The sequence below is a fragment of the Camelus bactrianus genome, chromosome 2 (assembly GCF_048773025.1).
Source record: "Camelus bactrianus isolate YW-2024 breed Bactrian camel chromosome 2, ASM4877302v1, whole genome shotgun sequence".
Classification (NCBI taxonomy): domain Eukaryota; kingdom Metazoa; phylum Chordata; class Mammalia; order Artiodactyla; family Camelidae; genus Camelus; species Camelus bactrianus.
In genome coordinates, this window is record NC_133540.1 from 101,235,410 (window position 1) to 101,519,135 (window position 283,726).

At 37.3% G+C, this 283,726-nt stretch overlaps 3 protein-coding genes, 1 non-coding gene and 1 pseudogene across 13 annotated transcripts; 2 read left to right on the forward strand and 3 right to left on the reverse strand.

Annotated features, from left to right (window-relative positions):
* Positions 1-944: 944 nt before the first annotated feature.
* FRYL (FRY like transcription coactivator) lies at positions 945-227,613 on the forward strand. Of its 10 annotated transcripts, XM_074348242.1 has the most exons (65): positions 945-1,084; positions 38,029-38,206; positions 57,417-57,550; positions 98,315-98,514; positions 104,479-104,532; positions 107,567-107,706; positions 108,693-108,789; positions 117,776-117,855; positions 118,246-118,326; positions 121,004-121,172; positions 121,464-121,556; positions 128,416-128,514; positions 130,000-130,101; positions 133,251-133,295; positions 135,639-135,742; positions 135,940-136,048; positions 138,289-138,375; positions 140,588-140,759; positions 141,269-141,401; positions 143,578-143,685; positions 146,693-146,930; positions 147,834-148,019; positions 148,477-148,563; positions 149,986-150,254; positions 152,516-152,711; positions 153,343-153,467; positions 155,001-155,058; positions 157,315-157,406; positions 159,308-159,480; positions 161,136-161,296; positions 161,839-161,949; positions 162,797-162,951; positions 163,222-163,321; positions 164,476-164,644; positions 167,369-167,628; positions 167,983-168,123; positions 171,130-171,298; positions 173,306-173,390; positions 173,938-174,050; positions 175,010-175,160; positions 175,832-175,935; positions 177,528-177,713; positions 179,059-179,263; positions 180,432-180,553; positions 181,506-181,696; positions 183,009-183,103; positions 184,182-184,789; positions 185,083-185,180; positions 189,186-189,356; positions 191,234-191,374; positions 193,941-194,138; positions 196,824-196,985; positions 197,096-197,170; positions 197,493-197,669; positions 201,269-201,472; positions 203,553-203,720; positions 209,530-209,780; positions 212,020-212,227; positions 213,933-214,082; positions 214,776-214,874; positions 220,142-220,210; positions 223,030-223,047; positions 223,849-223,959; positions 224,949-225,139; positions 225,466-227,613. In XM_074348242.1, the coding sequence occupies exons 4-65, from the start codon at positions 98,395-98,397 to the stop codon at positions 225,722-225,724; spliced, it is 9,093 nt and encodes a 3,030-aa protein (XP_074204343.1). In that variant the 5' UTR covers positions 945-1,084; positions 38,029-38,206; positions 57,417-57,550; positions 98,315-98,394; the 3' UTR covers positions 225,725-227,613. The 10 variants fall into 10 exon arrangements, with proteins under 10 accessions (XP_074204343.1, XP_074204346.1, XP_074204335.1 ...); XM_074348245.1 differs by lacking the exon at positions 57,417-57,550; XM_074348234.1 differs by lacking the exons at positions 945-1,084; positions 38,029-38,206; positions 57,417-57,550 and adding an exon at positions 77,145-77,823.
* On the reverse strand, positions 36,170-43,673 carry LOC105074975 (fatty acid-binding protein 5 pseudogene; annotated as a pseudogene).
* Positions 227,614-230,701: 3,088 nt separating the features above from the next.
* Positions 230,702-234,928, reverse strand: ZAR1 (zygote arrest 1). The gene is made up of 4 exons (XM_010962704.2): positions 233,990-234,928; positions 232,450-232,542; positions 232,291-232,365; positions 230,702-231,066 (listed from the first exon to the last, which is right to left on the reverse strand). Exons 1-4 carry the CDS (start codon positions 234,851-234,853, stop codon positions 230,923-230,925), a joined length of 1,176 nt encoding a protein of 391 aa, XP_010961006.2. The 5' UTR covers positions 234,854-234,928; the 3' UTR covers positions 230,702-230,922.
* A 338-nt stretch (positions 234,929-235,266) lies between these two features.
* Positions 235,267-241,794, reverse strand: SLC10A4 (solute carrier family 10 member 4). Its single transcript, XM_010962705.2, has 3 exons — positions 240,667-241,794; positions 239,715-239,925; positions 235,267-236,702 (listed from the first exon to the last, which is right to left on the reverse strand). Exons 1-3 carry the CDS (start codon positions 241,260-241,262, stop codon positions 236,190-236,192), a joined length of 1,320 nt encoding a protein of 439 aa, XP_010961007.2. The 5' UTR covers positions 241,263-241,794; the 3' UTR covers positions 235,267-236,189.
* Positions 241,795-254,169: 12,375 nt separating this feature from the next.
* On the forward strand, positions 254,170-254,296 carry LOC123618980 (small nucleolar RNA SNORA27). Its single transcript, XR_006727476.1, has one exon. It is a non-coding gene; the product is annotated as a small nucleolar RNA SNORA27 (small nucleolar RNA).
* Positions 254,297-283,726: the final 29,430 nt, after the last annotated feature.

Genomic DNA, 283,726 nt, shown 5'->3' on the forward strand with positions numbered 1-283,726 from the left:
GGATTGGGCATCTATTCAGTCTTTTCAGAAGAGTAACTTAGCTCTAGTGACAAACCCCGAGATAACACAGAAGACATGAATTAAATGGAACTTTTAATGGAAGCGATTTAAATGCTTTTTAAATGAACGATTACGGGACAGAGCAGGACACCTCTAGATTTGCAGATCCCTTTATTAAAGTTCTTTGGGGTAGCGAAATGCCTATGGGATCGACCGTGGGAGTAGGGTGGACAGTAAGTGAAAACTTGTTGAATAAAACTCAGGAGGAGTTAGTACCAGAATTTCGGGTATTCTAATTCATTCTAACCACTCCATTCAGTAGAGCGAAGGATGAGCTTCCGCAGGATCCCATCTCCAGCTCCGTATGTATTACTGATTTGGAGAAGATTTTGAATTTTTCTCTTCTCCCTTTCCGTCTTTCCCCAGTACAGGCTGTGAGTTTGTCAACGACCCCTACCAGCATTTAAAGGGAAAGGCGCTTGGAACAAGGCAAAGTACGGAGGACTTGGCGGCTGTATTTCTCAAACCCGTAAAGAGAGCGCGATAATGGGTAAGGGGCGTGCAGACTAACTCTTTCCTTGCCCAATCAGGTGCACAGGAAGATGTCCTTTTACCAATAAAAATAAAGTTCGCTTTCCGGAGGCGGGAGGGTGAGCCTTGACTGCCAGTTCTCCAAAGCAACGCTGGAGTAGAAGACAGAGAGTGATTAGAGGTAGGGCCAACCCGGGGAGAGGGGCGGGGTGAGGGCGGGGGTAACTCTGAACGGCGGCTGTACCGGCCAGTGGGGTGCGAGGATTGCTGTTCCTGTTGTAGTGTTTCTCGCCAATCAGGACCGCCAGGGAGTGGGCGGGGCGGGGAAGAGGTGGGAAGATCTCGCAGCACCGCCGGGCGCCTGTCGGGCTCTCGGGGAGAGAGAGAAATCCGGTTAAAATCAGTGTCGGAGGGAGGTTTAACCACAGATCGGTTCCGATCGGATTATTCCTTAAAGGGAACGCGCCATTGTCAGGAGAACGGAGCTTGGGGCCCGAGGGCGGGGACCGGCGGCGCCTGAGGAGCGAGGCAGCTGCACTTGGACTGGGGACGGGTAGGTGTTGCCTGGGGAAAGGCGCTTCATTTCACTTTTTCTTCCAGCCCTAGAGGCAGGCGCCGGGATGCCCGCCGACCGGCGGCCGCAGCCCTGGCGGGAGAAGAGGTCGCCGGCCCTCGCCCGGCTGCCCTTCCTGATGGGAGCCGAGGGGGAGGCGGGCTAGAATGGCTGGCAAGCTGCGCCGCCCGGGCCAAGACTCATAACGGACACCAAACCGTGGCGCAGCCCCCGCCTCAACCGAAAACCCGCTGGAGCGGCAGTGGGTCCTCGGGGAGCGCCGCGCGCCCCGCTCCCCCGCGCGCCCGGCTCTCCGCGCGCGCGCTGCTTCCTTGCGCGCCCCCTTCCTCTCGCGCGCCCCATTCTGCTCGCGCACGCCGCGTCCTCGCGGACCCGCGGGAGCCGCCCCGCGGGTAGGAAGGCGGCGGCGGGGCGGAGGGAGGTCCGCGGCCACTGCTTCGCCGCCCGCGTCGTGAAGGGAGGGCTGAGGAGCAAACTTAGCGCCGCAGCTGGCGGCCCCAGGGTGGGAAGGGGCGCTGGGGACCCGCAGAGCGGGCGGAGTCACCAGCCTGGCCCAGCATTGTCCGTCTTTTCCTTTACTCTCGTCTCTCCGCCCACTGCTCGCGGTCGTGGGGAGGGGTGCGGACGCGGGCACCGTGCCCGCACCGCTCCGGGCCGGCCGCGCACCCCCAGACCCCAAAGCGTGCCGGAGCCGGCCCCACGGACTCGGTAGCCGCCGCCCGCGGGCCGTCGGGGCCTGTGAATGCCTTTGCTGCTCTCAGTCTCCGCACCGGCGCAGGCTGCCTGTGTGCTGAGCTCTTCCTTGCAACTTTTCTTTGCCGATTGATGGAAGTTGTGGCTTCCGGGCGGCAGGTTCTTTGGGCATAACCTCGTTTCCTGAGTTCTGGAGAGAGTGATTTCTAGGGCGGAATGGTTCTTGATCGCTATCGGTCTTTTCCTCCCATCCCAGTTTTCCTCGGCGCCTAAAATCGCTTCGCTCATGGATTTGCGATTGTAGGGGAGCATTAACCTCTCTTAGGTCAGGATACTTTAAAAATGAAAAAAGAAGGGAGGGGTACTGATGAGCAAGAGCTCTACGTAGAACCGAATTTGCCTTAACTTTTGAACTGTGGAAAGTATTACTTCGAGTTGACTGGCAGAGCTTCTTTTGAAAGGAAAAACAATTGCAAAACAAAACAAAAAGCCCCCAGGTTGCTAAGTTCTATAGGATTAGGGGGGGAAAAGATTTTTGATAGAAATAAATTTAGTGTTGTAATTGTTCTTCCCAGCCGATTCCATAAAGTTAATTTCTGCTACCTAACCCATAGGTATTATAATTAGTAACAGCAACTTTTACTATTGATAAAACAAATGGTTTTTTTCATCTTGAGCATTATAGCTATGCTATACCTGTCAATACTTGCTAAAGAAAATATATTTAGAAACAGCAGAGCCTTGTTAGAGACCTTACTTAGGAAAGGAATGTTTTCATGAGCATTCATTTTTGACAGTTTCTTCTTGTGCAATACTTTGTAGAGTACTTGCGTGTGCAGGTTACAACCCTATAAACAAAGTAGCAGTGGGTTTGTTATTCTGTAGTCTTTTTTTTTTTTTTTTTTGGCTACTCATTATCAAAGAGAGCATTCCACCCGGTCTTTTCTTCCATTCTGAGTTATTTTGTAAAATTATTTCTCTAGGATAGTGAATTTTGTTGGAACCTCTGGCCCAGTGGTTTTTGTTTTGTTTTCAGTAAAGCAGTACTAACAACTTCCCAAAATGTTCATTGATTAACTGTTTAGTAACTTTATGAGTTATGTGGAGCATTATAACAAGTTTACAGGCTCAGCAATAACAGAGGAGGAATTATACTTGGGAGACGAAAAGTCAATTTCACATAATAATGTTTGGGAGACACTTTACTTTTCCCACAGAGTTTAGGAAGTGTAGACACACAAAAACATGATCTTTTGTAATCTTGATGGTATCTGGTGTTGTTACACCTAATACTGCCCTTCCTCCTCCTCTCTTTGATCCTGATCTTTGATAAGGATGTCAGGCAAGCTTGTAGGCATAACTTCCTCTCCATCTCATAATAGAAAGTAGAAGATTAAAACAAGTTTCCAAGGTTCATTCTTTCTTTCTCTCTCTTTCTTTCTCTCTTTCTTTCTTTCTCTCTTTCTTTCTTTCTTTCTTTCTTTCTTTCTTTCTTTCTTTCTTTCTTTCTTTCTTTCTTTCTTTCTTTCTTTCTTTCTTTCTTTCTTTCTCTTTGTTTCTTCCTTTCTTTCCTTCTTTTTACTTACCACTTATTTAAACAATAGAGCAGAGAATTCCTGAACCTTTAAAAAATCACATATAAAGAAAACATTCAGAAAGAATTATCTTTGAAATATCTAGGCTTTGTTTCCTGGAAAACATTTTTTTTTTTTCCTGTGTGCTTTTCAATTGTTTTAAACACATTGTCTTAAATATACACATTGCCCAGGCATTTCTTGAATTGTGAACTGTCCCTTGAGATCTCTGGGAACTAGGACTGCCCTCTATTTTGGTGCAGATTCACTGCATCACCTAGTACATTTCTAGTGCCCAATAAATGTGTTGACTTAGGTCTTTGTGACAGAAAAAGACAATGTTCTATAGAGGCCACTTGAGAGGTTTATTTATTTATTTTTAAAATAAACCCTTTCTGAACAAGTTACACCAAAGAATAGCAGTTGGTTCAGCATCTGGAGAAAGACATACTAATCTATGTGCTTTTTGTTCTGTGTACAAAAATGTGATCTAATTATTTATAATATCTTTTCCACAGACATCTTTTGTGGTAGTGATTGCTTGTTGTCCCAGTTATTAGAGCTAGGTTTAATCTGTCAGCATCATCTTTACTTAAAGAAGATTATGGGAATATACAGTAGAAAAGGATGACAATCATTGCTGTCAAAGTTATGGAGTGTAATGGGAAGATGCAAAATCATCATTCATAGAGAAAAGATAATGTGGATCTCAGTGCAGTAACAGGTGCAAGGTAACAGTGACACAGGATTCATGCCAAAATGGTAAAGGAATAATGGAATGCTAGCAGAAACTTAGGTGATGTGGGGAAGTTCTCCTTTATATAGCAACTGTTGTATTTTTTTAAAAATTAAAAAATAAAGTATGTTTGGGGTGTATGTTCTCCACTTGAACTATTTTTATCTATAAAATGTAGGGGGCGGGGGGTGGGGGTGCAGAGCATGTACTCTAAATTTCAACTGTTGTTACCTCACCAGAGGGATCACCATCTAACCCAGCTCAAATCTCACCTTGTCTGCAAGCTCTCCTGATCCTAAATCATGGCTATTTTCTGTTGCTCCAGTAAAGTCCTTATATAGCACAAGCCATGCTCTGACTTACACTATAGTTATGTGTGTATTTCTTCATTGGATTGTGGATTTTGGTAAAAAAATCATTAACAAAAGTTTTGCCCCCCCCTTCTTTTTTACTGCTGCGTAAAGTACTTGATCGGTCTTATTAGCCTGCTAGTATTCTGTAAAACCATCAACTGTAAAGTTCAAATTGTTTTATTTGGGGACGATGTGTATGTGTTTTTAAAGGAAAAATCATTTTTTCCCCTTATCAACAGTTTTACATGCTCATTGTAAAATACTGATATGAAAGAAGTGTATAATTTAGAAATTAAAAGTCCCTCATAACACTGCCTTTATCATAACTATTGGTAGTTGTTTGACTTTTTCTTCCAGTTCCCCCCTCCCTGCCCTTTTTTTTTAAATTACCTTCAGATACTACTGACTTAAGCTATCATATTTGAAAATTTTAATTAGTAAGTTGTGTTTACTGTGAATGGAGAGAGGTAATTAATTTTTATATATTCATTTGTTTGTTTTTTACTCTTTTAACAAATATATTATTAACTGTAAGCACAATATTGTACAGCAGATCTCTAGAGCTCTTCCACCTTGCATGACTGAAGCTCTATGCCCATTGAACAGCATCTCCCCCATTTCCACTTCCCATGAGCCCCTGGCAACCATGAATTTGACTGTTTTAAATGCCTCATATATGAGTGGAATTATGCAGTATTTATTCTTCTGTGAGTGGCTTATTTCACTTAGCATAATGTTCTCCAGGTACATCCATGTTGTTGCAAATGGCAGGATTTCCTTTTTTATGGCTGAATAATATTCCATTGTATGTATATACCACATTGTCCTTATCCATTTCTCCTTCAGTGAACAGTTGGGTTGTTTCCATCTGTTGGTTACTGTGGAATATACTTATTTATTTATTATTAATTTCTCCAGTAATTTCTGAGTAATTATGGCTCTTTCACCTTTTCTTGAGATGCAAGGCTCCCACCAGTAGTTTTGCATTCAAGATGTAGTCTATAATCATTAGAATCATAATCATTTTAAAAATTGGTCAAAACCAGTGTCCCTGAACATTTTAGGTATCTCTAGCCAAAAATGTTTTTGGAGTATATACTGTAAGCTTAATCTCTTCTCATTTCTTGATTCTTCTCATCTCTAGAGAGCATTAAAAATTGCTTTGAGACTGCCAACAGGCACTGTTCATAATAGTTGCCCCAAGAGGAATGTAGGAAGATGTCTGTTCCTGATCAGTTCACATGTAGAGGTTTCCCTCCACCCATCTGCTGCTCATTATAAAAAGGGAGCTACAATGTAGGCTGATGAAATAGGTGAAAAGATTCTGTTGTTCTAGGTGCATCTTTAAGCCAGCCCAGAGGGGGGAAAAGGTTTCTCACAGGTTTCTAAGTAGAAAACCCAGCTGCAAGTAGCCAGTAAGCCTAATGAGGCGTGAAATCTCCATTTATTCAGCAAGTTTTTATTGAGAACTGCACCTAAATTGCGCACCATGTAGTCACTGAGGATAAGATGGTGAAGCCTGTCTGTACCACAAACAATGAGCTCCTTTGAGTAGGGTCTTTACTTCAAGAGACAGAGTGGTCCATACGGATTAAAGGTAGTGTACACAAAGTGCACTCTTGAGTGACTTATTATTCACTCTTGTTTATTATTATTTGCAGCTTCATTTGAGGTATCCTAGCAAACAAAGCTGGCTTCCATAGGAGGTGGGTTGGAGTCCATGGTGCCTTTTAAAGGAAATCTGTGAGTGCTAGAATTTTTTTTTCCTCTAAATTTCAAACACTGCTATTCCTATGGGCAGAATTTTTCTGAAATTCTGCAAATGTTGATGTGTCTTTCCTTATACCATAATGGGATTGTCCATTTCAAAGACCACCATTATTACACTACATTTGTGTCCTAGTAGGAAATTCATATTTTGCTGATGGAATAGTAACACATTCTTTTAAACTCAATGCTATAATTAATAGAGACCTTTATCAGGATTTTTTATGTTATAAAAATAATTGCTTTGAAAAATCATTTGTATTAAAATACAGTGTAAAGTATTCCTAAGTTTTACAAAATGAACCACCACCACCACCATCCCCGCCCCAGCCCTCCCAAGCCTGTTGCTCCATCTTTGTATTGTGGGGCAAGAATCAGCTTGTTAAGAAAGAGGCCTTGTAGGACTGTCAGTGATGGAGTCGACCAGGCCAGGAAGAATATCTGATCAAGGATACAGCCTATGGGGTTTGACCATAATGCAGCAGTTGTGATTTATCAAGTTTTGTGAAGAGTTAAAAATTTAAAATAACAGTTTTGGAGAGATACAATTTCCATACCATACAGTTTACTTTTTTAAAGTGTACAATTCAATGTTCTTAGTATATTATAGTGTTGTACGCCTCATCATAGCCAGTTTTAGAACTTTTTCATCTCCTCATCACCTTCCCTACCTCCCTCCTAAGCCCTGCACTCCATCTCTATACATTTGCCTACTCTGGATATTTCATGTAAATGGAGCATAGCATTTTAATAAAAGTGCTCTCCTGTATAAATCCATCCCTCTAATGTGCATAAATCCTAGGAGTACAGAGAGGGTCCTTTTGTGATGTTTGTCACTCCAAGTTTAGAAAGATTTTCCTTAAGAGGGAATTTATCTAAATCCGTGTTCTACTTAAGCCTGGAGAGAAATGGGAAAAGAGATTTTTTTTTCCCTCCCTGTAAATCATAAGACTCATTTTGGTGACACTTTTTAATATTAATTTAATCATTTGATGACTGTACAAGTAAATAATTTATGTCTCAAATTCTGCATACTGGGCTTAAATAAAGGCCAGTACTTTGAAAGAAGTTGAAAGTACTTGGTAAGTTCTAATCATTGCTGAGTGTATAGTCATGTTTACCTTATTGGTTAAAAATGGTGAGCTTGTATTGTGCAACTTGTCATTTATTTGATAAGAAATAGTGCTGCATACATAGATTGATTTTGAGGCACTCATATTGCCCTGCATAGTGCTCGAGAGCTTGCAGGCACTTAAGTGTTTATTGGTTGCCTGACCACTATAATCCTAGATATTTTCATCAGCTCTACTGGTCTTCATTTTCCATCTTGTAATAATAATTGTAGCTAAGTTTATTGAATGTTTACTAAGTAATGTGATAAGTACTTTACTTTTAAAATGACAAGATCTTTTAAAATAAAAGGATGCAATTTTTTGTGTGTGTTTGGAGAATTTTCTGTAACTATCTCCATTGATTACAGTTTTACAGGCTTCTGATCATTTCTTTGTTTTTGTTTTTAAGATTGTTTTGAGTGACCATTTTTGATCAAACCTAAGATATTTTGATGCTAGCATTGTTGCATTCTTGATCTTTCCAGGAAATGTCAACATAAAGTTTTTACCAACTAAATCCTGCTGTTGGATGACAGCAGTTGTAACCTACATCTCTCTTCTAGAACAGCCATACTTCAGAGAGGTTAAAGTGTTGTTGATTTTTTTTTTTTTAAGGGCATCTGGGAATTGAAGAAGGGGTCATTAGTTTGTTCACTTACCTCAGTGCAGCCTTATTTTTTAGGTTGTAAAATATTCACATGTATGCCTTGCTGCCTGAATTGATTTCAGCTTCTCAGGATTTCTTGTTCTGTTTTGTTCTCTTTTGTTTTTTGGTTTGTCTGTATTTCATGGTAACATTCAGATGTGATGCAATTTAATTCAGTACTAAAGAATACTGGAAAGATAATTTAAATGCAGCTTTCAGTTTTTTTCCTCCATTAAACAATTTAAGATGGATAATACTGTCTATAATACTAGTTAAAAAAATAGTACTTTGGTGGTTCTATTCATGTGTCTTGGATGTCAGTGAACTCATAACAATGTATTTGCAGAGCGTCCAGCCATTAGTCTCCTCAGTAAGCAATACACAGAGCACCATATTTTGTTCTTTTGTTGGTGGAACTGTTCCTTTCTAGATCATGTCTGGTTTGGGGGGGTTGATTTGCTTATTAGTTTACTGTTAGCTGTGTCTTTGTTGCTGTCATTACACCCACCTGTAGTGGTTTCCTCACCTTTCAGATTTGTTATTTTCCATGTGATATGAGAATAGAACCCATAACCGTGCTTGTTGAATGGTGGATAAAAATGATAGAAAGTTCTGGGTGAGAGACCAAAGAACTTCCTGTGCATGGAGTGTTATTGCTAGGACCTTGTTACGTTGGTTTTTACTGCTTAGAGGACTCTTGCTTCTTTCCTAGTTTTGGGCCGTTTCAGGTAGGTGATGTTTCTGGATAGCAGAAGGTGGTGTAGCGGGGTGGTATAATTACTTTGTAGATATTTAACTTCCCTTGAATAATGGATCTCTTAAAGTTCTGTCTTATTAAGTCTAACTCAGGTGGATGGAGAATAATTAATTAAGTGGATGGAAATAATTCTTTTTTGGATGTCTTGGTAGTCTACTTGCGAGAACCCAACACCCAAGCTTGTACCCCAGGATACTTGTATACATTGGTATTTTGTTTGCTGCAAATTCAGCAACCTAATTCTATGAGCAGAAATTAGAGGCTTTACAGAACTGTGAGGCTGTATGTAAAATAGCCACACCTGCCTGTTATCTAGATATTTTTATTTAAACCAGATCTTCTGGTAATTATTTTCTTGGAGCTAAAATTATCTTAGTAGATGCCCTTTTCTGGTTTTGTGCTGATGATAACTTAGCCTGTGTCTTGTAGTTACTATTCCTGGCAATATTGAACCCATAGTATACTTTCGGTAAATACTGGTTAGGGTTTAGTCATACATTTCTTTATGGTTGTTTCACTTTTTCCTGCTGTAAAACTCATATAGAGTCATAATGTTTTCAGAGCTGGACTGTCCTTGGGAATGATCCAATAGAACGCCTTCATTTTGTAGACAAGAATGAGATTGTGACTTCTTTAACCTATGGATAGAATTGAATTCTTTTTGATAATCTAGTGTTTTCCCTCTTCCAGCATATGCTTCCCCAAGTAAAAAATTTAAAAGATAGCATCTTAGATTATTGTGGCCTCTGTAACAGGTCTGCAGAAATTTTATGTCACACTCCAGCAGTAGAAGAAAATGTATCTGAACCCACAATATGTGTATGTTTGTTGTAAACTGTATACTATATTATATACATAATAAGACATTAACAAAAATAAGGAGCTAAAGACGAAAAATATTTTAGAACAGTTTAAAGTTATTTTTATGTTTTTGATTCTACTTAAAATATTAATTTAAAAAATAAGATAAGCATGGTTGAATGTCATCACTTAAACTTTTTTTTTTTTTTGAAATAATTATAAACTCATGAGATATTGCAAAAATAGTACAGGGAGTCCGATGTAACCTTCATTGTGTTCCCCGGTTGTAGTATCTTACATAACACATGTATTTATAACAACATTAAACCAGGAAACTGACATTAATGCAGTACTGTTAAGTAGCCATAGTCAGATTTCATGGTTTTTAATGCACTCATTCATGTGTGTGTGTGTGTATAGTTCTATGCAATTTGATAACATTTTGTGCCTAGATTCATTTAACCAGCTCCACAATCAAGATACAGTACTATTCCATCCCTGCCAAGAAACGCCTTCATGCAGCTCAAGGTTTCCTCCTTCCTCACCCTCCCCATCTCTGTTTACTGGCAACCAGTAATTTGTTCTCCATCTCTATAATTGCATCATTTCGAGAATGTAACATAAATGGAATCATGCTGCATGTAACCTTTTGAGATCAACTTCTTTTCATCCAGCCCAATTCCTTGGCGAACCATCCACATTGTCGTATGTATCAGTACAGTGGTTCATTTCTTTTTATTGCTGAGTTGCGTTCAGTGTATGGATATATCACAGTGCACAGTTTGTTCATTCACTTGTTGAAGGGCGGATGAGTTGTTTCCAGGTTTTGGCTGTTACAAATAAAGCTGCTGTGCACCTTTGTGTATAGGTTTTTTGTGTGAACATAAGTTTTCATTTCTCTGGTGTAAATGTAAATGTCCAAGAGTGTAATTGCTGGGTTGTATTATAAGTGATGTTTAGTTTTACAAGAAACTGCCAGACTGTTTTTCAGGGTGGCTGTTTTTTCCCAACAGCAATGTATGAAAGCTCTAGCTTCTCCATATGCTTGCCAGAATTTGATTATTTTCACTATTTAAAAAAAATTAGTCATTTTTGTGTAGTGATATCTCATTGTGGTTTTAATTTGCCTTTACCTAGTGGACAAATTAACTGTTTCCCTAATGAGCAAATTGAATTTTTTTTTTCATTGTTGAGTTTTGAGGGTTCTTTATGTATTGTCAGTGTAAGTCTTTTACTAGATAAGTGGTTGGCACAGTTTTTCTTCCCATCAATAACTTGTCTTCATCCTCTTAACAGGGTCTTTTACAGAGCAAAAAAGTTTTAAATTTTCAGGTAGTGTATTTAATCGTTGTTTTTTTCTTTTCTGATTGTACTTTTGGTGTCATGTCTCTGGACTCTTCACCTGGCCCTAGGTGTCAAAGATTTTTTTTTTCCTGTGTTTTCTTCTAAAAGTTTTATAGTGTATGTTTTACAAGGTAAGCACATCTTTACCTTAACAGGTTTTGATAAAGCACTGGTATTGGTAACAGGCAGTTGTTAGCTCGACCATTTTCTTATCGCTTGCTTGTATCTTGCTGTATTAACATTATGCTTAATCTGCATTTCTTTGCAAAAATCTTAAAAATCCATTCGCGAGTGGTATCATACTTCTCAAGAGATCTGCAGATCTGCTTACTTGGGTCCATGCGGGCCACAGCATGTTGTGATCTGCTGAAAGTGAACAGGTGAGGACATCACAAACAACCCCTCTAGGGTGGGAAACAGCTACCTTTCCCTTCAGGGATTTTTTACCCCCTGCGATACTGTGTGGGGAGTCAGAGTCACAAACAGAAACCCTTCTGATTATTTTAAGCTAGAAGAGGTTTAATACAATGCATTAGGTGCTTACAGAGTTGTTAGAAGGGCCTAACAGCGGGTTTTAGGGCAGTAGTTCAGAGGCAACCCACCAGGGCACCTCACAGGGCACTCCAGGACCTAAGCTGGAGTCTGGACCTTGTGCCACCCCTGTTGCTGCTGCATTCGCCTCCAGACACTCTGGAAACCACAGGACAGCCCCCTAGCTGCCATCCAGGATTAAGAAGTCAGATCAAGACGCCTCTGCTGCTGCTGCTTCTGGTCACCCAGGAAGCTGGGGGATGGATGCTGGAATGACGCTGTGGAGAAATCTCATATTTCCACAGCTGTGCTCGCCCCCCTGACTTAAAAGGCGCCTTTCTAATTGTCTGTGGGTAGACGAAAGTCAAGTGAGCTGAGTAGTGTATGCAGCAGACTCCACGTAAATGCCACAAGACCAAAGCAGCCTGACCAAGACCAAGAGAGGGTGATGGTGTCAGTCTCACACAGTGAATATTAGTAAAGCTGAAATTCAGATGTGAGATAACACATATATACAATCTTCCTGGTATTTTCTTCTTACTTTATTGGCTTGATCTCCTTTCCTTCGAGGAGTGCATGTACTCCACTTTGAACTTAATACATTTTGCATGTCTAAGTAGTAGGAACATCCCAGGCCTGGTGGTTTTTCCCTAAATATTTAAATTTATCTTAGTATCTTCTAATTTATGATACCACATCCTTCCTTTTTTATAAGTACATACAAGTAGAAAATGTTACTGCTTTGGGAAACACTCATTAAATTCAGTCAACGTTGTTCTTCCTTGACTGTCGGCACCTGAGATCTCTCTCTCTCACACCTGTGTTTCCCCGGCTCTCTCTGGAGGACACTGTAAAAGGGGTGGGTTTTCTCTTGAAATTGTGCTTTGGTATCAGAGGCACCACAGCCAGCAGCCAGCAGCACTCTGTATCTGTTTGTTGAAAATAATTAAAATTTGGTTTGTTTTATTGCATACTTTGGATTTTGTTCCTGGGTGTAACAAAACTTGGCACAAAACTGAAAATGAGACATACAATATCTTTGCATAGACTGGTTTCATATGGTCTCTAATGGCAGTCAATTTAAAATGCAATAAAATAAGTTGTATGAAAAATTTTGAGTATGTGTTCATGTGCATTTTTCTAGTGAGAGGTCCGCAGATTCTCAAAACAGAGGCCATGACCCAGGAAAGATTAAAAATGGGTGCATTAGAGGTAAAAGTTCAGTCAAGACCTTTGATAACCATTTGACACTGAGGCTTCTGCCATCAGTCACAGATCCCTTCCCTGATCTCCATCCTGTATTTGCAGATTATTTTCAGGATATAAAAAGAAAATTATTGTTAACCAGGTGTTTAGGGAAGGGTCAGGGAATGTCATAAGAGTTCATTATTAGATGAGAAGGGACACCTGGAAGTCAATTATCAAGATACGTTCCCATATGGCTGATGGTACCCTGAAAAATAATGGGTTATTTGTGTCAAGACATATTAAACTGTTGATAATGTGTAATCCAATATATTACACCTTGGGAGATTTATCTGAATGCTTGAAGTAGTTACAAAAATAATTTATATGTTCAAATCAAGACCCTAAAGAGGGGTGGGTATAGCTCAAGTCGTAGAGTGCATGCGCATGCACAAGGTCCTGGATTCAAATTCCAGTACTTCCTCTAAAAGTAAATAAATAAATAAACCTAATCCTCTCCCCCACACCAAGAGCACCCCCCACCCCAAATTAAAAGAAATCTGGACCCTAGAATTGTACAATTTTGGAAGGAATCGACAAATTTAAACTATGATATTCATTTAAAATAGGTAAGAGGTGATTCAGGTATACATAAATGTGTTGGATTTTCACATCTGACATGTCACCTTTTCACATAATTTTAGCCTTGTTTCTTAACTTTTGACATCATATACCAAGGCCTAAATGGAATGTAGCATGGTGTATAGAGATTTAAAAACCTTTTCTTTCTTTTTTTTTTAAACAAAATCATACACAGAGATCTCAAATATAAAGTGATGAGAGATGGTTTTGGTGAAAGTAGGGGGCAAGAAAAACCTTTCTTTTTGTACATTCCTCTTCACTCCCAAACACACACAGAGACACACATGCACACACGCACACACAGAAAGAGAGTTAGTGAGAGCTTTAGAAACAGGCCACTGTAGGCCGTGATATCTGAATCCTGATTCTCCTGGTTGAGTTCCACAAACATTTCTAAAAGTATCTCCAGTACGCCTGGCAGTTTGGGTTAAGTTATTTAAAATCTCTAAAAGTGCCATGGGTAACTTCAGATTCCTCATGTATAAAATGAATAGAAGGGGATTTCCCTCATAGAGTTGTTGTAGGGATTAAGTAAAAAGATAAAAATTAAACACACAGCATAGTGCTCGTGGTGGGCAGAAATAATGGCCTCCCCAAAGATGTCCACATCGTAATCCTTGGAACCTGTGAATGTTGTGTTACGGGGCAGAAGGGAATTTAGGTTTCAGATGAATTAAGTTTGCTAATCAGCTAATTTTAAAATAGGGAGAGTATCCTAGGTTACCAGGTAGGCCTAATGTAATCACAAGGGTCTTTAAGAGCAGAAGCAGGAGGCGGAAGAGTCAGAACCAGAGAGATGGCATCGTGAGAGGGAACTGAGCAGCCGTTGCTGGCTTTGAAGATAGAAAGGGGGGGAGTTGGGGCAGCTTCTAGAAACTGATAAAGGCAAGAAGTTGGATTCTCCTGAGAGCTTCTGGACAGGAATGCAGCTTGCTGACACTTTGATTTTAGCCCCTTGAGACCTATTTTGAATACGTCTGTTACCACCACAACAATAGGAAACTGGTACAGTGCTTACTTAATACATATTAGGAGTTAAATAAATATTCCTTCTCTCTTAACACAACCTACTGAATTTTACTCATGTCATTTTCAACATCTCTTTCTCTGTACCTAGTTTTCCCTTTTTAGAAAGGGAAAAACCAGAGGATTCCAAGATGTCTTCAGATTTATCAGACAATTTCACTTTAATTCTTTATAGGTTTATAATATGCAATATAAATGAAAAGAATTTGAGTGCTTACCTTTTCTATGTCAGTTGTGATGACGTTAGAAAAGAATGTGTCAGGATCATCTTATAGATAATATTTATCAGTTAACAATAACTACCAAGCATCAGATGACTGAGTGGTGAAGTGAGTGGTAGAGATAGTGGTAGGCATCATGAAAGGGCAGAGAGAGGCTGTTTTAGACTGGAACCATCTCTGAAGCCTTTGTAAAAGATTTTTGAGCTAGGAATGTGCTCTTAAAAGAACTGGGGAAATTGGTTTCAATAAAATAATCTATGTTATTAGAAACACAAAATTTAAGGTTTACTAGTTTATTATCTTATTACTTATTATTTTTTGTGAGCATGTTGAAAAAATATATTTTTTTCCCTCTTGACCTTTTTATGGTTGAGGAGAGACTCTTGTAGAATTTTAAAGACAAAAATGTAAATTACAGTAAGTTGACAACATATTTGTCTTGATAATGTGAAGTATAACACATGAGATGTCTTTATTCCCTGGATTGCCTTAAGTGATACATATTGCTTTTTCATTGTATTATATTTTAATGTGTTAAATCTCAAAATATGAATGGAAACCTAGTATGATCTAATTTGAGTTCATTGTGTTATAAGTACTAAACACACTGACCATGATCATATTTTTAAAGGAAGATATTACATGGGTTTTGTAAGGACAATTATGTTAGACTAAGCTTACTTCTTTTTAGATAGGATTATTTGACTGTGGGTCGAGAGAATACAGTATAATTGGATTTTAGCAAGCCATTTTATAACATTTCTCTCTGTTGACATGGGGAGACTGGGCTGGTGACCATAAAATTAGGTGGAAATGTGATTGGGTAGCACCTCTAAAAATTAATAAATGAATTGATGACACCTGGAGAAAAATTTCTGGTGACATGCTGAAGGTCACTGCCCATGTTTTTATAATGATGTGAGTGAAAACATTGATACCATGCCTACCAAGTTTTTGGATGAAATGAAATTTTTAGGGTTCACTTTTGAAAATTGTATTTCTGAGTGAAACAGTGGGCCGCATTTGGCATGATATCTTAATGGAGCTTGATGTAAAGCCCTGGATATGTGCTCAGAAAACAGCTGCATAATTGTAGGCATGAAGGAGTTGTAGCTGATTACAAACAACTTAGACATTTTAATTACTATTAATGAACTCGGTATGGATATAAAATGTACTCTGACTACAAGAAAGGATTCAAAGAATCATCATCAGGACTGCTGGGGGAGGAGAGTCAGAAGAGGAAAGATGTTAGTCTTACTTCATTCTGTACTGTCCAGACTACGTGTGGCGTATTGTGCTGAGTTCTGGATGTGACATTAGAAAATGAGTCAGAAAACAGAAAAGAATTAAGTGTTGACGAGGATGTGGAGAAATTGGAACACTTGTTCATTGTTGGTAGGAGTTTAGAATGGTACAGCTACTGTGGAAAACAGTTTGACTCAAACAATTAAACCTAAATTTATGACCGAGATATTCCATTCCTGTGTATATACCTCCCAAAATTGAAAACAGGTATTCAAAGAAATACTTGTACATGAATGTTCATAGTGGTACTTACATAGCAGTTTACATTAGCTAAAAGGTAGGTAGAAACAACCAAATATAATCAATTGATGAATGGATAACCAAAGTTTGGTATATGTGTACAGTGGAATATTATTCAGCCATAAAATGAAGTACTGATAAGTGCTTCAAAGTGCAGGAACCTCAAACATTATGCTTAGTGAATGAAGTTGGACACAAAAGATCACATATTTTATGATTCCATTGATATGAACTCTCCAGGACAAGTAAGTCCATAGAGACATAAATCAGTTTCGTGGTTACCAGGGGCATGGGGAATGTGGAGTGACTGCCTAATGGGTATGGGTTTCCTCTTGGGGTGGTGAAAATACTTCGGAACTAGATAGAGGTGTTGTTGCTTGCAAAACATTGTGAATGTATTAAATGCCATTGAAGTGTCCACTTTAAATGGCTAATTTTGTATTATGTAGCTTTTACCTTAATTTAAAAAAATGTCAGTACTTATAAATCAATTGAATAGTATTGAGAGTTCAGAAATAAACTCTATGATCAGCTAATATTTTTTATTTGATAAAGGTACCAAGACAATTCAACAGGTAATGCATAGCCTTTTCAGCAAATGGTGCTGAGGCATCTGGAGCTCCACATGCAAAAGAAGTAGTTTAAACCTCTTCCTCACACCATACACAAAAATTAACTAAAAATGCATTATAGACCTAAATGTAATGGCTAAAATTACAACATTCTTAGGAGACAATATGAATTAATCTTAGTGATCTTAGGTCTGGCAAAACCTTCTTACATATAACACTAAAAGCACAATCAACAAAAGATAAAGTAAGAAAGTTGGACTTCATCAAAATTAAGAACTTTTTTTTTTTTGAGGGGAGAGGTAATTAGGTTTATTCATTTGTTTATATTTAGAGGAGGTACTGGGGATTGAACCCAGGACCTCGTGCATGCTAAGCATGCAGTCTACCCCTTGAGCTATACCCTCCCCCCAAAATTAAAAACTTTTGTTCCTCAAAGGATACCATCAAGAAAGTGAAGAGACAACCTACAAAATGGGAGAAAATATTTGCAAGTCGTATCTAGTAAGGGACTTGTATCAAGGTTGCATAAAGAACTCTTACAGTTCAGTAAAGACAAAGATCCTAATTAAAAGTGAATAAATTGGTGAATTTTATGGTATGTGAACTATCTCAAAAAGCTGGAAAAAATGAGTCAAGTGGAATATGTTTAGAGATTTCTAGCCTTATGGGATTCAAAATTGAAATTGTGCTTTTTTACTGCTTCTTTTGCCCTCTCCCACTCCATCTCCCCACTTCCATCAGCTGTACCTTTTATACTGACAAGGTTGAAAATATTTATATTCTGTGCTGTAACATTAATGAGATCTTTGTGCTTTGTTTTTATGTTGGTCCTACCGCTTTTAATTAAAATGCAAATATTAATTGCAGAGCGAAGAGGGAGTCATGGTTACATTTCTTTTTCTCCAGGCCAGTGTCGTGACCCCATGCCAATGGAAGGTTGATGTTCCTAGAGTCAAAGATAAATGCGTTCTCTTTTCCTCTAATCTATCAGTTCCTCAAAATCGTGTCATATGTATGTGTTTTTACACTTGAATTATTACTTCCTTGAATAGCTTTTTTGTTTTTCCTGGTGTGTCATTTTGGTTGTTTTTGGCAGCATTTGACAGAGTATCCGACCACAGGTGGCATATCTGATGGTCCTGCCCCTTCTCTCGCTGCCAGTGGCTGCTGTGTATCTTTTTTTCACTTACTAAAAGACAGGAGAAAGGGGATAGGATGGGTGCTTCTTTTGGATCTTCTCCCCTTTTAAAATGTATTTTTGAAAAATTTTAAAACAAAACAGTTGGGAGACTAGTAATATGAACTGTCTTAACTTTCACCTGGATTCATCAGTTACAAACATTTACCTATATTTGCCTTTATCTTTGTCTTTGTCTCTATAGATCTAGATCCAGTTGTTTTTATTTTGGTGAATCTTTTGAGAGAAACTTGCAGAGATCATGATTCTTTACCCTAAAATGTTTTACCGCATATTGCCTAAGGAGAGGTACGATCACGTAACAATGATTGAATTCAGGAAATTTAATTGTCACGGGTTGAGGTCTCTGGGAAGCAGATGCTGAGCCAGAATTAGTACTGCACAGAAGTAAACACGGGACTGGGATTGGGCAGGTGGAGCTGTCAGGTGTGATGACACCCTGTCTGGCAGCAGAATGAGCAGATCTGGGGTCAAGACTGTCCACTAGGTGAGTTCCCTGTTGGGCAGAGATTGCTTGTCCTGTACCTTGCCTTGCTCAGTTATGGGCTGAGAACCATCTGTTGAACAGCGAGACCTTCTTGAAGGCTGAAGCCCACTCTGATAAAGCTAACCGCTTAACCACACTTCTCACACCTGGTAGTGAGTCTTTTGGATGTGAGTGGTATATTTCCATGCCTATCATGATATACTACTATTATCGAATATACAGTCCATATTCAAATTCACCAGTTGCTCAATAATGCTCTTCATAGCAAATATCCTCCCCTCCCCCTATCAGATCTCTCTTTATCTTGGAGGAAAGCCTTTCTGAGAAGCTCCCCAGGTGACTTTCCTGTAAGTCTCATTGGCCTAAACTGAGTTATTTGTTCACCTCAATTGCTCTGGCCAATTGCTGGCAGAGGAGAATGGGATTTCCAGGGCTAGTTTAGACCTGAAGTGATTCATCCCGTGGGTCTGGGGGCAGGGCTACCTTTCCTAATCCTGTGCTTCTCACCTGCTGTCTTAAAAAAAAAAAAATAAAGACAAAATTATGTTCCTTTAGCAAGGAATGAGGGAGGAAAAGCTGTGGGTAGACAGCTTGGAATTTTCTGTTGCTTATCTTTTTTTTTTTTTTCTTCTGTTGAGAAAAGAAACACATTCCTGTCATTAAGCCAGCTTCTTAGTTATTCTGTCTTTTGAACAGAATCCATTCCTCTTTCCCTTCATGGAGTTCACTAATTTTCTGTCTTAATAGGATGAATTATTGTCTAGTTGTGCTGCACAGCTGCCATTCTGGGATTTCTTTTTCAATTCACTTTTGGATCATTTCCACTGTTTCTTGCGTTCTCATGTCTACTTTATTGGTTATCTTTCTTGTTTGCTAGAGAATACCCTCAATGTCCTTACCTGTCTGAAAATGTCTTTATTCTGCCCTCTCACTTGATCATTTGGACGTAAAAGTCTAGGTCAAAATTATTTCACTCTGAAAGTTTTCCAGACATTGCTCTGTCTTCTACAGTTGAGAGTTTGATTTTAGTCGGATTCTTAATTCTTGGTTTTCCCTCAAATCATTTAGAATAATTTCTTGGTTATGAAGTTTCTCCGGATTTGTCTGGATGTCTTTCTTATGGAACAGAGGGTAGGTCACTTCTTTTATTCATTCATCACCTTGCTCCCTGTTTTACTTTGTACCTATACTTTATTGCTGATCTTCTTTTATTCTGGGTAATCTTAACATCAATGTGGGTGGTTCATTCAAAACCCTTGATGATATCTTTGACAGACACTGCACCTATTATTCATTCTTCTCTTTCCTTGCTGAAAGAAGCCCAGTTTTACTCATTTGCTTCATGGGCTCCCCTCCAACCCTGAGGGGCAGTTTGTAAATGTTGCTCAGCCTAAAGTCAATCGTGTTAGTTTCCTTCTCCCAGCCACTGATTGGCTTAGGCATGGTGACATATAATGGAAGTCCTCTGGGAGTCAGGTTTCCTTTAGTTTATGAAGGCACACCCCTTCTGGAAGTGGTTATGTGAGCTCATGATATGTGGAGCTGCTGCAGCCATTTGGGGTCATTGAGAAGAAAGTGAGATGATGAATGACCCTCAACTCAAAATTAACTTGTCTAAAATTGAACTCCTGTTCTCCAGTCCTCCCTCCCCAAGATTTTTCACTTCATCTTTCTAGTTGCTTGCCATTATCCCTAACTTTATTCTTTCTCACACATCCCTCACTTTATTCATTAGAAGATCCTATAAGCTCTCCCTTCAAGTTATATATCCAATCTTACTATTTTTTCCTAATTATTCCACTACCATCGTGGTCCAAGTCACTGCCTTTCTTGCCTGGGTTACTGCAACAGAGCAATGCCTGTCCAGGGAATTGTCTTAGACTCAGACAGATGTATGGATTGCCATAGGCCACATTGGACAACAGATTCACTTAATAGGATATGGAACAGGAAACACAGCTTACCAGCAGTGAAGCATCAGATATTCTCTTTGGTAGGAGTCCTTGTAGCAATCCACAGAACAGCCAGAACCATTCTCTGTGCCTCTCCCCTCTTCCACGTGAAGCTTAGGTATGTAACTAACTTTGCTTAGGAGCCCCATGTTCCCTAAGAGCCATTATCTTTTGTAACAACCCATAAGCATCGCTTCCAGGGTCCCTACAAGGTATGTGCCCAATTACAGGAGCCATCGCACTAAGAGAAGTCCAAAGTTACAGCTGCTCACCTGGTATTTATAGTTCTTCCATCGCAAGCAATTTACCAATGGTCATCAATGTTGCCTAGTAACACAGCTGACATTCTGCCTGTATGGTTTCCAGGGGAACAGAGCTAGAAGGTGAACTGAAATCCAGGAGCAACTTCTCCTGCTGAAAGACAAGAGTTTTGCTAACACTTCAGTCACAAATAGCCTCCCACTGAGAGTTCCCCTGCGTCAGTGCTTCTCCCCTGTCCTCTGTTCTCAGCACAGTAGCCAGAATGATCCTTTTAAATGTATGACAATCGTGTTCCTCTTCTGCAAACCCTGCTGTGGCTCCCCAGAGCACAGCTGCCTGCAGCCCTACCTAAGCTGGTCCCTCGTTAACCTCTCTCATCTTTTTTTTTCCTTGGGACTCTTTCCCTCACCCATTTGCTCTAATCATCCTTGTTCTTGCTCTAATGTGCCAGGCATGTTCCCACTTCAGGGCCTTTGTGACTCTTCCCATGGCTGGAACATGCTTATTCCTGATATCTACCTGGCTGAGTCTGCAGATCTTTGTTCACATGTCACCTTTTTAACAAGAAGTGTTCTCACTGTTCAAAAATTGCAACCTCTGCCACCCCCGGCACTTGCCTTCGCTCTGCGATTCTCCTCTACTTTTTCTTCCGTAGCTTCTCTCACCTTTTCATGCCCCATAATTTACCTATTTTATCTACTGTTCCTTGTTAGCATATAAGCTATGAGAAGGGCAGGAATCTTCTCTTTTGTTCATTGATGTAACCTAACTGCCTAGGACAGTGCCTGACACATAATTAATGCTTAGTGTGTTTAAGTGAGCTTACAGAGGGCTGCTTGTGTGCTGAGTGTTTTAACATATTTAATCTTTATGAAACACTCTTGAAATAGGCACTTTTATTATCCCTTTTAAAAATAAGTGTGGAAACAGGTTGAGTGACTTGCCTCACGTTGCACAGCTCATTAGTCAATCCTAGCAGGCTGGCTCTGGAGCCTGTGTTCCTAACTGTGCAGTGAAGCATCCTTCTGCATATATATGTATTTTAGACCTGCTTTTGGAGTATTTCTTTTTGGTAAATGTCCCTTTATTGAGTTAAAAGCTGTGGACATTTTAATGTCCTGACACATGGACCCTGAATTATTTTCCAGGATTCCATCAACCATATGTGAATGTATCCTTTTAAAAAAAAAGAAAAAGATTACTGGGGTGATTTAATTGACTTCCTATTGTCGTCTTTCATCTAATAATGGATTCTTATGGTATTCTCTAGTACTTCCCTAAGTACTTGGATGACAATAAATTATTTTCTTTTTATGTCTTTGGAAAGGAGAACAGATATAGGATGGAGGTCAGATAGGGTTTCATGATTAATCATAGTGGAAGCCTCAGTGTTGAATAGTGGGTGAATGTCTTGATTTAACTGAGACCTAAAAACTTGCCATTCTCAGTCTTATCTGAGTGATGGCCCCTTTTGAGAATCTAATGAAAACTACGGATTTCTCACTTTAAAAATGCCTATACACACACCCTTAAAAATTTCTACACAACTTGTCATATTGTAAATTGGTTTTCATCACAGACCACATAAAAGCAGTCTCTGCAAAGATTTCTGTAAGTTTCATTTTCATGTAAAATTATTTGCTGCACCCAGGAATAAAATCCAAATATTTGCTAAAACAAAATGAACTTTATAATTATTTTCAAAAATTAATTTTCAAAAATTAATTTTAATGGAAAGACTGGTCTATAATAAGTCAAAATTGTGGTATTGTCTTTGGTACAGCAATACATGTCATTTAAAACTTTCCAAATAATTTATATTTTAGTGGCAACCAAAGCTGAAAATCTGACTTTTAAGAAAAGTAGAAATAATTGGAATTAGAGCCAGATCACAGAAGGCAAGGTTTTCTTTTTTTTATTTAAAAAAACCTAATAGACTTTATTTTTTATTTTTTTAAGAGAGCAGTTTTAGTTTCAGAGCCAAATTGAGAGGAATTAGGCTGTGATTTCCCATACACTCCTTCTCCCATTCATGCATAGACTCTCCAACATCCCCCATTAGGACGGTGTATTCATTACAGTTGATGAACCTGTATTATTGACATCATTAATCACCCAGAGTCCCTAGTTTACATTGTGACTCACTCTTGGTGTTGTACATTGTATTTAGTCAGATGTGTAATGACATATATCCGCCATTATAATATCATACAGAATGTTTTCCCTGCCCTAAAAGTCATCTGTGCTCTGCCTGTTCATCCCACCCCCCCACCCCACCCCTTGCTGGCTGGCAACCACTGATCTTTTTACTGTCACCATAGTTTTGTCTTTTCCTGAATGTCATATATTTGGAATCATACAGTATGTAACTTTTTCAGATTGGCTTTCCTTAACATTATGCATTTAAGATTCCTCCATGTTTTCTCTTGGCTTGATAGCTCATTTCTTTTTAGTATTGAGTAATTTTCCATTGTTTGGTTGTACCACAGTTTATCCATTCACCTGCTGAAGAACATCTTGGTTGGCAGTTATGAATAAAGCTGCTAAAAACAAACATCCATGTGCAGGTTTTTGCATAGACATGTTTTCAACTTGGGTGAATACCAAAGAACACAACTGCTGAGTTGTACGGTAAAAGCGTGTTTAGTTTTGTAAGAAACTGCCAAACTGTTTTCCAAAGTGGCTGTGCCACTTTGCATTTTCACCAGCAACATATGAGAGTTCCTGTTTCTTTACATCCTGTCCAGTATTTGGTATCATCATTGTTCTGAAATTGGCCATTCTAATAGGTATGCAGTAGTATCTCATTGTTGTTTAAATTTGCATTTATCTAATGACATATGCGGTGGAACATTTTTTCTATGCTTATTTTCTATCTGAATACCTGTTTTGGTGAGATGTCTGTTAAGGTCTTTGGCCCATTTTTTGATTGGGTTGTTTGTTTTCTCTTTGTTGAGTTTTAAGAGTTCTTTGTATTTTTTTTTTTTTTAGAACAACCCTTTATTAGATGTGTATTTTGCAAATATTTCCTCCCAGTCTGTAGCTTGTCTTCTTATTCTCTTGATACTGTCTTTTGCAGAGCAGAAGTTTTTAATTTTACTGATGTCCAGCTTATCAATATCCTTATCTATTTCTTTCATGGATTGTGCTTTTGGTGCTACATTCAAAACATCATTGCCATTCCCAAGGTCATCTAGGTTTTCTACTGTTTTATCTATTAAGAGTTTTATAGTTTTTCATTTCACATTTAGGTCTATGATACATTTTAAGTTAATTTTTGTGAAGGGCCTGGTGCTTTCTGTTTTGGAATGTTGATTATTGTTTCAATTTCTTTAATAGGTATAAGCCTAGTCAGATTGTCTATTTCTTCCTGTGTGAGTTCTTGCAGATTATGTCTTTCAAAGTATTGATCCATTTCCACTAGGAATATAGGGTTGTTTGCAGTATTCCTTCGTCCTTTTAAATATTCACGGAATCTGTAGTGATGTCCCTTTTTCATTTCTGATATTAGTGATTTGTGTCTTTTCTCTTTTTTCCTTAATTAGCCTGGCTAGTGGTTTATTGATTTTACCGATTTTTGTGTTTTCAAAGAACCAGCTTTTGGTTTAGTTGATTTTCTCCATTAATTTCACGTTTTCAATTTCATTAATTTCTGCCCTAATTATTATTATTTCTTTTCTTCTCGTTACTTTGCATTCATTACTCTTATTAGTATTTTTTAAAGTGAAACTTAGCTTATTGATTTTAGATCTCTTCTTCTAAAATAAAACTTCCCTTCTAAGGATTACTTTTGCTGTGTCCCACAAATTTTACTAATTATGTTTTCATTTTCATTTAGGCAAAATATTTTAAAACTTCTCTTGAGATTTCTTCTTTGACCCATGTGTTATTTAGAAGTATGTTGTTTAATCTCCATGTATTTTAGGATTTTCTAATTATCTTTTTGCCATTGATTTCTAGTTTAATTTCATTGTAGTTTGTTGTGTAATTTCTGTTCTTTTAAATTTGGTGACTAATCTATGTGAGCTCTTAGAATGTGTATTCTGCTGTTGTTGAATGAACTGGTCTATAGATGTCAATTATATCCAGTTGACTGATGGTATTGTTGAGTTCAGCTATGTCCTTACTGATTTTCTGATTGCTGTACCTGTCCATTTCTGAAGGAGGGGTGTTGAGTTCTCCAACTGTAATAGTGGATTCATCTGTTTCTCCTTGTAGTTTTATCAATTTTTGCTTCATGTACTTTGATGCTCTCATGTTAGGTAGATATACATTGAAGATTGTTATGCCTTCTTGGAGAATTGACCCCTTTATCATTCTGTGATGCCTTTCTTTATCCCTCATAACTTTCTTTGCTTTTAAATCTGCTCCGTATGAAATTAGAATAAATACTCTGTCTTTCCTTTTATTAGTGTTAGGATGGCATATCTTTCTTCATCCATTACTTTTAATCTGTGTGTCTTTATATTTAAAGTGGGTTTCTGGAATGTATAGTTGGTCTTGGTTTTCAATCCACTTTGACAATCTCTGTTTTTTTAATTTATTCATTTAGACCATTGATGTTCAAAGTGATTATTGATACAGTTGAATTAATTTCTATCATATTTGTTTCCCTTGTTTTTGTTTCTTTTTTTCCCTGCTTTTTATGGCTTTGAGTATTTTATCTAATTGTTTTTTCTTTTTTTAGCATATCAATTACACTTCTTTTTAAACTGTTTTTAATCATTTCCCTATAGTTTCCAATATACATTTACAACTAATCCAAGTCTACTTTCAAATAATACTACCGTGCTTCGTGAGTAGAGTGAGTACCTAATAATAAAATAATTCTAATTCTTTCTCCTTTCCTCTTTATATCAGTGCTGTCCTTCATTTCACTTACAAGCATACATAACTGAATACATTGTCACTGTTATTTTGAACAAATTGTTTTCTGTTAGATCAATTAAGAATAAGAACAGTAAAAGTTTATATTTTACCTTCTTTTATTCTTTCTTCAATGGTCTTCCTTTCTTTATGTAGATCTGAGTTTCTGATCTATATTATTTTTCTTTTCTCTAAAGATCTTTTAACATTTCTTGCAAGGCAGGTCTACTGACAACAAATTCTCTCAACTTTTGTTTGAAGTGGTCTTTATTCTGTTTCACTTTTGAAAGACAATTTCACTGGGTACAAAATTCTAGGTGTTTTTTTTTTTTTTCCTGTCAATGTTTGAAATATTTCATTCCACTCTCTTCTTGCCTGCATGGTTTCTCAGAAGAAGGTGGCTGAAATTCTTATCTTTGTTCCTCTATAGGTAAGGTTTTTTTTTCCTCCCCTCTGGCTTTGTTCAGGATTTTTTATTTCCCTTTGATTTTGAATATGATATCCTGGGTATGTGTGTATATATATATATTTTGCATTTATGCCACTTGGTGTTTTCTGACCTTCCTGGGCCTGTGGTTTTGGTATCTGATATTAATTTGGGGAAATTCTGAGTCATTTTTGTTTCAAATAATACTTGTACTTCTTCTGTTTCTTTTTCTCTTCTCCTATTCTCATTACATGTATGTTAGATCATTTGTAGTTGTCCCACAGTTCTTAGATATTGTTTTTTTGTTTGTTTGTTTTCTTAGTCTTTTTTTCTCTTTGCTTTCAGTATTCTATTTTATTTCTTTTCAAGTTTCCATTGATATATCCTCAAGCTCAGATATTCTTTCCTTAGCCCGTCAGTGGCTCTCTTTAATTCAGTTACAGTGTTTTTTTGATCACTAGTGTTTCTTTTTGATTCTTAGAGTTTCCGTCTGTCTGCTGACATTGCCCATCTTTTCTTGCATGCTTTCTACTTTATCCATTAGAACTCTTAGCTTATTACTCCTGGTTGCTTTGGATTCCCAGTCTGGTAACTCCAGCATCCTGCCATATCTGAGTTTGGCTCTCATGCTTGTGCTGTCTCTTCAACTGCTTCCGTTTTTGTTTTGTTTTGTTTTTTGCCTTTTAGTATGCCTTGTAATATTTTCTTGGTAGTTGAACATGGACTACAGTACCAAGTAAAAGAGCTTGATTTAAGTAGGCCTTCAGGAATGTGGTGAGGGTCGGGGGAGATGTGTGGGGGGAGAGCAGGCATTCTATAACCCCATGATTAGATTGCAGTCTTTTATTAGTCAGCCTGTGCCTCCAGGCTGAATTTCACAAGTGCTTCTCAGTTTTTCCCCCACCTCAGGTGGAACAGAATAACCAGAGAGCACTGGAGTTGGGTATTTCCCTTTTCTTAGGTCAGTTAGGCTCAGGTTAAATAGTGTCTTAGTTTGTCTTGAGGGCAGACTTTGTTAAGAATGCTTTGGAGTATTTCAAAATGTTTTTGTCCTCTCCCTGCCAGAATCCTGAGGGGATTTTTCTTTGATCTTGACTGTGAGCACCGGGTGAAACTCTTGGAGATAAAATTACAAAAGTATGGGGTTTCCTCTATTACTGGCCCCCTTGGAGTTTTTAATTCTCAGAGTTGTCCACACTAAGCCTCTAGCAATTTGTCAAAGTGCAGGTTTTCTTATCCTGGCACTGGTTCCCACGGAAGTGTTTGCTCATGGGTTTCTGTTCCCGAAAGTTGTGATTTTCTGCATCTGCCTGTCTCCAATTTTGGGAGTAGTGGTTTGCCCTGTGACCTCACTTCTCTTATGGGTCTAAGAAGTTGTTGCTTTTTCAGTTTGCTTGTCTTTTTACTTTTTTTTTTTTTTTTTTAAAGACCTAGTGGTGTCTTTAATGACAGACTGAAAATTGGAAGTCTCTCCTCACTTTTTCTATTACTATACAGTTTCCTTTCTTGGAGGCAACCAGTATTAGTAGTTTCTTATGCATCCTTTCAGAGATAGCCTACTATTCTTTAAAATAATTTAATTAAGATGAAATTACTGATTTTTGAAGGGATATTACATTAATCCTCTATTTCTGTGGTTACAAATCATTCCTCATTATGAGATCATTTTTATGGTTTTCTATCTACCTCTGAAATGTCTTTCCCCTTGTCTAATTTTCTGGATTTGGCAAACTTTAATTAATTTTATTGGAATTTTAAAATAATCAAATTAGGTTAGCTTATCCTCTAATAAAAACAATCCTCAAATTACCAGTGCTTAAAACACAAAAATTTATTTCTCATTCATCCTAAGTCTGTGCCTTCTAGACAAGCTGTCTTCTCTCTACAGGTTTGGCATTGCAATTCCATATTAACACCTGCCAACGTGATTACAGAGACAGTGGGAGGAGAAGTACAAAGCCCAGTGCCAACAGTTAAATGCTTCCATTGGAAGTTTACGTCTCAATTCTACTCACATTTCATCGGCCAACACAAGTCACATGACTATGCCTGACTTCAGAAGGGGAAGGAAAGTACAATCCTCCTTTAAGCCTAGGAGAGGGAAAGTGGATAATGTTGTTAATATCCTCTATATTATTATTATTATTATTATTATTATTATTATTATTATTATTATTATTATTATTATTATTATTATTATTATTATTATTATATTTTACTGATTGATTTGTTTTTTGAGGGAAGGTACTCCTCAAGTCCCTAATCCTGATTATAGACAATCTCTTGGTAACCCTGACAATCACTTCATCCCCACCGAAGAGTAAGTATCTGAGAAAAGCCAGTGGTTTTGCCTCCCACCCCTTCGTTTAGAATTCTGCCAGGATCATTATCCTCAGAATTCAGAAAATTTTGATCAGTCCTGTCTCTGCCAGTTCTCTTCTGTAGTCCTGTGATGTTTTTCATACACACACTATTCCGTGTTGAATAGTCACAGCCTACATGAGATTTCATTCTCTCTTCTCTTAAAGGATAGTCAGTGTTTTGAAGGCTGCAGTTAGTATTTAGCCCAGTGAGTCTGATGGAGGGCGATATCGCACATTTTCTCCTGAGGTGCACCCCAGTGGAGTAGACTTGCAAGCCGGCTGTCAGAGCACAGCGCTAATGGCTACTGTAAGGGCAGGTTGCTTCTCCTTCCCCATTGTTTTTACCTTAAAATAGCAACATTTCAGGGGTGGGGTGCTACCCCTTTCAAATTTCTAACATTGCTTGAGCTCCCCCCTTTGTATGTTGATTAGGTTATCTCAGGGAATATTGGAACAAGGAGCTAGTCGAATATGTATCCTGGGTTATCACCTGAGTTTTGTTCCTCCTTTTAAGCTAACTGTTTGCATACAGGTTGGTTCAGCTGTTTAACAAGAAGAAAGGAAAACAGCTCAAAACCTGCTATTTTCTGGAAGCATTACGTTACATCTCAAAATGCATGTAAGATAGGGTGTGCAAATACATTGGATTTGTGTGTTGAAAACAAGAAGGTCACCTCTTCCTCTGTCATTCTGTGCTACTCATCTCCTCTTAAAGGCTGTAAAATGGAAACGTACTGTGTTCATTAAATTGTTTGAAAGTCTATGTATTGTTTTTTTGGGTTTTTTTGTGTGTGTGGTGCATATCATGTGTTATCTTTCACATCCTTTATTTAATCCACAGATGTTTATTTCATACCTGTGACTTGAAAGATGGTGCTGGGGATTATAAATGCAAACAAGGCAGTCTCTGCCCTCCTGGAGCTTGGTTTTTGGTCGGGCAGGCAAATAGTAAACAAATATTAGGTGATAAACTCTGTGATGAAAAATTATTTGGCTAGAGTTTGATGGGTATCAGTTATTTCAGATAAGGTGGTGGGGAAGGCCTCTTTGGGGGAGGTAGCATTTGCGGCCATCTGGTGGAAGGGAGGGGGCAAGTCATACTCACAGGAAAGAACTTTCCAGGCGGGGGGATTAGCTAGTGCATAGGCCCTGATGTGGAAATAAGCTTCTTGAACTTCAGGACTAGCAGGAAAGCTGGTGTAGCTAAAATAGAGGAAAGGAAATGTGAGGCAGACCATGGGTATTTTTCTGCATTTGATGGGAAACCAGTGAAGGATTTTTGAGCAAAAGTAGAGTGAATAAATTCTTGTTCTAAAAAGATCACTCTGGTGACTGGGGAATTAGGAGGTGAATTAGGGGAGAATTAGGGGGTGATGCAGAAATATCAATTAAGAGGCTTCTTGAAATTGTTTGGGGGCAGAGATGATGACGGCTCTGACTAGGTTGGTAGCAATGGATGGGAGACATGGTCAGATTTAGGATACATAGTATTTTGCAAGTAGAGCTGGCAGAACTTGTTAATGGATTAGATGTGAAGGTGTGAAGTAAAGAAAGGAATAAAAGTTACTGAGCGACTGGAAGAAAGGTGGTACTATTTACTGCAGGGCAGTGCTGGGAGTAGGCGAAGTTTAGGGGGCTGTATTAAGAGTTGTGTTTGACATCCCTTTAGATGTGCAGACAGGTGTTTGAATTTGCAAGGTTAGTGCTAGTAGAGAGAGGTCTGGGCTAGAGACACCATCCATGTGCTGACAAATTCCAGATTTGAATGTGAGGCCTTTAGGCCCCGAGGTGAGTGTCGGTGGAGAAGAGGGCCAAGGACTGACCCTGGGCTCTCCAACAACGTCTTGAGTAGGGAAAGAGGCAGAGGAAAAGCAGTTCTTGAGGAAGAGGAGGAGCACAGTGTGTGGCATCTTGCCATCCTTGTGACAAAAGTGTTTCAAAAAGGAGGGAGAGGATGCAGCTCTGGAATCACTGAGATGAGGGCTGATGATTGACCTGAATTTCACAAGGTGTGGAGGTCATCCGTGACCCCAACCCGTGGTCCTGGGCAGCAGTGGAGGTGGAGAGCCCCTGAGTAGACAGAGAGAGAGGAGAGAATGAGGCGAAGAAGGGAAGCTAGTGAAATACTGAATAGAGACAATGGTGTGGAGGACTTTTGTTATAAAGGGGAGCAGAGAAACGGGGCAGTTGTGACTGGGGTTTTGTGGTCGGGGGGGCTCCCCACTTTTTTCTCTTTAAGGTGAGTGATCATTATGGTATGTTTGTATCCTGATGAGGCATGATCCCTTAGGAATGGAGGAAAAAAGACGTGATATTTTTGTCACCTTGAAATTGATATTCTCAGCTTTAAGAAGTCGTATGGGAATGGTTGGTGTTGGGTTGAAAGTTTTCTCGACCCCACCCTTTTAAAGGGAGCCTTTGTAATTTTCTTCTGTTTTTCTCCTTTTGGCTTGCTTAGCCTTACTGTGTATCTTGATATAGATTTTTATCTTTCTTGTTTCTGGTAAATGCTGATTATTAGGAAGTCAAACCAATTGTGTGTAAAAAAAAAATAATGTGAAAGACATTTAACAGGGAATGTTTCCCAAGGCCCATTGTTTACCACAAAAAGGAAACCACTGACTTGTTGTTACACCAGTGAAGATAAAATTATTTTATGATTACAGTACTCGTTTTGTGAGTAACATTTTTCATACTGAGATCAAAAGAAATTATTTTATGAAAACAAGCTAATGGGAAATGTAGACTTTTGTTACAAGTGGGGATTTATTTAGTGGAAGCCCTTTTTTATTTCTCTTCAGAACATTTAAAATTCTTCTAATTGTGGACTATTTGTTGTTTAAATTATGAAAAAAATAGAGCTTAAGCAATTTAGAAGTTGGGTATATAGTTCTTAATTTCTTGAGATGTAATACAAAGTTTTAACTGATTTTAAGGGAGAAGATGTGACAATACAGGGTAGTGGGAATATTGTCACTCTGAAGCAGAAGAAAATCCATTGTACTGTAAATATAGCTAATATTATAGTAAGAACATATTCAAGGAGTAAGTAAACCATCTAACACAACCTAATATCTTCCTTCCCAGTGTAAATTCATGCTTAGTAGAGAAGTCCTCAGATGCAGTTTGATTTAAAATAACAAAATGCATAGAAGATAAGGATGTTATAATAGTAGATTTGGGCTTACTGGAGACCAGCGTTCTTGAACCTTTGTACTTTTCAGTTGGAATTTATCCCCTACCCCTGCACTCCAGTGCCCCCTGCCTCCCATCCTTGCTTCAAAATAGAAACAAAAACAAAAACCTCTAAATATATATTTGGCAGTAATAAAGTCTCCTAATTTCTGAGTATCTAAGAAATGCATCCATGGATGAACATAAAAGCTAGAGACTATAAAATGTTCAGATTCTAAGCTATGTTGTGTTATAGATACAGCTTTGTTGAATAAGTGATTCTCAAACATTTTTTTGGTCTACATATGATTTGCACATGCAGAAATAAATGTATATAATTATATGTATGTCCGGTAGTGATAAATTCTATGATGAAAACAAAATGGAAATAGACATTAGAAATAGTGACATGGGAGGTCCTCTGAACTTCCTTTTTCTCATTTACCGGCTGGGAATAATAATAACCTACCTCTTTAGAGCTGTGTGGACTTAATTGTGTGTGAAATGCACCTAGTGTGATACCTGGTATCATGCCAAATTACTGAGTACATGTGATTCTACTTTCCCTTTCTTTCTGTAATTTGAGTCCTCCAAATCTGCCACCTAGTGCCATATAATATAGACTGTGTTAAAATCATAAGTTTAAACTAGAGTACTTTTCAACCATGTCCTTGGTGTGGTTTTGAAGTTCTTGTTGAAAAAGTCAATGGTAACACAAAGGACCCTTGAGGGGCATCATGTTTAATGAAATAAGCCAGTCACAAATGGACAGATGCTGTATGATTCCACTTAAATAAGGTACCTAGAGTAGTCAAACTCATAGAAACAGAGAATAGAATGCTTGTTGCCAGGGACAGGGAGGAGGAGGGGTGGGGGAATGGGGAGTTACTGTTTAGTGAGGACAGAGTTTCAGTTTTGCAAGATGAAAAGAGTTCTGGAGATGGATGGTGATGATGTTTGTACAACGTGAATGTAGTTGTGCCACTAAACTGTACACTTAAAAATAGTTAAGATGGCGAATTAAATATTGTGTGTATTTTACCACAGTTTAAAAAAAAGTAAATGATGAAACTATTTTGGTAAATCTTGCCCTCCCTGCCCTTTTTTGGTAGATATTAGTGAATTAAGGTTTTTATTTTTCTTTCCGTTTTACTGAGATATAATTGACCTGCAGCACTGCAAAAGTTGAAGGTGTACAACATGATGACTTGACTTATGTATATTGTGAAGTGATCATAAATTGTTATTCTTGACTAAATCATGAAATGGAGGGTTGCTGTTCTTATGTCATAAATCTGTGTGAGAGTCCCATAAACTGAAAGCTATTGCTTATCAGAAATTTTCATCATCTTAACTCTCAGAGATGTCAGGCCTTAAACTGTTGCTTTTAGAGCAAAGAGTATAGTATGGCTGGAAAAGAATTTTTTGTTTTGTTTTGTTTTGCCTGTCAGTTTAAAAAATATTGAGCCCTCATTGTGCTGAATGAACAACAGTAACAGCATTTGTTGAGTAATAGCTGCTGGCTATTGTTCTAAGTTTACACTTAATAATACTTATAATACTTCTAACATTTTATGATCATTATAAAAAGCCCTTGAAGGTCCTATAGTTGAGAAACCCAAAGCTTTGAAAGAAAAAGTGATTTTCTAGGGGAAGTTATAGATCAGTGGTAGAGTGAATGTTTAGCATGCACAAGGTCCTGGGTTCAAACCCTCGTACCTCTATTAAAAAAAAAATTTAAAAAACCTAATCACTTCCTTTCCGCCCCAGCCCCCCCCCCCAAAAAAAAACAGGAAAAAAAGGAATTTAATGCATAGAAACAAAGGGAGGGCATTATAGATGGAAGAAAGATCTGGGCGTAGGAATGAATGGGACGTGTTTGCACAGAGCAGGGTTCAACCTGACTAGTCTAGAGAACATTAGAGAGATGGGCTACCAGTTTATTCTCTTCCATTAGTTCCTTGACTCCAAGTTTAAGGAATTCTTGGACTTTATTCTGTAGACATTGGGAGTAGCACTGAATTACCAAGGCAGGGAGTTTTGTGATCAGAGTTGTGCATCAGAGTAGTGAGAGGAGAGGTGAGAGACCACTGAGAATTCTTTTGATGGAAGAGTATTTTAGTATTGCAGTGGTTGGGGTCAGAGTGCAAATGATAAGAGATGAGAAAGTAGAGGCCCAAATGTATGGTAAGAGGAAATAAAAAAGGAGTTTATGATGTGTGAGTGTAAGATATATGTATATATATTTAGCTTAATGGTCGTCTGAATATACAGGTCACATGTAGATTTGGCTTTGAAAAGAGAGGTTTTGAAGATCCCAATAGCACAGGAAGACTGACTGTAGCAGTCTTGAACTGGATTTGAAGAGTTTATACGGGGCATCCTTTTCAGTTTGAGATGAGGGTTTCTGAAGAGATTACAGGACTGTGGTGGGACTAGGAACTTGAAGGGTAGAAAGATTTCAGTCTCTTTAAGAGGCAACTCAGCAGGGTCAACCATCACTCTTTAGACCATGAGATAGAGTAATAGTAATAGTGTACTTCTGTTAGTGTTTCATACAAATAACTTACATAGAGTAGAATCTCTTATACAATATTGATTGTATAGTCAACCAGTAGTCGGGATGGTTAAACAAACATTGTTTAAAATGAAGAATCATAAGTAAGTTACATGCCTTAAATATTTTATAATTGGTTAAGGATATAAATGCTTATATATCATCAATCTTTTGATGTATAGCTGAGGCCTTCTTTTTAGGATATTTTAGGTGACTTGCCTTTTTCAAATCATACAGCTTAGTTTTCAGAGACAAAGCACTTTCTTTTTGTACTCATATTTTTGATACAATATTTAACTAAATATATAATTATAGTAAATACAACTGGTATAAACAGATTTTGGAACAATTCTTGGTAGGTCTGCAACTCAATTGTTGGGAGAAAAATGAGAATGGGCACCAGAGAGGATTCCCCACTCCCACAAAAGGAAACTGAAACCTGCAGATTGTGGTTTGTCCATGGTTTCAGGATTGGCAACAGCCTGATTTTATATTGAATCCAATGATGAGAATATTATGTGAAATATTGGTTAGTGCTGAAGAAATCTTTTATATATATAAGATTAATGTCATAGCTTTATTGAGATATAATTCACATACCATACAAATCACCAATAAAGAAAAGTGTACAATTTGAGGTTTTTGCCTATTGACAGAGATATGCAACCATCACCACAATCGATTTTAGAATATTTTCATCATCCCCAAAAGAAACCCCATATCCATTTAGCCCCCTATCTCCTCCCTCCGGCACAAGTCAGCTGCTAATCTATTTTCTCTCTCTGTAGATTTGTCTATTCATATTAATGGAATCATGTGATATGTAGCCTTTTGTGACTGGCTTCTTTCACTTAGCATAACAAGCTTCAGATTCATCTGTGTTGTAGGATGTATGAATATTTTTTATGGCAGAATTCGTTCGGTGGATGTACCACAGTTTATTTATCCATTCATCAGTTGATGACATTTGTATTTTTTTTGCCCTTTGGCTATTACAAAAATGCTATATATATATATATATATATATAGCATTTAATATATATATATGTATATATATACACACACACACACACACACACACACACACACATATATATATATATATATATATATATATATATATATACACACATACACATATATATATATATAGAACATTTGTACACGTATTTTTACCTGGATGTATTTTTTCATTTCTCTTGGTATATACCTGTACCAAGGGAGAGGAATTGTTGGGTCATGTTTAACTTTTGAGAAACTGCCAGACTGTTTTCCAAAGTGGCTGCACCATTTTATATTCCTACCAGCAGTGTGTGAGGGTTCCAACCATATACTTGTCAACACTTGTTATTATCTGTCTTTTTGATTATAGCCATCCTAGTGGGTACATGTATGTTTTTAAAGTGATTTTATTTTTCTGACTATAACAGTAATAGCTCTTTGTAGATATTTTGGAAAATATAGAAAAGCATAAAAGAAAAAAGTCACTTATTTTAAATCACTGTTTAGGAATAATATTGAGTGGGTTTTTTGCCCTGTGTTTTAATGTAATTTTAAAAGTATGACTGAAATTATGTACAATTTTTGAGTCCTGCCTTGTATTGTTATTTAACGCATTTCCCCACGTTTTTTGAAATTGTATTTTAATTTTATCCTATCAAGAAAGAATACCTCTTCTGTTCTCTCTGGCTTTTGTGTTCTTATTTTTTATTTAATTTTTCAAATTGTACAATTATTTCAGAGGACCCCAGGGATGGAGTGGGAAAAAATATTTGTGGTTAATATACCATATTTAACTAGAAATTACTTCCAGATTAACTGCAGCATAATATTCCATCTGCTGAGTTAGTCAACTGTTTCCCTACTTTGGACATTTATATTTCTTACAATTTTTCTTCATACATAATGTAAAAAATTTATATATGAAATTCTATCTGCATTTTGAGTTCTCAGGAATGTAACAGTTGCTAGGTCAATAGCTAAGAACGTATTAAAGCTTCTCATTACATATTGACACAGTGCTTTTCAGAATGGTTGTCAAATTTACATTTCATCTAGCAATGTATATTTATGCTTTTTTTTTAATAGCACAAACAGATTTATTTACTAACGAAAGGGATAATCCCAATTAAACCAACACTGTGAAATAGTTGAAGTAAAATGTTTGTGATAAAGATAATTGAACACCGTAAAGCAGCATGGAGCTTTGCTCATTGGACTGAGCTCGTTCATCCTCGCAGCTAATTCCTGTCCAAAACGATGATGGCATTTTCACTCTGCTTTTTCATAGACCCGTGTACTAGTGACATTGTTCAGGACTCATTCCACCACTAATTTCCCATCTTGCAATCTTCTTGTTACTGTGCTTTCCTTCCCATACCGTTCCTGAGGTTGAACCCATGTGCTGTATGTAAAGTTGCAGGCAGTCTGAGATGTTCTGCCATCGGCTGTAGTCTCTTCAGACTTCTCTCTCAGGTTACAGGAGAACTGTGTTTTCGAAGTGCTCTCAGTTTTTACGGTGAGATTTTTGGTGTCAGAAGTGATGATACCATCTGATTTGGCCATTGCACCACTTTTTGCAGAGCATTCCCACTCCTACTTCCTTCATGTGTTTGTCAAGGCCTTTGCTCTCCACCAGGCACCCTCTTCCTGCCAGCAGCCGACCGGAGGCCACGGTGGGCGCCTTTATGCCTTTCTTACTCTGCCTTCACCAGCAATCAGTAAAAGGGTAACAACTGAGTTTAAGGTCACTCGAGCAGGGATTTTCTGATTTTGTTCACGGATATGTGTAGTGCTAGCAGATAGGAGGCACTGAATATATGTTGAATTGCTATCAGTAGAAAGAGAAGGGTTTTTCTGAAGGACAAGAAAATAATTTGCCATTTGATTTTCCAGGAAAGTAACCATATTATACTGATCATATAACAGCTCATGTTTTTATGAAAAAGGGATGAAAGAATAAAAAATTAAGCTTATTTGGGCAGCTTGTTTTAAATTTAATTTTGTTGGAACATTTACATGTTTTGGAAGTCAAAGTGACACACTGAGAAGTCTTCACTCCCATCCCTGTTTTCTTACTGTCCTTTATAATTAACCCGTTTTTGCCAATTTCTTATGTATCTTACAGTACTTCATAATAAATATTAACAAATAAGAATAGATGATCTTACTTCCCTCTTTCCCTCCCCTTTTGGAAAGCAGAATATAACAACATATATATACCATACCTTGCTTTTCTGTACCTTGTTTATTTAACTTATTCTGGTGATGTTTGCATAGAACTGCACAGAGTGCTTCTTTATTCATTTCTACAGCTGCATTATATTCCTTCTTATGGATGTGTCATAAATGATTTTACCAGTTCTCTTAGGTTTTCAGTGTGTTTCAGTTTTACAAAAAATCCCACAATAGTCTTCTGTATACTTTATTTTGTGAATGTGCAGTTATACCTATAGGAGAATGCCCCAGAAGGAGGGTTGTTGAATAAATGCATTCTTAATTTTGTAGATATTGACACTACCACCAGCAGTAGAGAGTACTCATTTCTTGGGATGCCTGAGGGTACCTTTTGGAAAAAGGTAGTTCTAAGGTCATTACCCCAAGTCCCATAGTGTATGTATTCTCCAGTACTATGGAAAAACTCTTACAATGATGTACCTTGTGTCACCAAGAAACAGATAATTATGTTTAGATGGTGAGGAAATTCATAATATACTTGAGAAAGATGGTACGTGTGGTGAAAAAAATTTAAATTAGAACCTTTAAAAGACAAATTGTCATTTTCTTGTTTTTTTCTCTCCAGATAGAGTCTTTTCCTATATAGCTGAGATTTCTTTCTTCCTTCCTTTCTTTTTAAGGTTTATTTATTTATTTTTAGTGGAGATACTGGAGATTGAACCCACGAACTCTTGTATGCTAAGCACGTGCTGTGCCACTGAGCTATACCCTCCCCCCAGTTGAGATTTCTTTATAAGTAAGTTCTTCTTGGCCAAATTCGCAATTATAAAAACTAATTTCAGTGATGATATGTTACATAAAAACTGCTAAAATGTTACAACTTTTGTTTCAAAGGTGGCTGTTACTAATAACCAACCATGTTTCTTTTCTCTCTGTCTTTTTTTGTCTTCCAGCCTTTAACACTCCATATTCTGCTTTGTACATGGTGTGAGTCACTACTGCTTTGCCCCAGTGTGCCCACTTGCGTGCCTATAAAGTACAAGCTCCAGATTGAAAGAGCTTTTAGATGGATCCTTTCCAAATTTGGTGTCTTTTCTACAAACTCTGTGCCTCAACAACTCTTTCTAAGTGGTAAGTGATACGTACTTTTTAAAAAGAATGATAGAAATTTGGAAGACAATTTGTATTTGGATTGCCTTCCCCCTTTTTTTTGTACTGCCTTCTCTTTTTACAAGGAAGTAATACCTACTCTTTTTTTTTTTTTTTTTGGTGGTAATTTAAAAAAATACATCCAAGAATAGCAGTAACATCATGTTTTTGGAGGCTTCAAAACATTTTTCCATATTATATTCTGGGTATAGCATAATATATAATATTTATAAAGAATAAATATAAAAATGTGTAAACACCTTTATGTGTGTGTACTTTATGTGCTCTGTATTCTATATTCATACTTTACAAATAATTTCATTTTCATTTTGAATGAGATACAGGTGGCCTTTATTGATGTCACAAGATTATAGTTCATATTTATTTCATAATTAGAGATTTTTTTACTCTAAATTTTCTAATAATGATTTAAAGATGTGTATTTATTTACTGCTATAGGTGATTACCACTTTGGTGGTTATTACAGTAAGTGAACTTATAAAATTGGGCTTACTGAAAGTGGTTTGACTTGAGAAGAAAACTGTTTTGTGGAATGATAAAATTTTGGATTTAAAAAAATTTTGGATTTAAGAAATGAAAGAGCTATGAAAATAAATATAGAAGAGTAATTTCACTGCTAAATAAACCTTGCATGGTAACTGAGTTGTAAATGTTAGTATTTTATGATTTGTTATTGGGTCTGTTTTCGTCTTGCCAGAGGCACGGTTTCCAACGTTAGGTCTGTAGTCTAGAATCCCTTATTGTGAGGCTGAGACAGTTGATTCTGATACTGTCTTTTCCTACCTGTTTAGGTATTTTGAGTACATTGGGTCAAGAGCATCTTCTTCCTAGCAAGTGTAAATTATGTGCACACTTAGGGAGTTGATAAGAGAGGTGTGTAATGCCAGCTCTTCTTTTTGATAGCACAGCACTTTTCATATTCTAACATTTTTTTGGAAGCATAGGTGCCAGTTAGCCAACACATTTTTTGAACATCTCTGAGGTTTACTCAGAACACATTTTTTTGGAAGGGTGCAGAGGAGTAATGTTGAGCAGAACAAGTTGCTGAAATGGGAAACCTTTACAATAAAACTATTGAAATAAAATATTGAAGACTCATTTTGAGTGTCAGTCAACAAATAGTTACCAAATGCCTGCTATTTATGAATGAGGATATATAAGGACATTTAGCATCATAAAGAAGTAAGTCACCAAATGGAAACCATGGCGTTAGATGAGGATACAAGACAGGGAGGCCAGGTGACCATGGAATACGTTTTAGCTCTAATCCTTAATTGCATAGTGTTCTTAAGCACAAGTTAATTAGTCTTAGTAGACCTTGGTTTTCTCATCTATGAAATGAGTGAACTGACTAAATGATTTATAGGGTTTTTTGGTGCTTTCATACAGCTAACACTTTATGACCATAGTGAATAAATTGATAGATTCTTGTTTTTTTGAGGATACTTTTTTCCCCCTAACCTATCTGATAGAGATATTTCTAGACTACTTTCTTTGAATTGTGGCGTTAGACTAAGGTCCTCACTATCAGAATATTTTTCAGTTAATCATTTTTCTTTTGAAGGTAATATCTTTCTTTTATTCATTTCCCTTCATTTATTCTTACCCTTCTCTTGACCCTAGGATTGCCCTTCATTTGACTCAGATGTTCCCTTTTTGTCTTTTATATCTTATTAGTGTCTCTCATCATGTTTCCTTGACCTGTCTAGCAACCATTGTAGTAATATTCCAGGGTCACTATATCTTAGACCAGTGATTCTAATCACTGGGACACTTATTAAAAAATACAGATTCTAAAATGAACTTGGGAGAATGGCGTGCTTGTTTGGCAGGTAGCTGAAACCAACTAGTCAACCAGCATTATTAGTTCTCCAGGACTGGAGCCTCCAAGTTTCACACCCCATCATGTCTTGCCTTATACCTCATCATCACTTGGAACAGTTACATTTCTGAGGACTTGGAAAGTCTCTTCTCATGACTGTACATGTCACACTTTTTGAATCTGTTCTTTGTCTTTATTATGACTTGTAGTTTCTTGGCATTTTCTTGTTTTTATAATTAAGTTAGCTTTTTCCTAGCTTCATTGGCTTTCTACTCACCCAAACCCCATGATCATATTTGCAGCAGTATCTTATGTTCTGTTGCCTTTTTAACATTCTGAGGAACCTGCCCAAATCTCAAGCCTAAGTTAATTTGCCATGTATATATATACTTCCTAGTTCTAGCTGCTTGGTGCAGTTGGAAAAGGTCACGTAACTAAGATTGGATCTACTAAGTAGTCATTTACTTGATCTCTAAACTGGTTCTTCCCTTTTTTTTTTTTTTTTTTTAAATAACATTGCCATATTCTCTCATTTCTAGGCCTTTGCTCTAGAATTTCTTTTTCTTTCACTTACCTAAATCTTACTCATTCATTTTTTTTAAATGAACATTTCATTCTCTCTCTCTCTCTCTCTCTTTTAATGGAAGTACTAGGGGTTGAACCTAGGACCTCATGCATGTTAATTTAAGCATGCACTCTACTTCAGTTAAAAAAGAAAAGAAAAAAGCATGCAGTCTACCACTGAGTTACTACCCACCCCCCTAAACTGGTTCTTTTCAAAGTTGGCTTCTTACCCTTCCTTTGGAAGACTTTGTGACAGTCAACTTGCCTTTTTGGGGACTCCCTAACATACTCCCTGACCTATTCTTCTTCAGATTTTTTCTGTGTCTGAAGAAGAAATGTTGTACCTTATTTTAAAATTTTTATGGTGGAAAATTTAAGACATATACAAAAGTAAACAGACTAGTGTAATGAATCCTCTTCTGTTCATCACTCAGGTTCAGTATTTATCATGTCATGGCCAAATTGTTTATCTCCCACTGACCTCCTTCCCAGTCCAGTATTATTTTAAAGAAAATCCTAGACATCATATAATTTATTTGTATTTCAATATGTACCCTTAAGTATAAGACCCTTTAAAAAATAAAATCACAATACCTTTATTTGCCTCAAGAAAACAATTCCAGTATAATCAACTCTCCAGTCAGTGTTAATTCTAATTCTCTCATGCATTTTAAAAACAGCTGACTTCATTAGATCAGGATCTAAATAAGCCCTACCCTCGTTGCAATAGGCTGATTTTTTTTTTCCTCTCTTAAAATTTCGACCTCCCCTCCCTTTTTTGTCCTTGAAATTTATTTGTTGAACAAATTGGGTCTTTGTCTTGTAGATGCAGATGTTCCTAATTACATCCCTGTGAAGTGATTAAACATACTCTTTTGACCGTTGTATTTCCTGTTCATTGGTAGTTGGATCCAGAGACTTATTCAGATTCAGGTTCAAATTCTCTTGGCAAGTCTTTGTCTTTTGGCAAGTGTCCGTCTGGTGCACACGATGCCTAGTTGTCTATCTGCTGATTAGTTGCTGTTTGTGCTTAATGCTTTAGATCAGGGGTTGGTGAAATTTTTCCTGTAAGGAGGCTGGTGTTGTATTTTTTAGGCCTTGTGGGCCATCTGATAGCCTCTGCTGCAACTGCTAAACACTGCTGTTCTCATGGGAAAGCTGCCATAGACAAAATGTAGATTAATGGCCATGTCTGTGTTCCAGTAAAACTTTATTTACAAAAGTTGGTGATGGACACCCTATTTGAGGTCTGTTAAATCGTTATGGTTTGCAAAATGGTGATATTTTAATATTATAGCTTTACTGTTCATTTATTAGGTGGAATGCTCTATGAAGAGAAGCTGTCCTCGTGCACTGTTTGTTATGTCGCAGTACAGTTATAGGGAAGGTTGGACAAAAGCTTGATCGTTTCCCTTGGCTTACCAGTTTCAAAATAATGACTTGATTATATTAGCTTTCTCCGACAGTGCTAATTAGGGTCTTGCCTTCTCCAGATTCATTATAGACTCTTAGATTTTAACACGTTGGATTAAAAAAAAAATCATTATGGTAATTATCCTCATTGATGCTTAGATTATGTAATCTTTGGCCAGTGGGAGACTTTTAAAGTTGCTTCCTGAGTTATTTTGACAAGACTCTGGCACTTTTTGATAGTGTCTTGATTATCTAGTGTGACAGGAGTTCCAGGCTCATCATATACTTTGCCTCCCCACACCTCATGCCAGCGGATTCTCCAAGGAGCCCTGATTCCTTTATAGGGGAATGGAATTTCAAGACCACAGTTTGGGCCCTAGGGGCTCTCATTGCTGGTGGACTGACCATTGTTTCTAGGCCTTTTCAGTAGTCAGAACTTGGGGAAAAAACTTTTTTTAGAGAGAGCACCTCATGAATTCTTATTGATACTTCCAACTCAGTTTAAATACTATAAGATTTTTGCTTAATCTTTTTTATCTTACATCTGTATCTTTGGCTCAGCTGAGAGTCCTGGTGCTCAGTGATACTAAGAATAATACAATGAGAATATTTCATGCATACTCATTTATAGTACCCCCGTTATATACGACAGTCTCAGAAGAGCGATACTAGCGTTAAAGTTTTATTTCTGCCTTCTTTTGCCTCACATTATGTCTCTGAGATTTGTCCATGTTGTTGTATGAAACAGTAGTCCCCGCTGCCCCCCACTGCTGTGTAGTAAGTATTCCATTGTGTGAAATACCACAGTTTATTTATTTTTTCTCCAGTTAATGGATAGTTGAGTTGCTTCTAGTTTGGGGCTATTGGGAATCAAGTTGCTATGAACACTCTTTTAAGTGTCTTTTGGTCAGCATATGCACTTTTTTCTCTTGGCTGTCTACCCAAAGATGGAATTGGCAATTCTTTTTTGGACTTAGGGCACATTTCCCTAGGAATGTTTATTCAAAGTTCTGTATGTATGAGTTATATATTGCTGTGTTATAAATCACCCCAAAACTCAGTGGCTTAAATAACAAATATTATTATCTCATTTATTGTCACTGTGGGGGGCAGCTTAACTGGGTGCCTCTAGCTCAAGGTCCCTCCTAAAGCTGCAGTCAAGTATTAGCTGGGGCCGTATACATCCCAAGGCTCAACTGGAGACTTACACCAGTAGCACACCACCCTCCCTGCCAACTCCATCCCCTTTTGGCCTCAGACTAAGAGTTATACCATCAGCTCCCCTGGCTGTCAGGCCTTTAGCCTCATACTGAATTTTATCACTGGTTTTCCTGGTTCTCCAGCTTGCAGATGGCATGTCGTGGGACTTCGCAGCCTCTGTAACTGTGTGAACCAGTTCCCATAGTAAATCTTATATATCTATTTTTGTCCAATTGGTTTTGTTTCTCTGTAGTTGTTGAACCCTCACACACTCCCTCATTGTAGAAAAATGAAAACCCACCTGAAATTGAAGCCTTTATGATTTTCTTTAAGCTTCAAGGTCTGCTCCTGTGACACTGTTTTTCTTTCGGCAGCCAAAACTGATACTTCTCCACCTCTTTTCTTTAACTCATCTTCATCTTCTGTCATGACATCTCTGCCTCTTGAACACTTTCTCCCTCTCTTTTTTTTCCCTTTTCCCTAAATTCTCCATTCAAATCCTAACTATTCTCCTAATCTTCTTAAATACCGTCAGTCAGATTGACTTTTAATCTTTGTTTCTGTTTTTTTTTAAATGGAGGTACTGGTGATTGAAACTGAATGCTTAGCATGTATTCTGCCACTGAGCCATACCCTCCCCACCACCTAACCTTTGTCGATCTGTCAGTTCTGAGATTCATCATAGTCTGCGTTGTATTAGAAATATTCTTGTATTTATTTGGAGTGCAAAGAATTGTGTATATTTCATTTTTGTAACTGACAAGAACTCAATAGATGTTTATTGAATTGAATTGTATGAGATTAAGGAGCATTCCATATGCTAGATCCCTCACCGAAATCTTTTGTAAAGGAGACAGGTCTCAAGTACAAGTTTATTAATATCTTGTGTTGAACCTTCAGGGAGAGACCTCATTCAGAGACAGTAAAATCTGACTTGCCTTTTGAAACAGTCTTTATTTTACAGTTCAGTGAACATTAGATGATACTTAAGCTTTCTACACTAGTTTGACAAAAATATGCTTATATGACAATATCAAGAGAGTTCTTAGGACTTACTGGGGATAGTGGCATATTTGGAGCATTAATATTCAATTTCCATGGTGGCAGAGAGTGGCCAATAAAATCATGACTATGTAGCATATCTAAATGTACCTCTGCTTTTACCTGTGTTATCTTGCGGACTAATTGTCCACTTGGCCGTCTTCTGACCGGATATCTGGCTAGGTTAAAGGTAGTGGTCTGCATGTTGACTAAGTTTAATATACTTGATCCTCATATGTGATTCTCTTTGTGTATTGGGCCAGCCAGCATGTTTCTTTTGTGAAGAGAAGGATACTATCATTACTGCCTATACACTTGCAAAATGATTTTTATGTACTCCATCTTTTAAAATTCTAACAGGTTTTCTTCTCTCTTCTCTAATTTTCTCCCTCCTTCCCTTGCTCCCTTTCTTCTATAAATGAAGTTAAGTCACTTTGACTAAGTTAATATAGCTTAGTATTGTGTACCTGTACTGCATACATTGTGCTGCCTTCTTAGATCAGGTCATTTCTCTGAAATTATCATGGAAATGGGGTTTATACAGATTTGTCTTACATGTGACTTTTTGGATATTAATCTAACTGTTAAGTCTCTTTGGATCACCTCTTGAATCAAATGACTCTTTTTTGTCTTCTAATACATATTGAGGCAATAAAAGGGTTGGAAGATTATACTAATTTTGGTTCCATACTAAATGGGATTCAATTTTGTCATTGGAAATGCAGTAGAAACTAAATCTTTTAAACCTATTTTTAAATTAAATTTCCTAAAGTCACATTTCAAATTTTTGGTGTTTCAGCAATATTAACTAATGAGAAGTATTTTGGTTGTATTATTTTAAGGTAAAAATATCTTAATGGAAATTTTAAATGAGCTTGCTTAAGATTGAATTAGGACATTAAGCCTTAGTTTCTGGAATATGATATTTTTTGAAATCACTTTGAACTATTAACTAGGGCAGGTGCTTATAGATAAGAATCAAATGATCATTTTGGTACTGTGATCTTCAATCATAATGCATTTAGTTCTATGTGATAAAAGCTTTTATTTTTAAAACTGAGTACCTATAAAACAAAAAATGTTTCATGTAGCTCGTGGTTTGACAGGTTTATGAAAGGCTTGAAAGACAAAATTGTCCTAAGTGAAATATTGCATTCCATGTAGGATTTATGTAACTAGTAAGTGAGGGTGAAAAACCTGATGAGGTGGGAGAAATGACTCAATTCCTTACTTTGCATTCTCCACATCTTATTTCCTCTCGTTTTAAATCCTACACGAATATTACAGCTTTAAATATAATCACATCATTAATTCAAAATTCTGATATATTAAAAGATAAGATTGTTTTGCGATAGATCCATTTGTACATATTGGAACTTTATAGAAAACTGTCCCCTGTGACAGTTTAGGGATGGCCCAAGTGCTGGATGAGTCACATCACACTACAGATTCCATAAGGTTTATGTCTTATTCAGTGTTTGTGTCCTTCACTACCTAGTTTGATATACAGGTGGGCTCAGTGAAGGTGGTAGAATTACGTCTGTTTTCATATATTATACTGTATCTGGTGTTAGGTTTCTAGAAAGGTTAAATTTTTTTTTCTTTTTTGCCTGTTTGCTTTACTCTGATACATCTTCTAGTTAGTATTTACATCTAGCCTTAATATGGTTTTAACATATATCAAAATTCTTAATAATAAGAACATAACCTGAATTGGGAAGTTGGTCTAGAGTTCACTTTCAAAAGGCACAATTCCAATGACCCTGAGTCTACTAAACTGAGCCAGGGATCAAAAATTTTCTCAACATAAAGCAAGAATAAAGGAAAAGAGGCATGCAGAGATCCAGGAGAAAAGGAATGATTTAAGTGGAATGGAGGAAAGTTTCAATTAAACCACGGATATGGCAACTGATACTTGCATACGTGGTCAGATTTTTCCCCATATTGTAAAAACTGCAGACACAGAATTTTGCAGCTGATTGAATTATCACTGTTTAAACTGAGAGCATGCATCTTTGGGAAACATATTTTAGATGAAAGATTAAGAATTCTAGCTGAAATGGGGGAATATCACTTTATAAAATTGTTCTTGGACTTTTAACAGTGAGAACAGAAGAGGATTGAATTAGTCTAAAATAAGCATCTTTATGATTTGTTAGCCATAATATGATTTTTCTTTTTTCCCTCCTATTTTTTTACTTTTGATAAGGCAAATTTATCCTTTCTTCACGAAATACTTAAGTTGTGCGTTAATTATGCTTAGTTACCCTTTTTTGAGAGGTCTCTTGCTTTTGTTCTGAGGTTCAAAATCAATATAAAAACATTAAAATCATAATTGCATTTTAATTTGAGAACTTTATCTTGTAACTCTGTATAACAGCTTACTCTTTTAAAATATAAAAATCCAGATGTGTAGTATTTCTCAGTTTATTTACTAGCCTTGTCAGTTTCCACAGCTGCAAAGTTGAACACTTACAGAAATTATGGTTGGTTTGGGTTAAAATGAAGTCACGTGTGTAAAGCACCTAACCTAGTTTTTCACACATAGTAGGCCCTCAGTACTTAGTAGTGGTTGTTTTTATTCTTATTGGGCACTTAATTTGGATTTCTAGGGCCCCATTTCGTAGGGTGCAATGAATCAGTTCTGAATTCTACCCTCCCATATTTGTACTTTGTTTAGACTGACTTAGCCATTGTGAAGAATAAAGCCTGTTGGTGGGGTGGGGCTTTTTGACTTTTGTGTGCGAGTCCTTTTAGAATTACTGGATGTACTGGAATGTGAAGGATTAAGCTTTGTGGCATGTTCTATATGGTCATCCATTGTGACCAAACTGATTTGGAATGTTGTTTTGTTACTAACTTTGAAATGTGTTATTTTCTTTACAGAGAATGTTGATCTGAATAAATTGCTGATTCTTGATAAATATCTAGAGTGAGAGGAACTGTCAATCAGTGTAAACCTTATCCCACACAATACGTTCTTTCATAAACATGGGGAGGAGGCGATCACAGGATAACCACTTGCGGGCTAAAGCCAGGCGCTGCTGTGCAATTAAGAGGGTCTGTGATAGCACCCAACTTTGGAGCCTGTCACAATGAGGAGTCATGGCCCAGAGGTCTGCAGTGAAACCATCATATTTTCTGAGCCTTAATATGTTACTTAAATGGGTCTTTTATCAACAGCGAGCCAGCTCCTCAAAGAAAGGCAAAAGCCATTCATGTAGTTGTGGGTTATAGAGCCAGTTAGTCCCTGGCAATGGAGGCTAAGAGCACAGCTTCTTTGGAGAGGTCTTTCCTATCCCTTCCTCCCTTGTACTCACTCAGTTGTAGCTTGAACGTATTAAGGTAACTTCCCTCAAAGTATCTAAAAAAGGGTTGTCCCATGTGTCTTTCTTGCAGCTGGTCTATAAGCTCCTGGTTGGTGGTGTTAATGCCACTTTGTACGGATTCCGGGAGTTCAGGGTTGATTCTCAGTCCGTGTTAAGTGTGTGTCTCCCTGTGGCTTGTGAAGGCTCCTCAACATTAGCTGGCCCAGTTGTATTGTTCCGACGTCATCGCTAATTCTTTTCCTGGAAAACCTGTAGGGAGGCTAATTCTACCCTGAATTCTGTATTCCTAGTCTTATTTCTTTCTCCTCTGCCAATGCAAATTCTCAATTTCCTTTATTTCTTTCAAGGAACAATTCAAGTCCTTTTCCATGAAGCTTTTTAAAGTCATGTTTAATTTTAGTTAGTAGTTAAAATTCAGAAATCCAAGAAAAAGTGAGAAATGTCAACTAAAACTGGAAATTTGGAATTTGCTTGTTAAAATACATTATTCTTTAACAAAAACTTATTTGTAAACATTTTTCTCTTGAAAATCAGAAGTTATGTTAATTTGGGTAAAATTTTAGATTTTTTTCCAGATTTAATTAAAAACCTCAGAGAAATAGGAATTTTGGGTAAAGCTTATGGAAAGAGAGTTGTGTTATAATTTTCAGGGTGTCGTGAGAATGATGTATTTTATTGCATCATATGGCATCGTATAACATTACATAAACGGTAGGATTGACCTTACTGTTCTTGTTTATAAAAGGTTTTATTGTGGTTGAAAATTGGGAGTCTTTTACATAGACTCTTTTTTCATCTTCTTCCCACTTCAGTTAAACTGTAATCGTTTATTGAAAACTAATGTATATAGGAAAAATCTTCAATATAATTGAATTTTTTTTTTTTTTTGGAGAAAACTATTCCTTCAAGGCAAAAGCAAAGAAGACTGAGCCAAGAACTAATAGACTTTAGAGTACTAAAAATCATGGTTGAGTTATGGAAGTTTTACATTGTTATTGTTATTTTTCTTTTATACTGGGCCCATATTTTGCTCATTTCTTTGCTCAGTAATACTGTCATTAAGCAGATAGGAAAAAAAGGTATTATTGAGACAAAGTAATTTAATTTATGAGCTTTAATTTTAAGTGAATTGTTTTTATGCTTTTTGTGCACAAAACTAACATGAAAAGTACTTGTTTTGTGACACATATTAATATATATACAGGTATATACATATAAGATACATATATATTTTAACATTTTTATGTATATGAATTTTCAAATAATATACAATAGCATTGATTTTACATTTAATAGAGTGTGAAAAACATACATTTAAAGGACAGAAACCTTTACACTTGTGCTTATTTTGCATATTATTAGTTGAATTTAATCTTTATTTAGTGTCTTATTATTTTTGTGAAAGCCAGCTTGCTAGACACTGTAAGAGATGTAACAATGAATTTCTTGCTTCCTAGGGACTCATAATCTTAGAACTAACTCTTGGATCCACAGAATTTTAGAACAGGAGGAGACTGAAGAGGTCCTCCTCTGTTAGGGGGTATGCGTGTGTGTTTAAGCAGCAGTGCTTTGATTCCTACCCACTTCAGTGTCTCCTGTCCCCTGCTCCCCATCCTCCCAGACATGTTATAATGTCATTTTCTATGCAGGGGAGAGAGGAATTCATCTCATTTGTTTGGTAAGCAGGAGGAAATCGAGGCCATTTTTTCCCCCAGGCCAATTTCTTAGTTCAGGTATTTAAAACTTATGAAGTCAAGAAATCATGTTAGTGGATAGTGACTAGAATATAACACTTTTTAAAAATAGGTTGGAAACTATCAAAGTGTACTGAAGATTATTTCAAATGTATCATGTGGGTGTAGATATACCAGGTTGTTACATAAGTTGTATTATAAGTTCATTTCTATAAAATGCATTTTTTTTAGTGCAGTGACCAGAGTTTAGAAAACATGTCTCCAATCTTTCCATTTCCTCCTTGCTTTAAACCTGGGGAACAGCCATTAATCCCTTTATCTCTAGATATATTACTTATTCTTTTTGTTATGCTCTCTTGTCATCATGACCTGACTCCAAGGTAAAGTGTTTTCTACAGTTAGAAATATACATGGGTGATATTTTCTCACAGTACATAAAGATGTGCAGCGAGGTAGAATTTCCGTTACACTGTTCTTGCTTGCATGCCTCTGGGTACAAATAAACACTTTGGTGGAGCTAACTGTTAATCTGTAAGTATTGTTTATGATGTGCCTAACTTGGTACCAAGATGTGATTTAAGCACCAAGAAAATTTGGATTATTTAATACTAGTGCATAATAAAACTACTTATCAAATATTCATGTGGGCACATACAGAGGCATAATTGTCTTCTTGTAATGCACAATATAAATACTAATATTGTTTTGGAGAATCAGCATGGTATGCTGAAGCCATGGTTTGGAGAAAGGCATTGTAGTATGTTTTTATCTGTGGGAATTACTGGCAAGTGTAACTGAGAGATTATAAATACTGTAGTTGTTTTGAATTTGGCTTAAATAGTTTTGGTCTTTTTTTTTTATAACCATTGAATTATTATGGTAGAAGTTTAATAATTATTTTGTGGATTTTAATAATTGTATCTTTTAAAGATTTATTTTAAGAATTTTCCCCCCACTAAAGAATTTAACATTTATATTTAATATTTAAATATTTATAGAGAAATACATTCATATGAACATACTTATAGATTACATTTATATTATACATTTATATAAATATTAAGTATTTAAATTCAGTACTTAAATATTTGACAATAAATATTTAAACAGAATAGTAGAATGAATGTTCATGTACTCATTCCTCAGCTTCAACATTGATCAACTCTTTGTTATCTCTGCCCATTCCGTTCGCCAGTTCCCACTTATTTTGATGCAGTTCCTCTGTCATAACACATCATCTATAAATATTTCAGGATGTATTTCTGAAAGAGAAGGACTTCTATTTTTAGATATACAAAATAGAATCTTAAGAATCTTTTTGAGGGATATAGCGAAGTTATGAATGGTCAGATTGTGTTTGGGATGTTAGAATGGTATAAGGGGAAAGTGAGCTCCTTTAAATAGAATAAATGGAAAAAGAGAAATACCTGATAAGCAGTTGCACCAAAAAACAATAGAAAAGTTCCAATGAAAAAGCCATTTAATAGCTTATAAGTACCCATGGAGAAAGGGGAGGAACTGGCATTATGGACAACTGAGTATGTGTCTACAGTCTATACAGGTCAGTAGGGGAGTCAGGCCAAGTGCATTTCATACCATTTGAGATAGAAATTCTGTTTCTAGACGTTTTCTCGAGGGAAAAATCAAAGATGTGTACAGAGACCTCCAATCAACATATTCACTGCAATATTATTTAGAGTGAAGAACTGAGTCTAATGTTCAATAATAGTGATGATGAAATCTGCACGATATATTTCTAAAATACTGCAATGTTTTGTAACTGGTAGAAATGGTAAAACATGATACCAATTGTATAAAATGTTGAATGCATATTAAAAGACCTGAAAGAAAACAACATTAATTAATAATGGTTATCTTTAGTTATTAGAATCATGAGTGATTTTTATTTCTTCATTTCTTATTTTTTGAAAGTGTTGCAAATTTTGTCTATCAGCATATATGATATGAGTTAATAAATAATAATAAACATTTGAGTACGTACTATGTGTCAAGCACTGTTCAAGCACTTTTCATCTTTTACACTTAATTCTCATAGTAGCCCTGAGAGGTTCTATTATCCTTATTTTACAGACGAGGAAATGGGCATAGAGAGATTGAATACCTTAACAATTTGAGTCTATCCTTCTAAGTTTATTCTTTGCTTCGAAATGTAGTTTTATCTCAATAATTGGGAAGATACTATAAATATTGCTTTGTTTTTCTACTTTTACTTAAAAATATGGTGAATATTATGGCATATTAACAAAAAATATGATTTTTTAATTGAAGGGTAACATTTCATCTAATGAATATACCATGATTATTTTTCAACTGGTCCTTTGTTTTTGTTCTGTGCCTCCCTGCAGTATTCTGCTCATAGGAATAATGGTACAATGATATTTTTATAAATAAATCTGTATGTGTGTTTCTGATGATTTTCTTAGAAAAAGCTCTTAGAAGGGGAATTACTGGTTCAGAGTGTAAACATTTGAAAGGCTTTTGATTCAGCTTATGAGACTGCAGGTAACAAATGATCATTCTTCCTTAAACTTAGAGAAATTGTTTTGGTGCTATAAATTTGAGAGAAATAGGTCATCTAAACATCAGTGGGAATTTGTGCTTTCATAGTTGCTCTTAGAAAAGTGAGGCTTCTCTAAACTTGCTGGAGACGATAAACTCAAAGGAAAAGAGAAAAGAGAAACTTTGGAGGTTAAATTGTGGCCATTTACTTGCTTTGTGACCTTGCACAGCTACTTCTTCATTTTTCTGATTAACTTAAAATTTGGATTAACCCCAAAACCTTTTTATCACAAACTGTTTTATAGAAACATATAAAATATGCATATCAAATTTTCATGACTTTTCTTTGATGTTTGATCATATAAGACCTTAGGATCATAATTAGGTAGAGCAATTTCCAATGTATAATTTTTTTAAATTATAGGTATAAAAGACTTAAGACATTAATTAGAGACAGTAATAACCCTAAAAGTATTTTAGAAGTTGTATTTTTAAATAAAAAAGCTTTTAATAAGGGGTCACTTACACTTGTTTTGTGAAAAGCAAGAACAAAAATTTGGGGACAATTGATACTTCTGTTAAGGTTAGGGAGTTTCCCTAGGAAGCTACCGAAGAGGTTAGGATCAATATTTTTCTGGAAAGACCAAGATTAATAAAGGGTAATCTGATAGTCTAGAAATTTGTGAGAGGTACAGATAGAATAAATAGAAAACATTCCGTTGAAATTTGAAGGCTTTAAGTATTTTAATGAAAAAAAAAATTACAGTCAGCCCTTTGTATCTGAGGCTTCTTCATCCATAGAGTCAACCAACCTCGGCTCGAAAATATTAATGAAAAAAATTCCAGAAAGTTCCAAAAGCAAAACTTGAATTTGCTGCTCACCATAGCATTAACATTGTATTTACAACTATTATGTAACATTTGCATTGTATTAGGTATTATAAGTAATCTAGAGAGGATTTAAAGTGTGTGGGAAAATTTGTGAATCCTGTGCAATTTTGTATGAGGGACTTGAGCACCAGATGATTTTGGTTTCCACAAGGGGTCCTAGAACCAAGACCCCCTAGTTACTGAGAGATGACTGTACTGCATCCTTATACCATGAATAGTAAGATTATGAAACTGTCAACTATCAACGGTAGTAATAGAAAATAAGCACAAGGAGGATTTTTATCAGGGGTTCTTAATCTGTAGTTAATGATTGGGTTGTGAAGGTTCATAACCCTGTAAAATTAGGTATATGTGCATGTTGGAAGGAGAGCCTTCCAACACTTTTTTTAGATTCTCGAAGGAATGGCTCCAAAAAACTCCAGCTCCTACTAGAATGTAAGCTCCACGAGGCTAGGGATTTTTTTGTCTTTTCTCGTCACTCCTCTGTCCCTGGCTCTTGGTACATAGTTCTGCTCAGTAAATATTTGTTGAAAGTATGGTTTTTGTAAATTTATGTATGGCAGGGTTAACAGTACTGGATTTTTAGAAGTTAGGGATGGGAGTACATTCCAGATTTCGTGAGATTGTTGTCTTACTGAGCTGTTTCTACATTTGACCAAAATGTTTCTCTTGTTAAGTCTAGATGAATACATAGAGCATTTCTATGATAATTTTGGGGTTGAATTCCTTTTTTTTTTCTTCTGTGCCAGTAGAAATGCTGTAGAATGGGTTAGAAATGCTGTAGAAATGTAATAGGAAAATGATTCTAAACAATGCATATTCATTCATCAGTCTATTAGAAAATGTGCTTTGGTGCTATTTTCATTTGATTCAATGAATGAAAGTGTTATAGAAAACTTTCCTGAAATTTGTGAATGGAAAATTTTGCTAATTGTTTTCATTAGACCAAATAGTAGTATGGCAGCAACTGCTATTGTGGCTAAAAATGTAAAATCAACAAAATGTTCATAAATTTACCTGCAGAGAACATTGCATTATCAGCAGGAGGTTTAGGTTTTTGCAATGAAGTCCAGTTATTCTAGCTCAGTACCATTACACAGCATTTTTAGCAGGTGATATAGTGTAATCTGTGATTACGTTAGTCAGCATAAGTTTCCATACTCCTTAAAGTTAAAATTTGGTAGAAGGTTAAAAAGAATGACAGAAAATTAAAATGCAGGTCTGTTTTAAAAATTGTAAAAATTTCATTTCTAAAATAAGAGAAAAAGTGAATTTCTAAAAATTGAACTGTGATAGAACCAGTGTTTATTTTATATATTTTTTCTTTCTTAAAGGGATGACTGTAAATTCTTCATTTTAATGTTTTTTGCCAGCCAGACAGAAAAGATATTTGAATAATTATTTGCTGCCAAGTAGATTTTTCTCATTTTACATAATCTTTGGTAGATTAACAAGTTACTGCATTGTGTATTTTCCATACTTATTTTGCCACTACAGATAGGAGCTATGGTTATTCTAATTTATTTGAAAGCCATTGCATCCTTACTCTAAAAGGCTGTCAGAACATTTGCATCATTTTTGTCTTTTGAATCATTTTAAGAGGCCTTGCAATATTCCCAGAATGATTGTAATATAAGGGCAGAAATTTTCCCTTACAGATTTCATATCTTACAGTGTGGTTTCTTTAAAGTATGATTGAATCTTTAGGTCACAGCACATTCCAGTATAAGTACAAAATACATTTTGAAGTGAAATTCAGAGTTGCAAGTTGGAATCTTTGAAGTAATTCAGCCTAATCCTTTACCCAGTGGGGTAACCCTTCCTATAGCATTTCTAACAATCTTTGCCTATAAACTCAGTGAGCAGGAACTCCATTTCTTTATGAAGCACCTTTTAAATTAATTACATAATGAGTAAGTTATTCTTTTTTTAATTATGTTGAATTCAAATCTACCTTGTGCTAGGCACCCTAACTTCCTTGTCCTCTTTTTCGAATTATGAAGTATTCCAAGTCTAGAGGTATTGAGAATACTTACAGTGATCATCACTGAGATTCATTTATTCTTAATGTTTGCCCTATTTGCTCAAGATTATTGTTTTCTGAATCAGTGTATATCAGACACTTATATGTCAGGTATCTTACTATAATTAAGATACATTAAATTTGTGGCATTTCTGTTCTTTATTATTCGAGTAATTCTATTCAGAAAGGAAATGAGGTTAATATGTTATCTGAGCAACCATTCAACTTTCTCTTTTACTTTCTAAACTGAAATGAAGCAAGGTTGTCCCTGAAGGACCTCATTTGATCTGAGAATCCTCTCAAGTACCATAGCAGGGCCACTGTTCTCTTTGTTTATTACACATAGAAGCTTCCACATCATTAGTCTTGCTGCAGGTTTAAAGCCTCGGCCCTTTACAGCTTGTGCTATTTTACTACTTACAGTCTTCTCTTCAGTGTTGTCAAATGCCAACTGACCTCCTCAAGTCACTGGTTTTTATGACCTTTTTCTTTTAAAGTAAGAAACAACAGCCATGGTCATCTGTATACCATGGCCATCTCAAAAGCAGTAGTATAAAAGTAGTAATAAAGATTACTCTTCTTGGAGAGAAAATATTCTCAAGTTAATCAAATGAAATGAAAATAAAAATGAGTTCCACGTTAGATAATATGTACGGAGACAAGACGAAAATGTAGTGGATGTGCAGGGAAAAAAACCCAAACCACACCTAAACGAAACAAAACAAAAAGCAAAAAAACTCATCCCTGATTATAACCTGTAAAGAAAGCCAGAGAAGTATATACCAAATATTTTCCAGGGTAACTAAAGACATATGTTTGTTTATTTTATCAAAAGAGAAAGTGGAAAATACAGAAGTTGTATCTCTACTGGAGAGGTACTGAAAATTCTGGACAAACATTGGGAAGTCTTAAAATGCCACAGTGCTCTGACAGCATGGTCACAGGAAAAGAAAACACATATGAAAAGCATGGCATTGGCTCTTGCTGTGTCTGAACAGAAAAAATATTTAAAAATGAAGCAAAACAAAAGACCTAGACATGGTGGTACAAATCAATCCTAGATGAAATTTTTGCAGTATTTCTAAAACTGCTTTGTCCTCCAGGAGTACTTGGTTTGTGATCTGTCCTAGAAGACAAAGTGAAAAACAGTTTAAGTTTCATTAAATATAGACCAGTAAATGACTGTGTCCTGCCCACTATCTACAAGAAATGGTAGGTCATTTGTCACATAAGCCTTAGACTCATTGAGGGAGGAATGATTCCACGAACCTGAGATAAAGTATCAAAAATTGTGGCAGAATTGTAGATATCATGTTGTTAATAGATTCAGAAATATTTAGTGGGGCAGTCAAAAATTCCGTTAAGTCTGAATGATATTGATTACGAACAGTTGCTTCTGAATTCGTATTTTGTTCATATTTACCAGTTTTGGGGCTTTAAGATTTGATTTCAGTCATGATTTTGTTGATTATGCCTATGAATAAATGAAATATTGTATTTTTCTAACTTGGCTAAAGGAATTTCAAATTAAGAAGTTTAAGTACAAAATTAATATTTCAGATAGTAGTTCTTTCTGTTGGATTGGGGATTAAATTCATTAAACAGAAAAAATAGTAAGAAACTAGTTATAATTTACAATGTAGTTGATTAGAATTTCAATTACAAATTAAAAATGTGACTATTTAACTGTTGAAAAATGTGCAGACCTTTCGTAGTAATAAAAACACGAATGTGCCTGATTACATGTGAGGCCTTATATATGGGAAAAGAAAGGATAATGACCCTATGGTCATTTGTTTCATTCTTAGTAGCCATCCAATTATTACATATAAGGTATAGTACTTCACAGTCCATGACCCCCTCAAAGGTGTTATCATAGGTTTTTGAAAAATATGCATCCTAAACATTGTCCGTAGATGGGATAAATGTTAGGCCTAGTGGATACATGAACTGCTTTGCAAATCTGATTATTTTAGTGAATAAAATACAAATGGATTCAATATATTATTGAACAGTTAAGGTATTGATGAATTCATTCAATCATTGGCTAGTAAAAGCATTGCTTGTCACTGCAGAGAGAAGAGAGGAAGGGAAAAAGCTATCAATTAAAAGGGATTTAGGAGACAAACAACAATTGCCTGTATAGATTTTGTTTAGATCTGGATTAGAACAAACTGATCTAAAAAAAACACTTAAGAAACAGTTGGGGAAATTGGAGCACTGATTGGTAGTTGATGTTATGAAGAAATTATTATGAATTTATTGTAGATATTATAATTATATTGCCTTATGTTTAAAAAAGAAATTTTTGTCTTAGATACATGCAGAATTATCTATAGGTGAAGTGACTTAATGCCTGGAATTTGCCTCAGAATAAGCCAGACTGGTGGGACAGGGGCTGGGGGTGGGTGGAGATAAGAATGCAACATGATTTGTTGTGAGTTAATAATGGTGAATTCATTATACTAGTCTCAATAATTCTGCATTAGTTTGAAATTGTTCATAATAAAAACTTAGGAAAAATGTAATGCAACATTAATTGAAAAAGGATAACTAGCGCCACGTGACACTGCAATATAATATATTCAGAAGTAAAGGTGGATATGAGTCACACACAGATGTGCTTATTAAAAACATATCTAATGTGTCAATCTCATATTTTGTTTTTCTTCAGAGCTGAAGTCATTTATTTGAATCTCGGATGATTAACACCTAAATGCTTAATTCTCAAAACTACTCAAGAGTCCCAATAGCCAGGATTAGATGAAACAACTTACCACCAAGAAATTATTCTCTTGAAATTCTACGGTAAGATTAAAATAAATATTCTAATGGCTAAATAGTGACTGTGAGGACTAAAAGAGATTTTTAAATTCTGTCTTTGAGTGACCAGCCTCTGTTACAATTTCTTAATCCTATTTATACCGGGAGTTCAAGGTTGTAATAATCAACCAAAGATCTTAGAATCAGCATGCAAACAAGGCTTTATGGCATTTCCCCATCATCGATTCAGCTAGTAATGGATAGCTTTGTCACTGGAATGTCATGCTTTCCCCTTTGCTGTATGTCGCGGGGTGAGTCCTCCACAAGTAGATGCTGTAAAGGAGTTTGGCTTCCAGGATGTTTATTAGAGATCAACACCCATATAAAGAGGGTTATTAGAGGAAATGAAGTGTAATGTAGGGTCAGCAATGCCTTGGCCAACCAAGACGGGGGTCTTGTGGTTGAGATTTTTTCCCCTTCATAAATAGTAAGTTTCTTGAGGGTAGGCGTATATCTTTACTGCTTTTGTATCGTGCACAGGCCATGAAAGAAGCTGCTCAGTGAGTATTTGTTGAATGAAGGAAATCTGAGAAAAATCTTGTGGTCTCTCCCACAGCATCTAATCCCCGCCCTTCCTTTCCCCAGTTGAAAGTGCAGTTTAGAACAGTGAGGTTAGCAGTGACACAGGTGGTAGGACTGTGCTCCTGGGCTCCACAGATAAGGAAGACCTGCAGGGGGACCTGAGGAAGGCCACACACACACGTTTTAAAGAACACGAGATCTTATCCATAAAGAGGAAACAAAGGGAAAAAACAACATAGACCTAGAGGGTAGTATACTAAGTGAAGTAAGTCAGAGAAAGACAAATACCGTATGATTTCACTTATATGTGGAATTTAAAAAACAAAACAAAGAAACACACATACAGGAACAGACTCATAGATACAGGGAACAAACGGGTGCTTGTCAGAGGGCGGGGAATGGGGGTGTGGGTAAGATAGGTGAGGGAGATTAAGAAGTACAGACTTTCAGTTATGAAATAAATAAGTTATGAGGTTGTGATGTACAGCATAGAGAATATACTCAATAATATCGTAACAACTTTGTATGGTAACTAGACTCATCATGGTGATCTTTTCATAATGTATAAAAACATTGACTCACTATGTTGTACACCTGAAACTAATATAATGTTGTAAGTCAGTTATACTTCAATTTTTAAAAAATGAATGAATGAAGTTAAGATGGAAAAAACAGAAACCAAAAACCCTGGAAGACACAGTGATAACTTCTAGGCTATTAAGGGATATAGATTATGGTTCTAGCCTGTTGTTTTTTCTGTGTGTAGAGAATAGGTTGTTCAGATATGAATTTTTATCCTTTTATGCTCCAGGGTTAAGAGAGAATCTAGCTTCTGAGAAGGATTTTTTAAAAGTCAATTTTTTTTTTTTTCCCTAATTGGTACAGACTTGCTTTAGGGCAAAAAATGTAAGTCCTTTACCTGACTTCCTTGTTTTTTCCCCTTTTTACTGTAGGACTCCCTCAGACAGAATTTGCATTAATAAATCCTCTAAATTTTCTCTGAACCTTCATACCATATTAATGCTTTCCATGTAGAGGACCATCACGTTAACATCTTTTAAATGAGTGAAATAAAGAATAATTGACTTCTTTATTAATGTGGCAGAAGAATAAGGATTAAAAACTCAGCAGTTCAGACCAGAATTTACTTGTTTTTACATTACAACAGTTTCCCCTGATGTCTGTATAGACAATTAGGTGCGTCATCTTTTAAAATATGTAAATCACTTTCTTTGAGTATTGGAAGAATGAGATTATGTTTGTGTTTCACTAAGTGAATCGGATTTTTTAAATCATTAAAATGTATATCCGTCAAAGTTAACAGTTTGATTACTTAGGAAAATTGATGCCTTATCCATTCCTTTATTTTGTTTTTTCCATGTCTGTCTTGGTCACTTTGTACCCCCACCAGAGGGCAGGCAAAGGAAAGGAGAGAAGATATTAATTTCAGCTCATAAAGTGTTATGTGGGCATCTTTGACTGGCCTATTTTGTCATGCTTCTGGGTTATATTAAGGCAGTAGGATCAGCTACTTTTGCTACTTTAAAATATTTAATAGAATATTCAGTTATTTGGAAATAAACTATGTAAGGCTAATTACTGGGTTTTCTGAATTAAATATTTACACTTTAAATTCTTCAACTTTTTTTTAGATTAATTTATTTTAAATTACCAGTTTTAGGGGGGTAATTCATGCCAAGGTTTCTATTGCTACTGTTAATACTTACGATTGATTGTAATGAGTTTTTGTGTGTGTGTGTGTCTAAAAGTACATTGAGCTGTTCATAATACAGAATATTTTAAATTATTCCATTTCATGTCTTATAAAACTTGATCTTTCTGAGGTCTGTTACTGAGTTTTCAGATGATAGGAATTATCTTTTGAATACAAGTTACTATTTCATACTTAAGCTGTTAAGTGTATTTAAAAGTAAGACACACCTCCGACCAAAGTAAATTTGTTTTAGCATTATCACAGTGTAGGTTTTCAAAGTCTAAATGTGAAACTAGATGGATACATTTTATAGTCTCCATATTGCTGTTAACACCCACTGTACATGTACATGTGTATGAATACGTGAAGTACACTTCCACCGTCTGTAGCTGTTTGGCTCGTTATCAGTATGAACAGCAAATGTCTTAAAAATCAGCTTCAAAACAGCTGGCAGTCAACCCATGATTAGCACCACCTAAATCTACATGACGTTTCTTTGCTCTTTGACACGAATAGTTGTACCTTACCTTCCCACCAAAAAAGTTGGTACAGGCACCTTCCTGTGCGCTCATGGGTCTAATAATGTAGAAGAACCTTAAAATGGATTTTTTGAAGAGAGTTGTTCCTCCCGTTCTTTCGGGGGATGTGGTCTTGGACACTGGAGACAGCTTTCAGGAAAGGTTTCCAAGATTACTGAAGATGAAACGTCTTAGTTTGCTCTCATCAGAGAAGACTGTAGACCAGGAAGGCGGAATCAATTTCTATCACAGTCATTATGACAAACACCAACATCAACAACTAGGTAAAGTAAAATGTATTTTCAATCCTTTAAAAAGTATTTTAGGAAAGTAAAATTATTTTTACAAATATGAATTCTAGTGAGCATAGATCTTTATTTTGAAAATCAAGTTTAAATATTTAAATGTTTAATACAGTAAAAATATAATTGGCCTAAATTGTTTTAGTATCAAAATTTTTGCTTTGAGTTTGGATGCAGAAATATGGATTGCTATAAATCAAGATAAAGACATTAATAAAAGTTAACAGTTTGGTGATCTTGGTGAAAATATTTTTGTGATGAAGGGTTATATTTATTGGAAAAAATGTTACTGCTGCAACCTATAGGGTATGTAAGTGAAAAATAAGATAGTGAGTTTTATCTATCACCATAGAAATCACTTAAACTAAAAAAAAAAGTCCCATTCTTTTTTTCTAAAGATAGTGGATATATGGGGTGAAATATAAGAAAGTCACATTTTTTTAATGTAATGATTATTTTTGTGTACTAGTACCTTTATTTCATATAATCCTGCAAAGTTGAATATAATGTCTTTTAAAGTTTGAAAAGGTGATATTCATTATGTGTTCAGAGGAAAATTAGGTTTGCATATAGTAACTAGCAAATGTTAAAAGAAAAGAAAATCCTTTAGGAAGAAGATGGAAGAATGCCTAAGTTTAAAAATTTTGACTAAAGCACTTTAAAATGTTCTGTACAATAATGAATTTTTTTTATTTTGGGGAATATATAACTGCTCACATAAATTAATACAATATTTAGTAGAAAGAAGAGATTTTCTACAAACCCTCTGAATCTGATATACATTTCTGTGAATATCTTAATATGTTCATAAACATTTTTATTTATAGAATTTTAAAGTGAGACTTACTATCTGATACTTTTTCGTTTAGCACATCATAAACATCTTTCTGTCTTATTTAAAAAGCATTCCATTGTCTGGATGTAATAATTTATTCAATCACTCCCTTCTCAATGAATATTTAGAGTGACTTTAATCTTTAGTTATTAAAATAATTATGTAATTATACTCATTTATATATTAGTTTATACCTTTGTGTGATTGCTTCTTAGTATAAATTTCTATGTTCACTTAAAATTTTGATAGACAATGTTAAGTTACCTTTCAAAAACTTCTCAATTTAAGCTCCCCAGGGCTACGTGTGAGTACCTCTATTTCTTTGTATTCTCCCTAATACTATTTCTTGTCTGTTTAAAGAATAGGGTTATATTTAGGAGAAACCATACTTTCTGTTTTAAAAAATTATGTAAAAGAGAGAAGAAGGCACTTTTAAGTTTTAAAAAGAAATATATATTGATATCTAGAATATACTAGTATTAGAAGTCATTTTTTATACTCTTATTTGGATGGATGAAGTGGAGATGAGGCCATTGATGGATTAGTGCTTCTTAATTTCAGTTAAAAATCTCTAAATCATTTAGTGTTTCATTTTGTGTTTAACAGTGTATATATACATAAGTGAAAAATATGAATATATTAATACATGCAGTTATTTGTTATTAAAAATTTACTTCCTTTAACTTTCAGTCTTGAACCATTTGATTGTTTTCTTCACTATACCACAGCATATATAAGCGGACCTGGTGTTTAAATGTAATATGCTATGCCCATTAGTTTAATATGACTCTCTTTTTTTTTTGACTATCTTACACATTTTAACACAGCATATATGTTATAAAGTGTAATAAGATTTTGTAACTTATATTAATTTGCAAATAAGCACTCAGTTTAATGATTAAGGATTTTCTACACTGTATATCTTTTTACCAATCACAGTCAAAATAAAGAAAAATCATAGAATACTGAAGAACCTGTTGTTTGAAATTTCAGCAGCTGTGTCCTCTGGAATAGCTCTCTTCAGTTTTTCTCTTCAAACATAAAATTTAACTTTAGGGGATGACTATTAAAATTAACTTAAAGGACTTCTTTGGGAATATCTGTAGAGAGATTTGTTTTCTTAAATTTCAATCTGCTGATAAGGCCCTTTTCTTGAATCTCAAGATTTGATACTAAATTTATAGTCTACATAAGAAAAAAAACCCACATGGTTTGCAACAGTCTGTACATAGGTTACTTGCGACTGAGCATGAATGAATTTTACTTCCTGTTTACTGGTGGTTCTGGAATAGTTATAATGCAGTAGTTTATCCAGAAATCATACAAAGAACTGGCACAGCTCTCCTAAGGGGTATTACAGTTTTGCTCATTTAATGAGAAATCAAGAGTATGAAGAGATTTCATATCAATAATGCAAAGAAGGAAGTATTCTTTTAGAGAAAAACTGGTATATAATCTCATAGCTTTATACTTGTTACCAACTTCTTTCATTATTAATTCAAAAATTTAAAAGTTATTTCTAAGAGATGTTAGACAAGATTGTAATATGGATTGATAATTACACTTTGTGAGAGGATCAATTGAGAATAAGTTAGTTTGCAATATATATAAATTTTCCTGCTACTTTTAGCTCCAGAAATATTTATAGATGCTTATGGTTTCTTTAACAAAAATTCTTTAGTTAAAAGAATATAGTTATTTTTATAACACTGGTTAGATAAGCTGATTAAGTGAATAGCTGTTTCACATGATTTTTACAAAAACAATTAAGACTCACATTAAGATGCTGTTTTCATTCTATTACCCAGTGTTAATGACTCCATGGGACATAAACATTTAAATAGTATACTAGTATACCTCTCTTGAGATATTCAGCGCAATTCACTACTAGGGACAAACCAAAACGTAGCATTTGTTATGTAAAATTCCAAATGCCTTTTAATTGAGTTTTAAAGGCTGCTATCTGTATTTGACTAGCGAAGAAGGGGGGATGCTAACTATTACTAACTGGATTTCCTTAATATGTGATCTTTTCAGTTTAATTTTTGCAGAACCATTGCTCTCAGTGGTTAGATTTTGTATCTCCAAAACAGCTCATTTTTGTTTGATACATACATCCCGTATTGGGTAGAGAAATAACAGGGCAGGCTAGTTTCTTTTTAGAAAGGAATGAGATGAGTAGAGAATGATTTTGTATGTGTGTCTATGTTATTTATTTTTTAAATTGAAGTATAATTGATTTACAATGTTATATTAGTTTCTGGTGTACAACAAAGTGAGATACACACACACACACACACACACACACACACACACACACACATATTATGTGTTCTTTTTCATATGCTTTTCCATTAGTTTATTTCAGGATATTGAATATAGTTCCCTGTGCTATAGGGTAGGACCTTGTTCATTATCTATTTCATATATAGTAGTTTGTATCTGCTAATCCCAAACTCCTAATTTATCCCTCCCCAAGCCCCTTTCCCCTTTGGTAACCATAAGTTTATTTTCTATGTAAGTCTGTTTCTGTTTTGCAAATAAGTTCATTTGCCTCATTTTTTTAGATTCTACATATAAGTGATATGTGATATTTGTCCTTCTCTGACTCACTTCGCTTAATATGATAATCTTAAAGTCCATCCATGTTGCTGCAAATGACATTATTTTATTCTTTCTATAGCTGAGTGGTATTTCACTGTATATATATTTACACATACACACATACACACATCACATCTTCTTTATCCAATCATCTGTTGATGGACATTTAGGTTGCTTCCATGTCTTGGTTGTTGTAAATAGTGCTGCTGTGAACATTAGGGTGCATGTATCTTTTTGAATTAGAGTTTTCTCCAGATAAATGCCCAGGAGTGGGATTGCTGGATCATATGGCAACTCTATTTTTAGTTTTTAAGGAATCTCCATAGTGTTTTCCACAGTGGCGGCACCAATTTACATTTCCACAACAGTGTAGGATGGTTCCCTTTTCTCTACACCCTCTCCAACATTTGTTATTTGTAGACTTTTTGATGATGACCATTCTAACTGGTGTGAGGTGGTACCTCATTGTAGTTTTGATTTGCATTTCTCTAATAATTAGCGATGTTGAGCATCGAGTAAAGAATGACTTAAGTGTTTAGAGACTGGACTATTAATAGGGAGTTTAGAGAAGGTCCTGGGAGAAAATTGAGATGAGGTTTTCTTCTGTCACTTCAAATGCTTATACTGATTACAGACTAAAGGAGATAAAATAATCATTTGGAATTAAAAGTTTGCTGGGTAGGGCAATGTCATGGAAGAACTTGAGCTCCAAATAATAATCCGTCTGCTATGGAATTTCTGGCTTGACCTTGTTCTCATTGTGTAAGTATGTGAAGGAGTTCAGGAATTCTTGCTTATACAAATGGGATTTGGAAGTATTGGGCTTTGCTTTCATAGTGTCTGAAATCAAGTAAGATCTCTTACTTAAGAGAACCTTTGGAGTACTTTTCAAGCTGAACTCATGGGAAGATATAGGAGAAGCCTTATGGGTGATTATTATATTCATGCCTTGTCTGAGTCTGTAAGAATTTTCATGATAGAGGAAAAATATTGGGAAGACCTACAGGCACGATGAGTGAGAGGCAATGAAGTATTGAGAACGGAGTGGAGTGAGGCCTTGATCCAAACTGACCTGAGCTCCACTGGTGACTGGCTGTGTGTCCTTGAAGAGGTTACTTAACCTCTCTAGGCCAGTTGACCTCACTTATCAATTGGAATGATACCTTTTTTGTACCATTGTTTTCAAGACTACCAAAAATGGCAATAAAATTCATACATGGTTCAATTCATGGTGGTTATTATTATTTTCAAAAACTTTTGGATTTTTGACTTGGAGGTAGAATTTAACTTAGAATTTGTCTTTGGAGCGTTCTATCATAGAAAACATTCTAGGAATTTGGATCTAGGTCTTTCATTGTGTCTAATTCCAAACCATTTTAGCATGTGATTTATAGCTACATGACAGTTCATGGGAGCTTGAGTTGCAACACTTTCTCCCCTGCTTTCCTTCTTTTTCCCAGTATGTGCTTTTCCAAATACCTACTGCCAAATGATTGTGTGATTCAGATACAAAGGCTTTTAGAAGTGAGTGCAACAGTATTGCTTCTCTAATAGTTTCTCTAGGCTGTTCTTAAAGTTAGCCTAACACTTCTTAAGAAGGGTCATTTTAGACTGTCTCCTAAGTTACATGGTTGTATATTTTAAATAACTGGGGCAGTTAAGTATGGCTAGAATTAGGGTCAGGGTCTTCTTCCATGGCTTTTAGAGTGGACTTGCAAGAAACTTAACTGAAATAAAGTTGCATCTGTCTCCTTTTTTAAGAGGCCTGGAATAGCTTCCTCTCTATCCCACTTACTCTGCTGTTTCCTCATCACAAAACTGCTATTTATCCAGTCTGTACTGGTTTGGTGATACTGGTAAAATATTTTGGTTTCTCATATCTGTTGATCTGTAGCTCCTGCTACATCCCTTCCACAAGTGCTTGGGCTGCTTTAGCCATCCTGCCCTACCCCAGGACCCTCTTTGACCGCTCCAGGTTTCATCAACTAAAGGGTGAGTCCTAGGCACACCAGGGCCCTCAGGCCACACCTCTACTCTGAGGCTGGGTTTGTAAACTGTCACTTACCATACTTTCCTAGTGGCTGACTATTTTGACGATCACCCTTCTTTATTCTCACTTAGAGAAGCAAAAGGAAGGAGGTATTATGTCTAAGATAAAGCAATTGAAACAAAAGGGGGATAAGAAAAATATAAATAAATATTAGGCAAAAATACTGAAATAATGTGTACAAAGATGCATAAAAATGTTAAAAAAAACAGTATCAATATCAGAAGATTCTAAAAAAATAACAGGTTAAAAAAATGCACAGTAAAATAGGTTAAGATGACTAAGGCTCAATGTGAATTTAAAATGTAACTAAAAGACTATACCAGAAAGGTTAAACAAAAATAAAGTGTGCTATAAAAGGAAGTCAGGAAGCAACTGTACAGTCCAAAGGTTAACTCCATCCACCTACAAATAGTGGCCTTTGGGTTGAGGCAACTATACATAGTTATAAGCTTCCAATCCTGGTTACTTCCTGAAACTGGAACTCCGCAGGGGGGATAGAAGGCTCTGTGTGACTGTCCTTGGGGTTGAATAGTTTCCCTCACCCCCAACCTCAGTTACTTATTCTCTGTCATTGTAGCCTCTATTATTACATTTAATACACAAGGATTCTTTCTTTCACCAGATAGTGAGTTCTTTGAGAACTGAGTTGGTCTTATTAATGTGGGTACCCCAGAGCTTAGCCCAATGGCAGGCAACTTGGTAAGCGGTTATTAAATGTTTGTTGAGTGTTAGTCTTCTGGCTTTTGGTTCTTGTCCTTTATGTTCTAGAGCAAGTTTTTACTTGTTACCGAGAGCTGCTGTCAGTTGCCATATTTAGCCCACTGACTTTTTCCTTCAAAACCATCTAGCACATTGCTCAGTGGGCAGTAGTTCCTAAGGCAAAACCTGCCTTCCATTAGTTTGAAAATGAAAAGAGAGAGAGAGAGAGAGGAAAAAAACACCCTTCAAAGCAAGCAAAAGATAATCTAGAAGAGAGATTGGCAAACTTTTTCTGTAAAGGGCCAGACAGTAAATATTTTAGGATTTACAGGCCATATGTCTCTGTCACAAGTACTCAGCTCTGACTTCATAGAGCAAAAAGAGTCAGATGAAATGTGAATGAATATGTGTGGCTATGTCCCAGTATACCTCTATTTACAAAAACAGGTGATGAACCAGATTTGGCCTGTGGGGCAAAGTGTTCCAGCCCCTAAGCTAGGATATGGAAAGGCTATTGCTACCATCAGAGAGCTACATGCAGATAATTTACCTGGGAAATAGAGAATGGAACCTTTGAAGAAGGGATCCACTATTATACTTATTTCCTTGGAGTAGTGTTTTATCTGTAGTAGGTGTTCAGTAAATATTTACTAATTTGATTTGGGATCCAACTATGCCACTTGTCCTCCCTGGGCTTCCATTGTCTCATCTGAAGTTTAAGGGATTATGCTACGTGATCTTTAAGGCTCTCCAGTTAAAAAAAATCTGTGATTCTTTGACTGTTTGAGAAAGGCCAGGTGGTTTATTCTTTAAAGATAACAATTGTTGGCTTAACACACTTCCTTTATGGCCTTAGTATCCTGATGTGGAGTTCTGAAATCGTTGCTTTTTATTAGTCATTTTGTTTTATGGTCCTTTCCACAATGGAACTCATTGTCCACTTGGCTATACCTGTACCTTCCACCCACTTCTGTCACCCCATACTGCCACATACATGGATAGAGTACACACTTTGTATAAGCTGGTATATATTTCTAGTTTGCATGATGTGGAAACTTAAAAAAAAAAAAACTGAAAAATTCTTCATAAGGAATGCAGAAAAATTATCTTTATTAGTTCTTAGGATTCTGAATTTTCCCAGTCTCTATTTTTAAACAAGTATAGATGTGTGCTAAAAATGACATAAGCAAGATAATGATGTTTTTATATTAGTATAATTTAAAGTAGCTCTTCTTAAGCTTTGATGTGCTTAAGAATGACCTAGGGGATCTTATAAAGAAGTAGGTTCTGATTTACCAGGTTTAGAGAGATTTTAAAGAATGTTAAGATTATACAGGTAGGTTCTTCCAAATCAGTGTTAATATAGTGCATAATGAATAAGCTTGACCACGCATAAACATATTCCTGTGTTTTGAGCTTGCCCATTTAATTGCACTGGACAATCTCTTCATCCTTTCTTCCTCATACTGCTGCTACTCCCCTTCCTAAGTGTAATTATTTTCTTCATATGTGGTTGACTCTGCAGTTTGACACTTCTTTTCCTTTCCTCATTCTGACTCTTCTTCTTATACCTTATTACAGCTTTGCCAACTCACCCCTTTGTTTCAAAACTAAGAGTGATATAAAAGGTGGCCCTAACAATAAAACCCTCTAATTGATTGAAAACTTATTATGCTACTGACAATGTAGGAAAAATTCAGAAAGACAAGTGTTGGCAGGAAGTAGTGAGCCTTTACTTTGCAATAGTGCTTCATGGGTAAGGTGACCATTGATCTCCATTGACCTTGGACAGTTAATTGTTGACATCTCTATTCTGGCATGTTGTTAATAGTTAGTGCCTATTTTCATACTCAAAAAAGTTCTGCTTTGGACAATACATTTTATGTTCAGCCTTATTCATGGTTCATAGAATTTTACCTATTCTTTCCCAGTAGGAGGGACCAATTGTAACACATATACTCTTTTCTTCTCAATACATCTGTATACCATATAATGAAAGTTTCTTAGTATTCATACTTCTAGTTTCTTTTGGGGCAGTGAATATACACTGTGTGTGTTGTAAAAATAGATATCCAGTAACTAGCCATTTTAAAAAAATCATTTGCTATTTTTTTTTAAGTTGTTTTTTTCCTTTTAGGGGGTGGGGAGGTAATTCAGTTTTTAAAATTTATTTATTTATTTATTTATTTGGAGCTACTGGGGATTGAACCCAAAACCTCTTGCACACTAAGCATGCACTCTACCACTTGAGCTGTACCCTCCCACCCCAGTAACTAGCCTTTTGAATAGAAAATTTATATCTGGTTTTTTATTACCAGTATCTTCAAAAATTATTACAGGCAATTAAAAATAATTTCTGATGTCTAGAGTTCTTAAGATTTCAAGGATCAATTTTAAGTATATTCAGAAATAGATTTTTTTCATTCAAGAAATAATAATATCTTAGCCCTGGGCCAAATGATAGTATGGTTTGTGAGGGCAGAGAAGGAAGTATGATTACAGGGTCTGGACTGCTTCATTTTAAGCAGAGGAAGCAATTTTTTTGTTTTACGTGTGAAATATGTAAAAAGAACTTAAATCAAAAGCTAGGAATAAGTTGGCTATTAATAAATTATCCTGTGTCAAGAAGGTAACAGTAATGGTATCTTATGGTATACCCAAGTAATATAATTGCTGCGTAGGTAACCACTCCCCAGATTACTGAGCTCAGTTAACATGTTTCTTCATTGGTTTTATGTTGCTAATTTGTGAATATACTGATGCATTAATCCAATCTATGACATTTGTATAAAACTTATTTTTGTTAGACACTCTTTTATAGCTATGACCATTAATTTAGAAACTTGATTTATACTTTTAAAATAAGCAGTTAATTTGGACATGACCCAAAACCTTTCTCTCCAGAAATCTAGATGGAATTCTGGTCCTTGTGTGTCAGGAACAAAATTCCCCTCATTATTTACTTGATTATTCCATTTGCTTTTTCACAGTGCTGTATTTGAATCATTGTTCTTTTTTGTTTGTTTGCTTTTATTTTCCATTTCAGCTGAATTCATTAATTCGCAGTTATTGTTGGCTAGCATGTACTTGAAAATAATGAATTCAGTACCCACCCCTCTTCCATAAATGGAGAAGACGTTGGAGAGCTTGTGGGATTAGCTGTCTGTTTTCCTCTTCCGTCTCTGTGTTCTCCTGACATCCCTTTTGTCCTTTAGACTTATGTTGCCAAAACCCTTCTTGATGTGACCTACCTGGCTACTCTGTTTAGTACCACTGTCTACCCATTCACCTAAGCCTAGGTGTCACTTTTGAGTATTTCAGCTTTACTTTTTTTTAAAAAAACACTATCAGTCACCAAATATATCAAGAAGTATCTATTCTGGGAAAACATGGAATCTGTCTTTTTATTCCCATCTTTATTGCTCTTTTCTCAATTATTCTCAGTATGTATACTATTTATCGTTTTAGTCCTTATCTCTCACCTCCACAATTTAGATAGCCCACTGACTTTCACTGTGTCCCCCTCAAGCCCTTTCTCCACCCAACCTGTCAGGTTGGTCTGTCTGACTTTGTTCCTGCTCAGAACTTATCTATAGTATCCGATTATTGACCTCAATATTTCTTGGAGCCCTATGGGTATTTCAGGGATTCTGTGAGAGTCTCCTCAGGCAAGTGGGTAGGACTCTGGTGCTCTAACCTGGGTCAGCCAGAGTTTAATTTTAATCTGTTTTCCTTTTGGGAGTTAGGCATATTCATTCTTCAGAAGAAGTACCACTGCTGAACAGATTTAAGATTTGATACTTTCCCTCAGAGTGGCCATCTCTGATCATGCTATCCCAGCAGGTCCTCCTCTGTTTTCCCTTTATTGCCTTCATAGCAACTTTATCACAACTATTTATTTTATATTTGGATCTGTGTATGTGGGGACACATACCCACACATAGCACACACTGTCTCCACCATTGGATCCTAATCTTCCCAAGGGCACAAAAATTTATTTTATTTACTAAGCTATCCTTTTAGCACCTGGCATGATGCTTCCACACAGTGTTTAGATCATTTATATTTAATGTAATTAGTGACAGGGTTGGGTTTAAATCTGTTTTGCTTTTGTTTCCTATTTGTCCCATCTGTTATGTTTTCTTTTTTCCTCTCCTCCCTTGCCTTCTTCTGGATTAACTGTATATTTTTTAGTATTCTAATTTATTCTACTGTTGGGTTATTATCTCTCTTTTTTAAAAAAATTAGTTGCTGTGAGGCTTACAAAAGGAATTTCAACATACAGTCTACTTTCAAATAATAGCATAACATTTTATGTAGAATGTAAGACTTGAAACTTATACTTCTTTTTCTCCCCTCCATCCTTTGGGCTGTTGTAGTCAAATATTTTATTTCTATATATATTATAAACCTGATAGTATGTTGTTAACCACTTTTGCTTTAAGCAGTCAATTAACATAAAGAAATTTAAGGGGAGAAGAGAATAGCTCAGTGGTGGAGCACATGCTTAGCATGTACAAGGTTCTGGGTTCAATCCTCAGTACCTCCATTTAAAAACATTAATTAAAAAAATTTTTTAAAGGAGAAATAAAAAGTTATCTCCTTATCTGTAAATGTACCATTTTTAACACTTTTCATCATTTGTTTTCAACAATATTGTTTGGATGCAGGTTTCATCCTCTATAATTTTATTTCTGCCTAAAGAACTTTAACATTTTTTTGTTTGCAGATCTGTTGGTGACAAATTCTTTCAGTTCTTGTCTGTCTTAGAAAAGTTTTTGCTTGATCTTTGCAAGATATTTTCACTGAATATAGAATTGTAGGTCATTAGTTTTATGCTTTCAACTTTTCGGTTATATCATTCCAACTTCTGCTTTGTATACTTTCAGATTAAACATTTGTGTTCATTTTTATCTTTGTTCCTCTGTATGTAATTTATCATTTTCTTCAACTGCTTTAAAGATTTTCTTTTTCATTGGTTTTCAGCAGTTTGCTTATTGTGTACCTTGGCGTGTGTTTTTGGTATGTGTATTTATTCTTGCTTGAAGTTTGATGAGAGTTTTGGATTTGAAAGTTTATAGTCTTCATCAATTTTAGAAAGTGTTTTATCATTATTTCTTCAAATAGTGTTTCCTCTTTACTCCTCTGAAATTCCAACTACACATATGTTAGACTATTTGATGTTGTTGCAAAAGTCACTGAGGCTTTGTTCTTTTTTTTTTTTTTTCTCTCTTATTTTGTTATCTGGGCTTCACCTTGGAGAGTTATTTCCATTTCTCCAAGTTTACTGATCTTTTCTTACATAGAATCTAATTTTCTCTTGGTCTCACCCATTCAATTTATTGTTTTAGATATTGCACATTTTATCTCTCAAAGTCCTCTTTGAGTCTATTTTTAGATCTTCTATTTTCTCATTGTGTTTATTTTTCCTTTAAGTCTTTAAGCTGTTTGTTATGGCTTTTTAAAAAGTCCATATGCAAACTTTATCATTTCTATTGACTGATTTTATGGGCCTCATTTTTTTTTTTATCTCTTGACACATAATTTTCTACTTCTTGACAGATAATTTGGACATTGTAAATGTGACATTGTTGAGAGCTGGGTTTTGTAACATTCTTTTAAAGAGTATTGTTCTTTGTCTGGAAGGCAGTTACTTGCAGATAGCTCAATACTTTTAGGCTTGTTTTGGATCTGTTGAAGCTATGTTAAGGAGGGTTTAAAGTATCCATTAGCCCCATTAGTAAGGCCATGACCCTTCTGGAGTATCTACAGAATGCCCTGGGTTTCTCAGCTTTTCTTTGTTTTTGATGACATTGATAATGTTGAAGAGTATTAGTTAGGTGTTTTGTAGACTGTTCAATTCAGGTTTATTTGATGTTTTTTCATGGTTAGACTAGGATTATGGGTTTTGGGGGGGAAGAACATGAGGTAAAGTGCCATCTCCATCATATCATATCAAGAATGTGTACTCTTGACTTTATCACTGATGATTGAACCCTTTGGAAGGAAGTCACTAAGTATAGCCCACACTTTTAAGGGTTGGGGAGTAATTCTCCTTGAGGGTGACATATCTATATAAATTATTTGGAATTTATGAACATGCATTAGAGGTCCCCAAGACCATCTCAGATTTAATGACCTGCTGGAAGGACTCAGAACACAGAATATAGTTGTACTCACAGCTATGATTTATTATACCATAAGGATACTAAGCAAAGTCAGCAAAATGAAAAGGTACATGGGCTGAAATCCAGGGGACCCAGGCACAGGCTTCTAGAGAATCTCCCAGTAGCATCGTAGAGTTGGCAACTGATTCCCTAGAATTGAGCTGCAACACCACAGGTGGACTTCCCAATCAGGAAAACTCTGCCCAGGACTTTTATTGGAGCTGATTACATGGCACATACCCAATTTTAGACTCCCTGAAGGAAGAAGTTGTTCAGCATAAACTATATTGTTTGTATCAATAATTTAGGCATAATGAGCCAGTCTTATCAGTTCTGGGAATGGTGGGCCCATCTTAAAATTTAAGTTCTTTGATGCTAGCCAAGGGCCAATTTTGTAAGCAGGCCTTTCAGAGAATATCAGTCAAGCCTGTTAGGTTAACTCTTCTGTACAATGTGAGATTTGTCTTTTCTTCTTTATTTATTTCATCCTTTATTTATTTAAGTATAGACTCTTGGATATTTACTTTATACTTTGGGGTATATTCCAAAACTATGTTGTTTATTTTGTTGCTGAAAGTGTTAGCTTTGTCTCTTGGCAGCTCTTTCAGTTGGCTCCCATATCCCTTTGACATACCCACATTATCCTGTTTTGAGCCCTTTCCTATTTTCTGGCCTTACAAGATGTTCCAGGCTCTAGCCCTAGAATTAGCCATTTCTCCCAAGGAGCTCTGCTTTCTTTTTGTTAATGAAGTTTTAAAATTTTTAAACAGATTCATTGTGGAAAATTTGGGAAATACAGAGAGACGAAAGTAGAAGTAAATGCACTAAAAAGTAAATATTAACTACTGATATAATTATAGATATTTACTGTTAATGTTTTGTTGTATTGTTTGATGAGGTTTCAAAGCAAAATATGAAGTCATCTTTACAGCCTTTTTTGTTTTTTCTTTTTTACATTTCATGTGTGATGCTAATTATCTAGTAGACCTTAGAGTATCTTTCCTTCCATAGCTAAAGCTGTCTTTTCTCTTTTCAATGAGGCTGAAATCTGTGGGGGCTCTAGAAGGCTCTAGGAGCCATAGGATATTTGACATTTTACATAGAATAACTTGCCAAGTTTCTATTCTTTCCCTACTATGGTTGTTTTGTATACCAGTTTAATTATCTCTGAGATATTTTAAAAGGTGTTAATATAAGAAATAATCCATATGTTTGCACTTTTCCTAAGAATGTTGGTAATTGAAGATGTCTATTTCCTTTTGGGTAGGTGGAACATTAAATTCTGTGGAATTGTATGATATTTTCAGTTAAATCCAAATTTCATTATTTATTGAGGAACATTTTGTTTGGATTCTAAATCCAAATGGGAATATTTTTGTAGGATTTACTGAGAATTTTTCGTAGTACACGTTCTTTTGGTTTATTAGGAGGTACCTTTATCTACCTTCTGCTTAGAAATGTGAAGCAAGTAACCAATTCCATGAATCATTAAAATGCCAGTGAAAAGGGCATAGCATCAAATGGTTGATTAAAAGAAAGACACCTACTTTCTAATTTCCTTGGGAACAAAAGAACTGGCACAGTCATCTTTTGTACCCAGTGCTTTACAGTATCTGGCCCATGCCAAGGGGACCTCAGCAAAGGCTGATAATATTGAAATTGTGAGTATCTTTTAAATGTTCTAAAGCTTATCATTTACAAAGCATTCTTTAATATCATAATCTAAAAGGCAGAGAGGAGTTGTTGAAGGAAATTATCCAAAATAGATTTTTCTGCTTTGCCAAGGATGTGCCATCGAGAAATGATTTCTGCGTCTATCTTTTTATGGTGATGAGACAAAAAAAAAATGTATGTATGATACACCTTGGAAAATCCTGAATTTATAGGAAGAATAAAATAGAGGACTGACATTTTGACTGGTCTTTTGTCAAGCTTGCAATAAGCTTTTGGCTGTGTGTGTGTTTCCGTGATTGATAGGTTGAGGATAGAAAATTCAGTTGAAGAATGATAGGAGTATTACTATTTGTATAATTTAAAAATTTGATTAGTACTTGAGGAATTGAGAAAGCATATGGAATACATTGGGACTCTACCCTAGTCTTCTAAAAGGATTGTTGAGCGCATACATATTTCTACTGGTTAATACTTCAGCGATTTGGGTAATGAATGTTTGGGAAGGATTAGGAAGGAGATACTTAATCCATAATGTTTGCTGAAGTTGTGATTAACAGTTGGAATAATTAACACTACTTATTTATTTTTCACACTTCAGAATAAAGCTCAGAACCCAGGGTCTGCCCACATGTGCCTGTTGAATTATTCTCCCTGTGAATGTCAAGTGCACATTTTCACTCACCCTCTGTCTACAAAGAAGTCCTAGTGTAAAGTGGAACTTCCAAAATAAGCCCTGAAATTAATTTTTATGCATCTGTGTTTCAGAGAAACTGTTGATTTGCTTTGGCTGTATATACATAGTAACAGATTAACTAGATATAATATATAATATAATATATATATAATATAACTTCAGGTTCTGATTTATTGTTTTAGATCCATGTACACAAAACTTAAGCAGAAGAAAATCCTTTTTTTAAAGATTGTGAAAAAAATCACCTACTATTTAACCCCCACCCCCTAAAAAAGTTACCCTGCTCTGACATTCTGTATGACAGTTTTGCTTGTTTATACAGTTTTACTAAGAATGAACCCTGATTACTTTGGTGGGATATTATAGTCAAATAGTATTAAGTAGCTTTTAAGATTTCTGTGAGACTAATAGGCTTAGCAAAAATAAGGTAAGATATCTGTGTGTGTGTCTCCTAACTTGTCTGCTTTCTGACATGGTTCGGTTCTGAGTCTTGGCGTTTACTGATGTAGTTTGGGTCTAGATCAGCATAGTCCATGAATCTGTTAGCAGCTGTTTGATGAAAAGAGGATGGTATTGTCAAATCACTTTGGGGAATACTTTAATTAAAAACAAAAATTAAACCAGTTTGTGTATAACCAAGAGCCTTTTGTTTGTTGACAGAAATTGTTGATGTACAAGAATGGGTATAGAAGACGTTGTTTTTGGACCATGGAATATCCTTTATTCAGGCAACCCCTTGAGGCAGTTTTATGCCATTGGAGCAGGGGAAAACTTGCTCTTGTCTGATCCTGAGATGTCACTGATCAAGAAGGTGTGCCCAAACAATAGTATTGTGGTACTGAAGTTCTGTGTGGTTAGCCTTTGTAGCTGTGGTTTGAATTTAGATTTTGGACCTGTTCAGGAGTGGGAATGGACCCAATCTTATTCTAAATTTCTTGGACTACTCTGAAGAAATACAAGCTTTAAATGACACTCTCATTTAAATACTCTCATTAAATACTGTTGCCACTGAATATGTCTTAATGAATATGATTATTTTTTCCCTTAGTCTATGATACTTGTGCATAGAAGGGTATTCTCCTAGCTTTTAATACAATGCCTAGCCATTTAGCTATGAATAAATCTATTCCATTATGGCTTTGATCACTGATTTTACTTATTCTTTGTGGTATTTAAAGGATACAATAATACAGATGAATCACTACAAATGTATTGCCACCTATGGAAAAACACATGCCCCCCCACCACCCCGCCACTGACCTTCAGAGTCACAGTAAACTAATTGTGAGGTCAAGACATTTTTCTTCTAGTATTAACAAAGTATTGTTTGTCAGGTTTGATTGTGGAATATTTCTACTCTTTTGAAGAGCAGTCAGCCTTGTAATAGTGTCAGTTTTCCATTTTAAAATAGCTTCTGTAGAAAATAAAGTTTTTAAAATGTGCATTTTATTTGACCAGAGGATTTCCCTCTATTCATGGATATTCTAACTATAAGATTTTCAGGGGGATTATGTACTATATTAAGAATGGTAGACCCTATGTTTTAAAATAATCCCATTATTACAATGGAGTTCTCTCTTTTGAATAAGTTGCCTGCAGGAGAGGAAACTTTGTCCTGAGCTGAGCAGTTTTAGAGGGATGATCGCAGCTCAGCCACGGTGTTCATTACATCATCCTTTCATGCCGATAGCCGGCGTTCTCTCCGGTGGGTTAAGTGAGGCAGTGGACTCTGCATCATCAAAGCGTGCTGAGAAAGTCACTGCTTGCTGCCTGCGTATGTGTAGGGGAGTGGAGAGAATTTACTACTCAAATCACTTAGAGAAAACTGATATTGGAGTAAGATAAATACCACCGATTTTGGGGGCAAGGAGGAAGGTCAGCTATTACAGGAAGAGACTTAAAGATCTTATGTTAGATCTGAATTCATTTTTTATCTCTAAGGCTCTCGGCTAGTGAGAAAAGTTGGTATCCAAGGGCAGAGCTCTACCCTTGCCTGTTTACCAGCAGTAGTGACTACCCTGAAAGCAGCTGGAGACACAGCTCATCCAAACTGATAACAGGGGCATAAACAGAGACGAGCATTGCGGCCACGTGTATATCCACAGAAAGAAAGGTGAGGGTGTCCTTCAGGGCACTCGCGATGAACTTGTAAGCTTTCATTCGACTGGATAGTTCATCTGCATTCAGCAGCGTTTCCACTATAGTTGTGCGTCACTGCGAGACTGCATGGTAATGAAGCCGAGGCACTGTGGGCCAAAACTCCGCTGCCTGTGAGAGGAGAAGGGACAGCGGCTTGGAGAGAGAGAGATCAACACATCCGTTGCCACTGCCACTGCCGCTGCCGCTGCCGCTGCCGCTGCTGCTACTGCTGCTGCTGCTGCTGCTGCTGCAGCCAGTTGGGGCACAATGTTGAGTCTACAGGATTCTGTGTTTTTCGAAATTAGCATAAAGTCTTTGTTAAAGTCCTGGAGCAGCAGCTGTAAGTATATTTGCCTTAACAGGAGAAATGCTGAGGTATGATCATTGCCATTCCTTGCATGCTAATAATTCCTTAGACCAATCCAAATAGAATTAAAGCTGTTGAAAATAACATAAAGAATATTTTCTCAAACGATGATCAGCAAGATAGATGGAAAATCTAAACATGCACACTCTGGGCAATTGTAATATTGGTAGTTAAATGTTCTTTGAGCAGCTTTGGTTTTTCTTGTTAATTTGTGTTATTCTGGCAAAGTTTCTCTCCACTGGTCAAAAATGGGGGAACAAGATGACAAATCGACTCTGTTCTCTGTCTGCAGGGTTATCAGATACCAGTACTATTCCATGGTTCTGTTAGCACAAAATATTTGTTTGAAGCAACATCAGCTATCTTAAGGCATTAAACATGATACAATGATCGTACCTTTCCCTTAGTCCTGTAATTGAAGTTACATTGAGTAATTTTTATATGTAGTAAAATTTCTGATAAAGAACATTCTGGGAGGTATATTTGTATTTCAAAGTTCAGGTAAGTCAATAAAACTAATGCCACTGAGCTCTTATTTTAACTCCTTTTCTCATAGTGATTTTGTTCAGTCTTTCCAGTAATTTCCAATGACACTTTTCTCTGAAGATCTCAAAGCACTTCTGGAAATTATTTATCACTAAAGTCTGTTTTTCTTTTCTTTCTTTCTTTCTTTCTTCTTCTTCTTTTTTTTTTTTTTTGTAAAAATTATCTTAATAAAATGATACCAGACTAATGAAGTAAGCAAGCAAAGATTCTGCTACGAAGTGTGTTTTGCCCCAAGAAAATTGAAGTGTAGAAAAACTATGACTTTTCCAAGGTCATATGGTGGTAAAGAACTGGAATTAGAACCCAGTAGTTCTTACTCCCAACGGTGCTGCCGGGGTCTGAGTGAACTAATGAATAAAATATGAGAGACTAAATTTATTTTTTTTCCAGTTAACTCTCTAACCAAAATATTTAGTGTAGTCTTGTTTTGTAATCAAATAATATAAAAGAGCAAGTGTTGATATGGGGGGACCTCTTAAGATAAAACCTTACAGGATATAATTTGAGGAGATTTGTATTGTGCCAAGTATACTGCATTTACAATCTCTGTATTTCTTTTATTTTTGATCTGTAAGTAATGCTTCCATATGGAGATATTGTTGTGCCAGATGGCAGAAAATTATCTTAGTATGAGGAAAGTTTCTGAGTGAATATACACAGTTAAAATATTGAGAGAATTACAATTACTGACTAATTTAAATTAAATACTTTTACTACTTAAAAGGGTACTATAGAATACATTTTTACTAAAATAAACTAGACTCTGGTTTCTAATTATTTTTTCCCCTCTCTCTTTCCCTCTCCCTTCTTCCCTATCCTCACCATGTACTTTTTTAAAAATAGTAAGACAGTTTTATAGTGAGAATGAAGCTATAAATGGGTTCTTATAGAGGAACAGTGTATTCGATTATATCACAGCAGTTTGGCCTGTAAAAATCTAGTTTGCTTAGATACTTGGGAACTAGCTGGTGATTTTGTTTTGTGACCATTTCAGCAGTTCTACATGTCATTGCCTGAACCCTGTAACCAGCCACAGCCAAATCTCATGCAGTCATATTCCCTGAATCCAAGAGGGAACCAAAAACAGATGTTTGTAAAGCCTTTGTTGTTAGCTGTTAGTAATATAGTGATTCAGTTTGTCGGCATCCCATTGCCCTTGGGCATTCATAGTACAAATCTCTTGAAGGTGTTTTTACAGTTGTAAAGCAGTAGGGTAATATGGAAAAGAAATGACAAGTCTTAACTATTCAATAAGGCCCTAAACATGTCTGCCCTAGCTCTGGGAAGTGGGAGAATGTTTTTATTTCATCAGCATCTGTGGATGTCTTTTTTTGGTCTTCCCTTAGCCCTATTGTATTTAAAAAGAGAGAGAGGACTAGAAGATTTTTAAGATGCTAGAAAAGGACAGTAGTTATCTGACTCTTCCTAGGGATGTTTTCATAATACCAACACTTGAATCAGTCAGTGTTTATTGAGCATATACTGCTCTGTAACAAATAGATGTGATGTTTGATCATAAGGAACTTCTAGTTTAATCAGAGAGAGTACATATACATGAAAAGTTCACAGAAAGGAAGTTAAATGAAGATGTTGCATATGCATTATGACTTACCAAATACCTGTTATGCACGACAGGAACAAGGAGTGCAGGGTTGGAGGAATCATACTGACCCACAGGGGACAGAGAAGACTTAGCAGAAAGGGAGTTTACTGGAGTTTAGTTTTGAATGATAGGACATTCTGCACAGTGGTAGGCAGTACAGCCATCCACGGTCTCCCTGAGCCATAAACCAGGGGTGAGTCAACACCCCTCCCTCACTCCTTTCAGTTATTCACCAAGACCTGTCATTCTACCTTCTAAAATGTCCTCAGTCTCTCCTGCCTTCTGTTGCTATAGCCACTTAACCTGCCTTAGTTCAGGCCTCTGTCTTCTTTATCACCTGGATTATTGCCCCAGCTTCCTTTTTGTTCTCTCTGCATCCTCCATGTTGCTGCCAAGGGTTCCTTTTAAATGTCTGCTCCTAGAGTCTCTCCCCTCCTTCCTCCACAGTCTTCCCACCCAACCCATGTCACAAAGCCTTCTGTCTTCTAGCCCTCCTCATTTCATTGGTCTCCTCTCTGGCTGTATTTACCCACTTCCTGGAGCACGCCGTGCCTTCATATTTGCAGCCACCTTTGCCTAGAATGCACTCCAGCACCTTACCACTTGGTCTGCGAGTTCTTATTCATGTTTGAAGACCGATCCTTTCTTAAGTCAGCCAGATAGTAAATGCTTCATCTGTTCTGTCATTACACTTACCACGCTGTTCATGTCTTTCACTGCTACTTGAGTGTAAGCTCCTGGAGGACATAGATTGATTGTGGTTTTGTTCTTCTTTTTACACTGAATGCTTAGTTAACTTCTGGTAAATGTGTAGGCAACTAAAGAGAAATCTTAGAAAGTAATTTTGGTTGGACTGGATAATTAATAGGAAAGAAGGTAGGAGGATAAATATACAAACTCTCTTCTGTAATCATTATTTTACTAGTGATGTCTCTCAGGGGAACAATTCCTCAAGTAGGAATGCATAATACAATACCGTAGTGATTAAAAAAATTAACATTTTAATATATTCTATTTAGTGAATTTCTTGGGGAAAATGAGAAAAACTATTAATAGCCTTTAGAAAGAAAAAAAAAACATGGAAAATAATTTTTCCATTAAATAAATTATATATTTCAAATATTGCCCCATCCTCCCAAAGAAAAAAGGAAAAAGAAAAATCTGATTTTTGTCATTGAGCATAACTTAATAGCAGTCTATAATTCTTTATCATTAAGTATAATAGTTTCCTGTTTATAAGATGCATTTGCCATGATTTGTTTTAATGTTAAATACTACATTTTGTATTGTTAGAGGCCCTCTGATTTTGAGGCCTGCTTAGCTGGCAGAATGCTGATGCCATGCTGCTGAAGTTTGATTATAGTTGAGCTTATTTCTTTCAGTAACAACAATGAAGTGACATTCATATGGCCTAAATTCAGGATTTTGTCTTTGTGCCAACAGTTTTAGGCATTATTTTTTTAAAAACTGAATCAGGAACATTCTGTTAAATCAGCTGTGTAGTGAGGATGTTATCATTTTAAAGATTGGTTTAGTTCCCTAAAATTGATAAGACAAGGTAATAAGATTCAGTACCAAGATCTGCCTAGTTACATATCTGCCACGTAAGGTCACAGATGCATTTATGATCAATATACTACCTCTCGTAAATATATTAATTTCAGAATTTATTTTGCATACATTATTTTATGACAGCTAGTATTTCAAAGAATTCAGTTTTTATCATAGGCATAGAAGAAATAAAATGACTTATTTTAACTACAATTTTATAAAATAAAATGTGAATCAGATATGATGTGTTAAGAAACTAAATTTGCATAATTTACTTGGATTTTTGCACAGTGAAAAAAAATTCATAAAGAGAGTTTTTAATGCTCAGATGTTTTTCCTGGATTGCAAAAATAGTAAAAGCCAAACCCCAAAAGCACAATTATGCATTCATCTAAATTTCAGTTAAAATCTGTATTATTTGCTTAAAATAATACTTACCATTTAATGAAGTACTTATGGGTGTGGTATTGTGTTAAGTACATATTGTAAATGTATATATATGTATATATGTATATATGTATACAATCACATATGTACATAGTTTTATTAAATCTCATATAATACTGATAATCTGAAAAGAACTGTTACTATTGCTGTTTAAAAAAATAACAGCTTTAATTGTGACATAATTCACACACCATAAAATTAGTTCTTTTAAAGTGTATCATTCAGTAATTTTTAGTGCATTCACAGAGTTGTACAACCATCACTACTTTCTAATTGTCAAACATTTTCATCACCTTAAAAGGAAACCTTATACCCATAATCTAACTTCTTTTTCTATGGATTTGCCTCTTCTGGACATTTCATATAAATGGAATCATACTACAGGTGTTCTTTTGTGACTGTCTTCTTTCACTTAGCGTATTTCCAGGGTTCATCCTTTTGTAGCATGTGTTGGTACTTCATTACTTTTTGTGGCTGAATGATACTCCGTTGTATGGATATACCACATTTGGTTTATCCATTCATCAGTTGATAAATTGCCATTTTTATAGAAAAGTAAATTGGGGCTCAGATAAGTTAAAGTGCACTAAGAGTGCCCCCCCCAAAAAAACCCCACATACCCATACACATACCCAAACTTATCTAACTTGTTTTAATCCTTCATATTTCAATTTAAAGATTTCCCTGATCTCGTGAGACTTTAGCAAAAGGTGGAGGAAGAAATAGTTAACAGTTTGAGGGAAGAGTGGGTAGGCAGAAAGGGTAGAATTTGCTAGAAATGGGAGAAAATATGGCCAGTTTGGCTGGAGCAGAGAGGTCTCGGGTGTGATGGGAATTAACTGGAAAGGTAGGCAGGGACTAGACCACATGGAATCTTGAGGACCTTATTATAGATTTTGGTCTTAAACCTAAAACAAGAGGGTTGCCATTGATGGACTTTGTGACAGTGTTAGGGTGATTTTATTAGACTTCCATTTTTCATCAGATGGGGACAGAAAATTGGGTGGAGAGAGGGGTGCAGCATGTGTAGGGAGATGCGTTAGGATGCAGTAGACCAGATGTGAGATGAAGGTTGAACAAATGAACAAATGTTATTTCTTTATTTAGCAAACGTGTATATCGTGCCTAACACATGGGTGGGTGGGTACTCTTCTAAGTGCTTTACAAGATACTAACTCATTTAATCATGGATGTGGAACTATTTAAAAGGTAGGAACAATATGTCTTGGGTTAGATATGGAAGGTAAAGGAGATTTTTAACTAAGCTTTTATAAAATGAACTTGGTAGGGTAATTTATGTTCTCATTGACATTAACTTCAGTGATGTATCCATTGAGAGTTAATGTTGGTGCTAGTGGAGAAGAATCACCTATTGCTTATTGCCCAAATACTTCTCATCCCTCGCAGAAATCTGTCTTCTTTTAAAAATGAAGCCTAGAAAAGGAATCCAACTCATTTGCTGTTAAGGAAACAGTGTGAACTCTGTGATGGTCCCTGAATTTGGAGTTCCTAGCTACAGATATCATTGAATTTAGGAATCATAAGCCTGCTTTCTTCAATTTTATTTTAAATATTCTAACTCTTTAAGCTAGGTTTACTTCATTTGACAAAGGAGAATTTTTATCTTCAAGACTAAACTTTTGTGTTGTGAGAAGTGCACCTGATTATCTGACTCATTAAGTATTTGGTTTCATGATTTGTTTTGAATCTTTTCATTGGTAAATATTAGAATAAAAGATACATAGTCTAATAATTACATAGAAAATTTGAAATCAAGAAACTCTAACACAGATGGTCACAGTATTCATAGGTATCTGAGAGGATTTGTAAAGGTCAGTGTATTGTCTATGGTAAGTTTCAGGCCCACTATTCCATAAACCTTGATGTCACAACCTTTCTTCCTTTGTATCTTCTGTTGTAGTCACATGTAGACTCTATCTTATGTAAGGTCCTGGCTCCAATCCTATGCTACAGTCGGGAGTTAGTTTGGGAGAACCCTAGCTCACTAGTCTTTACAACTCAGTGTCAGTCTAATCTCACTAAGTGAGTATGGGCCTGATTTTTTTTTCCATCAGTTCCAGTGTCTGGGCTGCTACCCATCCTTGTATCAAAGCCTCCACATTTAATAATTGGTGTATCTTCCTTCCTGAGCCTTGCCTTGTCAAACTCTTTGGTATTCCATTCTCTCCAAATACAGGACCCTGCTTTGCCCTCCAAGACAATGAAGTTCTCATCCAAAAATAAAAACAACAAGAATCAAGTTCTGCTAATAGAACCTTTTAATGATTAAACCCACCTCTCCAGGTGCATGGCTGCATATTTCTTGTTCTTAGACTTTGCATTATCCACCTGTTTGCTACCATATCAGATGTTCTTTCTTGGACCTCCCTGGTGCGTTTCACCTGTTATCAAACTTGAGATACCACATTCTGCCCCAGTGCTGATACTTAGCTATCATGCATCCTTATGGCTGTGCTGGTATTTACAGCTAGAAGCTGTCCTGACTGTCCCTCTGAACTGATTGCTAAATATTTTAAATACGACATCTCATAGGTATCTGGCCTGTTACAGTGTTTAGATCCCAGATCATTTGGTTCTGGGCTGTTCCACTACTGGCCAATGTCTTAGACTTCTTTTCTGGAGGTAACCATGTTTTCACTCCTATTACCACATTGAAAAGACACAGTTTGCTAACCTTTTGCAGGATGGAATGGGCTGTGTTCTCTTGATTATTCCTCCTCCTAATCTGTTAATGCAGGATGTCACAGGACACTGCCTGTTCAGTGGAATTTCTGACAATTTTATTTTGTGTCTACTAGCTGGTTTTTATTAAGCACGCTATTTCCCAGTTTTCAAAAAGTTTGCTAAAATGAGTAAAGTTTTAAGGGTTTTTACAAAAAGAGAACCCCCTTTCAATGGAGAAGGCTATGGAAACCAAATTCCAAATTCTCAGACCCATTTCTACTAGAAGATAATGAATTTTAAATATGATGGTAGTTCACAGCAGAATATCATGTGAATTGTTTTAAGAGCTATTTTTCTAGTTATATTTATTGAACCATGTGATACAGAAAGTAGTTAGCAAAGGCATTCATTAAAAATGAAGAATGAATTAATATCCATTTACATGCAGTATAGTAGCAATGTAACATAATCAAATACAGATTACATTAGATGCATTAAATGGATCTTTTTTGTTTAAAATAAGTTTCACTGGTGTTTATAGAGCTTTAGTCATAATTGCCAAAACTTGGAAGCAACCAAGATGTCCTTCAGTAGGTAAATGGACAAATAAACTGTGATACATCCAGACAATGGAATATTATCCAGTCCTAAAATGAAATGAGTTATCAGATCATGAAAAGACATGGAAGAAACTTAATTGCCTATTACTAAGTGAAACAAGCCAGTCTGAAAAGGTTACATGCTGTATGATTCCAATCATATGACTTTCTGGAAAGGGAAAACTATGGAGACAGTAAAAAGATGAGTGATTGCTGGGGGTTGGGGAGGAGGAGGGATGAATAGCTGGAGCACAGAGGATTTTTAGGGCAGGGAAACTACCCTGTATAATACTATAATAATGAATACATTTGTTCAGACCTATAGAATTTACAACACAAAGAGTGAACCCTAATGTAAACTGCGGACATTGGGTGATAAAGATGTGTTGCTGTGGATTGATGAATTGTAACAGATATACTAGAGGATGTTAATAATGGAAGAGGCTATGCATGTGTGGGAGCAGGAGGTATTTGGGAAATCTCGGTACCTTCCTCTCAATTTGGCTGTGAGCCTAAAATTGCTCTTAAAGTGTTTTGCAAAAAAAGATGAAAAAAATTCACATAAAATTTTGGAGCAGTACATGAATGAGTCATTCTTATTGCAGGGAGACTGTGGAAGAAAAGAAAATGATGGTTCCAATAAAATGGCCTTAGTGTAATATTCTTGAAGATAAGTATAGTGATGCTTTTTTATGCAGATTACAGAGGCAGTGGATTGCCATGGTTTGATATATAGGTCCTCGAATGGTTCATGGATAAAGTATTCCATTGGCTGCTTGTGAAGTCGGTATTTCATCTGCTAAGAGGCAGGGATAACTGGAAGGAAGATTTTTTAGGAGTCTACATAGACTGCTTTTAGGACCTGAACTTAAAATTTAGCTATGCAGAAAAAGGAAGTGAGGGTAACTTCTAGTAGTGATGGGTTTTGATGGCTAGACTAGATATGGAATATAGAGCAGAGGAAGGAATCGATAGCTCTAAAGTTTAGATCATTGAAATTTCACCCTTTGAAATCACTGATGATGAAAGGCAGAGAATTGATAGGGCACCAAGATATGTGGTTTGGGTCATGGACAGTGAGTAAAGTGAAGTGGCTGAAACCCTGAGAGAGAAATAGCTCATCAAGATATCTAATATGAATTGGGAGAACTATATATGACTTTTTAAAAATTAGGCTTTTGAATTATCTTATTGATCCTTCACTCTGCTTCCTAGAGCTTTGTACCTGACACTCATTTAACTCTCTCTGAATTGCTTGATGGATATTACTTGTGGTATTAAATAAATAGGTTTTCTTGTTTATGGTGTTTTTGAAACTTTTTAATCATCAAAATTAGGTTTAAGTAAAATCATTGTGTAGAACCAACTGTTATGCTTTAGAAGAATAGTGGAAGTCAGCAGTGCTCCACCCTAGCTGCACAACAGAGTCACGTTGGGGAGTTTTCAAAGACATACAGATGCTCGGGCCTCCCTCCAAAGATTTTGATTCTGATTTAAGAAATTGCCAGAGAAGGCCAGCAAAGACCAACATCAAGTCAGAAAACTTGACTTTGCCAGAATACTGAGAGTGGATATGAAATCTTTTTCAGGGGATGGAATCATAAACAGTCTGACAGAGACAAGTTTTTATGTTTGCCAATTTACTACTTTACGGTGAGAAATAACGCCAAGTGAATGAACGTTAATGCTGGAGCTGGCAGACCATTCTTTGCTCTCCTTGTGGGGTAGGTCATACAAAGCTAAATTGTAATCAGGAAGTTGTATGGAGATCAAAAAATTTTATATTTGTGATGCTCTGCTATAGGGGCTAGAACATTCATCCTTTTGCCCACCCTACTGAACTTTACATACATGGACATTACATTTCCATCAGTAATGTGTTAAGTGTCAGTTTCCCTATACCTTGCCAGCAAGATCCAATTATTCTTTTTAATATTTGCCACAATTTAATATTTGTGTATAGAATGAAAGTTCACTGCTAGTTTAATTTGCATTTTCTGGGCATTACAAACTTTTAGTATTTTTTTCACATGTTTCTTGTCTTTTTAGATTGGTTCTTGTGTGAATTGTCTAATTATATCTTTTGCCAATTTTTCTCTGTTTTTTTTTTTTTGTTGTTAACTTATAAGAGCTCTTTGAATATTTTATATTTTTGTTATCTACATTTTATTCTTTCCCTCCGACTTTGTCCTTTCTTATTTATGGTATCATTTGCCTTATAAATATTTAAAATTTTTATATGGTTGAATGCATTCGCCTTTTTTTTATAACTTTGGGCTTTCTGTCTTAGCTAAAGGTCTCCTCTCCTGGATTATACATGTTGACTTTGAATTTTTTTCTAAAACTTTAAAAACATTTTAACTTCATATCCATCTGTAATTTGTTTTTTGATATATTATATTTATTTTCCTCTAGGTGATTAGTGACATATTTCAGCATTATTACTAAATAAATCATCCCTTTCCTATGTTGAATTCTTATTCTTGGATTTTGGGGGGGGTTCTCTAATTTTTTACATTAATCTTACATTCACTGAGTTGATTACTTTTACATTATGTTCTGATATAGTCATTTTATATTTTATATATATATTTTAACCCATTTTACTAAGAGTTTTTTTTTAATTGATGTATAGTTGATGTACAATATTATATAAGCTACAGGTATACAATATAGTGATTCACAATTTTTAAAGGTTATGCTCCATTTATAGTTATTATAGACTACTGGATATATTCCCTGTATTGTACAATATATCCTTGTAGCTTATTTTATACATAATAGTTTGCACCTCTTAATTTCCTACCCCTATATTGTCCCTTCCTCTTCTTTCTCCCCACTGGTTACCACTGCTTTGTTCTCTGTATATCTGTGAGTCTTTTTTATTATATTCACTGGTTTCTTTTATTTTTTAGATTCCACATATAAGTGATATCATATAATATTTATCTTTCTCTGCCTGACTTATTTTTAGCCTAATACCCTCCAAGTCTGTCCATGTTGTTGCAAATGGCAAAATTTCATTTTTAATGGCTGAGTAGTATTCCATTGTATATATGTATACCACATCTTCTTTATCCACTCATCTGTTGATTGACACTTAGGTTACTTCCATATCTTGGCAATTGTAAATAATGCTGCTATGAACATTGGGGTGCATGTGTCTTTTCAAATTAGTGTTTTTGTTTTTGTTTTTGTTTTGGATATATACCCAGGGGTGGAATTTCTGGGTCATATGGTAGTTCTATTTTTAGTTTTTTTGAGAAACCTCTGTACTGTTTTTCATAGTAGCTATACCAGTTTACATCCCACCAAGAGTTTACAAGAGTTCCCTTTTTTCCACATCCTCCCCAGCATAAGTTATTTTTGTTTGATGATAATCATTCCAACAGGTTTGAAGTGATACCTCATTGTGGTTTTGATTTGCATTTCCCTGATAATTAGCAATATTGAGCATTTTATATTACATTTTTATGTAATGTTTTGATTATAATTATAATCTGTTCTGATTATAATTCTCTTCTGATTTAGAAAATATTATTTCTATTCTTTTTAAATAATTCTTTGAGCTGTTCTTGTATATTTATTCCTCCAAGTATACTCTAAGATAATTTTATCCAATACAACCTAAAAAAATAGTATTGAAGTCTTGATTAGAATTATACTAATATATTAATTTTTTGAAAACTGACACTTGACAACAAGTGCCTCTTTTCTACAAATGTGTTCTTCTCTTTGTTCTGATCTTTTTTTATGTTCTTTAAAAAGTTCTTGTAGTTTCTTCTATATAAGTTCTATGCTTTTTAATTAAATTTATCTCAACCAATTTTATATTTGGGAATAGATTTTTATCCATTTTCATTTCTATGTGGTAAATCCTAGTTAGCATGGAAATTTCATGTCATCTTTTTCAATATTTGTAACAATGATCTCATTTTCTTGTATTATTGTATTTACTTATATTACCCCATAACCTTGACGGTGTGGAATGATAAGCAAGAATCAGCATCTTCATTTAGTTTCTGTTTTAATTGAAATAAGTTTGATGTTTTGAAACCTATAAAAATTTTTGCTGCTGGTGTTTGGTAAGTATTTTACTTGTTTCCTTTGTCTCTGGCTGCTGGATACCAGTAGATGTGCAGTTACATTTCTTTGTTGACTAATTGTGGGCCATACAATACTACTTTAAAATGTAGTCCCACGTGTGATGGAAGAGAAAGCAGTCTGAGTCGCTGTAAGCCTCTCTTAATTAGCGACCAGTTAAGAAATTAAGAGGAAACCCCTTTGTTCTTGGTCTTCTCATATTGTCTCAGCCTAAGAGGTGTGGGGGACTCAGCCCACCTATTTTTAGACTCTGCTCGCCTTCTTAGCAGCCAAAGAAAAATGACCACATAACCATATGCACCTGTTACCTCCGCCAGATGCTGGGTCTAGGTATGTTTGATGGATGAAACAACTGGGTATGTTTGCTGGAGGATTCTAATGTTCATGTGTTCACTTTAGGGCTATCCTGTGCTGATACCCTGGCTCAAGTCTGGCCAGAGGAGAAGTTTGCCACAATAGATTTTTCATTGGCAGTGAATTTTTTATGGGCGGAAGAGTGGGGAATGAAAAAGAAAACAACTTTTTTATTGCTTCTGATACCATACGCATGGTTGAGATATAACTCAACTTGTTTATTTTCTGGAGAGGAAGCAAAAGTTTAGAGAGGTTATATAATTTAACTAAGATTATAATGATACCAAGTAGCCAAGTCAAGTCAAGGCCTCTTCTGACTCCTAGGTCCATGCATATTTTAAAAATACCACATTATTTTGAAATTTTTAGAATAGTTTCTCAGCTGAACTTCTGAAGGTTCAAAAGAGTACAGGAAAATAATAATCTCAGGGAGACTCTGGCTGAGTGAATGATGGATTATTTAAATGATGGGTCATTTTTCTTCAGCTTTATAATAAGTGGTATTTCTGTAGCAGATTTTAAGTAAAAGACATTGGAAATATGCCAAACAGGTCATAGGACTTCTATGTTTAGAAACTCTTTTCAATGGGAATAATTTAGACTAGGATAAATAAACATTTTAAGGGCAGCTGTACAAAGAACAAGCAACTCTTAAGTTTTCTGTCCATTGAAATTCATCCAGAAGCAAAAAGTTGGACTGAGTAGTGAGGAAGGTGATTTCATTCACACAGAATAGACACTTAAAGTATTTAGGAATAGAATTAATAAGAATTAGGTAAATTCTTCTAGAAAGAAATGATATGTTTTTCTTTGGGTACGTGAAAGAAGACAAACTGGTGAGGGAATGCCAGGTTCTAGATGAGAAGTCTTAATTAAGATGTCAGTTTTCTTCTAATTATTTTGTGAAGGTATGCATAAGCTTGGAAGTATAAGTGAATGACAATAGATGAGAAATTATTGAAGATAATGAGTAAACCAGGAGTATTTGTGCCAGCAGATAATAAAGCGTATTACCAAGCTACAATAATTTAAAGAATGGTGCTGATACAGAAACTGATTGTTAATGAGCAGGATAGAAAGCATATTTGAGTATGAATTTAGTTTGTGATAGTGAATAAAATCAGTGACAAAATTAAACTAAAGGTACCCAGAAGAATTGATTAAATAGTGGGGAAAAATAATGAAGTCTTTATTGTGTAACACCTGCAATAAATCCTAGTTGGACAGATTTAAGTGAAATAAATAAAACTAACTTAAAGAGTTATAAGAAAATATAAGTAAATATATACGTGATCAAAATGGGGAAGCCTTTTCTTTTTAGCCCATTTTATGTAAATGAATTTGAAGATGCAACCAAAATATTCTATTTGGGAAATAGTTATTCTCAGCAAAGAGTATGTTTAATAATATAGAGTTTTAAGAAGGAAAAAAACAAAAGGATATGTCTGGCATAAAAGAATAATATCTGGCAGTTCTGGAGGAAACAGTCACTGATCTGAAAGTTCTTAAACTGAGGACCAAAGTTCACATTCCATTCAAATGTGACAACTGACTTTAATTAGAAGTCAATTTCCTTATCATAAATGAACAATAACTTGAAGTAGTGTTTTGGATCTAGTTCCTGCCAGGAATTTTACCAGCTGGTTGTTAAATTATTGGTGACTTGAAATCAGCCATGATGGGAGATTTCCACAATGGAAATTAGCAAGTGGTGCAAACCAAGGACACTTTTTAATTTCTTTTTTTTTAAAGAGAGCCATTTACCAGCTTGTCAGTTGCAATAAGATTTGATTTGTTAGTATAAAAATATGCAAAATACCTTAATAAGTATTAAGTAATGCTTTGATTCCATCAGAAGTAAACAGTATCTGGTAAGAGATTCCTTCATTTTTGAAGGAATTTTGAGGTATACCTTGCCTTATACAGCAAATTGTGTTTGTGCACTGAGGCCATCAAATGATGCTTTCATATTGTACCTCTCAACACGTACAACACACACATTACTTACATTTTCTTTATTCCTCTTAAGAAATAGTTGCTTTCAGATGCACAGTTTTCCTTTTGGTAGTTGAAAGGTACACCCATCCAACTGGCCTCCCCAGAAGTTGAAGTTTTCTATTATTCCCGAATACTGATTTTGCTATCTTTATTTTTACTTTTAATTTGTGTACTGTATAACCTGATTTGTGTTTTTGACATTTTCTTTCTCTGAGGTTGAGCCAAGTACATTATTGTTTTAAGCTTTAGCTTGAGCTGTTGTTTACTGTGACTCTTCCTTTTGGTTCTGGCTGATAAGAATAGAATAGACTTTTCTTTCTTTTTAAAAAAATTAATAGACTTTTGTAAAGAGCAGTGTCAAGTTTACAGAAGTTTGAGAAGGAAGTGCAGAGACTTCCCATGTACTCCCTTCTCCTGTCCTCCCTGAACCCCCCACCTCCCACCCTGGCTCCTGCTCCCCTACTGTTGACATTTTACATTAGTGTCGAACATTGGTTACAATTGATGAATGTACATAAATACAACATAATCACCCCAATCCATAATTTACAACATGGTCACTTTTGATGTGCATTCTATGGGTTTTAGCAAATATAAAATAACATATATCCATCATTACAATATCATTCTGAGTACCATCATGCCCCTCAAAATCCTCTTTGCTCCACCTATTTCTCCTTCCTTTCCTTCAAACCCTGGCAATCACTGATCTTTCTTTTTTTTTTAAATGGAGGTACTGTGGACTGAACTCAGGACCTGGACGATGCTAAGCACGCACTCTACCACAGAGCTACACCTACACCCCTATACACTCATCTTTTTATTGTCTCCATAGTTTTGCCTTTTCTAGAATGTCAGACAGTTGGAATCATACAGTATATGACTTTTTCAGACTGGCTTCTTTCACTTAGTAATATGCAATTAGGTTTCCTTCAAGTCTTTTCATGGCTAGATAATTCATTTCATTTTAGCACTGAATAATATTTCAGTGTCTGGATGTACCACAGTTTGTTTATCCATTCACCTACTGAAGGACATGTTAGTTGCTTCCAAGTTTTGGCAATTATGAATAAAGCTGCTGTAAACATCTGTGTGCAGGTTTTTGTGTGGATGTTTTCATTTCCTTTGGATAAATACCAAAGAGCACAGTTGCTGTCTTGTGTGGTAAGAATATATTTAGTTTTGTAAGAAACCTTCAAACTGTCTTCCCTTTTACATACCCACCAGTGATGACTAAGAATTCCTGTTGTTCCACGTTCTCACCAGCACTTATTGTTGTCAGTGTTATGGGTTTTGGTTGTTCTAATAGCTGTAATGGTATTTTATTGTTGTCTTAATTTGCATTTTTCTGTAGACATATGATGTGGAGCATCTTTTCATATGCGTATTTGTCACCAATATGCCTTCTTTGGTGAAGAATGTAGTCAAATATTTTGCCCATTTTAAAATTAGATTGTTTATTTGCTTATTGAGTTTTAAGAATTATTTATATATATTGGATAACAGTTCTTTATCATATATGTGTTTTGGAAAGATTTTCTCCCAGTCCATCTTTTCATGCTCTTAACTGTCTTTTGCAGAGCTGAAGTTATTAAATTTTTTTGTTTTTATTTTATTTATTTATTTTTTTATTGACGTATAGTCAGTTACAATGTGTAAATTTCTGGTGTACTGTGCAATGTCCTGGTCATGCATATACATACATATGTATTCATTTTCATATTCTTTTTCATTAAAGGTTATTATAAGGTACTGAATATAGTTCCCTGTGCTATGCAGAAGAAATTTGTTTTTTCAAATATGTTTTAATATATAGTGGCTAACATGTACAAATCTGAAGTTATTAATTTTAATAAAGCTCAGTTTATCAATTTTTCTTTCATGGATTTTGATTTTGGTGTTGGATCTATAAAGTCCTTGGCAAACCCAAGAACTCTTTGATTTTCTCCTTCTTATAGTGTGGAAATTTGTAGTTTTGCATTTTACATTTAGATCTATTGATTTATTTTGAGTTAGTTTTTATAAAAGATGTAAGCTCTGTGCCTAGATTCTTATTTATTTGTGAGTTAATTTATGATTTATTTTGAATTAGTTTTTGTAAAAGGTATAGGTTGTGTCTAGATTTTTTTTTTTTTGCAATCATTTTTTTTCAGTCATTCCAGCACTGTTTGTTGAAAAGTCTCCTTTTTCTATGGATTGCCTTTGCTCCCCCGTCACAGATCATTTTCAGTTGACTGCATTTGTACGGGTCTATTCCTGGGTTCTCTGTTCTGTTCCACTGATCTATTTATGGATTCTTTAACCAGTACCACACTGTCTTGATTACTGTAGCTTTAAAGTAAGTCTTGAAGTTGGGTAGTGTAAGTCCTCCAACTTTGTTCTCCTCCTTCAATGTTGTGTTGGCTATTCCAGGTCATTTGCCTCTTCACATAAACTTCAGAAGCAGTTTGTTGATAGCCACAAGTAACTTGCTAGGATAGGCTTGCTTTTTAAACTAAGAATTTTGCTTTTGCTTTTAAAATTCAGAGATATTTTTGACTTTTTTTCTTATTCAAAGACCATTTACCTTATACCTTTTCTTTCCTAGGTCATCATCAACATGTTTATTATTAGCCAATATAAGTAATAGTTATTATAATAGTAAGCAATTGTGTGGTATTTTGTTACCTTTCTGTATTATATAAATCTCTACATAAATGTGTGTGTGTAATATGCATGTCCATATATAAAGTTGTGACTACAGTGTAGTAACTTTCATCCCTAAAGACCTGTCCTTGGGGGTGAGGGTGCTGCAGGCAGCTTTCACAGACTCCACTGGGGTCTTTTTAAACTACATCCACCCACCCTTATCCTTCCCATCCATCATCTGAAACACCTCGGTCATTGAGAGTCACTGTGTATTTTGAGGGATGTTATGTTTAGAGTGTGGTGTGTAAGAATATAGTAGAGGCAGAAAAAGCTGAGACATATTGCTATAAAGTAGTGAAACCAAACATACATCAGTTTAGGGGTTCTGTGTCTCTTCTCACTTGTCTGCTCCCTTTGATTGAATTTAAATTTATCCTGTAAGGGTGTAAGAGTCTTACAAGCATGAAAAAGATCATTGTTTTATGAAATATGCTAAGTATAGTACTATAGAGAGAGTCAGCCGTCTAAAAATAACTTATTTATTTTTCATTTGCATCTTATCGAAGAGAAAGAGTAGACATGCTCACTTTTAATTTTTTAATTTTATTTTAATTTTATATGTTGTTTGTTCAGGTCTTGATTTACTCTTTTTATTATCAGTTAGAGTTTAATAGATTTATATTCCAAGGATGTTTACTATGACACTGGTTTTTCTACAAGTTGTAATTCAGTGCCTGAATTGTGTTCTTAAGAATTACACTCAACAACTATGTCTTTATTCTGTCATGGGCTTACATAAAATTTTCAAAAGATTTTAATAGCGTGTAGAGAAATAGTAATACTTAACCTGATAAAATATTTAACTCAAGCAGTCAAGTGACATCAAGTTAATCTAGTTATGTGGAAACTAGCCTTCTCACCTTGCTTAGAGTAACCATTCCTTTTTCTTAACTATTAGCAGAATATGAGAAAAATTCACATATCTTTACCAAAGGCGAACATTATAGTGAAATATATAATTGGAGGAAACTGCTTTGATAAGTGAAAATGTTATCTAATTTTTATTTATTTTTAAAATGTTAGTAAGGTTAAATATTATTTTCATAGTTATTGGCTTCTTCTGTTTTATCTTTTGTAGCTTGTTTCTTCATGTCCTTTGTCCAGTTTTCAGTTTGGGGGTGTGGGTCTTTTTCTAATGGATTTTATTAGAGCTTTGTGGATGGAGGTAAAAGAGATTAACTCTGAAAAAGTAACTTTCATAAAAATTTGATGTTTTTAAACTTGAAGTATTTTTATTTTGGAAGACAATATAGATTATTTGGAAGATAAATCTTCATTTGGAAGATGAGTACAGATTTCCCTAAAACTTTGGGCTTTATTGGCAAATTTCTTAAAATACGCAATTTTGATACCTAGGAATATTTGTTTATGCTTAATTTATGTTTATGCTTTTTAGGAAGTAGAAGACAGTAAGGGTGAGTTATTTGAGAGATCGTTTGAACTAAAATTTCTTCCTTTCTTTAATTCTTTGAGGAGACTTTAAAGGCTAAAATGTCATTAAGTTTATACCTCATCAAAGTCTAGAATTCAAGTACCAAGGTCTAATATAGGCTTCTTGTTTAAAACATTTATTGTAAAGTTAAAGCCAAAGAAACTTTGTAACTCTCTTATGATCTTATGAAACTTAATTAAAGGAAAAGATATGTTTTGTATCTACCATGACAAATCAAAATCTTAAAAATGTTTCATCTTCATTTTTGTCTCTAAAATGTAAATTAAAATTCTAGAAACTATCTGAGTAGCTTTTTTTTTTTTTTTTTTTTTTTTTTTTACTATTTTATGATTCCTTAGGGTTATCCAACATGATGTGGATATAAAATATAGAGTATTCTTAATGATCCAAAATAAATTTTTTAAATTTAAGATCTGCTTTTCCCACAATGACATTTGTTAACACATTCTCTCCTTTATAATACACAATGTTGGATCATGAAACAGAGTAAACAAACAAGTCATTGTTTAAAATAAATAGTGTGTACTGTGTTCAAAGGACTGTGAATTTTTGTTTTGAATTGTTCTTATATAATTTTCATTCTAGAATACAATACATACTGTATTTTAATTTTATGGGATACAAAGATTTATTTTAGATGCAATATTAACAGTTTATAATTTTCTTTATTATTGCTTTAAATATATAAGCATCACATGTGACTAATTTTTAATCTTAACCTTGGAGGAAAATATTCTGTGCAAAAATAAGTAAATAAACGAAGATAATGAGTAGGACATGAAAGGAAGCCATTCTTTGGTATTTGGAAGTTCTGTCTTTCAAAGATATTTATTTTTTTTAATTTGTAGATTATTTTTCTGAAGTGACTGCTATAACGTGACTTTGTATTACTTTCTAGAATTTTCTTTTGGAGTTACCACAGTCACCTTTAGATATCTTGACATATACTATGTTTGGTATGTAGGCTTTTTTATTACTGTGGTTGTTGATAGAACAATTCCTTATATGTGAGAATGTTTGAGAATGTGTTTATTTAGAATAAATTTCTTGTCCTATGGTTACATACACACATGCACATGGACAGAAATTTCAGTGTTTGAAAAATTGTGTTCTGCTTCTTGTTTCAAGGAGGGCGTTGTTGATAGGACAGCGTATTGGAAGGACAGTGTCTGGAGTTGATGTTGAGGAAGAGAAGTACATTCTGGAGGGTTCTCTGTGAATATTCTAGGCCAAAGGGGATGTTAAAAGTTGAAGTTAAAGAATGGGAAGTTCTGTATTATACAACAGCCTGGAGGATCGGGTGACTGGACTAAACTATAGATAAAACCCAGGCAGTCAAGAGAACAGAGCAGGTGAAGATAAACAGCAAGCACTGATGTGAGTTCTTTTTGGGCCACACTTGGTGCGATGTACTGTTTGCCAGGCGCAAAGTCATCCCTGTCTCTCCTTAGAGTGATTCCAAGAAAAGCCATATGAGTCATCATAAATTCCTTCCCCTCACCTCAATGTCAGGTCCACTAACATCTGACAAATCTCGAGTCCTCCTCCTCTGCTGTGCAGATTCCATTCTCTTAGCCCAAGCTGGGACCATCTCCCCTGGGTTCCCTCATGCTTCCCCAATTCTGCATTTGCCCCCTTCCAGTCCATTCTCCAGAGCAGCCAAGAGGGTCTTTTAAAGAGAAGCCACATCCTGTCCCTCTCCAAGTTAATACTTATCATGAATTTTAATTACATTGAGAATAGAATCTGATTTCCTTACAAACTTCTGAAACTTTGATCCTCACTAAGAGTTCTGACCTCATGTCACATTGCTCTCACCCCTGCTCCCTCTCTTGAGCTCCGGCTGCATGGGTCCTCCTTTTGTTTCTCATTCACACTCAACTTTGCACTTTCTTTGCCGGTGCTTTGCCTTGTTTCCTCTTTCTTCATCATTTAAATCTGAGTTCAAATGCAGTTTCTTCAGAGGAAGCCTTTCCTGAGCCTCTCCAGAGTAGTGTATTTCAACCTCTTAACTCCATTTGTGTTTCATTTATTCACGTTTTATTTCCTTCCTTGCACAGAACTTTGTTTAGAATTCATCCATTCAGTATCTGTTTTTTGTACGCCTAGTATATGCCAGGCATTGTTCTAGGCACTTGGGATTCATCAGTGAACAAAATAGACAAGAGAGAACCTCTATTCTTAAAGAATTCACAATAGTAGGGTAAAGAGAAAAACAGCACGTAATAAACATAGTATGTAACTAAATAATAGTTATGTTGGGCAGTGTGTTAGAAGGCAGTAAGTGTAGTAGAAAAAAAAAACAGAGTATGGTAATACAGATTGGGAAATCTGGATGGGGTTTAGGGGCAAGATGCACATTAAATAGGGTGGTTATGGTTGGCTTTAACTGAGCTGATTTTTGAAGTAGACTTCTTTTATTTCTTTTACTTTTAGCTTCAGCACCAGTCAGCAAAGTGAGTAAGTACTGTGCTTCTTCCAACTTTCATTCCACTTTGGGGAAAAAGACTATCATCATGTCAAGCATTACGATTGACCCAGATGTCAAGCCTGGTGAATATGTCATCAAAAGCCTCTTTGCAGAATTTGCTGTTCAAGCTGAAAAGAAAATTGAAGTTGTAATGGCCGAACCCTTGGTGAGTAGAGCTGACCTATAAATCTGAAATATTTTCTTGACTTGTGTTAACCAATATAATACAAGTTTTCCAAAGGAAATAATATACTTGAAAAAAATATTAAAGGAAGCCAATCTAAAAAAGCTACATAATGTATAATTCCAACTATATGACATTCTGGAAAAGGCAAAACTATGGAGACAGTGAAAGATCAGTGGTTGCTAGGGGTTGGGTGGGAGTAGAGGTGGGGTGAATAGGCAGACACAGAAGATTTTTAAGGCAGTGGAAATATCCTGTATGATACTACAGTGATGGATACATGTCATTATACATCTGTCCAAATCCATGGAATATACAAGGCCAGTTGTGAATCACAGTGCAGTCTGTAGACCGGGAGATTAGGATGTGTCAGTGTAGGTTCAGCAGTTACAACAAATGCACCCCTCTGGTGCAGAATGTTAATAATGGGGGACACTGTGCATGTGTGGGCACAGGGGTATATGGCAAGTCTGCCTTCTGCTCATTTTTGCCATGAACCTAAAACTGTTCCAAAAAATAATCTTAAAAAAAGTAAGGGCTAGACCAGTAGTAAAGTTGTGATCTAAAAAAGCTGTAATGACTCTGGAATTTGATAAGTTACTGCAGGTCACCAAAGAACAAAAATGGATTTCACCAATGGGAATTGTTGAGACAGATAAAACATAATAGAAAATAAAGAAAAATCTAGAATATTCTGTGAGTAGATGGTATGACAGTGGCCAAATTTATAATAAACAAGTAAACAGCTTTGAACTTGTAGTACATGGGGATACTTAAGGAATGTGGGTGCTCTATGTGATTTGAGCTTATGGCAAGGAAGAAGGAAGAGGAATACTGAAAACAAATGTTTGGGTTAGATTGGGTTAGAACAAATGATTGGGTTAGAAGTGTGAAGGCTATTAGGATAGATTATACAGTGGTTGAACAGTAAGAGGGAGAACAGATTAAAGGCAGAGACTTTAGCTATTGTATATAATTCAGGCTGGAATGGAAAGAGTCTCAAACTAGGGCATTAATGGTGCAAGTGGCTGCAGAAAAAATGAGATAAATAACAGAAACAAAATAAGTAGAAGCTGACACAAAGTTAAATAGGAGCAGGTGTTTTGAGTGAAAGTGAAGGGTTAAAGATTTACCACTAGAAAAGATGGTAGTGTGTTCATTTAGGTAAAGAACACAGAGATACTACTGGGGTAGTAAAGGTGAGTAAGATAATTTTTCCTTTGTGTATGTTAAGCTGGAGCTACTACTGATCTAAACCCTGTGGAACTATTTGATTGGTAGCTGGGGATTCTTTTTGGGAACTCACAAGAGATGGTAAACAGAAATAGAGATTTTTACATCATGTACATGAGGGCGATAATTAAAGTCAAAAGAGCAGACAGTGATATCAAGGGAAAGAGAATAGTGTTATGATTGTCCTATAATAGAGAAAGGCAGAGTACAGTGAACTGAGGAAAGGAGATTAATCAGCCTGAGAACAGTTTTAGCAGGATGATATAACTTCAGGGAGTAACTCTTTGGATTTGAAGGGAATGGATATGTGATTTACCAAGATCATATTGTAGGTTAGAAGTGGGATGATAATAGTGAAGGTAGAAGTCGAGGATGTAACAGCTGAAGCTTATTTATTCCTTAACACAACTAGGCCATTTTGAGCCTCAAAGGGTTTGTTAATTATCTGAAGCCAAAAGCCAAGAAGTGACAGAAATGAAGCATTAGGCTCACTCAGCCTGCTGTCCTTCCTCAGAAAGAAGGGAGGAAAGGAACAGAGGAGAGAATAATGATGACCTAAGAAAGGAGGGAAGTCGAAGTATTATTATGTGTTCTTAATTTTCTTAGCAGCGTAGAATTTAACATTGCTAATGTGATGGTGTGTAAGTGGGTACATGCATGCCTGTGAGTTTCTTTCTGATCATTAAAGGAAACTACTCTGAGAAAAGCATCTATGAAATAATGTATCTGAGGTTTAATAAATAGTAACAGGTAAACAATCACTAGCCAAAATGTGTATTTCAAAACTGTGCATCTTAACGATATTCAATTTAAATTATTTCACGATTGCTTTCTGCATATCAAATTAATGGGGTTTTTAAAAAAAAAAAAAAACTTTTTTTTCCTTTATTACATTTTGCAGTGAGGAGGTAATTAGGTTTGTTTACTTTTTAATGGTGGCACTGGGGATTGAACCCAGGACCTTGTGCATGCTAAGCACACACTGTACCCCTGAGCTATACGCCTCCCCCTAATGTTTGTTTTTATACCAGTGTATGTATATTCTATAGCATGCATATAAGATAAAGGTCTGCTTTAGAATTCAGGATTACAAGAGCTTGTAGATATGAATTAATGACTATAAGGTTTAGTTGGAAATGTAGTTAATCTATAAAATGTTATTTTCTTCATCAGGGTCTGTGAATTACATAATAGATTGCTAGCATGCAGGTCTCATGGTCAAGTGGACAGTAGGTTACATAAAAACCTAGACGCACAAAAATGAATGGCTTTTGCTAAAAGAATTTAATCTACCACAAAAATGAGGGAACTGACCTTTTCATTCTCATATTAGAAGCCATAATTAAAGAAGATTAAGGAAGCCAAAAGATTTGAAGATCAGCTGAGCTTGACTTCAGCCTCAATTTCATTTTCATCTTAGAAGGAAGTTTCAAGAAGGAAGGGCAACCATTGATTAAAATTGCAGCTTGCAAACTATGCAATCCAATACCTTAGGTTTCTTTCTTCCTAAAAGGAGGCTGATCAGTCCTGGATAATGATACAGGCACATCCAAGCTTACCTGTTAATCTTATCTTTAGATTGCCAGTGACCAGAAGAGAAGATAGGAAAAAAGACTAACCAATCATCTACCGGCCTAGACTTTATGTATTTTGGTTAGGCCCAGCATTTTTACAACTCTGCAGTGTCCACTACTTTTTCATATTAAATATTACATATGTATGTAGTTTTAAAAGAATTTCCTCCAAATTGCATTTTCTATTAGCTTCTCCTTCTCCTCACATGTTTATTATAACTTGTTATATATTATTTATTATGATTGAGGCACTAGACAGCTGATTGGAAGCCCAGTGTACATGCTTTTTTGACAGTGGTCTTTAATATGTAATCATCTGAACCATCAATGTCAGATCTTTTGCTGGGGGCTGGTTAGTCTCCTGAGGGGGTTCCTTCAGCAGCCCACACGGAAAGGTCTGAGCTTGGCTGCTAGCATCCTGAGATCTAGAGGCAGGAGGTAACTGGGGTTTTTGGTATCTGGTATGTACATTTTCACCTAAGCTCCCTGTTGAAGACATGATACCTTCAGTATGATACCTCGTCTTCAACTGTAGTACCCCCCAGTCGGCATGTCTGGGTTTTGCCCATTCCCAGGAAGGGCAGTTCCTTTGTAAGTAGGGTGAAGGGAATGAGAAGGAAGGTCTACACCTTTCCTAAACAATCATTCAGCCCACCCTCTTACTTTTAACTTCACCTTCACCCACACTTTCGTAGCACTGAAGTTCTCTGATTCCTCAGCCCTTTGGGAGTGCCAGGGTACTGACTGGATTATCTTTCCTTCAGTCTGCGTAGCAAGCTTATTCACTTCCCTCTGATTGTGACTCAAATGTCATCTTCCCCATGGTCAATATAAAATCTTGAGGTTGCTCTGTTGCAACTTCCTATCCTAAAGTCAGTGTAAGGTGTAGTATGTATTTTCTTTGCTCTGCCATTAGACTTTTAGCTCTGTGAGGACAAGGATTGTTTAGGAGAGAATGCCATCTGCAGTTGCAAATTATTGAAATATTTCAGCATCATTGTTATGCCATCAGAATCTTCAATAAACTCCCTTGCTTTTGCTGGAAGCTCCATGCTGCTATTAGTGCCTCCATACATAGATACTACTTAAAGAATCAAATTAGAATATAAAGGATTATTAGCTTTAGAATCATTATTAATCTAATGACATTATAAAAAGTAGAAATAGTTTTAAAGGTTATATAATAAAAACAATGACCCTTGCTTCCATTCTGGATCAAATCACGGTCCATACTTTTTCATCTGCCATTTTTCATGTCTACTATTTATCAATCTCTGTAGCAGCTTCCACCTTTTTTGGGAGGGGAACACAAATGAGAGGTTTTATATGTATATTTTTTCTGTAACTATTTTTATTTTAACAATGTAAATCAGAGAATGTTCTATTATCAGCCCATATAAATTTGTTTCATCCTTTCAACCAGTTGAATATTATTTCAATAAAAGAAAGAACTATAAACTTTTTTTTTTTAACCTGTCTCTGTGGATAGACAATCTGGGACTTACACCAATTTGGGGCTGTTATGAAAAAAATGCTACAGTAAATATTCTTGTACCTACGTCTTTGCATTCATCTTTATATGAATATAGACAATAATCTGTATTCTTTTTTAGTTGTTGTGATTGTGGGTTACATTTACTATAAACATATTTTTAAGTGGTTTATCTTTTCAAAATCTCATATTGCAAGTACATCTGTTTGACAATGATTGGGTCATCCTCAACCGTAGGTTAATTTAAAGTCCTTGATGAGGTGCTTTTATTTAGTGCAGTACTCTTATTTCACGTCTTTGTATGTATGGTAATGTGAGTGTTCTTCTGCATTCAAAAATCATTTCTGAGTTTTTATTATGGAAAAAATAGCTCACCCCCACTGTTTGGTTTAGGGAAAGCTCCTTGAAGATGTCAAATCTTCAGAAATCTTTGAGGAAGCATGAGTTTGTTGAGAAATGACAAGTGTTAAATATAGGAAAACAGCATAAGTGTTTCTGAGAAGGTTACTGCTCTCTTCTGTTCTTCTTGGCCATTACTTTACTATATAAACACGGTATATGAATAATAAACTACTTAGAACAACCTTCCTCAAAGCATGACTGAAGACCTGTAAATTTAATATTATAGTGGAAAGGGGGCATCAAGAGGAGGGGATCAAGTAAGTCAGATAAGTTGGGAAGAAACTGCTTATCATCTCCCCTAGCACTACCCCCCGCCCAGGTTTTAAATACACAATTCACATTAGGATAGCTCAGTATTTTTCAAACTTTTAGGTACTCTTAGAAACAATGTTCTGTTGGACTTACGATGAGATGTCCTGTTCTACTTAAATTTTGGAGCTAGTTACTTGGGTGTACATGTTATTGGACAGGATCATTATTGTGTTGGGTGTCGATAGGGTATAATAGTTGCTTTTAGAGGTAGAAGACCTGTCTATGAGATCATTGCCAAAGTGTGCTTAGCCTAGCAGGGCTCAAGTGCCAAGGACGTGCCAAAAACCTGTCCTTATCAAGAATGTCAAGTGCCATGAAGTTCAGGCATTTTACTGACCCCAGTTAAATTAGTTTAAAACACAATTCTCTGATAGTTGGATAAAGAATTTTACAGTTCAGAGGCAAGTACATTTGTGAGCATATTTTCATGGAGATTAGTCATAAATGAGAGAAGGAAATTGGGACTCTATTGGATAGACAAACTTTAAAATATGTGTATTTCTGAATTCTAGTTTTTCTCATAGAATGGCATTTGTTTTTTCTGTGATACATATTTCAGATAAAAATTCAATATAAAAGCATAATGTGGAAAGTTTAGAAAATAATCTTAAAAAATCTCAACAAAAGAATCAGTCACCATATATTTGAACATAATCTGAATCATCTCTTATATTCATTCATAAGAGATGATTATATGTGGGGTAGCCAGCAAGGCAAGTGTGTAGACTCACAAAAGGGGTCACACTACGTATGCTATTCTAAGTTAAACTAATTACATTAAATGTTTTTGAATTAGCAGATTGGAACCTTTTAAAAAAAAGATTCTAATTACAAATGAAAACAAAAATGAACCCAGCTCACAAATCTCAATTGTTTATCGTATGTAAGATTTCTAATATTTTGTATATATTCTTTTTTTTTTTTTAATTGTAGGAGAAGCCATTGTCTAGATCTCTTCAGAGGGGTGAAGATCTTCAGTTTGACCAGGTATGCCAATGTGGGGAAATACTTTTTCCTGAAAGGAAAATATTTATCCTAACAGTCTGGTTCGAATATATCCAGTATTAAGAAACCCCTTTATTTTGTTTAGTGGTCCTGTATGTCTTTATACACTAGATTCAGTCTGGAAATGGTTGTTTTTTAACAAGACAAGTAGAATGAGCTAACTTTGAACTTTATAGTTCATAGAATGAACTGTGAACTTTATTGATTTCTGTACATTAATAAGCATTTTAAAACTTTTTGCTTTTCATTGGCACTCGTTTTATACTGTGCCCTTTGAAAATTTCTCAGAGTGTTTCTAATTATGTCCCTCAGTCTTTCCTTGTTTACAGTTTTTACATGACAGTATTTCACCTTTTAACATTTATTTTTTTCCTGCTGGGGCTGTCAAAACCTTTATATTAAAAGCTCCCAGCCCAGCTCTCCCCTCTACACCCCATCCTAAAAGCAGAGCCAGAGACAAGAACTGGGTCCTGGAACGAGATCCCAGGGAGCAGACTTGAGAGTGAAGCTGGGAGGAGGAAAGACTGATAGAAATGTGCATCGTAGAGAGCACTGCTCTGGGCACTGGCGGGTTCATTCCATTCTGAGAATTATACAGAGTGTCACCTGTCATGGTATGCCTGAAGAATGGGGGTGAGGGGCTGGAATATTTATCTGCAGCCCCTATCCCCAGTAGTTGAGGGTTGCCCTAAGAGGCATTAACTACATCCCATGCTCACACCTGTCCTTCCAGCTGTGCTTGTGCAAAGGCGAAGCAGACTGTCTATGTTAGAAAGCTAGAGAAACTCGAAAAGAAGATACACAATGGCCAAAAAAAAAGAACCCACCAAAACGAAACCAGACCAAACCAAACCAAACCAAACCCCAAACCCTTTATATAGAATACTAGTATCTAAAATTTAGCAGTGGTCCTCTAATATTAATTTCTCTTGCTGAGATTGAATGTTTGAACAAGTGTTATTTTTATCATAGTTATGTTTGCTCAAGAATTATTTTATTCCATGTTGATTGTTTGCAAAACCCCATAACCCAGATTAGCTTTGTATAGCCCTCAGTATTCCTGAGCTACTTTTCTCATAATTAATCTTTCTAGGAAATGGAAGTTAATATTCATATTAGTCTACTTGATTATAGAGAGATGACCAGTCAGAATTACTTGTTGGAGGCTTACCAAAAAAGACTGTGTTTCTGGATCCCAGTCCAGTTCTGCTGACTCAATCACCAAGGGTGGTGCTCTGGCACCTGTATTGAACAGCAGCGCCCTAGGTGATTCCGATTCATGCACTTAGTACATAGCCACTGGTCTAGGAAGAAACCATAATTGAGAAGGCTAGCCTTCTGTTATGGTGATAAGATCACCTTATGTAACCCTTTTCAAATCTTTCAAAGTACTAGTGATTACTAGCTATTAATTAATTATTAATGTATTAATATATTACTGTAATGATATCTAGATTATTCGCATCTTGCATCCACTTTACTAATGAATGAAAAATCAGAATTTGAAATCTTATTAAACAACATTTTAAGGAAAATTTCCATTTCTTTTCTTACATAAATGATTAATTAAACTATAAATGATCATGCTTCATAACTTGATTTCTTTTTCACAATAAAAAGCTATGTTGGGGTAAACTGCTTTAATATATATTTATAGTAGCAGATGGCATTTTGTTGTTTCTTCTCTAGATATTTAAAGGGATTTCCTTTGAGTGATGCTGTTCACTGTTAATATAAATTTTCAAAAATAGTTGAATAAAATTAGAACCTTATTTTTACTTTAATTCTCTATATCAGAAACTATTTGCCTGTTACATTATGATAATTTATAAATAAATGTATTATTAAAGGAAGACAGATTTAATGAAGAAAGGAAGAATAGCATATACAATCAAATAAACTGTTTCATTGTTTTCTATTTTCCTGGATAAAATACATTTGGAAGTTATAAAGAATATAAAATATTAGGAAAGTTAAATGTTTAATTCCTAGAGGTATCAATTTATCTTCATGAACTGATACTTCCTATAGCATGGAACTGAACAAGACCTTAAATATTCCTGCAACCCATAGTTTTTTAGTTAAGAAAAACAAAATGAAGCATGTTTTACTATATGCTAATTTAAAAATACTAATTTTACGAGCAGTGGGTTGGATCAGGTACAGAATTTTTTATGAAGAGGGAGTTCTTTTTCTCTGGATCCTTGAGATGAAGAGAGACCTTCGGGACTGCTAATGGTAGCCAGTGGACCTCTTACCGCCGCTACCGCCATGTTGGATTCATTCGTGAAATGAATCTGGTAATTCACCTACAATTCAGGCAACTTGAGGGACGGTTCAAATTGAGTAGCATTTGTTCATCCCACTCCATTTACCTTTGTGCTGTCCATTTATATATCCTAAGCTTTAAAAGCATCTATTACAGCACATTTCTATTAAGTTTATTTGTGATTCTCACAGATTGCTTATGTTATTATAATTCTCTGTTCTGTGTCAATAGCAGTAAAGAGTAAACTGGAGCTTTCCCCACAGTTCTAACACAGTGTAGTCTTCTTTGGTTCTGTATCTCTTCATCTCTTCAGTGGCAACATTTTAGAACATTTCATCCATATCAGCAGAGAGGAACTAGCCAGGGGTAGGAAGTAGGTGTGGTTGTTTGATGGTATGCTTAGCAGCTCACCCAGAGGTATGGTGTATAATCAGGGATGTTACTGGTGGTCGTGTTTTTATACATGTGAGTAGCAAATGGAGTCAGGAAAAAGGTGGAGAGCCACTGAGCTAACCTGAATGGTTCTGGTTAAAGTTTAGTAGTTAGTGAAACTTAGCTCACTTTACTTTATTACTTGGCTAAACCCTTAGTCCTTACTTTTATTTTAAAACCCTTGTTTTTGAGTTACTGTGTTTATTCTGTCTTTAATCTAGAAATGTTACTCATTTCTAAGTGATTGCTAGTGGAACTAGAAATGTGGTACTTAGATGTTGTATGTTACCTTCTGGTAATATCTTGTGTTTTCAGTTGATAAGCTCTATGAGCTCAGTAGCAGAGCACTGTCTCCCTTCCTTACTTCGCACCTTGTTTGACTGGTACAGACGCCAGAATGGAACTGAAGATGAATCTTACGAATATAGGCCTCGATCTAGCACAAAATCTAAGGGGTAAGTGGAACGTTTTCTACTGTTCTACCTGGGATCGAAACACTCCCAATGAAGGGGGTACTAGTGTTACCAACTGAAGATATTGTTATTGTTTGGTTTCTAAGCAAAAACATCAATTACTTTTGTTATGAAGTGGTAACAAGGGGAAAAGATAGTCCACGCTTAAACTGTAAATCAAAGGAAGGTATCAGTTAAGGTAGGTGCAGCCCTGCAGGAGTCATCACTGGAACCAGTCATGCAAAACTGAATTCAGGAGTGCCTTTCAGTAGTTCAGTGAGGAGCTTTAACAGTCATACAAGAAGTTAAGAAAATATTCAAAGAAAGACTTATTCAGGTGGTTTGTGATGGAAAGCAATTGTTGTGATGCAGGAAAACTGCCAAAATTCTATATTCTTTTTTTTTTTTTCTTTTAATGGAGATACTAGTGATTGAACCCAAGACCTCGTGCATGCTAAGCATGCGCTTTACCACTGAGCTATATCCATCCGCAACTATGGCCAAAACCCTGTATTCTTATACCGTGAGACTCTTCTTGGTGTTCAAATCCTAGAACTTGTCTTCTTCTCTTTCCAGTTTCCCAGGGAGATCGTGGTTTTAAATAAAACATCTATTTGTGTTCAGGTGATGGTCTTTAGTTTAGAATTGGACTTCAGTAGACGCCATCTGTGATTTTTCAACTTAGATTTATGAGAAAGTTATCTGGCACTGTATTTTCATATTTTTCTTCCTCTTACTAATTCTTTAGGTTAGGTTTAATTTCTGACAGATGTAACAGTGAGAGGTATGTACAAGCTCCTAATGTACAAAAAGAGAAAGATTGTGAATATATATAATACATACATGGGGTTATTACAAAAACTTGTGCTAACAATTGCTGTGGGACACCATTCGTACTAGGCACTCAGTAAATAACATGAACTACTAACCAAGAGCTGTTTTCAGATTGACAGTCTTAATGCAATCCTAATTTGGGGTTCTTGTTTCAGGGATGAACAGCAACGTGAAAGAGATTATCTTCTTGAAAGGAGAGACTTAGCAGTAGATTTCATTTTTTGTTTAGTTTTAGTTGAAGTTCTAAAGCAGGTAAGCTCTTTTATTTCTGCAAAGTCTGTATTATTTTTTGCTTATTTTGCCTTCATGTTTCAGTTACTTTATTTAGGACGTTATATCTAAAATTACGGCCCACAGAAACAAAATTCTCATCATTTAATTTTACTTCTTTCTGTTGCCTCAGGCTCTCGTGTCCTGTACCTCTCACTCCCCATTCTTTTTACCTTCGTTTGCCATCCAAGACATGAAATCATGTTAGCAAAATGGAGCTGAACAGAAACTGTGTTAAATATAGGCTTTTAGCTGGAAATATAGTCTGCCTGTCATTCACCTACTTCAATCTTGTTTTACCTCCACTTTCAAAGAAATTCTCTTCCAAAGCCCTCAAGCCTGCATTTCAACGTGTAATAATTGTGCAGTGATAGTTGAGGAATGGAGGTGATTTGACTTGGATAAGACTGAATTGTCAAGTGCAAGTGATTTGCAGACTAGCGAGGACATCTCAGGATAATAAATTATTTATGTTTATTCATTCAGTGAGTATTTGAATACCTGTTGTTCATTGGCATTGTTCTAGGCACTGCACTCATGAGCTCAGCATCTGAATGACATAGATAGTAAAGACATAAATATGTAGCATAGTGTAAGAATCATCACATGTATTTTTTACTATTCAAGATGAGTACAAGTGTATGTATAGACACCTGTACTGATTTGAAAGGGTTTTTTTGTGTGTGTGTGTGACTTTTAGTCTTTAAAAAGTTATATAACATTTAAAGATGACCCATATATTTCCAGCCATACACACCGTAATGTTTTGGGAAAAAGTCAGGCCACCTAAAAGAAAAAAAAAATTATATTTTGCATATGACATGTTTGGACAGGGAGTTTTGCTTTTGTTGTATAAAATGGAATAGAATATATGATATGACAGGAAACAGCAAGTGTAAGAAATAAAAGTTAATTGATAGTCTTTTTTGACATAGGCAATATAAAAATATTTCAATTATATAATCTTTATTCTTTGCTTTTGTTTTTACAATGTACATGAGAAGACACGTCTGAATATCTGAGGTCTTCAAATAAAAATAGTTTTATTTTGATTTTTTGTTTTTCTTTTGTTTTAAAAAATAATTTTGAATGTGAAATAGATAAATGCGTTAATCAAAGGTAAAGTCACTTTAATTTGTACCTCTCATAATGGTTTGTTTAGTAGATGTGGAAAACAGATTTCCTCTGAAAGTTGTGTTTTCTAAAAGCCAGATGTGCTTTCTGTGATCTCTCAGTTCAGCTGGGATCCTGAGACCCTCAGGCTGAAGTAAGTAGGGATGGAGAAGGAGCTGAGGACCAGAAACGCCATACCATGAATGAGCTTGGACTTGGGCTCATTGTGGTTGGTCCCTAGCATCTCTTCTGAGCAAAATGTAGGTCTTGTGAGTGGTTTGGTGATCAGCGTTTGCGCTTCTTTACTCAGTTAATTCGTAGGTGGATTTCTTCTTCCAGCAAAAAGAAGTATAGACTCCCTGCACTGACATTCAGGGCCCTTCCCAATCTGGCTCTGTTGTGCCCTTTTGCCTTTGTTTCCCATGACATTCTTCCACTCAACAATCAGTCTCTCTTCTCATCTAAAAGTCCCCCGTAATTGCACTGGCTTCAGAACTTAAGGCACAGACAACCCCTTGGAGGTTTTTCTTTCTCCTCTTCCCCTTCCTCCTCTCCTCTCCTTTCCCCCTCCCCATTGTCATTGTCTTCATTCTCCTTCTCCTTGTCTTCCTTTAAAAAAAATAATAGTCCAGCTATCTCTTCTAGTAGAAAAAAAATATCGGGATCTGTAAACCTAAGAACATCCTTTCAGCAGGCTCATTTTTCGAATCCCCTGCACAAAATCCTTTCAGATCCATGGTTCACATGGACTCAAAGCGTTAAAAAAAAAAGGCCATACAGTGGTTCGGATAGTTCACCTGTGTTTTCAGTTCTACTACCACATTGTTCTAACATACAGTTCCCTTTCCACTTACCCTTTCTGTCTTTTACCGTTACCTTCATACTTTCATTCAAATGCAGCCATCAAAGAATAAAATATATCACCAAGAACATAGATACATGTTATTTAAAATCCTATATGGGGTTTTTTTTCCTTTCCTAGTAAAAGGCAAGCCTTTTTATCCTCTTCAAGACTAATAAAACTACAGAAAATGAAGTAAAAATCAATGGAACTTTCTGAAATACCATGACAAACTAACCCAATTTTCATCCATGTCAAAATGATGTAGGGTTTAATAGATCCAGAGATTAACCAATGTAATATATCTTGACTTTAATAGGGCTTTTACTTTTGTCCCATGTAATATACATATATTAAAATGTGATTCAGTTTTATTTTGGTGAGATGTGGAGTCCCAGGAGTATTGAAATACCAATAAATGGTTGGTTCAGCCTTAAAGAGGAGTAAATACTCTTTATGGGTTAGTCCTTTACCTCATATATTATAAATTATTTGTTTCTTGAATAACTTGTCATGTCCTTATCATAAATAATAATAATAATAATAATAATAATAATAATAATAATAATAATAATAATAATAAGTGATAATCACACATATTTAGAACTCTTCAAAATACATAAAGAACTCTAGATCTGTTGTATAATAAGTTTTGGGAGACAGCCATAGCAAGTGTTTTTATCCCAGCTGTGTCATTTACTTGCTGTGTAACTTGGGCAAGTTATTACCCACAAATTCTTTCCTCCTCTGTAAAAGAGGAATGATAATAGTATCATTTTATAGAATCATGAAAATTAAATACGGTAATGCCTGGGACATGGAAAGTGTCCAGTTACTGCTGTCTGTTGTTTTTATCTCATAGATTAAACAAATGTTCTTAGTTACAGTGACTTGCTGCAAATTATAAAGCTAGTGCTCTTTTTTCAGTAAAATTATTCTTACTGGTAAAATCAGTGATACAAAATTAGGTGAAATGGCCAACATCTTGTAAAATTAAAGTTTAAATCATAACAAGTTAGACAGAGAATTGAGTTTACATAAATGTGATGAAATTACTATGATTCACCATGGGAACAAAATTAATTCAAGATGATAAAGGACTAATTTTATTTTTCCAAGAAAGTTGGAAGAATAATTTTGGGGTCATGGCCAACTACAGATATTAGTGTATTAGTACCAGAGGCTTTAGAATCCATGGTAAAAGCATGTTTAAAAAGCACTATAGCATTTAGGATGTTTGAAGCAATTTTCTTTTTATAGTGAACTTTAACCATACATTTATTCAGTGAAATAAGTAAGATTGGGAAACCAGGCTTATGAGCTACTTCTAGCTCTTGGCTTAGTTTTATCGGTGCTTATTGTGAAGTATCAGCAGGTGGAGTAGATCCTTAGTATTTTCAGACCTAACGTTGGCATTTTGGGTGTTGGTGAACAGCCATGAAGGTTATGGGGTTAGTTATTTGTGATTTTGCTGAGGCAGGAATTTGTTCACTCTCCTTTGCATTGAGGGCTGGCTGGTCATTTACATAATGAATGAACCTTGCTGACTCCCCAGTGCCCATATCTGAACTTGGTTTTGTTGTTTTCCACTTTCATGATGTGCTAAAAGCATTAGCTTTTGGGACGTGGTGGTAGGAGTAGCCTTGGAATAAAGCTTGGGTGTGCTTTAGAGTCTTCTAGATATATCCTTCTTGAATGTTCAAGTAGAATTAGAGCTGCTACTAAAATCACACAAAGGATAAGATCTGAAAATTCTTGATACTATAGATGGGAACATTATTCCATAAAAGTAAGACTTTTTTTTCTATAAACTGAAGTGGGGTTCTCCCTCTCCCCCTTTCTTGGAGATTCAGTTTCGGAGTATTTTTTTATTATTGAAAATAAGGGGAGAAGTAGGGATGAGCATTCTGATAATATTCATTTTTAAAATAAAATTTTTAGAGGTTGTACTTTTTTTTCTTCCAGAAATTAAAGATGAGATATATTTCTTCTCACTTCTGCTCCTGTCTTTTCTAGTTGTACTATGATAAAACTGAAAGTTTTCTTTCCTCATTTGTTTCATTTATTAAATGCATTTTCATATATCAGAAACTGGGCACACAGTATATTCTAGAGAAATATGCATCAACTTCTAAACTTCAGTTCCCTCATCTGTAAAAATGGGGGTAAATCCTACCATGTAAGGCTGTTCTAAGTGTTATAAATAATGCATGTAAAATGCCTAAGTAATATCTTGCACAAAGACAAGTGAAAAGTGTTGGTGGTAGCAATATTAAGGTCGTAATAAAGAGCATACAGCATGGCTAAATGATGTCCCTAGCTGTCATTGACTTCTGGTGACTACTTAGGAGAAATCACAGGTTTAAGTTGTGTTTCCTATCTCTGGCCTCGAGCACACTAAGCATCTGTGTAAGGAACTCAAGATAGTAAAACCACAACACAGCACAGTAAGTGGGGCAAAAAAATTAAATCATGTAAAATGTGGTGTTGCATTATTGCAAGGTCACTGAAATGTCGGGGGTCAGCCTGCGTAATTAGCGCTATGAGTTCTGCATTGAGTTCTGGGAGTCAGCCATAGCCCACTCCTGACTAACATTTGGCATCACCTAGTGGTAGAGATGTACTTTGTTTTAACTATCAATGGATAATCGCAGGATGTATACGACAACACCCATGACTTCAGTAACCTTTTTGTTATCTTGGGGCCTGTTTTGTTTGGCCCAACTTGGGGAAAGTCAGGCTAGGAGAATGCATCTGCCCTGCTGCTTCCCTCACGGGCTCTGGTTTACTGCCCCCCCCCCCCCCGACCACACCTTGTCCTCAGTATCTCCATCCCATGTTCTAGATCCTTCATCTGCCCTACATTCCTAGGAGGTAAGAATTTTGTCCTGGCCCCTTTTAGAGAAGGGTGGAAAAAGTGAGAGGACAAGAATCAATCCCCAATTATGATATACCCAGTTTTGCAGTCTCTCAGGGCTAGTAATTATGGGGTTCTAATCTGTTATCTGCAATTTATAGGTGAGGAAGTGGAAACTTCCTCCAGGTTATGTAACCAGTGAAAAGAGAAGCTAAGCATGGCTTTTCTTCATTACAATGATTAAAGTATAGAAAGACCCTATGGTGTTTTTTATTTATTGTATAATGATTTGCTTATAGTTTACCTATAATAAGTTGAACAGCTTGGTGTGAATTTAAGGGAGCCCTTTGCAGGTACTGGTTTTAGTTTCTTCTTAATATGAGAGGAATAGCGTGATCCCAAGAAGAGATGTGCAGGGTACCCCATAAAAGATTGCCATGCTATGAGCATAGTTAATTTATCAGCCAATATTCTGAAATTCCTGTATCAATAAGATATGGTCGTTATAGTTTTATAATGATGGGATATGTTTGCCTATAAAAGATTGAAAAGCTTCTTGTAATTATGTAGTCAATTATAAAATTCCTAGTTAAAGTATCCCTAATTGCTAGAGAAATTCTAGGTTTAAAATTTCAGTTTACCAATGGGGGAACAAAGGTTAAGACTATCCTAGAGTCTCTGAATTCTCAAACTTTACCATATAGAGTAAATTCAGGTTCTGCCCTGTTATTAACATGGGATTTAAAAATCTCAGCTTCTGCAAACAGATGTATAAACTTCATTTCTTTCCTGTATCATCAGATTATTTTTGAAAGGTTATCTGAGATGTAGGAAGAGAGAGTTTGGATTACAGCTGCTTCCCCACTTAATCCCTGTTTGATTTTTGAGAGGGTAGTATAGGAATCTCCTTCATAGTGCATTTTCTTCTTCTTCTTTTTTTAAATTTTTTTAATATTTGGGTTATTTTTTAATTTTTAAAATTTTTTAAACATTTTTATTGATTTATAATCATTTTACAATGTTGTGTCAAATTCCAGTGTAGAGCACAATTTTTCAGTTATACATGAACATATGCGTTTTCTTCTTAACTGAATTTCAGGTACACGCCTTTAGGATAGTCTCAATTTTTAGGAAATCTGAGATGAATGTTCTTTCTGATTTCCTCTGATCAACAATAAATTCTGAGCCATTTAGCCAAGGTGAGGCTACAGCCGTCAATCCTGGAGTAAAGGTTTGCCATGAGCCTTTTAAAGCTGTGCCTCCCTCTGCTTGAGACAGTGCTGTGAAGGTGGTGCCGTACTCTCCTTGGTGTTGTGTGAGTGCAGTCACCCTCTCACTGAGACGAATAAAGGAAAACGAACAGTTCCTTATTGGGTTTCTTGCCCCTCATTGCAATTTAATTACCATTACTCTTATCTAATATCTCTTTCACATTCACTAGTTTTGAACTAGTTCCTGATCATTATTAAGGTCTAAATTCAGCCCGCTTCTAAAAAGCTCCTGATTAATCTTTGTAAGAAACATGTATCTTCATTTTAAATAAAAATCTCTCCTTCATCAAATTCTCAAGAAGCATTCTGCCCTTCTCTGAGTACTTATAATTCTCTATTTTTTCCCTACTCTAGTTTGTGGCTTTCTTGGTTATATTTAATTTTTTTATTACAATTTCATCCTATTGATGTGGTATTCTGTAAAATACATTGTTAACAGTTTTAAGCAGACATAAAATTCCTGTGTGCTTTGTTTTAATTGGACCCCAGGCACGCAGAATTGGATAAAATCATGATCCTTGTCCAAGACACTTTTGCTACTGATGGATCCCTGTTTCACTGCCTGTGTATTTGTTAATTTACAGTATTACAGTTACCTATGAGCCTACTACCTGAGACTCTGAAAATTTAAGCCTAATTATGTAAAGCTCTTCTAGTTTTCTCCCTGGCTACTTCTTTACTATTACACTGATTTTTATGTTAATGATACCCTTAACTTGAAAAAAATGTTTTTGAGCTTTTTAAAAAATTGGATCATACTGTTTATTGTCCTCTGGGGCTTATTTTTTCACTCAACAATATGTTACTAAGATTAACCTATGAAACATGTAGCTGTTCATCATTATTTTCTTAGGTGTGTTATTGCCAATCTAGTGGCCCCTGCTCTCTTAGGTTTAGTGGCTGGGGCCCTGCAAATGAAACTGACAGCAGATTAACAGAAGAAAAAGTTGATTACATACACATTGGAGGCCTTCACAGAAAAGTAGTGAAGACCCAAAGGAAGGTTAGACCTGAGGACCTATTTTAACAAAGAGCAGTACTTTATGAAGAAGTGACAGAGGAAAAGGGTTTGGGCTCCCAGAGGTGGTAAATGGTGGGAAGGTAAATATATGGGGAAACTAATGGAAGATAAGGGCAATTTAGTGAGGTTTCTTTGTGCAGATCCATCTCAGTGCCAACTCCCTGTTTCTAGTGATAATGGTTGTTCTCTTCTTGATATGGGAAAGGGGAGGGGAGGCTGCTGTTAGGCAGAAAGGAGGGTAGAGAGCTTTTCCTGCATCTCCTGTTTCTCAGTGGCTGTCAGCTCAAAATAATTCTTACACCAAAGTGCCATGCTTGGTGGTGGCATACTCTGACCTTCACTAGATTGTGGGTGATATAAAAAAATGATTTAAACTTCTACCAGCAATGTGTATGAAGCCTCATTCATTTATATTATCTCCACTATTTGGTATTGTCAGATTTAATTTTTTCCCCATCAAATACGTATAAAATAACATCCTGTATATTTTCATTCTCCTTATTACTGATGAAATCAAGCATCTCTCCATATGTTTATTGTCTTAGGAATAAGCATAACAAAGGACAGAACTAGAAAATTATAAAACTTGCCTGAAAGCATTTAAAGAAGTGGGAAGATATTTCATGTGAATATGTAAAAATACAATTACTCCCAAATTGATCTATAGATTTATTATAACTCCAATAAAAATCCTAACAGTTTTTATGGAACTTGAAAAGATGACTCTGAATTGAATATAGAAGAACAATGGCCCAAGAAGAGCCAAGTTATCTCTGAAGAAAAATCAAGGAGTTCTTGCAATACCAGACACCAGAACTTATTAGTAATCTCTAATAATTAAGGCAGCATGATTTTAGTGTAGATGTATATAAATTGATGAAATAGCTCAAAAACAGACCCACACATATATAGAATTAGAATCTATATCAATGGTGATTTGTATAATCTTTCACCCATCAGACTTTCTCCTTTTGGACTCTTTCCCGTGGAACTCTACAAGTAAAGAATGTTAAATGCACAAAATGTTTATTGTATAACATTATAAATTTTGAATATTGAAATCTGGGATGAAATGTTCATTAATAGGGAGCTCATTAAATAAATCATAAATTATAATAAATTATAATGAGTATCACATGGCTGTCAAATAGTCTAAGGAGAAGCTCTAAGTACTGACATGGAAAGAAGCATCATTCTGTTAAGTGAAAATAAGGTGTGTGGGTGAGTGTGTGTAGGAAAAAGCCTGGAAGTAGATACATACCAAGTTGTCAATGGTAATTTTATATATATATATATGGGGAAGAGGAGGGATTTTACTTTCTGGTTTAAATGTTTTGGTGTGTTTTACATATTAGGAACTAGCATATAATTTTTAAAGAAATAAACAAAACAAACATTTATATGACAAATTTCTAATACTAATAAAGCCAAATAATTTTAAATTGTTGGAAAAGTTGGTGTTCCTTTTGGATACTGTTACGAGAGAAAGTCAAGACTGTCTGGAATATGGAGCTGGCTCAGTCAAAAGCTGCTTTCCTCTAGGTGCTGCAGAGCTACATGAGTTTGTTTTTAACTTTCTGACAGTAACAATTGTACTAACAACAACAATGACAATTTTTTTCATCTGCATAGTCCATAGTTCAGTGATTTGTGATTATGAAGCGAGTATTTTTTAATTTAGAGCTTGTTAAGTTAGATGTTCAACCAACTTCTTAGAGAAAAATAGTAGCTTTCTTAGAAAAGGAGATTGACAGATTTGTAGTAGATCCTATCATGAAAATTAAAATTGATTATTGATTGGTTAATTGAAATCCTGAGAAGACTTATAACCTGTTTAGCACACACTTGATTTTTTTTTCCCGTAGATTCCTGTTCATCCTGTGCCCGATCCCTTAGTTCACGAAGTTCTAAACTTAGCTTTTAAGCACTTTAAACATAAGGAAGGGTAAGTAAAGTACTTACGGGATTGTTGCTTTTCTCTGCGGTCCAGGTTTAGTTTGTTAATTTGGACTCTCATGGATTATTTGTTTTTGGAGTTCAAAGCAATTATCTTCCTCTTTTTTTTTTTTTTTTAAATCCACACAAGATACTTATGGGAAAGATTTTGTCAAAATAATTCTTAAAACCATTGATTGGATTTATAAGAATCATGTTTAATTTCCTGGCAAATAAAAATCCAGAGATAGAAGAAAATTCATATGGTTTTTAGCATCCTACAAATGAATCTTCAGAGAAAATTTATACAACACTGATAAGGAATTTTTCAGGTTTATTAAGAAAGAGAGTTTGTAGGAAAATTTAATGAAATAATACATTTGTTCTTTTGTTATTTTAGATATTCAGGAACCAACACTGGGAATGTGCATATTATTGCAGATTTATATGCAGAAGTGATAGGCGTTCTTGCCCAATCAAAGTAAGTTTTCTAAATCACTGATTGTGATTTGCTTTGCGTTTCAGAATTCATTACTAATGAATAGAATAGACTGACAGTTTTAGATCTACTTTTTTTTCCACAGAGTTATTGTAAAGTCCGCTCCATCTTTTTCTTCTTTTTTTAATATATTTTTATTGAACTATAGTCAGTTTATAATGTTATGTCAATTTTTGGTGTATAGCACAATGCTTCAGTCATACATGGACATACATATATTCGTTTTCATATTCTTTTTAACGATAAGTTACTACAAGATATTGAATATAGTTCCCTGTGCTGTACAGTATGAACTTGTTGTTTTGCTCCATCTTTTTTTATTTCACAGATCTTTTCCTTAGAGAATTTTTAAGTGACACTCATACCTCAATTCCACAACTTGTTTTCATTTATTCGGGCTTTTCCGTAAAACCTGAATTGAGGAAGTCAGAAATTGCCAAGAAAAGTTAGGACATTACCTTATTCCCTATTTTTCACAGTTCTGTGAGAAGTCTTTTTAAAAATCTTTCTTTTAAAACTCTTTCCATAGCTAATAATTACTTTTAATACTTTCTAGTTAGTACTTTTATTTCTGAGATAGCAATGCAGAGTCTTCCTTCTAACCATCTTATTTGTTTTAATACCGAACCGAGTTTTGAATAGGTAGAAGACATACCAAAAGGAAAGATAAATGATACTAGATTACTCCATAAAAAGGGTATTCCTTAGGAGTTACACTCATTGAATTGTGTTGAACAGTCATTACAGTAAACAGTAAAAAAGATGTTTGTCTTTAGTATCTTGTGATTGCTCTAAAGACTATGGGAGATTTTGAATTTCCTTTATTACTACTGGGAAATTTATAAGGAAAAATGTATCAATTCAGATTTTCTTGGGAGCCATATAAAGAGTCTTTGGCCTTGAAATTGTCATATAACAACCATTTTAAATTCTAAGAAAGCAAATACAATTATTGTTAATGTTTAGTACTTTGGATTTGAATGTTAAGTAATGTATTTTATTTGGTATTTTTTTAATTTAGTATTTATCTCTTGTAATACACCGGGGACCCTTGTATACCCAGTGTGATGGAACTTAGAACATAGTTGCTGTATTTGAAATGACTTGGACAATAATATTTCAATATTGCATTTATATTTAATCAACAATGAATCCCTGTCTCAGGAATATAGATACAAAAACATGAGCAATGATATATTTCTTTTTATGACATAGTAGTTCATGATACTTTAATTTTTATTGAAAATGATTTTCTGTCAGGAATGTAGGTGAGAAATTCTAAATAATACATTAGCAAGTTGGATCCAGAAGAACACTCCATCACAGCCAAGATAAATCTAGGATGGTAAGGGTAGTAAGTCTAAGTGGCCAGTAAATCTGTGAAGTGATGCTCAGCCTCACTGGACTAGTTGTAGGAGAAATGCCACTCAAGCAATACTGAGGTCCTTTCCACCCACATATACAATGAGCATGGGAAAAATGTGGATGGACCCACACTAGATTAGGCTGATGGCACCGACTTTAGAGAGGGCAGGTGGTGAGGTGGGAAGGGGAGAAAGAGAAAGGCTGGGGGCGTATTAGAATCTTGTCTAGGCATTTGCTTTGATTATAGTAACTAGTAATTATTATGAGAAATTTAATAAAAGAAAAACCCCTTAGATTCTAATGTTATTACAATGGGAAGATTTTTACCCACTTTATATTTTCTTTATAAAATGCAAAATAGTTCTTTCGTGGAAAATGGTGTTGTATTCTCCAAGACTGGAATGGAAATAAGTCATACTTCCTATCGTGTACCCATATTTCATTTATATCTAATTACATATCCATATGTAATTAACATTAATCTGTCCTCAGTGACCATTGGGAAGTATATTTCATTTGTCATTTTAACTTTCAAGAGTTGGTTTCCCCAAGTAACACTAGCAGTAAAATCATTAGTTGTTTTATAATGCATAGAGGAGAAAAAATGAAGTATTATTAAACCATAAGATATTAAATTATTAAACTATCAGATATCTTCTTCCAATGTAAGCAAAGAAAAACTTAGTAGCCTTAACAGTTGTGGTCATTCGAATCCAGGATGGTGCTCACATTTCAAAAGCAGTTTGAGTCTTTAGCTTATTCATATTGTGAGACTAGCGTCCTCTCACTCGTCTTCAGTTTTTCTAAGTACAAGGAAATATTAATTTCAAGTGATCATTAGTAGTCTGCAATTGATTGGTTTATCTCTTTGAACAAATGTGCAATCTCCAGTCTGCTCTCCATGTAACTCAAATTGCAAACTTTATCAAAAGGAGCCTTAAAAATTAGAGACACTCTGATTTACATGTGGATGTTTTATGGGTGGGTTATTAGATCTTATGTTTATGATGATGATTAACTATGAAATGGTAATGGTGCTGTGTTGATGGTATTATAGGAAGAAGAAACTCTGTTATTTCTCCTTAGGGAATTTCTGGTTTGACAAATACATGTAACAGCACATTTAGAATAACAAATAATTCTGTTTTCTTCTGTACATTTTTCTGGTAACTTTGATGAGGGCAGGGAAAGGAGGTGATGTTTAGATAAAATACTTTTGGTTTCAGCCTTAAATATCATGTGAGGAATGAGTGTTTTTAATTCACATCAAATTGTGTATCCCTGTACATTAAAGGTTTCAGGCTGTGAGGAAGAAGTTTGTGACAGAGTTAAAAGAGCTGCGACAAAAGGAACAGAGTCCACATGTAGTTCAAAGCGTCATCAGCTTAATAATGGGGATGAAGTTTTTCCGCGTGAAAATGTATCCTGTAGAAGATTTTGAGGCATCATTTCAGTTCATGCAGGTGACCTGTCTTCTCAGTTGTAGTGTCTAGACTTAGCCTAACAGTGATTGTTTCTGCATTTCATGACTCTTTAAAGCACAAAGTAAATATAAATGAATGACATGGTTATTAATTCCTTATCCCAAGTTTTAAATTGTCACAAGTGTGAATTAACTTTCTTTTCAAATTTGAGCATGATTTGAACCTAGCTTTCTGGTAAAATTGCAGAGTGTTTACAAAATTATTGGGATAGTAAAATTACTTTAATCTTCCTCTTTTGTTAATCTAACATACTTTTCTTCCCCTCTCAAGGAATGTGCTCAGTATTTCTTAGAAGTCAAAGATAAAGATATAAAACACGCACTTGCTGGTTTATTTGTGGAGATTCTTATCCCTGTAGCTGCTGTAAGTATATTTTAATTTTTATGTTATGCTTTAAAAGTACCTTTTCGTTGAAGAAGTTGACACACGAAATAGTCTTACTTTCTGGTCATGTCATAGACAGTTAAGTGGAACTCTGAATGTCATGTGGGTGTGGGGAAATGGTTATTAGGCAAATAGCAGAATAGCATGGATCAGTCTTTTAAATAAAAGAACAAGCCCAGGCCCTTAAGACGTAGAGGCTGTTAGGAAGGCAGAGAGGATTTGTAACCTGAAAGTAATGGTTATCTCAAGTAGCTCAGTCTAACACCCTGCATTTACTCATGGTGTTTGCTGCTTGCAAAATGGCAGCCACTTTAATGCCTCTGAAGATTTCAAAAGTACTGTGACGCATATCCTGGAGTTTACAGGACTGTCTTGATTTTAAATGTTCATTTCTCTGTAGTTGCTGTGATGTTCATCATACCTGTCAGAATATGTATTCTAAATTGTTTAGAAAATTTGATTGCTGTAAATATGATTGCAGTAACTTCTAGGGAGGCAGATTCATAGAAGCTTTTCTTGATGTAAATTCATTGTGTTATTCAAAAAATAGTTTTGCAGTTACTAGTAACATAGAGGGCTACAAATAACATTCAGGGATTTTAGGATACTTAGACATGCTAGATTTTTTTATTTCCTGAGTCTCCCCCACCACCCCCTACTCAGTTTTGCCTATGGTATATCATATGCTGCTCACTTTCAGTATTCTACTGTGCTGTATAATGATATTTTTTATATATATTATATATTTTTTTATATATTATATATATTATATATATATATATTCTTTCACTTTAAAACAGACTTATGGAGGTAAAATTGACATAAAATAAACTACACATACTTGAAGTATATAGTTAGACATACGTATGTGCCTGTGAAACCTTCACCACAATGAAGGTAACATACATATCTATCACACTCTAAAAGTTTCCTCGTGCTTCTTTTTAATCCCCTTCCACTCACCCCATGTTGTTCTTGGATAATCATTGATCTTCTTTCTAGTCCTCTATGTTAGTTTTGTGTTTCCTAGAATTTTCTACAAGTGGAATCTTAAAGTACAGACTCTGTTTTCTAGTTTCTTTCAGTCTGCATGATTATTTTGAGTTCCAACTATGTTACAGAACATATCAGTAATGTAGTAATTATTGACTAGTATTTCATTGTACGAATATATCACAATTTGGTTATATGTTTACCTGGTTTTAGACATTTGGGTTGTCTCTGGTTTTTGACTGTTACAAATAAAGCTGCTATGAACATTCACGCACAGGTCTGTGTATGGACATGTGCTTTTATTTCCTTTGGGTGAATGTCTAGGAGTGGAATAGCTGGACCAAATGGTAGGTATATGTTTTAACTCTTAAAGTAATTGCGAGTGTTCCAAAGTGGTTGTACCGTTTTGCATTCCCACCAGCAGTACCTCCTGCCACATCCTCACCAACTCTGGCTTTGGCTGGTCTTTTTACTTTTAGCCAGTCTGATAGGTGTGTCATGTATCTCTTTTAATTTTCATTTCCCTGATGACTAATGATTTTGAGCAGCTTTTCCTGTCCTTATTTGCTGTCCGTATATTTTCTTTGGCAAAATGTCTGTTAAAATTGTTTTTCCCATTTTTAAAATGGAGTATTCATTTTATGATTGAGTTTTGAAAGATATACTTTTATTTTTTATTTTTGTATATTCTGGGTCCAAGTTTTTTGTCAGATATATACTTTAGGAATAGTTTCTCCTAGTCCATGATTTGTCTTTTCATTTTCTTAAATTATGTCTTTGGAACAGAAGATGTTTTTAATTTTGATGAAGTCTGATTTATCAATTTGTTCTTTTATAAATTGTGCTTTTAGTATCATATCTATGAAGTCTTTGCCTAATCCAAGGTAACAAAGGTTTTCTGTATTTCAGTTTTAGGGTTTACTTCTAGGTCAGTGATCCATTTTGAGTTAATTTCATATACGGTATGAGGTATGGATTGAAGTTTTGTTTTTGCATATGACATCCAGTTGTTCCTGTGTACCATTTGACCATTTGTCGTCAAGACAACTCTTTCCAAGCACATTGGTTCCTTTGTCTAAAAATCAATGAACTCTATTTGTGTAGGTCTATTCCTGACTCTGTTCTATTCCAATAATCCGTGTGTATATTCCCACAACAGTGGTACACTGTCTTAATAACTGTAGTAAGTTAAAAGGCAGTTAGTATACATCTTCTCACTTTATGTTTTTTTCAAAAAAATTTTGACTCTTCTAGGTCTGTTGCATTTCCCTGTAAATTCTTGAATCACCTAGCCAGTTAAAAATCTGGTGGGATTTGATTGGGATTTTATTAATGGCATTTTTTTAAGTTTCATTTTCCAGGTGTTCCAAAATATTTTTCATTATGTGTGTTTTATTTTATTTTTGCCTTATTGCACTGGCTAGGACTCTCAGTACAATGATAAATAGAAGTGATGGGAGCAGACTTACTTGCCTCCTTTCACATTTTAGGACTGAAGTTGTCAGTCTTTTACCAAGAAGTGTGATGTGACCTGTAGGTTTTTCATAGAGGCCTTTTATCGTAATGAGGAAATTTATTTCTGTTCCTAGTTCGTTAAGAGTTTTTTTTTCAGTAATGAATTTTGGATCTTGTGAAATGCTTTTTTCTTCCCCATCTACTGAAATAATCATACCATTTTTGCTTTTTGTTAATATGGTGAATTACATTCATTGCTTTTTCAAATATTGGGTCAACCTTCCATTCCTGGGGTTAAGCTCTTGACCATGATAAGATTTTTTAAGATACTATTTCTAAGATTTTTTGTTTTGCAGATTTTTGCATCTGTCTATGTTCATGGGGCTATTGGTCTGTAGTTTTCTTTTCCTGTAATGCCTTTGTTTGGTTTTAGTGACAAGGCAATGTCAGAAATGTTTGTGCAGGATTGGCTTTATGTCTAGAATTCACCGGTAAAGCCTTATGGCCTGGGATTTTCCTTGTGGGAAGCTTTTTAACTGCAGATGATTTTCTTCAAAAGACATAGGGCTGCTCAGCTATCTCTTCTTGAGTAAGCTTTCATGTCTTTCTAAGGAGTTTGTCCATTTTGTGTGAATTTTCCAACTTATTGGTATAAAGTTGTTCATAATATTCCCTTATTTTCTTCAAATACCTGTAACATCTGTGGTGACCTCCTTCATTCCAAATATTAGTAGTTTGTGACTTTTCTCCTTTTTTCCTGATCTTTCTGGCTAGAAGTTTATTGATTCTGTTGATCTTCTTGAAGAACTAGTTTTTTACTTTATTGATGTTCTCTGTTTTTCAGTTTTCTATTTCATTGATTTCTGCTTGGATTTTTAACTATTCTTTCTTCTACTGACTTTGGTTTTAATTTGCTCTTTTTTTCCGCCTAGTTTCTTAAGGTGGAAGCTGAGGTCATTGAGACCTTTCCTCTTTTCTAATATAAGCATTTATGCTTTATGTTTTCCTCTAACTAGTTCTACAGTGACAGCTTACAAATTCTGACATGTTGTGTTTTCATTTTCATAAAGCTCAAAATACTTTCTACTCTCCTTTTTGAAATCCATGGGTTATTTTTTTCTCCAAAGATCTTCAGATTATTCATTTTTAATTTGTGGTTAGAGAACATACTTACTTGCTTGAATCTGATTAGATGCATTGACATTTGGTTTGGGAGCTAGAATATTATTTATTTTGATGACTGTTCCGTGTACACTTAAAAGACTGTGTATACTGCTGTTGGAGAGAGTGTTCTATCAATATCAATTAGGGCAAATGGGTTGATAGTGTTCTTCAACTTTGTGATAACCTTGCTGATTTTCTATCTACTTGTTCTATCAATTTTTGAGAGAGGAGTGTTGAAATCTCTGACTAACTGAAGATTTGTCTGTTTGTCTTTATAGTTCTGTCAGTTTTTCCTTTGTGTAAGTTTAAGCTCTAGTATGAGGCACATATTTGTTTAGGATTGTTATATCCTCTTGATTTGACACCATTGTCATCTTGAAATAACCTTCCTTATCCCTGCTAATAATATTCTTTCCTCTGAAATCTACTTTGTCTGATACTAATTTAGCCACTCCTCCTTTCTTTTGATCATGTAAGGATAGTATATCCTTTTCCATTTTTTAACTTTTAATCTACTTGTGTTTTTATATTTAAAGTACTTTTTTTTTTTTTGTAGGCAGGGTCTTGCTTTTTTATCCAGTCTGACAGTCTCTGCCTTTTAACTGGGGACTACATACACTTAATATGATTTTCGATAATGTTATTTTAAATCTGTCATCTTCTGATTATATTTTTTATTTCTGCATCTGTTCTTTGTTCCCTTTTTCTTCTGCTTTTTTTGGGGGGGAATTAATTGAATAATTTTGTGATTCTTTCATCTCCTTTTTGGCTTATTAGCTATATCTCATTGTTTTATCATTATATTGTTCATGGTCTACATCTTTAACTTATTGTTGTCTACCTCAAGTAATATTGTTGAGTAAATAATACCACTTATTTGTAAAAACTTTGCACAATGGTATACTTCTGTTTGCTCCCTGAAAACTCTCACACAGCAGTAAGCTGGTGGCCATTAAAGGGCTTCCCTTATTTAACTTCCATTCCTCAGGGGTTACTTTCTTTTGTTGACTGATGTATAATGTTTTGCATGTCACTTCATATATTTCGTTCATTTTTTGGTTGTTTCAGATCGTAGGGTTAACTAGCCCCCCTTTTTACCATCCTGGCTAGAAATGCAAGTTGGTAACATTCACTTTATCCAGGTTTTATTCTATTTTAAAAATTTAATAGTGAAGAAATTTATTTTCATATTGAGAGTCTAATTTAACTGTTTTGCTTTCATTTTTAAACATCGAATTAATTATTTATAATTTATGTATTCATATGGATTGGTCTGTGGTATTCAGGTTCTATCTTTAGACCATGTTTAGAAAAGATGAACAGAGAATTGTAAGAAAAATTAAGAAGTTAAAATATTGATGATAGCTGTCATATCAGTTAGCATGATTTTTTTTACCTGGTTTGAATATTTGCTTATAATTAAATATTTGATGGGTTTTTTAATGAGTATAAATAGAAGTCATTAATTATAAGTTTGTAAGTAGTTTGAGTCAGATAGCTCCCCATCCCCACTCCTACCTCAGTTTTTAACCATGTGAATAGGTTCACTTTACCAAAAAGAAAATGATCATTTATAAAACCATGTCAGCTTAGTCTATTACCATGCACTTCAATTTCTTTTCCTAGAAATGATTTGAATTACTGCTTATCCATCCCAGATTGTTTGTGCTTCCTCCTTGTCTGAAAATCTGTTTTTGCCAGCTATCTGAGATTATGTTTTTAAGGTAATTCATCAAAAGGAGCAGACTGTAGGAAGACCTTTGACTATGCTCCATTCTTATATGTTGCCTAATTCTTCTTTTATGCCATATTTGCTTTTATGATCTCTTTGTTCATTAGGGCTGCCCTAACAAAGTACCACAAAGCAGGTGGCTTAAACAACAAAAATTTATTGTCTCACAGTTATGGAAGCTAGATGTCTGAGATCAAGGTGTTGGCAGGTTGATTTTCTGAGTGCTGTGAGGAAGATCTGTTCTAGGCCTCTTGCCTAGCTTCTGGAAGTTTACTGAAAATCTCTGACATTCCTTGCCTCATGGAAGTATCACCCTGATCTCTGCCTTCATCTTCATACAGTGTTCTCTTCATGTGCATGTCTTTGTCCAAAATTTCTCCCCCCTTTTAAGGATACCAGTCATGCTGGAGTAGCTCCCACCCCCAATCCAGTATAACCTCATCCTAACTAATTATATCTGCAATGACCTATTTTCATGTAAGGTCACATTATGAAGTATGTGGGGTTAGGACTTTAATCTCTGAACTTTGGGACAGTTGAGCCTATATCACCAGCCTCTGCGCAAAGAGCTCCTTCTGTCTGAAACATTCTTGCCTCTCTAATAACCCCCAGCCTCCTTTTCTTGTTGGACTCTACTTAATTTATTCATTATATTGAGGGCTTTCTATGTGACAGGACATCTTTTATACACAGGGAGTACAACAATGAGCAAGATAGAAAAGACTCTCTGCTCTTACAGAGTTTAAGTCTAGTGCAGAAAACTCAAGCGAGTATGTAAAATATGCAGTATGATGGATGTGAAAATGGGGAGCATGAAACACATGGTGGGGACCTAAAAATGGCCGAAGAGGGTGGGTAAGGGAGTTAAAACTTTAAGTAGAGTGATTAGGAAGGACCACCACCTTGAAAGAGATGGTGACAATTGAGCAGAAACTAAAGGAATGAGGGAGTAAGGCATTGCTGTATTGGGAGTAAGAGCTTCTTAGCAGAAAGAACCAGTGCAGACATCCTGAGACAAGAGCATATTTGACGTGTTCTTGGAACAGCAAGGAAGCTAGTGTGGCTGGATCCCAGTGCAAGGGGCCAGAGCAGTGGGAATAAGGCCAGAGAGCTTAAGTGGGAGGCTATTTCAATATTTTAGGTAAAGAAATCCTGGATTCAGCTTAGATGTTACTTCGTTGTGCAGTTTTTCCACAGGGGCCCCTTCTGGGTGCTCTGAGAGCACTGAGAATTTCCTCTTACAGCTCCTGTTAGACTGCATCCTCATTGCCTGTTCACTTGCCTCTTTCTCTGCTTGTTCGCTCAGGGCAGGGACCAGGTTTAATCTTATTTACTTAACATTTGGTCGTTTGGCACATTATGGTACTTGCATCAGATACTCAGTGAATTATTAACTGTAATTTCATACCTTACAGAAACGTCTCGTAATCCTGGTATAGTTTAGTCTAACGCGTGTAACCATTCTCTTTGTTTTTGTATTATCTTCTTACCTAGGCTGTTAAAAACGAAGTGAATGTTCCCTGCTTGAAAAATTTTGTGGAGATGCTTTATCAGACTACTTTTGAGCTGAGTTCCAGAAAGAAGCATTCATTGGTATTGAGAAACATTTCAAACCTTTACATACTTAATTAGGAGTTTTAGTAATTGATTTATGAATTTAGTAGAGTTTTCAGAGAATTGTAAAAATTGAAATTGGAAAAGATCCAAAGCGCAACAGAAGGGCAAATTTTTTTATATCTATTTCCTCCTTTTTTTTTTTTTAAACAACTTTCTATTCTTGATTTTACTAGCTCTGTGTTTGATAGGTCATTCAGACTTCATTCTAGGTATTTACCTGTGTTGACAGATGCTTTAAATTATATATTGTAATACAGGAAAAGTTGGGTGTAGTCTTACATTAAACCATAAACTCATTTATTTTACATTAGTGATGAATTGTATTCTGAAGCATATGACTATTTAGGAGCTGTTGTCTGTCTAATTACATCTTTTCTATTCAGAGATTTAAGGCATTTTATCCCCCGTTTAACTGTCCAGTAACTTTGAGGGGTTATTCTGTGAATTTTTATGCAGCTTGGAGAAAGCTTGGAGAATTGGACAGATACTTGGCCACTTAAGATAGAGGTATAATAATAATAAACATTGTGCCAGGCATTGAGCTAAGTGCTTTGCATTCTTTATCTTATTTTAAACCTCACAACTCTATAGGATATGATTCTCAACTTTACATGTTAGGAAAGTGAGGCTTCAAGCATTTTGGCGTATCCTCCCTGAAGTCACACACCTTACAAATAGAAAGCTGAAACATTAATGCCCATCTGTCCTCTGATCCCAGGGTGACTGTACTGGTTGAGGGAGCAGTGGGTCTAGGGAGAAATAATAGCATATTTCTAACCTGGGGAGATGTGATAGATCAAGAAATTGTTCTTATAGAAAATTTGCCCTTTGTCATTCTTAGTTAGATTACTCCACAAGATCGTATTTCTTTTTTTTTTTTTTAATTTCAATTTTTTCATTTTTCAGTTTTATTAGGTAGAATTGTTATAATTAAACTGCCCATATACAATATAGCGCATGTAAATACATATATACATCTCATATATTTTTAAAATTTATATATATGTACTGTTCATTGTTTCTAAGAACATTTAGAGCTTTAGCTTTTTAAACTAACATAGTTATCAAAGGGATAGAGCCAACGACAAAATAAGCATTAATTCAAAAAGATACATACATTTGCTATTAATGGCAACATTATTTATAATTGCCAAAATATGGAAGCATCCTAAATGCATATCAATAGATGAATGAATAAAGAAGATGCAGCATATATATGTAATGGAATACAACTCACCCATAAAAAAGAAGGATATTTTGCCATTTGCGGTCCTTCATTCACTTTTTTTTTTTCACTTCAAAAACCAGAATTTTTTAACTGGTATAAACAGGGATTGTATTTCTTGTTACAAATGGGAAAACTGCTACAGAATTTCTTTGTTTATGAAAGTGATTGAAATATAATTTACATATCCAGTGCTTTTTCATGGAAAAATGTTCATTCTCTTCTTTCTCCTGTAGGCTCTGTATCCATTAATTACCTGCCTTTTGTGTGTCAGTCAGAAGCAATTTTTTTTAAATAATTGGCATATTTTCCTACAGAACTGTTTGTCACATTTAAAGGTAAGACAATCTCATTTCTGACCTGTAAATACTGACTACAGTATATTCACTTCTGCATATACACTGAACAGTATATAATAAAATTTTTAATACTACAGTTCATTTGAATAGTAATACTGTACCACATTCTTTTTCTTATATATACTTCATTTCTTCTACCGGGAATCATGCATAGACATGAATAAACTTTTTATTAAAAATTTAGTTGGTCTGAATGAATGCAAAATTATGTATTTTTAGTAATTGTTTTTATTATCTTAGATCTAGCAATATTTGTTAATAAATAAACTCCTTTAGAATTTGAGAGAATTAATCTTACAGAACTCCCTAGATCCTTATTTTGTGTTTTCTTTTGAGAAAATTCAGTAATGTTGGCTCGAACCTGAATAATATGAAAAAAGCCTTGATAATAAAATATCACTAAAAGCACATTTAATGAAGTATGCCCAGCCAGATCTAACAGAAAGATGCTGAATCCACATGGATGTGAAATTTCCTGAAATGATTCTGACTTGAATCAAGGGATAATTGTTCCTGACACTATTTGACACTATTTGGTCCAGGTCCAGTCTCTTAACAGAAAACAAAACAATGAGATGTAAGGATCATTATCTTCCCCGGATACTCTGCTCGCAGGATCTAAATAGGATCTTCTTTTCTTCTATGGACAGGAGTACAGTTAATATCTGACACACAACTTGGGGATATTCCTCATCTGCATGTCATGTGAATGCTTGATTTGAATACCGTTTTGACGCATATGTGAATATATTTGCATTTTGCTTATGTGTTATAGAAACATGGCAGACATGATATTTTATTTCCTGTTATTCTTCTAAGTTAGGGTTACGACTGGAAACCTTATACTTTGAAGACAATGAAATTGAGGCACAGAGATACTAAATGACTTGTCTCTGGCCCTACAGTTCATCGTGATACTGTGAAAAATAGGGCTGCCTCTTCTTTCTCACTTCGGAAATGATCCACTGGACATTATCCTAGATTTTTTTTTTATGATTTTGTTTATCATTTTGAAAAATATCTTGATTTCCTAGTAAGGTATACAGAAAGTAGAAGTCTTTGAAAAACAATCAAGCTGGTTAAATTCTTAATGTCATGCAACACGAAAAAAAGTTTTATCTAATTAAGTACATCATATTGTTTTCTGTCCTGATTTTGATAATTTGTATAGACTTAGATACTGAAAGTAAATTAATTGATCATTTGCTGGGTAGTATGATTCTTCAAACTTTTAATAAAATATTTTAAGACACGCATTTAAGTGTTTCTGGAAGGTTGCTTTTGTTTCATGACAATTCACACTTTTCTGTTGCTTGTTGGAATGTTTTTATATATATATACACATATATATATACATTTCCACCTAACATATTTGCAGTTCTTTCGCAGTACCTTAACTGTTTTTTTTGTCTTAAGGCTTTCATTTAAAATGCTCTATTTTCTTTGAACCCTTACCTTCTGTTAAATATTTCTGGCGTATTGTCCATTTGCATTAATGGCTGTGTTAATCTGCCAGGCCAAGATAAGAGCCACTTAGCATGAATATTTGGAACATAGTTGTCTTGACCATTAACCCTTAACTTACATTAAGGCTCTATTCAGCAGAAATTTCATGAATTGGTTCCTGTTTGTTAAGTTTTAGATACTGTGGCTATGCTGCATAGTTGAGGTAAGGAGTTGAGCATTCAGGGGAAAGCTATGCTAGTGATCTGTTGTAACAGGTGTAACTTACTTGTTTTGTGTATAGGAAAAAACGGTCCAAGATAAAGGTCTTAACCTAAATTGATTTTGTTTTGAGATTCAAGTAATCTCTCTTTTTTTTAGAAGTTGTGTGACCTTTTTATTAAATATTCAAACACTATATAAGCATATGAAGCAAAAAGTGACAATCTCCCACATAATCCTTAACCCCAAGGAGAGCTGTTGTTAATGTGTTATCTATGGAACATACAAGTAAATGTAAGGATATGTAGATACGTACCGAAATATAGACCACATACGTTGTTCTATATACTATTTAAAAATATTTTGTCATTACCTCTATTCTTTGCCATTACTTACGGCTCTACCTCATGCTTTTCAAAGATGATAGCTATTATTCAAGTAATCTCTTGATTTAAAAAAAAAATCTATGACACTTTTCCATTCCCTAAATCAACTACTTCTTAAAATAAAAATGAATTTTTATTAATATTTACTACAGGCTAGAGTCTCTAAGTAAAATTCCTCATTTAATTCTTACTGTAACTGTGGCTGAAAGAAGATAAATAAGTAACCCAAGGTTAGGGAGCCAAAACGTGTTAGAGATAGGATTTGCATTTAAATCCATCCAGTGCCATAACTTTTGATCTTTCTGGCCTACCACGTTACCTTTCAATGTACTAATGTACTATAAGGAACGTTGCTGTACTGAATACTTTTTAAAATATTTGGGCTATAGTTCTGGGGTATTAAAAAGGCATTATTCCCTGTAGTCATAAGAATAAATATGACACATTTTCAAGACACTTTAAGATATTACACAATGTTTAAAAAATTACCCTGCAATTTTTCAAGTTGGTGACCGTGAAAAATGAGCATTAGTCTGTAGGTCCAAAAATACCATGAGAGATTATCAGTTTATTTTCACTGAAAGTGTTGAATCTATGATTTTCGCCCCATACGTAATTTGGTAGTTTCCTCTTCTCCTGTCTTTATGTCAGTTGAGGTCATTAGGTGAAAAATGATTCTAAAGTTTCTGAAGAATAATTGAGAGAGAGGGAGAGAGAGAAGTAAGAGTAGATGCCATATAAAAATGATCTGAAGATTTTTTTTCTACAGTATATGCTTATTTCCTTTTGGAAATTGAAACTTGCCTGATATCAAATGCAGTGTTTTCAGAGGAAAAATTAGATAGTTAAAAATTTACCTATTCTCTCTCTGTTTAAGTGTTGTAGATGTATCCCATGAAGCCCAAATTATAGAAAAAAAATTTTCCCTCAGTGTTTCTAGCCACTGTCTTGGAAATTTCAAATTTCTTCTAAATAGAGACCTTGGTGAAGAGCTGTCTTGTTTTGTGCTTATTTTCATCTAACATGCATGTGCTGCATCTCATGTTTATGTTTGCTGTCTCACATTGCTTTATTTAGATGCCATCTAACAACAGTATCAGAAAACAAATAGAAACACTCCAGGTGAGTCGTGTTGATGTTACAAAGTAAAATATTGCTTTATCTCCTTTAAGTGTGGCTTTTTCCCCCCGCATTTACCCATTGCTGCATTGCATGTCCCACGTATTTATTCAAACCTGCTTCTCATATTGCAGAAGAAGAGTAGTGCACAGCAGGAGCATTCTCCCAAAGGTTTAATATTAATGTGGCCCTGGGAAGATAAATTTTAAGAGGTAGCAGTGATACCAAACGTTGATTTTTAACCTAATCTTCAATTTTAAAATATTCTGTTGAATTTATAGCTGTTATAAATGATACTTTAAAAAACATTTTCCCATGAAATTAAGGAGACAGTAACCCAGATTTTGAATATGATTTTAAAAAACTTTGATCTTACTGTTTTGAGTTTTAAACAAATCTTTTTTTGTTGTTCAGTAGGAAAAAAAGGAGGAAACATTAAAATGATTGCTGCCAAAGAGCATATTTGACTGACATCAAAACATTATTATGTTAATACTACTGGATTTTATTAATGTAATCTGATTATTCAAATTAGACCAAAATTGTAACTAGGGATGTTTTTATTATTCAGATATGTATAGTAGCTTTGTAGTGACCAAATAAACCATCAGTTATCAATTTTGTCACTTTTTTGTTTTGTTCATAAAATAAGTCTGCTTTGTAAAACACAGCAGTCCATATTGAAAAGTTTGAAAATCAAATTTTATTTCTTGCCAACTACCTCAGCACATAAGATGACCCAAATACTTTGTTAACAATTTATATGAGAAGAATTTTATGTGAAATTGGACTTTTAATATTTTTAATACATAATTTATATTATTTTTAGTATTCATATTTTGAAAATATAATTTTAACAACATGAAAGCATTATTTGGAATGCACATAAAACTAATTGAACTCTGAGATCTTGCATTTAAGTGATGGAAATGAAAGTTACATGATAGAAAAGAAAGTACTGCAAAAAGCTTGGTTTTTAATATTAGTGACATACTTTGTAGTATTAGTATCAAGTTAATAGAAAGCTGCTCAGGGAATGTATTTGAAAGTTGGAATCACTGATTTGTCAGTAGAGGGAGGGATTCCATGTTGAGACTCTGACAAGCTGAGTAGTTGATATCCTCTTCAGAATTTAAATATCAAATCTTCATACACATAGATGTGCAAAATTATATTTTCTAGTGGTTGTCCTTTTTTTTTTAAAAATCCGCAGTGGTAATCTTTTTGCATTGCTTTTAGTCATACGTAGTAGATGTCTATTATTCTATAATTTGAGAAAACATAAAATAGAAGTAGCTAAAATACTTAGAATTTTAAAACTCCCTTTTGTCCATTGCTATATATAAAATACTTGTTTAACAACAAGAAATCCCTCAAACCAAATTAAATAAATGCTCATTTATACCACTAAATGTATCCTAGAACTGATAGACACATAGTTTTTCCTACTAAAGGTGATTATTAGCTACATTTTCAAAATTTATAATTAAATCTCATTCTGTAACTCTTGTCATTTGAGAACTTCACTTTTTATCATAGCTAGTATGAAGAAAAGGGTTGCTGATCAAATTGTGATTGAAGTGGAATACTTTTCTAATTTTAAATAATTATGTTCTAATTCTAAATAAAAAATGAAAGGTAAACCCCTGGCACTTAGTGAGCATTAACAGATACCAGGCCAGTGTTCTCACTGTTTTTCATACTTCCTTAGTCTGTGAGATAGGTACCATGTTATCTCCATGTTAGAGATGCAAAAATTGTGTCATCAAGCAGTATAACAGTGTCCAAGGATGGGGTTTGGCCAGTCATTCCTGATTTCAGAGTACATGCTCTTAACCCACCATTCTGTAGTCCTTCTTTTAAGGATAATCACTCAATAATGTTTTGCATTATTTCATAAGTGCAAATATCTGTAACAACATTTGGTGTCCTAAATTTTAACTGTAAATGGGCTGCAGTGAATTATGGTGAAGATGAATAATCCTTTCACCATTATGTCAGTATTGTTTTGTGACCTATTTACCATCAGGTAAGTTGAAGTGTGTATAATTTTCAAATTCTTAGAAATAGTAATATAATTCTAGTATTTTACTATTTTGTTTTGAGAATATAAAGAATGACTCAGAGTTGCCTTATTTATGGTTGCTTTTGAGCTATCTGTACTTACCATATACCAAATATATACTTACTGTATGAAAATATATATACTTACAAATTAAACCTGTTTTAGAGTGAATGAGAAAGGGAAGGGAGAAGGCTTTTAGCTGTTGACAAAGAATATAATTGATCTTAAATTATTGTGTGTAATAAATAAGCTTATTTTTATTCTCTTTTGTTTCTAAACAGAATAAAGATCCTAAAATGTCTCGAGTTGCACTGGAATCTTTGTATAGATTGTTGTGGGTCTATGTAATTAGAATAAAATGTGAAAGCAACACTGTAACTCAAAGGTGAGTGCCTTTGTTTTGAAGTGTATTTAAAATAACATCTTGGTAAAAAATCACTCTATGGAATTTTAGTTAACATTATAAATACCTTGAGAAGGAATATGAATTCTCTTGACATGTTATAAAGAATTGGAAGGATATTTTGCTACTGTTTTGTTAATTTCGTTATCTTATTATGACTAAATCTTTTTTCCCTCTAGTCGTCTTATGAGCATAGTGTCAGCACTTTTTCCAAAAGGTTCACGTAGCGTGGTTCCCCGTGATACACCTCTCAATATATTTGTGAAGATCATTCAGTTCATTGCTCAGGTGAGTACCTCACTTCATAGTATATATATCTATGTAAGTTGTAAGAATAACCCAGAGTCATAAAATTTGTTACATACCTAAAAGCATGATAACAAAACATTTATTAATATTGAATAGTGAAAAATAAAAATATGCTTAAAAAAGTAAAAACTAAATGATGCTAATGGTTTTTGTGTGTATGCAAAATAAAATTTAAATCACTGAGCTACACACTTGGAGAAGGAAAGGACACCCACGAGTGGAAGCACTTAATTTAGGAAAGGTTGAGAAAGTGTCTCATAGTCCTGTTAGTCCATTTACTAATTAGTTCTTGCGTATCTTGAAAGATTTTGGAACATAATTCTCATAATCTGCATTAATCTAGGTTCTCAGGTACAGACACTAGAATCCATTCTGGCTGGTTGAGCCCAAAGAGATCTTTTAAGGAATCTAGAGAGTTCACAGAATGACTAATAGGACTGAAGAAACTGGTTCTGGAATAAATAGAAAACCAGAGGAAACTATAGCATTGGGCCACCAAGGAAGCTGCTGCCTCTGCCACAGTCGAAAAGCTGCCAAATTAGGAAGCCTAACTGAATTAGACAAGCTAGAAGCATGCTGCTCCCGCCATCCCACCCAGTGAAATACATCCCTTCCTGCCTGTGCTCCTCCCCACCCCCTCATACCCCGGTTCCCAGAGACTCACATGAGTGTATCACATGGCTGGGTCTAAGCCCCATCCTGAAGTTCACAGGCATCCTAAGAAATACTTTTAGCTTTCTAGCCTCTGCAGTAATGGAAGGTTTATTTGAAGGGGATCAGCTGTGGCCTGAGGAAGCAAATCCATGGTTTTGGTCACATTCTCTTTTGGGTCATCAGCCCTGGATAAGCATAGGTAGAGTTACCTTCTCAGTTTAGGAAAAAACACTTTGGTTCCAGAATATTCATAGAGCTCTCTTTGAACTAAAACCATGACGATATCAATGACCCATAATTATTTCTGACAGTGAAGAAATAAGGATTATTTAAATTAAATGAATATATTTCTGTTTACAGGAGCACAGGACTGATGATAATTAGACAAGTATAAATGTGTCAATAAGATGAATGAAAGCAGATTATGCTTTCGAGCTGTTGTTCAGAAAACTTTCGCCATTTGGTTGCATCACTTCCCCTGGGATCGTACCCACTCCCTTGCGTTAGTCAGCACATAGCAACACTCCACCAGAATGATAAAGCTCCTCGCAAAGATCGTTGCTCTTACTAGTTAACTGCATTTCTTGGAGAGCACCTTCCTGGAGCCCTGTTCTCTCAGTCCCAGTATGATCTCCCTGCTCTCCAGGCCTGCCGCATGGCCAGCTGTCATCATCAGGCTTCCTTTCATCATTATTTTGAGACTTCCTTCACTTAAATCTTGAATCTGTTTTTGGCAAATGAGTGTTTAAACTTCTATCCTGCTGGTTTGAGTATTAAACGGATCATTTGAAAATTAATATATCTATAATCATATTTTTTAACATTAATTCATAAGTATTTTTCTTTTGTCCGACTAGATTCAACACCTTGCGGGCATAGACCTGTGCTGCCATTATTTGTATAATTCTTTTTATATTTGTATTTTTAAAAAAATTTTTATTGAAGTAGAGTCAGTTTACAATGTTATGTTAATTTCTAGTGTACAGCATAATGCTTTAGTCATACATATACATACATATATTCCTCTTCAGATTTTTTTCATTATTGATTACCACAAGATATTGACTATAGTTCCCTGTGCTATACAGTAGAAACTTGTTGTTTGTCTATTTTATACATAGTAGTTATTATCTGCAAATCTCAAACTCCCAATTTATCCCTTCCCACTCCTCTCCCCCCATTTGTGTAATTCTTAACATGATACCTGATATATACAGGCAGACCTTATGTTATTGCACGTGGCTTTATTGTGCTTCTCAGATACTGCATTTTTTTTACAAATTAAAAACAAGGTGGCGACCCTGGGTTGTCAGATGATGGTTAGCATTTTTTAAGCAATAAAGTACTTTTTTTTAGTTAAGGTTGTACATTGTTTTCTTAGGCATAATGCTATTAGACAGTTAATAGACTGCAATATAGTGTGTACATAACTTTTATATGCACTGGGAAACCAGAAAATTTGTGTGACTTGCTTTATTGTGGTCTGGAACCAAACCTGCAATATCTCTAAGGTGTGCCCATAGTAGTAGAAAATTATAAGGATTTAATTGATTTTTTTTTTCTAGGAACGTTTGGATTTTGCAATGAAAGAAATAATATTTGATCTTCTCAGTGTTGGAAAATCTGCTAAAACTTTCACCATTAATCCAGAGGTAAAAAAAAATTATAATGTAGTAATATACTATCATATATAATTTAAAAAAAAACTGTTTTAGGGCACAATTTCTGAAGTCAGAATTCCTAGGCTCATATTCCTAGTTAAAAGACAAATTAAAATAAATGTTATTTCCTACTTCTTTGGCCCTGTTATTCACTAGTAAACTCCTACTCACCCTTTAGACATTAAATTTTCAGATTTTTAAAAAATATTTTGCAAATGAATTACCCATCAGACTAATGACACTGGAGGATACAAAAAGGAGAAATAGGTGTTATATTTCCTTTCATTTCTTTAAATTACTATGCTAGTCCTTGACATAATCAAACCATTAGATATATATATATATATATATATGTAGTTAACAAATGAGTTGGAAAGTTATTGAAGTTTTTCATTTGTAGAATTTCTAAGATAGGTTAATAATTATTGCCAGATTTTTAAAGTGAGCAGAGGTGAGTGTTTTTATAGATGATGTACTTAGCATGGTTTTCAGCAACAAAAATCCCGTAATGAAGGACATTTTCTTAAATACCATTTTTAAAAGTATTCTCTCCATTGAACAAGTTCATTTCTGAAATTAAGTTTTTTCCTCACTGGAACTCTCATACTGAAAGTAGAAAAAATGTCAGTGATGCTATTTTGTTGTTGTCATCTTCTACAGGCTTACTTTATTAGAATTATCTTCAATCTGTATTTCTTTTCAGGAATCTTTTTAACTTTGAAAGCTAGTTTAGTTAAAGCTAGATAAAGTCATCCATTAATCCACTTAATCAAATCATGCAAATTGCCGTCTACTGAAAGACTGAATATGTGGGGACACCTCTGGGAACCCCAGTACATTGTAGAACTTTCCCACTCCCATCAAGATGTCTTCTGTGACTGTGTGAAGTGGCCACCTGATACTTAGACTAAGGGAGGGTGCCAGCATTATGTCATAAAAAAAAAGGAGTAAAGCTTAAAACTTTAATCTTATTTACATAACAAAAGTAGAAATTAAAGTTTTATTTTTTCCCTGTATTTCAGTGAACTATCTTACACACCCACTGGGATGCATATACTCATTTTAGGGACCACTGGTGTCGTAAATAATGACAGCTTGGGCTGAGATGGTGTGATACAGATGGAGAGAAGATCATTTGCTGAGAAAAGAAACACTAAACATATCAAGTTTGAGGGGAAAAGTGTATTTGGTTTGAACATGGCAAATCGGAGGCATCTTTTTAACATCCAAGGAGAAGTGTCAAACTTAGACTGAGGGTCTAAGTTCAGAGAAGTGAAGCTTCATATTAGTGGATGATGTGGTCTCAGTGGTAACTGAAGCCATGTGAATACATGAAATTGCTTTGGGAGAGAATACATAGTGATAAGAAAAGGCAGGCTAGGAATTTGCCCTGAAGTAGTCTAACATTTGATATGCAGGTAAAGGACGGTAGATCTGAAATGCGGGCAGAGATGACACAGCCAACAGTGGCACAGATGTATGCAAGAAAGGGAGTGTTTTGGGGAAGAAGGAATATCTGACAGTGTCCCATGCTGCTGAAAAGTCAAAATAGGATGCAAGAAAAATGCCCACTGTTCTGAGCATTGTGGTCACTGATGAGTGAGAGGGAAGTATTATGGGGAGGGCTTATTCCACTAAGATATTTGAGTATAGTTAATGGGAATCAGATATTCAGTTAGAAGGGAAATGTTGCAGATGCAAGAAAAAGAAGGGATAATTGATAGTGTACTTTCCCGATAACGCAAGAGCAGGCAGGCTTCTAACAGATAGAACACCAGCACCCCCTCAGCTGTAACAAGTGCAAAGGAGAGGAAGAAGAGGTGCAGATATAGATAGATCAGTGGGTTTTGTAGTGAGAGATTCAGGAAAGTTGAGGTGAAGTGGGAGACAAATCATCTGCCTAGAGAGGGGTACATGGTATCAGGGTAGGAGAGTTGAGGACGGGACGGAAGGGGTTTGAAATAAGCTTCATAGAAAATAGGACAGCCAGTTGATCTCAGAAGTGAATGGGTGGCACTTGGAAATTTGGTATTAAAGCGAGCTCCAATGCCTGGACTAGTTTTAAAAATGTCAGACAGAAAGATTTTCTTCTGTCTTCCTTCCTCCCATGCCCCAGTGTTATTTCATGAGGTGTTTTTTTGCATGAAAAAAGGCAATTTTCTGACACTCTGACTTCTTTATTTTGAAACTTTTTTCTCTGAAGAGAATGAACATAGGCCTCAGAGTCTTCCTTGTGATAGCGGACAGTTTGCAGCAGAAAGATGGGGAGCCGCCAATGCCAACAACAGGAGTTATCCTTCCCTCAGGAAACACTCTGCGTGTAAAGAAAATTTTTCTCAATAAAACCTTGACAGATGAAGAAGCAAAAGTCATAGGTTAGTGTTAACTGGAATAAATAAATCGTTTTGTGATACAGTTTGATATTCATTTATGAAAATTTATGATCAAATCTAAAAGGTATATATTTCCATATATAAATACATAAATGCACGTATTTGCCTATGAATGTATATATTTGCCTGGTTATTCCAGTGCACAGAGTGATAGAAAAATGAATACCTTTTTTTTTTTTTAACAATATCTGTACGTTTTCAGGTTAAAAGTCTTCTGGGTTAAATATTTTCTCACATGATACTATTCACTGCATTTGTCTTCCCTTCAAATTGATTTCAGTTGTGCACATAATTTTTACACATTTTCTCCAGTATGCTGAAGCTAAGCACCAGGGAGAAGAGTATGTTGAAATCAGAGCTCCTTCTTTTACAGCAACAATACATTAGTGTCATTTAAAGGTTGATGGGCTTTTATTTTTATACAGAAGGTAACTGTAACTATTCTTTATCTAATTTTTGCCATTTTGTAACTGTGAGGTTTTTTCCCCTAGGAATGTCAGTTTACTATCCTCAAGTGAGAAAAGCGTTAGATAGCATTCTCAGACATTTGGACAAAGAAGTTGGGAGACCAATGTGCATGACTAGTGTGCAGATGTCTAACAAGGAGCCAGAAGATATGATTACGTACGTAGTCAGTTATTTCTCTTCATTGCTATTTCAGTTTTCATAAATATAGAGGGTTGATTCTTGCTCGTTTCCTTATTTTCTCTTCTGGAGTTCGCCCGTTACCATGTCCTGTAGTTCTTAATGCAATGATTCCTTCCACATGCTCAGTTTTACCCTTTAAAGTGCTGCGGAACCAGTAGAGATAACAAAAGTCATCCTGGATCCATCTAGTTTGTTGTCAGTGATGAGGCCTTATGCTTATTCTACGAGTGATAGATAAATCCTAGTTACCCCAGATGTGTGTGGATGTGATTGGTTTATGAAGTTAGGCAAATGCTCTTTTTTCCAGAGTCTGGTTCAACAAAAAAGAAAACCTGCAAATCTCTTGGGAACTGAGGGCACGGAGGGGAATAATGTATGAGTAGCTTTTCTGAAACGGTCCCTCGTCTCACCCCCGTGTCACCCCCAGCACTGCTTGTAACCCACATTTTTCCCCTTATTGTTGGGGACTTCCTTCCAAGAGGATGGATGTATTTTATGGCAACCTTCTTTCATTTGCAAGGAAGTATCTACATGTTTTTTATAAGAGGACATTTTTTTAGATGTTAGTATCTGCATTATAGGTCTTCGATGACCAAATTGGATATTCTCTCTCAATTAATATATAGTTACTATATACGAATATATGCAAATATCTCTGAGAGTTTTTTTTTCCTGCATTACTTCCTCTGGGAGGTCTTCATCCTTTTTATCACAAACACTTTCCTCATTTATGCCCATAAGTTTGCCCTCCCTGAGTTCCTCTGGCTGCATGTTTGGATTCTTCAAGGACAGCAGTGTCAGCATTCCCGGGTCAGCTGTTTCTCCTGTAACTCCATTCATGTTTGATTCCAATTTCACGTCCAGTATTCACTTTTTCTTTCTTTGTTGTCCTTTCACCTGTGTTGGCCAGTTTCCTCTTTTGACTATCCATTTTTGTAGAATGTCACCTGAGTTTATCCCTGGAGACAAGGAAGCAACATAGCCACACACTTTGCCATGTACATGTGAACTAAATAACAGAAAAAAGTGATGTGATTGAGTCACTGGTTATGATACACATCTGCTATTTACATCATGATTTGTAGACTGAAGAGCTAACAGGGAAGCTTGGCTGGACAATTACTTACAGTTAATATGTAGTAACTGAAAAGTGAACCACATTGTTGGGGACTAGTATTACTTAACTAAATTGTGGTAACTGAAATTCATGCATATTGGAACCAAGCAACGAGAAGACTGACTGTATATAAAATCTCTAAAAGTAAGTAATAAATCCATTGCCACTATAATGAATACTGACTACCCCCCCAAACTCTTAAAACATCCAAATTCTTTTCTATGTAAGAATTATTTTGTTGGACCAACTGAAGAACAATTTGGGTAAAATAAATTAACTAACAGCTTCACTTTGAAATACAGACCAAAATAAATACCAGTGTATAAAAGGTTAGATATTTTAAATAAATAAATAAAATCATTGAATAACTAGGGGAAAATACAGTAGAATTAAATTGTATCAAGCCTCTGTAGGAACCAGGATTTTCGAAACTTCACACATTTTATTATAGAAAAATTTTAAACGTTTATCTGTGTGTGTATGTGCATCCTGAAGTAGCATAAAAAGCTGGGAACAAGCAAAACCAACTGTGGTATATGAAAATGTCTGTTTTCTAAGACTCTTGTTAGTATATGATATTAAATGAAAGAAAATTTTTTGTTAATTTTATAGGCCTCCCCAAATAACTAATACTTGGTTATTTAATAATGTCAATATTATTTATTATTTTCAATAATTAAATATTATCAATGGTTAAATATTTTAAATTATGTATATTTCATTTTATTTGAAACAATTATAAATAATTTACTTAAATAATGTTTATTAGTTAGGTGGTTGTTATGCTTGTTTTCTAACTACGGAGAACCTTTACTGCTTGCTAGCTGTGTTTTTTTCCTGAATCATCTGCATATTCTTTTCTCCATTTATAAACTGATAATTATTTACTGGATTTGTATGTGCTCTTTTTATATTAAATATGTTAACTTTGGGTGATGGACTCCTATTTTCTGTAATAATTTTTCCAAGTTTGCTTTTATCGTCTGATGTATGTAATATACTTCTTCTTAAGTCCTCTTGTGATCTGTTTTTCAGAGGGGAAAGAAAACCCAAAATTGATTTGTTCAGAACTTGTATTGCTGCTATTCCAAGGTTGATTCCTGATGGTATGAGCAGAACTGACCTCATTGAACTGTTAGCAAGGTAAATGAGAATTACTGTTTGCTACATTAATTTTTATCTCTTTCAGTCTCTTTAAATTTCTAATCCACCCTTGTTACCACTATCACTAAAAAAGTAGTAACAAAGACATTTTAATCCTTTATTTGATTACTGTCTGAACTCCCATTTTGTCTTTTATGTTTTGTTAAACACGTTCTCCCTACTCATGTTTTAACTTTTAAAGTTCTTCTCGATTTCCCTACAAATCCTATTTTTAAATTCCTTGCCTTTCCATCTAGTAATATTTCTTGGACTTAATATAACACATTATCCCTTAACCTATGGCAATATTAGTGTCTGATGACACCCACTAGGCAGTTAATCATAGTGTTAACTCCTGCAGTCATTTCTTTCGCACCTAAAGTGGTGACCAGGTCCCATTTTCACTTTTTTCTCTTATTGCAGAGCCCGTAATGTTCAGATTTTTCTCTTTTTCCTCTGTTAGGCTCTAAAATGAATCAATAACATGACAACCAAACTTAAGTACTAGCTCCCAAAGGTAATTCTAAGTTGAGACAATGGCCTTTTGAAAAACTGCTTTTTTGATATGGTTGGCGATTCTCTTTAGAGAGGGGGTCGGCAAACTTTTTTTTTAAGGACCAGCTAGTAAATATTTTCAGATTTGTGAGCCATGTGGTCTGTGTCACAACTGCTCATCTCTGCCACTGTAGGGCACACGCAGCCAAGGCAACGGATGAAGAAGTGGGAATGACTGTTCCCGTAGGCTCCCGGCTGGACTTGGCCCTTGAGCCCTAGTTTGCTGGCCCCCTGCCCTAAATGGAAAACCAAGTACAGAGACCATCACAGAGCAGTAATACTTGACCATATTGAAAGATGTTTACTGGTTGCTGGTCACTCATCACTCAGTCCTACGTTCATGATGAGTAAACAGTCATTAGATCATTCTAGCAACCCTTTCTACCTCCTTGAAAACCGCTAGCGTCTCACACACCCTCACACTACCAAGCCTCAACTGTTGCAGGTTGCAGTGAAAGACTGAATGGTATTGGTCTCTTTTAGGATTGTGAGAAGAAGAGGGTTATTTTGAAACTTTGCACCATGAGATAAAGTCATCCCTTCCCAGTCTGTCTCTTGCTGTGAATTAGATTGCACAGTTACAAAGTTCTGTCAGCACTAGGCAGGAAAAAGAAACTTAATTTTTTATAAAGCTGTTCCTTGGGAAAGCCATAAAAACTCTCTCATTCAATTCTGCTCTATGTCCTCCCACCTCAGTTTAATTCACCTACATCTCTGTGGATGGCGGCCCATACCCACTATCCAAATGAAATTGCATCTACGAGGGGCAGGGATAGGGGAGCCTAGTAAAGGAGCAAACATCTGAACAGTGTTGACAATTTGCTTTGCTATTTACTTTGCTTCTTTCCCCTGTAATGTTCACTTACTAATTAATTTATTTCAGCAGAAAGAAAGATTCTAAAGTCTGCTTATTTTGTCCCCTACTCCTAGCATTTGGAATTGTAATGTCTACATCTTATTTACTTAGAAATAAAGCAAGCAAACAAAGCAAAGATACACTGTAAATCTGCAGACCTGTCTGCTGTCTCTGAGGAAGGTTAATTAGTTCCCCTGCCTTAAATTAGCCAGGCCACATCATTCTCTTCGTGCACGTATCCCCCAAGTCACACAGATAGATGTAAATCCATGGGTTTAAGGGATGTTGAAATAACCTTTAACGTCAGCAGCATGGAGTCAGTCAAGCTTCTTCTGCACAGTATCTCCTTTGGTGCCACCATCAGGGACAGAATACTGGGCTAGAGACCCCTGATCTGACCCCGTGGGTGTTTCTGATGTGCTGTTGCAGCTGCTGTTGCAGCTGCTGCTGCTTCATGGCTTACTCCCAAGTCTGTCGAGCTGTAATACATTTTCTTCTCAGTCTCACTGTCAGTTGAAGGTTGGCTTAGTGACGACCAGAACTGAGTTCAGCAGGGTAAAGACTGTGATACCTCCTTTCACCCAAATCACACAGCTTTCCTCCTCTGTCACTGAGGACAATTCCATCTTACCAGCTGCCCAAGCGTGTATTTATGGCATATTTTTAATATTACCTACTTATCTTTATTCATTCAGGCTGTTTCTATCTCTGACACACACGTCTTGATGGTCAATCACAGAAATAATCCTGTTCAGCCCCAAACAAAAACTCTTATTAATAGAACTTTGTACCTTCACTACTGCAGCCATCTTTCATGATTTCCTTATTTATCATTCATTGCTTTAAGTTCTGTCAAAATTCTTTAACTAATACTACATTCATGTCCTCATATAGTTTTGATATCTTTAAACGGTAATTATATACAGCCTCTCCTATGATTTATTTGGACTTAAACTCTCTTTTAAGGCCTTATGTGTTAGTTTGACACGTTTTTTTCTAGACACACCTCATTTATGAAGTTATTCCTAAATTTAATCTAATTCTCGCTTTCAAGAATTATTTCTGTTAAACTGATTCCATCTTGATTCGTTGTGTTTCTTTCTTCACAGTCGTCTTATGTGTAACTGTAACCTCAGCAGCATGAAAGGAATGATAGAGCTAAATCATGTCCTTTCCCATGATAGCAAAGGACTAAATAAACATGAGATAGTGCTAAGGTGTTACGTGATTGGACATAGGTTTTGATTGATTGTAGAATAACACATGGCATTTTAAAAATTAAAGAATTTTTTTAAATGTAATTCTGATGTCAATCTATGTTTTCTTAAGTACAGCATTTGAATTACGATCAAACTTATTCTGAATTGTAGTAAAAATACCAACTGATGTTAATAGATTGATATGTGAATTTAAACAAGCGAACATAGACCAGCATAAGGATGAATATAGCACAAAAAGTGAACCTTGGTTCCTGTCTTCATATTTCCTACAAACCAATTGAGAGGAAGTATTTTTTAAGTTCTGAGTTTTAAGTTTTAGATGATAAAACCGTTTGGCAGGTTTTGAGGTTTGCTAATGGAATTTTGTTCTTGGTAGGCTCACAGTTCATATGGATGAAGAACTGCGTGCTCTGGCTTTCAACACTCTGCAGGCACTAATGCTTGATTTTCCAGATTGGCGGGAGGATGTTCTTTCAGGATTTGTTTATTTTATTGTTCGCGAAGTGACTGATGTCCATCCCACCCTTCTTGATAATGCTGTAAAGATGTTGGTACAGTTAATAAATCAGTGGAAACAAGCAACTCAAATGCACAACAAAAACCAGGACTCGCAGGTACCAAATGCTCTTCTAGTGTCCCTCTGTTTGTGGTCAGTGGTAAGTGACCAATAATGATGTCAAGATGTATTGACTTTCTCAAGAGCTTAAAGTTTTATTAGTTTTACTCCTTTTCAAAGTGTTCATAATCCCTCAGACTGAACTTTCCTATAGTCTGTATGCTAAAGATATAACATTTGTGTGTCTAACCTTTTCAACCTTCTTCTTTTGGTAGTAGTTTTGAATGACCACAGAAAATACAGGCAATTCTAGCTAACATTTAAGTTGTTTCCAATATATTTAAAGCTGATAAAATAAAAAAAAAATTTTTTTGGTAGATTTCCATAGAGTTATTTGATTGTTTTATTAAAGGGACCGGTCCCTGTTTCACATGAACAGTATGTGTGCTTCTTAACAATAAAAGGTGCTCAAGTGATTAATGTATGATAATATGTAAGTCATAGAGCCTTGGAATATTAGAGCTGCATTATCTAAGCCAACCCAGCTTCTCAACCTTTAATGAGCCTACAAATCCCCAGAAGACCTGAGAATCTCTCTTTTTAACAAGCTGCTGGGTGATGCCGTGCTGCTGGACCACACTTTGTGTACAAAGGATACAATCCAGTCCCCTCATTTTCCACATAGAAATGTTAGACCAGTAGTGATTAAATGTCAGCTCTAAGGCTTTTACAAAGTAGCCAGAGAATGATAGAACTTAGGTACAGATTTCATGTTTAGACTGCCAATTAAGTGCATTTTTCACTATGTAACTACATTTTTATAAATTAAACATTACTTAAATTGCTTGAGCTGAGGCAGACGTGTAGCCATAATGTTTATGATTTGCTTACACTTGATTAATTGTTTTACTGGAATGTCTGTACACACACATATTTTTTAAACGTCTGTTTACTTTTCAAGCATGGTGTGGTTAATGGAGCTTCTCATCCCCCTCCTCTGGAAAGGAGCCCGTATTCCAGTGTATTCCATGTGGTCGAAGGGTTTGCACTTGTCACGCTCTGCAGCAGCCGACCTGCCACAAGGAGATTGGCCGTCAGTGTACTTAGAGAAATACGGGCTTTATTTGCACTTTTGGAAATACCTAAGGTAAGATTTAGGTATTTCATTCAGCTGTCTAATGAAAGTATTTAAAAAACATCCTTCTGACCATCCTTATTCTATCTCTGTCTTCACCATGCAGGTGTAACTCACTTTATCACAAGATCTTTTTGACAGGGTCTAAAGCTTACCCTCGATTTCATTTGTAATAAATAGTGCTAAAGTGAGTTTTTAATGCTTACTTAGATTTGGCTGGTTTTCTTAAACATTCCTAATTTTTTTTGATGTGTTATGTCTTTTTTTTTTTAATTGAAGTATAGTTGATTTACAATGTTGTGTTTAGTTTCTGGTGTACATCATAGTGATTCAGTCATACACATATATATATTCACATATTCTTTTTCAAATTTTTTTTCACTATACATTATTACAAGTTACCGAATATAGTTCTCTGTGCTATACAGTAGGATCTTGTTGTTTATCTGTTGTCATGTCTTTATTTTAGGGTGATGATGAATTAGCCATAGATGTGATGGACAGGCTGAGCCCATCCATTCTTGAGAGCTTCATCCACCTCACAGGGGCCGATCAGGTAACTGTAATGATTTCATTCTATTCATACTCGTTTTAAAACTTAAGACATACATGAATTTCTTTTACAAATATCGTGTAGTAGAAAGTATTTTTGAAAATGGTAAAGTGCTTTAAAAATAAAAAAATACATTTTAAAAAGTGGTATACATAACCATTCTATGCTATGGTTAGTACTCTTCCCCACAGAAATAAAAATATATTATCTTTAAAATTCTGATCTTTCCAATTGAAGAAGTTTCTCTTAAATCTGATATTGCCATTGACCACTGTTTGCTATTTATTATGGCATATAATATTTTTGACCTACCTATATACGCTGGTTAAAAGGAAAAAATGGAAAAAATGCTTTTCTTGAAATTCAAAGCAAAAAATTGCACTTGCATCTTCAATAAGTGTATGTATTTGCTTTGTTTATGCCTGAGTCATTAAAATGAAGAAGAACACTTTGTCAGCACATATATTACTAGGAAAGTTTACGCAAACTTTCTTAGTTTGGTTTGGGGGAAGAAAGGTCATATACGAAGATTTCACAACTGACGAAGAGCAACTATCAAATTTTACTACTTGAAATTGCTGTCTTCCTATTTTGGAATAGCTGGAGAAGAGATTTCTGTGCTTTCCATGTGACACTTGGCTTTTACAACTCACAAGTTATGTGTACCCAAGAGAGATAGTAATAAAATCTTATAAACTTAAGAGGTGGTTATAAATCTGTGCAATTTAAAAAATTCTGTTTGATTATTGACCATGAATTAGCCAATAAGAGAGAAATGGACGACTCTCTTCTGGTGTCTAAAGCAGTGCCTGACTCATCATGGGTGTTTTATAAATATCTGTGGAATAAGCAAGTGAACTGGGCCTCTGTTCAGTTTGACTCCATTTTTTGTTGTTGTTTTGTTGTCGTTGTTGTTTGAAGCATAAATAATTTGCTCTGAAGGTGAGTCTTTGTCTCTTCAGTATAGGAGCCTAGAATATGATTGAGCAAATATCTGAGAATAGGTACCTCTGGAGAGGAGCCCATTCTCCAGTCTGTTCCACTTGCCCATGTAGAGGGCATGTCAGCACGAAAGTTAACGGTTCGCTTTTGAATTCTCTAGTAGCTTTAGTGCACCCGTGAAAGTTGCACAGTTGTGTATGAATTACATAAGGAGTTGTTCTTAACCTTTTTGGCTTATAGATCTTTTTGAGACTGATAAAAACCATAGACTCTCTCTGCCAAAAATTGCGTGTACACATGTGCCCAGAAAACCTGATATGCAATTTCCAGAATTCTCTCCTCCCTTAAATGCACCCTGGACCTCATGTCACCCCCTGGAAACTACCAGTAGGCCACTCATAGTTTAAAGCAATTCATGTGGCAAAACTTTGAAAGTTGTTGAAATGTGCAATAATCAGTTTTTCTTTTTTTTCCTCTGCATAGACTACTTTGCTGTATTGCCCTAGCTCGATAGACTTACAGACATTAGCAGAATGGAACTCTTCTCCCATTAGCCACCAGTTTGATGTGATCAGTCCGTCACACATATGGATATTTGCACATGTGACACAAGGCCAAGACCCATGGATTATAAGTCTCTCCAGTTTTCTAAAGCAAGAAAACCTTCCAAAACACTGCCCTACTGCTGTGAGCTATGCTTGGATGTTTGCATACACAAGACTTCAGTTGCTATCCCCACAAGTTGATATAAAGTAAGTTATTTTCCTAGCGTACATCTTAAAATGTATAGACTGTCAGCCTTCATAATATATGCATTTGAAAAGTCCTGCAAATTGGAAATCCCAGAAATAACAAGCCATACGGTACTGGTGTGTTAAGGAGGGGGACGAAAGTTGTAAAGGATATAGACTTAAAATCCTTTCATTCTTTTCGTATAATTTGGTCTCACCAAATTGTAATTGTTAATTTACTTCATAACGCACTGCTCAGTACGTGGTTTGTGTTTAATGAATCTGTATTGAATGAAAGAATTAATGAGGAAAGGGTCTGATAATAAACACTGATGTGGACATAGATTAGTTTGTAGATAAAGGGTGAGAAGTAAAGGGAAACCAAGCTCACTGACCTTACTTTGCCTGACAATGTTGAAAGGAAGGCCATCTGCTGATAGGGATGAGTGATAATGGCATTGAACTGTGGTTCTGAGGATAAAGGTAAAGCAGTAGAGTCACTGATGATGTGATGGAGAGTTGCTTTATAAACTGCAGTTTTGTCTGGCTCTTAATTTTAGAAGAGAGTTTGTGAACCTGAGTTTGAGTTGCTGATTTCACCTTATCCAACATGCCACTGATCAGATTACATGGAATGAGCCCTCTTAACATCTAACTTGCCCGTATAAACCCAACACCTGGATAAACATAACACCTTGGGCTCTCGTTAGAGGCTCCACAAGCCTGGCTCCTCCAGTCTGTACTTTTTCCCTTACTTTCTATCAATGCTATCTGTGTACTCTGTATTGGGACCAAAATGCATGTCTCAAAGTTCACTAAATGTGGTCTGCAGTGTCCCTTCCATGAGCTTTTGTTCACATGGACCTAGAATACCTTTTGTTTTCTCTGTCCTCTGCATGCCCATATCTGACACATCACAAATTCCACCTTATTTTTAAAGCCTTCTTTTATATCTCCAACCCAGAATTCCTTCTTTTGGATTTGAATATATATATATAATTTGTTTTTGTTTTTGCTGTTTATATATATGTTAATTATAAAGCTACGTGGAATCTCAGGTTTTGTATATCGGATGCTATTTATTTAAGTGATGATTGACACTTGCCACCTTGCACAACGTTTATGAACTTATTTAGTCTCCCTTAATTACCATATTTAAAATTATAGGCCCCTCTCCTACTATCATGCCTTGTATCCCTTCTGTGCTCTATTTTTCTTCATCAAACTTAGTACCATCTAACATTGTTTTATTTCTATACTGTATATCTCCCCCAGCACATAGGATGGCAGTGATTTTTTCTTTTACAGGTTTTTTTGTGTTTGTTTTTTACTGCTGTCACAGTAGTTTTGAATATACTAAGAAACTGTTGATGGATTAATGAAGTGATATATATTATTAATCCTAATATGTTATAAATCTATTGAAGGCAAAGACTGTAATTTAGTCTTCTTCCTAATTTTGTTTTGCTCTCATTCCTTGATCCCAGTGGAATTTTGGTGTTTGGAAAGATTTGTGGAATTGTTCCAAAATACTTTATTGGTCTAATCTTTCAAGACAGAAATTTGACAGAAGCCTTAAAATTGTAGATTTTTTTTAACTCTGCAATTCCATTTTCAGAAATTTACCCAAGAAAATAATCAAACTTTTATTATAATTAAGCACATATTGAAATGTATAGTGTTGTGTGTAATAGGGGAAATTTTTAATTAACTAAAATATCCAACAGTGAAAGTTAGACTGTGTAAATCATGATAATCTTTATCATATAGCATACAGTCATCAAAATGATGTCATGGAGTATATAATTTACATGGAAGATGTTTAAAATATATATTAAGTATAAAAAGCAGGTACAAAATAAACCGTATTTTATTTTTATAAGTTAAAAGATCTATATTCATGCCTTTATATACATGTATTTGAATTGAAGATGTGTAGAAGAATATACAGTGCTTATTTTGGTGTAGGATGAAAGGTGATTTTCATTTTGTCTTCACTTTTTTTCCCTACACTGAGTGTTTATAATATGTAATAAAATATGGCCTGATAAAATATTAACTGTGGTCCCAGAAGTAATAATGTTAAAATGACCCTGTAATATATTATAATTTTCAGTGTAATATTTTATTTGTTATATCTTATTCCACAAAGATTTAGCAGTAGTAATAAATACTTTATGCTAGCCATCTCTTCTAAATTGATAGAAATTTAGCATTAGTTAAAAAAAAAACTTTTCAAAACATGTTGTATTGTTTGCCTGTTTTTCTTCTTCTTTGTTTAGTAGCCCCATCAATGCTAAGAAAGTAAGTACCACCACAAGCAGTGACTCGTACGTGGGCCTGTGGAGGAACTACCTGCTTCTCTGCTGCAGTGCAGCCACATCCACGGCATCCTCAACATCTGCAGGTTCTGTGAGGTGCTCTCCTCCCGAGACGCTGGCGTCCACCCCCGACAGTGGCTACAGCATCGATTCTAAAGTAAGTTTTCCAGACCTGCCACTGAATCTGAAGAGCAGCATGAAAGTACTGTTTAAAATTTCTTCTTCAGGACAATAAAGTAGTTTGACTGAAAAGTGTATTAGTTACTCAGACCAGTACTAAAAATAGTTCAAGAAATCCCATTGCTATTTTTAGGGATTCTTAGTTATAATCAAAAATATATAAAGTTTTTCTTCTAGAATTTCCCTAAATTATGTAGTGGTACAAATAACTTGATAAGATCAGTCATATATTCTTCATGGCACGACACCCAGTATCATCAGGTGGTTGAAGGAAACTGACAAAGCTTAACACCTACGTGTCTAACTTTAACACTGATGACTCTTTTAGAAGCAATTTTTTTTACTCATTTTTATGGATCAAAAGAAATGGGCTGTTGGAGAGAGTCTGCCTAGTATATTATGATGAGTATCAGTAAGAAATAAAGAGACCCATAGATCCCATTTCTGTTAACAAACTTGCAGTGAGCCATTGGGTGAATTTTGAAGCTCCCTTCATTCTAAAATGTCATCTATCCATTATTCTTGACCAAATATTGTTGAAATGTCAGATTATTTAGTTGGAGGTATTATCATTAGTGGCTGCTATAAATACAATATTTTTTTTCCAGATTATTGGCATCCCATCCCCTTCATCCTTGTTTAAGCACATAGTTCCAATGATGCGCTCTGAGAGCATGGAAATCACAGAATCCCTTGTTCTAGGTCTTGGCAGGACCAACCCAGGAGCTTTTAGGTAATTACCTTTATATGTTTTCTCTAGGCACTAAAATTAAATGTGTTTACTTGGAGAGAAACTGAGGTAGAGTATTTGTTTTTGTTTGTTTGTTTGTTTTTTGAGGGAGGGGTAATTGAGTATTTATTATCAGGATAGTTGCATGTCAATCCTGACATTTACTGGTTAACTAGTCATGTAACATTTAACAAGTCATTTAATTTATTTGAGCCTTTATGTTCTCATTTTGATTGAGTAAATAAGATTTACCTTATTTTCTTCAAATAATGATTATGAAAATCAAATATATATTATATATAAATATGTTCTAGAAAATATGAAATGCCATGTAAAGCTTTAATATTTTCTTACCTGACTTATTTATATAGTGATTTTATTAATTTATTATCTTGATCTATTGCTTAAAACTATAGTTTTCTTCTCCTCCTTGTTCAAGAGAATGCCTATTCTTAAAAGAATTATTTATGTACATACTTTATATCATTCTTGATGTTTTTGATAGTCATAAAGCAAATTCTTCACTTTTGCCTGAGAATCTGCTTTGTTACTGTTTGCTGGACCCTGAATTTATTCTTTTGAGGCTGTCCTCTATTGATATGAGATGATGTTCGATGTTTTGTCTCTAAGATACTGTGTACAACAGAGAACAGCTTATTAAATTGTAGTACATGTGTAGGTATGGAATAGCATTCATTATAAAGGAAGTTTTGGAAGATTATTTTATGACAAATAAATACCGTAGTGTGCTAAGAGAAAAAAATGGGATATAAAAGTGATCTCAATTTCTTAAAAAACAAATCCCCATAAATGGAAACAATTCTGAGGTAGATACTTTAAATGTCTGCAGTAGTTTCTATAAATGATGTTGTGGATAGACTTTATTTTCTTCTTTTTTCTTATATTTTCCCATCTTCTACAATGAGTACATTTGAATTTAAAATCAGAATAAAAGCAAAAAAAAGAGATTATTTTCATGAAGTTCATATCCTTTGACCATTAATTTCATTTATAAAAAGGGATAGTCAGAAATGAGGTCAAAGATTAATGTACGAGGATATTCACTGGGTAGCATTTATGATAAAAAAATTAAAATTTAATGAATCAATAATAACTAAAAATTGTTAGGAAAATTTTCATGTCCAGCCCAATACTAGAGTATTATGAATTAATTAATGACATGTGAAAGTGATTATGCTAGTGTTAAAAAAAAAAAAGGATGCTATCTTATATATGTTAGGGTTTCAACTATGTAAAATATATGTAGGCTGCAAAATGATTGATCAGAAATCTTGATAGTATTTATCTCTACAAATTAAAATAAGTGGCCTACACCATTTTTTCTGTCTTTCAAATGTTCTACAGAGTGCATGTGTCATTTCACAACCAAAACAAAGTGATACAAATTGTGTTTGAAAAGTAGGATTAAGGTTAACACTTGTCAGTTTACATCATGTTAATATTTATATATTTCCCCATGTCGGATTATATCTGTTTAGCTATTCATTAAAAGAGTGTATATAATGTTTCTTCTAGGGAACTAATAGAGGAATTACATCCCATAATTAAAGAAGCCCTTGAAAGAAGGCCAGAGGTAAGCTGTGTAGTTTTCTATCATTAAATATTTATTTGGCAAACACTTAAAATTGGCTTCTATATTCTATATAGTATAACAAAAAGTTAGACATCCAGAGGTAAATAGTAAATAAGTCTAGTGCAGTTTTCAGCATTTTTAAAATATGTAGACCTCTTTTTCCCCCCACAAGAGGTCTCACAGAAACTCATTCTGTAATACAGATGTTAAATTGCTATATCTGCAGTGAGGAAGGTCAGAGCCCAGATGGGGTCAGCTAACCTTCTCTGTCAGTAATCAGATAGTATTTCCAGCATTGCAGACCATCCTGTCTCTGTTGCAACTACTCAGTTTTGCTGCATAGACAGCTAAACAAGGGGGTGTGGCTACATTCCAACAAAACTCTTATTTACAGTTTCAGGGAGCCATGGGCAGATCTGGCCTAAGGGCTGTATTTTGCCAACCTCAGATCTAGATCTCCAAATCTACATATCAGGTTCTGAGCAACTTTCAGAAAAGACAGGTCCAGAATTATAACAATGGATCACGCACTCAAATAAAGTCCTAGGTAAAGGACTGTGTCAGCTACGGAGAAGAAAGTTTCTGAGTCGGCCTGTGGGGTAAGAGGAGGCTTTATAGGTGAAGCACTGACATGTGGGGTGAATTTTTGAAGCACATTCCCCAGGGGACAAACAAGGGAAAGACATTCCAGGCAGAGGAACAGCATTTGCAAACTTTATTTAAAAATTTGGACATTGCAAACTTTTCTTTGTGATTATGTTATGAGGAAACTGATTGAATGTTAGGCTGGAAAGCAGGAAAGGAACTGTATCATGAAAGGCAGCTGGTTCCAGCATTACCCAGCAGACCAGTGGTCCCCGTATGGCAGTGGAATCTGAGAAATTACCTGGAGAGCTTGTTAAATAAAAATCACAGATTCCTGGGCCTATTGAGTGAGAATCCCTGGAGCAGAGCCAAGAAATCTATTTTTCAAGCACCTTAGATGAGTCTGATGGAAGCATTGAATGAGAATCACTGCTATGAACGTTGGAGACCTGCTGAGGAATTTTAGCGGGAGGGGGAGATGACAACAGCTACTCTTTTTAGAGACCTTAAAACAGCCTCTCTAATTCTTCACTCCTTTTTTCTAATTCAGCCCTGTGGGGTAGTAATAATATCTCCATTTTGTAATAGATTAGATTTCAGAATGATCGTGTTAGTTACAGTGCAAAATGATTTATTAGAGCGAAGTAGAGTTGCAAATAAAATTAAGTAGCAGTATTTATACTTAGGAATTTCAGGGGAAAAACTCATCATAGCAAGTGAATAGATACATACAGTATATTCTGAGAGCATTAGATTCACAATCATTCTATGGAGACAAAATGAAAACAGGTTTACTAAAACTTTGCAGAAGTCCTGAAAGACTGTTAGGAAACCATTTCATTCAAAATGAATTGCAGTAAACTTCATGAGCTAAAAGAAGCCATAAATTTAATAAATTGGTTGTCCACAAATTGGCCTGCTTTTGGAAGGCAAAAAACTGGATTGTGGACATGGAAGTGAGAGATTAATTTTTAATTGCTCTGTTACTGTGAAAATTACATCATAAATGAAATAATGAGACATAGAAGAAAGTGGTAGATTTGTGTGTCACCAGTATATGAGTTCCTGCTAGAAGCAGAATCGAGTTGAAATGTTACAGCTATTATTCTAGGTGTTAATACTTGGGCCCTAGTAAGACAGACATATTTATTCATACCATAATGATCAAAGAAATTTGTTTTCATTTGTATTTTTGTGTGTCAGAATTAATTGTTAAGTGAGAAACTATGGCATGAGCAAAATCTGCAGTATTTTCCCTGACATATTACTGGAAGGATCTTAGGGATTCTTTATCACTCAAAGGGAATAGTTTACTAACTGCTTCAGTTCCTCTAAGGTTGTCAGATTAGCAAATCTGACCTAAAAGTACCTGTAAAGTAAGTAAAGTACTGTAGAATTCTAAAGTACCTGTAGAATTTTATTTTCTCCCCTCATAAGGGTTGTCACTGCGTAAAATGTCATGTGATTTTATTTGGCATGTTACTTTCAAATTCTCTACACATACCTTCTGATGCAGTAGCCACCAGACTGCTCGAAATCTACATTGTGCAAGCGAAATAATGAGCCCCAAAGTCTAAGATATTCACATTATTCTTTCCAAGTTACACAGCAAGTTCTCTGTCAACTTCCCTGAAGGGTTTTTAATTACTATCTCTACTGTCTTTGGAATAGAACATGAAACGACGCAGGCGTCGAGATATTTTACGAGTGCAGCTGGTACGAATATTTGAACTGCTGGCAGATGCTGGCGTCATTAGTCACAGGTCAGTATTGGATTTTGACTTTTTAAAATCTTGGAATGATTAGGGAACATAATATTTTTTGTCTTATGAAATATATAAAAAACAAAAAATCACCTTTGCAACAACAACAAAAAACTCTGCACCACTATAAACATTTCCCAAAGATGCTCTGGTCCATTAACCCATGGCTGAAAAATGTATTGAAGATCTGCCCCTGGTACAGACTGCTTCAGGCAAAAATGGGGTATAATGTTCCTATGATTGTGATATTTATTGGGATCTAGTAATCTAAGCAAGTAGATAGTAGCTTTTTCGTTGTTGTTGTTGTTTTGGTTACTGATTTAACTGTGTCTTACCTTGTTCTTAAGATCTATTTCTTCTCGAGTTGTAAAAATCATATGTTTAAAGGCTAAACTTCATAAGGTTTATAAATTTATTTCAATAAACTGTTAATCTATCATGCTGGGAAAAATATGAAATCCAAAACCATAATTCCTGTTTCCACTCTTCACAAATAAAATTGTAAAATCTGAAGTTATTGGTAAAGTAAAGGCATCTTGACACTGAGACCACCCTCTCAGGGAAAATTCTATCAGATTTGTGTTGAGAAATAACTATTTCCTTAGGTGGGTAGAGGTGTTGCCTGACCATTGAAGAAAGAGAGGGGAAAAAAAAAAAAAGAATCTGACCATTTCCAAAAGAGGTAATGGTCTTTTGCGCAGCGGATAGCGCATTGGACTTCCAAAAGAGGTAACAGAAAAGAGATCCTGAGGGAAAAAAAAATTAATAATAAAAGAAGTGTAGTATTGTTACTTTACCATTTGTCCTAATCATTTATTTCTTACTGTGCCTTACACCTTTCATATTTAGCATCAAATGCTTTTGACAAGTGCTTGCAAAACACAAGTTAATCAAACAGAATTTAAGCCATTGATTTACTTTTCTTTTACAGTAAATGAAAAGCAAATGAAAATAAAGAAAAAAGAAACATAGCTTTTTTTTTTTGTCCTCCGCAAAAATTAAACAGTGAAAGATAGCCAAAGTGACTTTAACACTTGCTGAGCTTAATGAAAAAAAAAAATTAAGCTGATACACATCTGAATCTTTTTTTTTTTCTTTTTTGATTGCTTTTAATGTAATGTTAGTGAATGAGGAATCTTTGAATGTTGTTGTTTTGGAGAACTGCAAGATGTTGGCATATTTAAAATTGAACCACAAAAGCTGTACTCACTTTTGAGCAGTAATGGTTTTGAACACAGTTGCATGTTTTGTTTTTGGATTTCTTTTCTTTCTTTTTTTTTTTTTTAAAGAGAAATCAGTGTAAAATTATCAATATTATGGACTTTTAATTTTCTTAATTAAGGAAAAAAAGTTGAATTCTCAATGGCAAGAAAGCACAGAGATCTTTTTTTGTTCACCCAGTCAATCCTAGGGGCCTGATGCGTAGTAGATACTCAGTGAGTCTTTTGTTACATGAATGACCGTTTTATTCTGGGCCAGGTGACAATCTACCAAGTTGGTTTCCCAGCCACTAAGAAGTCATACTCAGATTTTTAAAACATCGTTTTAAGGAATGAAGGGAAAAATTTCATCATGAATTCATTCAACATATTTTTATTGTTGTGGACTGATATTTTTAATATACTGCAGTACCATTGTGATTCCTCTTACTTTCATGTTTTAGGGCATTTATTAAAAAACTATTCACAGCTGTTTAAAAATTTTTTACTTTTAAAATGATACATTTTAGAGGTCCTTTTCAAATATAACAAGGAAAACTTAACCAAATTACTAAAATGCTTTGAATTGCTTACCATGACTCTGCAAAGTTTAATATATAGTATCCTGATTTATATTATTAGGAATTTATTTGGACGTAAATTATAATTTTCTTTACTGTCTATTTTCTCCAATACTTTCAGTGCAAGTGGTGGCCTTGATAGTGAAACACATTTCCTCAACAACACTTTATTGGAATATGTAGATTTAACTAGACAACTCCTAGAAGCAGAAAACGAAAAAGACTCTGACACACTGAAGGATATACGATGCCATTTTAGTGCCTTAGTGGCGAATATCATCCAGAATGTTCCAGGTATGATTTTCAGTTCCTCAAATTGTTAATGAATATTAAGGGGCCATCATATTTTTTTCTCCTTCTGAGGTTTTGTAATCTAAGTGGACAAGCACCTTGTGAACATCTCAAAAATATGTCAGCATAACATGGATGGCAAGAGTTTGTTTTACCTTTGAGTTAGTGTCATTGACAAAAATTAAAAAGCAACCCAAAATAGATTTTCAGTGATAACCAAGACTAACAAAAATTTGAAGAAATCAGTAGGATAAGCGTTTTGGACAAATTTGTTCCAGACAGAATGGACAATGAACATAATGTTCCAAGTTGTAATTGAGAGTAGAATTAACAAGATATTTTTAAATAATAGGAGAAAGGTGTAGGCATAGATGTAGAGTGTAATAAGGATACAGTGTGACTCATTGATTCCTCTAACAGGTATATGCCTGTTATTGTGCACATACTATATGCCAGGAACTGGTTTAGGCAGTAAGAAGATTAACATTTGCAATTTGCATTTTTAAAATTTTTTTGATAATTAGGTTTATTTATTTATTCATTTATTTTTGGAGGAGGTACTGGGGATTGAAGCCAGGACCTCATGCATGCCAAGCATGCGCTCTACCACTTGAGCTATACCCTCCCCCTGCACTTGCATTTTTAAAAGCCTAAAATTCTTTACAAGTGTAAAAATGTGGTTATAGCCTTTGCTATACAGTGTAAATACAAATATTTCTTTTTCTTTCTGGGAAAGAATTAAAGTTATTTTGTTACCTTAAAAGTTATATGCCAGTGAAAAAAAGTATATGCAAATAGTTGACTTTTCAAGATAAGAGCATGGGTTGTATTTTATAGAAGGGTCCTGTAAGCACCTCTTAGGCACTTTAATTTCAAGTGCAGGAACCCTGTTTTGAACTTTAGGGATAAATGGTGCTATGTAGTGGAAAAGGGCGTTTTTTCCTCTAAATTTTCTGATCTGAAGCTTACTAATGTTAAGATATAATTGTCTACAGCTTCTACTTTGGCTCATTACGATACTGTTGAGTTTCTTCAACAAGGATTGATGCAGAGAACTTGCAGAGTAGATTTTTAAAGTGGAAAGAATCCTTAGAAATCATCTAAACCACCAGCAAAAGGCAGCAGAATGGGTTTGGACCCCTGGCCTCACACTTCACTGCAAATAGGTCAACTCCCCTGTTGTGTGTGATGTATATCAGGATTCCATGTTACAATCCTTTTATAGCTGAAAACAATTTATATAGTCCAAAGCTCTCCCTTACCACACCAAAATCCAGGGTGTGTTTGTGATAATGTTTTGGCCAAGGTTACCATGTAGTCAGCAACAGCCCAGGGAGAAGCAGGGTCCTGACTCCCAGCTCTGTGCCAGCCTCCAGGCAACGTGACTGCCATGAAATCTGCTTGTCAAGATGCTGTGTTTCACATAATGCTGCACCTCATGTAATACTGTACAACATGATGACGTGGATTGCAACTTGACATAGACTGCAACTTTGTTTCTGTGATTTACATATATGTAAATAATTTCTGTTTATGGCATAGGTCAAAATGAAAACTTCTGCTTCCTATTTTACAATATCACATTCAACAAAAATGAGTTGACATGCATGTTAAAAAAGAAATGGAAATAACTTTTTCCACCTGTTTTGTATTTACAGTGCACCAGAGGAGGAGTATTTTTCCTCAGCAGAGCCTTCGTCACAGTCTGTTTATGTTGTTCAGTCACTGGGCGGGTCCTTTTAGCATCATGTTTACGCCCTTGGACAGATACAGTGACAGAAATATGCAAATTAACAGACACCAGTACTGTGCACTGAAGGTATTTACTTAGAAATCTTATTTCTTTTTTCTTATGTTAAGAGTAAAATTTTTTTTGTCTCTCGGTGCCTGGTGTTATAAAAAGGATAGGATTTCTTCAGACTACCTGAGAGTATTAGAATATATATTTGCCTGCTGTATTCAAACACTTATACTGTAAGTTCATTTAAGTACATAAATACAATGCAAAAAAAGTTTCAGAATCTACCGTAATTGGAAGCCATTCTCTTAAAGAATTGAGGATTGCCTCAAAGAAATACCTGTTTCTTTCCTACTTAAATACTTTCTCTTGATCTTTTTTTCCCCCTTCTCTTCAGTACTGTTCAAACTCCATATCTGATTTGGTATCATAATATTTACTTACTACTCATAGTAAATTTCTTAGTTTCAAAAATTACTATTATGCTTTTCTTTATAAAGAAAAAAATTAAAGATTTTTGTGGCTACGTAAGCATGAGTGAAATATTCTGCTGCTTCTCATTAAGCAACCAACATTTAACCTCTTAAATGTTTTAAATGTAATTCTAATATTATTGTTTGAAGGCTATGTCTGCTGTACTATGTTGTGGCCCTGTTGCAGATAATGTAGGACTTTCATCAGATGGCTATTTGTACAAATGGTTGGATAACATTTTGGACTCTCTGGACAAAAAGGTAATTATGGCAATTCCCTTAAAATTATATAATAAATCGTCACTGCATCTTTTGGCGTTATTATATGGCCCACTGAAAATGTCTTCTTAAAATAAGATAGGTTAGAATTATATGCAAAATGTATCAAATTAAATTGGATACTATAGTCTAATAAATTTCTAATTCTTAATGTAGTACTCATTTGAATAATTTTAATTTCTCTTTTATATTATGGGATTAATATAGTAGTGGGTGTATCTCCCACAGATAGGGTTCTATGTCTATAAAAAATTATTGATGTGGAATACAATGAGCTCCATGGAAGAAATATGTTATTTGCTATGTTTAATTTAATTTTTGTGGCCACTCTCCAATTAATCGTTCTTTCTTGCGCTCCCTACTTCTTGCCCACCTTACCCTCATACTGTACACATACACTATATAATTTAAAATAAGGCTTAAATTTTCCCCCCACATTTTTCCCCCTCAAAATAATTTTTCTATTGGGTTATCAAAAACAAGAATAAGGCTTGATAAAAATAACTGGAGAGGTTAATAACTCACTTTTCTGAAAGCACTTAATCACTGTTCATATTCATCAGCCACCTCCGGGGCTCCGCTGGAGGAAAGAATTGTGCCACTCAGAGTCTTACATAAAAAGCAGGAGACCAAGTATAATTTTTCCATGTCATTTTTTCTGCTGGCTGAATAAAATGAGAAAGAGTTGAACAAAAAAAAAAGACTTGAGTTTTGTGATTAAATGCAATGAATATAAGCACTGTATAATTTTAATAAAAATATGGAGATATGGACAGTTAAATAATGTATCACTTTCTCTGTCCTGGGCAATCTTGTGACCTCGACTCAGGTTCATCAGTTGGGCTGTGAAGCAGTGACATTACTGCTGGAGCTGAACCCGGATCAGAGCAACCTGATGTACTGGGCAGTGGATCGATGTTACACTGGTTCCAAGAGAGTGGCAGCTGGCTGCTTTAAAGCCATAGCTAATGTATTCCAGAACAGGTACTCTAGCTTTCTTTTTTTTTTTTTTTTAAAGAAAACATTTCCCTTTTGAACTCAGAAATAGTAAGACTCCAATATTTTCTTTCCTTAAGCTCTAACAGAATTTAACCAAATAAGGATAATGATCACCGTGCATCTGTTGTACCTATTGCCTTAGGGAAAAAAAACAGTCAGCTACATGCCTGCAGCCTTGCCCTTTATATCCTATTTATGAACTGGTGTGAAAAGCTCTAAGCATTGTTTACCTCACTTGTAAAATTTGTCCCCTAGGGATTATCAGTGTGACACAGTGATGCTCCTCAATCTGATACTGTTTAAAGCCGCTGATTCTTCTCGAAGTATCTATGAAGTTGCTATGCAACTTTTACAGGTGTGTAAACAAATGGTAATTAAAATATTTTTTACTCAGGATTTAATGAAGCACAGCAACCTATTCTTGCCTTGAAAGTACACTGATATTCAGCTTTATTTGCTATTTTTTTTTCATTTTTTATGGAAGTGTAGTTAATTTACAATGTTAGTTTCAGGTGTACAGCAAAGTGAGTCATTTATACCTATACATACATACATATGTTTTCTTTTCCATTATATGTTATTACAAGAAATTGAATATAGTTCCCTGTTCAGCTTTGCCTTTAATAGTGGAGTATGGTGTCTATTCCTAATTATCATTAGAAATAGAAAACTAAGATCATATGGGTGATTTAAGTCTATAAATAATGTAAACTATTGAGAAGTGTATTGTAGGGGCTTATGTGTAATACCCCCTGCACTCACCTGTGTGTTGCCTCTGTGTGTGGGTATGTGAGTACTTACAAAAATTGTGTGGTGAGGGCCTATGTGTGCATTTAACTACTTCTGTTCAGCAGGTAAGAATAGTGTGAGTCAAGTGTTTGAGAGTTAACTTACCAAGCATGGATATAAGATCATCCACTGATAGTAGGATGTAGTTCTTCACCCTCTTAACCAAGGGTTAAGACTGGGATTCAAGGAGATGCTGATTCTTCCGGAGTTTGAAGCAGTACTGGGGCTGGTAGGGACCATCTTAGGAATTATAACCTAATGTCTTAATTAAGAAGAAAGTTGAGTAGTGTAGCTCTGTGTGTAGTAATGTCAAAAGAACCTTTAGCTTATATTCCATATTTAATCTGTGATTAACCAAGATAGGTTTGAAGAACTTTTTTCATGTATACGTGTTTTTATATAGTCAGAGTTTTGAACTGGAAAAGTGGTAAATCTTCTTCAAGTAATTGTATGTTAAATTGCTGGAGTTATTTTCAGACTAGGCTACTAACCCACATCACTGGCATTCAACACAGGGAGTGTAAAGCCTTGTAAAGAGTTATAGATCTTTTATAAACATTTCTTGGAATTAGAAATTAGCATCTGAAAAACTTTGCAACATATATAGCTATATAACTTTTAAACTGGAATATTTCTTAGGAGAAGATTTTACTGTTTTAATTAGAGCTGAAATTTAGGGAACCCATAAAAATCTTAAATTGATGGATTGCATTCCTGCAGATCCTGGAACCGAAGATGTTTCGCTATGCTCACAAATTGGAGGTTCAGAGAACAGATGGAGTACTCAGCCAGCTGTCTCCTCTGCCACATCTGTATTCCGTTTCATATTATCAGTTGTCTGAGGAATTAGCACGGGCATATCCTGAGCTAACTCTCGCCATGTTCTCAGGTATGACCATTGAACTGGTTAGTAGTTTTTCTTTAACAATCATTTCTAAAAATCTACTTTTAGGAAATTTTAAATATATGAAATTTGAGGTTGAATTAATACAAAACGTGTGTATATAAGAGACTTTTTTCCCTTTAATATGAACTCTTAACACTGCTCTACCAAGATACTGAGATTTCCTGTTAAATCCTCACAGGGATTCTAACTTCAATCTCCATCCTCGGCTCCACCCCAGCGAAGGGTGGGGGAGTAGGAGGGGACTTCACAGGCAATTTTTTAAAATATTTCTGTAATAGACATAGGACTTCCTGAATCTTCTAGTATGTGGCTTATCTTATGTACTGGTCTGCCTTTAATAATAAAAATGAGAATGATTCCCTCTAATCATAGGGAAAGGTTCTTCACTGCCTTAAGTAAAACTGTCGCTAGGATCCCACGTTGCTTTTGGTCCAGTTTCCTTTCCTTGGGGCCAAAAAACATTCCTGCCAGGAGTTTCTAAAACATAGGGTCTGTGTGTCAGGCAAAATGTCCTATCTTCCTGGGTCTCCCAGGGCTCAGAGTTAGGACAATTTGGGATTCATCCAGCTTAACCTTCTGCCCAGGGAGCATTGTTGCAGATGCCCGCATAGTGCTTTATCCTTTAACTGAAAGGCTTTCATTATAACACAAAAGACACTCAGCTAGTTCTTCTGCTCTTCACCCGCAGCAAGATCTTGTTCTAGTCTGGGTACTAGAAGTGCGCCCAAACTGGCCTCCAGCGGATAACAGTGTTCCGCTGTGGATCCTTTCATCTGGGCTTGAGACATCTTTATGCGTCTTTCCACAGTGCTTATTTCAGAGGTGGAGGTAGTTTGTTTCCTATCCCTAACTGACTGAGTTGGGGAAAAAAACAACAATTCAACTAACATTCAGTGTTTAAAGCAGCGCACCTGTTTGGTCTGCCCCAGTAGATGGCAGCAATCACGCCCCCTCCTCTCCCCAACTGCCCCTGTCTTGACAACCCTTTCAAGATGGACGTGGGTGGTCATCAACACAAAGTAGTGACCACTGTGAGTGCTTATTTTGCTGCTGCTAGGCTTCTTCTGGAGGTTCCAGCACAGAAATCAGAGGGGCCCAGCTGGATCTCAGAGGTCATAGAATTGGTCAGGATGGCAGTGGGTGCTGCCTTGGCCCCAACTCCCATGTGCATGTACTCTCCCCCGGCCAGGATCCCTTCATTCAACTGCTTTCAGAGTTCCTGGGCTAATATTTCATACTCGTGGCAATTATATCAACCTACTCAATAGAAGGGGTTCTTGTAAAAAGTTAGAATTGAGCATAAATATGTGCAAGGCACTGGCCTGAGCAGTGTGTTTAATTTGCACAATAAATATGACACAACTACTTTTGTTACTTTCTTACAGAATAAGTTGAGAATCAGAGGTTGACAGGTAGACCCTGGGTCAACCTGTATGTATGTGATAGAGCTGGGATTCAAACCCAGGTGTGTGTGATTCCAGAGCCAAGTTCCAAATCACTGCACTTCCATAGTCAGTCCCTCTGATGAGTAAATAGGTTTAAGACCTAGTGGGCAAAAGGGGGCTTGAGGAGAAAAAAAGATTTTTACTTAAAGTGGTTCATGGAAAGTAAACAATATATAAAAACTCATGGGCTTTGGAATCAACCTTGCATTTTAAGCCTCTGCCACTTGATCATTGTCTGGCATTGGGTGGGTTGTTCAGACTGTCCACCTCATAGGTTTGTCATGAGCATTAAGTGAGGTGAATGTTAAAGTAACAAGCACATCATAGACATTTCCCCTAGACAGAACCAAAATATGTGGGCTACTTCATTTAAATTAATCCGTGTATAAAGGTTGCTTTTTATGTTGCATTTATTTATTACATTTATTTATTGTGGTAAAAAGCACAATTTACTGTATTAATCATTTTAACTGTACAGTTCAGTAGTGTTAAATATGAAACAGATTTCCAGAAATTTTTCATCCTGCAAAACTGAAACTTTATACCCACTAAACCATAGCTCCCCTTTTCCCAAACTTCCTCCAGCCCTGGATTTGACTATGTTAGATACCTCATGGAAGTGAAATTATACAGTATTTGTGGCTTTATGACTGGCTTATTTCACTTAGCATAATGTCCTCAAAGTTCATCCATGTTGTAACAAGTAACAGGATTTCCTTCCTTTTTAAGGCTGCATTGTATTCTATCATACGTATATACCATATTATGTTTATTCTTTCATCTGTCAATGGACTTTTGGATTGCTTCCATCTTTTGGCCATTGTGAATAGTGCTGCTATGAGCTTTATTGTGCAAATATCTCTTCAAGACCTTGCTTTCAGTTCTTTTGGTTATATACTCAGATGATATTTCTGTTTTTAATTTTTTGAGTAACGATTATGTTTTCCACAGCAGTCACACCATTTTACAATCCCACCGATAGTGTACAAACATTTATTTTTCTTAATCACCAAAGATATTTTATGTAAAAAGTAAGAATTTGATATGTGTTAGCTGTTATCTTTATGATGTCATTCAAGGTCAAATTTATTAAAAGGAGAAACAGTGCTCATAATTCTTAAATGTAATAAATAAAACCTGGCTTGCCATTCCTTAAGAATTAAACAATTAAATTTTAAATTTTTTAAGTTAATTTAATTACAAATCAGAGGAAACCAGAATTATATCAGTTGTTCTCTCTTTGACCTGTTTTTAATTACAGAGATAAGCCAGAGAATTCAGACAGCTCACCCTGCTGGGAGGCAAGTAATGCTGCACTATCTGTTACCGTGGATGAACAACATCGAGCTGGTAGATTTAAAACCTTTGCCCACAGCAAGGCGACATGATGAAGATGAAGATGATTCCCTAAAAGACCGAGAACTTATGGTGACCAGCAGGCGCTGGTTACGAGGAGAAGGCTGGGGATCCCCACAAGCCACCGCCATGGTTTTGAATAATCTGATGTACATGACGGCAAAGGTAAAATGGGTTTTGTATTTGCAGTTGCTGCACAGAATTACTGAGTTAGGAGGAGTAAACAGGTTAGAAATAGATGGAAGAGGTTAGATAATGCTGTAATAATCAAACAAGTGTATGTTATAAATAAATTCCTTTCTTTAAAAAACTTCTCATTGGGATATATATGTTTTGGAGGGAGGTACTAAAATCATGTGACTAATGATACTTCTGTTTAGATTTGTTGATTATTCCTCTAAAGTGTGGAAAAGATTAAAGCTGTCAGTGAAAACATTGTTTTCTAATATTTCATGATGTGACGAGTTTTGTACTGAATACAGTCGTTACTGAAGAGTGTCTTGTGTATCTTGCATCTAGTATGGTGATGAGCTGGCCTGGTCGGAGGTGGAGAACGTGTGGACCACACTTGCAGATGGCTGGCCAAAAAACCTGAAAATCATTTTGCACTTTTTGATCAGCATTTGTGGAGTGAATAGTGAACCAAGCCTCTTGCCTTATGTATGTGTTCAAGTTCATTTACTTTTTTTTTTTCTAAATATATACGTACACCCAGTGTCTTATGTCAGAGTCTGGGCAGCAGTAGACCAGCAGAGGCAAAGCAAGGGCTAGGATGAGGACAGTCAGGAACTAGCATGGATTTATTCGTTGATTCACTTAACAAGTATCATCTGGCTTTACTATAGGCCAAGTGCTCTTCTGTGTTCTGGGCATTATAATCTGATGGATGATTCAGATTTTATTCTTTGAACCTGCATCTAATTTATTTAATGAATAAGTTAGTAGGTTAATGAAGTACAGTCATGGTAAAGACCACGAAGGAAAACTGCAGAATCCTGAGAGTGAATAACCTTGGAAGCACCTCTGTCTGAGGCATGAGAGGTGATAGGGAGCAGATACCACAGAATTGAGGATGTTGATAGTCTTTTTTAATCAGGAGCTGGCATTGGGATATTAGAGCAGGATGGGAGGTGAGAGCTCAGTGCCGAGGTAATCATGTCCTGAGGCTTCTGGAAGCAAGGGAAGGCATGATGAGGGATATACAGAGAAGTGTATAACAACCTTGGCCTTCAAGGGGCAAACAATACTTAAATCTGCTCGAGTTAAGGTTACAATATGAAAGTATCAACCATGAGGGTTAAATTGAATATACGCGCATGCACACAAACACACATGTGCATTTGTAGCTGTAATTATCAGTCACGTAGTAGCATCTCCATGGTAGTATTCCCAGGAGACTAGCTCTGCAGTGTTGCCCTGGAAGTTCTTACAGATCCTCCTTTAAAGGAACCATTGAATAGCTTTGCTTTACACAGCATTTCCTGAGTTAACTTGATGACAGAAAGCATTGTTCTGAAGGCATGTCACAGGATTAATCTTCATTGAGAAGCATTGAGAGAAAAGTGTGTGTATGGTACAAAGCAACATGATGCCACGTGACCTCTCTGACCACATGACCTCATTTTCTCCCTCAGGCCCCCTGCCCTCCAGCCACACCATCCCCATCACTGTCCTGCTCTCACACCAGGCAGCCCCCCCGGAGGCCCCATCGCTTACTTTCTTTTCGCTCCCCAACCCGACAGCCAAGTTGCTCACTCCAGCATCGCCTTCAGGTCTTTTCCGCAAATGTCAATTCTCCTTGACACCTTTGCTGGTCGTCTTGTCTAAGGCTGCAAACGCCCGCCCCTACACTTTAGCTCTTCTTTTCTCTCCCTATTTTGTTGATTTTCCTAGCACTTGTCATCAAACTGATTATATATTTTCCTTATTTGCCTCATTACTTTTGCCTCAGTAAATCCAATAAAGTGTGAGCTCCTTAACAGGAGGAATTTTTGTCTGTTTGGCTCATTCCCACCTTGCCAGAGCCTGGAATAGAGCCTGACACATGGAAGGTGCCCTTAAACTGGATGGGTGAACAAGTGAGTTGGGGCTGGCACTAGAAGCAGGCACAAAGTTATAATTCCAAGAAGCCAAGATGAAATTCAGGGAAGAGCCTTTTGCCAGAAATTTTGAAAGAGCTATTTTTAATGACAATAATAATAATTTCTCAATTGTCATTTCTTAAGCACTTGTTACAGGCCAGGCATGGTGCAAATGCTTCATCTACATTATTTAATTTTCAGAAGAAATCTGTGAGTTTGGTAAGATAACTGCAGTTTTACAGATGAATAAAATAAGACAGAGAAAAGAGTGATTCCCTCAAAGTCATACAGCCATTAGCTCTATCGCTTAACGGAGCTGAAAGTCCAACCCAGATCTGTTAGTGAAAAGTCATTGGAAGCTTCTTGGGCAGGCAGTGCAGCTGGAGTCGGGGTGGGGCTTGAAGACTTGATGGGATGAGGGTCAAGGGTGTCAACTCAGAGGTCCTCACAGAGCAAAGGCACAGAGGCAGAAATGCACTGGTGTGGTCAGAGGGGACTGAACCTCAGATCAGAAAATTAGCACATGGAGCAGGTCGTGTCGATCAAGAACTGTGTGTGGTTCAGGAATCATTAGATGACCGTTGTCAGATTTTATAAAGTATGTTTTAAGATCTGTCCAGGGGTCATCTAAAGGAGAGCTGCTCCCACGTCTGTGTGCATGTGAATCATCTGAGGATCTCGTTCTGGTTCTGATTCTGGAGGTAGGGGTGGCGCCTGAGAGTCCATATTTCTAGCAAGCTCCAGATGATGATGGCTGTTCTTCGAGGACTGCATTTTGAGTAGTAAGGATTAAAGTAGGGAGGAAAAAAGAGATCACTTACTAACCAATCAGCCTATTCCAACAATATTATTAAATTATTAAATATTACTAAAACGTACATAGAAAGTATTCTACTGAAATGTTCTCACAAATTTAACTTATACTATGTACTAGGCATTTTTAAAGTGTTTTGTACATTTTGATTTACTTAATCTCAACAACTGTATGAAGTAGGTGCTGTTGGGCCCAGTTGCAGAAGAGAAAATTGAGGGGAACTTTCCAGGTCACACAGCTAGTAAGAGTTCTGTCTACACTGCAGTCCAGGCTGTGTCGCTGGAGATCTAGTTTTGTTCTAGATCCTCACTCTTAATCACCGCTTTGTGCCACTGGTTGAATATAGAGAATGCGGAAGGCAGAATAAAAGACAAATCCAGGGTTTTAAAGATGAGTTAATAAAAATATGAGGGAAAACTTAGAATGGTATCAGTTGAAAGCTTTTCCATTGAAACAGAAACTGATTTATAGGAAGGCAAATTATCTTTTGCTCTTCAAAAAAAAAAAGGAAAAAGGAAGGTAGATAACTTTATGGAAACCACTGAACATATTCAGGTCACCCTAATTAGGTATAATGTTGAGGGTGAGAGGACAGAACAGTATTTATAAAACTAATTAATGTCTGATTGCTGATCAGTGTCTGTTCAAATTTAGATTGTGCTGATTCACCAACCACTTAGAGTTGAACTTACTCTGATAAAATGTATCTCAAGACAAGTTTGTGAGATAAAATTTTGCTTTTTCTTTTCTGAACGATTTCTTTTATGACAGGTGAAGAAAGTTATTGTCTATTTAGGTAGAGACAAAACAATGCAATTGCTCGAAGAACTGGTGAGTGAGCTACAGCTGACCGATCCTGTCAGTTCTGGGGTCACTCACATGGATAACCCCCCGTATTACCGCATCACTTCCAGCTACAAAATCCCTTCTGTCACCTCAGGTGAGAAGTTGTTCACAGCTGATGACTTTGTGTCAACAGAGAAGCTTTACATAATTGTTCATTTTAGCGAGCATTTGTTTGCTTTAAACATCATCATAAAGAAAAGCTAACAGGGATCGTGTACCCAATTAACTTGGCAAAACCTTTCAAATCTTCATGTGAGCAAAGAAGTTCAACAGTGTAAGGATTCATAATATGATAGAGGGAAATATATTTATGTACTTGTTCAGAACCAGAATGTAATTTACATATTCCTATACAACAAATGCTTTTTTTAATGACTATAATTAGTATGTAAATTTAAAAATGCTCACTTATTGAAATGACTGTAATACTGTAATTATTTGGGCTAGTATTATACATAGTATCCAATCATGTGAGTGTATATTCTTCTGTGTGTACACATATAATTATTGTGGTATTCTGAGTTGAAGAAACTACATCCCTGAGGGAGTAACTTCATCTGAAAATCAGTGCAATATCTGGGCTGTTCTAGATTAAATTTCTGTGAAATTATATGTCACTCAGTTTATGTTCAATGTTTTTGTCATGTTAATAACATCTGTATAATTAGAAATCTTTTATACTATATCTTTATGATCTATTTTTGCCATCTCTTTTCACTTTTTTGTTACACTTTCTACGAGATTTCTAATAATGCTTCTATTGAATTTTTCATATCTGCTGGAATGTTTTTAATTCCAGAGTATTTTTTTAATTAGAATATTTTTAGAAGTGTCTTATTCATGTTTCATGGTTAGACTATCTTTTTCTATATTTGATAAAGTTTTCTTCTCCCAACTAAAGTTCCTATTTTCTTTTGCGTGTGTGTGTGTGTGTGTGTGTGTGTGTGTGTGTGTGTGTATCTTTTTTTTAAATTGAAATATAGTTGATTTACAATGTTGTGTTAGTTTCTGGTGTACAGTAAAGGGATTCAGTTATACATATATATTCTTCCTTATATTGTTCTTTATTATGGTTGATTATAGGATATTGATATTGAATGCAGTTCTCTGTGTTATATATATAGCAGGACCTTGTTATTTATCTCCCTGTTTTCTTTATGTTGCTGTTTGTTTTTGTCTTGTAAAAGCTTTCCTCAAAAGCTTACCAGTTCTAGACCTGTCTTTTCAGAAACAATGGTATGCATATTAAAAAGTTGATTGGCTGCTCTGTAGGTATATGTGGGACTGGTTGATTTTGTCCTTTGTTGTATGATGATATTATTGATGTAAGGGTCTATAGGTCTTTCTCTTGCACTAATCAGATTCCCCAGAGAAAACTCTTCTACTCATCTGCCAAGAGTAGAGGGTGTAGGGGTGTGTGTGTGTGTGTGTGTGTACAGATATAATCTGTAGATACACACACTACACAGACACAGTCTTCAAGCCTTCTGGGATAAGAAGGTTATAGGAGGGGTCCAATCTCAAATTTAAGTATGTATGTATATTTTCACTTAGTCCCTGTATTCTCAGTCAAGTACTTCCTCCTTCACTCTTGTATGGTGTGCCCTAGTCCAGAACTCTTCTGATTTAATCTCATCAAAAAAGACTTCTAGAGGTGAGGAAAGACAGCTACCCAGCTTTAGTTATAAGAGGCAGAGGGGTAGATCTTGGGGACCAGCTACTTCTGAAGTTGATTTTCAAACAATCCTACTATTGTTAGCGCCTCCTTCAACCCCTACTTCCAGAGGTACTTGATGCCACAATTCCTGAGCCTCTTGGAGTTTCAACAATACAGATATAGAGGCTCCTTGGTTTCCTTCACCGACAGCTCTGGATCCAGTCTTCTTAACACTTAAGTACTTCTTGTCCATTTGTTTTCCAGGATCCGTAATCTTGTTGCTGTTGTCTCCTTTCCCTGTTGGTCATTAAGAGTACGAATCTTTTTTAAAAATCACCTTCTTCTCACTTTAGTGAAGTTTTGACATCTGTAATTTGCAATCTTCTGTTCTTATTGAGCCACCCCAGGCCTTATATTCAGATACTGTTTTATTTCTGATTGCAGGAACTACTTCTAGTAGCAATACGATGGTAGCTCCCACAGATGGCAACCTCGATAATAAGCCCATAAAAGAGAGCATTGAAGAGAAGTAAGTACTGCTCTGTTCTTCCTTAGCCTTTCAGTCTGACATGTACTGATTATCATCAGAGTAACTGATGAGTCCTGCACTGGAATGTGTATTTCCATTGTGTTAAAATTCTAGGGAAGAAATATGTATTTCTGTATTGAAAATTTCCATGTTGACCATTTTAACGTTAAAGATGCTGACATGCTAGATTTTTTAATATGCACTGGTGGATGAATAGGTGGAGCATGGTCAGTCACTTTATGTGTGGCTACATTTTTTAACTTTTCTAAATGTATATTTACTCCGCCTGTTTCGTATGAAATAGATTTCACCAGCACATTGTTACCAGAATAGTTTAAGAAAAGTCTTCACGTAGAAATAATTGACTTCAAAGCTTAAGCCTTTGAAATGTAAGGTGGAAATTAGTATATATCATAGTAAACTTTAGTTAGTATTTTGTGTGCTGTGTTCTTTTTTAAACATGTTTAAACATGTTTAAACGTAAAACATGAAGTACAGATACTATTTTACCATGAACTGTGACTAACTTCGATGATCATTCCCATAGCTATGTGCACCTAGACATCTACAGTGGACTAAACAGTCATTTAAACCGTCAACATCACAGACTAGAGTCCCGATACAGTAGCAGCTCTGGAGGATCTTATGAAGAAGAAAAAAGTAATACATTCCAAATTTTTTTTTCAATAACAACAATGGCAAGGTGTATTGTAATTATATTAATGTTAATTAATATATTCTTCCAGTAGATTGTTTTTAAGAAGAGTATTTAACTGCCACTAGTGGTGTTCCAACATAACATGAAATGTCTTAATTTAAATAAGCAACATAAGTGGGGGAATTATGTTTTAAAAGTGCAGGTTCCCTGTAGATAAATCGAAAGGAACATAAGAATTGGTTCTCAAGAAGCATCATAGAACAGACGCTTGGCAGCAGGCTGCTTTTTTGAACAGGCTGGCTCTTTCTCCACGGATTCACATTTTACTAAAATGTCCTCCCTTGCAATTGCAGAATAAATAATCTGCCCCAGTCTCGCTGCAACACTAAGGCAGGGTGGAATAGAAACAGAAGCCTTCAGACTGGGAAGGGACCCTGGATGTGATCTGGTCCCATCTTCTCACTTTGCATATGATGGAACTGAGGTCCAGAGAGGTTAAGTGACTTACCCACGTCACACAGAACTCACATTTCCTGATGGCATTTTTTACTGCACCCTGCAGCCCTGCTGTGGTGGAGCAGATTTCCTTTGAGGATGGGTTTGCATTGGCCCTATCTCAGGAAATTTAGAACCGAGTAACTTACCAGAGGCCCTTGTTGCAAGGCAGCTTTTCCTTTCATGCGGTCTCATAGCTGGGACATCAATTACGGAATCATGATGAAGTGCTCATGTAGTTTGCTTTGATAAAAGGATGGAACCTGAATTGTGATCTCTTCTTTCTCTCTGATTTGCTTACTCTGATGATATTTGTGCCCAGGTCTTCCTAGCAAACATATGTCAAAATAGTGGGAAATTCTTTTGCTCACTTTCCAATGCTATAAATAGTTGGTGTCTTACTAGAGTTTGCTTATCTTAGCAGAAAGTAGATGGTGTAGACAATGAGATCATTTTATTTTGATAGGTGATTCAATGCCACTTTATTCTAATTGGCGCCTGAAAGTGATGGAGCATAATCAAGGAGAGCCACTACCCTTCCCACCAGCTGGAGGCTGCTGGTCACCACTGGTGGATTACTTGCCTGAAACGTCATCACCTGGATTACCTCTTCACAGGTGGACCACAGCGTCATTCCTATTTCATACGAGCCAAGTCGCTGCTTAACACTTTCAGCTTTCTTTACACTATCTGACAACACAGGATACAAGCAAACTTCTCTCTTTTGATACTGCAACAAATTCGATCAGTGTGTGTAGATGTTTAAGAAATTTAAAAACTCAGAGTTAACTGTTTTTGGTGGATATTGTGAAATCTAATTCTGCTGCTGCTGCTTTTCTGGGTGTCTGGCATAGTTACTTGACCTTTCTGGGACCCAGTTACTACATCTGAAAAATATTACTTTATGGTAATAGGCCCTCTTATTTTGAATTGAGTTAAACTGATGTCTGCTTAGCAAAATCAAAATAGAACAGTTACTGCGTTCTTTCCAAATGTACTGATGTACCAAACATGTATTGAACACCTACTATGTGGCAAGCAGTGTGCTAGGTCTTAGGGTTGAAGATGAAGAAAGCATGGCCCTTGGCTTCAAGGACCCCATAGCAGATATGTTTTTTTTCTAAAACTGTCACTTAACAGTTTCTCCAGCTGTATTTCTTCTCTTCTTTTTTTCTTGGGAAATTGTATTTTTCCATAAAATACAATATTAAAGTCTGCAAGTAATTTGCATAAGATTTTCTCTAGGTTTACTCTAGTAAAGCGTTAACAACACTCTTGTCTGTCATAGGTGTAACATAGCCGTGATCCTTCTGACTGATCTGATCATTGATCATAGTGTGAAGGTGGAATGGGGAAGCTACCTCCATCTTCTTCTTCATGCAATTTTTATAGGTAATAAATATTTGGTTCTCATGTCTTCATTTCATATTTTTGTGATAATTGAAAGGCAGTATATTTGGTTTTATCAGGTCACACTTATTTTTATTTTTAATTAAATTTTTATTAAGGTATCGTTGATTTACAACAGTTTCAGGTGTACAAATAGTGATTCAGAATTTTTATAGGTTCTACTCCATTTACAGTTATTATAAAATATTGGCTATATTCTCTGTGCTGTATAATGTATCCTTGTAATCTATTTATTTTATACATGGTAGTTTGTACCTCTTAATGCCCTTACCCCTATTGTGCCCCTCACCCGCTTCCCCTCTCCCCACTGGTAGCCACTTATTTGTTCTCTATATCTGTGAGTCTGCTTCTGTTTTGCTACATTCACTAGTTTGTTTTGCTTTTTTTTAGATTTCACATATTAAGTGATAACATACAGTGTTTGTCTTTTTCTCTCTGACTTATTTTCACTAAGCATAACACCCTCCAGGTCCACCCGTGTTGTTGCAAATGACAACATTTCATTCTTTTTCTGGCTGAGTAGTATTCCATTGCATATATATATACCACGTCTTTATTCATCTGTTGATGGAAATTTAGGTTGCCTCCAGGACTTGGCTATTATAAATAGTGCTACTATGAACATTGGGGTGCATACATCTTTTTGAATTAGTGTTTTTGTTTTCTTTGGATATATACCCACGGGTGGAATTGCTGGATTGTACAATGGTTCTATTTTTAGTGTTTTGAGGAATCTCCATACTGTTTTCCACAGTGGGAAAGGCAATATGGCTTTAAGAGAGTTTCTACGTATTTCGGTTCCTCCTTTTTGTGGGTTATTTCCATGACACTTTTTACTGTGATTCTCATGGTCTAGAGGGGAGTTATTTCTAGCCTCTTACCCATTCCTATTCCTGTCCTGCAGCCTCTCCCGCTGCACACACAAAAACATACCCTCCAGCAGGAAAAATCCTGTAACTGAAGCAAAAGTAAAGTTAATTTACCTCTGTGATTGGAAGCTTTCAGAGTAAATGGAAAACTGAAATGGGTACTAAGTGTTTCCCCAAAGAATTAGATCGTGGACAGTCTGATTACAGCTGAAACTCCATTATGCCCTCTTAACAAACATGTGGGAGCCATCGCATCAGCAGTACTGCCCGTGCTGGGAGGATTGCTTTCCTGAAGAAGTCAAAACAGCCATCTTCTCCTAAATTTCCTGATATGTGCACTTATTATACATGTATTACTTCATTCCTTCAGTAAGCAAACAGCTACTGACTTTTTATTGCGTTCTAAGCACACAAAAAATCCTTGCCTATAAAAGTTCATTTACATCTAGTGTTTTGTAACAGAGTATTAGTGTCTAAGAGATAACTAAATTTTAGACGTACACTTTGGGAACTTGCCTGGATTCTCCCTAGTCCAGGAGGACAATAGGCTATTATAAAAATGTATACAAATTCTAGGCTAATAAAAAAATTGACGTAATATGACCTTATATAATTTCTTCTTTTCTTTTTAAAATATGGGTTTGGTAGCAAGAATACTCATTATCTGTCTTTATTGATGATGACTTTTTTTATGGTTCTCTTTAGGGTTTGACCACTGCCACCCTGAGGTGTACGAGCATTGTAAACGCCTGCTTCTGCACTTACTAATAGTGATGGGATCCAACAGCAACATCCGAACTGCTGCTTCTGTCCTTCTCAGGAACAAGGAGTTTAATGAGCCCAGGGTGCTTACAGTCAAACAAATTGCACACTCAGATTATACTTTCACAGGTATTTGCTTTAAAAGTTCAGTTTGCAAGTGGAATTGTACTTCATTCATTTGGAATCCTACATTACAGAAAGTCAACTAAAGTTGAAACACTGGACAATATTTTTTTAAATGTAGTTTTATTATTTTAAGTACCATTGGTATTATTTATTAATCCATAAAGAAGGACTTAGACTTGGAATATTTGATCTGTATTGCCTTTAAGGATCTTCGTCATAAAAATTTCAAGCTCTAAACATGTAAGTTAAAGGTACAATGAAAGAGTGGCTTAATTTATTGAGCACTGGTTATGAAAAAGATGGTAAACTTGTATTAGTTTCCTCCTGATCTCAAGATCTGAAAAATTGGCCAAGGAGGACAGTAAAAAATTTTTTTTCACTTGGTTATATTGATTTCACTTAAAATGTTATACGTTTGAAGTCTAGTAAGTTCCAAATTGCATATTTTAAAGTACTAGTGAGGTCCAAATTAATGAGATTTTAATGTAAAATTTATTTCACTGCTGATGTGATTTTTTTTTTACTTTTTATTTTCTTTTTCCTAATAACCTAATATTTATTTTATTCATCAGTATCATCTGATTTATAATAAATGATCTAGAAAATAATTGTTTTTAAAAATTGAAATAAAATTACTTTTTTTTGCCAATCATTTAATGCCAGATACAGGGTTAATAAAATTTAAATTTACTTAGTTAAATTCTTGTTGTCTATTTAAAACCTTGTAGTTAATGAGAAAACAATGATTAGTAAACTTATTCACCTTTAAAACTATGATTAAAAGATGAATGAAATAAAGTTTTCTCCCTTTTTTTTATGTTGAAGCATTTCTATTCAAAATTCCTTAGTTTGTATTTGTTGTTTGTTTTTAAGGCCTCGTTTGCCATTTTGTATGAGCATTAGTAGTAACCTTTAGAATTATTTAATAATTGGCATAATGTAAATATTATATTTTTAAGTCTATAAATAGACTCTAAAATGGCCTTTGAGTAAAGTGAAGCAGAAAGCATAGAATCTTTTCCATAAGAAATTAAAAATCAGTTACACTATAGAAATATGAATGACTTAACCCACGTTATGCCAAAATATTAGGAAGCTGCCAGTTTCAACTTTGCTCAGCAGATGGCAGCAGAGGACTGTATAGTAAATCCAAAGAGTTAAGTTTGCTGTGTTTGCTCAAAACCTCACCTGATGTAATTTGGTGCTTGGGAGGCTGCAGGGGGAGGAGCACTGATCTGCATCATCCTTTATGTACTTATATAATCTATAAGGAACCAGAACTTAATTCTTTAAATACTGAGGGAGATGGTTTTACGTCTGGGTGTTCATGCGCGGCGCTCTCTTTCAGCAGGTGTTAGTGATTTTATACCTGATTACCAGCCCTCCCCCATGACTGACTCAGGGCTCAGCTCAAGTTCTACCTCCTCTAGTATCAGCTTAGGAAATAACAGCGCTGCCATTTCACATCTGCACACCACTGTCCTCAACGAGGTCGACATCTCAGTAGAGCAGGATGGAAAAGTCAAAACCCTCATGGAATTCATTACCTCAAGGTAACATCTGCACCCCCTACTGTTCCAGCAACGTATCTGCATCAAGTTGTCATTTCATTTGTCAGTTACAGCAGACCCTATTTTTGTTTTTCAAAGTGTCCTTGATTTGGAGTAGACAAGTGTGTATTGTGCAATATTTAGAAAATTTGATGACTTTCTTCTTTGGCTCATATGATTGTAGCTGAGGAAGGCCTTAATTGTGTCTAATGCTGAGTACCCGAAGAGGACACAGTGTTATCTGAGTACATATTCTGCCTTCATCAGCTACATGACCAGTCAGTATCCAATATTTATTTATGGTCTACTCTTTGCAAAGCACTCTAAGTAAAGAAGAAACATAGATGGGGAGAAAGGGGCCGGTATTCTACAGCAAAAGCAAAGTCACAGGCGTGTGAGAAAACGAAGTATGTTTGGAAATGGTGAGAATCTGGTCTGACTGTAATGCTGAGGAAAGACTTTCCAGACAAGAAATCTTAGAAGAGTTCAAACTGAAGGACCATGAAGTCTAGCCTACAGGTTATAGATCTTTCAAGAAAGGAAACTTTATTGAAAATCTTTGAGCTGAATGGGGAGGATAGGGGGACTCAATTAAATAAATATGCTATGATCGGTCTCATAGCAAGGGACATGATGAATTAGAGGTGTTAGGGACCAACAGCAGTGTGACCACATCTTTTTTCAGGGCACTCTGGGCCTGTGGTAATAAGGGGCTTAACCCTTATTCGACAAGGTGGTGGGCTCGAGAATGCAGGTATTTTAAAGAAAGAACCCACAGGACTTTATTCTGCCCTAACCTGTCCCTGTAGTTTTAGCTTATAAATTATTTTCTCTGCATCACAATCTAAATACAGTCTAGCCTCTACAAGTTATAATGTTTTGATCTGTAATACATAAGCAATAACCAGTACTCTTTCCACTTGGCAAAAAATTTGTCATCTTTTCCTCCTACCTCTGGGAGAATCTGCCTGTAATGATGGAACTTGCATCTTCCTGTACTTGCTCTAAATCATTACATGTCCAGGAACATAAATAGTAGTAGTAGCCTGTGTGACATGCTGTTTGATTTATTCAACTACTATCCTTTTTAATTGCAAAAGCACGTTTTAGGTGAGTATGAGTAAAACTTAAGGTAAAAGCCAAGGGAGTTACATCTGTTCTCTGTTTTCAGAAAAAGAGGGCCCCTTTGGAACCATGAGGATGTTTCTGCCAAGAATCCTAGCATAAAGAGTGCCGAGCAGTTAACAACATTTTTGAAACATGTGGTTTCTGTTTTTAAGCAGTCAAGCTCAGGTATCTTTTAATAAATATTTCGGATAATATTTACTTTCAAGGAGATATTTTAGGGTGATGTCAAAACTTCTGATACTGTTCAGCAAAAAGTTGACCATTGATGTGTTTCAAGTTGAGTTTTAGACAGTTTTTCCTTTTTAACTTACTAGTGATAACAGATTTGTTTTGGTTGAAAAGAAATTAAGTTACTACTTAAATTAAGAATGCTCCTTTGACAGCCTGGGGTTCTTAGTTTTGTGTAGGATGGCATAATAAAATTACAATACAGTTGTTTATTATGAAACAATTATATTTAAGGAACATAGGTAGAGATGACAAACCTTAACATAATTTTTTATACTGGTATGAGTCTCTGTGATTTTTGAACTTAACACATTCTGAAAATTATAGTAAAGTGTGTGTATCTAAAGCAGTAATTCTCAGCTGGGGGCGATTTTGCTTCTCGGGACATTTTGCAATGTCTGGAAACACTTTTGTCACAATTAAGGGGCGGGTGGCAGGAGGTCGCTACTGGTGTCAGGTTGGATAAAGGCTAGGGATGCCAGTACTTAAGTACGCGGCACCGGGCAGCCCTCACAACAGTTATCTGGCCGGAGTGTCAGTAGTGCTGAGGCTGAGAAACCCTGTTCTCAGGGAGTCCTTCCCTGAGATTAGAGTGAAGAGTCATCTAAAATTCAAATGAGAGGGGCAGGATAGAGCTCAGTGGTAGAGTTCGTGTTTAGCATGCACGGAGCCCTGGGTTCAATTCGCAGTGCCTCCACTTAACAAAAATAAAAAAGCAATGGAATTTAATGAAAAGAAAAGGCATTGACTTACAAAAGTTTAGTCCATACCCAGTTTGCCAGGCACCGTGCTGACACTGGTTTAAAGTGGTTATTAGCCTCCGATCGTAACCCCATCTATATTCTGAAAAACAAGAAGCAGTTAAACTTTGTTTCCGTTGTTTTCACAGAGGGAATTCATTTGGAACATCATCTTAGCGAAGTTGCTCTGCAGACAGCACTTTCTTGTTCTTCTCGACACTATGCTGGGAGATCCTTTCAGATTTTCAGGGCCCTAAAGCAGCCTCTTTCTGCAACCACACTTTCTGATGTTCTCTCCAGACTTGTAGAAACTGTAGGGGATCCAGGAGAAGATGCACAGGTAGTTCGTTAAATCTTTTCAGCAGGTGTTGAGCAGCGCCTTGTTGTCAAGGACTTATTGCCAAATGTAAATCACTGCAGGTAGAGCAATACATAGGGCACATAGAATTATTAATGTCAGAATTTTAGACGTTGTATAAGTAATACTAGTAACATACCAATTGAATTAAATTGTTAGTGCCTGTCAGAAAAAGCTTTATACGCACACACCTGGCTATTATTCTTGGCTGACCACAGGGTAAAAGAGGAAGTTAAAGTAGAACACTTGATTTCATTTTTTAAGATAAAGTGGAATATTGCAATAGGGAATGTACATACATCTGTACATGGTTTTATTAATGTTTTTAGACACCAGGGATACCATAGTAAACAAGACAACATTGCTGGCATTCTGGAGCTCACATTTCATGGGGGAAACAGGACTTTAGTCCACCAATAATGTGTAATGCCATTTTACTTAGTGATGAATGCTGTGAAAATAATAAGACAGAGTAACAGGTTATAAAGAATGACAGGGGGAGGGGTTGTTTTATACGTGATCATCTGAGAAGATGAGTTTTTGAACACACATTTAAATGGAGTGAGCCCTGTGATAATCTGGGGAAGAGAGCAAAGGGAAATAGAACTAGCAAGTGCAAAGGCCCTGGGGGAGGAGCAAAAGGCTTTTTAAAGGAACATCAAGCAAACCAGTGTGGTGAGAGTGTTTTAGACAGGGACATCAACAGGCAGGTGGATGTGATGAGGAGGGTAGGTCTAGATCTTGTGAGGCCTGGAAGGTTCTGTTGAGAGGTGAGATTTTACTCTGAATTGACGGGAAACCACCCATAGATTTTAAAAGGAGAGTGATGGATACAATTTGCTCTTTAAAAAATTCACTCTGGAGGCTAGGTGGAGTCCTCAGGAAAGCAAGAAAGGTCAGTTAAGAGGCTGTTTGTAGGAGTCCAGTCCGAAATGATGTCAGTTTGGATTAAAGGAAAGCTGTGGAGGTAGGGAAAAGAAGTTGGGTTTAGGATATATTTTTTAAGTAATATTTTTAGGACTTGGTGATGGTTTCAATTAGATGTGAGGGAAAGCAACAGGGTGGCTCCTAGATTTCTGGTCTAAGCAATTTTGGGTGAATTGTGTTGCCATTATGATCAATTTATACCATTAGTTGGATGCATTTTCGTCAATCAGCAAGATCGTGTTGCTCAAGAGTTTAATTACTTTGTAATATTAACGTGGAGTTTGTTCTATTTTAAAATCTCATCAGGAAGTGTGTTGCAATTTCTTCTTTCCAGAGCATAATTAATTAAAATCTGCCTTTCTTCTAGGGATTTGTGATTGAGCTTCTTCTCACGTTGGAATCTGCAATTGATACTTTGGCTGAAACCATGAAGCATTATGATCTTCTTTCTGCCCTTTCTCAGTAAGAGTTTAAAACTAGGCAACCAGTAGATTTGTATATAGACCTTCAATAGCTAAATATGTATAATATTGTATTGTGCTAATATTGGTGGTGAGAATAATACCCCAAAATTCAGATGGATTACCAGTGGGAAAATGAGCCCCAGATGGTGAGGACATGTGACGAGTCACGGGGCTGGGAAGTGGCAGTGCTGTCTCTCTGACATCCTGGCCAGAGCTCTTTCTGCTGGGCTGCTTGGCTTCAGCCTCAGTGACGGGCTCTGTTCCTGCCACACTCAGCATCCCATTGTGCTCCCAGCAGGCCAGGCACCTCAAAACTCACACCTTCCACATACTGTTCCTTCTCCCTGGACCAGCCTCTCTTCGAACTTTATCTTCCTTGCAAATCCCGAATTGGCTTCTCCTTTAAGTCCTGTCTCAGTATCACCTCCTAGCTAAACATTTCTGCCTGCCCCAGGGTAAGGCTAATTACTCCATCCTTTGGATTGTCACAGTGTTTTCTTTATATTTTAATGACAGCAACTAACAGGCTGTAATTTATCCATCTACATGGACTTTACCTGATATTCCTAGCATTTTACACACTGCTGGCACATGTAGAAAGAATTCTGTAATTATTTTTTAACCAATGATAATTGGATGTGAAGGAGGAGAAATCAAAAATAAAATTTTTGAGCTTGGTTCTTCTGGAAAGAGTGTGAATTGACAGAAATAGGGACCCCAGGACCATCAGCTCTGGGGTTAAGACAAAGGAAGCCTGCTTGGGATATAATGTTTACTAAATCCCAAAGCTAAACATTATCAGTGGTAACTGTAGCAGAAATTTCACTTGAAGTCAAACCTCATCCAACCCAAAGGAAACAATTGGCCACAGTAGAAAAGATACTGTTGTACATTTCAACAGGGAGGAAAGAACTGAAATTTAATTAAGCAAAGTCCAGTATACTTAGAAGTGATTTTTTTCCTGGTAACAGTTACCCTTTTCAGCATTTTCAAGAGTACAATTAATGTAGCTAAAGAAATGATTGTGCACGGATTCATCTTTTTTCTTTCTTTCTTTCTCTTTTTTTCTTAAAAAGAACCTCATACCATGATCCTATAATGGGAAACAAGTATGCAGCTAACAGGAAAAGCACTGGACAACTCAATTTAAGCACAAGTCCCATTAATAGTAGCAGTTATTTGGGATATAACAGTAATACAAGAAGTAACTCTTTGAGATTAAGTTTAATTGGTGACCGAAGGGGTGACCGGCGGCGGAGTAACACACTGGATATAATGGACGGACGGATAAACCATAGCAGTAGTTTAGTGAGGACTAGAAGCCTTTCCTCTCTGAGAGAGAAAGCAGTGTATGATGTGCAGTCCACTACTGAGCCTGCCAACTTGATGGCCACCATTTTTTGGATAGCAGCATCTTTATTAGAGTCAGATTACGAATACGAATACCTCCTGGCTCTCAGGCTTCTCAACAAACTGCTGATCCACTTGCCTTTGGATAAATCAGAGAGTCGAGAGAAGATTGAAAACGTACAAAGCAAACTGAAGTGGAATAATTTCCCAGGCCTTCAACAGCTCTTCCTTAAGGGTTTTACCTCAGTATCCACACAAGAAATGACCGTGCACCTCCTGAGTAAACTCATTGCTGTCTCCAAACACACGCTGGTGGATCCTTCCCAGTTGTCAGGTGATGTCAATAGAATTGCACCAACTCTTTGCTTTTTAATGTAGTGAAATGTAAACTAATCATTTGTTTTGAAACCTACTAATTTCTGCTTTTCCACCAACAGTTACGGTTTTCTCAATATGTGAGATAACTTAAATTCTTTGGTAAAAGCAAAACAAAAAAATATTTTTAGAAGATCAAGTACTCCAGGAAATAAAAAGAAAATGGTTTCTGTGAGCCATTAAAAAAAGTTAATTTTTAAAATTATGTGCAATAAAATTGGTTATTGTTTGCTTTTTTTTTTTTTTTGATAGGCTTTCCTCTTAACATCCTTTGCTTATTGCCTCACTTAATCCAGCATTTTGACAGCCCAACTCAGTTTTGCAAAGAAACAGCTAGTCGAATAGCAAAGGTAAGCAAATGTTATGCTGAAAGATAACACTGGAGGGAAATTTCCCTGAAGTTTATCTTAAGGGGGGACTTTCTTAGAAATCCTTTTACTGTCACTTCCTATGTGAATTTTGCATCTAAATTTTTATTTTTTATGCATATAAAGAAGTAATATAGTAATGATGTAACTTACAAGTGCTCAAGCCACAGTGAATAAAATTATTTGTTTAGAGTAACACTCCTCTGAGTCTGAGTCTTTTTCTGCTCCGTTTCCCTACTTTACTTTCTACCTGTTTGTCAGTTTCCAAGTCATTCATTTATTTAGTACCAAGTATGTACTGAGCACTGGATCAGGTGCTGGAAATACAAAGATAAGCAAAGGAGATAGGATTTTTAGCCCTGTGGGCCTTAGAGTCGGGGTGCAGTCAAATAAGTAGACAGTCACCATCGAGTCTGGTGACTTTCCAGTGGGAGGGCAGAATATTTTAGGGACACATAAAGCAAAAGTTTGCCTGAAGGAAGTTATGACTAAGCTGACTTAAAGGCTGAATAAGACTAACCAAAAGTATGATCCCTGGATGAGAAATAAGAGCAGGGCCGAGGGTGGAAATTTCCTAGGAGAAGTCACATGTGCAAAGGCCCTGCGGAAGAAGAGGGCATAATATATTTTGTGATTCTGGAAATTCTCTCCCTTTATGTTTGCCTTTTTCCTCTTAACATTGTCTTCAACTTCTCTGTCTGCTCCCTTCACTCTCTTTCTTCCTCATTTGGCTCTTTCTCTCCCATCCTACATTTCTGAAACAGGTTTGTAGCTCTTTTTAAATCAGCTGTTAACATTTGTTTAAGAGGTTTATAGCTCCTAATCTTAATTGTAAAAGAATATGACTTTGACATTTTATATTTTTAGTAATTTCCTCTCTTAAGAACAATAAAGAAATAGCAAATACCTTGCCTTCTACTTAAAATTAATTCTTAATTAATTTCATTTTATGTATTTATTTATTTATTTTGTCAGATTGAGTCTTGTAAGAAAGACTTTTCAGGCTGAAATCATAGACAGTTGCAAGAAGGAGTTATATAAATTTACAAGTAATATACGTGCAACAGGAAATTAGGTGAACTGGAGGAGGGACTCAACAGCAGTATAAGTGAGATAACCCAGCTAAAGCACCAGGAGAAAATTCAGAGAAGTTTGCAACAGAAGGGACCAAGCGAGTAAAAGTCTCTGGAAGAGCTTTTTATATAAGCTTTTTTTTTTTTTTTTCCAAACCTGAGATTCTGTTAGCAATTAGCACAGCACTAAATGGAAGAGCAAGCTTGTAGAAAGCCAGGTAAAACACCCACCTCTGCATGGCCCAAACTTCACCACTGGTAAGTGCAAGTTTATCTCTGGGTGCCGACGCAGTGAAAAAATACTGCCAACCCAATTAATCACATACACAGTAACAAGAGTAAGGACGTTTTCATTATCTGGTTAGATAATATTTAATAAATGACAAGAAAATATTTAATAAAATATGCTATTGAATCATCCCTATTTAAATTTCTAAATAGATACGGAGAGATTCTTAAGCATTTTATAAGTATGTCTTTAAAAAGAAGAGCCATTATTACAGTTAATGGAAACGCATCTCAGTTTTGATGATGGTTTACCTTAGAAAACTAAACAACGTGTATTTGCATTAATGAGGTCCAAAAGTGATTTTTAAAATAATTTATTAAAGTGACTTTTATTTTAATATTCTAATGACACACCATTAGAAAAATGTAAACAAGGATTTTATTTTTGTCTACCAGAAATCTAGGAAAGAAACTATAAGGGGAAAAAAGTATATTGACTTACTTGAGGATTTCAAGAAGATAAAAAGAAGTCCCCTAATAAGGGAAGTAGGAGCATTTAAGACTGGCAGCTGAAGTGTGGGGAGGAGCTGGCTAGGCGCTGGGACGGCTGAGGGCACAGCGTGGCCAGAGGGCTGCTGTGGAAGCCCCTTGAGCGCCAAGCCTCTGCTGTCATGACCAAGGCAAAGCACAGGAAACTCCCAACTATCTTACCTGTTTTTAAGAAATCAAATATATGGCTCTCTGTGAGTCATAAACTGTTGTTCAGTCTGTTTCTTCCTGGTGAGCAGCACACAAAGGTTCCCTCTGTGCGCTTTCAGCAACCTGCAGGATGTGAACTAAATTGATTCCTTAATTATTCTCTCACTTAAACTGCCGAGAGTAATTTTCTGCCATTATGTGCTTCCTCATTATGCAAATATTGCTGTTTTTACTGTTTGTGCCCTTGGAGAGCGCAGAATTTCAAAATGAGGGAACACTTAGGACAAATATTGTCCTTTCTTGCTATTCATTATGGCAAAAACAGTATGCTCAGGTTTGTTATAAAACATACTCTATTTGACTCGAATTTTAACCTGGTAATTCCAAAATTCCAAAATTAAATCTAAGCCATTTGCTTTATTTAAAAAATTGCACAGCATATATTCCAAAGAACTTTCCTCCTTTTTAGAAATAGTTTTTTGTAAATCATTCTTTATAAAAATATGCTTTAAGGATATAAGAATTCTATAGGAATGTCTTATTCTTTAGAATAAGATTAAAGAATTTACTTTGAACTATAAAAATTTTTGTTGAAGAATAACAGATTGTGAAATTGAAAAATTATGCAGCTTTTAAAATAGTATGATAAATTATTATATTTTGAAATACAAGTAAGAAATACAAACCAACTTTTTCTTTTTTCTTCCTGGTGTCTGTTTTATGGATAAAAGGCTAATGCATGAAATCAGCTGCTTTTAATGATTGTATAAAGTAACTTCCAAGGTGCTGTGTTAGTCTCTGCACACCATTGCATGCCTTCATATCTTGGGCCCATCCAGTGATGATGTCCGCATGGTAAATCAAAGTAAAACTACACCAGAAATTGACACATTGTAACTGACTGTACTTCAATTAAAAAAAAATCAGTTATATTCATCTGAAATTTGAAAATATATATTTTTTAAAGGTAGTACTCTCTTTATCAAATGCTCTAGGCAGTTTGAAAAAAATATAAAACATCAATAAGATGGAAAAATAAGTGAGGAAAATGAAGAAAGGAAAACTAAGAGAAATTTCAGTGAGGCTAGCCTTTTATGATAGATGAGGGTCTGTCTTGCGTGGCCCTTTTCCAGTTCTGCCTTGTTCAGGTGTCCCCTGGAAGAGGTTAAGAGACATCCTCACCAGTAAGTCAGGGAACAGACAGACTAAGAAGGTGCATTTGGTCAGTAAGATCCTCCCAAACATTTGTTGATTCAGATTCTGTAGTACTGTATCAAGTAAACTCTAGGAAGTCAGTATACTTCGTAGGAGCCTGTAAATGGTTTGCCAAGGACCTTAAGAGCTTTAGGTGATTTCCTGAGGAGCAGTTTGGGGTCCACCCTGACGACCGCCATTCATTGGAGGTACAGGATTCAAGAGTTATCAGTGCTCCGGTGAAGTCCTTAGAATACATCACACATGTTGAGGCTCCATGCAGTTGACTGCTCTAGTGAGATACTTGGAACAGCTTGACGCTATAAAGCATCTCTTCTTCAGCACAGCAGCTCTGAACCCCGCTGAGGATTCCCAGGTTGAGTCTGCCTGTTAAGTTATTGTGCAAAGAACCATACATTGATTTTACAAAACGGAACTCTTTTTACAAAAGTTACAAAATGATACATAGGGTTTACAAAAACGTTTGGATTTTTACCAAAGACACTTTTACAGAGCATGAGGCTGTTAAAAAAAAAAAAAAGCCATACTCTTTAACACCCACGGAAATGCTTGAATAATTAATCATCCTTCCGTGTTATCTAAGTTATTCTCTTAAGAATGCCTTGAGCTTTTTTCCTCTTCTGTTTAACTTCTCTACTGTAGTGAAATAAAATGCATTAACGCTTCAAGATATATCTTGAACTTATTTCATTAAACAAATACAGTTAATATAAAATCAAGTTTAAACTTAAATGCCTTTAAAGTGAATGAAATTATTGTATTTGTTTTTTAGGTTTGCGCAGAAGAAAAATGCCCAACGCTTGTCAACCTGGCTCACATGATGAGTTTGTACAGCACACACACGTACTCCAGGGACTGTTCTAACTGGATCAACGTAGTGTGTAGATACCTACATGACTCCTTCTCAGATACAACATTTAGTCTTGTGACTTACCTTGCAGAGGTACATTTACCCCCAAAAAACCAGATTTTTCAACTGCTCCATGGCAAAATTTTCAAGTAGATTTACTTCTAGAAGCAACACTGATACTAATTAACGTTCAAATTGTCTTTGAGAGTAAAATAAATAATCCCTTTTTTTAAAGAAAAAATATATTTAATATCTTTCAAGTATAAAGGAAGTTTCTATAAAGGGTTTTTTTGTTGTTGTTGTTCATTTTCAGTGTTTATTTCTTCATTCACTGTCCTTAACTGATATAAACTCAAAATAATATAAACCTTGCCTTCATTTCAAATGGAAAATGCGTTTTTATTTCCCCATGGTCTTGATCCTAGACAATGGTTATCATTTTTGTTTCTTAGCAAAATTAATTCTTGGCTTTGAAATCCTTTCTAGAATTAAAAAATGCAGCATGCAGAGTCATTTCTACTGGGCAACTTTATTTTGATGATATATTTGCTTCCTAATCTAAACTATGATTTTGGGGGGGCAAATGGAATTTTAAAATCTGTCCTAGAACAGCATAAAAAGTTAATACAGTTGACCCTTGAACGACGCAGGGCACCAACCCTCCACGCAGTCGGAAACCCGTGTATAACTCACATTCAGCCCTCCACATTGGTGATTCAGCCAGCTGTGGATCATGGTGAGCAGTGGTGTTCACTGCTGAAAAAAATCCTCAGTATAAACACACCCACACAGTTCAAACCTGTGTTGTTCAAGTGTTGACTGTGTTTTTTTCGTTGAAGAAGTGGCTTCATGCCTAGGAAAGTAAATTACTCAGTAGAGAGCCACAAAGAGACTCTCAAAAGGGAGAAATTCCTAGTCAGCTTATGATTAAAGTGATACCCTCATTTTTAAAAAGTTGACCTCGTGGCTCAATAAACATTTTCAGTATTGCTCGTAGCACTGTTAAACTTAGCTAAGTCACTGATGGCAACCATCATAAAGTGCTTCAGGACTAGTGTGAATTTTTAAGATGTTGGTCTTGATAGGTTTGCTCCCATCAACTTTACACTTAAGTGAGACAACAGTGAAACTCTACCTGGTAGCTTCCTAACCTGGATGAATCTGTCTCTGGGTTTATCTTACACCTGTACCTTTAGGACAAGAGCCAGCACAAAGCCAGGCCTAACGTTTTTAATCAGCTTTGAATTTAAGAGGCTTAGACCAGCTCACCACTAAAGTAATGCTAATTTTCCCCGACGACCCAATCACGGGATTCTAAAGCCTGCCACTGGCACAGTACAGCCTATTGGGTACCACATACGGGCAGTGTATTTCCAGTCCGTAAAGAGAATGCTTTGCCCCAAATGTTACTCTTATTAGTGTAAGTTATCCTTGTTGTATTATTAATAATTCTCAAATTATTACTAACAACAATACTAATATTAGTTACATGTATTTAAAGCTATGCTATATAATTTAACTGTCTACAAACTCTATGAGGTATGTGGTATCACTATTTTATTCTTAAAAATCAGGCTCAGATTGGTTAAGAAACTTGGCTGAATCACATGGGGGTAGTTTAAGTGACTGATGTGAATGGCTTGGGGGTAGTTATTCATTCTTTGGTGATGATGGTTACAGCAGTTTTTCTCTTAACCTAAAATAAATGATGTTCAACTAAATTAGTTAAGGATATAAAAGAAAACACTGAGATTAAGATGAAAAATAATCCATCTAATTCTCCTTTCTGAAGCAAAGACAAGTAACAATAATAGACATCACCTTTTACTTTACCTTCGTTATTCTCTGTATTTCTAATAATCTAACCATAAACTCAGGTTAAATCTGTTATGGTTTTCAACATCACTAATGTAAATACTGTTGAATTTTCTTTAACCTGATTAAAGTGTACTTTTTAATATTACTTTTAGCTATTAGAAAAAGGATTGTCCAGTATGCAGCAGTCATTACTACAGATCATCTATAGCCTTTTGAGTCACATTGACCTATCTGCTGCCCCAGTCAAGCAGTTTAATCTGGAGATCATAAAGATTATCGGCAAATACGTACAGGTGAGTGACCACAAGACTTCTGTGTAGAAGTATTCGTCTCAAAACAACTCATAATCATAAAAAATCAGTAAACGTCTTAAATGTTATCTAAGAGTGGCGGGAGTGGTTAGTGCATAAATCATGTTTCCAGGAAGATTTACGACATGGGAACTTGTTCTCGGTGTTAGTGACAAAAAGCAGAATCGGTCTGATTCCTGATTTTGATTTTTAACGATTGCATCTACAAATACTCATTTCAGCAGTGCCTGGAAGGAAGGTGCACAGAGGGCAGCCGTCACCATCTCTGGACAGTGTGATTATGACTCTGTTCCTTTCTGTTTTTAATCAAATTCTACATAATGAACAAATACTACTTTTAGAAAAAGAGGCTCTTTGATAAGTCTGCATTTTATAGTTGCTTTCTGTGTCTGGTAAAAAGTGCCAGATATTTAGAAGGTAGAAAATCAGACGGTTTAAGTATAAATATTAAGTCAGTCTGGTCTGTACTAAATTTCACTTTTGAACTTTTTGAAGAAAGGTCATGAGGAGCAGATCAGTATTGTACCTACAGCTAATCAAAGAGAGCAAACTCTTTGGGAGCCTTAACAGATGCAAACCTTCTGTTTCTACTCATTATTTTTGCATTCACTGAAGCAAATCTTACAAATGGAAATACTCAGCTAGCAAAGAGTTTGTGTTCTAGTCCATTTCCAATAAGTCACAAAACTATATTAAAATGTTTTTTGATATTTTGTTGGGTAATCTGGGTTATTTTTTAGGTTCCCTTGAAAATCAGTGATTGCAAATATTCAAAAAACATAAACTTCTTTGGTAACCCTGTTTAGTTTCTCTGTTTTATCTCTCAATGAGTATGACTCCACCAAGTGACAATTACGTATTTTTTCTAAACCACTTTTCTCTTTTTTTTTTTCTTAAGGCTTAAAGAACTTAACTCATCAAATAGTTGCCAGCTCTCCCACAGAAATACATAGCATATTGAATTACTAATTTGTGAAACATAGATACATTGCTTTTGTTCAGAACCACAGGCTTATTTATATACCCAGTGGGCAAGCAAGTGACCATAGGAGGGCATGGATTCATGACAAAGTGAACTGCACTTTCCTGTCCGAAAGGAACAGCACAACTAAGCTTCCTGTAATGGTTGCGATGTTGGAGTGCAGACCCAGGGGGGCCAGAACTTCTAGTTTTTATTTTCTAATTTATATAGAGAAGCTAGAAATCTGGATTTTTCTCTAAATCTCCTCATTTTAAATGTGTTGTCTCAACTTCCTATTCAAGTTTATTTTTAAATGTTGGGTGAACCAAGGTCATATTTAGCTGATAGGCCATCCCAGTTAGTGACTTCTGCTTTATTCAGACATTAAACATTCTACAGACTTGAACTCTTGACATTCTTTGACATTTAGAACCCAACTACCAATATAATTTATGGAAACATCCCTGAAGAGGTTTTAGCATTTCGCAAGGCCCAGAGGTCCTAATTATTTCTGTAAGAAAAAAAGGATAATTCCTACTTAGTCTTACTTTGTTAAAGGTAAACTGTTTTCTACAATGATGTGCTTAATGCCTAACAAAATCATATAGACATTTTTATTATTATTAAATATTTTGTGCTTTGGGTGTCATCATCTCAAGGTGTTATTAACTAAATTGGATAACTCAGTTCTGCCAAACATTTTTTACTTCCTTTTTTTTGGTAGTATTTCCCCCTGCTCAGAACTGTTAGCTGTGAAACGATATGTATAAAACAAGGTTGAGATGTGATTTTGGTACCATAGTAAGTAAAAAAGTCATTTTTTGTATGATTTTTTTCATTAGATGGTAGAAGAAAAATATTCTAAATTCTTTATTAGACATCAATTCCTCTTCACATACACATCTTTCATATAAACTATTCCTGAAATATATTGGTAGAAATATACAAAACTAAGAAGCAGAAAAATAGCTCAAAAACAGAGCCACCACATGTGAGAGGGAAGAGCTCACCGCGTGCAACTCAGGCGTCACGGAGACTGTCTGTTAGCACAGCACTTGGGCTTGTGACTTGGGCCTTGGGTCATTAAGAAAAATCTAAATTTTTTTAGTACTTTAATATTTTTATTTTAATATTTCCTTTTTTTTAAAAGGAAGTATGCATTAAAAAATGTTTATCTTCAAGATTTAAAACGTTTAACGTTTAGAGTCTTAAAGCCATACACTTCATTCATCTAGAGAGTTTACATACAAAGGTAAACCCCTTTGTTTACCACTGCTGCCAGATTGCTGTATTAGACTTTATAAATTAATAATACTTATAAATCACTTATTGGGGAAAATATAAAATATTCTGAGTTGACAGCATTATTATGTGTATGATGTCTCAAATCTAACAGTACAAGTAATAACTTACTTTCTTTCCTTTTGCAACTCAGACCCTCTGTTAAGGATCTCAAAGTAAAAATGAATGATTTATGAGAGTTTTTATAGAAATAATATTTTCATTGTCTACAGTATACACTAAATTTTTGTTCTCAATGAAATATGTATTTGTAATGTTCATGCATCTATTATTTTTTAAAACCAGAGTCCTTACTGGAAGGAAGCCCTTAACATCTTAAAGCTGGTGGTGTCCCGCTCAGCAAGTCTTGTTGTGCCCAACGACATCCCCAAGACCTATGGAGGAGATACAGGTTCTCCTGAAATATCCTTCGCGAAAATTTTTAATAATGTCTCTAAGGAGTTGCCTGGGAAGACCTTAGATTTTCATTTTGATATATCTGAGGTAAGATCCTGAGAGGTTGATACGGGTGGTCTATTAGAAATTTTCACTTGTTCATTTATTCATTCTGTCATTCAGCAGGCGTTGACTGAGCTCATACTCAGCAGTGGATGCTGTGACAGGTGCTATGAAAACAGGGGCGGGTGGGGAGAAAGCCTACTCTCGGGCACCTACAGCCTCTTAGGCAGACAGGCAAATAAGCACTGTGACAAGTGCTTTGGCTGGAAGTTGAAAGCACTATAGGAATATATAGCATGTACCTCTAACCTGATCTGAGCTGAATGTTGAAAAATAAGTGACCTTAGACAGGCATGTATGGAAGTTTGGGGAGGGGAGATTAACCCAAGAAGCAGCGGCATGTGTGAATGAAGGCTTGTAAGTGTGCACGGTGCTCTGGAAACTTCCGTTAGTATGGCATACCTTGTGCACAGAGTACAGAGGTTGGACGTAGAGTGTGATGAGAGAGGAGGCTGGAGGCATGGGGAACAGCAGGGTCATATGGACCTTATGTGACATAGTAACAAGACGGCTTTATCTTGAAGCAGTAAGAGCTCTTAAAGGATTTTTAGCTAGAATAGGAAATACTAGGATTTGCATTTTAGGAAGATCACTCTGGCAACAGGATAGGAAACAGACAGGGTGGTGGTGGGGAATCATGAAGAAATCTGTTAGAATAATTGGAGAAAAAGATAATGTTGGACTGTGTCCCTAGGCAATTGCAGAGGAAACAGAAGGCAGTGATGGTTTTCAAAGTCTGAGAAAGTAATTGAGGGGATTTAATGGGAAGGAGAGAAGGTGCTAAGTGAGGAAGAGACATCAAGGACAGTTGCTTTGACATCTTGGTGGATGTTGGTACCATTCAAAGAGAACAGAGATTCTGGGAGAACAGATCTTAGTGGGGAAGGAGGGCGCGATAAGCTCACCCTTGGGTACATTGACTTGGAAGTGACTAAGAAGCATTGACGGAGGTGCCTATTATCTGAAGAGATCTGAAGTTTTAGAGGAAAGCTTGGGCAGAAGGGGAAAAAAATTAAGGATTTTTAGTGTTGTATAGGTGGGCGGTTGAAATCATGGAAGGGAAAACAAGACTGAAATAAGCTGAGATCTGCGAAGCCCAACATTTTAGGGAGGGACCTCAAATTTTTTTTTTTCCTCCAGCACCTGAGCCCACTCTTGGTGGCTTTGGTGCCATTGAAATGGTCTTTCACAAGCCAGAGCAGTAGTTTTTCAAGATGAAAGTTTTTGATCCAGTATTGTGGGAGAGTAGAGAAAGATAACAATTGGAGAGCTACTCACATTTTAATTGATTAGAATTATATAAAATTTTAAAAATTGAGGGTGTTTAGTGTTGGTATTAGAATTTATCCAAAGCTTACTGTGAATTGTTTTTAAACAGAAAGTATGTTTATTGCTAATGTTCTAGTTAATATCACCTGAGAGTTTCTAGCATGGAGTACTCAGCATGGGAATATGATAGAGAAACTGAGCTTTGCTATTCTTCTAAGTCACATATTGATGGGGTAACAATTATTTTGTTTGAAGCAGTGCTATGGATTCTCAGAACATTTGATATATACCAAATACTTAATTTCAATTTGTTTCATCAAAAATTCCCGAGTACCTGCTCTGTGTAAGCACTGGAGATAATACTAGAGGAACAGAGATGAATCACACATGGTCCAGGGACTCTTGTGTAGCAGGGGGAGACAAATCACCATCACATGGTGAATGTCCAAGTATAATTGCCCAGGGGTGGTGGTGGTATCAGAAAAGGCGTCCTTGGAGTCTAGAGGCAGTGTTCAGGGTGATTAGGGCTTTGCTTGGTGCATATTCCATGTAAAGGAGGTGACACGTACTGACACATAGGTCCATAAAGGCACCCTATGCTTGGGGAACACGTTCGGCTTTTTTGTAGTGTGAAGTTCAGGAGGGAGTGGTGGAAGTTGAAATTGGGGAGATAAGCAGGAGCCAGGTCATAAGGGGATTTGTATGACATGCAAATGAACTTGACTCTTATATTCAAATACAAATTCAAAACACTTCACAAAGCCAAATAAATATACACCCAGTTTTGGGTCATCATGGAATTGTACTGAAATAAATTTTGGAAATATTGTACTCCAGATTCACAGTAAGCACTAAATAGATCTTTATCTCTGAAGTTGTTACTTATTCTGAATATTTGCAAAAGCACTTTATTGAAGCACAGTTAACAAGATACATTGAAAAAAACACTAAAATGTTAATAGACATTAATTAAATCTGGTGAGATGACAGGTGATTTTTTTTTAAATTTTTATTGAAGTATAGCTGATTTACGTTGTGTTCGTTTCTGTGACATGTGACTTTTAAAAATCATTTTTATATTTTCTGAGCTTTCAAAGAAGGCATATTTTATAATCATGAGGGAGAAGGGTGAAGTGGTGGTTTTTAAAGAAAGCAGATCTGTATTTAAAATAGAGATAAGCTTTCCAGTAGTCTCCTCAGAGACTTGTTTCCAATAACGTGAAATCTCTTGATTAAAAAAAAAAATAGACATTTGATTTTTGTAACATTTACCTTATGCCAAGTAATCTTTCTCCTTATGCTGTTTTTTGGTTGTTTGTAAAAAATGTCAGTATAGATACGCTATTGACCTGTTTATGTTGAAATAGTTGAGTCAAACATGGGCATTTTATTTCTGTGTAGACACCAATTATTGGGAATAAGTATGGTGATCAGCACAGCGCAGCTGGGAGAAATGGAAAACCAAAAGTTATTGCTGTGACTAGAAGCACTTCTTCAACTTCTTCTGGTTCCAATTCTAACGCCTTGGTGCCCGTTAGCTGGAAAAGGCCACAGTTATCACAGGTACGTGAAAGTTCCTTAAACAGAAGCATCCGTTTTATTATACGTCTGAGAACTTGAGCATTTTCTTACTGGATCAGTAATCTTAACGCTTGAATATTCTTTCTCTCCAGAGAAGAACAAGAGAAAAGCTGATGAACGTACTTTCTCTCTGTGGTCCAGAATCTGGCCTTCCGAAGAATCCGTCGGTGAGTTATCGTGGAAGCATGTGTAAACGTTTTAAAAATCATGTTAGTCCATGAAGGAAGGGACGTTACTGTGTCTCCTTGCTTGTCTTTTCTAACTGACCTGACTTACGGTGTTGACTAAGAGTGAAAAAACTGTCACTTGTCTTTGTGGCACTTGGCAGCCATGCTCATTAAGTATTCGCCCAGTAGGTATTAGACCAAATAAAACTCCACTCACTGACAGACGAGGCCACCGGTGGCTCTTAGGGTGCTGAGATTCCATATTCAGAATGGCGACACTGATGGGTGGCCTTTTTCACTTTTGTTTTTGGCTGGGGGCCAGGTTGTATTCTCTTCTAACGAGGATTTGGAAGTCGGTGACCAACAGACTAGCCTAATTTCTGCGACAGAGGACGTAATTCAAGAGGAGGAAGTGGCTGTGGAAGACACCAGCAGTGAACAACAGTTCGGCGTTTTTAAGGATTTTGACTTTTTAGATGTTGAGCTGGAAGATGCAGAGGTAAGGGTGTGGCTTTCTTTGATAATATTTATAGGCTAGTTACAACTGCATGTGAATCAAGGGTTTTAACCCTGGGATCTTTGCTTATTAAGGTCAGAGTAAGGTCAAAAGGTAACAATCTAAATTGGGGACTAAATATGGTTAGTACAATTAGTCAATAGCAGAAGAAGTCTGAAATAAAAGGAACATCTAATTTTTTTTTCTTTATCTTTAAAAATATAAAGTAAAAATGGATTTCTTCAAAAGTATTTTTTTTAATGTAGAGTGTGCTTACTCTTAAATGTTTACATGAGCGATACTAATTAATGTGCAGCAGAACAGTAAAAAAATTACATTAAATTTATCAAACAGTTTTAAAGAGGGTGGCCCTGAAACTAACTGGACGGCTGAGGGGCTTTGGCTGTCAAGAACGCTCTGCTGGGGCCGAGCCCCTGCCTGACACTGCTCACCGCTTTATTCTTTAGGATTGTGCCAGCTCCCCTACATGCCTCATTTCATTCAATACCAGGGCTTTCTCCTCCACATTGATTCAGTTTAGAGAAAATTGATAGTTGTGTCAGCTTAGATGCTTCCTGAATGAAAAATCCAACTCAAAAAGTAGATTTACCAGCTCACAAAACCGAGCAAGCCCAGAGCCAGAGCTTATGTGGATGGGCCTCCATGCTGTTTCTGGCCATTTCTCTGCAGTTCGCTAGGCTCTGCCCGTCTCTACAAGTCAGCTTGACCTCAGATGGTCTTGGTTGTGTCCCCACACAGCAGTGTTCAGAGGAAGCGAGGGTCACTTCCGAACATGCTCTCACGGAAGTGAAGGAGTACCTCTCCCAAACACCTTTAGCACACTTCTTGTCACATCTCACTGACCCAAGTTGGGGCATCTGCCAATTTCTAAAACAATCATTGTGGCAACAATAATAGGATTGCTCACTACCCTGGTTGTGTTGGGCTACTTGAGACCTATTCCTGTTGGTGATGCTGGTCCCCTAAACCACAGTTTCCTAAACCTGAAAAGTTCACGTCAAATAGATCACAAAAATGTTCATTCTAAAATTGTTGTAAGTATCTATATTCAAGAGCCCAAAATGCCTATAATGTGTCCATAACATGCCATTGATATATCTCTCTCCCAGGACGTTAAAGTCACTCGTAGAACTCACATGCATTCATCAGCCCTCTTCAGGGGTGTTTCCTTGGGCTCAAATAGGCGAAATGGAGAAGTGAAAGGTAATGGCCTCTGCCAGGTCACACCAACAGCTGTTGATAGGAAACCGGGTTAGGGAAGCCCTCCTGGCTGCTTCAGCCTCCCCTGCAGATATGAGGATGTGACCATAGTGCCTCAAAGTCCAGCAGATGCCGTAGACTAGCTTATGAGCAGCACAAGCTCTATGTAATAGCTCACCGTTTACATATTCCCAAACTGGGCACGTTCATAGGAAACCAAGAACAGGTATTGTCCAGCACCTTATAGGCTTATAAACTTTTTTTTTTTAACTGTGGCCATTGCTAATACATTTTATATCGCATCCGAGTGTATATGTATAGACACACTTTAAAATAAAAGTTTCAAGAATATGCGTCCTTACTCTATGCTATGCATTTTCTATGTATTTTCTATTTCTTTCATTTCAGTTTTTTTCTTTGAAAAGGGCAGGTCACCACCCTCTAAAATTGATATCACTCCTACAACTTGAAAACCACGTTGTAGGAAATAGGACAGACTTGCACATTCAGGCAAGGAAGTGTGGTGGGTTGAAGAGACCCACTGCTCTACTTCACAGGCATGAGCCACTTCGAAATTCTTCTGTAGATACTTGCTTTTTTCACAGCAGAATTTAGAATTTCTAAAGGCAGGCTCTTGACATTTTTGTAATGGTCAGGTTATTTCTTTTTGTTTGCTTTTTCTTTTTCCAAAGAACACTTCACATGCTTTCAAGTCCAGTACTCTCAAATGTTTGTAGTAATAAATATGGCTTTTGAAAAGAACCTTAGAATGAATTAAAGATACTTATTGTAGTTCTGTCTTTCATGTGAGTCACAGTAATTTCAGGAGAGTAGTGCTAATTTATACCTCATAATTCGGCCAAATCAAATGATAGAGATTTTCTAAAACCTAAATCATAGTTTTGCTTTGAACATGGTCACAGGAAATACTTTGCTACAAAACAAACTTAACTGCTAATGAAACTCCTGAAATAGTCCCCAACCTTGAAAGCCCACAGTGTGTATTCATTCATTCACCAAATATATGTATCTTGGGCCATTGACCTTATTATGTGTTATGCTGCATCATAATATGTGAAATGATATGTTCAAGGAAGGTGGCTTTCAAAGTCTGACCTGCAGACCTCCGAGCTTCTAGGACCCCTGAGAAACAGGGAAAGGTCCAAGAGCCAATGGGCAGAGCTCCTGGCCACCTTTTTCAACCAGAGCAGCTCTGCTTTTGTTCATCAGTTCTGCACAGTTGACTTCCACCATAAATTTCATTTGAAATTAGTATTCCTCTGCTTTATTTTAAAAGAAAAAAAAATTTGAAAAACCTCTATTCTGGACAGTTCCTCTTGGGTAAAGGAATACATGTAAATCATATTTTGCTAGCCAGTTCACTATGATTTGTCATGTCAGAGCTTAAGAAAGAGTGTAAGAATTACATCCCTTACACGAGGAGGATCAGCTTGGAATAACAGAAACATAACTTACTATATAAATCCGTAAGTGGGACTAAACTGAAATTTGTCTGATTCCCTGTTGACCTTTTGAAGTTGGCAAAGGTTATGTTTTGATAGCTATGATCTTAATTTTAAACTACTTTGTAGCAAAAAAATAACCATTGGATTTAGCCAGAACCACCTGACAGTCTAAAATAATTGTGACCCTACATGTTGTCAACTGAATGTGGGTATTTTAAGTCAGTTTTGCATTGTATCCAGTATTAAATCTATGTAAATTTGGAAGGTTTTTCTTAATAAGTTTGTGTTGCCACAGTGTATCACAGAAATGTTGTTTTAAATGTCTGTCTCTGACTTTTTCACAATATATTTTGCATAAAAAAGTAATTTGAATCACATGTTGGCTTCCTGCACAAAGCTTAATCCAGAGCTTGAATCAGTCTTTGGGTTTGAGAAAGCAAAGAGTTTTCCCCAAAAGTGTAGCGTATATTTAAATGTTTGTCTTCGTTCTTTCTAATTCTGTGTGTTTTCCTTTTTGCTAACCAGGAGCTGCAGGTAAGTTGCAGCCTGGTGTTGTGGATTGTTCATCTGTTGTCACCTGTGATGTATGTGTCTTTTTTGTGGTCCCATCTGTGTTTGTGTATTAGAATAGAAATGGCCTAGGTATTAGATTTAGTTGGTCCCCAGTAGTACAAGATGGAAAGCCAAGAAAATCCTTCAGTTAAAACAGGTTATCAACCAAATATTTTGATCTCTTTAAATATAAATATTGAATGATGTTTTAAAAGTTTCAAGAAATTGAAGGGCTGATTGAAACTCTGCTTATGACAATGCATTAAGTTTTTTTCATCTTGGTGTATGTTTTCCCGGTGTATTACATTTCCTACATTTGTAAGCATGTATTGAGATCTCAGAAATGGTGTTTTGCTTTTCCAGGGTGAAAGTATGGACAATTTCAACTGGGGCGTCCGCAGGCGCTCCCTGGACAGTGTTGACCAAGGAGACACGCCGTCCCTCCAGGAGTACCAGTGCTCCAGCAGCACCCCCAGCCTGAACCTGACAAACCAGGAGGACACGGACGAGTCCTCAGAAGAAGAGGCGGCGCTCACAGCCAGCCAGATACTCTCACGCACGCAGATGGTACAGTGACCTGTTCGCCCAGCGACAATTGGTCTCTTCTTCCTCTTAACTTCCAACTTAGTAATTAGTGTTTCTCGATATTCTGATTGTCTTTTCCATGTGGGTAAAATGCTCACTGAAATGAAAATACAGAATCGTAGCAGTGATGGAGTGTTCCATTAGTCATGACAGAACTAGACATTTGATGCTGCACACCCCTTAGCTGCTGAGACACATTTTCTATTGCTTCTCCCCTGGTGACGGTGACTTGTGCTGGGCGTTCTGAGAGGCCCTCAGCTTGAATGATACATGTTTTGGTACTGGTGTGAACACCAGCCCTGCTTAATTCTCCACCTGCTTTTCTTTCTTCATTAATGGAGGACAACCTTGCTCTCTTTGCAAAATCAAGTCAGTTGTATGGAGGCTCTGAATAGTATTCCAAAGGCCAGACAGCAAAGATTCAGAGAGAGAGAGAGATAGGAAATGAAGGCTGCAAGGAGTGGTCTGTCTGTTCAGGAATACGGGGTGAAGGGAACGCTAAACCTGCAGTGGCAGCTGAGTTGGAACTTGAAGACGGCAGAATGAGGAAAGAGAAGGCATGTGGAACAACCATGCGGCTCATATGATGACAAACCAGCTAGTGAGGACCATATAGCAGCCAGTCACACAGCTCTTACATGGGTGCCCGTGTCAGGCCTCTAATTTAATGTCGCATCAGCTGCTGGTGAAGTGCTGGCAGTGCACTGAGTGGCGGGGCTGAACTGGCTTCAGACAACATGCACAGTTGTCGTTTTGGGCTTGGCTTCCTGTTACCTCTCCTGTTTTGGCATCTCCTATTTCCCCAATATGACTGTCAACGAACTCCCTTTTGCGTATTAAGTGATAAGCTGTTGCTGATAACAGTAGCAGTAGTTACCGCTGGCTGAGTGTTTGAGGGGCACCAGGTCAAGGTGTTCACATGGATTAGTCACTAGGACTCTCCCTGCAGCCACGTGATTGTTACAGTGTGGTTACTGCCCATCTGCAGATGCAGTGACTTGTCCTGGGACACATAGCTGATAAATGGGTTTGAACCAGGCGGTCTGCCTCTAGATCCAGGCCACCTATGGATTGCCCCTCCACGGACTGTGTGCATTTAAACAAATGGGAGTTAATGGCAGGAGTGACCCACTGAATGAGGCACAGGCCCTCCCTGGGGCCAGACTGGAGGCTGGCATCCTGCCACCAACCCGCTGTGGAATTGCAGTCAAGTTACCTACTCTCTCCTTTAAAACAGGACCCCTGGGGGTGCCTGTCTCATGGGAATTTCATGGGGCGGACAGTATAGTAATTGCTTAACAAAGGTTAGCTCCCAGGAGAACCTCAGAGCAGAACGGACTTGTCTCCTCTCGAGGCCAACCCTAGTCATAGTGGTAGTGAGATTGAAAAAGAATTTGAAGTTGCTTCCCCCTCATAGGGGAAAAAAAATACATAGTTTTTGCCTTTACCTCCTCTGAATCACGAACTTGGTTTTTCTTATATTAAATTTTGACTATGAAAAATGTATAACCCTGCTTAACAGAGAAAAAATTGTAATATTTTCTTTTTTCTAATTACGACTACTTTTCAAAAAACGTAAACCCACTAATGCTGGCCTGCCATGACAGCAACTTCATTGTGCTAATTCTTTTTGTCTTATCACAGTTTTATGATATTGATTCTTGCTGAACTAAGTGAACAGCCAGTTCAGACTTACGTGCCTACCCTCCAGTTGAAATGAAATGAAATGACCACATGAAAACATAAGACATTACTGTAAAATATTCATTTTAGCTCAAGATGAGCATAGTCACATAGAGCTCTTCCACTTTGGTAGTTCTTCTTTAGCAAAATGTAACCATATTAATGGCTGTTTCATTTCTGCCGATGGCCTAGCTGCTTGCATTAACAGCACCAATTCTGGGATAGACTGAAATGAAGGGAACAGATAATTTTAGGAAGTCGACGAAGCTCTTTAAAACTATGGCCCCAGAATATCTTATGACATAGAATGTTTCCTGTGGCCTTTGTGACCATTGCTGACTCAGAGATGAATTCCTCCTTTTATGATCTCTCCTTTTAGTTAAACAACGATACTGCTGTGGATGAAACTTTGCCAGACCATCCCGACTTACTTCTTCAGTCTCAAGATTCCACTGGCAGCATCTCAACAGAAGAAGTGCTGCAAATCAGAGATGAGACCCCAAGTTTGGAAGCTTCCCTAGATAATGCTAACAGCCAGCTGCCTGAGGTGGGGAGATGTGGGGGCTGGTGCGTGGCCAATCTGGGCTCCTTTTAAAGCAATCCGTTCCATCCCTTGCTTTTCTTTCGGAAGAGTTGTCATCTGATATGCTAATTATTTGATTTGTTTCCAGTATTTCTAACCTGTTGGGTTGCTTTAAGTGAAACAGTCAAATCCGATGGTTAAAAATAAAAAATTTGATGGATTAAGGAAATGACCTACAGGTTAAAAATAACCCTGAGTGTTTTTAATGAGCATTTTGTGCTGCAGAATGTGATTAGGTTAATGTAAGGTGCTTCTCTGGGGACGGGCAGCATCTTCTGTGGCGCTGTGCCTTCTCTGAAGGACCGCTTTTGTTTTTCCTTCCTTTGTTGCTTTGTGTTTGGGTTTTTGTGATTGGTGCTGTAATTGGGATCAAAACCTCAGGCTAGCTGTGTTAGCAGCTGGTCAAAGGAAACCTTTTAGAAAGACTTTGGAACTACTAGTTTTATGTTTTTTGGAAAGGCCTGTGAGAAGTAAGCCAGATTCCAAGCTAATGACTGATCAAAAATAAGTAAGTATTAGTTTTCTTAGTTTTTTTTTAAGATTTTTTTATATACTTTTTTAAAACTATAATTGCTATAGCTCAATTGTATGTGCTATTATGCTTTGGTGTTAGGAAAATACTACATTTTTTCAGTGTTAACCAAATTAATGTACTTATTAGATCTAGACCAGTCTAGTTAGTAATCTTATTATCTGAGTAAGTTGAAGTCTCATGTTCTTACTGTGCCGACAGTGTATTATACATCTTGACAGTAGGCAAACCTACTTTGAAATGAAGGCATTTGGACAGTTTTTTAAATGCTCATATTGGTATGGCTGAAGTTTAGATCATTCGATTCAACAAACATTTATTGAGATGTACTGGATGCTAGGCATTCCACTGGGTACTAGAAAGATGAATAAGGCATGGCCCTGGTCTCAAGAGTGTCCATTATCTATTAAAGGAGACAGACAAGGTTAAAAAAACTACATGTCAGTATGAGAAACTCAGTAATAGACATGTTCGAGGCTCTGCAAAAACTCAGAGGAGAGATTGATGAGCTGTGCATTCGGGGTGACGGTGGCAAAGGACAGGCTTCATGGTAACTGAGACATTCCAGGCAGAGGGACTTCACGTAGGAAGACTTGTCACATGAAGCTACATGGTGTGTTCAGGTAGCAGCAAGATGTTCGGTCTTTGAGGCTAAAACGCAGGAGGAGGAGCAGCAGCAGCAGCAGGAGAGACGGGTGGGTCTGAGACGTGCTGGGCCCCACACGCCATGCTAAAGTCAGACTTTACCTTGAGATGACAGGAGGTCATGAATTTGCGTTCTTTCCAGAGACACCTGTTGTGTGACAGGCCCTGTACCAGACACCTGGGTGGGAACACAGGGCACACGAGCAGCCAGGCATTTATTAACCAGGGCTCACTGAGCCCCCACGGCGGGCCGGGCGCTATCCCAGGCCCTGGGCGTACAGCATCGTGCGAAACGGGCAATGGCTCCTGGGTTGTGGCGCTTAATTCTAGTAGGAGGGACAGAACGAACATGGAAATAGGTAAAACATAAAGAATATATCAGAGAGTGGTCTTCTTACTGTTGATACCAAGAAAATCTAAGAGTCATGTGGACTTGGTGAGGGAGAAAGTGTGGTGGCATTTGAGGTGAAAGCTAAGTGAGGAGGAGGAGCCAGCCCTTGACAGTGTGGAGGAAGAAAGACCGTTCCAGGCCTGGGAGAGAGGCCGGAGCAGAAAAGGCCGGGGTGCATCTGAGGAGCAGCCACGCTGGCTGGCAGTGGGGGGTGTGTGACACAGTGAACCCCAGAAAGTGGATGGGGGCAGACGCGGCCAGGGGAGGGCAAGGTGCTCTCAAGGGCATCTTAGAGGCCACATAGCAGGTGGCCACAGGAGGATTTCAAGCAGAAGGACAGGATCTGATTATGTTTATTTTTTTGAATCTCGCCTTTTTTTGGTGGAAAAAGGAAAGTCAGTTCTAGCACCTGCACCGGCCACGTGGAGCTTGCAGTCTGTCGTCAGGGAAGGTTACATACAGCCTGACTGGTGTTTCAAGAAAGTCTCAATGACAGAGGTGTGCTGGGAGGACAGGAGGCCGAGAGAGGGGCCTGGACAAAGCCAGAGTGTGCGGACAGGGACATGTGTATGGGCAGAGCTGACGGGGTTTAGGGCTGCACCTTAAGTGAACGATGTTCCACTCGGTGTTGGAAGACTCGTTACCTGAGCATCAGCCACCAGTTAATCTACTGTCCGGTGTAGCTGTATGTTCCAGGTCAGACTTTCTCATTAGAAACACTGGGAAACGGCAGGCTGATACAAGAAATACCTTTTTAACAAAAGCAGTATAGTTAATGGTTGTGTGATTTTAATTTTACTTAACGGGGAAATCTTTTATTTTTGATTATTAAAATAGCTGTAATCACCATGAGTAAACTACCTCTTAGAAATAATTCATATTTATTGGAAATGAATTAGAAATTCATCTATATTTCAATATACATTGGAAATTGTGTTATGTCAGATGAGACATTCATTCATCCAGCAATACTTAAGGGGCCTACTTCCAAGCCGCCATAAAGTTCCTAAGGATACTTTTTTTTAATAAAGGAAAAATACTTTAATTTTCTAGGTTTTTCCTCTTACAGTAGTATATTTCATTATCACTATAAACTTCGTGACACTGGCAGATGAGACTGAAGGAGATATTTTTGAAATATATTATTTGAATTAGAAATAGTTCCATTGTCATGAAAATTATCACCAAAAGAATGGATGTCCACCAGGGAATAATTCAAGTTTGTATCTGTTGGATATGTTGGCCTAATTTGTTTTTCCCTGATATGCCAGTGTCAAATGACCCAAAATTGCCCCTTTAAAAAAAGTATGAAAGCACTAAGATATTGAAATAAAACCGTTAAGTCTATTACATAGATATATATGGGTATATATGGTATCTATATTGTTATAAAGCAATTTCTTGAGATGAGGAATACAATTAATCTTAACAGATGAAGTATTTTATGAACTAAAGAAGTCCTAGAAATGTTTATTTGAATTTTTTTCCCTTACATTATGTTAATATCAGGAAGATAAAACAGAATAGGCCAAAGCATCCGCCTCATGACAGAAACTCTGGAGCTCAGTTTGTCCGTCCCTTCTCTGTAATATATACAAATTACGCTTTGAGTTCTAGAAGGGATGGTATTCTTTACCTTTGTTTATCAGAGAGGCCTCCACAGACGGATTTCTTCTAGCATTTATAATAGTTTAGATACCAAATCATGTATGGCAGAAACTATTCCTTATAGGAAATGAATCTTTGAATTTGTGTGTGTGAGAGACTGTCATTGTGTAATAAGATAAAATTCAGGAAAATTTGATTCTCACAGTCTACATATAACAGTGGAATGCATTCCATTAGCCAAAAAGCACTCTCTTCATGAAATCTAGGTGTTATTAAAAATTTCAGCATATACTCTATAATACTAACTTTAGGTAAAACAAATTGCCCAAATTACCTATTTTCAAATTATTATTCCAGAACAAATGACAACAAAATACAGGTGTACACTAATGAGAAGTGAAGACATTAAACTAAGAAGTTTGGTGGGTTATTTCAACATGATATATTGATGTAGAAGGAAGACTTAATACCAATAAAAATTCTAGGTGTAGAAATATCTTTAGCACTACTACTTAAACTATCTCTCTGAATAACTAATGCCTACCCTTTTAATGGCCAAATCTCTAAGAAAAAGATTCAGATGGAAACCTTAAATAGAATGTACTAAATATAAGCTATTGGAATGATTAAGGAGTGATATACTCTATTATTTACAAAGTACTGCTCTGTGAAGACTCAAATAATTTGCTGCTTTCCCTGCGTAACTAACTCCAGACCAGTGTTGCCATAGTACACTTGTGTTTTCCTACCATGTTTCTATGCCTTTGATATCTTCTAAGTCCTTTTCCTTGAGATATTATCTGTCTTAGGCAGCTTGGGTTGCTATAACAAAATATGATCATCTGGGTGCCTTATCAACAACAGAAATGCATTTCTCACTGTTCTGGAGGCCAGGAAGTCACAGAGCAAGGTGCCACCCGCACTGTCTGGTGAGCCCTCTTCCTGATAGCTCTTCTTGTTCACGTGGTGGAAAAAGAACAAGCTAGCTCTCTGTCCCCTTCCTATAAGGGCACTAATCCCATTCATGAGGGTTCTACCCTCATGACCCAATCACCTCCTAAAGGACACACCTCTCACACCCCCATTGGGGGTTAGGGGTGAGAATTCTGAGGGGACAAAAACAGTCAGTCCATAACACTATTGCTACCCCACCTTAATCAAAGCCCAACATCGTCTGTTTTCGCCAAAGAGACAGTCTCCGGTGCCTCACGCAGCTTGATCTTTCCCTTCTTTGAGCACCAGTAGCCCTCTGGGTATCACTTAGGGTACTTACCTTACACTTACCATGCTCTGCTGTACACTGTTGTCATTTGCACATCAGCCTAAGCCCATTACCAGTTTGCACTCGAACTGTACTTACTAATTTACCCCAGAGCACTCAACCCAGAATCTGGTCAAAATCCTTTGCTTTATACATAAACTTTACAGATGAGTAAACAAAAGCCCAGGCTGGTCCAAGGTCAGGGTCTCTGGATTTCACTTACTTTTCATAATTTGGGAGGAAAGTTCTTTTTTCACCCGTGAAAAAAAGATGAGAAACTACTGTGCAACTAAGTAGGAGCCGTAGGTCTAAGCAGTGATAGAAGTGGATCTTTATTCCTAAAACTGTGAGGCCATCAGTGCTTATTTTCAAACTGATCAATTAATGTTTATGCCAGTTAAAACTGGTGTTGATAAAGTCATGATATACACCCTGAAAGTATTTTTCTTTTTTAATAGTGGGTAGTTCATTTATTCAACCAATATCTGTCGAACTTTTGCACCATGCCAGGCACACAGCAACGACATTTCAGTGATGTTACGATGGACAGGAAGGAAATATATGAGTACACATTATAACCCACACTTCCATTATCATTTGTTTAGAGTTAGGAGAATGCAGGCATTCTTTTTGATAAGTGAGTTTGTAGTTCATTTAATTCTCAAAAGTACAACAATCTAAAATTTCCCAGTGTTTTCTGTGAAGCATCCTTAGTACTCAAACCTGAATGAGTTATTGTGGCCTTATTATTTGAGAGAAAATCTTCCATCCCAGGTACTCAGCCCACTTACACAGTAAGGCTGCCTTCCTTGTTTCCATTCAGCAGCCTCCTGATGGGTTAAGACCTGTTCTCGATTCACGGGTAGCCCCACAGGACCAGTGGGTTAACCATCCTGAACTATCTCCCCTCCTTCTGTCCATAATTCACTGGATGTAAGGTTCTAGCATGATGAAATCAATGACATTTCAAGTAAGAGAGAGTTAATAGTAACAAATTATGTAGAATTAGAATATGTATGAGAGAAGGTCTTTCACCAAAGGATGTATTTCTAAGTAAACCCCTAAATCCTATTAAAAGGAAAAAGATCTCCTTGGTGTTTCTATGTGGCATCAGGTGATACATTTTACTTTCAAAATGTTTTAAACTTGGAAATATTTAAAAAAAAAAAACAGTTTATATGATCAGAGTCCAAAAACTCCAAACATTATTAAACTGTGCAAATGAAGACTGCCTGCTAAAATAGATATATATTGGTGACAATGGTCATTTATTCTGTGCTGATGAAATTCTTTTATAGTGTTGTTAAAGTCCGTAAAAACTATGATTGTTTTACAGGATACAAGTTCAGTATTAAAGGAGGAACAGGTCCTTACAGCCTTTGAAGATGAAGGGCCGTACATTATTCAGGAGCGGCAGGACTCTCTTGTGTGTCAGGGGCTTCTCGATTTAGAGGAATCTGACGTGCCAGAGCCCCCGGCTCCCGAGAGCTACCCCGGGTCAGTCTGCGATGAAGACGTCACCTTAGCTCTGAAGGAGCTGGATGAACGATGTGAAGAGGAGGAGGCAGACTTCTCTGGGCTGTCCAGGTGAGACTCCGGCCCCTCCCAGCTATGGCCCTCTGGGCCAGCATGCTGACTTCATTTCTGTCTATGTTTGAAAGGTAAAATGAGTTAATGCAATAGGTTTATTTTCTCTTATTGACAATCACTTAAAGAAAAACAAGTAGGCCATTCTCAGAGCAAAGCGAGTGGCCTTCTACATTTAGAAGTACACCGGGCACCTGTTTTGGCAGAATGCCGAATGGCCGAGTGTTAAAGTCAATACTGGGCCATAGCCTGAGCCAGGCATCAAATCCTGGAATGAACGACTGTGATACCAGAACAAGTCTGAAATATATTCCAAAAATTATTTTGTAGTTTTATTATCAATGGTCAGATTTTTAAAGTTTGACTTACATAATGGGCAGAACTCATCGTTTATTGACCCTGTGAGATGTTAGAATATTGCTTTTAAACATTTACGTACCCTGTATTCAAAATTTATTGCCACAAGGTATGAAGAATTCTTAAATAGGACTTTTTTTTTCACTCATGGGCTGATGAAATTGAATAATCAGTTACCACACATAGTTCTTAAAGGAAATTTTTGTGGACATTTTGGTAACTTATATACCAAACAACTCTTTAATGGTTGTAATTATGATATAATCTATATCTACTATTTTGCTTTTTTATGTTAATTTTATAAATATTTGTGGCTCAAAATAGTGTTCTTTATAAAGGCATCTAATTTAATGCCCTCTCCATCAGTGTATCTATTTCCCTATTCAACAATATGAAGCTGCCTTGATAATAATTTTCATATAAAAATTAATATTTAGTAATGCAGTATATCAGCGTTGTGCTCCTACAGTAAAAGATTTTCATTTATACTTCAAGTGATAACAGAATTGTAACATACACAGCACATGAGATTTTTCACTCTATGTAGAATGCTCACCTATATTTGAAAGTGTACATTCAGATGTTAACAACAAATCTTGGTGACACACCTGGTTCATGTTACTGACTTGGAGATGACCGTAGCCTCTGCGGTCACTCACTCATTGATCATACACAAGTTCAGGTTTGCGAGAAATGCTGCAGGGGTAGATAACTCTGCTGTCTGGCTGTCTTAAAGGCTGCCGCCAAAGACTGGACTTTGGCCAGTTGCTGAAGTTGAAATAGACTAGAACATCCCTACTAAATAAAGGGGTGTATCTACTCAAGCTTAAAGGATACATTTTGTTCAAGTCAATCACCACAGTGACATTTTAAAAATTAACCTTTCTGAAGTAGAATTTCAGTTTTCACTTCAAATGTCTGCTTCGTTTTGATCTTTTCCCCCAATCTTCTCCGATCTCTCTTCCATATGAATTGCTCCATAATTTCTGTAAAACCATGTGGAGCTGCCCTTTACTGTGAAACATACAGTTTTAAGACCTTGAGTTACACATTTCTTTAAGGAGTCTGACTCCAAACACTTCATCTTTAAGTCCCCAAATCACACATTTCTTTATAGCATGTCCAACCCAAATTATTTCCATCTTTTTTCACTGTCTCATTTTTATATGGATTATCTGACTGTTGAGATTATAAATTCCTCAAAGAAAATGGCCAGATCTTATGTTTCTTTGAGTCAAATCTGTTACTGCCATACTGCGAGGCACATAGTGTGTGTCATGGCTTTATAACACTGGGCTTGGACCCATGGTCCTGGCTTCAGATTCTGGCTCTGTCATTTCCTACTCAGTAGCAGAGGCACATCATTGAACTTTTTGTTTCCTCATTGATAAAAAATCAGGCTAATAATAGTACTTAACTGTCACTGAGTTGCTGTGAAGACTGAATGAAGACAATCCATACAGAGCACCTACTACATAGCCCTTGACACAGAAGTACATAAGAAACACTTTTAAAGTATTCTCATTGTCAATGTGGGCCTGTTCAAATAAAAAGCCTCCAAAATTGACCATTTAAAATGAAAGCATTCTAATCTGTACTATTCACAGAAGTTACTGAAATTATTTCCATTACCCTGGCATATTGTAGGACTTGGGTTGTTTTAAGGCGGTCGTGTGAAATGAGAGTCCTAATTCCAAAGATGATAAACAGATCAAGGATAAATAAGAAAATCTGCTTATCTGTGCTTTCTCACAAAGTGCATTTTCTAAATCAGTGTGTATATGTGAGTAAAAATAATCTGTGTTAGAGGGCTTACACTGTTGTAAGTAATCAAGTGTACTCTTCTAAGGTCGTATTATGATGGCTGTATTTGTGTTGACAGTCAAGATGAAGAGGAGCCAGATGGCTTTCCGGACGCACAGACATCCCCTCTGCCGTCGCCGTTCCTCTCTGCCATCATCGCTGCGTTCCAGCCAGTAGCGTATGACGACGAGGAAGAGGCCTGGCGCTGCCACGTCAACCAGATGCTGTCTGACTCTGACGGGTCCTGTGCCGTGTTTACTTTTCACGTTTTTTCCAGGCTGTTTCAGGTCAGTGAGGTTTCCGGGTTCTGAATTCGTATTACAGTTACCTGATAAAGTTAGGGGTTTTGTCTAAAATCAGTACCTCAGATTTTAATATGCCCATTGATTTCTTTTAAACAAATTTTTTTTCCAAAGATAGTGAAATTTATTTACTTATTTATTTAACAGACTGGAAGGGTTTTTGTAAATATTTTTTTGAATTGTGATTTGTTTGTTTATTTAGGGTTTTTGAGGGGGGGGTAATTAGGTTTACTTCTTTATTTTTCGAAGGGGTACTGGGGGTTGAATCCAGGACCTTGTGCATGCTAAGCATGCACTCTGCCACTTGAGCTATACCCTCCCCTCTAAGATAGTGAAATTTAAATTTACACTTTGACACTGTAGTACCGCTGGCACGTTATACAATGACTAGTACAGATACCTCCCCTAAGGCAATTAGAATAAAACTTCAGAACAACTGATAAATTCTGGTGCAGGATGCTAGGCACCAGCAGGGATACCAATGAAATATAAAGCCTGGTTCCTGCCTTCAAGGAATGTACCATCAGTATCATAAGACAGTTTATCATAAAGTGTTAAATTCGTTGGCACTTTCATTACTATGTGGAGACCTTAACAATTTTAGCCAAGGTTGCTTCAACCCTAAATAACATGAGCTTACATTTATTGAGTACTGTCTACATGCCAGGCACTATGCTAAATGCTTCACATTAAGTAATTCTTACAACAGACCTATATGCTTTAGCATTCTGTAGCCAGGGAAACCAAGGCAGAGAGAAATGCCATCATTTAAGTATTATTTTCTGAACCACCTGCCAGCTTTCCTCCCTAAGCAAATTTTGTCCATCTTAGAAGACCAAGCTAAGTACATACACTCACCGCAGTTCTCCCAACTTCTCCAACCTCCAGTCTCTCCCTTCTGGAAGGTTAGTGCTTGTTAACTGGAGCATCTATTTACTTAAGTCTGTAGTTTTTGCATTGCTACTTGGTTTCCTATTCACAGTCTTTTCTTTCCAGAGATACAAATTTCTTGATGCCTGAGATTGTGGCTTATGGTTTTTTGTTTTTTTTAAATTAATCACAATGACATCTAACAGTGCTACACACATACATGTAGGTACACATTAAGTATGTGTATAGTGATAGTACTATTAATACGTAGTCTAATTCATTGAGTGCTCTCTATGGGTCAGGTACTGTCTGGTTGTTTAAGGTGAATGAATATTCTTTAGTTTTGAAAAGATATTACCTGTGATGCATTTTGACTTTAATTAAAGTCAGATGGCAGCTGATAGCCAAAGAGAGTAAACTGCTTTTACTGAAAGTTTCTTCCAGGTAGAACTTAGCTTTAGAAGAGCTAATTCTTCAGATATGTGGTGACCTTATTTCCAAGGACGTACAGCATGTATTCCTTGTGTCTTTTGTAATGAAAGAAATCTCAGGAATAGGGAGATGAATGGCATGTACCATTTAGTTTCTTTTTTCAGTAATACTATTTTGTAAACCTTTGATCATTTTTAGAAATGACCATGTTTGCTAAAGAAGTGCCTAAAAACAAGGATTTACAGATCAGTTTTTAGAATTCTATATATCACTAAAATAATAGTTTTAAAATAAAAGGTTGCTCTAATTATATATTATGCTTTTTCACTTAAAGATGAAAAATGGCTGCATATGTAATACTAACATTTTTCTTATGTTTTCTCCATAGTCAATTCAAAGAAAGTTTGGAGACATAACTAATGAGGCAGTCAGCTTTCTTGGTGAGAGTCTGCAGCGCATTGGTACCAAATTTAAAAGCTCACTGGAAGTGATGATGATGTGTTCAGAATGCCCAACAGTCTTTGTGGATGCTGAAACGGTAAGTTTTTATATGAGGGCTTATTATAAAAACTCAATTTGAATGGCATCATTCAGTAAATGATTTTTTTAAAGGTAATTCAGAATTTTAAAGTGTAAAGGTTCGTATTTTCAATTTGATTGTAACTATCTAGCAAAATACAATTCCAGTTTATTATATGTGGTGACTTGGGACTGTTTCTGATTCTGGCCTCTCGCTACCCTCTCCTGCCACAGAGTCCTAGCTGGGGAAGCTAAGAGTTGTGCTCCAGAGACATGTACTTTTCCCTGACTCCTGAATAAAGGCGGGTAGGAGAGGGCTAGACCTCCCCCCACAAAGAACCCAGAACTCCTTAGTCTTCCTCACTTGTTTCCAAGCATATTTGTAGATTATATATTAAGATATTTTAAAAATTAAGGTTTAAAAAGCCTCCAGGGTGTTACTTTTAAGGTATATACTGGTCTGACCTGTCATTTTTGGCTGATCCAGTTTTTGAAATCATTTGAAGGCATGCTTAGACTGGCAGACATCCCTGAAATCACACTGCATTCTTCTGTTTCAGTGAAAGGTCAGCCCTGAGTTGGGGGCAGCGTGCAGTAGGGGATGCTGGCTTAAGCTGGGCTGGAAACCAACTAACCCATGACCCCAAAGTTTTCAGTCTCATGATTGTGATCAGAAATGATGACCTGGATCCCTTTGTTTCTAATTTGACAGCTGATGTCATGTGACTTGCTGGAAACACTCAAGTTCAGTGTTTTGGAGTTGCAAGAACACCTGGATACATACAACGCCAAAAGAGAAGCAGCTGAGCAGGTCAGTCCCTTCTTACCATGTAAAACAAGGAATTTGCTTGTGGCACTAGAAGTGTTAACTCGGCAGAAGAGCTGAGATGGAGAACAGGACCTGTTAGCACTTGCCTCAGAGTTACACTGAGAGTGGTGGGACCTCGGAGCTCTCTGTCCAGTAAATTCCTATCTTTAGCTTTTAGAAATTGGCCCTCTAAGAGCCTAGGAGCCCAACGGAAAACTAGCTCTATAAAAAGCATCTGTGTGGAGACTATGTCAACATTGTCAACATTGCAAGCAGAGATATAAAAGCAGTATTTCTCTGAGAAGTACTTAATGATGTCCTGGTCCAGAAAATCTGCAACCTATGACGAAGCTGTGATCGTTTTCCTGTGATGTGTACGTGTACGTGTGCAAGTGCTAAGACGTCTCCAAAGGGAGAAACAAGCATGTAGTCGATTACAGATGTTACCTGCAAAGAAATGTTTAACTCCAGTCTGGCACTGCAAAGCACAGTAGTTCTGTTCCCTGAGAGTAAATCCACTATGTTTTCAATTGACAGGGGCAGAAAAACTTAAAGAAAAAAAAAATACTTCTCCTTTTCACACAAACTGCATACAGTACAGGCATTTTTCCCCTAGACTAGGAGGTGGTCTTTTACTAATAAGTATTAAATATCTATCACATGTGAAGGCCTATGAAAAATGAAGTGTAAAAAAACCTGGTTCTTATTCTCTAAATATTCTAGATGGGAATATAAAGCACAAATACTGTGCATGAGGAATTAGTAACAAAATTAGAGTCACTTCAATTACAGCAATAATTAAAATTATTTGCGATGAAAGGCACTTCTCGAAATCATACAGACCTAACAGAGAATGGACACAGACCAAACGCTATGATTTCCAGGGAGAGGTCACTTTTGGCTAATAGGAAAACTTCATGGACTAGAGATACAACCTTAGTCCTTGAAAGATGGTCATTTTAGATTGGGAGATTATCTCTGAGACAGAATATTATATGAGAAAACACTTGTTAAGGCTTTCTCCCCTTATAAGAGGAAATCTTGTATCTGGACTGAAAGAGGAAGGACAGATTGGAGAAGAGGAAAGAGTTTTCAGCTGGTCATCTTACAAATACTATTGCTGTGCACCTTCTTATACATGTGTTTTGTGTATGTCTGTTCACAGACCTCTTGAGCATCCATCCAGGAGGGGAATTCCTGGGTCAGAGCGTATACATATGTTCAACTTTGGTAGATTCTGCCAAGCAGTTTCCTAAAAGAGGTTGTATCAGTTTACAGTCCCATCAGAAGTGTGCACAGGAGTTACCATTGCTTAGTACCATTGCCACCGCTTGATATGGCCAGCTTTTAACATTTTGGTCCTTCTGGTGGGTGTGAGGTGGTTTTTCAGTGATGCTATTTTACATTCCTCTCGTGACTGAGCACCTTTTCATAGAGATATCTTTGTTTAGCTATTTTGTGAACTGTAGCTTAAGTACTTTACCCGTTTTTGTAAATGAGTTATTTGTGGTTTTCTTACTGATTTGTAGTTCTTCATTCTAAACATAAGCCTTTTGTTGGGTATATGTATTACAAATTTTTCCCTTCTCTGCAGCTAGCACTTTCACTATGTTAATGGCATTTTTTGATGAATGGAAGTTTTTAATTTAATTAGGTCCAAGTTATCAGTCTTTTCTATCATGGTTAGTACCTTTTGTGTCTTCAGAAATCTTTGCCTATCCTAGAAGCTGTGGTGGACTGCTCCGTTAATAACCCTCATGAATCACGCTCCTCTGTGTCCACATCTCTATGCAATATGACTTCGCTGTTCCTCCCAGCAAGAGATGGAGTCTGTTTTCCCACCTCTTAAGTCTAGGATGGCCTTGTGACTTGTTCTGACCAGTCAAATTCAGAAGTGATACTGTGCAACTTCTGAGACTAGCACTTAAGAGGCCCTTTGCAGCTTCTACTTTTGCCATCATGCCTGTCAGAGTGTAAACTGGGACACACTCTGGAAAACTAGTCTGCTGGAGGATGAGAGGCCATATGGAGGAGAATGGAGGCATCCAGCTGACCACTAGCCCACCGGGAAACACATAAGGCCAGCTTTCAGCCTGGGAACTTCCCCAGTTAAGCCATCAGATGACTGCAGACTCATGAGAGAGCCTAGGCAAGTCCAGAAGAATCTACCAGCCAACACATAGATTTGTCTTGTTTTAGGAAGCCATTACCTTTTAGGGTGGCTGGTTATACAGCAATAGATACCACTTACAAGAGGAGAACGTCAGTTACCTACAAATAAGTCTAGCCAAAGATGTGCTAAACCTCCACACAGAAAATTTCAAATCTTACTAAGAGAAATTAAAGGCCACCTAAATAAATGGAGGGCCATACCGTGTTCGTAAGTCAGAAGACTCAACAATGTAAAGAGTCATTTTCCCCCAAAATGATCTGAAGATTTACTGCAATCTCATTCAGAATTTCAGGTGGTACACAAGTGGAAATTGACAGTCTGATTACAATCTTGAATACAGATCAGGAAACTATAGCCCTCAGGTCATATCTGGCCCCCTGCCTGTTTCTGTAAATAAAAAATTTTTGAAACTTTGCCATCCCGTTTGTTTACATTATTGGCTATGGCTATTTTTGTACTGCAACACAGAATTAAATAGTTGCAACACCTAAAATATTTACTGTCTGCCGTTGACAGAAAGTCTTCCAAATCTTGTCCAAGAAGAGCAACAACAAGGTCTGAACCTACAGCCAGTAAGACCTACTAAAAATCTCAAAAGAGTGTAGTGCTGGCATAAGAACAGACAAACAGACCAGTGGAACATAACAGACCCACACATATATAATCATAATTTACAGCAAAGGCAAGCTATTGCAATGCAATGGGAAGAGTATTCTTTTCAGTAAATTGTGCTGAATCAATTAAATATTCACATGGGAGAGAAAAATGAACTTGATCCTTCCTAAGCTACCATCTATTTCTTGTCCCATCTAATCTGTTACTTTTCCCCTCCTTTCTTAACTTCTTTTCTATCAGCCAAGTATTTTTCACTATTCAGTTTTTCCCCTCTTAATAGTTTTTTAGTTACACATTCTTTTATTATTCCTGAGTCTTCCAAGGATCACAAGTGAAAGCCTGGGGCTTTTATCAGGACCCCACTCTCTTGGCAGGACTTGAACAATTTTTGTCTCCCCAGCACCATAAGACCAGAAATCTCTGCTTACCTCTTCAGCTTCCCAGATGCTGCTACCTGTTTCTTAGCCTCTCCCCGTACACATGATAAAAACAGGAACAAGTGCCCCGAGGGAAGACTGCAGACAGGTAGCTCCCTTCTCTGCAGTCCCCGCTGCTCCAGGATCTTGGCCCTCAGTGTCTCACTGTCTGTGATCGCCCGTTTTCCCCACGCAGTGAAACTGCCGGCCACTAGCTTCTGTTCAGCTGGTTTGCCTGTGGACATGAAAGCACACCTCCTAGAGTAAATGCAGGGATCCACGTGGGCGCCCTTCCGTACTTCTAACTGCCTAAATCCTGGCGGATGGTATTCTGCTTCCATAGCTGTCCTTGGAGGACTGGCCTCAAACCAGCTACTCCATCACACCCAGAAGTTGAACTTCTCCAGTTAGAGTTTAACCTTTATTTGAGCCTTGAGTTAAAAAAAAAAAAAGAAAAAAAACCCATCATGACAGTAAGACTGATTACATGTGAACTGGAGCCTGTTCAATACACAGACTGTCTACTGTATCTTGTCTACACTGGCTGGGAAGGTGTGGACCTGTACTTTCCAGGCCAATGTGCAGCCACAAGACAGTAGGGTTGGGGGCTTGTCTTTTAACTGAATAAAAATCAGAAATAATTATGTTGACTAGTAACCCCCAAATGCCATATCACTAGGCATACAGTACAAAAAATTATATTTAGTAAGAATAAGCCACTAAATAAATCAATTAAATTTTTTTTCAAATTTATCAGTATACTTGGACAGACTGGGCCAATGTGTATAAACATTTTAAGATTTTGTGTAACTAAAGCTCAGTGTACAAATTCCATGATAGATGTCAGCTGAATTTTGCTGATATAAAGAAATCTGCTGGATAGCTTTTGACAATTGCTGCAGGCAGCTGTATCTCACTAGGAAAGCTTAACATGTTTTTCTTCCAAGATGCTGTCAAGCAAAGAGCCTAAGTGCCCTTGCAGGCTGAGGGACCGGGATGAAAGGGACATAAGGTCAAAGAGATTGTTTTGAAATAACTGAGACGTCTACTTGTCATTCTTTGCATGCAGAACGTTAAGCTACAATTGAGAATTTCAAATATCTAGTATTGAAATATTTTCAAAGAGTAAGCAATGTAGCTGGTAGTTTTTCTCAAAGTCTGAATGAAAAAATGTCCTAATGATTTATTATATATTTAGACATATGTTAATTGTATTACATTTCATCTATCACACAAAAAAAGAACTAAGGAAGTCACAATAACTGATAGTATTAATATCAAACTATCAAAATCTAGGAGCTTAATTTGAAGACCCCTAGCTTTTACTTCAGCTTGGAAATTCTGTGACTCCAGTGTTTTTTCCCCTTTAAACCACAATGCTATTATTTTCTTTTTATTTGACCAAGAAAAAGGTCCTTTAAATAAATATCTGTCTTTAGGACTAGCCCCTGGATAAGGAAAAACCATATTTGGCTTCTGTGTCCAATATTCTTTGGAGATAACATGTTTGTCATTCATTACTGCCCAAAAAGAAAAAAAGTAACCAAATAAGATTTAAAATGGATTTTAGTTTGTTTCATTAATTAAAACTGACACTAGTCTTCTGAGAATTACACTTCTGATAAGCAAACAGACCTGGCTGATTCTCTAAGTTGCCTTTATTAAATCGACAGAGGAAGCGCAATCTCATTTCCCCATCTTACATTAGACAAAGGTCAGGTATAGGCTGTGAAGATTTCCAATAAAATCTACAAAATGAAGAATATTCTTTACTGAAGTAGAGCACCTCAGGTCCCTGGAAGAGATGACAGCTGACTGTGTTTCTGTTAGTAAACTGTCACCAGTGTGTGCATGTAGTCACACTGACAGTCTCCCTGTTTTGTTTTTTGTGTATAAATGATTCGGCTCAAATGGGGATGAAAGTCTATGTCTACAGCCAGTCCTAGAAATTCAAGTTCACTTTTAATAAGTTTGTTGTTTTATATGTGCAGGCTGTTAATAGTACCAGTTTCACTGTGCATTGTACAATTGCTGTATTAAAATTTACTGTTAACTTGTTTCTTTAGTGGTTAGACAACTGTAAGAGGACATTCGGTGCCAAAGAAGACATGTATAGGATAAACACAGATGCACAAGTAAGTTTCTTAGTCTTTGTTTTGCTGTATTTCTGTATCAGGTAAAATAATGTGTGTGCTCAAATGACCTTATTTGATACTTCTAGAAATAAAGACTATTTGTAACACTTCATTTTTGTTATCAGAACAACCTTTGTAAAAGTTAGGTTTCATGAAATATTGGTTTAGTAATGAAAAATTCACTTTAATAAAAGTGAACAGCCAGCTTATGACTGAAGCTTAATAACATTCAATAGATAAGCTCGATGGCTATCTGGAGAGTCCAAGTTGGCTTTTAGTTGCATCTGCCTCTTTAAAAAATTTTTCATTCTGTATTAGTATTCTACAGATAAATTGTCTGGACAGGAAGGCAACCCTGAGAAATGTTACATACATTCATATTAGCCTTTCCAAAGGTGAAAATCTGATTGGATAAATTGTTTTTTGCTACTATGAAATTCAGTGAAAATAACAGTAATATATTTTCTTAGAGAAAAGTGCATGTATATGACACATACATTAAGTGAGGATAAATTAAGACGTACACATTATTCTAATAGAAGTGCAACTTCACGTGGGGAAGAGGCATTACTCAGTTAACCACCTCTGCATTTGACATCAGAATTCTAATCTTTTTCAACATCAGATTGTTAGATTTTTAGTCACTGTAAGAGTTATTGTGCTATTATAATAAGTTTGAAATTTTAAACAACTGAAATGTTTAGAAAATAATAACAATAAATGTTAACATTTGCCAGGCATCGTGCTGAGCATTTCACTTTATCTCTGTCCTTACAACTCTGTCTACTAGATGCTATAATTACCCTATTATGCAGATGAGGATAAATAATAAACAACCAATAAATATTTTAAAATAAATGAGGAGAGAATGTAAGTGCAAATTTAAACTGCGGCTCAGAGAAGCTAATTTATCTAAAATCAGTAGGTAAATAGAATTAAGATTCAAACCGAGGGGGGAAAAGTCAGAACTAGGAAGGCTAACTCCAAATCCTGCTCTGTTACAAAGAAATTATCAAATCATCTGTGTAAAGAAAGAAACAAGGCAAAATAAGGAATTAACCCCAGACTAGAATTAGATCCTTTGGTTCTAATTCTGTCTTTGCCACTATGGCTTAAGCCAGTGACATAAACTGCTCTTCTCATACGTAAATTAGGTGGTTAGACTAAGTGATTTCTTCTATCCCTTCTACCTTGAAGAAAATGAGTTCCATGTCTAGAAGTCTGGGTCAATTAACACAGCTTGAGGGTTTCTACTAAGTGAAAACTAAACACTCTGTACATTTAAGACTTCCATTTATATCTTAGCTCTCCTTTCATATTTAGCTCCTTGAGAGCGGGGGTCACTTTTTACACATTATGTACTATCTGTCCCTGTATACCAGTGTAGTCGTTTGCATTAGTAAGCAATAAATTTTTTTTCCCCTTAATGGAGGCATTGGGGACGGAACCCAGGACTTTGTGCAAGCACATGCTATAACTCCCCTGCCCCCGCAAAAATATTTTTAAAAATGAAAAAAAAAAATGAAAAGACTATATACAAATTAAAGTACACTTAAAAAGCAGTATTTTTAAATGTACACTGCTAGCATATTTAGCATGATTTCTGGTAACTCAGAGCTATGAAATTATGTTTGTTTTATTTCCTACAATTGTGACCATAAATTTTAACAGTAATTTCTTTTCCATTACATCCCAAAGTAGAAGCTATGGATATATACATGTAGAGTCAGTTTTTATATTAATAGAAATGGGAAGAAAGTATTTAAAAGTCAAATAGTTGTTAGTGTTCATACAAAACCTCAGGAATTTAGATATGCTAATATGGTTGACACTGGGTTGTGCTCAACTAACTGTCCACAGAATGACCATCTACATAATTTATGGTAAGCAGTGCAGAGCTAAAGTTCACCTTTGCTTAGCAAATCCCTTCTAAATTGATAGGAATAAATGTTTTATAAATAGTTTTACAGAAAAAAATATTTAGAAAGCAGGCTTCAAAAAGGACTTTTAGACTATATTTACATTACTGTGATTGCAGTTTTAATCAGAAGTCATTCTTCTCCATTAATGAGACTACGTCTAAGTTGCTGTAGAAATTTTAATGTAATAATTTTTAAATGGTACATAAACCATGTATTTTACATTATCTCGCTTGATTCAAACCTGAATTTCTGAGGTTTACTAAATTACATTTGGAATGCAATTTAAAACACACATCTGCTCTCAATATTTTACCTTCTGATTCAGCACTAATTATGGCAACTTAGGACTTAATTAGTAAAGGGTGGGAAACCTAGAATGAGTCACACCAGAGATAATCTTCTCATGGGCAAGTATTTATTATATAAAATTATAAGCCAATTCTTTTCTGAGAAGTAAGTAATTCATTTCTTATTTTCTTATTAGAGTTTTCCACTTTACTAATGGAAATTTTGTTACATTTGGCTTTTTTTTTTTTTTTTTTTTTTTGGAAAGGCTATAAAAACCTAGGTAGAAGACCACTTTCAATGGCCAACTTTTCAACATCCCTTTAGTTTGATTTTATTCTTTGGAGCTTTTGCTCAAGAAATAAACTGTAGCCTAAATGTAATTTAGCTATTATTTGGCAAAGAGTTTTAAAAAACACCCTGGATTGTTACAGTAAATGTCTAAAAAGTTTTATTCTGGAAATAGCATCATAAATTTTTCTTTGCGGTGTAATTAAATGTTCTTCAGTTTGCCTGGGACATCTGTGACCCTAGTTAAAATGACTTCTTACACTAATTCTTGGTCTTTTTCTTCCTTTGTATTTTTTGTGACCTGATCACCTTCTTGCTTAGCAAATGGAAATTCTAGCAGTAAGTGACCTGTCTTAATTTATAGACTATTTATCCATGTCAGACAAACTGGTTTTCATTTGCCGTTTGTGACCTAGCAATGTTTTGTCATGGACTGCTTTAAAAGTAGTGTGTGCTTCAGTTCTGTGTAGCCCTAATCCATGAAATGTTTTAGTCCTACAAAGAAAATGAGGTTTTATAATTAATATGTACAACCAGCAGTTGCCTTTTTGCACATCTCTAACATGTATTTTAAACTTAATTTAAAAAAATTCAATTGTATTTGTTAATTTCATTGTCTTATTTCAATGAGATTACAAAGTGGCTTTTCTTTTTAGAAAAATGAATTCATTTTTAAGAAAAATGATTCTTACTTTTTAGGTGAGAGGTTATCCAGAGTTTTATTTTTTGCTTTATCAAGTATTTGTTGATAAATGCAATGAGATGTACGTCTCAATGTGGCAAGAGAATATGCAAATTCCTTTCATCATGAATTTAAAGTTTTAAGTTCTAGTGAATCCTTTTTAAAGCATTCTCTTTCTTGCCTGATGAAAAATTCTATTTATCTAATTGAAAATGTGCTTCACACTAAGAATGAATTATGTAACTAATCTTTACATTTTTATTTTAATCCCAGTCTTCAGAGCATCTTTCATGTATCTTTCATCAACTTCACACCATATTAACTTGCTTACTGCAGAAAAATAAATGCCAGGGCCATTTTAACATAATCATTTACTTATAAATTCTTATTAGAAATATGCTATCTAGTCAAATATGGAAAATAGTACTTACATTTAACACAGTGTTATTTATTTCCAGGAACTGGAGCTCTGCCGAAGGTTATACAAATTGCATTTTCAGTTGCTGCTTCTGTTCCAAGCCTACTGTAAACTTATCAACCAAGTAAACACAATAAAAAATGAAGCAGAGGTAAATATCCAGTTGTAGTAGGTATCTGTAACTGATTCTAAAAACTTATAATATATACATATATATTCCTTATAGGAGCACTTAAGTTAAAAGTGGCTTATGGGTGAATCTTTTTTATTTTCTTCCAGCTAAGCATTATCAGTTTTTTAAATGATGTGCTATTTCAGGACCTATTAGTAAATCTGACAGCAGATATTCAGCAGTAAAAGGCTCAAGACCTTAAGGGTTAAGTAGCAGCAGTGGATCATCTGTAATCAAAAATCAAGCACATATCAATTCAATAAAGACAAAATTGTATCATGAAACCCCATGACCTCTTGTCCACATAGTATTTCTCTGGCTCTAGTAATGCACACAAGAATAAATAAGAACACTGTGAATGTAGAAATCATGCAATGAATAGACTTGAAGATAGGGACTTTAGTCTCCCTCCCCCTTGTCAACTGCTGGTAGCAAAATTATCACTGAGGAAATCATTTCACTTTCTAAAATGGTTAAATTTATTTTAAAAAAAAATACAAACACGACTGGTTTATACAAATACCCTGGGTAAATAACCTTTTCAAATGTAAAGACCCTCATTACTGTCAAAAATTTTTTTCATCATGCTCCCACATTTCCAAGCCTACTGTTACAAAAAAAAAAAAATGTATTTTTACTATCCAAGGTGAAATATATATCACATGTTAAAACCAATATAAACATTGGTTGCAAACTGTTGTTTTACATATTACAATGTAACATTTATCACATTTAAGACAACCTGTTTTATCAACAGTATTTAAAGACTACTATTGGGTGGCTAAAATTCTTTATCCCAACTGAATAGAGAACTTGAAATATTAACTGCCTGTAACAACTGAGCTTAACAATTGAAGATAATCTTTAAGAGAAAATACCACCATCAGATGTGTCTTCATGGCCAATTAAATGCTCTTTTTGTTAGAGTGTCCACATTCATCCTTTTAAGGCATATCTATTTGTTTTAGGTCTTCAACATGTCAGAGGAACTTGCCCAACTGGAAAGTATCCTCAAAGAAGCTGAGTCTGCCTCAGAAAACGAAGAAATTGACATTTCCAAAGCTGCGCAAACTACTATAGAAACTGCCATTCATTCTTTAATTGAAACTTTGAAAAACAAGGAATTTATATCAGCTGTAGCACAAGTCAAAGCTTTCAGGTAAAATGTGAAGGGATTTAGAGGAGATGCTTGTATCCCCAGCTGGGAGTTTACAATGATTTGGGTTTGGTTTTCAATTTGATGTTTCAATATTATATCTTCGTGAAAGGAAAACCTGACTTTATTTCATACAGTTTGATGCCAGTTTTAGATTTTGTTCATTCTCTGTGATACTTTCAGTAATATCTGCTCAAATATTAAAACGGATCCTCAGTGATTCATAAGGAAATTTTGTTGTTATTTTTATAGGTATTAACTTCAAAGTAGTTCATCTTAACCAATAATTGCTTTAAGTCTCAGGACTTAAAAATACTGTGTATTTTCAGATCTCTGTGGCCCAATGACATCTTCGGCAGTTGTGAAGATGACCCTGTCCAGACGCTGTTACACATCTATTTCCATCACCAGACGCTGGGCCAGACGGGAAGCTTTGCAGTCATCGGCTCTGACCTGGACATGTCAGAAGCCAACTACAAATTGATGGAACTTAATCTGGAAATAAGAGAGTCTCTACGCATGGTGCAATCATACCAGCTCCTAGCACAGGCCAAACCAATTGGAAATTTGGTGAGCACTGGATTCTGAGAAACTTCAGGCATTTAGGAGAGAGACTAAACTGAAGAAGATTAAGAATACTAACAAGCACCTTTTATGGACCCTTGCAATTCACTGATGACTTTTTCTGGCAGCATCCACAGCCACAGTGTAACTAATGTCAAAAACAGAGATCTGAAGGGGGAAAAAAAAAACTAATTGTTTAACAGCTGCCAATACCTCCCACAATAACTGTATGAAGAAAGAATTTTTTAATTATTTTACCTACGTGAAAAGAAAAGGGCTAAAAGTGATGCGTATAAATACATTACTTTCTGGAAAAAGAAAAGAATTCTAAGAATGTTTGCAATAATGGCCTCTAATACTGAGACATTGGAAAGCAGGTGAAATGAGGCTGAAATCGAGGCTGGTTCATTTTAGCTGAAGACCTGCAAAGCCGCTTGGATGTCTGGCAGTCACAAGCATAATCCACAGTTGATGCTTAAATCATCTACATGAAGAACATCCAGTCGGATAGACAGACACAGAAAGACTTCTTTGCAAAAACCATTGATTTTTCAACATGTGGGATAAGGGCATGGGTGTTTTGTTTTTTGGTCTGTATAAGGAATTTGTGTGTGTGTGTGTGTGTGTGTGTGTGTGTGTGTGTGTGAGCTGAGGTGTGTGAATATGTGACAGTCATATTTTCAAGGTATGGATGTTTGGTGATTGATAACGTCTCAGAGCATGCCTAAAAGAGCACTGCAAGATTATTTTTGAAAAAATTTTATTTTATTAGATCTAACTCTTCATAGTGTGTAAATGTTAGAACATTTTAATAATATTTTAAAACTGGGCTTTCCCAGTCTTTCGAAAAGAAATAATATATCTGTTAACGTTATTGGAATGCTGCTCAGTTCTCTGATCAGTGCTTATGTTACGATTGTTGATAACTAACCAAAGTAGATGCCTGCAGAGACTTTAAAATGTAAAATAAAGATGTATGCTGCCCGCCAGCTCTTCTCATTAGAAAAGTTAACTTATTTTACTCCATAATTATTATAGAAACTGTATAGATTAAAACCAGTATTTTCTTGTACATTTGTGCAACGCACTGTTATACAAGAATAGGTGTACAATGCTAAAGAAAACATTGTGGTCATTGATGGTAGAATATATGGCTTGCAGGCCCTGAAGTCTGCAGAATTCAAGAAGAGAGATGCACATGCATTTTTATAAGTTTATTCAGGACTCACGTGTTTCACCCTAAAGGAACCTGGGGCTCTGGGGGAAGACAAAAGGAAGCCTGAAGACAGACTACCAAAACATGCCATATCCTGAGTCACTGTCCAGGTCTGTAGCATAACATGAACTGGATTCTCTGTCCTTTTTTAAAATAGCATTTTGTAAAAGAAATGAATGTAGTCCCACAATTCCTCTGATTTGAAAGGAACAACTTGTATTTTTTATATGCATCTCTGATCCACTGTGACTCTTCTTTTAAACTGGGCTCTGGGATTCCAGAGTTTAGAATGTAGACGTGAAATGCTTAGCTTTGCCTTTTCTTGGGGGTGTGGACCCTGCCAGAAATGGAATTATGCTCAAGTGCATTACCTGAGGGCACTGGCATGCTGTGGGACTGCTGACTAGAGTTGTTACCTGTAAAACTCTGTAACTGGTCACAGCACATTCATAATCACTGTATTTTTTTGACCCTGATAAAACACACACACACACACACACACACACACAATTATTTTGATGGTGTTCTGGTACTGTAAATGGTGTCCTTTAAATTATTTAATAACTTTTGGGTGCGGGGCAGGAAGAGAGGGGTGGTGTCCAGAGACACGCCACACTTTACGTCCTATCTGACCATCCCCTATTTTTCTCACCCTCCTCATATCCTTTTTGTTAAAATAAAAAGCATTGTAGCTGTTGGTTTGTGTTGTATTTTAAGAAAGGATGAATGACTATAGTGTGCATAATTAAGGAACTCCTCAAACATTGCTTTCATTATTCATAGAAAATAATTTTCCTTCAAGAAGAGAGAACAGATTAAGTTCAATTGACTAATTACCCAAAACAAACCTTCCAAACAGTTGAAATTTCCTTTTCCTATTTATATGTAACTAAGCCTATTAATAATGTAATAGAAATGAATACAGTGGCAGAAAGCAAGATGCAGATGTAGTCATTAGGATTGTCCTTTTGCAAGTGGATTTTCTTAAAACGTACACCATTTTGCTCCTCGTCCGCTAGACCCAGATTCTGCATTTATTAACAAAATATATCAAATTCTTAAGTTATCTATCACCTCAGTTCAAGCAGAGCCCAGTTTTTGCTCATACAACCTTTCTCTTTTCCCCACTAAATTTATTATTTTTAAATAGTAAGTTTGCGAAATAACAGCAAGAGATCTGGCAGTTTCTCCATGCTGCTTCTAAAGTAGAAAGCCAAAGGATTTTTACTCAATTTATAACACATTTTCTACTTTTAGTGATGTAAGATGGAGGATGTGGTACCCCCCGCCCCGTTCCCCAAGTCTACCTTAAATTTAGGAAACCGTCACACGTTCGTTCGCTTGGAACAGACTCACCAAAGCTGGAGTGAGCCTCCCTCCTTTAGGTCTATGAGAACTGCTCAGACACCAGCATAACCTGCACGAAAGGAAATAAGAATCAATGTCATTATAATTGTACTTTATGGCATTCTTATTTTTAAATTTCCAAAGTAATCGATCCACTGTCAGTTAAGCAAGTGTAAGAAACACGAAGAAAACTAGAATCACGTCTCTTGACAGGCAGAGAGATCAGTACTCCAGGGTATTTCCTTCTAGCCTCTCTTGCTCAAAATCACTTTTTATAAATTTCCAATAAACAGTTTGACAGTGCCTTATTGCAAAGACTGTCTTCACCATAATCCTTGAGTTTTTGTACCACTTTGTTCAATGTCTGAATGGTCATTAACTCTAAAACACACCTTGATCCTTGTTTTCCTCAACTGTAAAATAGAGTTACCTGCTCTATTAGGAAAATCAATGGCAAACAATGTTAAGTTTTAAGAGATTAGTAGCTATTCTAACAGCTGTGTTAATAACCACTGAATTTGTCTTAGGACTCATTGCAGGTATGTTTGTATTGTCCCTCATTTGTTCAGCAAATGCTCAGGGTGCATATATTATGTACCACTTGCATGCCATGTTGTCAGCTCAGTTTCCTACCCCATACACTCCCTCAGCCACGTCAGTAGTTAAGTGTTAGAGCAAAACCCATCACCTTCACCCACACCTGGAGTTATTGTCCTTCATTTCCATTTGGCCCCACCACCACCTTATCTGATCTTTGCAAGACTCCTGACTGGTTTACAGGCATCTGCTGTACTCAGTGATTACTTAAAGGTGAATCTGGGGGTGAGGCTATAGCTCAGTGGTAGCGCATGTGCTGAGCACGCACCAGGTCCTGGGTTCAATCCCCACTACCTCCATTAAAAACTTTTTTTAATAAAGCAACAGATTATAAAGGTGAATCTGTTTGTCCCCATGCCTCACCAAAGCTTTAAAACCTTTCAGTGGATTCTCACCGGTGATACATGAAGACCAGTCCTCTGGAACAAGGCCCTAAAGTCCTCCCGACCTGGGTTTACCAGCTGTGCCTGCCATCATGCCCATCCCTGTCTTCCAGGGTTTTCTACCACTGGGCCTTTGCAAATGTTGGCTTAGTCTGGGGAAGTTCTTTCTCCTTCCCCTCTTCATCTAATTCAACTCATTTGAACTTCAGCTCAGCTGAGATGTCAGTTTTTAGGCAAGACTTCCCTGACCTCCCAAGTCAGATTTTTTTTTTTTCCCTACCAAGCAGTTACTAAGTAGCTCTTCCATACCACATGGCAGAACTTTTATGCAAGAATTACATTCCCACTACATGGAATTTTATCCTGGCAGAGGCCAAATCCACGTTTCTCTGTGGTAAGTGCAAGGCTGACTCAATTGTGGTTTTCACACTCAATTCCATAAGCAACTCCTGGATGCTTATTAAATGCTTCACCTCATCCAGATAGTGATTCAGTAGGGATAGGGGCCTAAGATCTGCATTTTTATAGACATCTTTCTAGGTCCATATGGTTACACAGGCCCTTCCCCTTGCTATAAGGGTTCTAAAGACTTTTAACTCATTTTAGTTTCTTTTATTCTGTGTATTTGTCTACATACAAGCATCCAAGATGTTATCAGACTTACTACATATGGCCTAAGGGAATAAGGGTTAACTTAAGTGGGATGGTTAGAAAATTGGAAGGCGGAATAATTAGCACCTGGTTCCAATTATGTGGTTTCTGTAACCAGGAAACCAACAGCCCTCAACTCTTGATTTCGTTAGAATCCTTCGTGTCACTCCCCCAGCCCCACACACCAGGAGCGCTCTGGTGCAGGGCCGCAGTGTTTTCCTGGTAATCCAGTAGGAAGCTATTAGGTGCAGTTGGATGAGAATCCCCCTGTTAGATGGCACCAGATACCATTTCCACCTACAGAGCTGCAAGTCCATAACAAGTAAGACTAAAGCTGTCTCTAACTTAAAATACATTTAGGAGAATCTTTTTAAGTTAACTTCAAATGGACTTCAGCTGGCCATTTGTTAGTTAACATCTTCAAGCTGCCCTTAGCCACCCTGTTCCAATTGGCACCTGTTCCACAGCTGTGACATTGTGATTAGCAAGTCACCAGCTCTCACAGCTTTTCTCCCAGAGTAGTTTGTTGCCACTAAACTGAGGTCACCTGTAAGCACCAACGCTCCCAGACACTCTGGGTTCTGACTCTGGGTTACCCTCTCCCCGCAAGGCCTGGCTCCACCGCCTCCTCCCCTAGAAGAATGCTTATTTGAATTAATGGCTTTTTAGTCAATTTCTTATAAGTATCAGCACTACAGACCCTAAGCAGTAAACCTCACATCTGTGAACCCCTCAAACTCTCAAGTGACCAACCTAGTTCAGAGCCTGGCCGCTTCCATCTGCAATGGACAATATTAAAGCAACAGGCCCAGACTGTTAACACAAGCTCTCCTAAATTTTAAGGATATTACACAATGTATCAATTACTTTGCAATGCTTTTATTTGACAGCTTTGTCAAATACAGCCTTTCATGAAGTAATTTGAGGCGGGAGAGGCAGGAAGGAGAAGGGGCATGGAAAAAAGCTCACTTGTCTGCTCCACGAGCACACGTTCAGCAGGACCAGGGTTTTGGTTTTTTCACATTCATTTAAATTATGTATTTGAAACTGAAAGTGCTGTCGCAGGATAGGCGTTTGCCTTTGCATCTCCCACACAGGTCTTGACGATGGGGCCTTTTGGGGTCCACATGGCGCAGTTTTACCGGGCAGGAGCATCTAGTCTGTTTACAATTCTGGAGAAAACAAAAAACAAAAACAAAGTGAGAAGTACATACAGAAGATAAACCCTTGGCAATGTCCTGGCACTTTCACGTTCATTTTCTAGTGCATTCAAATACTAACTGAATGCACTCCAAGCAAGGTCCTGTGCTCATCCTGTTCTGTCCACATCTCTCCCCAGCAACGACAGGGTCAGAAGGAACAGAGCATTTAACCACGCAGTCCTGCTCCCACGCTGCCTAGGCTTCAATTCTGAACTGTGAAGTTTCTTTTGAAGCAGTTTAAGAGGAAATCTTTTCCTACACTCGAAGGGTGGAGAACGAGCAAGCAGGAGAGAGAGGAGTTTGACACTGAAGTGCGAGGCTAGAACTAGCAGGCCTGACATCAGTGGCTGATCTCGGGCCGCCACCTGCTGCAAAGGACCTCAAAGCTGAGGCACAAGGCAGAGCAGCACCTGCTGGGCCAAGAGCAGAGTGCTCATGGCATCTCACTTTAGAACTTACCCCAGGTCTAGCTTAGTCTAAGTTTGCCATACTTGGTTTCTCTCCACCCTACTCCGTGCAGTGGTCATGCGGCCAGCGTCCACCTTAAGTGCATCGATTAGGCTGTCTCATCTGGCAAGTCAGGCTCCACTAGCTGTGTAGCCAGTTCAATCCCTTCTTCCCCCTTCGATTCTCTAAGCCCTTTATCACAAGTGCAGTGCTTACTTAACAGAAACAAGCAACATGTTGCCAGTTAACCCCATCAAGTTGGGCAACTTAAGTTTACTTTAAAACAAAGCCCTTTCTGAACTCTCAGGCAGAAATGGAAACTTTAAAAAACCTGTGATTTTACTAAATACTCTAACTCGAGTATGTGCTTCACAAAATGCATTTGGGTAAAATGTCAACCTTTACCATCAAATGTTAGTAGAAAGGTATTCTGGTTTTCAGTTTGCTTTCTCCTACACTAGACTGAGTTGCAGGTAAAGCAAATGTTTTTCCATATTGCAAGTGAGGTAACAGCCCCTAGAGATGTTAACATGTCCAAGGTCTGCAAGGGCAGGAGGAAGCTAACACCGAAGCCCTGTTTCCCAGTTGAGCATTATTTCTACAGCTTCTACCAGAAAGCAGTCAAAACCTCAGGTCACGGGGAACCTAGGCGCTTTTAGAAAATACATTTTAAGAAACTACCCTACCCCCCCCAACCTTCTGACCACTATCCAGTTCAGACACAAAATGCAAAAACACTTGATTTACTTGACACACGATATCCTCCACTCGGTAAGGGTTATAAGACTTCTGACATGTTCTGCAGAACTGCTTGTAGTAAACCTGTGACGGAAGAGACGAAGAACTTCAAGCCAAAGCCCCGGAACCTTTCCGTCCCGACGACACCAGTTGTGTGGTGTTTCTTACCTTGTTAGTGCCTTGCACACACCACACGTAGGCACTTTCCCATCGGATGTTGCAGTCCTTGCAGTGATAGTAGCCATATTTCTGCTCTAAGAACTGAGCAAAAGGATAGCAGAGTTTCACCAACATGACGTCTGAATTATCCTTCACTTCAGAAGCCTGGGGAGACCTCTTTGATACTTAAAACTGGCAGCTCCACTCCAGATCAGAGGAAAGCAGAATCAAGTTCAAGTCAGCCTCCCCGGTGTAATAATTAGGGAAGCTAATGGCTTTATCAAGCAGAAGAGCATGGGCCCACGAGAGTCTATGAGCCAGATTAACTTGGTTCATAAAGCACATCAATGGTTTATTAGGTGGGTGTTTTCGCTCAGACAGGCGGAGGAAAGCCAAACATCCAGGGCTCCCGAACCCTGGGTTTGTCTCTGTAGGACATACACGAATGCGGAGGTTAAACAGAAGAAAGAGAATAAAACTCAGCATCCTAAAATAATCTTGGGTGAGCACCTTGAAGAAAGTTCTCTACGCTGCTAATAAAGTTTCCAGCAAACAGTGGTGTTAGGAAACTAAGCCATAATTCATACTTAATGTGAACAAAAGTAGCATCGCCTTATCCTTAAGTTTTTCTTCCCTCTCAGTAAGAAGTTATAATCAAGTCTTGGTGCGGGGGCAGGGGTTAGGCCTTTAGAATTGTTAGGAACTTTGGAGAAGACAGTGCAATTTCACAGGTGAGCAAAGTTAAGACTTAAGAGCGCACATGGTTTGGAGCAGGCACAGCTCGTGTATAAACTTCTTGACTCACTCTTCCTTTGCTTCCCCCATCCCCACTAAACAGCCCTGGGGTCCCTGGAAGAGACCCAGAAGGACTCCTCCAGACCTCTTGCTACCTCTCATGCCTTTCCAATTCCCTGGGTTACAATCCCCTCAGTGTGCTCCAGCCCTTTAGGGTTCAGGCAAGTGCCAGGGGCTCTCCAAGCCTGCCGCTCTTGGGAAGCAGCGCAAGGTAGCGCAAATGTTTCAGCCATACTCAGATTTCTGAACAGGGGTGCTTCTTAAAGAGCAAGGAAGGATCCTGACCAGGACCCCAGCAGGAGGCTGTTTCAGCTTTTAACACACTGAATTTGAAAATGTGAATGTAATCCTCGGGACTCGACTCTCCTTGCCAGTAAATTCACCTTCTAATCTTCTGAGCCGCATCCTAGATCATCCATGTGCCGGATCCACACAAGACTACTCGCCCGCGGCCAGGGCTTTATAGAGTAAATACACTCCACTCAGAATAAGAACGTCAAAAGGGCGTCTCCTTGGCCACCCCTGTGGGGCCGGTGTCTTACCATCGCAGCAACAATCAAGCTACGCTCGATTTAATTCCGTCGGAGAAAGATACCGGCAGGTGCGGAAACGCACATAGACGGGTCCCTGCCTAAGGGGGCGCGGCGCCTCCGCCAGTCGCGAGCAGCCGCAGGGCGAGAGCGGAGACGGGAGCCTGGAGAACGCACAGCCCCAGGGCTCCCCAGGCCAGTTCCCCGGCCAACTCGGAACTCACCTGGAAACGCAGGCGCTCCTTGCCTGGCTGGGGGCTCTGCGACGGCGATCTCTCGTCTGCGGCGTCCGGGGCCCTGGGCACCGGCGGGGACTGCTCCTGGCTCACCGACACTGCGGCCTGGGCCTCGTCCTCCTCCTCGGACTGCGGCCCTTGGGGCGTCTTCCTCGCTGACCCCTCGCCCTCCTCCGAGCCTCGGGGCCTGGCAGGTGGCGGCCCTCGCTCTCCCTCCGGCTCCCCAGGCCTCTGCTCACCCGCCGCGGCCTCGGCCCCTTCCAGGAGGGTGGCGAGGCGGCGGGAGGCCATGGGCGAGTACACGGCGATGGTGCGCGGGAAGCGCACGGGCCGCGGGGCGCCACTCAGCGGGCTGCCCTGCTCCGGGTCCCGGCGGGCCGGCTGCGGGGAGGGTGGGCCGCTGCCGCCCGCGCCCGCAGCGCCCCCGGGGCCGGGGCCAGGCGGGGGGCCGGGCTCGCGGGCCCTGCGCAGCAGCGTGCGCCGCCCCAGCGAGCACTGCACCGAGACGTCGCGGCGCTGGGTCACCTGCACCGCCGCGTCCTGAACGCCGGCCCGGCCAGGCCGCGGGGCGAGACCCGGGCTCACTTGCGACAGGAGGGCCATGAGCTGCGCCGGCTGGTAGCTGTGGAAGTACTCGGCGGCCGCCAGCTGCCCGTAGCCCGGGAAAGACGACGAAGACGCACCGTCAGAGGAGGAGGAAACAGGAGGGTAGCCCCGGTCCCGGTGCCGCCAGCCTCCCCCGCCCACCGCGCCCTTGCCCTTGGCGGCGGCCGGGTAGGGGCACGGGTACGAGTAGAGGGCACACGCCGGGTACACGTAACCGTCCAGCACCTCGTCCCCCAGAGCAGCCATCGGCGCACCCCTGCCGCTCCCGCCCGCCGCCCCTGCGCCCTAAATAGGCGGCCTCCCGGGGGCAGCCGGGCGCGGGCTCCACCCCCGCTAGCCTGGCTGCGCGGACCCCGCACCCTTCCCGCCACCTCTCGTGTTCCCGCGTCCCCACCGAGGGAGCCCCTCCTCAACCTTCTCAGTGGGGAAATCGGCACAAATACCCTTAGATGATCTGCAAAGAAGGCTTTCTTGTGGTGCAAGAATTGATCCGTAAGTGAACTTCCCCCAGGTGAAGAGGATTCCCCCAGGATGAGCTGAGACAGATGGCCCCCATCCCTCGATTATTCCCGGGATCTGCGCCCCCGGGAAGCTGAGGAGAGGCTCAACCAGCCTGTGGCGTGAGCAAAAACGCGAAGGTTTGGGTCTGATACCTAGGATCTCAGATTATAGTTTATTTAATTATCTCAGAGCTGCTCTGTGAAATCTACGCATTCAACCCTTTCAGTAAGTGCAGAGGGAAAGCCCTCCAGGGCGCCCGTATCTAGGCTAATTGTTTTTTCCCTTGGAGAACGTCCTCCCTCCCCCAACCCCCACCTCAAATGGTGAGCAGGAGGTGCTGCTGAGTTCCACGAGGGACTAACGACTATGGCAATTCTCTGTGGTGGATAGTCGTTCTACAAATCATCCCTCCAAAAGATAAACTGATTTACAGTGTGTTTACATAAATGCAGAGGACCAGATCAGTCCCCAGTTGAAAAGAAAATGTTTTGTCCACTAGAAAAAAATGTTGGCTGTTCATTACAAATAGGTATCAGATCAAGTAATCAAATACATTAATGTAATTTTTGATTTGATACAGGTTTGACAATAAAATACTATATTGCATTGTTTTAATTGACCTGTTTTAGGATTTTTCTGAATACAGGTCAAATTTTAACAGTGTCAAGTATTTATAAGCTGAGAGAGCACTTTTTTTTTTTTTACAACAATTACATTAAACTAAACTATGCTTTACAAATATAGCGTGTTTTTACTCATACGAGATAGTGCGTCAAAATTCTACATTTCCAAGACCCTGTCTTCTAAGAGTTAATACATGGTGAAAACCAAAAAGCACATTTAACTTGTTCAGGCATCACTCCAGCAGTCCCAGGTGCAAGTTATATTATGACATTGATTTGCAACTTATGAAAATGGATTTATATACCAATGCAACTTTACTGGTAGTCAGATCAAAACTGTTACATTGTATAATAATGTGAACCAATTGTTGTTCCTTAAGTAAACCATAGACACTACCACAGACCATAAATATGAAGTAATATTTCAACAAGGCAGAGGCTCCCGTGTATCTCCGTATTTAGAGTGAAGTCTGAGTGGTTTCCATCATAATTAAATTATCTGTTTTCACTGTGCCATAGGAAGTGTCTGCCATTTCCTCTTCTTTTAGTTTCTTATAAGAAATATCTGTATCTTCATCTTCATCTAGAAGATCTTGCTTGTGCAATGTTCCACTTCCATATATTTTATAAATTAAAACAAAAATCCCGGCTTCTGCAGACTGGAAAAGGGCATAGAGCAAGGGAAACATGTACATACTTCCTATGTATTGTGGTGGAAAGGCCAGTTTTAGGACGGCAGTACAGAGCTGCACGTTCTGGCTGCCTGTTTCCAGGCACACAGTCCTCTTGCAGTTGGGTGGAAGATGGAAGAGAGTGGCTAAGCCGTAGCCCGAGGCGTAGCCTGCCAAAGGCATTATAATCGCTACTACGTAAACAGCTGCAGAAATACTTGCCAGCAGTTCAGGTCCTAACATAGTGCCAGTCAGTATGAAAAGGACCACCAGCGTCATTAGCAGAGACCACAGGGAAACCTAGTAAAAGAAAATGGGTAAACAAGCCATCAAAAATCAGATGGTTGAAGAGAAATTCAGGCAAGGGAATCCTGGGCTTTTGGATGAGAAGAGCCATCTAGTCTGGCCTCCTACACAAAATGGAGATCTTCGCCATTAAAAGCCTTTGACAGAGTCTGAAGACGGGGAGATCACCTCTTCAGGAGGCATCCAGGCCATGCCGGACAGCTCTAATTGTTTGAAGGCCTATCCTTATGTCTAGTGACAATTTGCCTTCTACAGCTGCTAGCCACTGTCTTAGACAGGCCCTTGGGAGCAGCACAGACCAGACAGACTACTCCTCCTGCAGAACAGCCTCCAAAAATTTAGAAAACAGTTATGAAAGGTAGGCTACTCTTCTCCAGGGGCAGACCGTCCTAGGCGTTCATCCTCAATCCCATAACTCCATTTTGGAATCCTGGCTGTTTAGTTTGTGAGTGTGCCTCTTTATTATGTATGTATGTATTTTATTTTTTAAACATTTTTATTGAGTTATAATCACTTTACAATGTTGTGTCAAATTGAATGTGCCTCTAATGAGTTCTGGTTTTACACGAGATAAAAAGTTATTAAATTTATGAAACTGAGTGTCATATTTTTAACCTGCAAAATACCTTATTATATCTCAGAGAATTGTTCACAATACAGAAACAATTACCAACTCTTAGATCTGGTAAGAGAAAAGAAAAAAATGTAAATATAAGATGTGAGAAATTCTTTGTAATTCCACAACTCCCTGCTTTTTCGTCTGTTCATGAGAAACCTCCCACTTGTAAGTCTCTAATGATGCTTAGGAATTATTATAGATAATAGATGGATTTTAGCTACAGAACAACTGACTGTATAAAGCACTGTGTCATCTTGATGTCTGACCAGTACATTTCACTCATGCAAGACAGGCTTGTAAATAGCAAGGTGGAAACCTAAAAATTCCTCTCCTCGTTCTCCTTCAGATTAGTAGTTAGCTTTTTTTTTTTTTTTTTAATGGGAGAGGGGGTTGGATGGGTGTTTTTGAAGGAGACTACAGACCCAGAAGAGTTTAAGAATTGTTTCTGGTTCCCTAGGTAACTAGGGGGAAACCCCTTTGGAGTCTGTGGGATTGGCATACACTTTATACTCAAAAAAATTAATCAAAATTTATCTGGGCTGGTCAAAAAGTCTACCCTAAAGGATGCTAAAATAAATATTATTTAAGGGACTCATGCTACAAATGTACAATTGGCAGAAACCAAACCTTTTTTTAAAAAAATTTTGGGGGGGGTTAGGTAATCAGATTTACTTATTTATTTATTTTTGGAAGAGGTGCTGGGGATTGAACCCAGGACCTTATACATGCTAAGCATGTACTCCATCACTTGAACCATATCCTCCCCCTAAAACTTTTCTTATATTAAGTTTCAAAGTGTGTCGACATCAAAAGCTTTGACAAGAAGTCGGATTCTTTGTTGTGAAAATATTGTCTCCAATGTTTCCTTTGAACTACCTTAAATCATATGGGTAAGAACTGACACTGAAAGCTCATTTTAAAGTGTATGCAAAAGTACAGAAATGTGAAGCAGATCTTAGTGTTCTGGTTAAGGAACAGGTTTGGCTTAAACTCAAAGTTAGCCAGTCTTATTGAATTATCTGTTATTTAAATATGTTTATCTGTTTTTAGTATGGAAATAGGTTATTAGATTGATTCTCTCTTCTCTTAGAATTCTTAGGGTTTTATAGTAAATGCCATTACATTAATAGTATTACCTTAATGACAAGCTTAGTAAGTTCTTAATGATCTCAAGATGATCTATAGATATATTATGTATAACATATAACAAATATGTATATTTACATGTACATATATATTTATTACATTCAGACATATATATTTATTATAGAGCACAATTTTTTTACTCAACGCTGGATATACGTACAGAAAAGAATGCTCCATTTTTCGTATTAATAAAAGTTAGGCTCTCTGTATGATCAGATTACTTTAGAAAATAATATAAGTAAAACATAAAAGATTTTGTCTTCTTAAATCTAAATAATTAAAACACTAGAGTAACCCTTTTTCTCTTCAATGTCTGAAGGAATTTGCATGTACCTTTTACAGAAATTAGTTGTGTATTTTATTTGATTAACTCCCTAAAACGAGAATCCTCTTCATAGTTTCCTCTTATTTACTACCATTTTTGAGTTCTCAAAGAAAGCCTGATTTACAAACATTTAACTTTTTTCTCCAATCAACTGTTACAAAATCTCTACTGCTACAAAAAGCATCTGTTTTTTTAAAAACAATATTATAAATATTGCACAAAATAATAGAAAGCCTCATACTTTCACTAGCTTTAGAAACCATATGAAATATTGCAATAGGAAAAAAAAAGACACAAATTTAATAATGGCAATATATTCTGCATTATTTATGCAGGACCTAATTTTATTTTGTGCTTTGAAGCCAAAGTTTTGTGTATTCTATTATAATCCACAGTGTAATTTTGAAATTACTTTTGGTTTTATTAGTGTAAACTTATTTTTAGAAAATTAATAAAAACATTTTAAAGGAACCGCCTATAGAATTTCTGAGTTCCACTTTTAAAAAATAGAGTAATGCATTTCTAAAACACTACACAAATCCTCTTAAAATGATTTCATTTCATCTGCTTTGATTTTTAGTAATACATGATTTGTTAGTGGAAAAACGTGCCATTTAATTGCACTGTCACCTGTTTCCCTTCGTGACGTTTCCTCCTATGAGTCCTGAGAGTTCTCTTACGCTGTTTTTAATGAACCTGGTGTACTTAATCAAAGCTATTATTTTTGAATTTCCAAAAGATGGAATGAAAGTAATCTTTGTGACATAAACTTTTTTTTTTTTAAAGTTTATCCATGCAAGGGCTATACAGGCCTTTTCTTTCTTACCCCTTTTCCCCAAACTTCTTACCATTTCAGCCACAGGTCAGAGACCGAGGACTCTCTCTACATAGCACACAAGGGGAAGAATGACCTTACCTTCACGATGTAGTCAGCCACCCGGTTGTATTTATAGCGAATGAAGACACCCAACCCGATAGGGATGAGGGTGCTGCAGAGAGTCAGGGTCACTGTCCCTATGGGCAGCAGCTGCACCAGGGGGGTGTTGATCCAAGCCCGGCTGTAGATCCACAAGCACAGGGGCATCAAGACCAGGGCCAGGAGCGTGGAGGAGATGGTCATGATGATGCTGCAGAAAAGGGAATGAACAGAAGTCAGAATGAGCTTTGAGCCAAAGAGCCTTGCTTGCATACTGGGTAGAGGAGAAAGGGAGAGACTGCAAGTCCCCCGGCTTGAAGTCAGGGGGGAACCTGCTTCATTCCAGGGAGGTACCAAGAGAGCGGCATGTCTAAGCCCAACTGAAACAAGAACTTCCGGCAGGAGAAAAAAATAAAACCTCAGGACTGCTGCCCTCTGCCTTATAAAGCCTACTGAGCTGGTTACAGTCTGATGATCTTGAGGGCAAGGAACGCTTTTGTTCTCTTTTTTAATCCTCCGAAGCACCCTGTTAGACACGGTAAAGCTGCCGAATACTACTTGTTGGATTGACCTCAGTCATATTGTCTTATAGATGAGATTCCTTTCTTTACTGGAGCCAACAGTCCTATTTGGCTTCCCAGCTCCCTTTGTCTTCCATTGCCCGTTAGACCTGCCCTGACAGCCCAGCACACAGGGAGGGTGGTGAGGGAGCTGTGGTTGAAACCCCTAGACCCTCAGCGCGCCTCTGTCCCTGGCTAGATCTCCCTGCAACACCACCTCTTCATGTCTGCCTGGACTTGCAAAGCCCGCGCGTCCACGTCTTCTCCAGTTTCTTCTCCCCTCTTCTGCGCCTCAGTCTAACCGCCTCGCCCTCCCTTCTTGATCTTGAATCCACGGTCGTAAACGCGGTGGACCGGGATAAGAGATGTCTAGGGGACGGCCAGCTGCGTACCTGAGGTTCATGTCGCCGTCAACCAGCAGGGACATCAGGTTGGAGAGATTCCCGCCCGGACAGCAGCCGCACAGGAGCACGGCCACGGCGGCCACCCCGTCCAGGGAGAAGACGAGCGCCAGCAGGAAGGCCAGCAGCGGCAGGAAGCCGAACTGGCAGAGCGCGGCCAGCAGCGCGCCCACCGGCCGGCGGACGTGCGCCCCGAAGTGGTTCACGTCCACCGTGCAGCCCAGGCCCAGCATGGTGATGCACAGGGCGGCGCCCACGAACACGTTCAGCCCGTGGTTCAGCGGCGTGTCCCAGAACGGAGGCTCGTGGGCGGCCTCGGGCGAAGCGAACGTGGGAGAGCCCGGCCCGGGCCCGCCGTCCGCGAAGCTGCCGGCCGTCGGCGCCGGGGTCGGAGTGGGGCCGGGGCTGAAACTGACGCCGGGGCCCGGCGTGACACTGAGCCCGGGGCTGGGGCCGGCGCTGGAGGCCGGCGCGAGGGGGGCGTCCGGGCCGGGGCTCAGGCTGCTGGCGTTGGGCGACAGGGTGTAGTTGTCCGGCTGCAGAGAGGACAGGGCAAAGAGCAGGGTGGCATTGTCGGTGCCGTCCATGGCGCTGTCGGCCGGAGGCTGCGAGTCTGGCCCCTGCCCGCGCGGCGGATTTCTCTTCCCTCCTGCCGCGCGCGCCTCTCTCCGCTTTGGGTCGCCGGCCCCGCCGTCCGTCTGCCCGTCCGCAGCCGCTGAACTCGGCTGGGCTGCGAGCCTCCGCCGCGCGCCGCTGACGTCCGAGGCGGCTGCTCGGTCCTCGGCTGGGGGTCAGCCGACGCCCGCGGGCTGGCACTTAAGAAAGCGCAGCCCCCGAGGGTGAACCCAATCGCTGGGCCCCCGCGCCAGTAGGCCCCGCCCCCGCCTCCAAGTCCCCTCCTTTTAATCACCAGTAAGTGGTTCTGTTAGAGTGTAGCCAGGGGCGGAACAAAGACCTGACAAAGGACCAGAAAAAGAAAAACCCGTGCTTGGCTGCTGATCAAGTTCTCTGATGGGCTCTGCCTCTTTTATAATGAAATCTGGAGACGCAGGCACGTGAGAGAGAGAAAAGCTTTCTCTGCGCACGCACATACATCCCGCACACTGTTCAAACAGCCTGCAGCCTGCAGCATCCGGAGGGGTGCCTGTTTTAATTGGAGGGGCTCTCTAACAGCAAGACGCAATATCGGCTTTAATTTACAGAGAATTTTTAAATAACATTTTTATGTTCGGACTTAAAGTAGTAATACTACTACTGGTGAGGTTTGAGCCAGGTCTTGAGAGCAACTGCTTGTGGCTTGTGCATTATTTCCTCTGATTCTCACAGCGGAGCCGTGGGACAGAGACTGTTAGCTCGATTTTTATATATGAGGAATCTGAGGCACAGGGAAATCTCTGCTTCAAACCCACGAGTACTTGGCTGAACGTGATATGGTGTTAAGGCGTGTAAAGCGCTCTACTAAGAAAAGTCTCCATGAAAAATGTGTATTTTGGAAGTTATTGGCAGACGGGGAGAGGATATTCCAGTGGCCACAGATTTATGAAGTGTTTTAAGTATAGAACTGGGGTTAGGATTAAAGGACTGAAAGAAATAAAGTGGTGAGAGTCCCTGCTTCAAGACAGCCTTATCCCCCAACAAATCAAATGCAGAGTTTTTGGGTATGTTGACTCAACAACTTTAAATCAGTCACTAGATGCATCTACAAAGGAAAGGGACCTCTCTGCCTACCAAGGAGACAGAGCCACTGCAGAAGGCATCTGGCCGTCTGGAGTGACCATAGTCATAGCCACTTGAGCTGTAAAAGCCAACAGTGGGAATTTCTAGGCTGAAGTCTTAGCCCAGGGTTAGTCCGTGTGGAGCCAAGATCCTAGAGTGAATTCTTCCTCCTGGAAACTTGTCCCTACCCCCTTTTGTGACACTAGAGGAGACTAGGTGACTTCCATTTCCCAATGGTGAACTGAGCTTGCATGTTTATCTTTTCTCCTCCCCAAATCTCATGAAAATGATTGAGAATATGAAGAATAGGACTAAATTCACAGCACATTGCATTCTTAATCGCAAATAATTGGTATCTTCTCCACTAGACCATAAAGTCCATCAGGGCAGTGCTTCTACAAGCATTTAGGAAAATAATATGTCCTCATACTTTCCAAAACAGTAAACCCAAGAAAACAATGCAGTAATATCTGTAGAGCTTTGAAAGAAGTGGGATGTGACCAAAAATATTCCACATTTTCATTTAGGTTTATGGAACCAAAAGCAAGATATGCAGATAAACAATGGAAAAGGCTACTCAGATACTTCGGTTAAATGAGTATACCCAGGGAAGTCACGTGGAGAAACAGACGAGATAAGGAGGAGGCACTGTGGAACCTTTACATTCAGCTCAGGATGAGATAAGCCAAGAACACAAATGGCAGAGGATGAGCTGAAGCCCAACTCTGCAGGCACCACTCCGATTTGCCCCCTCCTATGTTAATGATATTAAAATCCACAATCAAATTAAATAGGCAGTAATTAGAGGCAGGCCGACTCATCCGACTCACTCCTCTTGGGGCTTTGGAAAGGATATGGGCAGCGATTGGTGCAGTGGGTGAAGAGTGAAAAGCCAAAAGAGATGGGCTTGGGCTGTAAATCAGCAGGGTCATGCTAACCTGTAGCCTCAAGGACTTCTTGGGGCTTGTACACCTGTTGTCTCTTCTGCTGGTGTGGTTATTGTTGATGTAAAGAAATCAGATGTTCTTGCCTCCCCTCTTCTTTCTGATCTCCTTGACTTTTTAGGGGAAAACCCCAGGATTAGGAAACAGAGCTCATTCTCCAGGTGTGGGGATGTTGGCAAGCTGGTGTGGGTCACTAGGCTTCCTCCATTGCCTCGCCTTTACTCTTGCTTCCACCAATGACAATTTGGCCCACCCAGAGGGGAGAAAATACATAGAAGGGAAAGACAGTACAGATGGAAAATATGCCATTTTGGGGAAAATAAATTTAGAGGCTTCTTGCACACCATACACCAAAACTAATTCCAGGTGGATTAAAGAGATGATGATGATGATGATGATGATGATGATGACGATGATGATGATGCAGCAGCAATAAAATACTGGAGAAAAATATTAGCTAGTATTTATCTCATCTTTGGACAGGAAAATCTTCCTAAGCAAAAAAGTAACAGAAAAAAAATCATAATGGGAAGCTCAGGAGATATGGCTACATAAACATTTTAAACTTTGGAACAGTAAAAAAGAGCATTAAAAATTAAAAGCAAATTACAAAATAAGAAAAAATATTTACAACATATATAAAACCAAGAGCTAATATCGTTAGTTTATAAAACAGTTTTACAAATTAACAAGGACAAACATGGAAAAAAAAGGCAAAAGATGTGACTAGACACACCAGATCACAAAAGAGGAATGACCAAAGAAATTAAATTGAAGCAATTAGATGTCATTTTTCCACTGTGGGAGAAGACTGAAATAAATGATGGTACAGTATGATGGCAAGGATACTATCAACTGGGCAGCCTCTCATCCTGCTCGTGGTGTAGACTTTCTAGAAGAAAACCAGGTAGTAGATGACAGTAGTCCTAAAAATGTGCTTCTCCTTTGACCCAGTAATTCTATTTCTAGCTCTTTATCCTAAGGAAACAATCAGGGAATTAAAAAAAGAGAGAGAGAGAGTGCTACATTGAGTGCTTATGTACAGGACAATCTACTAAGCTTTTAATCATGGACCATCTCATTTCACCTTTATAATAGGCTTATTGAGCTTAGAAATTCACCAAGTCACCCCCAGGTAGGTTTAGAGCCAGGCTTTGAACCCAAGCTTTTGGATCCCAAAACCTGCCCTCCTAAACTGGATGTGATATAGTTAAACTAAACACGAGTGTACTAATACAAGAGACTGCTTGGCAGATGCCAACATGTTCACAATCAGAATTCCTGATGTGGAGTCCATGGATGAACCCCCTGAAATAATGTATCAACTTTTCTGTATATGTACATTTCTTCCCCTGAAATGTGACTACATGACTCTTTTCAAGTTCCTAAGAAGATCCATGACCCATTTAGAGGAATATTTAATGACAAGGGAGAAATTCTTGTGACACAATCTTAAGTGATAAAACAATTTAGAAAGCTATAAACACATATACGCATATACTTATATTCTAGTAAATATATTAAATATATTTATGTAAATTTAGAGGGAATTTCTTCAATGTGTATTATCTGAGAGGTAGTACTAAAAGTAATTTTTATTTCCTTCCTTGTGTTTTACTGTGTTTTCCAAGTTTCTGCCATAGATATATTTTATAATCAGAAAAATATAAATGTTATTTTCGTAAGTATAAAATCCAGAGGCAAAATACATTCCACAAGTATCAAAGGGTAAATCATCTAATCAATCCATAAGCCATAGGTTGATAGAAAAAAATAGACAAAAGACACACTTTACAATAAACAACTTATATTCTATTTATTAAATAGGAAAAGTTTTACTTCACTAATAGTTAAACACAAAATATGAAACTTCAAAAAAGTCAAATATAATCTCAAAGGGACAACACTTAATGGTGGAAATGCAGTAAAAGAAGCAGTCAAACACCTTCAGTGGTGGTGGGGTACTTGACACAACTTCTGAGGAAAGCAATTTGATAATACAATCTTGCTGGACACTTTTTTAAAAAATTACGATTATTGCAATCAAAGTGCCAGAAATCCTAACTCAAATTGGTTTAAGCCAAAAGGGGAGTTTAGTGACTCATGAGAATGAAAAATCTCCTGGTGTGGCTGGCTCCTGGGTTAAAATGAGGACTGGGTTTCTGTCCACTTCTCAGCTTTGCTTTCTTCTATGTCATCTTCATTTTCACGTTCACTTTCCCCCTAAGGGGGGCCAAACAAGTCCAGAAATATCCATCAGCTTAGAACCACCCATGGAAAGAGAATGCTTACTTCCCAATAATCTTCATAAAAGTCCTGGGAAGAATTTGACCCAGGCAGGGGAACTGTGCCCATCCTCAGCCAGTCACTGTAGCCACAGGATGGAATACTCTCCCTCGAGCTTGATGGTCTTCCCTACTCAGGACCCACAGACTCAGATTTGGGCAAGGGATTCTGCAGTTACAGTGGGTGCTGTTAACAGAAGAAGGAAAAGTGGATGTCAGGCAGGTAGAAACAATTAAGGTACTCACTCTGCTGACTTGGAGAAATCACCTGAATTGCAGACAATTTATGCACGAAGCTAAAATAAGACTGTAGCAACAGAAAAAAAAAAAAACAGAAATAACCTAAATATCCAGCAATATGCAAGTTGAGTAAATCATGCTTTATTCATATAACGGAATAGTATACAACAATTAAAAAGCTTAATAATCTGATGTGAAGAAAATAAATTCTATAGCAGGGTGTATAGTTTGGCCCCAATTTTTTAAAAAATATTTATAGACTTTCATTCAAAAAGATTAGACCAATATGTACAAAATACATTGAATGAGGGATGATTTTTGTATTCTTGTATTTGCTTTATCTCCACTCTCAACACCACCACCCCCTCAAAGAAACTGAAACTGCCAAACAAGTATATTGAGTATATAGTAATTAACTGTGTTCTAAGTAATAAAATAGGTAAGTTTTCTAAATTCATTGAAGCAACTTGAATTACAATAGTGTTTGGCCACTTTTTTTGAAAGGAATCGGGAAGACTTTTTTTTAATGGAATCAAACAGGAGAGTTGATTGGAATGTTCTTCTCAGCTGCTTTGTATCTAAAAGCAACATGGCCCGATGATTATGCCTGATTTATTTAATTAAGCCTACTTTTCAGGATAAATGTCAATTTCTAACAGCATTAATTATACTTCAGTAACTAATGACAGATGTAACCAGGGACTATCTTCTGTCCAAAACAGCATGCCACACTTAAAATGCTGATCTGCAATAAATATTTCCCCACCTTTCCAAAGCAGAGGTTCCTATGAAACCTTTGATAAACCAAAATGGCACAAAGCAAAGAAGCAATTGCCTTAGCTCACATCTTGCTAACGGATGCACAGAAGCATCTGAGATAAAGCACAGATGCTCAGACACAGTTCAAAGCTATGGTGACTTAATGCTCAGATGCTGAGTGTAGTTCCAAGGGAAGGAGCTTGGTGGTGCCACTCTCACCGCTTGGGGTGCATGTTGCCTCTATAAGGGCTGCTGCAAAACTAATACTCTTTCCACTTTTCATCTCTTGTAAAAGTGAAAATCGCCTTTGAATTTCTTTCAGTTAGCGAAAGATACTAACATGTAGGTCTTCTGTAAAAGTGAAGTGGTGTAAAGTGAACTCTGCAAAAAACGGGGGATCCCTGTATTACGTTTATGTAACTGGCATGAAAGTCTGAATATTTTGAGCCTGGGAGGGCCTGCCTGGATTGTCACTCCAGGCACAATAAAACTTGCTCAGGAATGTCTGGGTAGCCTGGTGGACCCGGCAGGCAGAGGTCATGTCTGTGGAAGACTTACTGGTAGAGTTGCCAGATATACCAAATAAAAATACAGGATGCCCAGTCAAATTTGAATTTCAAATAAACAATAGTAAGGTTTTTAGGATAAAGACGTCAAATATTTCATCAGGCAACCTTAGCTGGAGAAAGAGGATGGTTAGAAAACTAAAATGGAGTGGGGGCCTCTAGGGCTAAGAGCCGTTAGGAAGCAACCCCCAGATCGCAGGGAACATCCAGTTGGGTAAAGGGGAGGTGCACAAAATAAGCAGTTGTTATAAATATTAATCTATCATCAAGGTACAACCAGCTTCCCGTGCCTCGCAGTGATCTCACTGTTACTGAACAGCTAGAGCGGCTTATGACTAACCTAGCTCCTGTGCTGAAAGGATCTTGGTGTCTCAACTTTGGTTTGTGTGCAGCTGTTGCTTCCAAACCTCCTGCTACATTATTCGAGGCTTTGATTCCTTGTGTCCTTGCCTGACTTTTTCCAGCCTATACCCCTGGCTCTGATAACACGTCAGATCTCATTCAACAGTCATCTTTGTAAAAATACCATCTCATCTGCTCTCCAATCACGTGATTCGATGTGCACTTCCTGGTCCCTACAAAAGGCATCAGTTGAGATGTGATTTAATCCAGGTCCTCTTCGTGTTATCTCAAAGTCTGCACCAGAGGAGGCTTCAGCATTCCGCTCACCTCCTCAGTGATTTAACAATAAGGGTTTGCTTTGCATAAGAAGATTATTTTCTTTTTTCACTTTGGGTCTTTTTTTTTCTGGGATTGGGTAGGTACTTAGGTTTATTTATTTATTTTGATGGCAGTGCTGGGGACTGAACCCAGGACCTCGTGTTTGCTAAGCATGTGCTCTACCACTGAGCTACACCCTCCTCCACAAGAAGATTATTTTCTTCTTTTCTCTGCTAATCTCCTGTTCTTTAACAAGTCCCATCCCTGTTTTCACCTATTCTTTAACTTTCTTATCACTGTCAACTAACTTGAAAGGTGAGAAGTCTGTTGCTTTCCTGAGGTCCTAATATTTCAACGTGTTTTGGGTGCATGAAAGGCTTTCCTGGGGACTTCACATGGTGAACTTTGTACGACATAAAGGCTTGTATCTGGAGGCCCTTGTCATCTGATAAACTGAAAAGAAATAATCAATATCCAGAAAGCTCTAGCAGGATATTAAACTGAGAATTTATTTGAACTAAACATGAAAAAACTCCAGTGATATTTTTCAAGGGTCCCAACTGAAAGGTTACCTCTTGTTCAGTAACCAGACAACACAATAAATAGCAAAAGTGAGATTTTTTTTTAAAGTCTTAAATACCACTACCATTAAATACCACTAATTAGTTTGAATTTGGGTTTAAAAATTTTTTTTATCATCATTCCATACAAAGTAGAAAAAACAGGAACATTTTTGAATTCAGGAAGTGTTATTTGGAAACATTCTTTGAGGCTGGATTTCTCTTGGAATAATTTAAAGTGTCTTCCCCATTGTACAAGAAGCAAATCATCAAAACATCCTCTCACTCCCTCATTTAACCTTGGTAAGTAATGATATGTGCTGGCAGAATAACAATGAACGCTGGTTTCATACGATCCTAAGAAAAGATGGAGATCCGTTAATAATTCTATATTTCATATGTTCTTTTCTTATTCTCAATACTGAATTAGTCTTCCCATCAAATAGATCTGAGAATTATCACCCATGCCTGCTGCTTTCCAGTATCTGTCATTACTTCCCCTCGCCCTACTTTGTCTAGAATATTGACTGGGGGAGAGTGGGTAAGGTCACTGCTTTCCCCACAACCACTTCTGCAAAATCGTTCTGAGAGGACTTATGGGGGCTGAGATGGGGGGGATTAAAAATTGGTACTAGTATTTTTATCATACTTGTTCAGACCTGCTCTTAACTTTGACTTTGTCAAATATAAATGAGTTTTCAAAAAATCTGATATTTGGAATATATATGACAATATATGTATATATACATGTGTATGATTTCTATATGTAAATTGTGTATACACATATATGCTTTCTTCTATGACTCTAGACCCTTTAGAGTTGTCTATAAGTAGTAGACATAGATTCCTAACATCTCAGAGTTCTTTTTGTAATGTTATATTATAACAACTCAGTTCAACAACTGTGTATTCATCTCCTAACCTCTTTCAAGATGACAGAGGTGAATACATGAGCTGCCTTATGTTCCCAAGGACCTGGCTGCTCCATCTCAGTACACAACTAACTGCAATACAAGGCACATTACGATGAACTCTATACATCCAGGTTCATATGGAGGTGGTAGTAATTAAGTCTGGTTGGGAGTCTAAACCTCACTAACCAGCGAGTCCTAGATTTCCACGTGTGAATGAAGGCAAGGACATTCCAGAGAAGAAGAGCTTAAACAAAGTCCTGGGAGTATGCTACTTCCACCGAGGGACAGAGAGTCTATGCAAAGTGTCAAGGACAGGAAACTGGATGTGGAAAGGTGGGTAGGAGAGATAAATTATGTAGGACCTTTATGGCCAAGCAAAGATCTTGAACTTTATTTTGCAGACAGCAGAAAGTCAGATAGGTTTTCTATGCAGGGAAATGACATCCAGATTCAAGACTCAGAAAGACAATTCCAGAAGCTTAGGGTAAACGGACAGGAGCAGGCATAAAGAACAGTGAGAGAGTCAAGCCAGGAGGCTATAAGGATAACGCCAATGGAACACAATGGCAGCCTGGCCTGGAGAATAAGCAAGGACACTGAGAAAAGATACAGTTGTGGTGAAGGAGAGAGAGGACTCAAAGCGAAATTGGATTCTATTTGGAAGACTGGGTGGATGGTAATATTATTAGCTGAGCTACAGAACATAGGCATAGTAGCAAGTTTGAGAGTCAGGTTTTAGATATGTTGGGTATAGGATGTTTGGAACATCTGGGTGGAGTCTAATATGCAAGTGAACTTCCATTCTGTAGCCTAGGACAGAGAACTGGGAACAGATGTAAATTAGCAGGCAGACTACGGCAATTTTTATACCTACCTCCACTTTCTGATAATATGATTGATTCAGGAAGCTGAAAATCCTTCTTTTACAAAAAATACCCAGACATGCTGCATAAAAGATAACAAACATCTTTTTAAAGGCACAGACAAGTCCACCACAGAGTAATGGAAAACCTCCAAATACATCTAACAGGCATTCCAGAAGGGCTTAATGAGGGCTGGAGTTGAGAGTGTAAGAAGACATATTTCAAAATGCAATAAATGAACTTAACATATGATCCAGCAGTCCCACTCCTGAGCATATATCAGGAGGGAACTCTAATTTGAAAAGACACATGCACCCCAATGTTCATGGCAGCACTATTTACAATAGCCAAGACATGGAAACAACCTAAATGTCCATCGACAGATGACTGGATAAAGAAGATGTGGTACATAAATATATGATGGAATACTACTCAGCCATAAAAAAGAATAAAATAATGCCATTTGCAGCAACATGGATGGATCTGAAGATCGTCTTTCTAAGTGAAGTAAGCCAAGAAGAGAATGAGAAATAACATGTTATCACTTATATGGGCAAATCTAAAAAAAGAAAAACGAAGACATTAATGAACTTATTTACAAAACAGAAACAGACTCACAGACATAGAAAAACTTATAGTTACTGGGGAGAAACAGAATGGGAAGGGGTAAACTGAGATTTCGAGATTTGCAAATATTAGCTACTATATATAAGATAAACAATAAGTTTTTTCTGTATGGCAAGGAACTATATTCAATATCTTGTAGTAACCTATAATAAAAAATAATATGAAAATGAATATATGTATGTATACATATGAAACAGTGTGCTGTACCCGAGAAATTGACACAACATTGTGAACTGACTATACTTCAAAAAAAAAAAAAAAAAAAGAGTGTGGCTTTAGTGTAATAGCATCATCTGGTGACCACGCCCACTTCCGTTACTTTGGCTGCGATCTGTAGTTTGGTCTGAAAGCAGAAATGCCGTGCAGGGCATACTAGCTGGTTTCCATGCTGTTTTCCGCAGCAGGGTGTTGTTGCCAATCATTGTCAGAAAGCCGTCGCAACAGCTCTGCTCCCAATGACCTGACGTAGAACTGTCTGGGCTGTGGCTGGAATATTAAATGACATTGTGTTTCTGCAGCCAGCTGAGCTGCTTGAGTCACAGCCGCAGTAAAAACGTTTTAACAAAATTAAAATCTCTGCGGGGGAGGGGAAAGCAGAGAATAAAGAAGGTTGGGCAGAATGCTGAGATGGAGGAAGGCAAGAGCGGGAGACGCTGGCATTGACTAATTTCTATATTTAGTTATAAGAGGAAAGTAGAGATGGAGGCTGAGAGGTCTACATTTGTGATTTAAAACAGTCTACAATTTGCTCCCCATGGAATTGAAAAAAAAACCATAAGAATTTTCTGGAAAATACATCTACTAAATCAAAAGGGGCCATGGGACAAAGAAATCAAAGCTATCCCCTGTGAGAGCAAATTGAAACAGATCAATTACCTCTTGTCACTTCCTATTTCCAAACTAATGAATTACTTTTTAAAAAGCCTGGTTCTGTGCACTGCTGGGTTTAGCACCAAAAAGGAAATTTCTGATGTGTATCTCTCATGCAAATGGAAAATGATTGGGATGATAAAGTACTGCTGCTGCTTTAGGGAATCAACATAAGTAATTCTTATTCATACAGAAAAACTAGAATTTGGAAAATCTTTATGTTAAGTTAGAGCCCTGAGGAGCATATTGTATTTTATTTTTACTCAAAGGAGTATGTCTAAGTGTCACCTTGAACAAAGGAAAGAAGATGGAATCTAAACTACAAGGTAACTTTCTTTCATTTGCTTCATTTAGAAAGGAAGAAATACCCCAGTATTCACAGCATGGAGACACGGAAGTAACCTAAATGTCCATCGACAGATGACTGGGTAAAGAAGATGTGGTGTATATAAACACAACAGGATATTACTCAGCCATAAAAAAGAATGAAACAATGCTATCTGCAAACAACATGGAGGGACCTAAAGATGATCATACTAAGTATGTCAGACAGACAAAGACAAATCTCGTATGATATCACTTACATGTAGAATCTAAAAAATGATACAGATGAACTTATTTACAAAACAGAAGTAGACTCCCAGACATAGAAAACAAACTTGCGGTTACCAAAGGGGACAGGTGTGGAGGGGGAGCGATAAATTAGGAGTTTGGGATTAACAGATACACACTATATATAAGATAGATACAACTAGGACCTACTGTAGAGCACAGGGAACTATATTCAGTATCTTGTGATAACCTATAATAGGAAAGAATCTATAAAAGAATATATACATATATGTATATGTATAACTGAATCACTTTGCTGTACACCTGTAAATAACACAATCATTGTAAATCAACTATATACTTCAATCAAAAAAAGAAAAAAGAAGGAAGTAATAACTTGTCGTCCCACTGCTTTCCAGGCCCTGAGGGTACAAAGATGAGTTAGACAATCCCTGTAATTCACAGACAAATGTAAAAGGATGAGACACCAGGTAAGGGTAGCAAAGAATAGCCAAGAGCTGCAAAGACCAGCAAAGAGCTCAAAGGCAGGAAGAACTGCTGGGCCCGGGAGGGACTAGAGGCAGGCACTGGACGTCAGGAATCCACTTTGCACGAGGCCTTGATTCTGTAGGCTGTGGAGGGCTGAGTTTAATGCAAAGAAGCAACATTTTTAAGGAAACTCTCTCTGGCAGCAGCATAGAGGCCAGCCCGCATCCATGACTCTCAACTCTCTTCCACCAAGACAGCCACGATGACATCTTCCCAGTTCCCCGTGTGTAACTAATACGGGGGACTTCATCTTTAAGAAAGCATCCTGAAATGCAAGTGATTTTTCACAAAGTAAATTTATCACCAACTTTGGCACTTCAACTGTTACTAAGTGATTTACAATGTGCCACACAACTGATCATGAAAGAGTTAGGATGACGAGGCTGGGCACTGCTAGAGCAAGGATGGCCATCTGTGCTCCACAGACACCTGGAGGTTCAGGGACGGTGTCCTGGGAACTGGGGGGGACAGGTAAGGAGACAGAGCCCAAAACTGCCCCCCCGACACAAACATACAAAACACACTTCAACCACAGCAGCTGCACTTTTATCTTACTATTACAGGTCTTTCACCAAAATTTTGTTTTAATAAAGGCTCCACTGCTTTAAAAAAAAAGCAAAACTTATTTGCACAGATGGATAGAAGATGGGAGAGACTGACGGCAGATAAGTCAAATAGGAGATAACTGTAATAGTCTGGGTGAGAATAATAAAATTGGGTTCAGCTAAATCGAGTTGAGTGGATGACTCAAACCTCATAAACCAATATGAATTACATTGCCTAGCTATAAGGTATTTCCATGATATATATAATAGGAAACCATACTACTAATTTTGGCATGAGATGGCACACAAATGAATAATAAAATATACGAGATTAGCGCTTCTCAAACTTTAATGTGTATAGACATCACCTGGAGATCTTGTTAAAATACAGATTCTGATTCCCAGGGTGTGGGGTGGGGCCCGAGAGTCTCCATTTCTGAGAAGTTCCCAGAGATATGTTTTCCAAGGACCACACTTCGAGTAGCAAGGGTCCAGGGACTCCTCCAGAGAATTCCCAGCCCAATGCAAGGGCGTGGGCTTTGAAATCAGAGACCTTTGGACTTAAGCCCAGGATTCACCACTTACAAATTGTAGCTGACTGCTCAGTCTGTGTCTTTGTCTAATGATAGCACTCCACTAGCTGGTGAGCTGTTGTGAGGATTAAGAAAGAGAACACACGTAAGGTGTTAGCACAGTGCCTAGCTCATGGCGAACATTTAGTAACAGGTAAATGTCACTAAATGCTACTGTCACTGTTTTCTAAAAGCCAGTTTTAGGAAAGAGTGATCCACACATCCGCTGTATCAGCATCACTGGTGGTGCCAGGTTAAGATGCAGATATCTGCATCCCCTCTTCACTTTGTCAACTGGACTTATGTCTTCATTGGTCATTCAAGTGGGGCGAAGGAAGGATCCTTTTAAAATTCAAGCAAACTGGGTGCTTGTCTTATAACTTGTCAGAGGAAACAAATTTTAAGGGAGGAAGGAAGGAAGGAAGGAAGGAAGGAAGGAAGGAAGAAGTTGTGAATTCCTGGACCCCGCTCCCCACCATTCAACCCAATGAACTGTAACATCTGAGGGAGGATTGATCGGCACTTTTAACAAACCCTTTACACACCAGAGCTGAAGGATCACGGCTGGGAGCTTCGTGCATGTGAGGCTGGACTTGGTCAGAAAACTTCCAAGGAATATTTATTTTGCCTGCAGGGTCAAAGCTTGGCTTATACCATGACCTGGCTTCCTGGAGCAGGAGAAAAGTGAAAGGCAGTGTGGTCACTGGGCCACAGAGATGAGAACATTCATAGAATGAAAGGAGAAATCTATGCTCTGCTTCCCCATGTTCCTTGTCAGGTAAGAAGCTCATGTCCCAGAGCAAAAAAGACCATCTCAAGCCCCCTTCCTTCCTCCACTTTCATGCAAGGTTTCTCACCAAGAGAAGTTAAGAGGAACGGCATCTTTTCAGACCAATTCTGGGCAAAACTGACCCTGGACTGAGTATCAAAGTTAATCCAAGTTAATTCAGAGGCCTCTCTGATTTGCTTTTTTTCCCCTTTATCCCACTGCTCAGGCATACCCTCTCTTCTCATCCTCTGATGCCATGTGCCACCTCGTTTTTCTAGATCCCCACTGCAGTGTGTTCTCCCTCATCTGCACCCTTATGCCTCCTTCCTACTGAGCACACAGACTACTTCGTGGGATAAACAGGTGGGGAGGCAGGCATTCTTTAGAAGAAATGCGTGGGCTGAACCCAAGCCACACCTCAAAGGATCAGACCTAACTCCATGACTAGAGGGACCAAAGCTGGTACTACCTACAGACAAAGCAGGACTGTACTTAGAAAACAAAATTAAATGCATAATTAAGTGACCAGCAAGGTCCCCAGAATCACAGAGCATAACAGATAACTTCAGCCTAGAAAAAGGCAGATGTTGCTAGTTGTTCACCACACACGTGGGAAAAAATCTCAAAAGCGGTCCAAAAGAAGATCCACTTTTGATTAAATAAACTGTTCAGTGAACCTGTCAGGGCCAATTCCTCATTTTCCAAAATCTCTTGCACCTGTACATATTAGGCAATTAGTCAACAAATTATTCATTGAGTATCTATTGTGTGGCCAGCATCCTTCTAGGTCCTGGGGATGCTACTGCATAGATTGCATTTAATGTGCTTATTTTTGAATACATAAATAAGTTAATTTTAGTTGATTATAGAACTATATGCTGTAATGCTTGCTACTAGGAAGAGAAAATAGGGTGCTATGACTGGGCATGCGGACATTAGCGGAGCCTTCTCTATGGAGGTGGCATCCAAGGTGAGAGCTACATGAGGGGAAGGTGGCAGCCATGTAAACATCCAGGGGAAGAGCATTCCAAACAGAAGGACAGTAATGCAAAGACCTTGAGATGAGAACAAGCTTGGCATGTTTCAGAGACCAAATGAAGGCACCCAATACGCGTTTGCATTAAATACACGGATATCTACTACTTCCCAACCAATGTGATTGGGAGCCTTGTTAGAATTTGAACTATGGCATTAACACATTATTAATTACTTTCCTTTTAATTCATTGAGTATTAATTACCCCCTAGGTGGCAGGCTCTCTGAAAGAGGTAGTTGGTAAGAGGTGCATTGGGAAGTGTATTCGTTGAGATCATAATGGGTGGTGGAGACAGGTATGTGAGCACACAGACAAAGCAACCTTCCAAGTGAGTTACAGCTGGAGCAGGAGTGTCACAAGGGACCGTGGAAGCTTAGAGGAAGGTCTCCCCCTCCGGGAGAATGGGGGAAGCCTTTACATAAGAGGTGACCTTTGAATTGAGCCTGTAAAGAGGAATAGGATTTAACAAGATGAACTGTTCCAGCAATACTGTGGACTAAATATCCTGAAAAATCCTCTAGTGACAGAAGACCTAAACTGTTGAATTAAATACAATAACTATCTTTTGAAAATCAGGACTGGAGAATAGTGAACTAGTGCTGAAGCTGACCTTTTACTGAAAGCATTTGCAGAAAGTAGGAACCCGGAGCCCTGGGGGAGAGGCTGGGTAGGGAGTCAGGGGGCCAGGACCCAGGAGACAGGAGTTGGAGGTGAGACACCACATTATATCAGGGACCTTGAAGGGCTGCACCGTTCTTACAAAGGTAGGAGGGAAAACTGCCCCTTAACAAAGGCAAAGCACCTAGAGATGTAAGTTGTTCATCTCAGTCCAGGTGCTAGGGAAGGAAAACAAAGGGAAAGACATGTCTCCTAAGACAGTGAGTAACTAGAGCCATCCTTCTCTCCCTCAGACCGGGGTTTGATTACACCACTCACTCGATTTACACCCCAGATTCCCCAAAGGCTCACAAATGGACAGCACTGCATACTTCAAGAAGATGGTGTGAAAGATGGGCTAAAATTAGGATCATGTAAGAAGCAGTTAGTTAGGTCCACCCTAAAAATCTGTGCATTTCTCTGTAGATTATAGCTCAATAAATTTTTTTTTTCAACGAAGAAGAAAAGGAGGACAAGTAGGATGAGGAGAAAGAGGAGAAGGAAGAGAGGGAGTTAAACGTCCAGATATGCTCCACAGTTTAGGTCTCTAGACAACCTCCCCTAGACTAGAGGGTTCCTCTCTACAGAGGGCGAAAGGCTGCCCGCAGCGGAGACGTCAGACGTAGCTGATGGCACAGATACAGTAAGCAGAAACAAGAGGCGAACATGTGCACACAAGACACTGTGACTGCCTTAGCCTTCTTTCCCCCACTTTGCTCCCAGAGCCTGGCAGCTAGGGTCAAAACATAATGACCCTGGAGTCTCCCTAATAAAATGGCCCAGATCACCCTGAAGGTAAGACAAATCCCACCCTTCTGCCCAGAGCTTCCAATAGGCTTTTTAGTCTTTCTCTCTTAAGCAGGAGCGGACAACCAAAGATTACTAGACATCCTAAAAATCCTCCACTGGGGAAGGTGGAGGCCCATACAAGCAAGGAAACAAGCCACATACAAAAATAGAAACCAAGCAGGGGAAATAAAACTTTTTAAATTTAAAAAAGATTCCTACAGACATGAATATTGCATTCACAAAATAAGAACGGTATGCTATAAAAAGGAACATTTAGAAGAAACAAAAAGAAGAGGTCTTGAAATTTAAAAACACGGAAGCAGAAATGGAACAATCCACGACAGAATTTTCTCTCTCAATTTCTGGAGGCCAGAAGTCGGAGATTAGGGTACCAACATGGTCGGGTTCTGGTGAGAGCCCTCTTTAGGGGTGCAGACTTCTTTCAATATCCTCACACGACAGAAAGTGAGCCACTTTTTTGGTCCCTTCTCATAAGGGCACTAATTCCACTCATGAGGGCTCCACCTCATGACCTAATTACCTTCTAAGGGCCCTACCTCCTGTCACATTAGATTAGATTTCAACCTATGAATTTTGGGACACACACACATTCAGTCCATAACAGAGGGCCAGTAAATGAGGTACAGTATCTGACAGGCATTCCCAGAAGGAGAATAGTGAAGTAACTCAAGGAGATTTCTTAGAATCTAAGGATGCGACCTGCAGATTGAAAGAGCCCGCTGACAGCCCAGCACAATGACTAAAGCAGACCCACATCAAAGAACAACATTATGAAATTTTACAATACTACCATCAATTTTTTAATTCTTATTTTTTATTGAAATGTAGTTGATTTACAATGTTAGTTTCAGGTGCACAGCAAAGTGATTCAGTTATATATATGCATATACATTTTTCAGATTCTTTTCCATTACAGCTCATTATAAGAAATTGAATATAGTTTCCTGTGCTACACAGTGGGTCCTTATTGTTTATTTTATATATAGTAATGTGTATCTATTAATCTCAAACTCCTAATATATCCCTTCCCCACACCATTCCTCTCTGGGAACCACAGTTTGTTTTCTATGTCCATGAGTCTATTTCTGGTTTATAAATAAAATTTGTATCTATTTTTTTAGATTCTACACATAAGTGATATCATATGACATTTGTCTTTGTCTGATTTACTTAATATGATAATCTCTAGTCCATACATGTTGCTGCAAATGGCATTATTTCATTCTTTTTTGTGGCTGAGTAATATTCCACTGTATTTCTTTATCCATTTATCTGTTGGTGGACATTTAGGTTGTTTCCACATCTTGGCTATTGTGAGTAGCTACTAGTATCAATTTATTAGTTTACAGAGATAGCGAAAGTAAAAACAATAACAAATAACTAATCATATATAAAGGATCAGGAATCAGAATGGCTTTGGATCCCTTAACAATAATACTAGAGGCAAGAAGTCAACAGAGCATTTCTGTTTCCAGTAACAGCACGCCAGGTGACTGAGCAAATCCTTCTGCTGAAAACAGAAAAACTGGATAGTCTATTTCTGAAAATAAAGATACCTTTAAAAAAGTAAAGACAGGAAAAGACAGCTGGGAACTCTCAGGTCACTTTTCAGACTAGAGCACATACGCAGAGAGGCCAGCAGAACAACAGAGCAAGAACGGCAAACCCGAGCTAGACTCGCTCTCCCTCCCCTGAGCTGCGGAAACTTGTAGAGAGGACAGCCGTGGTGCTGCCTGGGGAGCAGCAGTGAAAGATGGGGGTGCAGGGAGGAAGAGAAGGCATCCTATGGAGGTTGTACCCACAGATTGGTCCTCCGTGCAATTGTATTCAGGATACGCATAACCTGGGTGGGCCAGGAACCTCTCCAACTTGGTGAGGTCCTTCCAGATAGTGCCCGTAGGCACCTGGCAGAAACACACGCAAAGCCCTGCAGGAAGGCACATCCAGCCGAGGCCCCAGAGAACCGCCGCAAATCATTTTTCTCAGGTGATGTCCATCAAGCTGCAGAAGCACACCAGAAAACAAGACACGAACCCAAGTGAGAACCAATGTTGGAATGATTGGTCGTGAACTTTAACCTATGCTTTCCAAGTTCAAAGAACTAGACTTAAAAATATCATCAGGAAACAAGGGATTGTGAGAATGACACAGTGGTTTTGAAAAAGAACCAAAGACAATATTCAGAAATGAAAAAAAATTTAAGGTATGCCTTCATAATTCAGAAGGAAAATGATGGCTGATGTAAAATTCTTGACCTAGCTACTCTATGCATAAATTAACAGGCTACGATAAAGAAAATTTCAACAGGCAATATTTCAAAACACTTACCTCCAGGGCACTCTTTCTGATGAGGTTACTGTAGGGTTTGGTCCATCAAAATCAAACCCTAGACCAAGAAGATACAGGAAACAAAAAACAGGAGATCCAATGTACAAGAGAGGCAAAGGGAACTTCCAGGAGGATGTTGAAAGGAGGTACCAGGATGATAGCCATGGAGCAGATACAGAGGAAATCTGTCTCTATCGCAGCAACAGAATTCAAGAAACAGACACATTGAGAGCCTCCATCACTAAGATCTCTGCCATCATTCTCCTTTTTCTGTTTTTTTTTTTTTTTAACCTGAATACAGAATGCCTGGCCAGTCTTATATGTACTCAACTTTTTTTGGACCATTGGTACAAAAATTCCTGTTCTCCCCTCCATATCTGTTGCTTGGATCTACTAAGATGCTCATTCATTCCTGGGTGATTTGACCTACTGAGAGCTGGAGGCAGGTCATCTGATCTCAGAAGCAGGAAATACAGGGCACCCCACTCCCTTTAATACTATTTTTATGAAAATCTTTAAGTTCCACCCTGCTGCCCTGCCAGATGCTCTAACTGTGATCCGCCATCTATTTTCCAGAGCTCATTGTTCTCCTAAAAGTTCCCAGAACTCAATTTCCTAAAATCAAACAATAAAACACCAACATACCTACAGGTAAGTAAACCCTCATATTAGAATGTGTAGGAGCTAAAACACCACTTATTTGGACTTACAGTTTATGAGACTGTCACAACACTTCACTCGCGAGATCAAGCCACGTCCAAGTCTGCACATATGGCGCCCTTTTCAAACATCCTCACATCATTGTGCCATCTCCCAATTGTTTGGGGAAGTAACTTCAGACTTCACCTATGTATTATTTTGTTTAAGCTATTGGATTGGGGAACATACATAAAATTTTTTTCTCTACAACTTAAGCTGAAAAAATGTGTTGAGAGGCTGCAGTCTGTGAAGCTGGAGTATTAAAAGCCAAGGGGTCGTCCAGCAGGAAAACCACCAGAGAAAGGCCCAGCCAGCTGCCCTGTGCCCTGGAGTCCTTCCTTCGGTGACATCACCCAGAGCTAAATGCCCAGAGTCTTAGCAGGAGGGAAGGTCTAACATCAGCTTTGCTCCTGGGAATTTCCACCATCCAAAAGAAAGGCCACCTCAGTGGGGGAGCAGGGGTGCTCACTGAGAAATGCAGGATATTCATCAGTTGTGGGAAAACATATGCTGAAAGGATATTTTCCCCTCTTGTCTGATTGGTGAGTTAGAATTTGATGATCCAAGTAGTTCCAGGAAATAAGATTCATGACGTCAATTTGTGCTAACATTTTCTCAGCCACTCAATTCCCTCCTTACGGCCGGCTGCACTTAGCAGTGTTACACAGCCAGGCGGGGTCAGTTACCACATAAATTTCACTAGATACTTCTTATTTTCGGGCCCACACCATTAGAAGAAATTCTGCCAAGAAATTCTCCTGCAGTCTTAAATGAAGTCACATGACCCTGACACACAATTTATTAACCGCCGTTATGTTTCAGGTTGGAAATTTGCAGAGAAAATAAAAATAAGGTCCTAGGTGCATCTGTTTATAGCTATATTTCAAGGGTTAAAGTGATTACATAAGCGAGTTGAATCATGATTTGCTAATTAATACAAAGCTCTTGTAAATGGCTTAAATAATTGAGGGTTTTTTTTAAGACTTTTACATTTGAAAATAAAATGTCTCATGAATGTTTTCCTTGAAGTCTTCATTAAAATTATGAAACATTCACTTTGCTGTTTAATAAATGCCTGATGATGATAATGCTTTGTTTTTAAATGAAGATTTTTTTAAGTGAGACTGTTTTTAAAGCAGGATCAGAAATTGTAAGGTAAGGATTCTGATCACCAATTCCAACAGCGGGGGCAGGGGGGTGGCGGAGGAGAGGACGTTGCCCCCCTACACCACCAAGCAATTCTTCAACACTGCCTGGGTGTCCTACAATTTAATTCAATTCCAACGCTGTTTACCTGGAGATACCACCAGATTCTACAGGTTATGGGCTCAGTCCTACAAGAATACCCCCTACTTCAGATGCCAATCAGTAGTACTGGTTGTCACCTGGGCTTCTGACCCACAGGCAGAAGACCCACAGGTAGGTGGTTCCAGAGATCCCTCTCCTCTGGTTTGATTACTTTGCTAGAGCAGTTCACGGAACCTGGAGAAACATCTTACCAGATTACTGGTTTATTTTGAAAAGATGTAACTCAGGAACAGCAAGATGGCAGAGATGCAGAGGTCAAGGTGAGGGAAAGAGCTCAGAGCTTCCACGCCCCTCTGGGTGAGCTACTCTCCCGGAACCTCCACATGTTCACTAACCTGGAAGTTCTCCAAACCCTCTCTTTCTGGGTTTTTGTGGAAGCTTTATTATATAGGCATGATTGATTAAATCATTGGCCGCTGGTGATTGATTCAACCTCCAGCTCCTCTTCCTTCCTTCCCAGGGAGAGGGGTGGGACTAAAAGTTATAACACTTCCATCACACGGTTAGTTCTCCTGGTAACCAGCTCCCAACCTTAGTTGGGTCCAAAAGTTACCTCATAAACATAACAAAAGGCACCTTTCTGGCTCTCATCACTTAAGAAATCCAAGGGTTTTAGAAGTTCAGTTCCCAAAACAGGGACAAAGACCAAATCTATATTTGTTGTTAGAGATGACAGTATCACATAAGGTATATAATTTAAATGATTAGCTGTGTGGTCAGAGTTTGAGCTGAAGGACATATAATTGATAAAAATCTGGTATCCTGAAGAGCAGGTGCAGTTTCTCTAAAGGCCATACGTTAGTCAGGATAGGCTGCTATAACAAACAGCCCCCAAATATCAATGGTTTAATATAGTAGACATTTATTTCTCACTCATGCAAAGTCCAATGCAGAAGTTTCTAAGCACTGAAGTAAACAGCCCCCAAGGAAGAGACTCAATACTTTAGCCTCCTTCTACCTTGCCACTTCAACCGTCTTCCTCCTGAGGCCACCAAGTTCTGCCAGAGTGAAAGGGTGAGAGTGGAGAAGGCCATCTGCACAAAATTCCTTGCCTGTTAAGTGACACGTCACTTCTGCTCTAATCCCATTGATAAGAGCTAGTCACAGTCTCAATGGTGTGTTGTAAGCAGCGGGTCCCAGCTTCTGAAAGTTGCTTAGGTGCATCCCCCCCCCCCAACTCCACATTCAATGACGTCATGTTTGTGTCTTGAAATAGGCCTTTGTGGAATTTTTACAACATGGAAATAGGCAGGTACTACAGGGGAGGCCTTTTCCCATCTGGAGTCAGGTGTTAAACATTTACCAGCACAGCACAGGGTTCCACCCAGCTCGATGCAAGGGGCCTGGGAAGGGGGTCTGGTTGTGTGTCTGTGAGGAATGAGTGGGCCTGGTGAGTATCCAGCCTCTCTCCGTCACTGGAAAGAAAAGCAAAATTAATTTCATTTGACTTTAGAAATGATCTCCTTACAACTGTTCTTTACAAAGGAGCATTACTCTGTTTTGGCTTTTTGTTATCCTGTCTCTGTCACTTATAAACTCTAAGCCCAGGGGAACTGTGTATGAACTGCCTAACTAAAAATACATTGCTGTTAGGGAGGTAAGATGCCACCCTGTACGTAGGGTTTTCTTCAAGGGAAAGTTCCCCTCTTGTTCATGTGAGGTTCCTGGTCTTCTCCTCCCCACTCAAAATATTACATACTTCCTACAATGCCTTACAAATCTTCATGGGCAATTTTTTCCCGATTTTTTAAAATAAGTTGTGTCATGTGGATTACTCTTTTTGTAGGTAATAAATGATCAAATATCAGCAATTTCATATGGCTCAACCTATACTAAGCATAGTTGTTGTTTTCAAGTCCCATCAGGGATTTCCTATCATCTTTTGTTTTGTTTGATGCAGTTTACTGGATTACCCACAAGGTCCCATTATTAGCAATATAAATGACCAGAAGTTGAGGATTTTTTTATCCTCAGTTACTTTCTCTTGACCTGTAGGTTCAGGCTTTTCCCCAAAAGTTAGCATGGAAGATCCCACTCTCTTTTCAATTCTTTATTGTTTTTAATGTGAATTTAAATAGATTTTATCCAACATTTTTCACTTTAGGGAAAAGGCTGGTCCTTATTACGTAGCCCACCATGAATGCAAACTGATTTCCTGTGTGTATAGGAGGTCACAACACACAACCCGTCTTTCGACTTACTTTTAACACTGCAGTCAGCAAGGCCGGGTGTGAAGGCTCTCAGAGCTGCTGGCTCTGGGCTTCGTCAGCACTTCATCCAATAGGCAATACATTTCCTAAAATTGGCTCCTACGTGCCCAAACCCCCAGCCATTCAAATAAACTAATTCAATTGTGAGCTCATCTGAAAGCATGTTCTGGCAGGAAGATGCCAGGCAGGGCGGGGGTTCCCTGAGAGCTTCGTTCAGAGACAATGGGGAGCTTACAGAGAAATACAGAGGGCAAGGCCCAGCTAGAACCTGGACCGAGTCAGTTCCTAGCAGGTGATCCTGCTGGTGACAGAGCAATTAGAGGGGGCCCTAAATATTCGTGATTAGGGAAGTTAGCTAACTTCAGCTAGAATTGGGGAGATTGGTTTCAGTTCAAGTTAGGCTTAACAAGCAAGAGACTTGAGCGTTCTTAGAGAAGGAATAAGACTTGGCGGGAAGCACGGTGTGGGTGTGGCTACGAGAACAGAGCTGCGTCTGCAGGAAATTGTTGCTCCTGGCAGGGGTGGAGCACTGGGGGCCTTCTGAGGGGTGTGTTTAGCAGTCGTGCTTTCAGGAGCAGACAGCCTGGGGATGAGGGTCTGAACAGCTCAGAGGGCTTGCTGTGCTGCGCCAGAACGGTTCCCCTGTACTGCTCTCCTGCAACTTACCTTGTCTGCCAGCAGATTTTCCTCTCTGCTGTTCCTGTCTCCTGCCCCTGCAGGTCTCCTTCTCTTGGCTTACTTGAACGGTGGATACAAATAGAGGTGAATTTGATGGTAGACCCTAATAATTAGTGTGCTGTAGTGCCATGTTTCTCAAAGAATATGCAAAATTCTGCTGCGAGGTACAAAAAACCATAGGATAGGGAACGTCTTCGAGTTTTACTTCTGTTTTGAAGACATGGGAAACAAAGTTATTTCTTTATTCAAAGGAACTATTTACTTTGCAGTCTTGTACTACTCGCCTTCTTTTCTCATCCTTCTCCATATGCTTTTCCAAGAGGTCATTTCAAGACCAGGGCTTCAGTGACCACATATATGCAGTTAACTCGCCAGGTCACATTTATAGCCCTGGCATCTTTCTTGGGCTGCAGGCACTCACATACAACTTATACTTGAAGCTTTCCATGTCTACATCTCAGCACAGTGTGCTCTTCCCAAAGCGTACGTGTTCCTCCCTGCATTCATTCATTCATGCCTTCATTCACTCATTCAAATAGTTATTTGAATAATATTCTACTGCTACACTAGGCACCATAAACGAGTCATGAGCAAGATATACATGGTCCCACCTTCACAAAGCTTCTGGTTCAGTGAAGTATATTCATAAGTAAAGAAGAAGACTTCCCAGAACTGAAGAACATGAATCTCCCAATTAAAACAACCCATGGAGGGCCCAGAACAACACATTTCTAAGATAATTCAAGAAAAAAAAATTGGGAAATACCAAAAGACTTGAAACAAAGAAAATACTTTTTTCAGAGAGAATTTTTTTCATATTCAAGGTAACAGAAATAGAGTGACACTAAGACTTTTAGCACCACCTGTAAAATTCAAAAACCATAGAAGAACACCTGCAACATTCTGAGGAATTGTTATTTTCAAGGGAGAGTACTATGTCTTTCAAACTAACAATTATGTATGAGTATATTAGCTTCTTCAGAGAAACGGAGCCAATAAAATATGGATTTATATATTTAAAGATTTATTTTAAGGAACTGGCTCATCTGATTATGGATTCTTGAAAATCCAAAATTTGTAGGGTGGGCCAGCAGGCTGGTGACCAAGGGAAGGGCCAGTTCAAGTTGGAAAGCCATCGGCTGATGGAATTCCCTCTTGCTCAGGGGAGATCAGTCTTGGTTTCATTTAGCCCTTCAACTGACTAGAAGAGGCTCACCACACTCTGGAGGACAATCTGGTTTACTCAAAGTACACTGCAGTGTGATATCAAGCTTTTTAAAAATTGTAATGTAATGCCTGACATTATGCTTTTGATTGCCAAGACATCCATCCCAAATAAACATGTTCCCAGCTGTATGACACAGCTACTAGTAAAACAACTAGATAAGAATCCAGGCCACCCTACCCACAAAGTTCCCCTTTCAGAAAGCCTTGGGTAACCTAGATGACTGACCACTTGAATGATTCTGCTTTTCCCTTCCTGTGCCCTAACTCCCACTCATGTGTTAAATTTGCCAATAAAAAGTGAACCCTAGTCATCTCACTCTCAGACCCCAATAAGGCAGAGCCCCAGGTCTGCACCCCCTCGCTCTCTGTCTACCTTCAGCCTCACTGTGTGGCCACTGGTCATGCCGTGTACCCTCCAGGACCCATGAGTAATACATCTTGTTCTTTCAAGTTCCCTGATGGTGTTTGTTAGGTGTGTCTCCTGATCATGATAGGAACTGCAAAGGCCAGTCCAGCCACAACACTGGCTACAGTCTGGGGACGGTCAGTGGGGGCCCCACCACAAGCAGTGCGGACCAGGCGAGTGCCTCAGGCACCCTTAACCAATAGCACCACTATCCACAGGAAGAGACGGACAGAACATCTGCCTACGTCAGGATTAATCTCATCCAAATGTACTCTCGGGGAAACATCCAGAAAAATGTTGCACACATTCCTGGGCACTATGGCCCAACCAAGCTGACACATAAAATTAACCATCACAATGACGGAAGATTAGAATGTCTTCAAGAATTGAAGGCCTCCAAAAGTTAACTTCCCGGGTATCCTTTCCTATGAGCCTCTTCAGTGAAACAAGAGAGTCAACTGAGAAAGAAAAGCCATGGATCTAGGAAAAGGAACTCACACAGGCTGGTCTCAGGACAAAGCCACGCAGCCGGCAGAGGAAGCAGCCTGGGCGGACAGGAGCATCAGGACGGGAGCCAGGAGGGGGAAGGAAATGGAAGTGAGACTCTGATGTTCTCCCAGATTTTTCCTCTGAGAGTCTCTGCGGGGTGGTTAAGGGCACAGACGCTGGAGCCATACTTCCTGGGTTTAAATCCAGACTTTACTCCCTTGTAGTGGAGTGATATTCATCTCCTCGTCGTCCGTTTCTTCATATGCAAAACAGGGAAGATTATGGTATGTTTTGCTGGGAAGGATGGCGGAAGGATGGGCAGGAGGAGCTAGGCTGTGGTGCTCAATGACCCCAAATCTCAGGATCTTATAAGCACAAAGGTATTTTTCTTTCTCATGCTGTGTGTCCCATGGGTTGGCTGGGGCTCCACACTTAAGCATGCAGGCTGAGGGAGTCTCCATCACCTGGAATGACAGTGTTTTCTATGATAGGGGAAGGAAAAGTGGGGAGGGACAGACCAGCTCTTAAAGGCTCCTGTCCAGAGATGACATGTCATTTCTGCTCATGTTCCCTTGGCTGAATCCAGGAGCAGGCGGGGATGTGCAAACCCACCTTACATCCAGGTGGAGGAGAAGGATGAGAATGTTGACAAACACCCACTGATGACCACCGACCCCCAGGCTCTCCCCTCCATGGGGCAAGAATCCGGGACTTTGGACAAGAAGTAAAGCAGCAGCACCTGAGGGGAGGAGGGGAGGGAGAAGGCTAGAGAAGGGACAGGAGCTGTGAGTCCAGGGATGTGGGTTTGGAGTTTGAGAGAGGTGAGAAATGAAAGAATTCCTGTGAGAAGTAAAAACCTCAAGAGCCCGCGAGAGGGCTGACTAGGATTGACAGGCACCCTTGTTCGGTGGTTACAGCACACATGAGAGAGGCACTGTCTGATTGCTACTCAAGAAAACCTAACAGACTTTTGTTAGGTTTCTTTAAATGTGTCTAACCCTATTTCAGTGCATCTTCACACAGCTCATTTAACAGAGTCTTTCTTACCAACATTCATTTTGTCCTACAAATATATTTTTTAAAGTATTTTCCATGGTTCCAAAAAGAAAAAAAGAATGGAAATTAAGTTCTGGTCTCATTTTTTAAAATAAGCTTCTTTTGGATTAGTTTAGATTTACAGAACAGTTACAAAGACATTGAGTTCCCACATACATTATGTCCAGTTTCTTCGATTATTAACATCTTCCATTAGTATGGTGTATTTGTCACAATTAATGAACCAATATTGATACATTATTAGTAACTAAAGCCCATACTTTATTTAATTTATTTTTTTTAGGAGTTGTTATAAAATTGCTTTAACTCAGTTCTCTCTGCATTACAAGCCCGAGGACGGCAGTGGACTCTGCCTGCTCCCCTTACAACACTGAGCCTGCAACCACTGTTACCAAAATATACATCCGTCACCATAAAAAACCACGTGTGCTGCCCCTTGTGACTTACAACAGGTATAAAAAATTATAAATATTTACACCCTTGTTCCACCCGACATGGAAACTCAGGGCCCAGACCCCGAGGGAGGGCCGGCCAGCACAGGGCCTGTGCGCCCGAGCCCCTTGGACCCACGAGTGCAGGACAAGGCAGTTAAGACCGGAGGGCGGCTGCCCCAGATCCTGGGGTCCCAGCATCAGAGGCAGACAAAAAAAACAGAAACAAAACTTTGGTCCAAAATCATACTTTATTCAGATTGCCTTAGTTATGTCCTTTTTCTTTTCCAGAATCTCACCCAAGATACCACATTTCATTGAGGTGTCATGTTTTCTCATTTTATTTTGAACAATATCAAAATCTCACATTGATTCACTTGTACTGAAAATAAAACAAGTTGAATTCAGAGCTAGCTGACAGGGAGTTGGGATTTAAAACACTTAGAGAGAAGACAAGATCTCCCCCTAGTGTTTAGAATAGAAAATAGCATCTTGACTTTCCAACGTAGGCTAATGCAGAACAAACCTTCCTAAAAGTTTTTTTTTTTTTTTGAAATGATAATAAACATCATAGTTTAACATCATCCGTAGGAAGAGAAGACACAGTCAATTACTGGCAGAAATAACAACCTCAATAACAAAATGTCCTTGAAGAGAGAGGGAGTTTCGTTCCTGGAAGGGGTTCATGTAAAAGCTGGCAGAGTTGGCGAGCAGGTATCCCCTACAGTCCCTCCTACAGAATAGTTAACCAGGGACTGAACGAGCAGTTTTCTGGGGGTTTACATTCCTTATAGGCACTAATCAGGATGACTGAATGTAAAAGGTGCGGCATTCACTTCCTGTGCTGTCTACTTCACCAGTGAATGAGCCCTCTAGTCAGCAGCACATTTCCCTTCCCCACTCCCGTCCCCAACTACTGGACATCAGATTTCTGGCTATTCGAACATTTGAATACAGTGAAAAATCAGAAAGCCTGCCAAAGGAGGCCTGTGAAATAACTCCCAAAGACAGATAAACAGAAACTAGTCATCCATGTGGAAATAGACGTGGTTAAGAACTTAGAACTTACTGGCTACTTTTGTAAGTAATTCTAATCATTTGGATGAGTGGATTTGGATCCGTGGGAAAAAAACACAGCACCTTAGTAAGAGTGGCTTCAACACTGGCTCTCTGGCAGTAGGACTGACAGCTGGTTGCCAGAGAAGAAAAAAAATCAGGGAAGGAGGGTATAGTCAAGTGGTTAGAGTACATGTTAAGCATGCATGAGGTCCTGGGTTCAATCCCCAGTATCTCCATTAAAATAACTAACTAAATAAGTAAACCTAATTACCCCCCCCACCAACCAACCAAACAAAGAAGAAACAAATTACCCAAACACAGCATACAGTCATTGATTTTACTGATGAGCTTAAATCATTAAGAAACACATTCACATCATAAGCAGAATCTTCTGTTGATGACAGCATCAGAAAAAGATTTTCATTAAAAATGACTAAAGTTTAAAAAGGTCTTTGGAACTTAGCTAAGTATCTATTATTTAGAAAATTATTTATTTGTGGCAGACCCTGTTAGTTGCTAATCCAACATTCATTGCCCCTCTTCTTCCACTAACAATTCATTTATTTGGGAAGGCAATGTCCTCAACTAAATACTCATTTTCCCAGCTTCCTTTAGCCAGGAGTTGCTTTGTGACACAGTTTTTGGCCAATGAGATACAAGCAGAAATCTGCTGGGCCTTTTTGGGAAGCTTTTGTTTTCTTGATGAAAGGGAACAGATATCCCTGGCTCTGCCTCTTTTCCCCATACTCCTGCCTTGAGTACAGATGTGATGGCTGGATCTGCAGCAATCATGTAGAACCATGAGACAACAAGAATGAAGGCAAAATTCAACTGTTAGGATGGTGGAACATAAGGTTAGAAAGATTCTGGATCCCTGAAATTGTTGATGAATACTGAACCAACACTGCTCTTTGTGATAACCTAATTTGGACTCCTTGAATACTTTTATATGCCCCTGAAAATCAAGTTTTCTGTTACTTAAAGCCTAATATATTACATATTGATCAATTAATATGACTCCTAAATATTATTTTTAGTATTAATAATTATTATAATGTTAGTACTAAGGCCCAGGCACTCTGTGAAGCTCTTTATATGCTTTGTCTCTTGTACTCAGCACAGCAAGTTCATGATAGAGATCTTACAATCAAGCCCTCTTTTTCAGGGCTGGAGGAAGACTCTGAGTCTTAATGAAGTTAAGTGACCTGCTAAGGGTCATACAGCTGTAAGTGGTGGAACAAGGATTCAGCACAGGTCTGACCCCAGGTGCCCTTACCCACACTGCCATATACTTAATATTATTCCCAAAGCAGAGTTGAAGACCACCATTTATAACTTTTGTACACATATTTATCTTCAGAATCTAGTTTTCTATGTCTTTTTGTCTCATAGCTTCCCAAACTTTCACTAAAAAGTGAGAATTATAGCATCAGATTTTTAAAGGCCAGGCTGGTCTGACAGTTCTTGTGTTTTTCCACTGATTCCTAGGGTAAAAAAATTTTTTCATCACTCCTTTTACCATTTCCCCATCTCAGCTCATGATTTTTCATTCTGAGGATCTTGCTGTCATACAATTTTTATACTCCAGTTAGTGAGTGTGTATATCAGCCATCGATAGCTCAGTGATGGTAGACTTGTAATCACTACTATGAAATGTTAATGAATATTTTTAACGTTGAAACTCTGGGTGATTTCACAATGTATGTAGGTCTCACAATTGTGTTGATAACTGCCTAATCAACTCTCTGTTTTGTTTTGTTTTTTAAATTCTACCTTAACATGCTGCCCCCACCCCAAGCCAACCCCATCATCTTATTTCATCAATTCTCTGCTTGGGACTTTCAGCTATGAAGGACAAGAAGCTTGACCTCTATAAGCTAAAAACGTTTGGTAATAGAAGCAGGAAAACATAATGGTATCCATCTCACGGGGTTTTGAGATCACATGAGATGACCCACAGACATGCCCGGCACACACACGGTAGCCACTTAACATGTGGTGGCTATTGTTAGGGTTACTGAGTCCAAGCTCGTACCGGTAGCTGCACAATAGGCCAATTAACTGAGAGATGAGTTGTTGTGGCAAGGAATAGTGACTTTATTTGGAAAGCCAGCAGACCGAGAAGATGGTGGACTAGTGTCCCAAAGAATCACCTTGCCTAGGTTTGGATACTAGGTTCTTTTACAGAGCAAAAGGAGGAAGGAGGTAAGGAGGTAAAGTAAAAAAGGTGATAAGTTGTTGCAAATATTTCCCAGGTTTGGATTGGGGAAGGAGGAATATGTTCATTTCTTCCCTCCTGCAGCCATTCATAGGTGGGCCTGGTCAGGATGTTTCCTGTGGGCTTAAACAAAGGTACTTCAGCCTACAGCTCAGGCCTGGGACGCAGGGCTCCCAGAGACGGGACATGATGTATACTATCAGCTATAGGCACCATCCCTTTCGTGATTAACTTGTAGCAAAAACAGTAGAATACAAAGGTTAAAGTAAAAGAAACAGATCTAATATGGAGTCAGATTTGTTCTTCCCTACTACATGAGTGTTATCCATGCTAACTAGACATGCCGCATGCTCTCTAAAGACTTTGCTTTGCTCTCCTTTGGACAATGAAATGAAACAGCCAGATTCTGCCAAAGCAAAATGATTCAACAAATAAAAACAACTATTAAAAACCAGGCACTCTGTCTATCCCTACCAGTTCTGACAACTTGCTCATGTCTACCCTATTACCAGGTGGCTTTTGGTCCTGTAATATGTAAGAACAACTGCTCCATTATAATGGGTTTGAAAATCTGTTTGACTTATCCTGAGACAACTGAGAGTGTTCTAAACATTTAAAATAAATTTGTGAAAATGCTATTTTTTTTGTACTTTGTACAGATTTCTTTTTCTTTCTTTTTTTTTTTTTGATTTATAATGTATTAGTTTCTGGTATATAGCATAGTGATTCAGTTATTTATATATATATATGTATACAAAGAATATGTATATGTGTGTGTGTATATATATATATTTTCATTACAGGTTACTACAAGCCATTGAATATAGTCCCCTGTGAAAATGCTTTATTTTTAACTTTGAGATTTTCTATTTATTTTATTGATTACTGATCAATTCATTTACTCTGACATTTAATTAGAAAGTCTATCAAATTGACAATAGGATAAAGGATACTTCACATTTCTATGAACAAGAATGCCATCTTGTTCCGAGAAGTCAGTTCAGAGAAGCTGTATTGTAAAGGCTTGAGGATATAGTTTGAGTTTTGGTGTTGTTACCTGAAGAAGTGACCCTGAGACAGGAGGGAAGGAGGCAGAGCATAACCATTAAAAGAATGACACAGTAATTAGCACCAAGATGGTGGAAGATTCAACTCCCAGTAGACCTTGAGCTTCATTGTAGGCTCATTGTAATACAGTAGCTGCTAAATGGCACTCTCCCAGGTACCATGGCAGTTCTGAAGCTGGCCATAAAAGGTCAAAAAATGGACAGTGGCCCAGTTCCTGGGAATCCCAACCCCTTCCCCAAGTAGTTGGAATAATCCTCCCACGTTAGCATATGAAATAACCAAGCTCATAAAAACTAACAACCCAGCATCTTGTGGCCTTTCCCATGCCTTTGGAGAAGGCCCACATTCTGTCTATGGAGAGTGCATCTCTCTGAATAAACCTTTGCTCAACTATGACTCACTCTTGAATTCTTTCCTGCGAGAAGCCAAGGACCTTCACTTAATGGAACATGTCCCAGGGACTTGCCTGGGACCTGGGCCATGGCCATCCTCTCACGCCCCATGTTTCCTGTATTAATCCCTTTATGTAAAACATGTCTGAAAAGTGGCTTGTTTCTCTCAGGGGAGGGAGACCATAGCTGGGATTTGCTGCTAGACAATGTGGTAGTTTAATTACAGTTAATCCCTTAGTGAGATAGTAGCATTTGAGTGTGATTGGAAAAAAAACTGAAATAACCGAGGATGTGAACTTAATTAAGAGTTCCTCACTCTACAAAAATTGCACATACCACAGATCCTGGCACATAGAAGGTGCTGAATAATAATTTGTTGAACAAATATGTATCTCTCTTCTAATTCTTTCCTGACTCTGAGATTTAGAAAATTTCAAAATCACATTCTCTCCTTCTCAAATATTAGCCACTTTTGTCTTCTCATGGAAACTCAGATTGCCTTTTGCGGTTTTATAAGAAAGAAACCTATGACTCAATGACAATTAGTTGCTGTGCTTCAGATTATAGTGGAAACATCTTGGATTTAAAAGTAAAAGTAAGAATATCCATTTATATAACATTGTAAACTGATTACAACTCAATAAAATTAAAAAAAAATCCATTTATGATAAAAACCCTCAACAAAGTGGGTATAGAAGGAACGTACCTCAACACAAGCAAGGCCATGTAGAACAAGCCCACCGCTAACGTACTCAAGAGTGGAGAGCTGAAAGCTTTTCCTCTACGCTCAGGAGCAAGACAAGGGTGCCCACTTCTGGCACTTTTATTTGACATATTATTGGAAGTCCTAGCCAGAGAAATGGGCAAGAAAAAAAGAAATAAAAGCCATCTAAATCAGAAAGGAAGAAGTAAAACTATTTGCAAATGATATGATATTACATATAGAAAACCCTAACAACCACATCAAAAAACTGTTAGAACTAATAAACGAATTCAGTAAAGTTGCAGGATACAAAATCAATACAAAGAATCTGTAGTGTTTCTATACATTAATAGCAAACTAGCAGACATAGAAATTTTGGAAAACAATTCCACTTACAATTGCTTCAAAAAGAATAAAATACCTAGGAACAAATTTAACTGAGGTGAAAAACCTGTACATTGAACACTGTAAGAACTGATGAAAGAAACTGAACAAGATACAAATAAATGGAAAGATATTCTGCACTCATGGATTAGAAGAATTAATATTGTTAAAATGCCCACACTACCAGAGCAATCTACAGATTCAAAGCAATCCCTACCAAAATTCCAATGGCATTTTTCATAAAAATAGAACAATCCTAAAACTTGCATGGAACCATAAAAGACCCGGACTAGCCAAACCAAGTTTGAGAAAGAAAAACATAGCTGGAGGCATCATATTCCCTGGTTTCAAACAATATTACAAAACTATGGTAGTCAAAACACTATAGCATTGGCATAAAAACAGACACATAGGTCAATGGCACAGAATAGAAAACTCTGAAAAAAACTCACACATATATGGTCTATTAATTTACAACAAAGTATCCAAAAATATACAATGGGGAAAGACAGTCTCTTCAATAAATACTGTTGGGAAAAGTGAACAGTCACATGCAAAAGAGTGAAACTGGATCACTATCTTACACCATATACAAGAATTAACTCAAAATAGATCAAAGATTTGAACATGACCTGAAACCATAACACTCTATAAGAAAACATACACCACAAACTCATTGACATCAGTCTTGGTGATGATTTTTTTGGATTTCACACACACACACATACACACACATCCAACCCTCATCAAACTAAAAAGCTTCTGCACAGCAAAAGAAGCCGCCAATAAAATGAATAGGCAACCTACCAAATGGGAGGAAATCTTTGCAAATTATGTATCTGATAATGAGTTAATATCCAAAATATAAAGAAGTCATACAACTCGATAGCAAAAAAACCAAACAATTCTATTTAAAAATGCGCAGAGGATCTAAATAGACATTCTTCCAAAGAAGACATACAGATGGACAACAGGCACATGAAAAGATACTAAAAATCAAAAATAAATAGGGAAATGCAAATCAAAACCACAGTAAGATATCACCTCCCACCTGTTAAAATGGCTATTCTCAAACAGACTAGAAATAACAAGTGTTGACAAGGATGTGGAGAGAAGGGAACCCTTGAACACTGTTGATGGGAATGTAAATTGATGCAGCCATTATGGAAAATTAAAAACAGAACTACTGTATGATCCAGTAATTTCACTTCCGGTTATTTGTCTGAATGAAACAAAAACATTAACTTGAAAAGATATCTGCAACCTCATGTTCACTGCAGCATTATTTACAATAGCCTAGCTATGGAAGCAACCTGTCCATTGCTGGATGAATAGATAAAGAAAATGTGGTACATTTAAAAAATATATGTAAAAATTAAAAAAATAAAAGTAAACTGAATATACTTCAGTAAAAATACACATATATATATATATAAATAAAATAAAATGTGTTATATATACACAATGGACATAAAAAGGAAGGAAATCTTGTCATTTGCAATAGCTAGATGGACCTTGAGAGCATTATGCCAAGTGAAATATGTCAGAGAAAGACAAATACTGCATGATCGCACTTATACATGGAATCTAAAGCAAAACAAAACAAACTCAAACAAGCAAACAAACAAATGGAGATCATGGTTACAGAGATTGCTGGTTACAGGAGGTGGGGAGGAGGGTGGATGGGGATGTGGGAGGTGGGTGAAATGAGTGAAGGGAGTCAAAGAGTACAAACTGCCAGCTATAAAGTAAGTCATAGGGACGTAATGTACAACATGGGGACTATAGTCAATAATGCTGTACTGTATATTTGAAAGTTGCTGAGAGAGTAGATCTTAAAAGTTTTCTTCACAAGAAAAAGACTGCAACTATGAGACGTGATGGATGTTACCTAGACTTATTGTGATGATCACTTTGCAAAATATACAAATATCAAAAAACCATTATGTCGTAAACCTGAAATGAATATAATGTCATATGTCAGTTATATCGAAATAAAAATAAAAATAAATCAAAGAGAAAGTTAGTGTTAAAATAAAGAAGTCTTCCGGCCGCACACACCGCAGTGCACGGGGCAACCTGGTCGGCAGGCAGCACGGGGAAGCGGCGAACCAGGGCGAGCGGGCCACAGAGCGCGCGGCGCCGATGCCTACCTACCTTCAGCTGGGAGGAGATTCAGGAGCACAAGCTGCGCCCGGACAAGTGGCTCGTCATCCACCGCAAGGTCTGCAACTTCACCAAGTGGTCTAGCCGGCACCGTGGCACCGGGTCATCGCGCACTACGCAGAGGACGATGCGACTGCTAAGAGTCTGGGGTCTCTCCCGCCACTCTTCTCTGCTGCAGGCGGGAGTCAGGGCCATGGGTTCCAGAGCGCCGGACAAGACCTCCCGCGCTGAGTGGAGTTTGGGGCGTCCTGGAGGGGAGGAAAGTGTCTGCTGCGCTCACCCGCCGCCCGAAAGTCTCATCCTCCGGGTCTGCGGGGCCCACGTGCGGTGGGGGTCGGCTTTGGAGCCCGGGAGGCGGATCCGAGCGGTGGAGAAGCGTGCAGGATCTGCGGCTCGCAGTGGGACCCGTGCTTCCGCCCCTTCCTCGGGGCTCTCCGGAGCAGGGACTCCCCAAAGTGGGCGCTGAGGCCCTAGAGCTTTGGCGCCTCAGAACGAGGAAGATGGTCGTCCCCCTGCGGCGGAGAGGAGCGGGAGGAGCCGGAGACCAGCCACGTGCGGGATTCGGCGCAGTCCGCACCCTCCAGCCGGACGCGGGGGCGGGGAAGGAGAGCTCTTCCAGGCCAGGACTCGCTCCCGCTTGAATTTCAGTCTCAGAGGCTCCGCAACGGCTGCCTAGGACGCACCGCCAGGTGGCTCCTGTTCCCATGCCCTCCAAAACTACCACGACCCACCGCAAGGGTCGGCCCGGGTGGGAACTGGTGTGAAAACAAAGGCTGGAGCTTGCAAAACCCAGGTGGAGAGGGAGCTTGAGACGGGACGATTTAGCAGCACGAGGCTGGCTTGGCAACAGGCCCGGCTGCCCGCGAGGTTACTCTGGGACTTCAACTCAATGATCCTCTGTTTCTAAGTTCGGCCAGGAATGCACTTCCCTCATCTTGCCCTCCTAAAGATACTGGGGCTCTGGAGTCTCCCTGGAGCCGGGACTGCCCATCTTACTCATCTTCATGCACCAAAGTTACAGCTTGGTGATGACACAGCACCCCCATCGCGCCCTCTTACCCCCCAATCCGAGATCCTTGCATTTTTTTTTAAGGTGCAGCTGGATCCCAGTGGACTCAAATGGGTGAGAGGGAAAAGAGGCAGGGAGGGACGGAAGGGGCCTTTCGGTGGCAGTGTGCTGGAAGCAGCAAGTCTGGGATGGAGAATTTGGGAAAGGTGAATGGGGGTGGGGGGTGGGAATCAGCTTCTCAGAGCTCATCCCACCTGGACGTCTGGCAGGCTGACCTGCTTGGGCTTTTGCAGTCCAAGCTTTATGGGCCCCTGTCAGCTGGTGGTACTCTTGATCCCACTACATCTTCTGTCTCATTAGGACTGGTATAACCAAGGGGTGGGGGTTAGACCAGGCAGCTGTAATCTAAGCTGTTCCTTAGCTCCCTGCTCTGGTGAGCGAGGGGTCAGTGATGGCACCTACAGTTCTTGGCCCAATCCGTTTTATCTGCTTGTGAACAGGGCTTGAGCCCTTGGGGCTAAGATACTGATTGTTTTAAGTGGGTATAAGATTTTCAAGTACCATCAGTGTGTTATCTCACTGGGCCCTTTCCACAGCTCTGTGAGGAGGCGGGGTAAGAGTGATTCCCAAGTAAAAGACCTGACTCCTGGTTGGGGTCTTTCCACTATTCCATGTTGCTGGACTTGTGCTAGCCTGTTCATGATTTCATAGGTAAATTCTAAAGGCTTCTGCCCTGGTTGGGCCTTCACCAAAAAGCTTCCTAGAAGGAAAAGTCAGATCCAATAGACTGATTTGATTATTCTGTAGGCTTAAACATATTTTTTATGTGACAAGGTATTTCATAAACTGTAAGCACTAGATAAATGCAGCAGAGTATTATCAGACAAGTGAGAGTAAGAATGAGGATTATGTAACAGCTAGAATGTAAAGCAAGCAGAGGAATTTGGAGGAAAAAAATTTTAATCTAGGCCAGCTGTTTGGTGTAACAAGACATAAAGACTGTCCCTATGCCCACAGCTTACTGCCTTCCAAGACAAAACTTTCCGAGCATGAAATGCACTAACTGGGGATATAGTTGAATAACAGAGGAAGCAACTGTTTAGTCTCTCTCTCTCCCTTTACTGTTAGGGACCAGGTTGGAAAAAGACCAAGGGATGGGGACTTGAGAGAGGCAAGAACAGGCTAGGAATCAAGAGGCTGTTGAGCAGGTGGTTTTGCCCTTGGGGCATGGGCTTCTTCCTCAGTTTGGGGAGTGAGAGGTACTTATGGGTCAGTGAAGTTTGGGGAGGACTAATCAGCAGATAGAGATCAGATCCCCAGGGAGGACTTGAATGCACAGGTAGGAGCCACTCGCAATGCAGTGATATCCTCATCCTCGCAGGAGGCTGGAAGTCAAGGGTGCCAGATAATCCGGGGCCTCAATAGGGGATTTTCCTGTTACTGAAGGAAAGAAGACCTCAGAAGTCAGGACAGCCTCCACCACAGAAGGACTTCCTGGCGAAGGGCAAGGGCAATTTTCACTTGGTCCTTCTATAGAGGGTAGAAGTTGGCATAAAAACTTACCCAGCTCAAAAAACAAACAAACAAACAAACTCTGCTCTGCCTGGCTTGGTGGCCTCTACAAGGAAATAACCTACAGGTACCTCCTTTTATCTAGAAGATGTTTGATGTGTAAATACTCTAAGTAGCTGCTGGCCAAGTTACCAATTCTCAAAAATAGCTTTCCCCTCCCCCCTAACTTTGTGAAACGTGTATTAAGAGGATGTCCACACAGAAAATCAAGTTTTCTAATTAAAACTTTTTTCATGTTAGTTAAAAGGAATCAAGACAAAGAGACTTCCTATAGCAAAACTACTTGTAAGGAATTTTAACAGATTCTGCTTATACTTAGTCTTTATTATAAATCAATATATATAACTTATTTATAAAATTTTATTAGAAGTGATAATATAACTTTTTTCTCAGTCCACAGCTTAGGGCTATGCAGAATAAGTTAAACCTACAGAAGCCTTTCTGGCTCGCTGAATAGGTGGAAAATTTTAATATTTAGGTTAAAAATATAAATATGTATTTTTCACTTATGTTCACCTTACTTCTTTCTAAGAGAACAGTTATATTATAAAATAAAAATACAATCAGTGCTCCGGAAAGGAAGAGGAAGCAAATATGCCACATGAGATTTCTTCTATTTTCTTCAGCCTTATGATGTTTTCCAGTCTAATAAAAACTTGTGTTTTTGCACAGCTAAGGATACATCCACAAAACAAAAAGACAACCTACAGAATGAAAGAAAATATTTGCAAATGATGTGACTGACAAGGGACTAATTTCCAAAATATACAAACAGCTCATACACCTTAATATATAACAACAACAAAAACAAGCAAACCAATCAAAAAAAAAAAGGGCAGAAGACCTAAATAGACATCTCTGCAAATATGACATACAGATGCCCAACAAGCACATGAAAAGATGCTCAACATCACTAATTACTAGAGAAATGCAAATCAAAACTACAAGGAACTACACCAAATTAAAACTACAATCACCTCACAGCAGTCAGAATGGCCATCATTAAAAAGTCTACAAATGATAAATGCTGTAGAGGGTGTGGAGAAAAAGGAACCTTCCTACACTATTGGTGGCAATGTAGTTTGGTGCAGCCACTATGGAAGACAGTGTGAAGGTTCCTTAACAAACTAAAAATAGACTTACCGTATGATCCAGCAATCCCACTCCTGGGCATATATCTGGAGAAAAATATAATTCAAAAAGACACATGCACCCCAATGTTCACAGCAGCACTATTTACAATAGTCAAGACATGGAAACAACCCAAATGCCCATCAATAGATGACTAGATAAAGCAGCTGTGGTGTATATATATATATATATATATATATATATATATACACACACACACACACACACACACATATATATACATATATAGACATACACACATAATGGAATACTACTCAGCCATAAAAAAGAATAAAATAATGCCATTTGCAGCTACATGGATGGACCTGGAGATTGTCATTTTAAGTGAAGTCAGAAAGAGAAAGAAAAATGCCAAGTATCACTCGTATGTGGTATCTTAAAAAAAGGACACACATGAACTTATCTACAAAACATCAACAGACTCACAGAGAACAAACTTATGGTTACTAGGAGGTAAAGTGGATGGGAAGGGATAAATTGGGAATTGGAAAATTGCACCTCTTGGGGAGTAATGTAAATGTTAGCTATCTTGATTGTGGTGGTGGTTTCATTGGTGTATACATCTATCAAAATTCATCAAATTGTACATCTGATATATGTGTACTTTACTGTACAGGAACCATACCATACCTAATAAAAGTGTTAAAAAATTCCTATGTTGATGTAAACAACCTTACATTTATTTTGGACCAAGTAAGGATATAAAAAAATAAATTCAGTTACTACAATTAAGCATCATATATAGATCTACATTTCTGGCAACAGGGAAAAAGTGCAAACATGATAAAGCACAAAGGTCTTGTAATCAAGAGGGGACTCATTTTTGGGGTTCTCCTTTCATAGGTTTTCCCTCAGTTTCCTCTGGTTTAACCTATCAGAGAAGCCACTATGACAGCTCTGCTGGGTGCCCTCTCTGAGCTCAGGGCCAAGGGATGAAAGAGGGGGAAAATGGAAAATTCACCCCTGTATGGGTCTCTTCTCCGTTTAACTCTCCTCCCAACCCACCTGCTTTTGTTTATTTTTCAGTGTCCTCAGGTAGTTGCCTTTTGCATCTTGTCCAAAATTTTTAGTTCTAAGTGGGAGAGAAAGGCTTTTGAGGGATTAAGCCATCTTGATTATCCCTCAAGTCGAAATCTGCATTATTTTTAAGAGACCTAAACTGGAAACAACCCAACTGTCCTTCAACATTACATGAGAATGGACAAACTGATATATTTATACAGTGGCATATAATATGGCAACAAGAGTGAACAAACTACAGTGACATCAGCAACATGGGTGTATCTCATATTATCTTTATTGTTTGTTTAGTGCCTGAGTCTGAGAGAAACACCACTTCGAGGCTTTAATCAAAATAAGATAGGGAGGAAAAAATTACAAAGTGTCTGGTTTAATGTTTAGTTTAAGAAAAACTAAATTATAATATTGGAAGGCCGGTCAGGATAGCTGTTATCTTTGAAGAGGAGGAAGGGCGTGTGGTTGGCAGGTGGCATCAGGAAAGCTCTTTGCTGTGCTCTGAACGGTAATTCTTGCCTGCATGGTGGTTACACATGTCCTCACTTACTATAATTCACTCAGCTGAACGTTTTGTACACTTTACATATTTTATGTATCAATCTAAAAAAACACTTGAAAAATTAACCCTTCCTTCTGCAGGCACACGACAGTCTGAGCTTCTGTCAGACCTTACTGACCTATTATTAAAGGAAACTTATAAGGATACAGTTGCTTTGTGGAATTCAAGGACAGGAATAATACTGGGCTGTATGAATAATTGAGCCTAGGGCTCCAAAACTATCCGAATCTTCCCTCTCAGTACAAATGTTTTCTCCAGGAAAACATGGCTACTGACATGAAGCAAGCATTTTATACAATATGCACTGAGACTTTTGGGGCACGTACCTGTTTTGTTTGCCCAAGACTAGGTCCACTTACTGGGTGTAATACCACTTTCAGGGAAAATGGTCTTCCCTCACTCTATCCATGATTTTCAAAGCATGTACATGGTTTTACTTAACCCCAATCACCTGCCACAGTCAGTTAGCCTAGTTACAGGCACCTAACCTGTGCTGGGACCCCTATTCCCAGAATTTCCATTCTTGGGACCAGAGTTCTATTTTTAAACAGACATGCTTGGGGTAGAGTGCAGAAATTTGTTTTAGCAGCCTGTCAGGGGATTCTCTGGTCTCAGAACTCAGTCTAGACTATCTTGATTCTTTAATTGGTTGTGCCTATTTCTTCAGAGGTACTTTGTTTTGAAACTATTCAACCAATACTGTCCATTCATGGCTTGGTAGACTTGGGGGAGTGCTGGTGTCAGTAAAAGATAATATATAAAGAACAGTGAGAATATAGGTTTGGTAAAGTTTTAGATATTTGTATACTCTTTCTGGAGTTTTTTATTTCTCCCAGCAGACTTCATCTAAATGATGGTAGTCTTCAGTGACCTTAGAGTTAAGAAAAAGTTACACTATCAATCATGAATATGATCCCAATTTCATTAGGGGGGGAAAAAAAGACAATATCCTCAAATTTAAGTGGCTGATTACCTATGGAATTAAATGCTTTTACTTCTTTATAATTTACTCTATTTCTCTAGTTTTCTATAATAAATGTGATTTTTCATAATAAAAACTAACTGATGTTATAAAGATACAATGTACTGTTTTAAATCAAGGAGTATCTACAATCAGGAATTGAGAAATGTGTCAAGCTTTCAATAAGCAGTTAGTGTACATCTCTGTTCAAAAGCAAACTCATCTCAGCATTATAAGTGAAAAAGTATTTTCTCATCTTAAACAGAAGACTTTTTACCCTTCCACGTAATTCAGGCTTCCCTCACTACTGAAAGCAGGAGCATTCCTATGAAACTCTTCCTAAGCTGAAATAGCATAAAGTGAAGCAGCAATTATCTGAGGACATGCCTTGCTGGATGCAAAAGAGAAAAAAAAATCAAGATAAAACACAGATGCTCACATAGTTCTAAGCTATGGTGGCTAGATGCTAAGATGCTGAGTAGTTCCCAGTGACGGACTTGACAGGGAGGTGTGCACTGCCTCTATAACGGCTCTGTGCAAAGCGAACGCTGAACGCTAATTTCTGCCTTTGCCTTTTTTCATGAAAGCGAAAATCCTCCTCAGATTTCTTCTGGTTAGTAAAAACAGGTATTAATAGATCTTTCGTAAAAGTGAAGTGGCATACAGTGAACCTCCAAAATGCAGGAAATACCTGTATTTCACGACCATGTTTAGGTCAGCATTTAAATATTTCCACAAGGTGGGATTGTGAGATCCCAAGGTGAAATGTGGGATCACTTTCCCTTTTATATTTCTTGTTTTCAGTTTTTAAAAAAGTAATGAGTCTATTATTTTCAAAATCAAAAGAAATCAAGCTTTTCCCCCTCCTCTTTTTAAAGAGAAGGCATTATGGTTACCCAGTGTAAAGAACTGGTTTGAAATTGGCATGCAGTTAACAGTTTTAACAGAGTTGTATTTAAGTAAACTCCATGAGGGAAATCTGTTCCATTTTCATACTAGTAACCAGAGGGTCCTTTAGTCTACTCAGACTTGTATTTGGGCCATTCAAAGTATGCTAGTGGTTGCAACCCTGGCTTCATGCTCATGTGAAGACACTGTTCACTACCCCTCTCCAAGTTAGCTTCGCTATCATTTATTCTGCTTTAGTAATTCAAAGCTCAACTTTGATATAGCAAATAATTCACAAGAACCACCGTACAGGTTTTCCTGTTCCAATGGGTATATGACAAGTTTAAGCAAACTTTTCATTCATTAATTTACAAGTATAATGACATTTAATTTTAAACGGTTCTTAAAAGGTTTTATGTTGGCTTGGGAGAAAGTTCAAGCATGAAAGGGTCATTTCTCTGTAACTCGTTAGTGAGACTAACTGTAACATGGAGGATAGTCAAAAACACTTTCAAAAGGGATGTGGGGAAGTAAACAGTGTGCAATTCTTGATTTTTGATTTATCCATAAGTCAAAG

What these genes read in the sequence shown, in the direction of transcription:
- FRYL (XM_074348234.1), top strand. Translation starts at nt 77,751, where the DNA reads ATGTTGAGTCTACAGGATTCTGTGTTTTTCGAAATTAGCATAAAGTCT. An exon ending in ATCTTATGAAGAAGAAAAAA is followed by an intron (nt 174,051 to 175,009) that starts GTAATACATTCC and finishes TTATTTTGATAG; the next exon opens with GTGATTCAATGCCACTTTAT. An exon ending in TCTTTGTGGATGCTGAAACG is followed by an intron (nt 214,083 to 214,775) that starts GTAAGTTTTTAT and finishes CTAATTTGACAG; the next exon opens with CTGATGTCATGTGACTTGCT.
- ZAR1 (XM_010962704.2), bottom strand. Translation starts at nt 234,853, where the DNA reads ATGGCTGCTCTGGGGGACGAGGTGCTGGACGGTTACGTGTACCCGGCG. An exon ending in AGGAGCGCCTGCGTTTCCAG is followed by an intron (nt 232,543 to 233,989) that starts GTGAGTTCCGAG and finishes CCTTTTGCTCAG; the next exon opens with TTCTTAGAGCAGAAATATGG. An exon ending in TGGAGGATATCGTGTGTCAA is followed by an intron (nt 231,067 to 232,290) that starts GTAAATCAAGTG and finishes TGTTTTCTCCAG; the next exon opens with AATTGTAAACAGACTAGATG.
- SLC10A4 (XM_010962705.2), bottom strand. Translation starts at nt 241,262, where the DNA reads ATGGACGGCACCGACAATGCCACCCTGCTCTTTGCCCTGTCCTCTCTG. An exon ending in GACGGCGACATGAACCTCAG is followed by an intron (nt 239,926 to 240,666) that starts GTACGCAGCTGG and finishes CCTTTTCTGCAG; the next exon opens with CATCATCATGACCATCTCCT. An exon ending in TGGCTGACTACATCGTGAAG is followed by an intron (nt 236,703 to 239,714) that starts GTAAGGTCATTC and finishes TTCTTTTACTAG; the next exon opens with GTTTCCCTGTGGTCTCTGCT.